This window comes from Dreissena polymorpha, chromosome 1 (assembly GCF_020536995.1).
Source record: "Dreissena polymorpha isolate Duluth1 chromosome 1, UMN_Dpol_1.0, whole genome shotgun sequence".
Classification (NCBI taxonomy): Eukaryota; Metazoa; Mollusca; class Bivalvia; order Myida; family Dreissenidae; genus Dreissena; species Dreissena polymorpha.
In genome coordinates, this window is record NC_068355.1 from 109,567,632 (window position 1) to 109,840,764 (window position 273,133).

General features: G+C 35.7%; 8 protein-coding genes across 28 annotated transcripts in view; 5 read left to right on the forward strand and 3 right to left on the reverse strand.

Moving 5' to 3' along the window:
* The window catches only part of LOC127843614 (histone-lysine N-methyltransferase SETDB1-like), a 92,620-nt gene extending 66,090 nt beyond the window's left edge, over positions 1 to 26,530 (forward strand). For all 8 annotated transcript variants that reach the window (XM_052373303.1, XM_052373317.1, XM_052373311.1 and 5 more), the window contains 15 exons: positions 3,039 to 3,146; positions 5,111 to 5,179; positions 5,726 to 5,831; positions 6,324 to 6,507; positions 9,408 to 9,593; positions 13,273 to 13,394; positions 14,011 to 14,115; positions 15,734 to 15,878; positions 16,744 to 16,859; positions 17,620 to 17,691; positions 19,108 to 19,223; positions 21,260 to 21,343; positions 23,259 to 23,383; positions 23,715 to 23,803; positions 24,810 to 26,530. In XM_052373303.1, coding sequence (XP_052229263.1) covers positions 3,039 to 3,146; positions 5,111 to 5,179; positions 5,726 to 5,831; positions 6,324 to 6,507; positions 9,408 to 9,593; positions 13,273 to 13,394; positions 14,011 to 14,115; positions 15,734 to 15,878; positions 16,744 to 16,859; positions 17,620 to 17,691; positions 19,108 to 19,223; positions 21,260 to 21,343; positions 23,259 to 23,383; positions 23,715 to 23,803; positions 24,810 to 24,927 — 1,745 coding nt within the window. In that variant the 3' untranslated portion in view covers positions 24,928 to 26,530. The remainder of the gene's footprint in view (positions 1 to 3,038; positions 3,147 to 5,110; positions 5,180 to 5,725; positions 5,832 to 6,323; positions 6,508 to 9,407; positions 9,594 to 13,272; positions 13,395 to 14,010; positions 14,116 to 15,733; positions 15,879 to 16,743; positions 16,860 to 17,619; positions 17,692 to 19,107; positions 19,224 to 21,259; positions 21,344 to 23,258; positions 23,384 to 23,714; positions 23,804 to 24,809) is intronic.
* A 103,443-nt stretch (positions 26,531 to 129,973) lies between these two features.
* Positions 129,974 to 149,530, forward strand: LOC127843811 (uncharacterized). The gene is made up of 11 exons (XM_052373636.1): positions 129,974 to 130,063; positions 136,297 to 136,504; positions 140,024 to 140,117; positions 140,699 to 140,778; positions 141,135 to 141,257; positions 141,923 to 142,030; positions 142,196 to 142,296; positions 142,530 to 142,870; positions 143,210 to 143,323; positions 143,741 to 143,830; positions 144,393 to 149,530. The coding sequence occupies exons 2-11, from the start codon at positions 136,309 to 136,311 to the stop codon at positions 144,787 to 144,789; spliced, it is 1,644 nt and encodes a 547-aa protein (XP_052229596.1). The 5' UTR covers positions 129,974 to 130,063; positions 136,297 to 136,308; the 3' UTR covers positions 144,790 to 149,530.
* Positions 149,531 to 150,165: 635 nt separating this feature from the next.
* LOC127844271 (uncharacterized) lies at positions 150,166 to 150,570 on the reverse strand. The gene has a single exon (XM_052374385.1). It carries the CDS (start codon positions 150,568 to 150,570, stop codon positions 150,166 to 150,168), a length of 405 nt encoding a protein of 134 aa, XP_052230345.1.
* A 3,232-nt stretch (positions 150,571 to 153,802) lies between these two features.
* LOC127844083 (uncharacterized) lies at positions 153,803 to 169,245 on the forward strand. 9 transcript variants are annotated; one of them, XM_052374066.1, is made up of 6 exons: positions 153,803 to 153,941; positions 154,949 to 155,063; positions 159,132 to 159,467; positions 160,094 to 160,333; positions 161,432 to 161,605; positions 168,552 to 169,245. In XM_052374066.1, exons 3-6 carry the CDS (start codon positions 159,210 to 159,212, stop codon positions 168,588 to 168,590), a joined length of 711 nt encoding a protein of 236 aa, XP_052230026.1. In that variant the 5' UTR covers positions 153,803 to 153,941; positions 154,949 to 155,063; positions 159,132 to 159,209; the 3' UTR covers positions 168,591 to 169,245. The 9 variants fall into 9 exon arrangements, with proteins under 9 accessions (XP_052230026.1, XP_052230049.1, XP_052230034.1 ...); XM_052374089.1 differs by lacking the exon at positions 153,803 to 153,941 and adding an exon at positions 154,049 to 154,066; XM_052374074.1 differs by lacking the exon at positions 153,803 to 153,941 and adding an exon at positions 154,622 to 154,652.
* Positions 169,246 to 174,384: 5,139 nt separating this feature from the next.
* Positions 174,385 to 193,923, forward strand: LOC127844120 (thymocyte nuclear protein 1-like). The gene is made up of 7 exons (XM_052374134.1): positions 174,385 to 174,487; positions 175,447 to 175,592; positions 176,627 to 176,695; positions 177,984 to 178,079; positions 178,917 to 178,978; positions 192,605 to 192,789; positions 193,406 to 193,923. Exons 1-7 carry the CDS (start codon positions 174,466 to 174,468, stop codon positions 193,465 to 193,467), a joined length of 642 nt encoding a protein of 213 aa, XP_052230094.1. The 5' UTR covers positions 174,385 to 174,465; the 3' UTR covers positions 193,468 to 193,923.
* Positions 193,924 to 197,531: 3,608 nt separating this feature from the next.
* Positions 197,532 to 208,745, forward strand: LOC127843962 (uncharacterized). 6 transcript variants are annotated; one of them, XM_052373921.1, is made up of 2 exons: positions 197,532 to 197,665; positions 205,742 to 208,745. In XM_052373921.1, the coding sequence occupies exon 2, from the start codon at positions 205,774 to 205,776 to the stop codon at positions 206,935 to 206,937; it is 1,164 nt and encodes a 387-aa protein (XP_052229881.1). In that variant the 5' UTR covers positions 197,532 to 197,665; positions 205,742 to 205,773; the 3' UTR covers positions 206,938 to 208,745. The 6 variants fall into 6 exon arrangements, with proteins under 6 accessions (XP_052229881.1, XP_052229841.1, XP_052229856.1 ...); XM_052373881.1 differs by having other exon boundaries at positions 197,579 to 197,681; XM_052373896.1 differs by lacking the exon at positions 197,532 to 197,665 and adding an exon at positions 199,148 to 199,365.
* A 2,792-nt stretch (positions 208,746 to 211,537) lies between these two features.
* On the reverse strand, positions 211,538 to 238,178 carry LOC127844038 (farnesyl pyrophosphate synthase-like). The gene is made up of 9 exons (XM_052373996.1): positions 238,049 to 238,178; positions 226,655 to 226,805; positions 226,033 to 226,167; positions 225,325 to 225,405; positions 220,547 to 220,669; positions 220,064 to 220,228; positions 217,762 to 217,839; positions 212,964 to 213,098; positions 211,538 to 212,708 (listed from the first exon to the last, which is right to left on the reverse strand). The coding sequence occupies exons 1-9, from the start codon at positions 238,057 to 238,059 to the stop codon at positions 212,508 to 212,510; spliced, it is 1,080 nt and encodes a 359-aa protein (XP_052229956.1). The 5' UTR covers positions 238,060 to 238,178; the 3' UTR covers positions 211,538 to 212,507.
* Positions 238,179 to 248,227: 10,049 nt separating this feature from the next.
* On the reverse strand, positions 248,228 to 253,923 carry LOC127843896 (neutral cholesterol ester hydrolase 1-like). Its single transcript, XM_052373797.1, has 6 exons — positions 253,612 to 253,923; positions 253,036 to 253,203; positions 252,609 to 252,737; positions 251,760 to 251,880; positions 249,336 to 249,399; positions 248,228 to 249,101 (listed from the first exon to the last, which is right to left on the reverse strand). Exons 1-6 carry the CDS (start codon positions 253,702 to 253,704, stop codon positions 248,321 to 248,323), a joined length of 1,356 nt encoding a protein of 451 aa, XP_052229757.1. The 5' UTR covers positions 253,705 to 253,923; the 3' UTR covers positions 248,228 to 248,320.
* Positions 253,924 to 273,133: the final 19,210 nt, after the last annotated feature.

A 273,133-nucleotide genomic window follows, 5' to 3' on the forward strand; every position in this document is an offset into this window, starting at 1 on the left:
GCAAAGTACAGTCACCTGGTAGGCAGAGTACAGTCACCTGGTAGCAAGGGTGAACAGTGGCCAGGTAGGCATGGTGCTAAGTCACCTGGTAGGCAGGGTGAACAGTCCCCTGGTAGGCAGGGAACAGTTCCCTGGTAGGCAGGTTAAACAGTCACCTGGTAGGCAGGATGAACAGTCACCTGGTAGGCAGGGAACAGTCCCCTGGTAGGCAGGGTAAACAGTTACCTGGTAGGCAGGATGAACAGTCACCTGGTAGGCAGGGTAAACAGTCACCTGGTAGGCAGGATAAACAGTCACCTGGGAGGCAGGGTAAACAGTGGCCTGGTAGGCATGGTGAACAGCCACCTGGTAGGCAGGTGAACTATCCCCAGGTACGCAGTGTACAGTCACCTGGTAGCCAGGGTGAACAGTAACCTTGAAGGTAGTGTACACAGTCACCTGGTAGGCAGGTTAAACAGTCCTTTGGTAGGCAGTGTGAACAGTCAACTGGTAGGTAGGGAACAGTCGCCTGGTAGGCAGAGTACAGTCACCTGGGAGGCAGGGTGAAAAATCACCTGGTGGGCAGGGAACAGTCACCTGGGAGGCAGGGTGAACAGTCACCTGGTAGGCAGGGTACAGTCACCTTGTAGCCAGGGTGAACAGTCGCTTGGTAGCCAGGGTGAACAGTCACCTGGTAGGAAGGGTGAACAGTTGCCTGGTAGGAAGGGTGAACAGATACTTGTTAGGCAGTGTGAACAGTCACCTGGTAGGCAGGGTAAAGTCACCTGGTACTGGTAGGCAGGGAACAGTAACCTGGTAGGAAGGGTACAGTCACCTGGAAGCCAGGGTGAACAGTTGCTTTGTAAGAGGGTGAACAGTCACCTGGTAGGCAGGGTACAGTCACCTGGTACTGATAGGCAGGGAACAGTCACCTGTTAAGCCGGGTACAGTCACCTGGTAGGCAAAGTACAGTCACCTGGTAGGCAGGGTACAGTCACTTGGAAGCAAGGGTGAACAGTGGCCAGGTAGGCATGGTGTTCAGTCACCTGGTAGGCAGGGAACAGTCTCCTATAAGGCTGGGTGAACTGTTACCTGGAATGCAGGGTGAACCGTCACCTGGTAGGCAGGGAACAGTCCCCTGGTAGGCAGTGTAAACAGTCATCTGGTAGGCAGTATGAACAGTCACCTGGTAGGCAGGGAACAGTCCCCTGGTAGGCATGGTGAACAGTCACCTGGTAGGCAGGGAACAGTCCCCTTGTAGGCAGGGTAAACAGTCACCTGGTAGGCAGGATGAACAGTCACCTGGTAGGCAGGGTAAGCAGTCACCTGGTAAGCAGGGTGAACAGTTCCCTGGTAGGCAGGGTAAACATTCACCTGGTAAGCAGGGTGAACAGTCCCCTGGTAGGCAGGGTAAACAGTCACCTGGTAGGCAGGATGAACAGTCAGCTGGGAGGCAGGATGAACAGTGGCCTGGTAGGCATGGTGAACAGTCATCTGGTAGGCAGGATAAACAGTCACCAGGGAGGCAGGGTGAACAGTCTCCTGGTAGGCAGGGTGAACAGTCACCTGGTAGGCAGGGTAAACAGTCACCTGGTAGGCAGAGTGAACAGTCACCTGGGAGGCAGGCTACAGTCACTTTGTAGGCAGGGTGAACAGTCACCTGGAAGCCAAGGTGAACAGTTTCCTGGTAGGCAGGATGAACAGTCACCTGGTAAGCAGGTTGAACAGTCACCTGGTGGGCAGGGTACAGTCACCTGGTAGGCAGGGTACAGTCATTTCATAGACAGGGTGAACAGTCCCCTGGTAGGCATGGTGAACAGTCACCTGGTAAGCAGGGTGAACAGTCACCTGGTAGGAAGGTTGAACAATCACCTGGTAGGTAGGTTTAACAGTCACCTGGTAAGCTGGGTCAACAGTCGCCTGGTAGGCTGGGAACAGTCACTTGGTAGGTAGGTTGAACAGTCACCTGGTAGGCAGGGTAAACAGTCACCTGGTGGACAGGGTGAACAGTCCCCTGATAGGCAGGGTGTACAGTCACCTGGGAGGAAGGGCGAACAGTCACCTGGTAAGCAGGGTGAAAAGTCACCTGGTAGCCAGGTTGAACAGTTACCTGGTAGCCAAGGTGAACAGTCACCTGGTAGGCATTGTAAACAGTCACCTTGTAGGCAAGCAACAGTCACCTGGTAGGCAGGGTACAGTCACCTGGTAGGCAGGGTGAACAGTCACCTGGTATAGGGTGAACAATCAGCTGGTAAGTAGGGTGAACAGTCTCCTTGTAGGCAGGGTATAGTCACCTGGTAGGCAGGGTACCTGGTAGACAAAGTGAACAGTCACCTGGTAGGCAAGGTAAAGTCACCTGGTAGGCAGGGTACAGTCACCTGGTAGGCAGGGTACAGTCACGTGGTAGCCATGATGAACAGTCACCTTGTAGCAAGGGTGAACAGTCACCTGGTAGGCAGGGTACAGTCACCTGGAAGGCAGGGAACAGTCACCTGGTAGGCAGGAGACAGTCACCTGGAAAGCAGGGTAAACAGTCACGAGGGAGGCAGTTTGAACAGTCACCTGTTAGGCAGGGTATAGTCACCTGGTAGCCAGGGTGAACAGTGGCCTGGTTAGCAGGTTGAACAGTCACCTGGTAGCCTGGGTGAACAGTAGCCTGGTAAGCAGGTTGAACAGTCACCTGGTAGCCAGGGTGAACAGTGGCCTGGTAGCCACGGTGAACAGTAACCTGGGAGGCAGGGTCAACAGTTGCCTGGTTGGCAGGGAGAACAATAACGATAATATGCAAAAATGTTATCTGCACTTGACACAATCTGTGGTTGGTTTGGTAATAAAAGTAAGGGAACACTAAAATCTAGATTGAGCTAGGTTGATTAAACAAGGTATTTGGATATAGGGCGATATGGTCAAAATGCTTCTTTTTATATCATCTGTCCAGAATTGGAGTTGCAATTCTTAAATTAGTAATTTAAAATTAAAATATGTGTCCTGTCTTAACTAAAAGTCCAGAGTTTCATCTGTTACAAAGCTCTTGTTGGACATGCAGCATTGTGTTTCAGATAAGTTTGCCACTTCAACAATCAGTGGTTCTGCTGGAGGGAAGGGGAAGGACATGGCTACTGTTCTACAGGACAGGTTGGGTTCAACAGAAGACTCAAGTGCTGTTGGTTTGTTGAAAACTCCATATTTCATTATGTTAACTATACATTTATATAAAAATAGCTTCTATCCAGAGCTCAGTTGGAAATGGGTATAAGATGGTTATGGTCAAGGTCATTGTTAGTAAATATTGCCAAATAGATCCTGCTTATTACCTCTCAAACAAATTGAGTTATTGTTATAAAACTTCATTAACTATACCTTTATTCCATGAGTAGAAATTATTAATTAGAGAATAACGTTGAAATGGACTAATGAAGAATGAAATAATAAGCTTTCATCTGAATTCTCCGAACGTTTTCACCAGCAGTCATTTGTTAACTCCCAGTTTGTCTGTTAGTCAAAAATAATAATCTGGTTCCTGGGACAACTCAAAACATTCTTAAGCTTTGTTTTTGTGAATTAAAGGTCTTATGGGGACTATGAATGTTATTTCAGTTTGTTTGTCAGACAAAAGTTGTGGTTGCTATGGTAACATAAATAAGTGAAACTAAAATCTCTATACTGTGATAATTAAACAGTATTTTGCTTCTTCTAATATTGGTGGATGAAACTCAATTTGTGGATAAGGGGCCCCCAAAAGGGAGCATGCAAGATATTTCTTTTTTTGACTGACCAAAATACTGGTTACTATGTTTACAGAAATAATTGAAAACTGAAATGTGGATCCTGTAATAACCAAAACTTCAGTGTCAAATTAAAATTGGTGTGTGCATTTGGGGCCACATGGGAAAATGCACATTATTTTAGTTTCAGTTATTAGATTATTGTTTGGCAGGTGTATTGGAATGTATTGAAAGGGCTGGCATGTGCGGCCAAACAGGTTGTGTACAGTAAATGTGTTTCGAGTAAATCAGGTCAATATCAAGATCCCCCTCCCCCTTCACAGTTTGAGTTACATAGAAGCATGTACATTTTATATCAACCGACTGTGGAAAAAAAGCAATGTCCTGCCTCCACTTAAATTTCATTAACAGTATAGTTTGTATAAAGTTGCCCTCTTAACTCCAAACCCAACCTCTCAAATATTTGGTATCTAACATAGTTTTATGGTTCTCTACTTACTTTGTTCAATATATGTCCTTGGGGTCAAAACAGACACACCCCAGGGTCCAATTTTTCATTGTAATAACTTTCCACATATAAGTAAATGTAGTGTAGGTGGGTATGTGTTGCAACTTTGACAAACTCCTGTTTTTCAGACCTTAATTGTTGGTTGTATGGTTACATAATTAAATGAAACTATTGAGTCTGGATCTAACAACAGAAACCAGGTAGGGGTCTTCTGTCTTGCCTGTGACAAAGCTCTTGTGGTACTTTGATACAACATTATTATTATTATTATTATTATTATATAATTCGAATACCAAGGATTACAACTTTATTTTGTGTGAAATGATTAGTGAAATTGAAAGTCAAATATCCTATGTTTGACAGCTATTGGGTATAATGATCACACTGTATGAAATTTTGATTTGGAAGGAGACATTCTATTATTTTTTAAGATTGCCTTTTTTTATCTTAGGCATGATGCTACGGGCATGAGTTAGATTAAAAAAAGACCTATTTAGGTGTAAAGTTTTTTTAAACAAATATAGTACTAAACATGTTGAACATTCTCCAGTTGGTCCTCTTCAGTACTGGATGGCATTAATTAATTAATTTACGCTATTAAGTTTTTGTTTAATTTAAGCCAAGTAAATTGATAATTTGCACAAGAAAGTGCATTTTAATCCTTTTCCCCTGAGAATCAAAGTGAAAATGGCTTTCAGGTGTTATGCTGTTTGCTGCTCATCAGTATCAAAGGGTTGGAAATGAAGCCATTAAAACTTGAATTTAGTAAGAAAGATATTTAATTAAATGTAACTTTCTAAGAGACTACACGTGTGTCAGAATACGCATCTAAGTGGTAAAGAGGTAAAGAGTTAAACAATCTACTTTTCTTAATCCTGAGGATGGGGCAATATTTCAGATTTGGAGTCACTTGGGACCAGACTTGACCATATCATTCCATCAGCTGACAAAACAAGAAAGAAAATGGGTAAATAGTATTTTTATTTTCAGGGCGTAGCGGTTTCATATTTAATCTTCCGAAATATATTTTGTTTTAACTACTGTTTCAACTTGTTGCTTGCTAGTCGTTAATTAAAAAAGCTAAAGTGCATTTGCGTGGAAACTATAACTTTTTTGATATTTAAGTTTTAAATATACTATGAATTTGGAAATATCTGCAATGCATCTCTGCAGTTAACCTATTTTGCTACTATTTTGCTGCATCCCTCTCAGCATCCCCCACTAATTAATTGGATTGCTAATTTGCTTCTACTGTGAATCGGTGTATAGCAATCCAAAGGAGACAGATACAACATATGAACACAAAACACAAGTGCATCATGAAATATAGGTTTCCTGCAAGAAACACACACAGTACACCATTACACACCTAGGGCATGATGTGCAAACATGTCATATATATTGCAGCAAAACACATCTTTGACAAGTGGTCAAATTTCCACTAAGAAAAACTATGTAGGGATAAAATTCCTTTATGGCTAAAGGCTTATCTGGAGCTCTGGATAAATTTTAGTGAAACACCGCTGTGACAGGAAATGTTTGGGGGACATGGCTGACATCCCAGAGAAGTTCAAGGGAAACAACCCACTTCTTATACCACTCTTCTTTGGATGGGAAAGGTAAACCATGGGTAATCATATACGGAATACACTACAAAGTCGTTTACGTGCACTTTTTCATATCACCCTGTGTAAATAGTATGTTAAGCCCTTTTATCTCTTTACATGAGAACAAAATATATGAAGATTTTGGCGTTAATTAATAGAATGCCAAAAAAGGCCAACAAGCATTCTTAATTCTGGTTGCCCAGTTAATCATCAGTGTAGTCTATTCCATCTTAAGCCTCAGGGTACTAAACTATATAATCAGAATATCAAAATATAATATATTCCAAATGACCTATTCACAGTTTAACAACAGTAATTGCTCAGTTGTGACACATCTCAATTGAGATAATGGACTTTAATATGTAGCAAATAACGGTGACGCTTTTTTTATAGCCCAATTTATTATCTTTAAATCCTTGGATTTAAGTTCTGGAAAAATAAGGTGTTGCCAAATATGTGAATGACTCTGGTCAATACATGTTGTGTTACGACCACTCCCTCCAGGCATGTGGCCAAAACTAAGCCGTACGGTAGACGTGTGGTGTTCTATCGCGCCCCTTGCGGCCGACGCCTCCGTAACCTCTTGGAACTGGACGGCTACTTGGAAGCAACGGACAGCCAACTGGCCATTGACCACTTCTGCTGTGACCCTGAGCTCCATGTCCATTATGAATTCATCCCTGTTAAGGTACATATAAATAAATAATTATTTTAAATAAAAATCCAGAACAATTTTCTGAAGAGAAACCCCTGGTTCAATCAAACGTATTTGTAATGCATATGTTAGTGAGGTAATCATATTCATGCTATATATATTACCATCATAAAAATGGTACTGAATAGCTTAAAGTTGAAAAAAAATAGCTTTGAACTATAGAGTTTTATTGCCATTGGCCTTCTGTTGTTGATGCCAGTAATTTCATAGGTTACAAATGTGCAGTTTGATTTCTGTTATGATAAACTGCTTGTTTCGACATGTCAACATTATTCTAGGAATTTTAGAATTAAGGGATTAAATAAAGTTTATTTTTTATTTTCCACCTTTGAAGCGACTATTTTGTCACATTTAAAATAACAATATTTATTTTCACAAAAATTGCTAAGATACAAATGAGAACCAAACCAATGTACAGAGATTACACAAAATATAAATATTTGTAGGTTAAATGCAAACAAATCTTGGTTTATTTATTTATTTATTTTAAAGCGGGACTGCACAATTTTTATATGTGTTAAATTGTTACATATTGATCAAAATATGTTACAATAACACAAAGAAGGCAAGAAAAATTATGCATTGAAGACGAATTTCATAAAATGCAGCAAATACAAATTAGCGCCCCGAGCAGATTGTGACGAAGATATTTTCCTACCATAACCGAAGCTTTCGTCTTTTTATTTGGATCGGAGTTAGTGTTCGTGTGTCGTATGAATAGATATTGTTGCAGGAAATTAAAATGATCCGTAAAACTAAATTTATATTCACATTGTACATCATGCTGGCGAATTCAACTGTACAGACATTTTCAATTTCAGAATTAAATATCTGGCTTATTTCGCATTTTGTGACACATGTTCTTCTTAACTTTTATTTTATTTATATTGATATGTTGTATAATAAGTTTTTTACACATTTTATGTAAATTCATAAATATTTGACAAAATCGTGCAGTCGCTCTTGAACCTTTCCTTACTTTCAGGACACTTCTTGAACATGTCGCATGAATCTTAATTAAAATTCAGTTGTTGCTTTGTCATAGAATGTGAATAGTACACAATGCCCACTCATTGCATGGTGGAATAACACTGTCCCGATTAGATGTCTATTAAATCTTTAATTAGTAACATGTGCCAAAATTAATTTGATACTTAAGAAAAATGGCACGCGATTATGTCCATCAAACTCTTGAGCACTTTTATCGCAAATATTCACAAGAATATGTTTTTAAAATGTAAGTTGGGATTATTGCCTTATCCATAGAGATGTGAAAAGTGGTTAAAATGCAATAATAGATCCAGTCAAGTTTATACTGATATATTGGCCCAATAATTGGGTAGTCAATCGAGTCGGGATTGTACTAAGCTATGCAGAAAAGGATATAAACAAAGTAAACATTCATTGTTATCAATATAGCTGTTTATCTTTAAGAGTTGTACGCACCAAATAACTTTATTTGACATGATGAATGAAAACAAAAAATCAACATTGGAAGGAGGCACTTCTCCCTAATCTGCTCCTAAAGTTGCGTGGAAACAAATATGTGTAAGGCACTGATATTGTTCTTGCATGTATATGTACTTTAGCTTAGCAAATCTACTTTTTACACAAAAATCATTTTCATTTAAACAACCACAAGCACAACCCTTCTTAAATACAAGTCAAGTTTATTACATTTACATAATTCTCAATCCAAACAATCACACGTTTAGTACAACTCATAAAATGCACTATAAAATCCAATTATATCTGATGGTTCATAATAAATATCATAGCTATTGGAATAGTGTTGTTGACAAGATTGTAAAGTAAATTTGCTTTAGTAGAAACGTCAGTTTTTGGTTTTCTACCAAGTGTTTCAAAACTGGCCAAGCCCCAGGTGTCTTGTTACCCTAGACTTAAACACGTTTCTTCTCAAACAGTTCAAGTCATGTGCATGTTAAATCAGATAGTATATTTTTGTAAGTTTGTTAAAATTATCCCTCTTGAGTCAACATTGTCTGCACTTGTGTGGTGAGGATTTTGACAAGATATATTGAAATAATGCCCTTGTTATTAATAGCAGGCCCAAACTAGGGGTCTAGAGTGTTATACTACTGAGCTACAGTTTCTTAGGTGAGGGTTCAAGGATCCTTTTGTTGCCTGTCTTTCTGTTGCTTATAGTTAGAGTAGCAAGTTCAAGGTAAATCATCAGCAATTGTATTTCTGTGGGTATAATAACATGGCCCATTTTGATTACCGGTCCTGTCTTAATTACACCTTGCACACTTGAAAGTGCCCTTAATTACACCTTGCACACTTGAAAGTGCGCTTACTGATCTGTACTGACTAATACATGTATAGATATCACTCATTTAGGCCAGCATTTGTCATCCTATCTTCAATAAACTTCATATTGAATGTTTCAAGCCTATTTATGAACAATTTTGTTTCAATCGCCTAGTAATTCACATCGAGTCTTTTCCTGGGCTTTCGTCTATTTGTTTACAGTTGTTCATTATAGTCTAGTCAAAAGCGGTCTGACAAAACTTATAGGGAATGGGAGGAAAAAAAGTTTTTCATGAAAATAAAATATTTATTGAAAACACCACAAACATAACAATTGCAAATAACATAATGCCGTAAACCCAATAAACTAAACCTAAAATGAATGTACATTCACATGTTTAAATATGGCAAAACGAAATCCAACCCTGTAAAGATAGCAAGCCTGTTTGACCAACAGCTGTTCTTCAAATGCCTGGGAAATACTCACATTGTTTTGTTTTTTTGCTTTCAGACACTTTGTGACAACAAGGACATTTGTATTGAACACGACTTCCTCAACTGTTTTAAAATAAAAGGATATTAATGTACAACATATGTTTCAGACTTTCTGTGACATCAAGGATATCTCCTACGGCAAGGAGAATGTGGTGATCTCATGTGTGAACGGAGTTGACCGCCACTACCCTGACTACGTGGACTACTCCAACCAGAGGATCCCTGCCACAGGGGTGAAGCTCAACCTGGACCCAAATTTCCTCGTTTGCTGCAACTGTGAAGACAATTGCAGGGTAACGCGCTAGTTTGTTTTGTTTGAACATATTTATGTGTGAAAAATTATATAAGTTAGAGATAATAATGATTTCTATATTTATTGAATTTATTTGTCTGATGTTCACAATAATTAATAATGTGCATATGAAAATTTTGTAAACCTGATCTGGTATTGGTTTTTTTGTGAGATACAAAAATCTGTTCAAACACTTCTTTAATATTGGAGAAATATAAAAAAGTCCTAATTAGTGGTAGAATGTCAAAAACAGAATATGAAAAAGTTCCTTATCAGTGGTAGAATATCAAATGAAAAAGGTCCTAATTAGTGTTAGAATATCAGAGAATATGAAAAAGGTCCTAATAAGTTGTAGAATATCAAGCACAGAGAATATAAAAAAGGTCCTAATAAGTGGTAGAACATCAAACACAGAGAATATGAAAAAGGTCCTAATTAGTGTTAGAATATCAGAGAATATGAAAAAGGTCCTAATAAGTTGTAGAATATCAAGCACAGAGAATATAAAAATGGTCCTAATTAGTGGTAGAATGTCAAACACAGAGAATATGAAACCGGTCCTAATTAGTGTTAGAATATCAGAGAATATGAAAAAGGTCCTAATAAGTGTTAGAATATCAGAGAATATGAAAAAGGTCCTACTAAGTTGTAGAATGTCAAACACAGAGAATATAAAAAGGGGTCCTAATTAGTGGTAGAATATCAAAAACCGGTCTTAAATCTTTCTTGAATATCATAAATCGTTTTAATAGTGGTAGAATATTAAAACTTGGTCTTAAGTAGTGTTAGAAAATCAAAAACAGGATAACATGTTTATATCGATATAGCAACAAAAAAGGGGAACCGTAATTTTACAATGCGGTGTTCTCATACACTTTGACTTTATCACTAAACCATTAAGATAGAAAGCACAAGCCTAAATCTGATTTTCTAATGAGGGGGCTTTTTTATTTTGTAAGTGCATTAGTATATCTGTTTGCACCTTTGTAGTAACTCTATATCCAGTCAAAACCTGATGGCTCGAACTCACTTTGCATGAATTTCCGATTGGCTTGAACCAGTGTCCGACAAATTTCTTATTTTTCAGGTAGCCCACTGGGCTACCAATAAAAATATTTGGTAGCCCATAAAATTTTCCTACAAAATGATAAGAGGCAGGTTTTCATCTTTATTTTATTTCTTCATTTACATATACATAATATGTATGCATACATACATATACATAAAACAGCAAGTAGTCTGATGTACACAGTCAATATCGTAAATTAATGTTGAAGTACAGGCACCTTGTACTTAAATGTAAATGTACCAAAGAAAATCATATACTACATGTAGATATTACATGTATGTGTACTTAAATTCGGACAGCACGTTAAGTCGCAAACGTAAATAAAGCGTTTAGATGATCAATACGATTGACTCGTATGGTGTTAATCAATGCAATTGCCCTTTTTAACAACAAATACCGAGTTTCAAGAAATCAAGAGTATTAAATCATTTATTTACTTGTGTCCGACTTTAAGTACTGTCCGAATTTACGTATTGCATCCGTACGACACTTGTGTGCAGTAAGTATACAATACAATAATTGTTTCAATAATAAAGGAACTGATACAGCTTTACGGTAACGATACAGCGTGTTTACATGCTATTTTATTAACAGAAAATGTCAATGCCAAATAATTCGCTAGATACCCCGGTACTTTAGTTGAAATTCACAACGAAACTTTTAATGGAAATTAAATGATCTCAATGCTGTACACGCTACGAAATTTTTATTTACAAATAAATACACCCACGCCAATTTTCGCGCGCTTTTTATCAGGACAAAGAAATTCATTTCTTAAATGTAGAATTTTGTAACCTAAAATAGCTGTACACAACGCGTGCAAACCGTGGCAGGTTATTTACGCATTTTGCAATACAACGGTCCTGATTGGGAGCTTATTTCATCATATCTTTAAATAGAACCATATGCCGAAATTCATTTCACATTTTAGAAAATTTCAAACGTTTGTGTTTATGACTCTTATCGTCTTTCTTACCCACCCATAATTTGGTTTTAAAAATATAAATTGGGCATATATGGGATTATTGATTAACAGTCGATTAATCCAATTATTAATTGACATGCAAACTAATTAGCAGGTGTTAACCGCGTTCTCAAAGTTGTCATTAATATTCATTTTCGGTTTCGTTACCGTTTTGAAGAATCCGCTATTGTTTTGATTTATTTAATGTTTGGCGTCCTTGGATATTTAACGACATCAAAAACGTTGTCGCTATTACTCATTGTTGCGGTTAACAAAGAATTCCAAACTGCGAAATGATGTTGCATCATGTGCGCCAACTATCAAACCGGCTCTCATTATATTATTAGCAGACGACAAATGTTGATTCTGATTGGATGATTAAAATACACTGTTACTGTTTAAGACATTACCGCAAGTGATCGGTGACTGATTAGATAATTGATTGCACTTTGTTATCGGATTATAAGCAATACACAGTGTACAAACACATGGTCAGCGTGTTTATTCTACGTATGTTTGTCAATAAACCGGGCTACCGCTCTTATAGATTTATAGTAGCCCGGCGGGCGTCAGCTGGAAAATTTCAGTAGCCCGATGAAAAATTTCGGTAGCCCCCGGGCTCCGGGCAATGGATTTGTCGGACACTGCTTGAACGCTTCTCGAAGCACCCATTTTTTTGCTATATATTTATATAAATTCCTGTCAGATGGCACTAATTCACGAGGGTTGATTTATGGGATGGCTCGAACTGTTTTCGCAGTCCCGGTCACAATTTTCACACGTTCTTTTGTTTGTTTGACTCGATCTCACATAGGGTCGCATATGTTAATTAAGAGCACCATAATTGATGACATACCGGTTGCAAACAAGTCATCGTTAATTGATTTGAGTAAAAGCGACATGTTGAAGACACTGCACCATACCTTTGAAGTCAGCCATGGGAATGGTAAATCTAACCTGGAAATATCTCGAAAAGGGCCAAGACTCACAACATCTAAAATGTTTACTTGATGGGATAGAAAACTTTGTATCTTGACGAAAACTCATGAACACAACACAGACTAACATCATGTCACTCTTTAACAACAAACAAAAAAATACACAAGTAAATGCAGAAATACATGTAGTGCTGTTTAATATGTCAGCAATGTGTATATGCTTGTGCAATATGCTTTTGCATGTTTTGTTTCATATTGCTGTTTCTTACATACCCGTAAATGTGCTACGTACACAAATGCTGATATAATTACCGTAATTATACATTATTTGTTTGATTGTATGTGTAAACAGTACGGTTTTAAAATATTGATCAATAAAAATATTAAGTAAATATTTGGCTTATATTAGTTCAAAAGCGAAAAGTAGTACGAAATTTAGGCAGTATGAATACTTTTCAACTGGAGATGCAGATCTATTGCAGATTCGTATAAACAAGTATATAAGAAATCGGCTGGCTTGAATTTCCAATGGCTCGAACTTTTGTTGTCGGTCCTTCGAATTTGAGCTATCGAGTTTCAAGTGTATAAAGCTGACATTTGGTTTATGTTCATAATTAGTTTGCTACTTTGTGACAGTTCTGTATTTTTTTAAATTAAATGTGATAGGTTTTATTGATATACTAACACTGCTCTCACTGTCATACACCAGGATCGTTCTAAGTGCGCCTGTCAGCAGCTGACTGTAGAATCGTCTGCTGTGACAAATGGTGGGAAACCAATCCCAGATTCAGGGTACCGGCACAGGCGGCTGGAGGAACCACTGTCATCTGGGTAAAGAACTATTGATTGTTGTACAAATCGATCATTGCCAGAGATAGTTTAAGTAGAGGGTGTACTGGATTCACCTAGGAGGTCTGTCTGTCTTAAGAAATAACTTGTAGGACTAAGTACCACAACACTATTTTATGCTAGTTTTGCATGTATGATTTTCTTATGTTCATGGATTGGATAAAAAGGAAAAAACAATTTAATTGCCGATCTTTGAAGCAGAGATTTTACTGTGGTATTTTCATCTGTGCCTTCTTTCAAGTACCGGTACTGGCAAGACTTAATATTTTTTATGTCAGTTGATAGTATGTAAAACAAGTTAATAGTATGAAAACAGTGTTGTTCATTTATTTTGAGCATCTGTGTAAAGAGTCGTCCCACATTAGCCTGTGCAGTCTGCACAGGCTAATAAGGGACAACACTCTCTGCCTTAATGTGTTTTTACACAGCTGAAAAGTCATCCTCTTTTTGGTCTCTTTTTTGTGATAATCAGGAACAGACTTATTTGGGACAACACTTAACGCACATGCTTTGAGCCCTGTTTCTAAGAGCAACAGTCATGACTATTATTTGTATGCAAAGAATCAATCAGAGGTAAAATAAGTAATTATATTTTCAGGGTATATGAGTGCAATTCACGATGCAAGTGTGATAAACGCTGTGGGAACAGAGTTGCACAGAATGGGCTTCAAAACAGACTTCAAGTGTTCAAAACTGAGAAAAGGTTAGCACAGTCCCTAAAATAGTAGTTTTTTCAATACATGCAATAAAATAAAACAAGAAATATCTTTAAAAAAGATATACGGCGTTGATTGTGGTCGATGTTTATGAACGATCAAAAGTTATCTCTATGAGATAAAAAGTAGCGGATGCCTTTTTTCTGCGCAGTTGTTAGCTACATCATAAGCAAATCAATTACGGGGTGTTGCGCCAGATTTCGTGGCTTATTTTGCTTTATGTGATATTATTACTCAGATATCTATATTTACAGAATAGAAAAACACAAGAAACATGAAAATAAACGAGTGCATATAGGTCAGCCGGCAATACTCGAATCTTATTTAATTGCATAATTATAGTATAGCGAATTATTGTGGTCATGCTTAATAAACTGGTCTAAATGGATAAATATTTCTAATTAATTTTATCAAAATTGGTCCTTATCATGCAAATTTTGAAACCATATTAAAAATCGATGATTGACATACCACAATAATATCGCCGAATATCTTTATTTAGTATCTTTCTGATCAAAACAGACTTCAAGTGCACAAAGTTTACGAGACGGCGTTTATATAAAGATTTCTGCAACTGACCGCAAACTGACCTTGATACCTTGCGGATTGGAATGCAATGCATTACAGTCACTACGTTATTGTCAGTAAGACACAATGATCGCAACCCCTTTTGCGAACTCCGGTGATGAACTGTATATAAACTCTGACTTTCACAAAATGACCGCGTATTGACCCGAAACCTCGCGGGTTGAAATGCAATGCAAGTAAGTACTAAATATGACAACATAGCCTTTAGTTAAACGCTTTTGCGCTGGTAATTCTCTGAAAATAAAAGGTGAACGCACAAACTGTATTTATGTCGAAAATTGATTGTAAAACTGTTCTATCTATTGGGCCTTTTCATTAGAGATAAAATTGTTTCATGCAGTAAAACAGTGTTACAAAGACGCGGATATGTTTCCAATGTTCTGGTGTTATACTCAAATCAGCCAATGGAATAAATGAAGTGTATTCATTCGTACCTAGCCGCGGGAAATTTTATTTGAGTATTATTGGACACTTACAAAGGTCAAGTCAGGGTGAAAAGCTGGCTTATTCAGCTTACGCCGAAAAAGTGATGCAGATTTTGGTAATTGACATGAAACAATTTGACCTATTTCTTATGAATATTTTTGAGCAGTTGACTACTTGACTTACTTACAAGAATGAAATGAGTCAAACAAGCTTTGTCAAATATACAATACTTTGCAATGAAGACATAAAAAATTACAATAAATTATAAGAATAATTTTATTGAGTTTACCATTTACAGCTCTTTCATGGAAATGTGCTTGAAATATGACATTAGTAATGCCATTTCTGGTTTTATTATAAAATTTACCTTAAATTTGTAATAAAAACATTTAAATAAATTTGTATTCCATCATTTTGGAAAAATCCCTTAAAGATAATATAATGAATGTTACAATATTTTACACATTTAAGAATTTCAATGAATTAAAATAATTTGGATTGAGTGTGCACCTTTGTATCTTCTTTGCACTCTTCAATATAAACACCATTTTTCTTCTGAGCTCTCAATATCAAATGTTCATTCCTGTACAGAGGATGGGGATTACGTTGCCTGGATGACATTCCCCACGGAGGGTTCATATGCATATATGCTGGGCAGTTGCTGACGGACCAGGGGGCAAATGAAGACGGGCAGCAATATGGAGACGAATACCTCGCAGAGTTAGACTACATTGAGGTATTGGCATCTATGATGAAGCTATGTACACATTTTAATTTCTGATCAGTGTGTTCAAATACTTATAAGCTTTTTGGATAATTTCTTTACATGACCCTGTGGTGAGGTTCATGGTCAAAGTTATCTTAGAGACCTAAGTGTTCATGCTGAAATCTTAAGTACAGTATCTATGATGTTGGCTTCTTATCAACTTTCTAATCAAGGCTACATTTGTCTATCACTGTTCCCATGTTATCCTCTTTGCACATGTCATTATGCCTGTTGACTACATTATTTCTGTCCGTATGTGCAGCAGCAGTTGTCTGATCCTCACCATACTTCATGGAAATCAAAGTCATCATAGTACCTCAGGCAAATTATCAGCCAAAATCACACCTGTTATTGCTTAACAATTATCTTCTGAATGTCTTTACATAAATGGGAACTGTCTAAAGATACCAACTATATGTGTACATGTTAAAGCCCCAGTCCACAAGTCCTGAACAAAATTGCAGAAATCATTTTTAATGAACATAAGACAACAAAAAATACAAATTAAAATCACCCCAATTCAGATTTTTACACTCCATGTGATATCTTATGACTACACTAGAGTTTATCAAATGTAAGTACAATACGTTTGATCTTAGAATTAAGTATACAGTCCATTTGCGTTGAGTGCTAATAAACATACAAATAATGAGATGTATTTTTTGCAAACAAAAATATCTTTAAAAAAAAAAAAAAAGGTTATTTTCCTTCATAAGAGCATTAGAACCATTTGAGTATAAAGGAGTGAAACTCCAGCTGCTCCATTTATATATTTTTGAAGTGTAAGTACTTTAAATAATAACTTCCATACACTCAAGAGTTCCTCTTTACTCAGGTGGCTGAGCGACAGAAGGAGGGCTATGAAAGCGACGTGGAGAACATTGAAGATATTGCGGACCATGAAGCAGACTTTGACTCGGAAGGCTCGGCCCATAAGTCCGACTCAGACGAGTATGATTAATGAAACACTCATTATTAACAGTTTATATAGAGGATATTATGTGAGTTTTGGATAAAGATCAAGTTTATCATGGGAGGCTTAGAACCATGGTAGGGCGAGGCTATTATTTCCTCCCTTTCCCTATTAATTAATATCAAATATCGCATTTTTTGACAATTTTGTTTTTCTGAAGTTCAAAAAAAAAGATTCTCCAATTTTTGAAAACCCCCAAATCTGATCTAAAAATAGGGATAGTATAGAGCTCAAGTTAATACGATCGTTGTTATACTATTGATTTTCATCTTCTAATAGGATAAAAAATAGGAATAAGTTGAGAATATTATCTAAATCTAACAATCTAAAACCATTTCTGTTGGATAATACAACATTTGGCAGAAGTATGGGGCAATGAAAGAAAATAGAGGGGTGCATTTACAACTTTTAAAAGACAATGAAAATCAAGAATATTATATATGGTAAAACACTTTATATCCAATACCGGGCACTATTAACAAATGAGTGGCAATTGACAGATCGGGCAGTTTCTACTTAAAGATAAACTTTTAATTGTGTGAAATGTTAAGTCCCTAAATATGTTATTTACACAAACAATTATTGAATAATATTGCCTTTAAAAAAAAAGATCTACATATGTCAAAGCAGCGATAAACAACAAGCCCTTGTTCCCATTGTATGTACATGTATTTCATACTCAAATTATGAAAGCAAAATATTCACATGACAATTTACATTATATTATTATGTTTTTAGATCATTCAAAGCTGTGTCATTTCAAAATAAGAAATCAAATGAAGCACTTCCAGAAAAGCGTCACCTGACAAGGTATGAAATTTTTCATTTCTGGAATCATATGCATGGTTAGCATAAATGTAATTTCTTTAAGTTTTTGCACACTCAAAACATTTTGACAACCCTGTTATAAGCCAAAGAAATTATTTTAGTAGGGATGCAATAGGTTAACTGGATTATTAGTTAGCGTAACAAAACGACCAATTAACTGGTTACATTTCCGGGAAACGGTTAACCTGAAAAAAGTTTTGATTATGCTTTTTTCATGGAAAAATTCGTACGATTTTATGTTTTGCGTGCGACATACTGCGAACTTGCGCTGGCGACTAGTTAGAACAATAATCCCCATGTTGACACAATTGTAAATAACGTCTTAACAAACAAAGTAACACAGCAATAAATCAGAACCTTAGTGGTTAAACATGGGCTATGTTTTGACAATATGTTTATAGTCTAGCGAGCTGTCTTGGAACGGCCCTTGTCAGTCAAAATATACTTCATAGCTTAACAGGGTTTCATGATTTCTAGCTGATTTGATTTTTCATCAAAATAACCTTAGTGTATTTGTAATAAAAAAAAGAACATATTGACTTGGGGCTTACTGTGACACTCGTTAACCAGGTTTTCCGAAGGAAAAAACTGGTTATTAGATTGGCGAATGTCGGCTGGCAGGCGGGCGGAACAAGCTTATCAGGGCCATAACTTTGTCGTTCATTGTGAGATTTTAAAATCATTTGGCAAATTTGTTCACCATTATTAGACGAAGTGTCGAGCGAAATAATTACGTCGATATCTCCAAGGTCAAGGTCACACTTTGAGTTCAAAGGTCAAAAATGGCCATAAATGAGCTTGTCCGGGCCATTACTATGTCATTCATTGTGAGATTTTAAAATCATTTGGCACATTTGTTCTACATCATTGGACGATGTGTCGCGCGAAAGAATAACGTCGATATCTCCAAGATCAAGGTCGCCACGACTAAAAATAGATTGAATTTGAAACAAGGGGGGTAACTATTGACAATCAGTAAAAATGCACATTTTGAGTTGTCTCCCTTTATCAGACTTTTTTTTATATTGAAATCAAGGTGGCCACAAGTAAAAATAGATTAAATTTGACACAAGGGGGGTAACAATGCTTTTTTTTTTTATTGTCTCCCTTTATCAGACTTTTTTTGTCAAATTGAAAACCTGGTTTTGTGACAATTTTGTTCCTTGTTTTAATTATTAAGCAATGCTAGGTATTGACCAATAAAGCTGAAGATAATTTTATTTTTCTGCAACCTAATCTGTATCCTTACCTGTTAAATAGCTATATGCAGATGAATTTTGCAAAGCACAGCAAACTTGGCTCAAAAATGTATGAGTTAGGGGAAACCCTGGACCATACTGAGCTACCAGTATTTGTATTTACTATCAGGCTTTGTTGTTCATGTCTTATGTTTCACAGGTTGGCAGAGAAGTCTGTTAAGAAGAAGCAGACAGCTCAGAAGAGTAGTTCCTCCTCTCCAGCCTCTGCAATACGCTCCCCGGACCTTCCTGATCTCCATGACACAGGTCCCACTGGTGGGTGCTTAGTGATAAGGCTTTTATTGTAAAGTTTTGATTGGTTAAATTTATTTATCAGTGAAAAAGGTCAAGGAGGTGTAGTGGGTATGGTTTATTCCTGTATGTCTCATATTTGAGCATTCTGAACATGTGCTTCAAATACACCAAGTACTGGTTCTTTCTAGGTAACAGACCTGAGCATGTTTCAATAATCATAGATTATAAGGATTACGCAAGACTTTCAGTTTAGTATGTTAATGAAACTTTCTAAACTGTCTGTTATGCCTGACTGAAAATATATGAAATAACATACACTTTAAATAAAATTATGCAATATCATCATAAAAGTGTCCGAATATATGTTATAGAGAACCATTGACAAGTTCAAGGAGAATTAGAAAAGCGCACCAATTAATTTTTTTGTTTAGGTAGAGTCTTAATATTTTAATTGACTATATATATATATAAAATATAAATGCTGTCTCACACCTAACCATTTCTGGAAATACTCAGTCCAATCAATATTCTTTTTGAAGAAACCATATGAGACAGTGTTCCCATATGACTATCAAGGTCAAACATGTAGTTAAATGTTAAAATGTTGCGCCACACTTTTTAATCAATGTAAAACAGTGTTTTACGCAAGAAAAGCACTGTATCCTTCATGTTCAAAGTCAACTTTAAAGAAAAAAGGTCAAAGTACAGCACTTTTGTTTCATAGGAATCGTCCCCTCTCTTCTTCCACTTAGTATGTTAAGATTTTCTAAAAGCTTTCCAAAAATGTTGTTCAGGTTAAAACAGCTTAACTCGATCAGATTAAAGCCACACACCTTATTTTGCATAGTAAATTTAAGTATAAATATGAAACATATTTTATCTATGCCAATTAGAATATATCTGGTGGTTACAAGGTAGAAATCCGTCTTTTTTTTCGCTTTAAAACTTAAAAATAATCGCGTTTGTCGAAATGGATGTATACGTCTAGAAATCCTTTTTTCGGTTTTAAAAGCGGTACCGTTTGAAAAATAATAAATTACTTGCTAACTAGGCTATAGATTTTATTTTATCGACGCCAATAAGAATATATCTGGTAGTTACAAGGTAGAAATTCGTCTTTTTTGCGCTTTAAAACTTAAAAATTATCCGGTAAGTCAAAATGGACGTATACGTATAGAAATCCTACTTTCGGTTTTTAAATTTAAAAAATAATAAATTACTTGCTAACTAGGCTATATATTTAATTTTATATATGCCAATTACAATATATCTGGTGGTTACAAGATAGAAAACCGTCTTTTTGCGCATTAAAACTTAAAAAATATCGCCTTTGTCAAAATGGACTTATACATATAGAAATACTACTTTCGGTTTTAAAATTTAAAAAAAAACTAATTACTTACAACTAGGCTAAAGATTTAGTGACAATTTTGCACACTCTCAAATTGCATCTATATGTATTGATTAACTTGTATTTTATTTCAAGGTGTGTGGCTTCAAGCTATAGTAATTAAACTTTATTTGATGACACCTTATATGAAGATCTTGCATTAATGCAGCTTTACAGGTGCAGGTCACACTTACTGAACATTGAAAATGTGTTTCCAATTTCGTTTGGTTGACCTAGTGTAATGAAACTTATTCTTGGTTAAAGCAATATATGGAGGTTTTTATCATTGATGATAAGCATTTTGGTTGCATTACTGATGGTTGTAGGCAGAGACATACCTAGAAATCTAAGAAGTTGACAAGTAAAACCTGAACCTAAAAATTACAAGCCTGGAAGTCACATATTGGTATGTGACTAAATCTTGATAAAACATGATCAGAATAATGATCTGGTCAATATCATGGAATGTTTGAATATTTGTCAAGGTTGATGAAACACTGGGTTATCAGGTCAAGTTTAAGACAATTGGTGTTCCTTGAGCTCAGGTCAGTATGCTTTCCTTGTATTACATGGGCTGACTCAGTGTTTATATTCAAATAAGATTTTGTATCCATCATCATAATTTTATATTGAAATATGTTAACATTCCTTGTTTTGGAATCTTCAGACCTTGAGAAGAAAAAGCGTGTTGGTCGCTCAACAGCTGCACGTTATGGGTCTCTGAATCCTTCGAAAAAGGACCACAAGGAAGGTAAAAACCATACGTACAATAAAAAGAAAACTTGGTGGTGTTTTCGTCCCCTACGCTCTGTCTGTCTGTCAGTCTGTCAGTCACACTTTTCTGGATCCTACGATAACTTTAAAAGTTCTTCATATTTTTTCTTGAACTTGAAACATGGATAGATGGCAATATGCACGTCATTTCATTTTGTTCTTACGTCAAGAATTCTGGTTGCTATGGCAACAAATTAAAAAAATATACTGACAATGGTGGAGTTTCACCGGTAGGGGACCATATTGCTTGGCAATTTCTTGTTTTTAATATGTTTATGTAATCATCCAGCCAATACTTGTTTTAAATTTAATTAAAGTCACTATAACGCTCAAAATCAACGAAAATTTCGTTAAGTATTTCGTCAAATAAAGTTAACACCTTAACAATCAGTGTTCCTTATAGCAATAGCCAAAATTTCAACGCTAGATGTGGTATTATTACTTAGATTTTTGTAGATACAAAATGCTCGTTTTTATTTATCTGTGGCCACAATTAATTCCGGGTGTGTAGAAATACCGAAATCCCCGTAATTACCGAAATCCCCAGAAATCCCCCGAAATCACCAATAATATTTATTATTTATCAAAATACTGCGGATATTAAGATAGAATATTGCAAAATACAATCTATTCACTGATGAAAAATAGTTTTTATCCATGTTTGGTAGTGAACAACTAAAATATATACATAATTATTGGGATTCCGAGTATGAATCCATAGTGCATGTTTTCACAAGCACGATCAGGTACAGAAATCCCCGCTGTAAAGCTCTTCAAGTGTCAAAAAATCATCTGGGTGGCTTTTTGATATAAGAAAGAAGAGGTACAGACAAAAACTTAACAACAATATTTACAGCAGGGATTTCTGTACCTGATCGTGCTTGTGAAAGCATGCGCTATGGATACATACTCGGAATCCCAATAATTATGTATATATTTTAGTTTTTCACTACCAAACATGGATAAAACAATTTTTCATCAGTGAATAGATTGTATTTTGCAATATTCTATCTTAATATCTGCAGTATTTTGATAAATAATAAATATTATTGGTGATTTCGGGGGATTTCGGTAATTATGGGGATTTCGGTATTTCTACACACCCGGAATTAATTGTGACCACAAATAAATAAAAACGAGCATTTTGTATCTACAAAAATCTAAGTAATCATACCACATCTAGCGTTGAAATTTTGGCTATTGCTATAAGGAACACTGATTGTTAAGGTGTTAACTTTATTTTACGAAATACTTAACGAAATTTTCGTTGATTTTGAGCGTTATAGTGACTTTAATGCGTCCCATGTCCTTTTTGATTTTATTAATTTGGGTAGAATTCAGGAATTATATAGCAATTAAGTTGCCCTGGTAATTGAGTACATGTTATCACTTATAGAAATTCCAATCATCTCAGATTTTGCATGTCGGTGTTATTATGGAGACATTTTCAATAGATGTGATGAAATACAAGGAGATTCAATAGATGTGATGAAATACAAGGAGAAACTGTATTCATGGCTAACTCAGCAAAGAATGAAATCATGAACACAAAATTCAGTTTAGTTTTTAATAGGTTAAAATCTTTAACAAATGAAATGCAACGTCAATGCTAAAAATGAGTAAACGATATAGTGACCGCATTTTGAAAAGGAGGTTTTGGTCCTCACCCAGAGAGCATTCTTATGATTATTTCAAAGACAGGCAAGCATGGGTCATTTGCAGAAAATTCGCTCATGTAATCTGAATAAGGGCAAGGCTTTCAATGAAATCAAAGTAAAATAAATAGGTATATAATGACAAATGGTTATATTTGAAAGTCAAGAAATATTTGCAAACAAACCATGTGATTGAGATAAATGTAAACATCTTTGCTAAATGCCCCCTTATTTCAGTTTCAGATGAGAAGGATGAGGATGACAGCTTCCACGGCCCATCTGTAAGAGACTTCTTCAAGGATGGCCAGTCCTGTTATATCATGGACGCCAAGTCCATGGGCAACATTGGCAGATATCTCAATGTAAGATTCATGATGATGTTTTGTTTTGTATTTTAAATATGACTTATAACGGTCTTGATGTCCGCACTTATTTTTCTAGATAATGAATATAGTGATTATTATGTTGCAGTATGTGTAAGATTGTTATGATACTAACCATAGAAATTGCTATAAATCTGCAAGTCTGATGGGTTTTTTTGCTTATGGACACATCGACCATAAACTAAAACACCTGTCATTTATGTTGATATTCATCAACTACTATTTATTTATAATATGTAAATTTTTCTAGAAAACTGTATTAATATACACATTGCAGATATGAATACCATCTATAATATATTTATTACAGCATAGTTGCTTGCCAAATGCCTTTGTCCAGAATGTGTTCGTAGATACCCATGACCTTCGATTCCCTTGGATCGCATTCTTTGCCGGGCAGTATGTATTTTATTTTATTCAATTAAACTGTACATATATGATCTGGGTTTTCATGAACAGTCACTGACCAAGACCTATATTAAACTGTGACTAGCTTTTTAGCAGAAATATTCCCTCTCTGGTTCTTACAAGGTCCAGTTATGTTACTGTGTAAGATGACAAAGGTTAAGGTTTACGTGCAACAAGTACATATCTCTGTAACTACTACAGATATTCAATTGAAAAGGGTATTCTATTGATACTTAACAAAGGTCTTTGTGATCATCATGTGAGGTCACTGACCAAGGCCAATTACTCTGATCTGCAATACAGCATAATAATGCCCCTTTTGTACAAAGAAAATGCAGGTAAATGTTTGAATGCCACATCTGCATATTTTATTGAAATTAAACAAATAAAACTTCAAAGGGCCTTTGTAATCAGTAACTTACGAAGACTTGAATCTATTAGCAGGATTAAGAATTATTTTGTTCTTAGGCAATCAGGTGAAGGTTTGCATGGAATATGAAATACTGAAATGTGTTTTCTGGAAACAATTACATATCTCTTTAACCACCACAGATGTTCAATTAAAACTTAATATAATTATCTTAAGGTCATCCTTACAAGGAACATAACTATGGCTTGCAATTTATCAGCATAATGTCCCCTTTTGTACTTGAACATTTGAGTGCAACAACTCAAAATCTCTATATCTGATGCAGGTATTCAATGAAATATCAAAGTAGTTGTTAGTTTTGATTAAATTTGAAAAATAATGATCCTTTTATACTTAGACAATTTATGTAAAGGTATGTGTTTGCTTATCAATAACAATTTATGTAAAGGTATGTGTTTGCTTATCAATAACAATTTATGTAAAGGTATGTGTTTGCTTATCAATAAATTTGTCGGCAGACAACATTTTGAGAAGTAGTCTGATTGGACTTTAAGCAAACTGTATTATCTTTGTATTCAACTGTCTGTGAAATAAACTCATAGAGGTAGCTTCTTTATTGCCCTTCAGATACATAAGTGCTGGCTCGGAACTAACGTGGGACTACAACTATGAAGTGGGCAGCGTTCCTGGGAAAGTGCTCTACTGTTATTGTGGCTCAGCAGACTGCAGGGGGCGATTGCTCTAGAAGAGACAGCCTTGGGACAGCTCCAGTCGGAATGTGGGAAAAGAGAAGTCCTATGTCAAGCTCAGATTTATTTGTTTTACAATAAAAGATTTAGAGGCAGCTCTGACATGATTGTTGTAGAAGAAAATGTTAGGATCAGATCTTGGTTGATTTGGTTTGGGAAGGTACGCTCTTGCAAAAATGTCTCATTTGATTGCACAAGATAATATGTCATGGGACAGATGTGTTTATTTGTCCTAGGAGAGAAAATCTTTCTGAAAGCTTTTATACCAATGATAGTCTTGGGACAAGCTCTGATTGTATTGTTGAGGAGAGGCAGTCTCATAGTTAGCTCTAATTTACAATTACGAACCTGTGTTGTGGGGCTGAAATATGTCGATGTAAAATGCCTCCCTTTGAAGAAGTGGATGTGTATAAGTTTGGCTCGATTGGTCATTGTCGGCTCGGATACTTCTAACATGTACCCCGGGTACTCTTAAGTATACTTACATGTACCCCGGGTACGGTAAATATACTTAATCGTACCCGGTCGATATTAGACTGTACCCGAGTTGTATTCCCGCCTAAAATCCGATGTCGTAAAACGCGCTACCGATTATCTTAAACAAACTTCTGTTTAAAAAAAACTGCGTCAACATGCTTTGTGAGTATGAGTTTCGATAATATAGAGGCCATTTTACAGAAAATTGACATACATGTGTATATAATTAATTAAAAAAAATAGCCGACAACGACCGATTTAGCGTTAAATTTCCCGGGTACGTTTTAGTATATTTACCGTACCCGGGGTTCATGTAAGTATACTTAAGAGTACCCGGGGTACATGTAAGTAGTACCCGAGCCGACAATGACCAATCGAGCATAAGTTTGCACCTGTCTCAAAAATGCAAAAGAAAATATGTATAGGAATGATCTCCAGGTACTGATTTTCTTATCATGGGATCATAAGTTGTTGATGACTGTAATGAAAATAGGGGGGGGGATGCATGCTGTACAACGAGATTGTTACTTTAAGAAAACCCATTAAGTCATTCAATAAATATAAGTAATGATCCATGTATATCGCTTTTGTTTCTTATCATTGAACTAAAACTGGTTGATTTAATTGTGTAATCCTGTACACATGTCCATGAACCCAGTAATATAATTGACTTAAGAATAAAAAATAATCTTAAACTGCAATATTCTTTACAATTTTGAACTCGTAAAATAAAACTATTGGTTTCGATTGAACAATATGTTAATGGCTAGAGATTAATTTGTTACCTGTATATCTACATTAATCGCTGTTTTCATGAACATAAGAACATGATTCATTCTTCCGAGTAAGATTGGTAGGTGACTACAGGCCCTGCTGATCATTTGGAACGTGAAATATTCCTTTGTGATTGTTGGCATTGGTATCATGGCAGATAGTCAGTCATGTGTTCAGATTTGTAGATTACATAAATTGTGTTTTTTTTAAATATCAGAACGTTGAAAATAATGTTCACTCGTTTTTAATGTTGTTTACTTACGAAATACAGCTCACGATGCCACGTTTAAGATTTGCTTTATTTGTAACACACATTTCTTGAAATATTGAAATATAAGAAACAATTTATTATGTGTTTTTTGTTTTATGATGTTAGTGAAATCGTGTAAGATTTATCCATATAAGGGTCTTATATGTATCATATCCGTATAGCACCATGCAGTCACTAAAGTTAATATTTGTGAACTGTGAGGTGACACATGATTTTCATGAGCAGTTTATTCCTTGTATGAATTTTACAGTAAAAGTGTTATTTCTTCTATTATAAAAATATCCATTAATATCATTTACACGATAGTCTCTTAATTCGCTGGATCTTTGAAGTAATGAAGAACTACATACATAATTCTTACTCGCGATGAACTATTCAGCACATATAGACAAGATGATCTAGTTCAGTTTTATTTCTGTGCCAACTGAACGCGTTGTCCAAAACACAGCTGTAACAATTATTTCGAAAACGAAAAACCGCAGGCACTATACCACTACATATCGAATGTGGAATGCTCGAACTTAGCCATCAAAGATAAATAAATCAATTGAAATTCCGCGCATGAACGGCCTCTTTCAAAATCAAGCTTCCGGATAATGAGAGTATAACGTTAGATCCAGCTTACTTTAAAAGATAACATAAAAAGCGCTTCGGGCTCACTTATGCGCATAACCTACTAAAGCTAGGCAGTTACTACCAAACTAATGATATTAAAACACAAGCACCCTCTTACTTTAGCATAAGCACACTCTCCAGACCTGACATCGACTTGCAAACTTGGTTAAGAAATCCGACAACGACCCAAATAGCGGCTCTGTTAGCCCAAACTCATCCATCACGGCAAAGTAAAATATACAAACCACCTTTCTAAATTAACATGTGAATTACCCGGTAGCCATAATTAACAGTGCGATAACCTGGCTGAATTCGGAAACGCATGAACGATCTAAATACGTATTTAGCTTCGACTCGCTTTGCCTTAGCGCTGTGCGAGCGTTTATCAAAGCAGAAACATCCAAACCGTGACCTGACTTAATATTCAGTTTCAAAGGAAATTAATAAATTAACAACTTAAACTATATCACTTAAATTTCTTTGGAGTTCGAGTCACGTATGTACATGTATTTTAGGCAACGAACATGCTTACCAACTCGCTCGGGTAGGATCTCATGAGGGTCTACCTTCCAACCTACTCCCTAGCGCTTGCGAACTATTCGCAATCATTCATCAGAAAGGTTATAACGAACTGGACCACCGCTTGCAAATATACTATGCGGACCTTTATTTCCCGCTATTTAAGAACCCTAGTCATAAGATCAACATTGACAGTCCCATTAAACGGGAAGATAGGGCATACACGCTCCTGGGACTGATGGTGTCGCTGCTTCAAGGGGACTATAACAAACCAGTCTCCTGTCCGCTATTTAACATTCGTAATACTTATAAATAAATATCTTTTATGTTTGGCACACACTGTGCAGCGCCTAGAACTGAGCGGCGGTATAATATCGGTTTACAAAAAACACTTAATATAGATAGCAACCATTTGTTTATGCCGGCCTGCGTGAAACGGGATACCTAGATAAAATATAACCCTAAACACTCTTAAGAATGCAATAAGTACATATCTCAAACTATCTTGAAGGAAAGAATAACTGACTCCAACTGACCTAACAGCCGCCTCAAATGAATATAGTACTGACAACGCGACTAAGCCAGCTAACATATTTAAGTAAATCGCACATAATACCGACTAAATCATGTTCACCATGCACAAAAAAAACAAACTCGGAGCAGGTTCTCGGTGACCGGTTGTCTTAGGTGTATGTCGTACAACGACTCGCCGACTTCCTGCCTCAATTATAAAACGACCTCAAAAGTATAGCAATATCAAACAAATAGACAATAGAATATGTATTCCGAAAAGGAGTTAAAATTAGTCAAACATTAAAATGGAAATATAAAGGTCAATATAAAGAAGTGAAACTCCAGCTGCTGGAGTAGTATTGAATTATTATTATATTAGTAGGTCCTTTATTTAAGGCAAGTGACCGATTGCCCAAACAGTACAAAACAGCACAATACAGCACAATACAAAACAACATAAACACAAATAAGAATAAAGCTGGGGTCACCGCCTTGGAACGGTCAATGCAAAGCATTGGGGGTTTAAACCGGTTTTGGACAGCTCAACCTCACACTTGGACCAGCAATATTCATAATACATTTGTACATTTAAGTGTAACTAAAATTTAACCTCATAGGAATGTTACACAAATTAAACAATAATAAAAGGGAATTTAAACGCATTCAATTAATTACCATTTAATTCAATGGTATTGAATATACCAGAGCAACAGTTACAACTTTTTGAGGAACGATGGAAAGAAACTATGAACAAGTGTCAACTACATTCCTTCTTTATAGAAAAAGATATAAAAATAGAGCATCATAAAGTTTATATTTCAGATCATCATCGCACAAATACAGGAAGAAGCAGCAATAATGGGTGTAAAAGTTCCATATTACATTGCTTGGTTGTTTGTGTACTGCTAAAAAATAAATCAAACAAGAAACGCCTGTCACAGAGAAAATAAAAATAAAATTATAAACCCAATGACCTATGCATGTAGATTACAACTGGGAAAGTTGGTCGTATGACGTCACAAAAAAATCAATGTACCCAAGACCAGAGAAAGAGTTATGACGTAATTGACAAGCGAAGACACAATGACGTGAACAAATTCCAGGGGCAGTGCTGTAAAGTAAAAATATAAATATAAATGGGGCGGTACTGCAAAATTGAACTACTAATAAAAAGTTTTGGTGATTAAATATGAAGAATCAAATGAATAAAAATGGTAATTCCATTAAAGCGACATTATTGGAATCAAACAGTATATAGGTGTTTTGACAACTGACGACAGAAATGATTTGATGTAAGATGCGAGTCTAAATGTAGTCTTCATGCAGAATTGTGCAAACGACACAAAGACACAATTATGCTCAAATGTGAAAAATGACCATAATATCATTAATGATTCCAAATTTTAAGAGAAGAAAGATATAGTGAATCAAAAAAAAATCAAGCACGTGTTTTTAAGTACATCAGCATCATATCCTTTTGATAAAAACGAGTTAATTAAATTGTAAAGTTTAATATGAACATTTTCTTTAACATATTTTAATTTGCCGGCACTCTTCAGAAAATCTCCATAAAATGATGGATGGGAAATTCCATTATTTAAATGCCATTTTAAAGAAACATTTTATTTTGAAATTAAATCACCATACTTTGAGTGAAATCTAGCGAATTTACTTCTTAGGTTATGATACAAAAAGCCTTGTTTTAGCAATTTCTTTGTAAATATAAGATTAGGATCATTAAAATCTTTAATACATGAACATGCTCTGGCATAACGTACCAACTGCGAAATGTAAATACCATAGGAAGGACCTTTAGGGATGTTGCCATCTAGGAACGGAAAATTCACAATTTCAAAGTTAAAGTCGCCCAGTTTGTCGTATAAACTAGTTTTAATCATATTATTAATAGTTAGATGTAAGTCTAAATAACAGCGTCTGTATTGGATTGAGACGATCTATTTAAGACTAGTTCGTTAGGGTAGATTTTGTGAATATATTGTTTAAATAATGGATTATCTAAATTAAGTATGTCATCAATGTACCTACTAGTAAGGTTAAAACATTGAATCAAATCTACTTGTAATGTTTTAGATAATTCTAACATAAATTCGCTTTCATAACATTATAAAAAAAAGATCAGCAATAAGTGGCGCACAATTAGTACCCATAGGAACGCCAATAATTTGTTTAAATATTTTACCATTAAATACAACAAACAAGTTATCCAGAAGAAAAGTAAGTGCTGCACAAAAGTCAAGACCAGTCTCAGTGATGTAATTATCTAATATCTGATTAGTAAAAAAAGCTGTTATAGTGTTTAAAGCTAGATATGAACACTTCTCTCTAGGAAATGTTTTTTTCAATCAAAGAAACAAGTTTGGATTTTATTAAAGCGTGAGGAAACGCTGTATATAGTGTAGAAAAATCATAAGTGCTTACTTGTGACACCTTATTTTTTTTTCTTTTCAATTTATCAATAACTTCTAAGGAGTTTTTTATTGACCAAAATAGGTTAATATTACTATTTTCATAAACTTTATTACAATATTTAGCTGTATGATATCTAATAGCACTCAATGCAGATGTAAGATACACTGATAATTGCTTGGTGGTACAAGCCACTGAATGAGCGATAAAACGACTTTTATATGGCGTTTTATGTAATTTAGGTATCCAGTAAAGTGATGGCAATTTCTTGTCAGTAATATTGACTATTACATTTAATTTTTTGCATTCGGCAATATGGTCGGCAATAATTTCATTAGGTTGCTAATCACAATATGATGTAGTTTGTGAAAGTTCTTGTGAAATAGTTTGAACATAAAACACTCGTCATATTATTATAACATTATTAGCAGCCTTATCAGCAGGAACTATTGCGAATTTAGATTTTAAGTCTTCAAGCAATTTACAGAGATTTTGTTTATTAAATTTAGGTGAATGTGGTAAGGCCAAAGGATTTGTATCATAAAAATATATTTTATTAATGGCCATACTAAATATTTTTGTTTTCCAGTCATTAAGTGCAGTAATTTCAGCATTTTCCTTCCTGCACCATTTAGTGCAATAATCCTGTAATGATGTTACGATTTTCTTCATGCAGTCATCAAAATCAACAGGAATAGGCAATCTATACTTAGGGCCTCTGCGTAGTAAATTTCTAAGGTTTTTATTTTGAATGAAATTAAGGTCCCCAGTAAAAACATGTCCAACTGGACCATATATATATATTTGGAACTAGAACAGTCACATGATGTAGGACAATTTCTTATTACATTAATATCTGTGGAAATAGAATTATAATTAAAAACGATACTTCTTACAGGTTTACTATATTTGTAGCAAATAAGTGTTGATTCAGTATTGCGGAAATAAGGGGGAATCAACCGACGTACATTTTTATCATTGAATATTTCTGGAAGGTCAATTAAATCAAGACCTTTGTTACAAAACTCAATTTTGATACGATTTCTAGTTTTGTTAAGTGCATTTTCAATAAATGGTTTAAGATAGTAGTCTGTGAAAGATTCAATAATACAAGCACATTCACATAGAGGGTCAGATTGAAGTAAAACAAGTTTACATTCCTTATCAATATGCGCCAACGAAGAAACAGAAAGAGAGCAAAGTGCATTTAATAATTTATGTTTACCCCCATTTTGTAATAATGTATAGCAGTCATTTAAAGAAAGCAGACGTTTAAATTTACGCCTTAAGTTACCATTTTTCCTAATGCCGTGTGAACGTTTTTTTCTTAGACGTTTACTAAACAGAGAAAATGAATTAATCGATTTATTTTTAGAAATAGTTCCAACATTTAGAATATTATCATTTAATCCAAGTGGGTAAGCTGATTGCAAACGTTTAATCCATTCAAATTCCGACATGCACCTTGCTTTTAATTGGCACTGATATGAAGTACCATTATTAAAAATAAGTTGCTCCACAGGTTGAATTGAAATATTTGTAACGCTATGACCCGTTTTATTAAAGTGCTGGTAAATGAAGTTGTAAAATTTATTGTTATTTTTAATAATAAAAAAATTGTTCCCTAAAACGTGTTTTAAGTGATCTACCAGTCTGCCAAAGGTATTGCGCACCACAACAGGGTACATTTCAAGTTATGACATAAACAACATGCATAGAATTTCATGAGACATCGGATTTAATGTTAACTGAAAATGTGCGGTTATTAACAGATGAAAGAATAAAAGAGGACATATTTAAAAACTTGCAACATAAACACTTCCTGGAGTTGCACTTATTTATTGTAGGATACCGATAACACGGACATGGGTGTCCGCAGGAATTTTCCTGGGGGGGGGGTCAAGGGGGGTTTTCTTCCCCTTTGCAGCCGGAGACGTAGACAATTTTGAGAATAAGGCCAGATAATGGTGCATCATGAAGTATATCTGGAAGGTTACGAGTTAGGATTTGGAAGTGAAAAATTGACTGTATTGGAGTAGGTTATACCTATTTTTCTCTCCTTTAATCATAGTGACTTTTCTCATATAGAATCTAAATACAATTTCTGACGCACATAGGGACTGTGAAAGCAAACATTAAGTAGATAGAGATTCAGATAGAGCCCTAAGAGAAGACGGCTAGTTCCGAATACACCATTTTAAAGCGAAACAAGGTGGACAGCAAAGTAAAAAAGCATACGAATCTTTGCTAACCATTTCATCGAAATACGCCATCAGTTAAAATATATAGCGCAAAACGAACATAATACAAAAGGACGACAGACTGCACATCAGCTATGGATGACAAGTGGAACGGCGACATTTGTGATAAAGCTCCACCTTATAGCCAAATATTTGTCCATTTTAGAGCCCATCATGCAAGCACTTTAGGCTGTTCAATTAGACACAATCGGTGTCAAAACACACATTGATAATCTGACATCGATGTTCACCGATCATCTAGAAAATGCGGATTCGATTTTCGCGGAGGATATATTTGGTCCGGCATTAAAAACAGCCGAAGATATTGGTGTTACAATGACAATACCACGGCAATGTGGCCGTCAAGTACACCGAGCAAATGTTGGTGGAACCAGTGAAGAATACTATCGACACACGATTTATATCCCTACATGGACTCACTGATCCAGTCTCTAAGAAGCCGATTTTCATAATCTAATATGCCTACGTTCATATTATATCAACTCCATCCGAACCACATTAAAATTTCAATCGATCAGACTATAAAGATATGTCCCGTAATCGTACATAGTTCATGGACGACACATAGTTACTAACAATGTTCAATACTCTTAAATTACCAGTGTGTAGCCTATCATTCGATATCTCGTCATGCACATAATGCCAAGATGACGAGTTTTGCATTAACTACCATTTTCTCGTGCCGCGCATGGGACAAGTCGGTCCCTCTCTATTTATGTTAATTTCTCTGCATAATATAGGATAAAATATTTAACAACACCACATATCAGTTTCTAGTCCAATTTAATGTCTAACATATTTAATATTTTCAGTTATACAAATACGTTGTGATTGCTACATGATTGTGTTTTTCTCGATCCGTACGTCTCCAAGTCTAAGCGCTAACTGTCTTGTTTCCCTCTAACATCTAGCCCGTGAAACTCAGTTATGAATCCCATTGGTCAGTGTTCTATACGTGCTTGTTCCTGATTGGCTGAATTTCAACTTACTGGAGAGTTCACTATTCAAGTATGCACACGTTAATGAGCGTTGTGGTACGAATAATAAATAATGCAAATACAGCCTTAGGCTTGTGTCAACAGCATTGTAACCCCTTTGTTGTTAAACACGCACCAGATCCAAATATTTAATCTTTTGACCGTCATGCATACTCGCTACTGATATACTTGTCAATATTTCGTACATAAAGAAAACCCAAATATTTCACCCAATTTCTCATCATTATTTGACAGATACAGTCCTAACCATCGACGAATTTTATCAAATTGATAATTTTGAACAAGACGCATTGTCATGGTACAACAGGAACAAGAAGGAATCCATCATAAAGAATGAGTAATATTTTGTTGACTTGGTCAAAAAACGGATTTGTTTCCGGCCGTGCGTTAGGTGATGATCATATTATTAACCATGCCCCCACTTCTTGTACGCTGGAACGATCATTTAATAGCACGCTAGCTGAGACGAGCCAAGACATTGCTAAGATCCACCATGTCCGACGACAGGCTCTCAGGATTATGCATGATGATGAGGTTCACAGGGATCGGATCAACACGGACAGGAATATTTTCATCGAGAAATTCGGCAGAGACCCACATCACCTTCACTTCCTTTTTAGGGACTGAATACATGTTAATTGTTAATAAATTGACTTCTCCGCACGAACGAATCATGTTTAAAACGATGTTTTGAGAATTAATAAATTGTGCAATAACCGCATCCATGACTTGTTTACATGTAAATGGGAGTTGATGTTCGTGTGAATCTAACCAGGGGTCATTCTGACCCAAATTGTTCAATTCAGGAATCATAATTGTACACGTATAGATTTTTCCATATTCAACTATCTATTTCTCTCATCGATTTTCCTGGGGGGTCAGCTGACCCCATTTGCCCCTATGTGCGGACGCCCATGTACACGGAGCTTGATTACGCTGCGAACTAGAACCCTGCCGCATTGTATCTCCATTGAAAGATGTTCGAAGTAAACTTAATTTGACTGTAGGTTTAGAAAAAAACAACTGTCTATAATTTAACGGCAAATGAATACTACGTGCAATCGGAATTCCCAATGGGGAGAGAACAACTTTAGGGTTTTTTGTTATCAATCTGTCCATAGGGTTTTTATTTGGCGAAACCACCAATTCTTATAGTTACATTAATACACATTACCAAGTCAATATACATAAAAGAGTAAAAGGCAGCTTGTCAGATAATGGTCTGTAAAAATTCAGTATAACCTGCAGAACTCTCAATTGATGAACATACACGTTTACTTTATAAGTACAGAGAATGTATAAGAATCTAAGTATAAGAAAGGTCTTAAACAAGGTTTCTAAAAAATAATTAAAAAAACAATACCGCTACCAGCCTCTGAAGGCTGAAAATATAACAACATCGAAGATATGTACGGGGATACACGCTACTGCATCCACTCAGCACACATCAAACTGTTGTGCAATTCAATATAAAGAAGTGAAACTCCAGCTGCTGGAGTAGTATTGAATTATTATTATAAACAAACAGTAGGTCCTTTATTTAAGGCAAGTTACCGATTAGAAATTAGTTAACAATTTTATTTACATTGGAATTGTCATGTCAAGCGGTGGATCATTTGTGCCCGCAACAACTACGCTGTATGGCAAAGCATTTAAAGTGATGCATTCTTTAATCACTCTACGTTTTTATTTGATTCTGTAGTAGAAACAAAGAAGAACCCTTTTCTTTTCAAAGTATAAGTTTTATAATTATGATAAATTGCCAGGACATAATTATGGGCCTTTGTTTTTGACATCTGATATCTTGTGAACCTAATAATGGTGCCCTAATACGAATGATACATAACATGAAGTAAAACAAAACAAAATTACTGCGTAAGTGTGTGTGAGATAGAGAAAATTATCAAAAAACAATGAAAATTTCATTTGCATATTAAATACAACACACTTTGACAACAAAAATTATTGTTTGTATAATCAATATGAACACAATCTAAGTTGCTGCTAATATGGGATCCCCACCAGGATTTGAACCTGGATTTCCTCTCCATATAGAAAAGTGTGTTTGCTTACACTATAAGGATGTTCCAATTAACAGCAATAATATTGGTTACAATTATTTCTGTCAACTATATTAATTGTTTAATTAAGTCTTGACACAAAATGTGTAAATAAACGTTTCAAGCTTTTTAAAAACAATTTATTCTCCATCAATTTTTTAAGGCAACTGTCACATTGATAATGACATGTATCATAACTTATGATAAGGGCTCGCCTTTAAAGCTGCTCTTGATCAGGAACTCATGTTTTTCCACCAGCACTGAACCTGAAATCAGAAAAAGATTATTTAAAACCACTTTTTTGTTATAGAAACAATTAAATGCCTTTTTTATTTCAATACATGATTGATCCCCATAAATATCTGGACATATAACCCAACAACTTGTTGAAAATGTGTTTGCTTATTTACATCTGTGAGTACATGTGTTTGTATACGGACCATGGACCATACGGCCCAGACCATACGGCCCAGATTTGCGGACCATACGGCCCAGATTTGCGGATCATACGGCCCGGGTTTGCGGACTATACGGCCCAGACTTGCGAACCATACGGACCATATGTCTTTACGCCATGCAGATTATTTGAATACACGAAATACTACACTGCTTAGTATTTTGTGATACTATACATCTGTGAAAACTAAAAAACGGGTAATGAAACGTTTGTGTTCATGGTTATTTCAATCAAATTATTCATATTCTCAGATTTGTAACTCATTTAATTGTTTCATCACTCAGTCATTTAAACAGTAAGCATTAATGGACAAAAATCTATTTTTTATAAAATTGGACAATAATACTTATTAAATTAATAGATGCAGATTGGTGACAACGTTAATTAAAATTTCTTACATCACTTAAATATTTTACAAAAAATACACATGTGTTTCTATCTTAAAAAATAAATGCAAACAACACAGGTTTTATCAATGTATCTTTATAAAACACATTTAAAACCTATTTAATACATATTATTAAAGTTTAGCAGTCAAACCCCGGGAGTAAAACGTATATTTTAAAATGTTAATACGGCTATAACATTTGCAATATTGACTCGTATATTTGCATCTCGAATAGGCTCTATTTATGACACTTACTGATTGGTGTCATCTATTTCAGTTTTTGAGAATATACCATAATTGATTAACACGTCTGTAATTACCAATTAAAGGTAAAGTGCGACAATCGTTATTATTGAAGACAACATCGGCATATGTTTGACTCTCGAGTACGCCCATTTATGACACATATTGTTTGATATTAATAATTTCACTAATTGATAATTGATGTGTAATTAAAGCGGGACTGCACGATTTTTATATGTGTTAAATTGTAATATATTGATAAAAATGTTTTACAATAACACAAAATAGGCAAGAAAAAGTATACATTGAAGACGAATTTCATAAAATGCAGCAGACTAGTTAGCGCCCGAGCCGATTGTGACGAAGATATTTCGTACATATTTTTCTACAATAACCGCACTATTCGTCTTTTTATTACAGGATCGGGGTTAGTGTTCGTGTGTCGTATGAATAGATATCGTTGCAGAAAATTAAAATGATCCGTAAAACTAAATTTAGATTCACATCGTACATGCATGATATGCATGCTGGCGAATTCGACTGTACAGACATTTTCAATTTCAGAATGAAATATCTGGCTCATTTCGCATTTTCGACACATGTTTTGTGTACTTAGTTTTATTTTAATTCATATTGAAATATATGTATAATAAGTTTTTTTACACATTTTATATAAGTTCATAAATATTTGAGAAAACCATGCATTCCCACTTAAAACGATGAAATAATAGAACTATTGCCGTTTATGGTCACGTCATTTTTATATTTTATATTTTCTCACAATCCTAAATGAACATGAATTACTTATTAAGACATGATCCGTATGGTCCGCCAATGTTCAAATTTAAACAAGTATTTTGTCATCAATGTCATTACAGATATTTAATATTTCAATTAATTTATTGAAAAAAATATTGAAATAAGTGGAATACGAAATGAATATTAATATAATAAACAAGTATTTTGTCATCAATGTCATGACAGATACTTTTTTAATTAATTTGTTGATAAAATATTGAAAAATGTGGAACACGAAATGACTTTTTATTCAGACATGTTCCGTATGGTCCGCAAATCTGGGCCGTATAGTCCGCTAATCTGGGCCGTATAGTCCGCTAATCTTGGCCGTATAGTCTGGTCCGTATGGTCCGCAAATGTTCAAATTTAAACAAGTATATTGTCATTAATGTTATTACAACAACTTATATTTAATATTTTATTATATTTATTGATACAAAATTGAAGGAAGTGGAAATCGCAAATCGGGGCCGTATGGTCCGCAAATGTTCAAATTTAAGCAAGTGTGTTGTCATTAATGTTTTATCAGAAACTTTTAATATTTTATTAAATGTATTGATACAATATTGAAGGAGTGTTTTATTAAATGTATTAATGCATTATAAGGAAGTGGAACACGTAATGAATATTAATTCACACATGTTTTGAATGGTCCGCAAATCTGGGCCGTATAGTCCGCAAATCTGGGCCGTATGGTCCGCTAATCTGGGCCGTATGGTCTGGGCCGTATGGTCCATGGTCCGTATAGTCCCTAATTCCATGTGTTGGTACATGTGACAGTGAGGCGGTAAGAAACTGCAACAACTAAATCGAAACAAATATTCAAACAAGGGCTGTTTGTAAAACATGCATGCCCCCCATATGGGCTCTCCGTTGTAGTGACAGCCATTGTGTGAATATGTTTTTGTCACTGTATGTCAATGACCTGTGAAATGTATCCAATTAATAGTGCAAAAACCAATCAGGACCTATACTAATCAATTATATCCATTATATGATTGAGTCTTTGATTTTTGGGATTCCTTTCACACATTTTGACTTATTTGACAATATGTGAAACGTGCACACAATTTGTAATGTTTTATTTATTAATGGTAATGAAACATGTTATTTATAGCAGTTAACTCCCCTAGTCAATGACCACCATAGATAGCAATGCAATCTGATTAAAAATAGCCAAGGCTAGTGTTGTGTATTGGGCAAATGTATACAAGTGCAACTTGACCACATGACCAGTATCATGTGTTTACCACTACACAGAAGTCAGTTATGTAATAGACCATTAATTCCGCTCCCAACTTTGGCCACTTGCCAAGATACTGACCAGTATCAGATGGGGTTGTGAAACTGTGTAAACAGTGAACACTAGTCCATGTAATACTGGCCTACCACTTGTACTAGTTGATTTGGAGTTAATACAGTAATGCATGTACAAATGAGACACTAAGCTCAAAAGTTAATTTTATGTGCCTTTGAAAACTAACCAGAGGAGTGGGTTGAAATTTACAATCTTTACTTGGCATTTGAGGAAATCTGAACTCTCAGGGTTTGGATAGAACATCCCCAAATTAACTTTTCTTTACACCGTTTTAATTTTTGTTCAATACACAAATATTAACCTAACTTTACAAATCCTGTACAGTAAAGGAAACTAAATCTAAGTTGATATTTTAATATGCTTGATCCTATTTATGTATTAACATTGTTTTATACATACAAACTGTGTTGCTGTTTTTCAATTAACAAGCAGATTAAAAATTAATTATATTTTTATGTATAATTTGAATTGACAAAATTAAATGCAAGTTGCGTAGCAAGAATTGCATGTTTGATTTATTGTCAGTGAATCGTGACATTTTCTCAATGTTTCAGACCACCAGTTTGTCAAAGCTATCAACCGCTTGGATGGTCAAGCTAAATAGAATTGACCCAGCAAATCACAACTGTCCTGTTGCCATATAATATTACATATCATATTACATTGGTTTTTTAAATGTTGAATTCTCACGTCATTTCCATAAACATAGTATTTACTGGCACAGAAACAAAGGCTTATACATCATTATGAATGAACATGTGTCAAAAATTCAATTTGTAAGTCTCTTTACTGGACAGTGTGAAAACTGAATAAACTAGTGACCTGAAAATCAATAGGGGTCATCTGCGAGTCACGATCAATGTACCTATGAAGTGTCATGATCCTAGGCAAAAGCGTTCTTGAGTTATCATCCGAAAATCATTTTACTATTTCGGGTCACCGTGACCTTGACCTTTGACCTTGTGACCTCAAAATCAATAGGGGTCATCTGCGAGTCATGATCAATCTACCTATGAAGTTTCATGATCCTAGGCATATGCGTTCTTGAGTTATCATCCGAAAACTATTTTACTATTTCGGGTCACCGTGACCTTGACCTTTGACCTAGTGACCTCAAAATCAATAGGGGTCATCTGCGAGTCTTGATCAATCTACCCATGAAGTTTCATGATCCTAGGCGTATGCATTCTTGAGTTATCATCCGGAAACCATTTTACTATTTCGGGTCACCGTGACCTTGACCTTTGACCTAGTGACCTCAAAATCAATAGGGGTCATCTGCGAGTCATGATCAATCTACCCATGAAGTTTCATGATCCTAGGCGTATGCATTCTTGAGTTATCATCCGGAAACCATTTTACTATTTCGGGTCACCGTGACCTTGACCTTTGACCTAGTGACCTCAAAATCAATAGGGGTCATCTGCAAGTCATGATCAATCTACCCATGAAGTTTCATGATCCTAGGCATATGCATTCTTGAGTTATCATCCGGAAACCATTTTACCATTTCGGGTCACCGTGACCTTGACCTTTGACCTAGTGACCTCAAAATCAATAGGAGTCATCTGCAAGTCATGATCAATCTACCCATGAAGTTTCATGATCCTAGGCGTATGCGTTCTTGAGTTATCATCCGGAAAACACCTGGTGGACGGACCGACCGACCGACATGAGCAAAGCAATATACCCCCTCTTCTTCGAAGGGGGGCATAATAACTTCAATGGTATGTTTCTTATGCTAGCAATTAAGTAGCAAATAATGAGAATAACTAAATATGACATTTTGGGCTGCACTAACTATTAAGATCTATATAATGTTCAATGAACTTTATATACAAACAGGGCCGAGTTGCAACAACTTACAAGATAAAACGTTTGATTACTTGTACGGTAAGAAATAACACTTTTTAATTGATGTAACATGCATCAAAATAATCCAAAATAGTTTAAACAAAAAACACAGAAATATTAATTGACTACTGGTCAGCGAGTATTTGTCGGACGAAATTCACGGTTTTTCGTGGATTACTTCCTTAATAATGCAAATTACGGCATGAAAAGTTTACCGATATATCTTGGGTTCGTCATGTACAAGTGCATGTAAACATAGTCGGATTTTGATGTGCGCATGCGTATGTACGAGGCCCGCATATGGGGTCATCAAAGGGAGGTAATTTTACACTATACAGGAGTATTTTCCGGACATTTATATGATTTGAGTAAATCGCAACAAATACTTGCCTTTCAACGAATTTCTGGTGTCAACATTGAGAAAACAATCGCGCGTAAGGATGTGACGTAGAAAATTGTGCTAATGGGTTAAAATACACGAAATAAATAGAACGTCCGATAAATACTGCTGTCCGACAAATACTCGCTGACCAGTAGATAGTAGATTGACATGAACAGACAGTAAAATAGAGTTTTGGAATGGTCATGTTCATCAGATCATGTACAAAATTGGGACAATCATAGCTCTACACAGTTTCCAACTAGTATTTTAAATGTAAAAGAAACAGATAAAGAAAAAAAGATGTACACAGAACATATGCTTGGAAAGTTCTGGGATTATTTCATCAAAATTTCTTCAAGAAAGTATAATGTACTGAAAAGTTTAGCTTAATAAAAAAAAACACTTAACAATATATTTATAATATTACAGATATTCACATATAAACATTGTTACTAAACTCAACAGAAAACACTTTAAAAGTTTCAATGACTTAACATATCGTTGTTGAAAAAAAGGGGCGCTTGCTGCACTGGTAACAACACAATTATATAACGCGATAATTTGCTCATAAAATGTCCATAATCAAGAATTAGGTAAACATTGTGGGCAGTCAATCGTTTGGAATATGGGTGTTTGAACTAAATTGCATCTGATAAACAAAATGGCAGCAAAAGCTATTGATGTTATGTACATTGAACACCCGCAGAACTAGATATAATAAGCGTTTGGTGAAATCTACAATTAATTATGCGATTGTAGGACATAAGCCCCCCAGGACAAAACCCCCCTAATGAAAAAATGAACATTTGGACAATTGCCCCCCCCCCAGTAGTAATAACAGGTAGGATATAAGCCCCCCAGTGCTTATTTTGCATCTGGATATTTGCCCCCCAGTGCTTAGTTTAGGAGTGGACATTTGCCCCCCAGTGCTAATATCATATGTTGTTTCCATTAGACTAGTATATCTCTGTATTTGGATTCAGTAACTGTTTTTATTTGGTCTACAGTAGTTTTGATATATTTCCAGGCAAGGTATAACAAAGGCAATCCAAGAGTTACAGTGGGTTTATTGGACCTTGCAGCATGTGTTTGACTTTGTGTACCTTTGCTACACTTTGTGTGTGTGTTTTTGTAGTGTTTAGTGTGAGCGTTACGGCATGTAAACAATAGCTTCTTTTCATTTTAGAGACATGTGATTAATGCTATAATGCTTCTTAAACTAAGGAAAAACGTTTCGGTGTAATGTTTAGAGAATGTTTTTAATCATGTTTTTATTTTATTGTAATTAACATGTACATGGTCTTTAAAATATATTCATATTTCTGTTCAAATGATATGCATCCATTGTTTACAGTGATTTTTGTATTATTAGCTAATGTACAATTCGGATGTAATCATTTGGGACCTACTGGCGGGAATTTTTATATGAATTTGACTGGTCATGATTAAAGGTAAACTAAAGTCAAAAGTGACGTTAAACAGCTATGTTGAAAAAAAGAAAGGAAGTCTTCCTTAACTGGGCTCAATCCACTGACCCTTGGAGTAAAAGTCAAGCGCTTAAACCAATGGGCCATTAGTGCTTCCATAGTCAGTGGTTTATTTTATACTTTTGTATAAGCATTCCTTGAAATATCACACAATCAAACAATAAAAAAAGAACTCTCCCAAATTATTTGTGTCATTAAATGCAATATTGATAAATGTAAACATTCGATCTAAAAAGCTCCAATAGAACACAAGAATAAAATAAAATAAAATAAAAAAGTAACCCTCAACTTGGCTAGAACCATTGACCCCTGGAGTAAAAGTCTACCGCTTAGACCACTCGGCCTTCCATGCGTATACAATGAGTAATGTATTTTATACTTTATGTAAGCAATCCTTGTAGTGTCACAAATTATAACGAAAACAGTCAATTTAAAGGTGCCAGTTAAAAATCAAGAATAGAATTAAAATAAGGAAAAAAAGTAGCCCTCATCAGGGCTAGAACCACTGACCCCTAGAGTCCTGGATTTATAGTCTACCATTTAGACTACTCAAACATCCGTGCTTATTGAATGAAGGATGTATTTTATACTATATATAAGCATTCTTTATAGCTTCACAAAATATAAGGACAACAACAGATTTCTCCAAAGTATTCAATCGTTTAGCGTTGCAACGCTGTATAATTTTCAGGCTTTTAAATCGTCAAAAGATGCATATAATAGCTATTTTAGAGCATGGTTAATGTTCAGTATAATATTACTGTTTCCTTGCAAATATCATAACTAAAACCAAAATATGCGAATCTGAAACATTGTTTTAAAATTTTCTCAATTTACCAAAACGTGAAAAATTAAAATTAACTTAATGCCATAGTCCAAATAATTAGACGTAATCTACCGATGTATACATGTATCGACCTCATATTTGTAGGATAGCTGAAATTATTCGCGTTCAGAATAAATCTGAGCCAAGAGTCTGCCAAAACAGAAATCATCAAAAGACTATTGCGGCAATTTACTACACGAGTCAACTTTTTGGCAGGAACTGTCTCACTTTATTCTACTTATGTGTACTACTCATCCTATTAGGAAATAATACAGAATCAAATCCAGGTCCAGTTAGTTCAGACTTATGTGGCACTTGCAATTTAGCAGTTAAATGGCATCCAGATAGAGGAGTCTTTTGTGAAGACTGTAATACATGGTTTCATGCAGAATGTCAGGGCATGAGTTCACTTACATATCAGTATCATTGTGATCACTCAAATGAACCGTGGCAATGTACAAACTGTGGTGTATTTCATTTTAACTCTACTTTCTTTGATCACACAAAGTCTATGCAATCAGATCATTCATTATCACATGTCAGTACAGACAACTCATCCGTCTTTACATGTATGCAATCCCCAGGCTCTGGGCAGCAAGCACCCTTACACTGTAGCACACCAGTTTGTAAACAAACATGCATAACTACAAACTCTCAATCTATGAGACACAACAAATTACCAACTCACAAATCACAGTATGTACAACACTTAAAAATTGTGACTGTAAACTGTCAGTCTGTTAAGAAGAAAAATTTGGCTTTCCAATCCATGCTAGCTTCTGTAAAACCTGATGTTGTTTTGGGTAATGAATAATGGCTCAAGCCTAAAATAAAAAATTCAGAAGTGTTTCCATCTGATTACGATGTTTACAGAAATGATCGAAAAGGCAGGACAGGAGGCGGGGTTTTTGTACTGATTTCAAATAAGTTTAGAAGTCATGCTCCTGTGGAATTAAAATCTTCATCTGAAATTATTTGGGTAAATATAAAGCAAAATGGTAAAAAAGACCTGCTGGTCTGCAGTGCATACCGACCTGACAGGGATTTTTCATGCATAGACGAGCTGGATCGTACCATAAGTCTGACTGATAAATTAAATAGTACAACCCTAATTGGGGGCGACTTTAACCTTGGGGAAATCAATTGGAAAAATAAAACTGTAGACTCTAATGCTTCACACCCAAAAAATGTAACAAAATTTTAGACTTTGCAGATACTCATTCATTAGACCAACTAGTTGATGAACCAACAAGACTATCTGATACCACTAAGAAATGTCTTGACCTGTTTTTCTTGTCTAATTCTTCTTTAGCCGAAACAGTTAAGGTCATTCCATGTTTTAGTGATCACTGCATCCCTTTTGTTGATATTTTATCTTCTGCTAGAATAAATCGGAAAGAGAAACGGAAAATACTTCTATTTGACAAGGCTAACTGGTCGGAAATCAAAACTAGTTTAATAAATTTTATAGATGTAAACAATATTAATGATATGAATGTCCAGCAGCTTTGGGACAAATTCAAAGTCTGTCTTAACCTACTTGTTGAAAAATACATACCAACTAAAACTTTTTCTGGCAAGCAGCATCTACCATGGCTGAATTCTGACATTAAAAAGCTAATGAAAAAACATGACCGGACTTATAGCAAAATAAAAAAGACTAAAAATTACACTTTACTTCCAAAAATTAAGAAGATCAGATCATCCATACAAAAAAAATTCGTAACTCTTACTGGGACTACATGAACAGCATACTATGTGATGAAACAGAACATAAACATGGGACAACTAAACGTTTTTGGGGGTTCATAAAAAGCTTTAAAAAATGACTCCTGTGGTGTAGCACCTTTGAGGGATGATGGGGTCTTGAAATCTAACCCCAAGGAAAAAGCTGAAGTCTTAAATAAACAATTTTCTTCTGTTTTTACTAATGACACAAACAGCTCATATCCAGATCTTGGAAATAGCCCGTATAAAAACATGCCATCAATTAATATTACGGTAAATGGTGTTAAGAAACTCCTACTCAAACTGAATCCTTACAAGGCCGCAGGGCCAGACCAAATCAAACCCAGAATCTTACGGGAATGTGCAAATGAAATTGCACCTATTTTTACAATTCTTTTTAACAAATCACTTATTTCTGGTTCTGTCCCTTCTGACTGGTCCACGGCTTTTGTAGCTCCTATTTTTAAAAAAGGTTAAAAGTACCAAGCTAGTAATTATAGACCAGTCTTATTAACATGTATTGCTTGTAAATTGCTGGAGCATATTGTTGTTAGTAACATCTTAGACCATCTTGACAACTTTAATATCCTGGTGGACAACCAACATGGCTTTCGAGCCCGGCGGTCTTGCGAAACCCAACTTGTGGGCTTTATCCATGACTTAGCTTCTACCATGCAGAGAGACCAGATAGATGTTGCCATCATGGATTTTAGCAAAGCCTTCGATGTTGTACACCACGGTAGATTGTTGCTGAAACTAGCCCATTTTGGCATCACGGGCACTAAACACTCTTGGATTAAAGCTTTTCTTGGTAACCGTAGTCAACAGGTTGTTGTAGATGGGGCAACTTCCACCATGGCCCCTGTAATTTCTGGCGTACCCCAGGGATCAGTTCTTGGGCCTCTTCTGTTTCTGCTCTACATTAATGATCTACCTTCGTCTGTGAAGTCAAACGTCCGTCTATTTGCGGATGACTGTGTCATGTACAGATCCATAAAAACTTTGGCTGACACTAGATAGTCTCATTGTGGGAGCTGAAATGGAAGATGTCTTTTAACATAGAAAAATGTCATATCATGCATGTTACGAGAAACCGTAAACCATTAAAAACAGCCTACACTCTTCACAATCAACCTCTGTCTGTTGTAAACCAAGCCACCTATCTTGGCGTTGAAGTAAGCTCAACTTTAAACTGGTCACCTCACGTAAATAAAATTAGTAGTAAAGCAAGCCAAAGCTTAGGTTTCTAAAACGAAACATTAATTCTTCTAAAATGGAAACTAAGGCAGCGGCATATAACAGCATTGTTAGACCATCCTTGGAATATTGCTCTAGTGTGTGGGACCCTTACCATCAGAAAGATATTGATAAAATTGAAAATGTTCAGCGTCAAGCTGCCAGATTTGTAACAAATAATTACAGTAAGACACCGGGCACGGTCACAAATATAATTAAGGATTTGAATTGGAATACCTTGCAATCAAGAAGACAACACGCTAGACTCATTTTGTTCTATAAAATAGTATATAATCATGTTGATGTCAATCCCCTTCACTATCTCACTCCATACATTAGACACTCACGCCATCACCATCACATGGCATACCAAATACCACCAAGTACAGCTGATTACCACAAATTTTCTTTCTTTCCAAGAACAGTTGTACAATGGAACACACTTCCATCTTATGTAGTCAGCGCTGATACGATCCCTGGATTTAAATCAGTGCTGTCTACATCAGTGTTCCTTCCTTAGATCACACGATTCTGCTTTTATCCTGTTTTTAACTCGACTAATATTCTCACCAGATGCACAGTTGTATATGTATATATTTAAGTCTTAAGGGCTTAAGGTGTTAGGTTTTGCACCTTTTTTTATCACTGTTGATAGGATTTTCCTGAGTGGATTGAGTAACTCGGGAAACCTATCAATCTATTTCTTTTTAACCCACCACGCATGGCCATAATGTATCAGTATTGAACATAGCCATTATTATAAAAGAAGAAGAAGAAGAGTCATATTAGTAATAATTAATACTATAGGAGTACTCAATGTCAATACTGGAAACTTTCCATTTAAACAAGTGTAATTATGTTGTGGGAATTCACAGATTTACACTTTATATTATTTAAAGAATGTAATCTTGAAACAGACGAGCTACAAACAACACATTTTAATATTTCTTCTTTACGTCAGGTTTGAAACCGTCGGGCCGCCATCTTGTTTTCAAAAGTAGTTCCAAATCCAATATGACGGCCGCCTTCGTACATCAGAGAGACGGTGTTGTGTAGCCCACTGTCCGATGCGTTCAGATTGTGCTCAAGTGGATATCACAGTGTGTACGCGTCATCAGCTATAGGAGGTTTTTGTGTGACGTCACAAGAGGGGTTTTCCGTTACTAAAAATAGATCGGCCGTCAACTTCTTGATCGCGGCCAATTACATTGTATCAGAGTAAAGGTCGTTGGAAGACTTAATACTTACAATTTCACAAATAAAACTATAAATACCCGTATTCTTTTTTAAAATAAGAATTTAATTAATGATATTTCAAAAATAATAAAACATATAATGATTTGAATATTATTATAAGTGGTGTGGATGCTATAGTGTTATTTTTCACACGGGATTGAAATTTAGTGCAAGGGGTGCATTGAATCAGTTATAAAACAAAGCGCTAAATATCTCAATACATTTCAATCTTGAAATGTTTTTTTAATTTTCTTTTACATTGAATGAATTTTCGTTTCGTTAACATTGAATGAAAATATTAATGAAAATATTAATAAATTTAAGCATTCAAATTGAAAAAACACCTGCATATTTTGCAAATTGAACTGTCTTTGCATTTACACGTATATTGAAAACTCGTCTGTCGTGATAATGAGCGATACAAATCTAGCATTTTATGATACCATTAATCTACACATTTAATTTATTTAACGCAAGTGTTTTATATCCCTATAATGACCAAACGCGATTGCTTGTTTTCATGATGATGTTTCGAACACTGCAGTAACGCACGATCTTTACACATTATAGCAGAATTTACAATTGCAGGTATCCGTTAAATACGTTAATTGTGTAGCAGTTAATGTGTACAATATCTGAAATGTATAGTCATTAAACACGTTATTATTATGTTTAAACTGGCTAATATATATACTTAATATTTCCTAGCTGTTAATCCATTTCGAACAAATGTCTATTTTAAAATATGTTCAAATAGCAAAGCAACTGTTAAGTTTTTGACTTAATATGTCGAGAGATGACATGGAGGTATCATAAATTGTGTTTAATGACCAGACACATGTGGTTTATGCAGAGACCCCATACAGAGTCATACAAGTATAGGTCCCTGGGTTTATGACACACTGTTTTCTTAGTAATAGTCTGGACAGTATCCGATCATATCGAGATAATTGGTTTGTGATAAAGGAAGGGGCAATTAAACACTGGGTTAAAATGCTGAAACAAAGAGTGTCAAAATTGGTGTGAACAATTAAATTAAAAACATTAACATTTATCAAGAGGATTTAGTTAATCTGTTACAAGGTAAGTTTTTACAGACAAATAGGTTCAAATCAGTTTCTATATGTTGATTACATAAAATCAATCAATTTGTTGTTTGTTTTCGTCCTTATTTGTGTTCGTTCATTGGATTCAATTTAATCTGAAAGAATTTCAATTTCTGAGTATTTTTTGTTCTTCAAAAGGGTCGCGAATATGTTTGTAACCTTATCACGATGCGATTCATCAATGCAAACAATAGCAGAATGGCCGCAGTTTTGACGGCCAAAATTTGAGCATGCGCAAACGTGACGTCATTATCGGAATTCCCAAAACCTCCTATTGAGAATTTTCAGTTGTTGGAAGGCGTGTTCTCCAGAATAAATGTAGATTCCGACTAAACTACCAATTGGATGATGTTTATTAAATAGACTATGTTCATGTGCATCCGTACAATCGGCGCATTTTCTATGATTCTTCCTTAGAATATAAAAACTTACTGCATGACCTAACATTCATCTATTGCAGATTTTTTTCCCCAAACTATGTTATTTTGTTACCGTTTAATAGATTGATATGACGATAGTCAACCGTTATATACAAATGCACCACATATTTGCGACACGTACATATAAAACATACGGAATCCGGATAGTACCATCTATAATCTCGCACTTCTTTCATCAAGGGCGACACTAGACACACGAAGCGATACACGATATATGTATTTATTATCGTTGTGTGAATGAATAAACTGGTTATACAGGTTTTTAAAGGTGATATAGGTCCAATGGTGCGGAAATCAAGATTTCCTCGTGCACAGATTTGTAGGTTTAGTCATTCGACAGGCAAGCAGGGTAGAGCGAAGACTTGATTTTTCCTCGTGCACAGATTTGTAGGTTTAGTCATTCGACAGGCAAGCAGGGTAGAGCGAAGACTTGATTTAAATCGTTTTATTTAGTTATGCTCTGTTTGTGTGTTGATGTTAATATTATGTTTTATGTGTTTCAGTGAGTTTTATGAGAGCAGACGGATGACTGACTTGAGATAGAAAGGGGCACTGGTTCCAGACATTTAACCATTAGATTTACATGGTTTTCTAAAAAGAATACTTAACGTTTACGATATAGTAACAGCTGATTATTTGTAGATTTCTCTAAAATTAGAGGTTTCAGGATGTGATGAAGGCACCTAGACACCGGTCTTGAGCCATGGGTCCTCATACGTCTTCCTGCTATTCAAAGAATCAAAGCGCTGAAGGCACTGAAGATGTCCGCTATTGCATAATTTAACACGCAATTCATTTTTCAAAATCAATCGCAAGTTTGAAATGAACACACGCCATTCAACTTTATAAAGTGTGTGTCATAGCGCACGGGTCGAGTTTTGTGTGCACTTTTTATCATCCTTATTATTTCATAGAAATAACTAAGACAAAATAAAAACAGCATGCTTTTTGGAAGTTCTGAAAGCATAGAAAGTATGATGAAAATGGTAATGAGAACTTAATATAAAGAAAATTTGCAGTCACCATCATATTAAAGGAATATTTTTTTCTAATATCAAATGACTATCTCACCAAGAATATAAATTCATAATGAAAGTTCCGTGTACAAAACTTTTTATTTTTGACACCATATACAAATTCAAAATATACAATAATCTTCGTATCTTGTATATGGAGGAATAAAAGTATATAAACATTGCTGTTTATGCTTTACTTGTTACCCGAGCAGTTCACACGGTGTCAACAACGCTAACATAAACATAGGTATAGAGCACTAATGCGCTTTTAGGCGAAGCTGTTTCAGTTTTCATCTTAGTGACTTTTACATAACGCCAGCAGACACGCATGAATATTTTCGAATATTTAATAAGCTGATTCGAGATACAACCTCTAAATTTTTGCTACATCACTGCGTATGTGCTCAATTCAAAGGATGTAGCACTGTTCAGTGTAAGGAATTCCGGACTACTCTCTGTATGCTCAAACGACACAAATTGTGGCCCTGTTACAATTACGCGTTACAATCCATCTCGCAGAATTTCACTTTCGCCTCCAAGATGAGAAAACAATCATTAGCGAAATAGTATAGTGTCACGATAAGAGAAAATCGTTTAATTATCATACCACAATGTTTGCCGTACTTGGTAAGCACGTCTGGAAATCATTCCTTAATGTGTGGATAGGCTGCCATTATTAACAAGTTTGCTATTTTGAATTCAATTTTGTATCAAAAAGCATTGTTCTTAAATGTGGCATTTTCAATTCGCAATGAGATTTGTAATGACCCTCGTCATGCGAAAATGGGTCTTATTCCATATGCGCCCATCATATAAATAGCCCACTCAGCTATCTCTCCTTCTGGTAAGGAGAAACATAACATATTGAGTGATTTTAAAGCGAACAGCATCGCCTATGACCTTACTGCGCAAGAGCACATGTTGGGTTTAACAAACGCTTGCCGAAACGCATAAGACCCATTTTCGCATGACGGCGCTATTGACGTGTGATTTAAATGTGTCGAAAGAAAACTGCGTTTAAATCAAATATAAACATACGATATATTTCGATAGTGAAGAAAGATACTCATAACAAGGCATATGAGGACACATATGAAGTGCTCTCCCGTAGTATATTTTTATTTACTCACACTAATGTGTGGTTTGACAATGCTAACACACATTTCATGCGGTGAATATGCAGCTTACAAGTGAAAAACACAACAAAATAGTTTAACTTTTGTTTAATTGTATTTAATTATGTAGAAACGTATATTGCTAACTTTATTTCAAAGTCAGCGTATACGCCGACTACATTTTTTATAAGACATTTATCGTTATAAATAAATATAATATAATATATTTAGTTGTTTTCGGTTTTAGCGATTATAAAGCATTTTCGAGGTTGCCTATAGTATGCCTGTAGTAATTGATGAACTCATATCCAACTGTCTATGTATTGAGAACTGTGAATATAAACAAGCTAAACCTTCTACTAACTTTCTACTATTGCGTTGCTAGCACCCGTAAATACAAAAGATCGCCGCTTTCTGTTGAGAACCAAAGAACGTTTTCCAGAAATACCCGCTGTAGTAGCATGAACGAGGTTATGAAACAGGTCATTCGTATTATTATTATAAATTGTTTGTTATATTCGGGTTTAGCGATTATGAAACATTTTTTTGTTTTTGTCTATCGTATCGCTGAAGTTATTGTTGAACTTATGTTCAACGTTTTATAAATTGAGAATATAAATAAGCGTCAACTTTTTCCCAAATCTCTCAATTTACGACCTGTACTACGTCATTGAGTTGTATGTGAGAGCGTAACCTATTGCGTTGTTATCGCCCGTAAACTTTCCTTTGTTTATCGACAGGCGCATCTATTAGCCTCATATCATGAATGCCAAAACACCCGCGAAAAAGAACCACGTGACCAAATAGGACGCTAAACGCAAATACCATGCGACTACGACTTTTATTATGTAAGAACGCTCCGCAATTCCTCTGAAGCCGGGGCCTTGTGATTGCTTTTACGTAAAGAATTGACCTCTAACTGAAGTAAGCACAGGAAACGCAGCACCTAATTGACCCATTCCTTCTATATGCGAAGGCAGATTGAATTTTACTAATGTATGGTTTGCCTATTATAACACACATTATAATGCGGTAAACATGCGACTAAAAAGTAAAAAACACTATAATTAAACTTTTGTTTTGAATTAGGTTATTTAGAAACCAAAATTCCAAACCTTTTTTCAAAACAGCAAGACTACATTTTTAGAAAATATTCTTGTTATATTTAAATGTTTTGTAACAGTTTCAGCGATAATGAAACATTTTTTATGTTGTCTATCGTAACCTGTAATAATTGTTGAACTCGTGGTCAACGTATTATTAATTCAGACCTGTGAATATAAACAAGCGTAACCTTATACTAGTGCGTTATTCTCACCCGGACTCCCCTTTGTTTATCGCCAGCCTCAGATTTATGAATGATATGAGCGAAAATACTACGTCACGCAGACGCAGCAGAAAGTGGACTATTTTAATCATTCATAAACAATCTCCTCCGCGACATGTATAATACGATCATTGTTTTTTATTCTTTTCTATAAAACACCATTCGAAACTATTGCATTTAACACGATATTAATATAATGTTTCCATTTGTGAATAAACAAAATTGGAGAACTCAAACCTTTTGCATAAATTATACAACTCTTTCTTCGCGCGTAGTAAGCGGGAATTGGGCTAATCATACCTAGGCCGTACCGACCTGAATTTTACACTAAGCCCTTTAGACGGTCGCTAAAGCGACCATCTAAAAATGAAAAATGAGCAGTAGGGTTGCGTATCCCGCTCGCGGTTACACCTGAATCGTTCGTTACCACCGATTATTGTTTGGGGTGTACGTGAAGTCATGTGCACTTCTCTTAATTGTAGTAATGAATAAATCCTGTAATTATCGCAGCTGCTTTTATAAAAACTAATGCTTCACTTTATGTACTTTTCGCAAATAGGCGTTGTGGATGGGCATAGGGGGCGTCCTCGGTGCGCTTTGGGCATCGGCGGCGGACGGGCGGTTGTTAGGGCAGTGGCGTCCTTGGTTGGGCTTGTGATTTTGAATTGTAGTTAAATTGTGCAAGTGTATGATTTTGAGTTTAGGCTTGACGTCTGATGGGTATTAATAATATTCAATTTACATGTCACGCATGAGCATGTTTAATGATACGTATAACGACGTGTTCTACAGAATGGATTTAGTATCGTTTCAGTTCTTAATTATATGAGAAGGATGTGGCAACGTTTACTGACGTCTCGAGACTCTGCAACTGAGCGGTGCCATTGGGGTCGATATCTGTTGCTCATTGAACACATACGATCGTCAGAAGATTTGTTTCTTGCATTTATGTGTAGAAAGCCCTGTCAGATACAAACACCCACTCCGTGCGTGTGTTTTAAGAAATAAAATTACCCTGCTTGTCTTGACACCTAAACAAATGTGTTTGTTTTTATTCTTAATGGTTAGATAATAAATAATTTATGTTTGTCATAAAATGTAATGGAATATAAATAATAAATTCGCTTATTTGCAGATGACACTGTCGTTTATCTAACAATCAACAATAGGCATGACTGCAATACTCTACAAGAAGACCTAGATAAACTAATGAAATGGGAACATCTTTGGGACATGGAGTTCAACCCAAGTAAATGCCAAGTTTTAAACATAACCAGAAATAAATCAAAATTCTATTTTAATTACAGACTCCATGGACAAATACTATAAACTGTTGACAATGAAAAATACTTAGGTGTGAACATCTCAAAAGACCTTTCCTGGAACACCCATATAAATAGAATTACAAATAACGCTAATAAATCTCTTTTTCTACGCAGGAACATACAGACAAGAAATTCCAACATTCGCCATCTGGCATACAAGACAATAGTTAGACCACAGTTTGAATATGCCACTTCCGTATGGAGTCCTCACACATTACAAAATATACAAAAAATTGAAAATGTACAGCGTCGAGCAGTCCGCTGGGTCAAAGATCATTATTCTTCATATGACAGTGTAACCTCCATGCAACATGAACTTGGTTGGCAGACCCTACAAGACAGACGAAATGACACTAAATTAATAATCTTTTTCAAAATTGTTCAAGGTTTAGTGGCCGAGCCCCTACCATGATATATCGAGCGACCCACCAGATTCACTCGTCACATGCACCCCCTCTCTTTCACACCGATCCATACCACTGCAAATTATTATAAGTTTTCATTTTTCCCAAGTGCTACTGTGATGAGGAACAACCTCCATTCCACTACAGTGTTACATCCTGATCTTGAAGGGTTTAAGCGGTCCCTTCTTTCCCCTTCTGCCCCTTGAACTCCGAGAGACATGTTTATAACAGTTTTTTTTAACTTTAAATCACTTTACCATGCATGATAAATCTAACATACTTTTATCTTTCTCCCTTTTTCACTTTTAACACTTATCTTGCACTGACTGCGCACCTGTCAATAATAGTCTTAAGGGGAGTTAGACAGTATAGATAGATAGATATTTTTCGCGACAGTCGCCGCGACGCACGATATTTTGCGCGACAGTCGCGGCGACGCACGATATTTTGCGCGACAGTCGCGGCGACGCATTGTATATTTAACACGATATATCGCCCTTGTGAAGGTAGCCCGAAAGGCGATATATCGTGTTAAACATATCGTGCGTCGCCGCGACAACCCTCAAAATATCTTGCGTCGCCGCGACTGTAGCGAAACAAATATCGTGTATCGCTAACCAGAGACGTAGATCTGTGAAATCATTATTTATCGTCAGGCATTAATTTTCGTGTATTCCGTCTGTCGACCGATTGACGAATTCAAGATCCTTACGAACAATTATGTCCCATATTTGAACAAATTATAAAGAATGAATTACCTTAGGCATGAGGCCCTAAAATCCAATGTAATCCACGCATACATATTCCGTCTGTTTCGTAATCAAGATTAATCCGATTTTGACACAAAATGGTGTAGATTACACAGGGTACTTATCTGACACGTGACATTGCTCTAAAACGCGAGTGCAGTACAGCTGTATCGACTGCGTTGACTTCGTTTAGGTAGAATAGATATGATTAGCGCTAATTGTTAACAACTATATTACCCATTGTGTGTATTGTGTTTTTCAGTGTTGTTGCAAATTATAAAGCCTCCACGCATCGGATCCGGATCAAAGACAATAAACGAAATTAAAAGATGATGATGTGTGATCAAGACCTTACTTATATACATTCTCCGCATTGATTACAAATTTATACAGAACAATTTGATTTGTTTGAGTCAATAAATTCCATAACTCAGAGCAATATTTGCTTACTCGGATAGTTCGACTTTATCACATAGTCTTCATCAGCGATGTGTTGGTCAGTTGAGCGAGTCACGTGACGTAGGATGGTCACGTGACACGAGGAGAGAATTGTACACAGGCGGAAGTTCCAGCCCCTCGTCCCGGTTAAGCGACGGTCTTCGTTGTTTGATGTTAATGGCCTCTTTGACCCGCCGTTTTATGTGCGAGTCCTCAGATGCTAGTATTTTGGTGTTGTTTGGATCAATCTTATGTCCTGTGTCGGAGCAATGTTCATTTATGGCCGAGTTGGATCTGGCTACATGTTCTTTCAGTCTTATGTCCAATGATCTTCCTGTTTCACCTATGAAATCATTTTTGCATTGTTCACACTGTATGTAATAAGCCACCCCACACTTTTTTATTTGTCTGTCTTATCTTTTACATGAGTTAATTGTTGTCTGATAGAGTTATTTGGTCGATGGTACAGTAAGTAAGTAAGTAAATATTTTATTAAAGTGACATGTGCAAACATATATAGAAATAACAACAGACAATTACAAAAAGGCATGCACCCGGCCCAAACGGGCCTATAAGTCACATAATACATGATAAAAACTTAAGCATGAAAACAGTAAGCGATTCAATGGTCAGTAACATAGTCAGTATATCAAGAATTATCGATATGGTCATATCACAAATTCAGACGTCAATTAAAAAAATATATTCTTCATTCTAATTAGGCAAAATATATGTGCTAAATTGTCATTAAGTTAAGTAAATTAGTATTTTCCTGCTAAATCACATTCCATAATATTTCATGTAGCGCCAATAATAGCGGCATGTAAGTTCTGACTTCAATGAAGTTACATTTGTACATAATTTGATTTTAATCAAAACTCATACTTTTAAGTGTATGTAGTGATCAAAATATTCATCCTTGTACGAAAATTCAAACTACAAGGATGAAACATGAAAACAATCTAATATTTATTGTAATATTTAAATAAAAGTGTATTCTTAATCGAGCCGAAAGATCAAGATTTACACTTCAAGAAAATAAACAATATCAAGGGATTTAAGTATGCGACTGATGAATTCAGAACATAAAACAGTAACAAAACGCCACATGTATACTATACTAATGTGTTATACATATACTTAACATGAATGAAGTGTAACAGCAACATGCATGTAACGTTCAACGTATCTTATCAATGCTTTAATTAAAATGGTATGGCATCGACATTGATTATGATATGATTTTATAAATACAGTCATCATTCAAAACAAAAATGGCTTATATTAATGGATAAACATTATAATTGCTTCATATATGGAATAAATTGCTCCTACGTTTCAAATATGAGGCTACTAAATACTTTGCTAATCTTATGGGGTGATATTTTACAAGGTTAACAAATTTATCACAGTCTCTCATGTTCATAAATTCATCACTTGTGAGAATTTCACTAAGATAACATAGTCTTTTATCCTGGTATAAGGGACACTTCAATACAAAGTGCATTTCATCTTCAACTGAAGCAGTGTTACATAGTTTACAGAGTCTCTGTTCTGGCGCCTAACCAACATACCGCCCGGTTTCTATGCGGAGTGGCAGAATACCACATCTGAGCTGTGCGAGAAGAGACCGCTCATTTCGCTTCAAATTAAGATTAAGATACGATTCCTTTTCAAAGTCAGTCTTAAATTGGATGTACGTTCGTAATTTGGAAACCTGAGTTACTTGTAAGCGCCAATCAGTTTTATGAAGTTCAGTGATGGATTGTTTGGCTTCTTCTAGATTTATTGGTTGGCGGCTAGTGAACTGATCATTTAATCCAAGTTTTGTCATAATATCTTTAACTTCACTACACCAGTTATTTTGACAACGGATGTAGTCCATATTGAATACTTGTTTGGTGATTCTATTGTCATCGAGTAGCACGAGTCTATTCCACATTCTTAACATGTTTAACCATCTTCTATAGTTGGTCGGGATCCAGCCAATATCACCGGTAATTGCGAGTATGGGCGCAAATCTGTGTACGCCTAGATAGTATCTGATCGCACGATGCTGTACGTTGTCCATTGCTTGGTATTTCCTATAACCCCAAACGCCCGAACAGTAATCCATAATTGGCACAACGCAGGATTCAAACAATTTTTGGAATGTATTTAACCCGAATTCTTTAAGGTCTCGTAATTTTACTGTTATCTTGCCAAGGGCTCTTCCGGCGCTTTTTCCTAGAATTTCCGTATTTATTGAGTCACCTCTGCAATGGAATGTCACGCCTAGATATTTGTAGCTATCCACCAGTTGTAAAATGTTTTCACCTATTTTAAATGAAACGTCGGTACATGCTGCACGGCCTCTGCGGAAGTGAATGCATTTCGATTTTTCTGTATTTATGAGCACGCGCCAACGTCTACACCAGTCACGTAACGTGTTTAGGATGCATTGTAGGTCATCTTCTGTCTTTGCTATACAAACAATATCATCGGCATATAATAATAATGACACCTTTTTCCCGTCTAGTTCAAGGCCAATGTCAAGGTCATTCACCTCTTAAATGAGGTCATTGGCGAATATTGAAAAAAGCGTCGGCGACGCCGTATCACCCTGCTTCACTCCGGTCTTACTTACTTACTTATTCACTTCTCATACTTCAATCTGGCAATAAATAAATATTAAATATTACATAAATAAATGTTTTATATAACCGTATATTTGGTGATAGGAAAATCGCTAAATGGAATAACGATTTTGAATACTAGCTAGCTAGTATCATGAATATAACACTGAGTTCCAAAGTTTGAGTTATTAGTTGTTTGATTATACGGTTCAACGTGCATTACGTGCTTTTTGTTTAAATCATATTAGGCATGCACAAAGTAACAGTGTGAACTTTATCTGAATATAGTTATATAATAGTCATTTATATTATATCTGGAAACCTGTTAAGCAATGTGAAACAAACGTTTTGCGCCCTTCAAAAACGTTTTTGTTAGCCAATATAAATATTATAAAATTGTTGTTTGCACTGCATGCAGTTCTATTTATGCCGATAATTTATTTGTTAACGCATTAAAAAAGGTATTAAAACGGTGAAAAAATACCTGCAACAAAAATACCGTCTAATTAATGTAGCAATAGACTGGGCATTAATGTTGCTCGTCAATAATCTGGATAACCTATAAATGACGATTACACATGTACTGAAAAGAAATCTTCTGGTTTCATATTGATGTCTTACTTGAAGTTAAACGTTATCTACGAAATCTGCAATCATATTGGAAGTGATACAGATTATAATGATATTATCTTAAAATAGATAGAAATTTTACTCCATTGTTCAAATTTCTGAATAGTTACAAACATATATCCTTGTCAATTTATATCAAAATTAATATGAAAATTTATTAATTTGTACTCGGTTTACTATTGCTAGAATGATCTTTAATAAGTGTGTCGAGGGCAGCAATATTGATAATAAATGGTTAAAATTACTGTAACACAGTTTAAAAAAACGCGACAGTTTCTGCGATATTTGAACAGTACAAATACCGGCCATGCGTCGCCGCGACAGTCGCGCAAAATATCGAGTATCGCTTTGTGTGTCTAGTGTCGCGGTCTGAAATTAGACCGCGAGACACGAGATTCGGATACTAAGGACGATATTTGAATAATAAAATATCGTGCGTCGCCGCGAAAGTGCGCAAAATATCGTGTAACGCTTCGTGTGTCTAGTGTCGCCCTTTGAACGTGAGACACGACACACGAAGCGATACACGATATTTTTCTCGACAGTCGCGGCGACGCACAATATTTTGCGCGACATGCGCGGCGACGCACGATATTGTGTGCGACAGTCGCGGCGACGCACGATAGTTTGCTCGACAGTCGCGGTGACGCACGATATATTTTACACGATATATCGCCTTTTGGGCTACCTACACAAGCGCGATATATCGTGTTAAATTTATCGTGCGTCGCCGCGACTGTCGCGCAAAATATCGTGCGTCGCCGTGACTGTCGCGCAAAATATCGTGTTTCGCTTCTTGTGTCTAGTGTCGCCCTTGATGAAAGAAGGGCGAGATTATAGATGGCACTATCCGGATTTCGTTAAAACATGACTTATTTCCTTGACGACAGCAAGAGACGAACTGTCGCAAGGGTTGCACTGACTAATCCGGTTTTTTATGCTTACAAAGTCAAGACATCTGGCGCATGGTAAATTAAAGAAACTGCGTTGGATCCACCTTCACTGTGGCGAAAAACAAGACAATAATATTGCACCAATATACGGTTTATTTGACATCTTTTAATTAGAACAGGATGTCGATACAGCTTTACAAAATAGGAAACACTTCGTGAAAAAGCAAAGAAGTTCAAATATAATAATAAAAACACCTCTATTGCAAATTTAACTACATGTCATCCCATGATAAACACATAAAATGTCTAAAATAATACTTTATTTACTTTTTTAATCAATAATTGACTCATACAATTGGAGTGAAATGTAATGATTTGAACTGAAATATACATTGTCACACTGAACGGCAATAAAGTACTGAAATTGAAAACCAGATCCTCTTTAGCAAACATAAGAACCGGTTGATATAGGTCGGCTACCATGGATACCATGAGAACGTGCTCACTCTTGCTGCAGTATTTTGCATATGCCATGCAAGCGTCTACACAGCAGGGCCTTTTGCGACAGCAGGCTGTCATCAAGATTACGTGCTCGCTCGATCAACCTGTCAAGCTTCTCCAGACACTGACGCTCATATGCCTCACTCTGTCTGTGAAGACAGAAAACCCCATTAAAAATAGACAAAGTTATCCATATGTCCATTATTTTCCTCTAGCAAGGCGCAATTTATGACTTAAAAAGTTGTAATATAATTTACCTCAAATTATAAGTGGTGGGAAAACTCCACAAAGTTGTTCATAATTCTAGTACATGCCCGTTTTAAGTTTACATTAAGGGCATGTATAACAATGTGTAAATACATTATATACCCAAACATGACCTCAATCCATTTTACTTACGTAAATAATTTTTGACCTGACGTTATTGTCTTTTCAAACTGACGGTTCAAGTCTGGAATAAAAACAACAACGAACTTACAAAGCTGTAAAGATTAACGAAAGATGAACAAGAGAATCCATTATTTAAACTGAAATGTTGAATCTGCAATATAGGACTTTAAGAAAAACATTTATTTCATTTGAGATTTTATAAAATTGGTGATGGTAATAAGTTCTTCTGACTTCCTTCAATTATACAATTAATCTGTAATTAAGAGACAAACTGTACAAGCATTCACACATTGACTTGACCGGTTCTGAACAATTGTCAAATAAAATTAACTGTCGTCTATGCGGGGGTTGGGTGGTGGTTAGCTGCAATGAGGCTGACGAAGTACCTGAGAATAATGCTGACATATTGCTACTTTGTACGGCGTGTGCTATTGTCTCCTGACATGCCGCCCCGTCCCCAGATGGCAGCTCGCACTTGAGGTCGGAACCACTGTCATCCCCATGGATACCTTATACTGGTCTGGAGATTCCTCCACCTCAGAGTCTACAGCCAAAACAACCAGCGTTCATAACATTGTACAATATACATATGATAATCGTTCTGGATTACCTGGGCTCAATTCATCTGCGTAAAGTGTTGTCCCAGATAAGCCTATATGCACAGGCTAATCAGTGACAAGAATTTACACTTTTTTTGAATATTTTCTTTTAAGGAAGTCCTTTCTCAGCAAACGCCCACTTTAGACGGAAAATGTCCCATGTCCCATAGTAGCCTGTGAAGACTGCACAGGCTGATGTAGGACGACACTTTACTCGCATGCATTAAGCCCAGATTTCCCAGAACGAGACTCATATAATACAGAAAGTGGACATCTTTTTCAACCCATAATTACACATACATATACATGTATGTTCATCTTTTGTTAACATTTTTATACCTTTATAAAAAAAAATCAGAAAGTTAAGCACCAAAATATATTGTTATTACGTTATTTTAGAAATTGTATGCATTTGCTTCTTACTATGTCGATTATTTCAGTAAAATTTTGATAGTTGACTATTTTTCTACTCAAACTCAGACATTTTCTATCCATGTCGAGAAATATATCTCTTCATAAATTATGATTCATTTTATTTTGCATCAACTAGCAACTATCAAACATGATATTTCGTAAAAATACTGAAAAAATAATTAGTAAAGGACATTCCGGCATCACATGTAATGTAAGGTAGCATTTTACCTTTAATAAAATGACGGGATGAGTGGGTAATGCCAGGGGTAGCAGGGCAGTGGAAACCCTCTCTCTGAAACATGTACATAAGATGGTGACACTCCTCAAACTCACACGATCATGCAACTAGAATTTGTGTATTTGGATTTTTTATATAAAAACATCATCTAATGGACCTTGTACTTTTAAAGACAGTTTAGAGACCACATAAGCATAATTATGCCGATTGCGTACTGAATATGAGTTAATTGAGATCGATTGGTTATTGTCGGCTCGGGTACTACTGAAATGTACCCCGGGTACTCTTAAGTATACTTAAATGTACCCCGGTTACAGAAATATACTGAAACGTATCCGGGAATTCTAACGCTAAATTGGTCGTTGTCGGTTTTTTTTTTCAAATTAATTATGTTCATATTTATCAATATTCTGTTAAATGGCCTCTATATTATCGAAACTCCTGCTCAAAAAGCATTTTTAGAAAGTGTTTTATTTCAAAGAGATTTTTTTTCGTTTTCCGCAGCACGTTTTACGACATCGTATTTTAGGCGGCAATCAATCTTGGTTACAGTCGAAATTGGCCGGGTACATGTTAGTACATTTTCCGTACCCGGGGTACATTTAAGTATACTTAAGAGTACCCGTGGTACATGTAAGTAGTACCCGAGCCGGCAATGACCAATCGAGCGTTAATTCAGGTGTGAATGCCTCATCTTCAATAATTTCGAAGGATGGAGTTTAAGTTACTAGACCTATGCTTGTCTTGTATTCAAAATTAATTGAAGTGCTGACTTAATTATGTTCAGAACTTTTATTCCAGACAATTTAAAATGTTAATTGTAATGATATATTTGAACAACAGCAGTAATACTGAATTTATTAAAGGGGCCTTTTCACAGATTTGGGCATATTTTGAAGTTTGTCATTAAATGCTTTATATTTATAAATGTAAACATTGGATCTAACAAGCTGCAGTAAAAAATCAATAATAAAATTTAAAAAAAGAAAAAAAAGTAAACCTCAGCAGGTCTCGAACCAGTGACCCCTGAAGTCATGGAGTAAAAACGAATTAGACCGCTCGGCCATCCTGCCAAGTATGTATGACGGACGTATTTTATACTTTATATAAGCAATCTTCGTAGTAACACAAAATTAAACGACAGCAGCAGAACTCTCAAAATTATTCAATCGTTTCGCGTTGCAACGCTTTATAATTTTCAGGTTTTTAAATCGTCAAAAGATGCATATAATGGATATATTAAAGCATGGTAAATGTTCAGTTTTACTGTTTCCTCACAAATATCATAACTAAAACGAAAATTTGCGAATCTGAAACAACTTTTTTAATTTTGTCAATTTGCCAAAACGTGAAAAGGCCCCTTTAATACTAGATTTAACACACAGCAATGTACAATAAATGTGAACATTGTTTAACCTAATGGTGTGATTAAAAGATAAATTAAGATTTAAGATGTATCAAGTTATTGATATTAAATAGTTATAATGGCTGCTCTCGGTAATATACCATTCAATATAAGCACCGAAAAGATCTTTAATACGCGAAAAGAACTCAATAAAAGTCGATACGAACCGATGTAAAAATAATATTCGTAACTTGATTTTGTAATTCTTAATGGTACAAGATTTTAAAATAAATACGTAACGGACTTGAAAATAATTCGTAATTACGAAACTACGACCCTTATCTGGAGCTCTGGGCATTGTGTTTAATTGTATTGTTCTGTATGCCAAGACAGTAGATATGTAAAGCAATTAAGGAATAATAATGTACTAGAAATAACAGAACAACAGTTTAACGGCTAGTATTGCAATTTCCAAGAGCTCCTAAATCATATACGCCTGCTGTATCAACCATCAAGAATTGGAATGCAGATGAACTGGGTTTACCATGGCCACTAATTGATTTAGTGGACATAGCTTATTGCAACATATTGGTCACTGATCAGAGCCTCGATGTATGGCAAAATTATCAATGCCATCTTTTCAAAACAGATGAGATGTCGCAATATCTAATAGTTCATTTTTGAAAAACAACTATAACTTTCTTATTTCTAAATGAAATATATAATTAACAAGAGATTGCCAAGCAATATGGTCCCCTACCGGTGAAACTCCACCTTTGTCAGTAAAAATTATTTTTATTTTTATATTTGTTGCCATAGCAACCAGAATTTTTGACGTAGGCACAAAATGAAATGACGTGCATAATCTCCATATTGCCATCTATCCATGTTTGAAGTTTCATGACAAAATATTAAGAACTTTTAAAGTTATCGCAGGATCCAAAAAAGTGTGACGGACTGACTGACAGACAGACTGACAGACGGAGTGCAAACCATAAGTCCCCTCCGGTTTCACCGGTAGGGGACAATAAGTGTGACCACTCATTTTCTTAGTTACATCATTTTTCATGCATTGAACATGGTTTCAAACCAAAATTTGATAAAAAGTTATTTTTAAAAATTGTAGCAAGTATCGCAACATTTCTGAAAAGTGAAGACATACTTTACCAGACAGAATAAGAACATACATGTATCATTGTGATTGTATCCAACTTCATCAAATTCAAAAACATAAGTCTTTACTCTATAGATGTCACTCCTTTAAGATGGTAACAGGAGTGAAAGTAACAGGAGTGAAAGTAATACAATATATAGCGTCTTAAAATAGATTCTTTGCATCAGCTTCATTTGACATTCATAAAATATAAATTAACAGAAATAAATTCATCATTTGCAGCTGTATTTTTTAAAAAGAGCTTTTACTTCTGTTCATAATTGCTGGTAACAGGAGTGATTATTTGAATACAAGTTACAGTGGTACTTACCGTTTATGCAGCTTCTTTTGCAGAAGTTAGTGAACAACCTTCATTTGACCGCCATGTCTTGTCTTGTCTTGTCTTTTCCTCCCTTTGGCATGGAAGCACTCCCCTGTAGAGGATGGGTTTTTCCATTCATTCACACATAATTTTTCAGCTTTTTCAAGCGTAACTTTTTCAACGTTAACTGGTGCGCATAACCAGAGTAGTATTTACAAAAAAAACAAAAAAACAAACAAAGAAAGACGCGGGCGGCCATCCATTTAGTTAACTAGGTCTAGTACATAGTATCGAAAAAACGAAAAACGCGAGAGGACCATTATAATTATGTTATATTATTCAAGGGGATATTATGTACCGTTTGGATACCCATTATTTGCTACTTATTATTTGAGCTCTGTGCGTGATGAGTCTTTCGCAGTAGGCTTGGGACCATCTTTCTATGTCTGTCTCTTGATCTCGTGACAATATGACGTGGTCCTTTAGCGATGAGTGGGTACAGTCAAGAATAATCTGAATTAACATACCAGAATCTTGTGTGATAGTTGTGAATATGTTGTAATTTGATAGAATTGCTTTCAATCGTGTTAAATTTTCTTCTCTGATTTGGCTAAGGGCCGAGCAGCTCCCCAGTAGGTGTTCCCTTGTTTCATCATCTGATCCACACAGTTTGCAGGTTGCTGACACTTCGCTTTTGTTGAACTTCATAGCATTAGTTTGAAGGATGAAGGTACCAGTGATTAGCCGAGCTTTAATTTCAGCACGTTGTACTTCATGTTGCTTTGGGCGAGTGGACTTCCACAGGTTGTGTGGATTGTCAACCACTGGGTGTTGAACCTGTAAATACTTCATAGTGGATTGGGTGGCCAGTTCTTGTCGCCAAGTGTTTTCCCAGTAGTCATTCGAAGCTTTTTTGAACATTTTCTTCCATTTATCTTTTGTTGGGACTTCCTCTAAAAGCTCTTTGGGAGTTGGTAAATTGTATTTTTCAAAAAATTTTCTGGCGTTTGATGCGAGTGTTTTACTATCTTGTTCTGCCATGAGCAGCTGTCGTCTGAGGATTTTATATTCAACAGATTCAGGTAGACGTGCAATATTCATAAATAGAGCCAAATAATTCCTGTCTAGTAGGAGTTCAATTGGTTTTCCACCGATTAGTGTGTATAAGGCTGATGTTGATGTTCGTTCTGGTAGACCTTGTATTTGTTTTAAGACTTTCCTCTGATAACGCTCTAACTTTAGGAGGTTTGTGTGAGTAAGGTTTTGGACTTCAATCCCATATAGGAATCTTGGAGTTACGTTGGTATTCCAAATCTTGTGTGCAACAATAGGTGAGAACCCCCTTCTTGCATGCAGACCCGGACCTAATAGAGAATAGATAGTTCTCTGTGCAGTTCTTAACCTTTCTTCTATGTTGACAGTATTTTTTCCATTTCTATCAATACCAAGATGTTTAACATTTGACACATTAGAGATTTCCTGTCCACTCAAAGTTGCTTTTACAGTTTTTTTTATATTTGACAGTAAGAATTTCTGATTTGTCCGGGTTGATTTTGACTAGGTCACGAGATGTTTTGAATTCAACGAGGTCCAACATAGCTTGCAGTTCATGTGGTGAGTTTGCGAGCAGAGCAGTATCATCTGCACAAGTTGGAGTCGAGACGTTAATATTTCCAATGGAGGCTCCAAGAGTACTTTGACTAACAGACTTCAAAAGATCGTTGTGATAGATTTTATATAGAGTCGTTGACAGTTGTGCTCCTTGCTTTGGGCCTTGTTTAAGTTCAAATTCATTGGATAATTGACCTTCCCATTTGACTTTAACTGTAGATTGTCGGTATAAGTTTCGAAGAAGTAACCAGAATGGACCCTGCACACCAATGTGGTAGAGTTTGTTAAAAAGTATTTCATGATTTACGCGATCAAACGCTTTCTGAGCGTCCAGCGTGTCTAGGAGTAGAGGCTTGTTTAGTTCCCTATGATGCTCCATAGCCTCAGAGATAATGAAGGCTGCATTCATAGACGATGTCTTTTCTGTAAACCCTCTCTGTAACGGGTGTTGAATAGTGTTAAATATCTTGTCAAGTCTGTTTTTGAGGATTATTTCTAAAATTTTAGCAAATGTATCTGATATGACGATTCCTCGGTAGTTATCTGTAAGAAATTTATCCTTTCCTTTTTTATGTATTGGGTTTAGAATACCACATTTCATGGGGTTTGGTACATCAAGATTTTTGAAAATGTCATTCACAATGTCAACAAGTATGGGCGTTAATTCATCTTTTGCGTATTTAAAGTGTTCACTGGAAATTCCATTCTCATCTGCTGCCTTTCCATTATTCAATGATTCGATTGCTTTCTGTACCTCAGAGTTGTCGGTGTGTTCTAAAGTTTCTTGACCATTCTTGATTCTATTCTCAATAATATTGTTCTGTTCAAGTGCTAGTGTTACTTTGTCATTTTCCTGAAATTCTCTATCTTCTGGGGTTGCGAGTATCTGAAAGTGATCTTTCCAAGCTTCAAATAAGTTTTCTGTTCCATTTACTTCTTTTCCATTTACTTTTAAGGTTTGAATGTTCTCATTTACAGTTTGCCTTTGTTTATTAATTAGAGTATAGAATAGTTTGTCATTTGAGTCAGCCGATTCCATTATATCATTAACATGCTTATGTTTTTGTCTAGCATATGCCTGTCTTTGATGTTGGCGCAATAGCTTCTTTTACTGTTTTAGTTCTAGTTTGGTAGCACTACATGTTCTATTAGAATTTTTCCATTTATTAAAAGTAATCTTTGCTTCTTTGGAGGATCTCCCTATTTGCGGATTCCATATTCCCCGTCCAGTCCTTTTCAGTCTTTTAAGTTTCATATAATTTGGTATCGAGTGTTTGGCAGCTGTGTGTAGGGCGTCTATGACATATTTCACTTTGTCTCTGACCGTAGACTTTTTTCCTAAGTTGTAGAAATCATTTGTTTTACGCTTTATCTCCTTCCTGTACGTGTTAACATCACATTTCTCCCATTTTGTTTTTGCAGTATAGTGGCTCTTTTTAGTTTTCCTATTCTTTCTTGTAATATTAGTTTTCAGAGTCATAGCAATTAGCGTATGATCAGAGCAGTTCAAACAATTCATTTCGTGTACATGGATGTTTTCAATATTTAAGCCGTTTGTGTCTTGGACAAAGAAATAATCAATTTTTGAGGTGAATTTCCCATTATGATGAAAGAACGTATTAGCTTCGCACTGTTTTTCGGTCATTGTTAGTTGTGTTTCTTTGATAAAGTTATGTAGCAAATGGTCTCTCCCTGTTGCTCGTTGCATTGAAGCATTCATATCTCCACAGAGGATCACTTCATGAGAGTCTTTATAAATTTCAAGACATTCTTCAAGTTCGATCAGCATCTCTTTGTATTCTTCGTCCGAGTTTTTTGAGGTTGAGGGCATGTAAACGTTGATCAAGCATATTGGTTTATTTTCCGTCGCAATTTCAGCTATGATTGTCCTGTCATTACATTGGCTGCTTATCTTTATACTAGAGTTAAGACTTTTCCTCCAAAATATACAGACTCCACCATAACAACGAATCAATTTGTAATCTAATCTAGGATTGTGGTCGTCAACACATTTTGCTAATACTTCATGTTAGCATACACATACACATGTTTTCAAAACAGGATGTTGACACAATCCCAGAATGCATTGCAATAATCAGACAAGTCCATTTAAGTATGACCGGAAATTAAATATGTTTTCTTAATTTACTTTCAAAGCCTGTGATAACGATTTCTTGATTCTACACATAATCAAAATTTTCTACAAAACATATATTATTATCCAAGATGTCACAATGACACCCGGGAATGACGGAGTATAATTCCAAGTACACATATGTAGCGTAAAGTCGGTTATTTTGACAGTCGTCTCATTCCGACACAATTTTCATAAATCATTTGGGTCATTTTCAAAAATGTATGTTTTCTTGTCCTGCATTTTTAAGAATAAATATGTGTGATAAAATCATGGAAATCAAAAGTGTTGTTTTACACAGAGATAAACCATGGATTTTCAGTACTTTTAAAAAGAAACTTTATTTCAACGTGGTTCTATAACATATAAAATTGATTTTTAATTTTGCGGGGTAGCCAAAGTTCATTGTCCGCGGAAAGATTTATATATTTCTTTCTAATGTGACCCTTTATTGCAATGTATATCCTTATTTGGAGGTTATTCCCATACTATAATTATCTGCAAACGTTTCTATTTGTGTACATGTGTAACAAGACTTATACATATAAGTCATAAATATTTTAGGTTTTATGTGTGTCCCTACTTCCTGAGTCACTCCTGTTACCATATATCATTTACTAGAATTACCCCAATATAAATGGACTTGTCTGATTATTGCAATGCATTCTGGGATTGTGTCAACATCCTGTTTTGAAAACATGTGTATGTGTATGCTAACATGAAGTATTAGCAAAATGTGTTGACGACCACAATCCTAGATTAGATTACAAATTGATTCGTTGTTATGGTGGAGTCTGTATATTTTGGAGGAAAAGTCTTAACTCTAGTATAAAGATAAGCAGCCAATGTAATGACAGGACAATCATAGCTGAAATTGCGACGGAAAATAAACCAATATGCTTGATCAACGTTTACATGCCCTCAACCTCAAAAAACTCGGACGAAGAATACAAAGAGATGCTGATCGAACTTGAAGAATGTCTTGAAATTTATAAAGACTCTCATGAAGTGATCCTCTGTGGAGATATGAATGCTTCAATGCAACGAGCAACAGGGAGAGACCATTTGCTACATAACTTTATCAAAGAAACACAACTAACAATGACCGAAAAACAGTGCGAAGCTAATACGTTCTTTCATCATAATGGGAAATTCACCTCAAAAATTGATTATTTCTTTGTCCAAGACACAAACGGCTTAAATATTGAAAACATCCATGTACACGAAATGAATTGTTTGAACTGCTCTGATCATACGCTAATTGCTATGACTCTGAAAACTAATATTACAAGAAAGAATAGGAAAACTAAAAAGAGCCACTATACTGCAAAAACAAAATGGGAGAAATGTGATGTTAACACGTACAGGAAGGAGATAAAGCGTAAAACAAATGATTTCTACAACTTAGGAAAAAAGTCTACGGTCAGAGACAAAGTGAAATATGTCATAGACGCCCTACACACAGCTGCCAAACACTCGATACCAAATTATATGAAACTTAAAAGACTGAAAAGGACTGGACGGGGAATATGGAATCCGCAAATAGGGAGATCCTCCAAAGAAGCAAAGATTACTTTTAATAAATGGAAAAATTCTAATAGAACATGTAGTGCTACCAAACTAGAACTAAAACAGTAAAAGAAGCTATTGCGCCAACATCAAAGACAGGCATATGCTAGACAAAAACATAAGCATGTTAATGATATAATGGAATCGGCTGACTCAAATGACAAACTATTCTATACTCTAATTAATAAACAAAGGCAAACTGTAAATGAGAACATTCAAACCTTAAAAGTAAATGGAAAAGAAGTAAATGGAACAGAAAACTTATTTGAAGCTTGGAAAGATCACTTTCAGATACTCGCAACCCCAGAAGATAGAGAATTTCAGGAAAATGACAAAGTAACACTAGCACTTGAACAGAACAATATTATTGAGAATAGAATCAAGAATGGTCAAGAAACTTTAGAACACACCGACAACTCTGAGGTACAGAAAGCAATCGAATCATTGAATAATGGAAAGGCAGCAGATGAGAATGGAATTTCCAGTGAACACTTTAAATACGCAAAAGATGAATTAACGCCCATACTTGTTGACATTGTGAATGACATTTTCAAAAATCTTGATGTACCAAACCCCATGAAATGTGGTATTCTAAACCCAATACATAAAAAAGGAAAGGATAAATTTCTTACAGATAACTACCGAGGAATCGTCATATCAGATACATTTGCTAAAATTTTAGAAATAATCCTCAAAAACAGACTTGACAAGATATTTAACACTATTCAACACCCGTTACAGAGAGGGTTTACAGAAAAGACATCGTCTATGAATGCAGCCTTCATTATCTCTGAGGCTATGGAGCATCATAGGGAACTAAACAAGCCTCTACTCCTAGACACGCTGGACGCTCAGAAAGCGTTTGATCGCGTAAATCATGAAATACTTTTTAACAAACTCTACCACATTGGTGTGCAGGGTCCATTCTGGTTACTTCTTCGAAACTTATACCGACAATCTACAGTTAAAGTCAAATGGGAAGGTCAATTATCCAATGAATTTGAACTTAAACAAGGCCCAAAGCAAGGAGCACAACTGTCAACGACTCTATATAAAATCTATCACAACGATCTTTTGAAGTCTGTTAGTCAAAGTACTCTTGGAGCCTCCATCGGAAATATTAACGTCTCGACTCCAACTTGTGCAGATGATACTGCTCTGCTCGCAAACTCACCACATGAACTGCAAGCTATGTTGGACCTCGTTGAATTCAAAACATCTCGTGACCTAGTCAAAATCAACCCGGACAAATCAGAAATTCTTACTGTCAAATATAAAAAAAACTGTAAAAGCAACTTTGAGTGGACAGGAAATCTCTAATGTGTCAAATGTTAAACATCTTGGTATTGATAGAAATGGAAAAAATACTGTCAACATAGAAGAAAGGTTAAGAACTGCACAGAGAACTATCTATTCTCTATTAGGTCCGGGTCTGCATGCAAGAAGGGGGTTCTCACCTATTGTTGCACACAAGATTTGGAATACCAACGTAACTCCAAGATTCCTATATGGGATTGAAGTCCAAAACCTTACTCACACAAACCTCCTAAAGTTAGAGCGTTATCAGAGGAAAGTCTTAAAACAAATACAAGGTCTACCAGAACGAACATCAACATCAGCCTTATACACACTAATCGGTGGAAAACCAATTGAACTCCTACTAGACAGGAATTATTTGGCTCTATTTATGAATATTGCACGTCTACCTGAATCTGTTGAATATAAAATCCTCAGACGACAGCTGCTCATGGCAGAACAAGATAGTAAAACACTCGCATCAAACGCCAGAAAATTTTTTGAAAAATACAATTTACCAACTCCCAAAGAGCTTTTAGAGGAAGTCCCAACAAAAGATAAATGGAAGAAAATGTTCAAAAAAGCTTCGAATGACTACTGGGAAAACACTTGGCGACAAGAACTGGCCACCCAATCCACTATGAAGTATTTACAGGTTCAACACCCAGTGGTTGACAATCCACACAACCTGTGGAAGTCCACTCGCCCAAAGCAACATGAAGTACAACGTGCTGAAATTAAAGCTCGGCTAATCACTGGTACCTTCATCCTTCAAACTAATGCTATGAAGTTCAACAAAAGCGAAGTGTCAGCAACCTGCAAACTGTGTGGATCAGATGATGAAACAAGGGAACACCTACTGGGGAGCTGCTCGGCCCTTAGCCAAATCAGAGAAGAAAATTTAACACGATTGAAAGCAATTCTATCAAATTACAACATATTCACAACTATCACACAAGATTCTGGTATGTTAATTCAGATTATTCTTGACTGTACCCACTCATCGCTAAAGGACCACGTCATATTGTCACGAGATCAAGAGACAGACATAGAAAGATGGTCCCAAGCCTACTGCGAAAGACTCATCACGCACAGAGCTCAAATAATAAGTAGCAAATAATGGGTATCCAAACGGTACATAATATCCCCTTGAATAATATAACATAATTATAATGGTCCTCTCGCGTTTTTCGTTTTTTCGATACTATGTACTAGACCTAGTTAACTAAATGGATGGCCGCCCGCGTCTTTCTTTGTTTGTTTTTTTGTTTTTTTGTAAATACTACTCTGGTTATGCGCACCAGTTAACGTTGAAAAAGTTACGCTTGAAAAAGCTGAAAAATTATGTGTGAATGAATGGAAAAACCCATCCTCTACAGGGGAGTGCTTCCATGCCAAAGGGAGGAAAAGACAAGACAAGACAAGACATGGCGGTCAAATGAAGGTTGTTCACTAACTTCTGCAAAAGAAGCTGCATAAACGGTAAGTACCACTGTAACTTGTATTCAAATAATCACTCCTGTTACCAGCAATTATGAACAGAAGTAAAAGCTCTTTTTAAAAAATACAGCTGCAAATGATGAATTTATTTCTGTTAATTTATATTTTATGAATGTCAAATGAAGCTGATGCAAAGAATCTATTTTAAGACGCTATATATTGTATGACTTTCACTCCTGTTACTTTCACTCCTGTTACCATCTTAAAGGAGTGACATCTATAGAGTAAAGACTTATGTTTTTGAATTTGATGAAGTTGGATACAATCACAATGATACATGTATGTTCTTATTCTGTCTGGTAAAGTATGTCTTCACTTTTCAGAAATGTTGCGATACTTGCTACAATTTTTAAAAATAACTTTTTATCAAATTTTGGTTTGAAACCATGTTCAATGCATGAAAAATGATGTTACTAAGAAAATGAGTGGTCACACTTATTGTCCCCTACCGGTGAAACCGGAGGGGACTTATGGTTTGCACTCCGTCTGTCAGTCTGTCTGTCAGTCAGTCCGTCACACTTTTTTGGATCCTGCGATAACTTTAAAAGTTCTTAATATTTTGTCATGAAACTTCAAACATGGATAGATGGCAATATGGAGATTATGCACGTCATTTCATTTTGTGCCTACGTCAAAAATTCTGGTTGCTATGGCAACAAATATAAAAATAAAAATAATTTTTACTGACAAAGGTGGAGTTTCACCGGTAGGGGACCATATTGCTTGGCAATCTCTTGTTAATTATATATTTCATTTAGAAATAAGAAAGTTATAGTTGTTTTTCAAAAATGAACTATTAGATATTGCGACATCTCATCTGTTTTGAAAAGATGGCATTGATAATTTTGCCATACATCGAGGCTCTGATCAGTGACCAATATGTTGCAATAAGCTATGTCCACTAAATCAATTATACATGATGACACACCAAAATACATATGATAATATGGCTGTAAATACATAAAGTTATTGATTGAAATGGACATACATGAAATATTATCCAGTATAGATCTAGACAAGTATGTTTGTCAAAAGTCAGTTATTGCGAGTGATTCGTTGGTTTCGAGGAAAATAATTTCAACCTGTTACATAACCTTAGCCTGTTATATGACATTTACACCTCTATTGATAGTTGCTTTACCTTTACACCTAGACTATTGATTGTTACATGACCATTACATCTCTGTTGATCCTTACATGATCTTTACACCTCAATTGATCTTTACATTATCTTTACACCTCCATTAATCCTTACATGACCTTTATACTTCTAATCATCCTTGCTTGACCTTTAAACCTCGATTGATCCTTACGTGACCTTAACACATCATTCTCTATTGATCCTTACATGATCATTACATCTCAATTGATCTTTACATGATCTTTACACCTCTATTGATCCTTGCCTGACCATTTAACCACTATTGATCCTTACATGACCTTAACAAGTCTATTGATAGGTGTATGACCTTTACATATCTATTGATCGTTACATGACCTTTACACCTCCACTTGACCTCTATACTTATATTAATCCTTGCTTGACCTTTAAACCTCTATCTGTCATTGCACGATATTTACTCATCTATTGATTGTTGTTTGACCTTTACATATCAATTGATCGTTACATGACTTTAACAAGTCTATTGATCGTTGCTTGACCTTAACATATCTATCAATTTTTCATTTTAGAAATTATGGCCCTATCAGCAGCAGAAAAGCAAAGGTGATATCGACAAAGGCGGGACGAGGATAAGGAAAGAGGCTAGGCTTATTTACAGAAAGAAAAGCAAAAATATATTGCAGATAAAGCTGTTGACAAGAAGAAATTGATAGGTGACTTAAGCGAGCGTGGAAAGCGGTTACAAAGAAAGCAATGGAGGAAACGTCAAAACCTTTCAAAAAAGCAATCAACAGAAATAAATGCTGAATGTTTACAAACACCCGCCAGTTCTACAGAAAACCACAATGTTGCGTCAACGTCCACAGACTCTACGTGCAGAAAATCATTGTCAAAGCTGAAATACAAGCAGACGGTAGAATTGAGATATATGCAAAGGCAGCTGGATACAGCTCAAAAGAAAGCAGAAATGTACAGGAAGAGATGGGAGAGAGAAAGATCAAAGAAAGTCAGTAGAAGCCAGCAGATTACACCAAGATCTAGAACAAAAAAACTTCTGCAGAATTTTTCGCGTTCATCAAAGGAGGTTAAAAAAACTTTGATGTTTCACAACTGTCTTATTGACCAAATAAAGCGCAAATACAGACAGAAAACTGCACATAAGAAAACAGTTAGTGAAATTTGTTGCGGAAGCATACTTAGAAAGTACAAGCTAAAAACGATTGCCATGAAGTAGTTTGGTCCGCAACAAAAACAGGATAGAAAAAGGAAAGGGTCTTTGATACATAGGTTGAGAAAAAGTATTCAAGCTTTCTATGAAAGAGATGATGTGTCTAGAATAGTCAGCGGTTACAAAAACACAGTTACACAGCAGAAATACAAACATCAGAAAAGGTTACTATTAGATTCATTAGAAAATTTACACGTTAGATACATGTCTGAAACAAACATCAAAATAAGCTATACCAGCTTTACAAGAGCGCGTCCTTTTTGGGTGAAACAACCAAAGGATAGTGACCGAGATACCTGCTTGTGTAAGAAGTGCGAGAATGTCAAAATGATGGCAGAGGTCTTAGAGAAAAGGGGCGTAATAGGCACCCGTAACCTTGAAAGTTTGGTAAAACATACCGCTTGTAATACTGAAAACAAGAGCTGCATGTATAGCTCGTGCGACAAATGTTCCAAAAAAGAAATACCCATGAAAATAGAAGACCCAGATTCAGAAGTGAAGTGGCCTGAGTGGATAGCATCTAAAGAGGAGAGACAAATCAAGGGTGAAAGTAAACAAATACAACTAACAATTAAAGCTATACAAACAGGCACTGTAGCAGCCCTTTGCCGAAAACTAAACGAGAACATGTTCAGCTGTTAGAAAAGGCACCATTTCAATATTTTCAACCAGATAGGTCACTACAAATATTTGAAAAGTAACATGAAGGACGATGAATGCCTAATTCACGTTGACTTTGAAGAAAATTATGTTGCAAAGCAGCATAGAGAAATACAAAGTATGCACTTCGGTGCCTCTAAACCTCAAATAAGCCTTCACACTGGATTTCATCTTGTAGGTGGAATGACAGAAGTTGAATCATTTTGTGGTGTGTCGGACTGTTTGAGACATGATCCATCTGCAATCTGGGCGTATCTCTCTCCAGTTCTGAGGGAGATTAAAGTAAAACACACTCAAGTAACAACAGTTCATTTTTATAGTGACGGACCATCTAGTCAATATCGCCAAAAGGGAAACTTCTTTCTGTTCCAGTCCGAGATTTATGAACATGGGTTTGAGGCAGCAACGTGGAACTTCCATGAAGCCGGGCACGGAAAGGGAATTCCTGATGGTATAGGTGGAGCTCTGAAAAGGGCAGCTGACAGGGTAGTTAGTCATGGCCATGACATAATGAATGCGCAGGATTTCTTAAATCAACTGTCAAGTACAAGCAAAGTAAATATGTACAATGTTGAAGAGGCTGATATTACAAAGAGAAACATTGCAGTACCATTGAAAACAGTTCCAGGGACAATGCGAATACATCACGTAGTAACTAGAACTCCAGGATCTCTATATGTCAGAGATGTGAGCTGCTCCTGCTTTGATAAGACATGTGAAGGACATTCGCTGAAAAAGGTCAACTGTCTACCATCCAATTATCACAGAATAGAGACATTAGATTTGAAAGGCAAAAATGTCGCGAAATCAAGTAGTCAGAAACCAGAACACACTGAAAAGGTCTATGTTCGTTCAGTTGATGTGACAAACAATGAACCATCGTATACGCAAATATGTATAGGTTTAGATTCACAAGATGAAACACTTAGAGAAATCCTCCCATATCAAACAAACTATGGAAACCTAAGTCACACTATAAAACAGGATGTTGAAGATAATGATGTGATACAGAATAACAATCAGAAAAGAAGTGAAGAAGATAGTTTCAAGAAACAAGTTAGTTTTGAAATAACGAGTGTTGAACACACAGAAAGCGAGATAATTGTGCATGTGCTGAAGAAACAAAACGTTGATGACAATAACAATCCAATGAAAAAGTGACATCTTTATAGTAAATTGACATGAAATAACTACCGGTACACATGAACAATGTGATAATTCAATAGTGCTTTTTCTTGCGAGTCTTGAATTTGATCTATCTTTAGCTTCACATGTTATCAATACAAATGAACATGAATAAGTGAAATGTGGTACGTGTATTCAATGTTATAATTTAGCAAAATGATTCGACTATGGATACTATCTATATACATGTATGTACATTCTGTATTCCATGCAATATATATTATAAAATTATGGACTCTTGAACTATTGAAAATAATGTGATATTCACCAGAATGAGGAAATATTGATCGAGTGGATAGCCTAAGTCGGTACAGTATTGATTTATTCTTGTAAATACCACATCAAAATATGCAATGGTTTAAGAGTCCATTAATGTTTTATTATATGAAAATTGCATACATATACATTCGCAATATTATATTTTAGCAGTTTTTTACAAAAATGTAGAAACAACTTTATATCAAATTTTGAATGTAAACATGGTTTATTAGATAGGTAATATAGTATAATTTAGAAAATGGATATTCACACTTATATTCAGAAATCAGACAGTTATCGCCAGTTGTTTTTTTTCGTAGTCTCAAACTTGAGAAAAACTTTGAATTATATCTGTTTTATCTGCCTTTTATTAAAAAGCTGAATTTAAGAACAAGAATTCGACTGGCACATTGTTAAATTTCACATAAATCGAATTTTATTACACTGAATATTAAATTCTGTATTTAAATTTCTATAGATCTGCATGAAACATTTTTTAGTAAAACAATTTTTAGTAATTCATTCTTACTGGGACAAACCAATGACTTCCCACAAGCAATGTAAATAGAAACGAAATAATGTATAATATAAAAACAATGGACACCACATATGAACAAAATCAATTATAAAATATAACAATCTATCTAAATTAGGCTAAGTCACAAAATGGTCAAACTCCCCTCGACGTGTTAGTGAAGTATATATTTTATTTTATATTAAAAATTGAACTCTACCACGAACAATTCGGTAACTTGCGCACAACATGCATGTGTCTGGCACAGTTCAACCGACGAACAAGGACGTAAGATTTTTGTTATAAAATGCGTCACAAATGTCATGTCCTGGCTAGAATGGAAGGTATATTCCTAACATGAACGTTCTAGTTAAATAATATTGATTTAAGTAATTAGAAATACTGATACATAAACAAAATAATTGCAACAGAAATTATATCTCCAAATGCAATCATATGTTCCTTTACTTTAAACCCATGTAAATAATTGAACATCTTATTTGCTTATGTATTCATAACCAACAAATGAAGTATCTGATAAATAAGTAATAATGTAACAAATAAGGCGTTTAATAATTACTTCACTCCTTAGATTTAATGTTGACTCAATCTTGCAAACTCTACACAAATTAATATCAGGTCAACATTTTCATTAATGAACTATTGTACATCACATTTGATATAAAACAAACAGGTTTCTCCCTTTTCAAAGTCCATACATGACCAATAAATACCACGCAAACACGAAATAGATTTCGACACATAACGTAAATTTTAATACACATGGCGACATCATAAAAATGTTTGATTTAACACTGTGAAAACACTTATGGAAGTGTCATTTTGTTTTTAAACGTACAAAAAACCCTTATTTCACATTCCATCATCAGTACTACGGTAAAAATCCCGGGAATGGATATTTTTGCTCTCTGTCTACATGTATACCCAAATCGGTAAGAATGCGTTGCGGACAGGGATCAAATTGGTTCCTGGAATAACCTGTGCTTAAAACACCTGACTTCACGGAATTAATGTACATGACGTATTCATATCGATCAATAATATCACCAATAATGGCCCTATGATCACCTTTGCCTTGTCAACTACCGGTATGAAAACGTTATCCCCAGTTTTGTCTGCCTTTGGTTTTACACGGGATCGTTCGACCATGCTTTCTGCTTGAGATAATTGTGACTTACTGGAAAGTCTAGGCCTTTTGTGACGTCCCTAGAGGTAACATTTCATAAATATCCTGAATCGTTTAGGAATTTCGTGAAAATCCTAGATTCACAGGTTTTCTTTAACATAAATATTATTAGACTTTTCCACAGATAATTAAGGTATTAGCACCCTAATGGGTCATTTTTATTTGTTGTTTCTTTTTCGCATATATCTAAGTGTTGTTGTATTCTGCATTGATAATTAAAGTTTAAATACAATTCACAGTACACTGTTTTTTGTGTGGACATTTAAAGTTGTCTACCCCAACATTTTATTTTCATTTTTTTTTTCTTAACCATGTTTTTACAAGTTTCACTCTCATTCATCCAAATATTGAACAAACTATACCTTTTTATTTAATTCATATATTATACAAATATGATAGTGTATAACATGTGAGAAAAGGAATAAAGAAAACATAAACAAACAAGTGATGTTATCATTCTTCGGAAAATGAGAAAAAAAATACAATTTCTAGTCACAATTAATTTTTTTTTAAACATGGCAAAAGGAACTTACAATATTTGAACATATAAATCATCTACAATGTATCATTGAATGAAATGGAAAAAAATGGAGATCACCAGTGAAAATGAACAGTTCCTGCTTTACAAGCAAGGGTACTCCCTTTGCCAGAAACGCCATACTGAATTTGAGATTATTATATAGGAGCATCAAGATAAGTTCAAATGTTCAAAATAGATTTACAAAATGAAGAAAAGCTTATAATAAACTCATAAACATGTTTACACCTCATATAATTTGTGACATGGAAGCTACTCAATGCAGTAAGATTTGCTAACCTAGTTTTAAAAAGCACATGAAATGCGTTCTTCTATATATAAGATTTGAAAATGTTACAGGGAAATAAAACAATTACTAATTAAGTAACGAGGCACATTAAATCAATCAGTCATACAAGTTTAAAGGAAAATATATTTATCCATGAATAGTGATAACATTTAACTTATTATGACGTACAAAACAAATACCATAAGTGAAATCAAAATATTTTCCAACAATACCCAGTGTATTTAAACAAATTAAAGAGATTGCACTTCTCAAAACGAATACGGGCATCGGTCGTATGACGCCGAGGGTAACAGCTTTTTGTGACATCCCGACAGTTGTTTTGCGCCGCCAACAGGCTGCTGTCGGCAATCCAGTAGGGATTCCAGTTGTGTGGATGAGGAAGCTTTGTATCCAAGCGTTTGCATACTGTGTGTTCTTTCGTCACCGAAAGTTTTCCTGTATATTGAAATATTTCCAGAGTGCTGTAACACTACTGCGTCGATAATTCTAAAAATAAAAATGAAATACATCAAGTAAAAACTATAGTCATCACAGGAGTAACGAATAACTCCGGACGCCGAATGAAATAATCAGGATATAGAAAGGTTAAATGTTAGGTTCTCATGAACCAAGCGGTCCAAAATACCTCCCTGCTTTTATCTTAACTATAATGTTGTCTTTTGATCACTTAAATCATACAAGTGTAAGCCCAATGAAGACGCATGCCACTTTAACCGAAGATGTGAGCAAAGTGTAATTGTAAAATTAATGTTTGAGCCACGTTAGAACACTAAATCTTGTGATTGATGACACATGATCAATGTATGTCAAAACAAACTAAAACAAACAATTTATTATTATTTATAAACTTGTTTTTTTTTAAATGAAAATGCATGCTGATGGTGAAAGTTTGTTCATAATTTCCCGTATGTTTGAATAGAAATCTACTTCTAGCTCTTTATATACACATACGTGAACGAAGCTGTTTGAAGTGTATATCCGGTCGGTGATCGATCCGATGTCTTTTGCATAAAGACGGGCAGGCAGGTTTCCTTTCCTTAAATTGAATGATCCGTTTGCCCTCATCGATTTCACAGACTTTGTACATACCATAGTCAATACCACAAACTTAGCAACCAGTTAGTGTGTCATCTTGGAAACAGTCGCAACTTTTACGGACATTAACTCATATTGTTTAATATATGAATACTAGACTAGCGGGTAAAACATTTCTAGATATCCGTTTTCGGGAATACAAAAACCTTCCTGTACGCACGTTGCATTTATTTCAATTATTATTTCATTTTATTAATATTTCATTTCAATCGTCCGTTTTCCAAACTGTATTTCCTTATCAAATTCTTATACACGAATACCCACTTGATGATAATGATCGTTTTGCCAACTCTACGTTTTTTACATTCGTTTACTTCTTAAATATATTTCACAAACTTCACTATGATAGCATAAGTAATGTTTTCCGTCGTTCTGCGATACAAGTTCCTAATTAAATTCGTTCTATTCTATAAACGAATTGTAAGCTTCGAAATATATCGGTTCATTAACTATGATGATTTCTTTCGGAGAATCAAATGCAATGTTTGTCTTTCCTTTTATCCGATTGAAAATATTATTAATTTCAATATATTTCACACGCATAATAACGATTGATTAGTAACTGCTATGGTCATCTATGGACATTTGTTCCTAATAAATTCCATGCTATCCGTTATATGATTTATTATTTTTTAATTATGTCAGTTCATTAACTATGTTTATCTATTTTGAGGAATCAATTTAGTATTAACAGTAGCAATACATACGCTATTTGCATAAAAATATACATTATTTGTACCAGTGTTATGAAAAACAACAACAACAATACCCTAAACGGATGTTAACTAGAAAGAAAACGATGGCTTTAATCGCTCCCCAGCTCACAATTTTAGAAACAAAGTAGAAATGGCGCGGCAAAGGCCGACGCGTATCCCCACGCCACAAGCTACCATGTTTTTAAGTTTCAAGGTTCTAGTGATAATAGTGAATGAGGAGATAGTGGCCAAGACGGACGGACGAAAAGGCAATTTTGGGTGGGTGTGGCCTATGTGGGCGGGGCCCTGGGGCGGGTAATGTAGCTTGGATTTTAATTATACTGAAATAGCTCGGAATCTTGACCACCAAACTGGCTTAGATTTTAATTAGGCTAAAATAGCTCAGGATCTTGACCACCATACTGGCTTGGAATTTAATGATGATGAAATAGCTTGGGATCTTGATCACCAAACTAGCATGTATTTTGAAAATGCCGAAATAGCCCGGGGTCTTGACCGCCAAAATGGCTTGGGTTTTAATAATACTGAAATACTTGGGATCTTGACCACCAAACTCGCTTGGATTTAAATTATGCTAAAATAGCTTGGGGTCTAGGCCGCCAATCTGGCTTGTATTTTAATTATGCTGAAATAGCTCGGTTCTTGACCACCAAACTGGCTTGGATTTTAATTATGCTGAAATAGCTTGGGGATCTTGGCCGCCAATCTGGCTTGGATTTTAGTTATGTTAATTATGCTGAAATAGCTCGGGGTCTTGACCCCCAATCTGGCATGGATTTTAATTATGCCGGAATAGCTCGGGGTTTTGACATCCAAAATGGCTTGAGTTTTAATAATGCTAAATTAGCTTAGGATCCTGACCACCAAACTGGCTTGGATTTTAATTATGCTGTAATAGCTTGGGGTATTGACTGACAATCTGGCTTGAATTTTAATTATGCTGAAATAGCTCGGGGTCTTGACCACCAAACTGGCTTGGATTTAAATTATGCTGAAATAGCTTGGGGTCTTGGCCGCCAATCTGGCTTGGATTTTAATTATGCTGTAATAGCTTGAGGTATTGACCGCCAATCTGGCTTGGATTTTAATTATGCCGAAATAGCTCGGGGTTTTCACATCCAAAATGGCTTTCAATAATGCTGAAATAGATTGGGAGCTTGACCACCAAACTGGCTTTGATTTTAATTATGCTGAAATAGCTTGGGGTCTTGACTGCCAATCTGGCTTGGATTTAAATTATGAAAAAGCTCGGTGCTTGACCGCCAATCTGGCTTTGATTTTAATTACGCTGAAATAGCTCGGGATCTTGACCATGAGATGTTCAGTATTAATTTGAAGTCAATTGGTGAATAAATGAAGAAGTTATGTTAAAACAAAATGTTGGGAGGGCGTGGTCTATGTGGGCGGGGCGCCCCAGGGTTGGTAATGGGGCAATGCATATTTGAGATTGACCGTATTGTCATAAGAGATGTTCAGTATCATTTTGAAGTAAATCGGCGTAGAAATGAAGAAGTTTATGTAAAATAACATACACAAATGAGTGAAAATCTCTGACCCGTCCCCACCCCAACCCCCATAACTTTTGACCCAGGGGGGCGCCCCAGGGTTGGTTATGGGGCCATGCATAGTTGAGATTGACCGTATTGTCATAAGAAATGTTCAGTATCAATTTGAAGTAAATCGGTGTAGAAATGAAGAAGTTAATGTTAAATAACATACAAAAATAAGTGAAAATCTCTGACCCGGCCCCACCCCAACCCCCATAACTTTTGACCCTGGGGTCAGATAAAAATTCCAAAAAGTGCAGGGTCGCACTTATAGCTACCATGTGTGTAAGTTTCAAGGTTCTTGTGCTCACGGTGATAGGGCGAATACCACAACTTTTCCGCTCACCGTCGAAATTTTATACATCTGACAAGAGCACCGTTTCCTTCTGTCAAAAACATGGCCTCAAACTTTTTGGTGAGTCCAGAAATGAAAGAAAAAAACGAGAAAAGAAGGTAAGTTGGTAATAAAAAGATATTCCATCGAACGAAGTATATACTTTACATCTAATTGCCGTTTACCGCATCAAAATTGAGTCGCTATTAACTTCAAAATTGTGAAAACAATTTGAGCATGTCGTGAAAGAAGTGACTTTCATGGCGCGAAAAATCGTATTTTTTGCAGATTTTAAACATTTTACATGAAAGATTTTTTGTTAAACGGTATTTTATGGTAGAAGAATCAATTTACAACACATTATGGCATGCTTTATTAAATATAACAGTGATTTTTACATTAACACGTGTTAGAAAGTATGCACCGCTCAACACTGACAATATAGAAATATGAACACCGCTCAACAATGTCCGTAAAAGCACCGCATCTTTATGATTTTTTGGCACCGCTTTATCTGATATTTTTTCTTTCAGAAGGAAGAGACGTTCAAATTTATATTTGAATACACAAAAAAAAACAAGAAAAGGAGACTTTTTCCTCCCGGTGATGAAGCACATCTCCAGGTGACCGTCAACCAGCTCCACGTATGTCATAGAGACACCAAATAATCAGTGCCGCCCAGCCTTCCATGACAATATTGTAAATGCTCCACAGAAACGAAAAACCAAAGACCTAGAATATTTATTCTAGGTCTGTGGAAAAACCAAAAAAGCAAGGTCATCAAGAATGAAATTATTTCAAAATAGCAGTTTAGAAAACATGACTGAAAAAGTGGCACAGCTATTACCAGGTTTTCTTCAAACATTACTCTCGGCAAATTTATGCTATGACTTTTGTAACTTTATTCATTTGGTATGTAACAACAAGTTTCCGCTGACAAATATTGCTCAGCTATTGTTTCTGGATGCTGTCAGGTGGTACAGTCTACCGATAACCTCAAATTCATATTTCAGTAAATTTAACCAATGCAACATCACTTTGTACACTCTATACATAACACAATTTATTATTTCCTTCGGTTAGTTTTACACCAACATTTGCTTATACCTTTCCATAATCGTAGCTGGACATCTTTTTTATGGATTATGAATTTGAAATCAATAAATAATAATTATCAATAATGATTGTATTTTACCACAATAATATAGATACATTGAAACATGAGACTTAAACATGTGCCCTCCACGTACTGGAAAGCAAGACAATCGATCCCGGTGAACCTTTTTTGGTGCAAGCATGCCATCATTTTCAAGATCAATTCTGGGACATGTAACTTTGATAAATGGAAGATTATCGTAAATAAATTCAGCTCACGATGGTTCGTTCTAGCTTATCATTTAAAACCATGTGCAGAAGTTAGCGGTGCCACGAATTTCAGTCACACGGAATATAAATACGGTGTTAATAATCAGTGTTGCGCGGTGCATCGATATTTATGCAAGCGATGCATGTTTTCACAAAAAAATAGGCCTTTAACAGATATTGAAACAAACAGGTTCGTATGGCATGTTCTTTTTTTTATATATACAATGATTTGAGTCTGTCACATCAGGTCTGACACATCGACAATCATCTGATTATTACATTTTTCTCACAAGTACGAATGGTGTCGAGCGCGACACGACTTTTTGTAAACACTATTTCAAAGTCATGCTAAATATTTCATGACTGACCAGTACACTTTTAAATAGACGACATATTGGTTCAGAAATTCGACGGAGTGCTTCGAAAGTGACAATCATTTTGCAGTGTCTTATAATAAAACATTTTGTCACCCACTTACCTGATATTGCTTCGTCCGTCATGTTTCTTTTCGTCAGAAGGATACGGTGCTCTTGTAAGAAGTATAACATTTTGATGGTGAGCGGAATAGTTGTGGTAATCGCCTTATCACCGTGGTGCTTATAGTGTAGGCGGAGATAGTGGCCAGGACGGACGGACAGACAGACGGACAGACGACGGAGATAACCAAAATAACACGCGGAAATCTTAAATAGGCGTTTGAAAGAAACTTATTGCTAGGGAAGCCTTTGTATAATATCTTGTTTATCATACCAAATCGAGAAAACATGGTTAAACACTTACCTGGGGAACGTTAGTTCTGGTAACCTCGAGGTAACTTGGACAATGTTGCCGACCTAGACTCTAACCACCGACCGTTTAGATAATTAAACAGACACATTAATGATTTGGTTGACACTTTATTACGGATACGATTGACGCCGAAAAAATAACTTTAAATTACCATCTGTGTACTGGATTTGACTCCATACAACTCCATATCAGATTTTTTAATTGCAAATTATTGTTATCTACTACTAAAAGCGTCTTAATGTATCTCACTTAAGGACTTTGTGCTATCAGAAGACATATAATAAAGTATTAAATGCGTTTTCTGGTTTAAATAATTCGCATTATATCCTTTAATCGATTTTTATTCCCGACAAACAACGTTAACTAAAAAGCATGTATTACAGTGTATCAATAAATTGTTGTTGTTTTGTAGTATAAATTAAGGTTCTTTCGAAACCTAAACATAGGTAAAGAACATATACATGTATATTTGTGTTGAATTATCTTTTTTACAATATACAGCTCTGGTAATCAACCTGGCAATGCAATTAAAGCTATGGTGTCAAGTAGATAGCAAACAGCTATACTCATGATGCGATGCTTTATAAAATCTACTTAATTCGTCTACTTACAGCTAGCGACGAAGTGTTTTCTTTCATATATTTCAATCCGCCTGATTCGGTAAAACTATATATTTTGTCCGAATTAAGAACTTTAACGAATACACAAACCTTTTAAATAGCGCTTCCAAAAAATATTCGAGTCAAATAAAAAAAAAAAACTTATCTCAATGAATCTCAATATTGTGTTTAACTTAAAAATAGTACCAACACTAATAATCGATTTATTAAAGTAGGACAACGCCCGGAACAAAATACCAATCAAAATATTGTTATTTTGATCTTAGTAGACATGATAAGAGCTCAAATACATGTTATATCCTTTTCTAAATTTTGACATATGTTTACTAAGTGATGACTCTACCACGGCCGTTAATCATGCGCGCCAACTCTTTTTTGAGATGCATTAATAAATGAGTCACTGGTACTTCCGAAGTGACGCTCAGGCCCGGATGTTTTCAAATTTAACGGATAATTTTACAGGGTGATAAAGTTTTAAATGTTTTTTTTCAACATATTTCGCATTATTTAAAAAAAATCGGCCAATTAGTGCGATTCAGCGATTATAAATTCATCCAAAGTTGTTCAGATACATACAATCACAAACCATTTGGAAACGCGAGGAGCTTTATAAGCAGTGGCATGGTAGAATTCGTGAAAGCAAATCGATGTCTTTTGCCTGTGTGAGGTGTAAATTCCCAGCCAATTAAATCGCTCATTGCATAAAACGATTGCTTTGAACCTGTTCAAGTTAATGCGTGCACAAAACATCGGCTTCTAGCCGATCTAATAGATAAATTTGCATTTTTCAAAAAGATGGAGCCGATGCAAAGGAGTCGGCGCTCAGATTAGGAGGTAGCGCCAATGCACATTTATAGCTATTTTAAAGTGAAATATTTTATGTTATGGTTTCTATTATGTTTACAGGACTTTATTTTTGTTAGTTGACTACTTCAGAAAATTTGCGTCGCGTGCGTTTTTAATTAGAAAAAGTAGTTTTCTAATAATGTATTGATGGATTTTAACGTTCGTCTTTATAAGATAAGAACATTTAACTTGTATTATACAAAAAAGTTAAAGGGAAAAGACCGAGCTATCTTACTTTTTTGGAGTTGATAGTGGGAAAAACAATATATTTGAGCCTAATTAAGATTCGTTGACCTTGGCCTTTTAGTTTAGTAAACATTTGGATTAAAGGACACACATCATCGTTTCAAGAAGAAGTATGTTTTTATATTTATTTCGTGAATTATCATACTGTATACACATATTGCTGTCGATGAATTACTTTGATAATGTTGAGCATTAAGTTATTGGTTGTATTGAGTATTACAAATGATTGGTATGTATCGTACACTATGTTTCATTCATGTTGGTGACTTCTTAATTGAGTTGATCACTCATATATTTAAAATAATAAATCATATTTATTATAAAATGTGTTCATGTTCTGTAAAGATTTGATCCTTCGTATGTACGTTGAAAAATAAATTAAATACATGTATACCAAATAACATTATCTATCAAATGTACGTCATGTGATGATGTCATTGTGATACGACTGTTAATTGATACATTCTGCATTGGCGCCACCTTCTATCATTAGCGCCATCTCCTACGCAATGGCTCCATCTCTTTTGGAAAAATTCAAAATTATCTACTACGTCGGCAAGAAGCCAATATTTTTGTGCATGCAACATCTAATGTATGTTGTACGCAATCGTTTGATGCCGTTAGCAAATTAATTGTGTGGAAATGTTCTCGTCACACAGGAAAAACTCATCGAAATGCTTTGCTGAAAACGTTTCTTACATTGTTTGTCATATATCGTTAAACGGTACATTGTAAAAAATTGCAGCATTAATCTATCTGTTCAGGTCTTATTCGAACTAATAAAACAACTTAAAGCTACAGAAAATGACAATGCTAGTAATTTAATGAAATTTAGTTAAAATCGTTAACTATGAGATTTTATTAAATACGGTATATGTATTGGCAAACGCTATTGACAATATACTTTCAGTTATGAAAGTTGCCAGAATGACACTTTACTCTTCTATAAATGTCCATGCTTGAGTGACAGAACAATCTGTGCATTGGAACAATTAATATGTAGATTTTAACAATAAAGTACAAAGACAAATATTTTGACAGATGAGTGAATTAAGGGATCATTATTAGCAATAACTGAAGCTTTGAATAATTTATGTTTGGCAGAAATGGTTGATCAATATATAGAACATTTGTATTGTTATGTGTTCCTTCCTCGCGGCTCTAATAATGATCATATTGACAAGGAAGTTGCACTCTCTCGCCCCATGGGGCACAATACCTCGAACAAACGAAAAATCCATGGCGGCTTTGCTAATAGTTTTGAACAACCCATTGAATTAAACTAAACGTTCGATTTGTGGCAAACAGCTCATGTTACACACCGCGAAGACATTTCGATTCAATATATCTTATTCAAGCGAACTTGGCAATTAATAATACAATCAACTTGCGCTTATATGGATTATCTTATTTCGCACGCGAGGTTCTATAAGGTTGTAGTTTATAATGATAAGTACTTTTAACATCGGTGTAGTGGGCATATAAGAATAATCGTACTTAACTCCACCTCAATAAAATAATATTGATAACACTACATGCGTGTCTGTGTGTCGACAATAACATCACAATGAATATACATGTTAATCAGACGACTTTCAGAACGTTTACAAGTTCTAATTTCATCACTATAAAGTTTATAAACTATTAAATAACAGTACATTGTTTGTTATTAATGCTGCATTAACTTAATGTACTTGCAATTAACGAGATACTATTTAAGGATAATAGAAGCACTATCAATTCAGTTCAGTTTTACCGAGTGCTTTATTTTACGCGTAAATAAACCAATTTAATGGTTTTCTTATGGTCTAGTGTTAGGGCGCTAGACAAGCATTTGATTGATTAATTCCCGTTCAGACCACCTGAATGTTTCTGAGCACAAAATGTATCCCACGCTTGCTCAACCCAGGTGTAAAAATGGGCACATTCGAGGGATACAAACCTGTATCCTGCGGCTGCTTACTGCGCAAATGGTTAAAGGACGACTTAAAACCCAGTGATTGGGGTGGAGGTGCGCAAGTCGGCTAAATATTACAGATAAAATGAAATTATACACCTCTGAGGTTTGAAGCTTCACTTTTCTTTAAAATCCTTATGCAATAAAAACATTTAACTGGTTTGCACGTTTAAGGTATTGATAAAATCCGTCATTGATTATCATTATTTTCTGCTATCGATAATATACCATAGTCAAAGCAATCGAATTTGTAAATGTCATTTCAAAAATTCTTTTCTTTTGTAAGAACTATTAAATTTGAACCAAGGCTATGTAATTTGAAGATTCATTCAACTCGTGTAAAAGGCTTCTATTCACGATATATATTTGAGTATTACGGTCTCGTTTCAGAAATATAATAACGAGCCGACTTTTTCTCTCACTTAAGGAGGCATATCGCCGGTATTTTCTAGTGAAATAAACACGCATTAGAGAAATGAATTGTAAATGTACTTTTTAACAATCATATATTGCAATAACTATTAAATATGCCTTTTTGTCGTTTTTTTGCCGTTCAATATTATTTTAATCTCCTCGTGAATAGGTGTGTGTGGGTCGAGGGCATCCCATTCCACACTGTACAGAGTTAACGAGCAATAATACAACGCAAAATTGTACATTTAAACAGTATTAACTTTTACATATCAATACTAACTATATTTGGCAATGAGAAATTTGATATAAAAAAGTACATGGCTTTTCTTAACACAAGTACTGAAAAAGGGGTATTAAAAGTTCCCATTAATTACTTTGACGCATATCATTAATATAGTTAATTTCATTCAGTACATTGAAATGTAAGGGCAGGTATGATTTAGCTGCTTTAAGAGTGGGTCTAGTTTTGCTAAATTATAAATATACTTTTTGATCAAAATAAATATTAGGTTTAAGGGTCAAATTGCATTGGCATGTCCTAGTATAAAGGAGGGCATAATCAAACATTTCGAAAAAATATTATATCTAGAAAACAATTCCACTATTAATTTATTGACGTGCCTACATTCGCAAAATAAATGTTCGATAGTTTCACATTCAGTTTGACAAAAATTCCAGTTTGCTGAAGTAACATATCCAATTCTAAACAAAAAAAGAGTTTGTACCTATGATTCTATGTATAATTCTATATTGAAACCCCTGTAAACTCGTATCCTGTGTAACAAGAAAAGGCATATCAAAAACATGTTGCCATTCTTTTATTTTAGTAAAGTTAAAAATATTAGACCATTTATCTATGCATATTGGTGAAGAATCGTCTTTGGTAAGTATTTCGTAAATAGGTTTTCAACCGTTTGTGTTGACTTAGATAGACCTTAGGCTATTGGGAATAAAAGGCTTTGTAAAGCAAGTTTCATTGGAGATTTTGAGCTTCATGTACCTTTTATCTGCATTAATATTTCCTAAGAATATTAAGCAGTTCGGATTGAAATTAAATACTTTGCAAAAATCGTCATAATTGTACAAAATTAAATCTTCAGCGTTATGCATCATGTCACCGACATAATGAAAGCCTGTGTAAAACCATGATTTAAAAAATACACTTTTGTTAGCAATTGTTATGTCTGGTTTATAGAATAATGGATTTTAAAGCAAAAACTGATTTTTAAATGGATCTTTTCTACAGAGTTCAACAAATGATTTTAATGTATCTCTCCAAAATTCATTTTTTTATATTGTTTATTAAGTTTTCAGGATAGTGACTTCAACAATTGTATAATTTTTGAACATCAATCATTGTATTCACAATATGTATCCATGTTCCATGCCCAATGGCAATTCTTCGTATCCATGAGCATTTTAGAGCATTTTTGTCTTTACCCGCTTCCAGTTGGATATAAACTCGCGCTGTCAATATTCGTGAACTTCTAAAGTGGTTTACCAATCTGCAATTCCGTTAATACATTAAGCTTATGCGTACAGCGTCATTTTATGAATGTTTCTTTCTTAACGATTTTACTAAAACTTCAGCGACAGATTTTCCAGCAATCCGTGAAAACTATATCGTGGGCAACTTTATGTAGCAAAAACTAAATATTATATCTTGCTTTTAAAGGGTAACATATATTTAAAACAAGAAGTTAATATATAAAAATCTTATTTTAGAAAAAAAATCAATGCATTATAATCCGTATATGACCCTTTAAGGCGTGTCAATAGAACTCTTTAATAAATCAATATTGTATATATCAGTTTGGCTTTATTATCAGGTTTCATAAGTCGAGAAAAATTTATCGTGTGAGGACAGGTCTGTTTGTGTTATTCCACAGGTAAACTATTTGTTTATTTGAAATCATATTGCATGCTTAGATGTTCGTATTTCATGTATATTTAGTGCGATGTTGTATGGACATAGAATTATTAATGTCAATAACTTTTGATGTAAATTACTTAAATTTTCAATCTTGTTTTCCAATGCTGTCGTGAAATTTCATTCGTCTGTTACATGCATAACAATCTCAGATGATCTTTGAATATACATGTATACACATTTTGAAACCCTAAAACCTTATCAGGACAGCAATTCTTACCATAGTATTTTATTTGAGGAGATTGACAAGTTACACATTCAAAGATGGACGATACATACAACACCACATAGAACATAAATATATTTAAAACTGTGGTCACTGCCGTCTAACAGTCAACACAATACATTGTTGGTTTAAATGACCTCTCGAATAACGCGTCGAGCAAGACACATGACCAAGAATTAATCACTAACAGACACGTGTAAATTACAACTATCATAATAGCATTGCTTTTCTAAGTAAATACTAAATACGACATTTATGTTCGATTGAATTGAACTTAAATTACTTACTAGTTTTAAATAAAGCAGAGCAACAGAATAAAAACTTTATGAGACACAATTAAACGAAGAAAATAATATATCAAATACAATCTTAAACTAAACGTTGTGTAAAACATAAAGACATATTTTTTAAAGCTATGTATATTTCGACAATAATACACGGCAGACCTTTGCCGGAGGTCTATAATCGGCCCGCTGCCGACATTATGGCCCAAGGGCATTTTGCCCGAGGGCAATTATGCGGCTTAGCCGATTATTGACGACCGACCCTATTTTGCTCCTTCATTTTAATTCCTTTCCGAACCAGCTTTCCGTTCTTTAATTTTCGTTCAATGGATTAGGCCAGAATTTTTTTAATTAAATTATTTTCGGATTTAGTTTCGTACCCATTTCGAACCCATTGAAAATAACGAAAAAACACGTATTATATGCACAAATTCTTCACTACAAATGCATTTAACAACACATACACATTATTCGCATTTCGGGCACCTGTTGAATTAAAATCGTTCTTTTCTTATCGCTTTCATAATAATTTTTAGTCATTTTAATATTATCAATTTTATAAAATCGTAAAGACATAATAAAATATTTATTTGCAAATCGATTCTATTCAGGATTTCATTTGACGGTTGCATAAATATTGAGTTAATAGCAGCATTATGTACACACCGGTCTTATTGACAATCGTAGTGACGTCACCATCTATGTATAGAATGGAGTTAGCAGACTTTGTTGGTGAAAGCGTTGTATATACATAGGGTTCTTGAACAAACAATCATGGCGTAGCTTTTAATAAATTCCAGCACAATTGAACTTTTTTTAAACCCGACACCCGTTTCGTGTTTAAAAGCCACCTTTTGGCATCCGAAAAAAAATCGAGATTCATTTTTCTATTGGTTTCGTCAAAAATTAGAGTCGGCGGGTCCGAAAATCATTTTTATTAAAACATTCTGGCCTTACGGAATTTATGACGTATGTCGTGTGTCGTAATTTCTGTGACAAAACACAACAGTTTAAGACTCTACATTTTAGTGAAGGCACTGACAAGTTGGTTTATTTAACAATAAAATATTTGTTAAAGCACCGAACGAGTCTTAAACGTATTTCGTGTTCGTCATGCATTGAAATAAATCACTACGACCTGCCATTTGTCGGTATGGTTAGAATTCTATAAAAACGTTTCCAACAAAAATACCGTTTCCACGACGAGGTATTTTTTAACCGGAACGCTGGTTGGCGGCCATATCGGCGATTTTCCCAGTTAAATATATAGCGGATGACCCAACAGCATGAATTATGAAGTAAGTGGTCGCCCGAATGACACTAGAAAATAAAACCGTAATTTCTAAGACTGTTTTAATATTTTACTTATTGTTGAGCTCATAATTCAAATAATATAATGTTATCTATATCAAATCATTTAATATGACAGTATTTAAATGTTACCTATGTCTCATGCGTTGGCTACAGGACAAATAATAGCTCTATTTTCGTACAGAATTCGTATAATTAATGACCCAAAAATGTTTTAACTTTATGATAACAGTGTAATTATTTAAGTTAATATCATGACAGGTAAACAATAATGCATATTATATTCTCTTCATTTTCAGATGCGCGATGAGCAAAGAACCCTGCCTACTGGAAGCCCCAACCTTACCTTAACAATTTCCAATACAAATGTACTTTACACGTAAAAAAGCATCGAAAAGGAAATTTGTGGAAATGTTGGTAGGAACAGCGACTGTCACCTAGTCAGTCAGTGCAAGAAAGCGGAAGAATTTTTTCCAGAGCGAACAATCGTTCGTGCCATCTGACAAAAGCATGTGTCCATGCGTAAAGAAAATCAATAATATCTACAAAAATCTGGAAATTGTGGATTTTTAGACCGAAAACTGAAATGCCATGAAGTTAATAGTAAAGTTTAGCCTTAATCTGGTGTCAGTGTCAAAACCAAGCACTCACATTTTCCAAGGTCATTTTCTGTGGTAATGAGTCGAAACAGTGCCATTTACAATGTGAAGCCTGATAAGCCTGTTAGAGATCTTACTGTTCTGTACTTGTCTTCTAGTGAATAACGATGTCTTAAATTTTTCTTTCAACTAATGATTTTTACGCTTCAGTTTTTCAATCTCCTCTTTGGCTAAAGCAAGCTGCTTTTGAAGCGTTGCTACCTGAGTTTCTGGCAATGTCTGTTCTGAAGGGAGCGGGGTTTAATCTTCAAATGCTCATCTTTCATCAAGTTTTCATCGAACATTAACAAAGAAAAGGCTGCCTCAGAATTCTCTTCTTACGGAAATATCGGCTGGTCAGATTGTAAGGTGTATCGACTTGCCTACTGGTTCCCAGGTTTACGGAAGGCACCCAGTCTGGAACATCCCTGGCAAACAGATCTTCCTTTTTATCTGAAAATAAATACATAAAATGACAGTGTTTATGGTCATACATAAATAACATGAATATAAGGTTTGAAATCATGTCTTCAATAGACTTGCAAGTATTTCGTCAGTCATCATCATCATCATCATCATCATCATCATCATCATCATCGTCGTCGTCGTCGTCGTCGTCGTCGTCGTCGTCGTCGTCGTCGCCGTCGTCATCATCATCATCATCATCATCATCATCATCGATCTCTTGACCGGTTTGTCCGGTGGGGGTGGGGAAATGAGGGACAACGATACAGAAATCCTCCTCCAGTCAGGTCTGTTTTGTGCGGCTGAGAGAACTTCATCCATGGGAAGGGCTGTCCACTCTTAAATTGTCCATCCAGCTTTTCTTCCGACACCACGATATTCTAAATAATATTATAATGAAAAAATAATTGTATAATATCTTCTCGTGTGCCCTAAGAAGGTCGATTTGTTCTCTCAATGGAAATAATTATTAATATTAATAATAAATCAGTAAGTATCTTGTATTTATGATCATTTGAAAATGCTGTAGCACGAGAACACAAAGTGTTTCTCGGGCTTTGTTTTACTTCGGTTAAAAACCATTGTCCGCGCACAGTATGTAATTGGACGTGTTGTTAAATAATTACAGTGTATGGACGTAGCAGCTCTAAATTTATAATTGCGTTTATTGTTACAACACTGGAATATTCACTAGGTGTTCACTTGGAAATTATTGCGACAGTATCTATACACGCTAATGATAATATATTCGTTATAGTATATGTAATCAAGAAAATTTAAACTAGGTATTAATACATTAATATGAAAAGTGGAGTTGTCTGTGTATGACCTTCTTGTGTTGTGTATAATGAAATAAAACTATGAACGAACATGTCACGTTCGCTTTCAAATTAGTGATCAATACACGTACGCTGTATGTAAATATTGTTAGAGAACAAACATAACGTTTTAGCATTGAATAATGGCACCTATTATTAACTTAAAAATAGAATAAAAACTTCGTTTGGAGGGTGGGGGGGATATAAATAAATGTTAGAGAACAAACATAACGTTTTAGCATTGAATAATGGCACCTATTATTAACTTAAAAATAGAATAAAAACTTCGTTTGGAGGGGGGGGGGGTATAAATAATAAATTCTTATGTCGGTTAAAATAAGAATAGGGTTTTCTTAGGTGATGTATAGAGATATAAAATTGATATAAATTTGGATAGGATTGCTCCGTTTTAGTAGATGGTGCTCAATAATAACGCATCTACAATAAATGCATTTTTAAACTCTTTGTAATTCATCTAAGTCCGTCAGCCCTTCCACTAACGTATGTAATGCCTCCTTATTTTTGAGTCTTTGTAATGAATTTTGGGTAAACATTGAATCTGCGTACTGTAACCTGAATTGTTGTGGTTGACGCGAACAACGTTTTGCGCCAATCCGCAACTCGCTAACGTACTAAACACTGCCCTGATAATCTCTGCAAATTGTGTACCAAAGTGAACGTGATAAAAATTAATTATCCATACAATAAACATGTATATTTTTAAAGAGTCTTTCAAGGTAAACCGTAAATGAATAGCTGTAAATGACTTGCTTTATATCCTTTCCACAAAAGTTTTATATAATCAGACTTATTACCGTGCTACGTTGCTTTGGTCTACTAAACATGTATAAATTAGAGCATATACATTTCGATTTTGATCTAAATAGAAACGGCGTTTTGCTTTAATTACAAATTTAGATATTTGTGTCAAAGTTAAAGGGGCCTTTTCATATATTTTGGCGTGTATTGAAGCTTGTCATTAAATACTTTATATTGATAAATATAAAAATTTGACATAAAAATCTCCAGTAAAATAAAACAAGAATACAATTAAAAAAGGAAAAAAAATCCCTCGAACCACTGACCCCTAGAGTCATGGTGTGAAAATTATCATGCTTAGACCACTCGACTATCCTTGCTCATGCTATGAGCGGATGTATTTTTTTACATAAATAACAAATCCTCGTAGTTTACCAAAATATAACGACAACAACAGAATTTTCCAAATTATTCAATCGTTTCGCGTTGCAACTCTTTATAATTTTCAGGTTTTCAAATCATTAAAAGATGCATATAATGAATATTTTAGAGCATGGTAAATGTTCAGTATTACTATTTCCTCACAAATATCATAACTAAAATGAACATTTGCGAATCTGAAACAATTTTTTTTTAATTTTGTCAATTTACCAAAACGTGAAAAGGCCCCTTAAAGGATTTAATTTGCTTGACTAGACTTCGCTGTTCTGCACACTCACCATTCATTGACGAAGTATGTACAACGTGTAATATGAAGTGTAATTGAGAATGAATACCATTTGTTTGAGTTAATATGTCCATCAAATAGAGATTTAAGAATACTGGTGTTACCTAAATAATATCTTCGCTAGTTTCCTATTATACAATTTAAGCAAGTGATTTCTACTTCGAATAGGAAGACATTAATTTACATTGCTAAATTTACTAGAATGGCCTCCGATTTAAGATCGAGTTACAATTAGTATTTATTAAGTATATATGTATTTTGTTTGTCGTTGTGTTGTTTTTGTGGTATTTCAAAAACTTATATCACCATCATTGATCTAGTTTGTGCGTCTACGAGTTTGTTTCCTTTGCTTATGTTATTGAGGTAAACATTCACACAGCCATTAATTATTATCTCAAAACAATGTTGAACTGTAAATAAAACCCCTCAGTTTGAGCCATGACACTTGAAGAGGTTACACTTCTTGAAGCGAGTATGGACATTGGTCGTGTGACACCGAGGGTAACAGCTTTGGTTAACATCACGACAGTAGTTTTGCGCCGCCGACAGGCTGATGTCGGCAATTCAGTAGTGATTCATGAAGAGTGAATGGGAAAACTGGGTATCCAAGCGCTGGCATACTTTGTTTCCTTCAGTGAACGAAAGGTTTCCTGTGTATTTCCAGATTTCTGGAGTGTTGTATCGCTATTTCGTCGGTAATTCTAAAAATTAAGTAAAATATATCAATTAAAAACTACATGTATAGTCATCGCATCATTGGCGAATAACTCCGGACGCCGCATATCTTATTGATCATCATATAGAAATATTAAATGTTAGAACGTCATGAACTAAGAGGTCAAAATAACCTCGCTAATTTTGTCTTGACTATTACTTTGTCTTTTTATTTTTCATTTAAATCAAACACACATTAGTGCACACTCAAAGCTGTTATGCGTGTTTAGGTCTTCAATGACCGTCTTTCTTGTAAAGACGGGTAGGCGGGTCATCTTTCGTAATAATCGTTTTGCCCCCCCCCCCCCCCCCATCGAATGCACTTATTATGCACACAACATAACCAAAACGACAAACTGAACTACCAGTTCGTGTGTCATCTTGAAAACAGCCCGCACGTTTTACAGACATTATGAATTTGTTCATACAAGACTAGTGTGTAAATATAAAATATATTTACTTACCAATTTAAATGAGTAAGTAATACTTTCTCAAATGAATATGACTTGTGCGATGCACGCTTTTCTTCTTGTTCCTAATACTTTATTTGATATTTCAATTCATTAACATTTCATTCAGAACGTCCGTTTTGTTTTTCAAAGTGTTTTTTCGTTTTTCCGTAACAAAACCCCAGTAACGAATACTTGCCTCACAATTTAGAACGTTTACTTTAAAATTTACTTTTTGTAACATTAGTTTACTTCTTCGAAGTTTGTTTTGAGTCGTTCCTACGAATGCAAGAATCAGGCTGAAGTTCAAGAACACCTCTTACCCTTATCTTCTTTGTTATACAGGTATTGATGAAATAACATAGGCGTGCGAAGTGTTTATCAACCTATGGTGCAACATGGAAAACACAGACTGTGCAACATAAACCACATACAAATAAAAATTAGCTAAGAAAGTCACTCCATGAACTGCGTTTTAAATTGCTTATGGTTCTCGCTGATAAAGCATCTGATTGCACTAGCATGGTGTGATGTTTATTTAATATTCAAACAATAGGCAACGCATTATCTTGAACGGCATCTCAAACTGTGTTGAATTCATATTTAAATAAAATATTATATTACCACTGTCTGTTACCATCTCTGCACTGGACTAAACTCCATACAACACCATACTTGAGCCTTTTTATTGCAAATTATGTTGTGTGTACTTCTTAACAAGTTTCAGCTTATTTCACTTACGACCGGGTGCTTTTCGGAGAAACGAATAGTACATTAGGAATTCTTCGGAATTTATTTCGAAAAAGAACACTACAACAAATACACAGTATCCATCAGAATTACATGTAATTTATATATATGCACTACGCTTCTGAACAATCTAAGTAAAGATAAACTTTGTCAACGTTATATACATGCACTACCTTCTGAACAATCTAAGTTAAGATAAACTTAAAGCGCTTATTGAACACAATATTTTCATGTTAAACATGTTTTTACCTTGCCATTTATGCTAAAACAACATTCTATACTAATAAAATATTAAAAGGTTTTACTATTATTTGCACATATCTATTTTATGTTCTTCTCTCTATATCCGTGATGCCAATATATGCATTAAATTTAATGGCAAGATTGTCAAAAAACTAGGGGTTTAGAAGGGAAGTAATTGTGCTCCATTAAAGGCCAATTTATTTTTATACTACTTTGTAATGTTGTAATTAATTTAAAAAAAACACAACAGCATGGGTATTTATTACTAATTACTGATCTGCAGTATCGTAGGCATGTATTTCTTTAAAAAAAATACCTATTGGAAAAAAAAATAATTTTGTTACAATGATGTGTGCATTTTGGAACCAATAATATATACGCTGTAAACATGTACGCCTCGGTTAATAGGTTAATATTCATGTTTGGTAAGATTGAGCTTATTTTGGTTAAGTAAAAATCTTGCTAAGTTAGTTGTATAAAAACGTTTGACTGCAACGTTATCGAACCGCGCATAATGAAATGTAACTGCAAGTGTTCTTAGTGTTGCGACTTCTCAACCGGATAAACGATATTGACATTGTACGTTCTCCAAAGTATAATTGCAATTATTGATGGGTGTTAAACTCATTGTTTTTATGCTTGTTAAACTGTTTCCAAAGCTTTAACGCCCCATTAACACTCAAAATCAACAAATATTTCGTAAAATATTAAAAAATAAAATAACAGTTTAACGAGATACAAGCATTACATACGTGTTTAATTTTAAAATCAGTTACCTTAAAAGGTTTTAAATGGTGTTTAAACATTATCTTGTTCTTGTACGACTCTCTTGCGTGCCCTTGAAATGCTAGTTTAAATATAAAAATGCTCATTTAAAAATCAATTCAAAATTACCGTTGAATTGTAATGTTAGTCATTATCATGGTCTCCTTGTGAATAAGGAATGTGCCATATCAAAGAATTTGTAAATTTGATACAAAAACGAATTCATGTGTCCTCTGAACAAATTTAAGCGCTAACTATTTTATTATAAAATCACGACCGTTGATCTCCGACGCCACGTCTTGTTGAAGATGCATGTTTATAATCTTACCAAGTAAACTTCCGAGGCGAAAGTATGACCTTAACGTTTGTTTTTTAAACTGTGAACAATTCTAGAATTTAATCTAGAAACATATTTGTCAGTATCGTTCGTTTGTTTTAACAAATCGGAGAAATCACTGTAATTTGAAAACATATTAGTTCATCAATAAGTAATAATATGAAAAGCTTCTTACAAACGTGAGGACCTATAATAACTGTGACATGATTGAATATGGAACTGGTAATTATTTTTTCCTTTGTGAAGAGATTGTTTACACAAAATTATTTTAGTATCGTCATCAAACATTTGCGTTCAAAGTACTCACATTTTAAAGTCTGAATCACATGCGAGCATTTTGCATCGAGAAGTCAGTTTACTGTCATCAACATAATTGTATTTAAAATTTCGTGGATAATGGTATAAACATCAACTTGACTCAACAATAGTTTAAAAATTGATTTATCATAAATAATTATAACAAACATTAGTTTTTATCTTCAAAAAGGACTTATTGGGCAGAAACTTATCGCGCGAAAGTTACTGCGCACAATGTTGAATAAATGATATGTTTCCAAATTCAATCGCTTGACAAAATATTTCATACACGGCCCACACCGATAACTTGACCACCTGAAAACGATTATAAGTAAAACTTTTCATGAAACGCATATGACACTTGAATTTACGCAACTATGATCTTTAACAATGGTGTTTCATCACACAATAGATTAAACGTAAACAATTTGAAAGCTTTTTCGTTTACCGACGACACATTATAAAAAATAATTTAATCTTCCAAACAAAGGCATGACATTTTCCTCAAAGTATGAAGGTACTGTTAATTGAAGCTTTCACAGATTGAAAGTTTGTACCTTCATGTTTTGAATCGTTTAGCTAGCCTATATATAAAAACTATCGGATAATTTAAAAAAAAGATTATTGATGAGCTCGACTGTTATGAATAGCGTTATGTATGTGTGTCTTTCTGTTTTTAATTAAGCATACATATGCACTAATAATAATTTTATTAATATAATCCCGCTAATGTAAAGAACATGTTTAATAAAAAAAATAGCAGTTTTCTCTTTCATTTTAATCACTGATATCCAATGTGTGAAGTTTTTCTCTTTTGAATAGAATCTTGCAATTACTACAGTTATCTAACGGTCATGTTTGTCCACAATTTACTAACATTATTAAATTAGGTAAATACAAAACATTGAAAAATTTGAAGCAGAAACAGTTTTACGTGTCAAGGCAAACGTGATCGCAAACACGCAAAAGATACGTTTTCTTAAAGACATTAGCAATCAAATGTTAAGCTTTGTATTTTCATCACATGCCATACCCTGTTTCCCATGTAATATAACCATTACACATATTTTTATCTTACACATGTGTAATATACTTTTTGAGCGTTTTAATTGGCGTATTTTTGTTCGATTTACCAATCGCATTTTGTTATTTTGCTGACATGGCGTTGCAACGTCAAATGACGTCACAAAATGTAAACAACATTCGGGATTTATCATATTGTTTGCGTAAATATTTATTTGATTTGCTCATTTAAAAGCATGTGATAAAAAAGATCTGACACTCGTTGTCATTTCATACCATATTTTATTAAACTCGTCCAGGAAATTCGTTAGTAGGCTCGCCAAAGGCTCGCTTATTAAAAAAATTCCTGAACTCGTTTAATAAAATATGGTAGGATATGACAACTCGTGCCAGATTCTATATTTATATAATAAAATAACATAATAAGTTAAAATAAATGCATAATTTCAGAAATACAACGACAACCGCTCCTGTTGATCCATGCGTCCATTTTAAATAATTAAGTTGTTTCAATAAAGCAAAACGGGATTTCTAAGATATGTGTCGAGTACAATAATAATATAAATTAAAATGGTAATGAGTCGGGGGGTATTTTTTCTATATGTATCTACACAACCATGTCTTCTATTATTGTTTAGCCGTGTTACCCCGCACTTTTGTGTCAAACCAATTTTGATGTTTAACACTTAAGTGCGTTATGTAGAAGGGTTTCAAAAACAGAGTGCGTTAAACCTTTTGTGTTTAAACATTTTTGAGTCAAGCTGACTATGGTATTGAACACATGTAATTGGTAAATCATTTTTATCCGCCATTCCCTTCGTCTCCTTTCCATTTGTTTCCTAAGCAGCCGAAACATAATAATCAACTTCTTAAAATGATTTTCACCAGAAACACCATACCCAACGCCATCATTTTGTCTTTATAATCATGATCACGATTTCAATTATCATTTTATCAAAATCAGCTGTGTGCGCAATGTATATTTATAATCGATTGTGCATAGTAACCAAGGTGAACTATTATCAATAGCATATTTGAAGACATCGTAAAGTAATCTAGTGTCTTCACCAATAAATCAGCCTTTAATGAAACCACGTTGATCATTAAATAATAAAAGGCAAGTACTGTTTTTAATGTGTTTGTTTTCAATTGAACCGAATGCTAATTTGTTAGCACAATTTAAATAACGCTAATATGCATAGATATTTCAGATAACAGATCGCGTTTTTGCGTTTTGGAATATAAATTATAATTGTTTGTTGACTGAAAAAGCAATATAATATCAAGACCTCTCTGTGGCCAGCGTCTTCGAAGTCATGTTTTGTTTTGTTTGTTTCATTATAACTGTCAACGTTTCAACAGTAAAGTCGAAATACGGCGAGCGAGCATTTCACAAGTAACCATGCCGGTACAGATCATTTAACGTGATACGCCTGAATCGAATGAACTCGAATCAATGCTGAAAATAGCTATTTATTTTAAATCTAGCTTATGATATTCATGTGTAATGGTTGGGCTTATGTTGTCTCGCAATACTTTATTTTTATACAGCGTGTAGCTCTACTGAGTTAATATTTGTTTTTACAATTGCGTTCAGTTAGAGAGTATACGTCGATAAAATATGTTCAATCTATAGTAACGGCCTAGGTAACTCATGTTCATATTTGTCTCCTAACGTATGCAAAACAAATTCATATGTATAGACTATTAGACGTTGTTTCAACTTTAACCCAATTAAGATATATTGGGTAATGGTATCGTCTTTCAATTTTCTAGCTGCATTATTAAATAAATGAACATATATGTCAACAGTGTTCTAAGATTCGCGGCTCACATACAAGAAACAAACAACAACTCTCTGCCTATGAGCACGATTGTAGGAAAACAACCTTTGTTTCAAATTAAATACTGCATTATGTTGACATGTTTTATCATTATTTCAGGATCAGGATCATTATTTCAGGATCACTTTTTTACCTTCGGATATCAGACGAAGACTTGAAATACAGTCTGGAAATTGATTTCTGAGGAGTTCGATATTACAATGGCGAGCTTCAGAGAGGTATTTGCAGACGCGGAAAAGATCAACTGGTTGAAAGCATGGCTTGGACTCGATATTACCAGGGCTGGCTTACTGACATTTGTAGACAACGAAATGAAGCAATTTAAAGAAAATCTATTTAAAAAAGTAATGTCAAGTAGAAACCTTCCGTTGACTACATCTTGTTCTTCTTGTTCCATTGCAAATCTGCTGAAGTGCACTAAACGTTTGTGTAAAAGAACAGGCAATATATGTAGAACGATGCACGCCGATCCCTCAAAACTGTACAGACCTTGTCCAAACAATATATGTGACGGCATTCGGGATGAAATAATAGATGCACATCGTTTCTCAAGTCCATCTTGGAAGAATACCTCAGCGGAACAATGGACATGTAACCATTGGGAAATGTCGACGTGCTTTATGCCTCCCGATGGATATGCAGGCGTGGGTTCTATTCACACTACAGATTTAAACGGAATAATAAATGTTCTTCTGAACTGTAAATACTTCGCCACCAAATTTTCGTTCACTATAGGAACCGGTCAAATCTGTTTTTTAACACAGGTAAACATTCCAAAAAAATTGATACAGGCTTAGACAAAACTATTTTTTATACAAGAATATGTTTATGCTAGGTAAATTCAGTCAACATTTTAACACATTTTAATTGCTTTACATCAGCGTTTAACAATTGTTTATACACGTAATTCATTCATAGTAAAATCGGTGAATGATGTGAGTTCGTCCTGTACTGTTTTGAATTATAATGAATCAAAATAATAAGTGTTACTAGAGTTGTATTGTATATAAAACAAAAATATAAACAACAACAACAAATATACGAAATACTTTATAGCATATATCAGTGTTTAAATCCAAAATTTCGAGAAAAATAGTACTCGTTTTATTTGGAATATTTTATAACTTAGTAAACCCTTCTTTTACCAGGCTCGTGACGCAGGCAGACATGTCCGGCATTCTCATAACTGCAAAGTGACAAGTTCTAAACTCCGTGAATTCTTCATAATTTTCGTTGGTATTTTAAGTGATTCGCAGCTTCTTGCTCAAGATCCCTGTGCGCAAAAAGCAGTCCATAAATTACAACAGGTAAATTATTTAACAAAGATAACGTCGTTTTTCAATAACTTATTCTTCGTTAATTGATATGTATTGTTATATACGTTTAAATAAATCAGTGCTTGTATACTATTTATTGACTTACAAATTCGTTTTTAGCTGGAGACTGACAGTCTGAATATTGCTTCAGAGGAAACGGCTGAGTTGCTTAAGCACGCACAAGGAGTATTAAGCGAAGGTAAACATGTGACACAGGAATTAAAGCTCGCGCTGAAGACCTTTATAGAGCAAGTAGACGGACAAAAAAAAATAGTAATTCAAAAAAGAAAGACTACACTCAAGATGTTCTTGGTATGGTAAACGTTACATTCTGTTTGATGTTTTCTTTTCAACAGTAAGATATTCAATTTAAACGATATACGTTCATATCACTGTTTTCAAAACAGATCAAACGTTGACGAATAAAAACTAGAATACAAGGTCAGAAGAAGTAGTACCATTAAATAAAGGAAATACAATTTGAAATCACATACAAATTATGTTCTTCGGTTCAGCAAAAAATGTCTTAAAGGTACCGTCAACCACGTGGACGAAGAAAAGAAAAGTTGTAAAATATCGTATTTTTTACAATTATTAGTTTATATTGATTTAAATTTCACGACTGGTATATTACATTACTTGAAAAAAGTTGTTAAGTTTTCATATTTTCAGTATATTAGGTAATAAATTTTACTGGGTACCGGTACTAGGTAACTACCAGTTAACGCCAGTAGATTGATCATCATCATCACGTGATAAACCGAGGAATGCAAATTGTGCATGCGCAGTGAATTGTATATATTTTATATATAAAATGATCAATTCTACTTGCGTTATTTATAGTGTGTATATCGTTATGTCACCTATTTTCGCGATGCACTTTCGATTTCACGTCGAGAAATTTTATTACCGAATATACTGAAAATAGGACCTTTTTTAAGTAATGTTACATATCGGTCGTGATATTTTAATCAACATAAATTAATAATTGTAAAAAATACGGTATTTTACAACTTTTCTTTTCTTCGTCGTCGTGGTTGACGGTACCTTTAATGTAAACAAGACATTTACTCTGTTGGAAAAGTATTATTACCGGGGTAGTCTGTGCAGATAAGTTAAACGACAAAGACACAATTTTGGTCCTACAAGAAAAAGTAGCCAAAGCGTCGGTATCGGTGTTAATTTTCTCGTTAAACTGACGTATTCAGTAGTTGAATGATACCATATATAGATTTAAAATTTATTATTTGGAACATTATTTAGCACTATCCATATGTTTGTTTAATATAGCGAGAATATAATATCGGCTTTCAAATTGTACTTATATTAAGTAAAAAATGTTTATTCTGCAATTTAGAAATGTGTTTAGGGCACGTGAACATTTCATGTTTATAAACCCAAATATTAAATAGACCCATTATAATTTACACTTAGTAAGCTTAACTGATCATCTTTTTTCCGTCGTGCGTTGTCCGTATTGTCATCACTGGCCACACACGTTGTCACCTGATTTATATTGAACTTAACAAATCGTATATAAAGCCACAGAGTCGGGAGTTTAATATTTGTGTAACTTCGTGGAGGCGTCCTCTACTTAATTTGGTCAAATAATTGCTCTGGGGTCAAGTCTTGCCGTGCTTTAAACATCACCTTATGTTTATATTAAGCATACACATTACACAATTCCCGGATTTGTTTGCAAATCTCTCTCTCTCCCCCCCCTCTCTCTCTCTCTCTCTCCCTCTCTCCCTCTCTCCCCCTCTCTCTCTCTCTCTCTCCCTATCTCTCTCTCTCTCCCTCCCTCCCTCCCTCGCTCTCTGTTTATACGATTCGTTTTATAGGGTAAGAGGCGTGGTTGAATTTTTTTTGGTTTCGAAATGCGCTTATGTTAATGAATGGTTGCTTTTTAAAATAAACACTTTATATAAAAAACATTTTTTATAATGTGTTGCATTTGTTATACGATACTCCTTAATATTTTTAGATATTGTTTGCATGTTTGGTTTTTAACATCTTAATATGAATCGATATATAAATTAAACTTGCGATTTAATGCTTATTTTGCAATCGTCCTTATTAAAATGCTTAATTCAAAACATTTAACGCGCGAACTTTGACATACATTTATTCTCCAACGGTAGTCTGTTTTTTATGCGGCACTTATTGCGGGCATTTGCATACTATCAAACGTGTAGCGTTTTATCTTGTTACAGCTTTTGTTATTTCTGTATTGTCCAAAATAGATACAAACGAGGTTGTTTTTTTTAGGTGAATGGTCGAATATATATATATTACTCTTGAATATATATAGCAACATTTAACCCACTTTCACGTCACTTAAACTTAAGAAATGTATACCATACTGTGTTACAACATAATTAGCTTTTGATGTCCCTAAACTAATATGGCCTTATATCTTAAATTATCTGGATTTTTCAAAGTCACTTCGGTTAGGTCTTCTTTCTTGTACATTATGTTTCGGAAACTTTGTACACGGAATCATACAGTGATTTAGTTTCAAATGAAGCTGTTATGTTCGAATTCAGATTACATTTATTTGTAAAGACATGTAAAGAGGCGAATCTTTTGTCTCATGTACGGCTGGTAAGAAAAAAAAGATGCATTGTAAAAACTTACGATTTCGATATACTCGTTGGACACATGATGTTTCCTAAATCTGTCCATATTTTGCAGCTGTTTCTATATTGGTTAAGGCAAGCAATATATAAACAGCTGCAAAATAGCGATAAAAGACTATGGGTGTGAATTGGGGTTGTGGTGGAGAGAGGTAATCAATAGTAAGTCCACACATGGGTAGGAAATAATGATTACTTATATGAAATCCCCAAATAACTTCACACGAGTATATGTTGAAATGTATGAGTTCATTTATTCTCGTTGATGGCAATTCTGTTTCCTGTACGGATGTTTGAAGGTTGCATTATTGATATCAAAAAGGTATCTTTGTGTTCAAAAATTATTATGATAATGACGCAAAGGATACCAGTAGCCAAATGTTATGGAATTTAACAAATCGTTTCGTTTTTAATCACAACCAATATTTGTGTTTAGAGATATGTTCTATTTAGTCAAAGCCAGACATTAATGCATTAAAGTATGCCCTTATATAGTGTATGCTTGTATTTCGGCTTGCATTTTGGCGGACACAAATAAATAACATCTGCATAAACTTAATGAATTCGCAACTTTTGTATGATACTGTGGTCGTAAAATGGACGAAACAATATGGACATGTTGTCAGTAATGTAACATAGAGCGTAAAACCCAAGATAGCCAATCGCTTTGTTGATATTATACTTCGAATAAACCTTTTTCTTCGACTTAGCTCGTCGATTCTTGTAACATACGATGAAATATTTCAATAATAAATTACGAAGGTATTGCATCTGATTAAAATTGAATTTAATATTAAGGATACTTACATTTAACAATTGCACATATATTTCAGAATTACGACGACGTTTAATAAAGCATTACAAAAAAAACATGCAGTACGTACCTGTGGCTTCGCTGATGCAAAACCACGACATATCTTTGATGAAAATTTACGCTACACCAGCAATTCACAGAGTGGAAACAAAAAAGGACGGCACAAGAAATAAATCTGAACCAGTACTTACATACAAAATGATGTTTGGTATGGGAAACGAATCTAAACAAAGGATATTTCTTCAGGGTGAGCCAGGAAAAGGAAAATCTACATTTGCATCAAAATTGGTTCTAGACTGGTGCCATGGATGTATTTCTTCAAGCAGGACTTCTGAACAAGAGACAGACTTTTCCGATACAGACACATTACAGGTTTTTAAGTTTGTTTTCCACATTGCGTTACGTGATTCCAGGAATCAGCGAAAAGTAACAGATATGATCAGAAAACAAATTATCGAAAAAATATATTCTGATAAAGATATTGACTCCGCAAACATTCTTCTACAAACCATTTTAGAAAATGAAACGTGTCTCGTTGTTCAAGATGGTCTAGACGAATGGTCAGATTCCAAAAGAGAGTGTTGGTTGCCTATATTAGCCCTATCTTTTCAGTCTATAGTTCTTATTACAACAAGACCGTGGAAAATGTGTGACGATCGTTTGAAGAATTCTCAGATCGATTGTCTTCTAGAAATAGAAGGAGTTAAAGATTCATTTGTGCTCAGTAGAAATGTACTAGATTGTCTCACCCCGACTGACGACCTGGACAGGAAAGTCGAGCAATTTAAAAATTATATACATGTAAACGGACTTGATGAGTTGTTAGAAACACCGATGCTAATCACGCTTATTGTGTGCCTCTGGCTGGACAAGACATATGTGACAGGGTCGTCATGCCAAATATATACTATCTTAATAGATGGAATGCTTAAAAAGGCCAGCAATCGAACTGAATATTTTCAGGAATTACCATTCCAGTGTTTCAACGACACGAAACATATCAAACCTAATTTGAAGCGTGTTCAATCTTTTTCAAAAGCAGCATTCTGTCTGCTGTTTAATGATAAAAGAGAAAATTCATTGGTATTTAGCGAAGTTGATATATTGAAATATATGTCGAAAGAAGAAAAGGTGTTTGCAATAAAGTCAGGAATTTTATCAGAAAGAACATGTTCAACATTGTCCTTCAGGCCTTCAACATGCTCATTCATCAACAAAAGTGTACAGGATTTTTTGGCTGCAATACATATTGCAAGCAATTTACAACTTGTTTATGATGTGATTGCTCCGTATTTGTATTTCCATCAAAATAGTTGTTTTGAAATATCTCACGTTTTCAAATTTCTCTGCGGACTCAATATCGATGCTGCAAATATTCTCTCGTGCGTAATTGACGAGTGTCAACAACGATTATATAATTTGCAAGAGTCAATTTGTATGGAAAATGTGTGTAAAATGCAGGACATTATCTACTCTGGCTTTGTGGAGGCAAACGTCAATAATATTAGTGTTGATGACATACAACTGCAAGTAAGTCATTTTAGTTTTAACAATCAGGTAGAATCAGACATTTTAAAAATCGTCCTTTCAAAAAACAGGTATAATGTCCTCAGCATTAATTGCTCAATCAAGTTTGAAGACACATTAGACTTGTCATCATATCCCAATCTAGAAGACCTACATGTTCGTTCGCAAATGCATATTAAATACATACGTCTTGGCAAGATGAGCCAATTAAAAAAACTCGTTGTCAGATGTATTTGTGACGGTCTTGATCTGTGCGCTAGTCACAGGCTAAAACATATTGATATCGGTGAACAGGTCACATTTTTACCAAATGCATTACGCAGGGTTCGTAACCTAGCAAGTATGGAATTACGCTGCAAATGTGTTGAGCTGGATTTGTTCGACAATCCTAATTTAACGTACGTTTATCTGGGAGAACAAGTAACTTTGTTGCCAAATGCATTGCGCTCTCTTCATGCGCTGGAAAGTTTACACTTACGATGTAAATGTGATAAACTAGACCTATCTGCATGCAAACGTTTAAAAAGCATTTCTTTAGGAAAGCAGACCAATTTGTTAACGCGTACATTAAATAAGCTTCCAGAACTTGAGAGTATGACATTACACTGTAAATGTGATTGGCTTGATCTTTCTGCATGTCACAGTCTTAAGTTCTTACATGTCAGTGAACAGGCCACTGTGTTAGCCAGTAAACTAAAACTTCCTTTGCTGCAGAAATTAACCCTTGAATGCATTTGTGATGGACTCAGCATATCTGCATGTAACAGTGTAACACAGATATATATTGGTGAAGGGATCACTTTGTTACCAAGTACGTTTAATGACCTTCCTATGCTGGAGTTAATTGAATTAGACTGTAAATGTGAAGGACTTAGCTTGTCTGCATGCCAGAGTCTTAGGCGTATTTATCTCGGAGAACAGATCACTTTGTTATCAAGTAGGTTCAGTGATTTGCCTAAGCTTGAGCATATGACATTGACGTGCGGATGTGATGGACTTGACATTTCTTGTTTTCACAATCTAAAGGACTGCGTTCTGGGTAAAAAAATTACATTGATACCAAACACATTGCGTGAACTGTATAACCTGGAACACCTCGAATTACGCTGCACGTATGATGGACTTGACATGTCTTCTTGTCACAAGCTTAGGCACATCTATCTAGTTAAACAGGTGACATTGATACCAAACACATTGCGTGATCTTTATAACCTCGAACACATTGAATTACGCTGCACGTATGATGGACTTGATATGTCTACGTGTCACAAGCTTAGGCACATTTATCTAGTTAAACAGGTGACATTGCTACCAAACTCAATGCCTGATCTTCATAACCTGGAGTTGATTGCGATAGGCTGCACATATGACGGACTTGACTTGTCGTCTTGTCACAATCTAAAGCGCATTGACCTCATTGAACAGGTGACATTGATACCAAACTCACTACGTGATCTGCATAACCTTGAACGGATTTCATTACGTTGCAAATATGACGAACTTGACTTGTCTTCGAGTCTCAATCTGATGCATATTTATCTAGAAAAACAGGTTACGTTGATTCAAAACTCATTGCGTGATCTGCATAACCTACAATTTATTTCGATAGGCTGCAAATATGACGGACTTGACTTGTCTTCATGTCACAAACTTAAGCACATTGATCTACCTAAACAGGTGACATTGATACCAAATTCACTGTTTGATCTTCATAACATGGAATTCATTGCACTAGGGTGCAATTATGATGGACTCGACTTGTCTTTGTGTCACAATCTGAGGCACATTCATCTACTTGAAAAGGTGACATTGATACCGAAGTCACTACTTGATCTTCATAACCTGGAACACGTTTCATTATTCTGCAAATATGACAAACTTGACTTGTCATCCTGTCGCAGTCTAAGGCACATTGAGCTAGTTGACCAGGTTACGGTGATACCAAAGTCACTGCGTTATCTGCTTAACCTGGAATTCATTGCCTTAGGCTGCAAATATTACGGACTTGACTTGTCTTCTTGTCACAAGCTGAGGCACCTTGAACTAGTTGAACAGGTGACATTGATACCAAACTCACTAGCTGATCTGCAAAACGTGGAGTACATTGCGTTAGGCTGCAATTATGACGGCCTTGACTTGTCTTCGTGTCACAAGCTAAAGCATATTCAGTTGCTTGAACAGGTGACATTAATACCAAACTCACGTTCTACTCTGCATAACCTGGAGTTCATTTCATTTCGTTGTAAATACGACGGATTTGACTTGACCGCGTGTCCCAACCTAAGGCACTTTGATTTAGGTGAACAGGTGACCTTGGATACCAAACTCTAATATTATTAATGCACGGTTAATGCTCGGTTAAGGTAACTTCTTTAACTAATGCACAATGCCAGGGTTCGACATTAACTTTTTTATAGCAAGACCATCGGACCAGCTCCTCTGAAAATCTACTAGCCCGAATCTGATGTATACTAGACCATAAATGACATTGCAAATAAACACAATTGTGTCATGTAACTGTTTAATCAGGATTTATCAGTAAAAAATCAGTGAACACCAGAAAGTTATTTTGATGCATAGAGTAAACAGTTTTTGCTTTTCTTTGTCAAGTTCAAACCATGGAAACTCAATTTTCCATTTAGGATAAAATTGACGTTTCCTTTTTTTATATTCAAGTTTCCTGTCAGTTTTACCGACGGATTCTTCTTTTTTTACTGATTTTTCGGACGAAAATCCGAACTTGAACAAAGCCATTCTTTAAATTACATTCTTTCGTCTGCTACACCAAAATGTTTGCATTGACGTAACCGATTTTCGATAGAAGTCGTAAAAACATGCTGTAAAGGTTTACGACACTGCAGAAAATCATTAATATTCATGACAACTTGACCAATGGAAAAAGCAATTTCTGCTGGAAGCCCTCCTTTGCGTCTAAAAATAGCGATGAATCATGTGAATGCTCCGCGTTTATTTATATAAACGCTAGTTTTGTTCTGATGTAAATAACGGATACGAGAGTAATTTTACACATTAAGAAAAAGGGTTTTCACAGCAGTTAGTTATAGTTCTATTAATCATTATAGATTTTTTCATGTACGACCAGTCGGACAAGCTAGCCCGCAGTTTAACTAGCCCGACCACCGATCTTACTAGACAATGTCTGTCGGACGTGCCTTAGTGTCGAACCCTGAATGCGATTTCAACAATCTGAAATATATTTATTTTAATTACAAATGTGATGTTTTTAATATATAATCAGTCATCATATTAAAGCATGTACTTCTTTATGTAGATATTATTTATTCTATCATTCATCACAATAAATCATGTACTTTTTTATGTAGATATCATTTATTCTAATAGTGATTATTCTTTTTTTAAAATAACTGATGAACGAAGGAAATATTGTATTATCTTGATGGAATGTCGGAATTGATTGTATTATTGCATAAATATCAACATTGGTAAATTTGTTTACAGACTTTGTAAATATATATTGTATTTATAAACTATAATGAAAAGTTTCTGCCATTGGTTTGCTCGTCCTAAAATGTTTGTGTTCGCTTCATTATTGACAGCATTATTCTTTTTTTGCACAAAATCTGAAGCATATGACATACTTGCACTTATATGTTTAATTCTTAATAAAGATGCAAATATAAAAAATGTCAACATTTAAATGTTTAGTACAATTGTATACTTGAAGTAAATGGATATTGTGTAACCTGAAAGAAACATGTGTTTTATCAAATGTGTACCATTATTCATAAACACTGTTTGTATTAGCTATTACACAACCCATTTCTCCATGCAATCATCATGCCTGTGATTTTTATTTTCATTTTCGGAAAAGAAGGGAACAAATTGTAAGCGATGATTCAAAAACGAAAATAAAATTAATTTTCGTTACTGAAAATTATTTTTGATATGAAGTTGTTGTTTTTTTCGAAAGAAGATGAATTGTTCTTTGTCGCCAGGAAAACAAGAATGCTTCTCCTGCAATATGCCATTTTACTTTTGATGGATGTGTGGCTAGCTATAGAATAAAATATGTATAAATATTTATGTGTATTTTATGGTGGGTTTCAATGTTACACCACATGTATAAAAAACGAAAAACGTTTCAATCATTTTCGTGGTCATAAAGGACATGTGATTTGTACAGCTAGAATAATTATTAACACATATAAAAAATTCGATAATCATAATATCGTTTATGTAAATGTGATAAATGTCAGTCGTTTTAACTTTAATTGTCTCCGTTTTTATGGCTAGCTATCTTAATAATTGTATTGCATATGATTTTAACAATATAAGGATTATATATACATATTTTATGTAAATTTGTTTGTTTTTGCATGATGTACATTTAAGTTTGCTTGATTAACATAAACATTATTTTCTTGGAGTATATACAAAAATAATTATGTTATGTGTTATTGCACTGTATAGCTGCATTTGATTAAAATCCGCATAGGTTACACTCAGGAAAATGTATTAGTTTGTTTATCTTTAACATTTTTAAAGAGAGATCTTACAACATCCTTAATATAAAAGTAATTAACGAATAAACCCATAACAATTGACATTTTCTTTTAATGAAAACCGCGTATACGATTTCTTACTTTTATCTATTGCGGAGCCGGTTCCAATTGTTTGCGTATTGGTTCTACATATATTTCTTAAATTTAGGTTGCATATAAACATTCATCAGCATCGTTATACAACATGTGCAAATAATTAACTAATCATATTCCTAATTTTAATTGCTTTAAACATAATATGTTAAATAATATATGTAAACAAACACTAAATATAATATAAGCGCCAAAATATGCTCTATTTGCTAACGATAGAATTGTCAAATATCTTAACAATCGCATGTTCAAATCGTGACAACATTCGTGTAACTTGCGTGTAATTATTAACGTAAGATATGCTTACAATAATGTTCTCCCATCAATCATCTACCTCTATCCTAGAGTCTGTCTTACGTCCAGTATAATTGCGTAACGTCCTTTTATATAAAATCTATCAACAATAATAAGGTAAGTTTTTAATAGTTCCTTCTCAGCACTTCCATATATATATTGTTTATATGTATCAATGTACGAATATCAGTACATGTTGTTGTATGACATTTTAAGCGCTTTTCGAGGGTTTTAATGATATCAACTTTTCATAATGATTATGCATATGCTCGTGATTATAAATTAATTATGTTCAACACTGTTTTTACGAAAATGTTAAAATAAAAAATCGATATGTGTGCTGTTGTGCGTAAACTTATTTCTTATTATTCTCTATTGTTGTCAATTAATCAAACGTGTAATTATTCTATAAGTAACATAAAATTATAATTTGCTTTTATTCATGGCGCTCACTGAAGTATATTGTAAACATCTGAAAACATCTAAAATACAATATGTGAAAAGCGATAATAAAATCCAAACGTTCGCTGTAGTGACATGCACATCTGAGTTGTTAGACAAGTGACCTGCTATAAAGTTCAAGAACATTTAGACAACTTATATTTATTTTGCAACTCTTGGAGGCTAAATGTTAACACGTCAAAAACGAAGAATATGGTATTTCGGACGAGGAAAGGATTAAAAGAAAAAGAAAAAAAGATATACGAACGTAATGCTCTTGAAGAGGTTAATATCTTTGACTATTTATGAACGGTTTTGAATTATACATGACATTTTTTTAATAAACCATGAACATTTGGTTGGTAAGGCAATTTACAACGGATACATTCTTGTGTAAATGCAACGATTTCGACATTAAACCAAAAATATTAGGTCAATTGTTTGACTCTTGTGTATGTGTTCTGTTAAACCCTGCCAGAGAGGTGGGCAGAATCCTGGAAAGATTGTAATCTGATATGGCCACATGATGGGCCAGAGAGCTGCTGCAGTGATTTATTATATCTCTGGTCATCTAATGTTTATATAATTACTGAATGATAATGGGCCTTGATTTGCAAAGTATTTAGAACAACATTGTTTAAACATGGAACATTCTATAGTTATGATCTCTTTGAGGGAAAATAGATTTAAAATATTTTTTATGTTTGAGGATTTTAAGACAAACCATGAACTATCTTTAATGGTCATTGGGCAATATGTTTTATTGATTTGTCTTATAGCTGAAATTTCACCCATGAGGCCCCAACAAATTGATTACATGTTCGATGGATTTCCCGCACCTAAAAATCTGCAAAACGAAATAAAAATATTTTTATTTTCATTTTGCGCCCGCAGCAACAATTTATGCTCCGCACATATTTGTTCAATGATTTAGTTTAATTTAGCCTACGTATTTTACGATATAGACTGTTATAACGCTTTCCGATATTGATTGGTTTATGGTAAAAGAATGGCGGCGTCCGTCTGCCTCGTTGTGTCCGCGAAAGATGTTAATGGCAACGTAACTTTTTCGCCAGTTGCAATCAATCATCGCATTACTGATGATTTCCGTGCTTTGTTCCTCGCAGCAGCATCTGCATCGGGATGCGAAATATCACCAGAATGCGGTAAAAATTTGTGGTAAACTAGGTGGTAGTGATAAAATAACAAGAGGGGCTGAAAGGCCCAAAGTCGCTGACCTGAGATAACAAGATACAGGGACCTATACAAACAAAGGGACGCGCAACCTCGCGATATCCCGTTACAGCACGCGAAATAAACCAGTGCATGAGATTTGATAATATCGATCGATTGGTCCATGTGTAGCGATAATGCGGCTACACGATATCGATTGCGAGGGATTTCGCTTATTAGGCGGGTTACGTTTTTTTTCGGATTCAAATTATATTATGTTAAATAAACAAGTACCTATTAGTTCAATTGTTGCGTTGTTGATCTCAAGATCAATCATTAATTAGTCTAATTATTACGCAGTATGTCGAACGGGGACCCAATTATCGGACCCTTTAATGAATATTATTTTCGCCAAGGTTAAATTGCCGTTGTTTATCGCACGTATGTGCATGTACAAAAAGACCGTTCTTTTAATAGAATTTAAATATGTTACCATGTTTTGTTTAAAAAAGCAACATAATCAAGACATGTTAAGTGCAAACAACTCAAATGTATAATTGTTCTTTTAACCTCCGACGCAGCAAAGTTTCGCATGTCATTTTAATATTTACCAACAGAGTCGCTGAGAACCTGTGCAGCCAGACTGACCTTCATGTAGTTGAAGGAAAGCTGATCGATTCATTCGATTGCGAGCGATTTCGCTCATTTATGGTGATAGTTGTTTCGCAATATTCGACTTTTGTTGTTTAATAAACAAATACATATTCGTTCAATTTTGCCTGGTTTGTCTTGTAAATAAATAATTAGTAACATTAACACGCAGTATGCTACACGGAACCCAATTACCAGATGCGTTGACGAGTAACAATACCATTTGTTTCTCAGGGTTTTGTCATTGTATATCGCACATATGTGCATGTAGCAAAGACCGGTCTTTTTATTAATTAAAAATGTTACTCTGCTGTGTGAAAAATATCAACATTATCAACGCCTGTCAATTGCTTACAATTTAAAATGTATAATTGTTCTTTATCATCCGAGACAATGAAGGTTCGCATGTCATTATTATATTCTGTTGGACTTTTGAACATGATATACATAGTAGTACTGAAAGTCTTCTCGTGATTTCGTGTTCAAGTATTGAACAAAAATCAGCAGAATTTGAAGGCAAGGCAATTCATACAAGTCGTTTATGTTTTATTTCTCAGTATAAATCAGTTAATCACTGAAACATACACATTAGTACATGCATGATAGGTAATCTTGGTATTATTTAATTTTAAGAGTATGTGTAACAATACATTCATGTTACTAAGTGTAATGAGCATTCAGTAAAAGAAAATATTTTAAAAACTCAATAGCATGTGAAAAAAACACATGTTTGAAAAGATTTTGCACAAGTAACTATTTGCAATGTGAAATAGAACTTAATAATAAGACTAACAATTTTCAATTTATTATTTCAACAACAAAGACTTAGGTTCCTCCTAACATGGTGATGCAGAAGATTTATTCAAAGCCTACAGCAATACACAAAAAGCATTAAAATTAAATACCAAATTATCTTGTTTAAACAAGTTTGAAAAATTTATATTTATAATGAGTTCTGGGAACACAATTTTGATTAACATGATCAAAGATCTAACAGTCACGTTTGAGTTAAGCAGAGATATTATTCACTGCTGGAATGTGTTCATTTATGAAAAATGCAACAGTTAAATTTAATCAATTTAATATTTAAAACTAATTCAGATTGAATTTTCTTTTGTCTTCGGCAAGTCTGAAGGTTTGTGAAGTTTGGTGTCACCACTGCTTTTTTCTAGTAGACATGAATATAGTAACATCATCTTAGTGCTGTGATGGTCAAGGTACGTCTCAGGAAAAGAAAGGAATTAAATTTCCGTGTTGAATCAGTATCAGTATCCTTGGCATAGCTGTGACCACCCATTTATGTCAGCACTATTTAAAGTCCACAATGTTTTTAACCATTAACAGTTCTTAATGTGGTAATGACCTGTGTTTCGCTGGCGTCATGACATTTTCCTTTACGGGGTCAAACTTTCCGTCTAAAGAGCAAGATACCATCTTTTGCTTCTTTTCAGCGCACTGAAAATATAAAACAATATGAATTAAAAGCATAAGTATGGCAATATAAGTATATTAATTAAGGCAAAATGACAGCTCTTTAAACAAAAAACCACACAACGGATTGAAATGTAACGTTTGTAAAGATACCAACATAATTAATATAGGGCTAGTATTGACTGAGCCTTTCCACAAATGCTGCGACATATGTTGATCAAATTGATAGTGGTTATAAAATAAAACAAGAGCACCGCCTTGCGGGTGCAGACCGCTCATCTATATTTTTTTAAAGGTGAAGGGACTCTCATTTTCAATCACAAAGGAGGGAGGGGTGGAGTGAAGAGGGGTGCATTGTGTGGGGGTGTGGACATTTATTACATTATCTTCCAAAAATGCGAAAAAAAGGGGGAAAAAATCGGGGTGGGGGGTGGGGGGGTGGGGATTCTTCGGTGCGATGGTTGGACGGTATTTCAAACATAAAATAATCAAAATAAATAGTTTTGTTTTTTAACCGTTTCAAAAAAACAAATTGGGGGGGATAAGGTGGGGGGGTATAGTGTGAGGGTGTGGTGGTTATTTGTGAGATGATCTTAAAAAAAAAAAAAAAAATTAGGGGGGGGATTCGGGTGGGGGGTGGGGGAGGGGGGTGGGGGTGATTCTTGGGTGCGATGGTTGGACGGTATTTCAAACATAAAATAATCAAAATAAATAGTTTTGTTTTTTAACCGTTTAAAAAAAAAATTGGGGAGGGGGTGGGGTGGGGGGGGGTATAGTGTGAGGGTGCGGTTGGTCATTTGTGAGATGATCTTAAAAAAAAAATAAAAAAATAGGGGGGGGATTCGGGGGGGGGGATGGGGGGGGAAAGGGGGGGGCACAGGCAATGGTTTGGGTGGAGTCTATTGTGGTATGTCAGGTAAGAGTAGTTTTGTCAACGTATCAATCAAATCTAATCATAAATGGAGAAGTTATGGCAATTTTAGCAAAATTTAATAATTTGACCTTGAGAGTCAAGGTCATTCAAAGGTCAAGGTAAAATTCAAATTGCCAGGTACAGTAACCTCATGATAGCATGAAAGTATTTGAAGTTTGAAAGCAATAGCCTTGATACTTAAGAAGTAAAGTGGATCGAAACACAAAATTTAACCATATATTCAAAGTTACTAAGTCAAAAAAGGGCCATAATTCCGTAAAAATGACATCCAGAGTTATGCAACTTGTCCTTTTACTGTACCCTTATGATAGTTTGCGAGTGTTCCAAGTATGAAAGCAATATCTATGATACTTTAGGGGTAAAGTGGACCAAAACACAAAACTTAACCAAACTTTCAATTTTCTAAATATAAAGGGCCCATAATTCCGTCCAAATGCCAGTCAGAGTTACATAACTTTGCCTGCACAGTCCCCTTACGATAGTTAATAAGTGTTGCAAGTATGAAAGCAATAGCTTTGATACTGTAGGAATAAAGTGGACCTAAACACAAAACATAACCAAATTTTCAATTTTCTAAGTATAAAAAGGGCACATAATTCTGTCAAAATGCCAGTCAGAGTTACATTACTTTGCCTGCACAGTCCCCTTATGATAGTTAGTAAGTGCTTCAAGTATGAAAGCAATAGCTTTGATACTTAAGGAATAAAATGGACCTAAACACAAAACTTAACCAAAATTTTCAATTTTCTAAGTATAAAAAGGGCACATAATTCAGTCAAAATGCACGCCAGAGTTATCTAACTTTGCCTGCCCAGTCCCCTTATGATAGTTAGTAAGTGTACCAAGTTTGAATGCAATAGCATTGATACTTTCTGAAAAAAGTGGACCTAAACGCAAAACTTAACCAAAAATTTTCAATTTTCTAAGTATAAAAAGGGCACATAATTCAGTCAAAATGCACGCCAGAGGTATCTAACTTTGCCTGCCCAGTCCCCTCATGATAGTAAGTAAGTGTACCAAGTTTGAATGCAATAGCATTGATACTTTCTGAGAAAAGTGAACCTAAACGCAAAACTTAACCGGACGCCGACGCCGACGCAGACGCCGACGCTGACGCCAAGGTGATGACAATAGCTCATAATTTTTTTTCAAAAAATAGATGAGCTAAAAATGACTAAAATTGTATTGTTTTTATACGCTTATACAAAATTATGAGTTTGCAAACAATGCAAATGAAATTTGCACCACACAATGGATTGAAATGTAATGTTTGTAAAGACACCCATAAGATTAATATAGGGCTAGTATTGACTGAGCCTTTCGAAAAAAAGCTATGACATATTTGATCAAATTGATAGTGATTACAAAATAAAAAATGACTAAAATTGTATCATCTTTGAGCTAATACAAAATATTGCCTTTGCAAATAATGCAAATAAAATTTGCACAAGACAATGCATTGATATGTAATGTCTGTAAAGATACCAACATGATAAATATAGGGCTAGTATTGACTGAGCCTTTCGAAAAGACTTAAAGAGCCACGACATATGTTGATCAAACCGATAGTGGTAACAAATAAAAAAAATCACTAAAATTGTATTGTCTTTGTGCTCATTAAAAATCATGAATTTGCAAATAATACAAATAAAATGTGCACCACACAATGCATTGAAATGTAACCTTTGTAAAGATACCTACAAGATTGGTATAGTATTGACTGAGCCTTTCGAAAAAAGCTGCGACATATGTTGATAACACTGATAGTTATTACAAAATAAAAAAATATCTAAAATTCTATAAAGTTTCAGCTATTATAAAATAATGAATTTGCAAATAATGTAAATTAAGTTTTCACCACACAATGCATTAAAATGTAACGTTTGTAAAAACAACATGAATAGTATAGAGCTTTATTTGACCAAGCCTTTTGAAAAAAGCCACGACATGTTTATCGGATTATGGAAGTGTAAACAATGATACGCATGATTTGGTGAAACTACCCACCGTTGGTTTAATTAGTAAATACAAAGCATAGTCGAAAACAAATAAAACAATAAGATGTCTCAAATTCAACAAACCTTTGCAATTAATACTTCTTTGTTGGCAACACTTGGTTAATTTGTAATCTTAGTCTGACTTGATTGCTTTGTCACGGTCTCGGTCAAACAAAATGGCGGCTGTGAAAATTTGCCTCGTCGCGCGAAGTCTCGTTGGGTCGCAAGTCTCGTTTCCCTTTTGCGTAACAACGCGTTAGCTTGTTCATCGGTTCATTTAAGTGTCGAATCCCTTTGTTTGTATAGGTCCCTGCAAGATATTATTGGGATAAATCTTACCAAGTTTCACGAAGATCGGAAAATAAATGTGGTCTCTAGAGTGTTAACAAGGTTTTACTAAAGCCATATAAGGAAAATGCCCCGCCCCCTGGCAGCCATGTTTTTCAACCAACCGGCATCATTTTTGAACTCGTCCAAGATATTATCGGGATGAATCTTCTGACCAAGTTTCATGAAGATCGGACAGTAAATGTGTCCTCTAGAGTGTTAACAAGATTCTACTAAAGCCATATAAGGAAAAATGCCCCGCCCCTTGGAAGCCATTTTTTTCAAGCAAACATAATTATTTTCAAACTCATCCAAGATATCATTGATACAAATCTTCAGACCAAATTTCATGAAGATTGGACAATAAATGTGGCCTCTAGAGTGTTAACAAGGTTTAACTATAGCCATATATTGCCATATAAGGAAAAATGCCCCACCCCTGATGGCCATGTTTTTAAAGCAACCGAAACCATTTTCGAACTCATCCAAGATATCATTGGGACAAATCTTCTGACCAAGTTTCATGATGATCGGACAATAAATGTGACCTCTAGAGTGTTAACAAGGTTTTACTTTAGCCATATAAGGAAAATAGCCCCGCCCCCGTGGTGGCCATGTTTTTCAACCAACCGGCATCATTTTTGAACTCTTCCAAGATATTATAGGGATGAATCTTCTGACCGAGTTTCATGAAGATCGGACTATAAATGTGGCCTCTAGAGTGTTAACAAGATTTTACTATAGCCTTATATAGCCACATAAGGAAAAATGCCCAGCCCCTTGGCGGACATGTTTTTCAAGCAAACGTACCATTTTCGAACTCATCCAAGATATCATTAAGACAAATCTTCTGACCAAAGTTCATCAACAACAATAAATGTGGCCTCTAGAGTGTTAACAAGGTTTTACTATAGCCAAATAGGGAAATATGCGCCGCCCCCTGGCGGCCATGTTTTTCAACCAACCAGCATCATTTTGGAACTCGTCCAAGATATTATTGGGATGAATCTTCTTACCCAGTTTCATGAAGATTGGACAATAAATGTGGCCTCTAGAGTGTTAACAAGTCATATATAGCCATATAAGTAAAAATGCCCCGCCCCTTGGCAGCCATGTTTTTCAAGCAAAGGTTACCATTTCTGAACTCATCCAAGATATCAGTGGGACAAATCTTCAGAGCAAGTTTCATGAAGATCGGAAAATAAATGTGGCCTCTAGAGTGTTAACAAGGTTTTACTATAGCCATATAAGGAAGAATGCCCTGCCCCCTGGCGGCCATATTTTTCAACCAAACGACATCATTTTCGAACTCGTCCAAGATATTATTGGGATGAGTCTTCTGACCAAGTTTTATGAGGATCGGACAATAAATGTGGCCTCTAGAGTGTTAACAAGATTTTGCTATAGCCATATATAGCCATATAAGGAAAAATGCCCCGCCCCTTGGCAGCCATGTTTTTCAAGCAAACGTCACCATTTTTGAACTCATCCAAGATATCATTTAAACCAATCTTCTGACCAAATTTCATGAAGAGTGGACAATAAATGTGGCCTCTAGAGAGTGAACAATGCAAATGTTGACGTCGCACGACGGACAACGGACAAAAGGCGATCACAAAAGCTCACCATGAGCACGTTGTGCTCAGGTGAGCTAAAATTGTCGAACATCAACATATGCAACTTAGTGTTAGTTTCATCTTCCTGAAAGTAAGTTTTTAATGGCACTTGATTACAGCTTCTCAAAAAAATACATGAACGTACCTCTAAATGTAATGTTAAATTTATTTAACGCATATATGTATCATCAATTTAAACTATAACGGTGAGGATTGGGAATTTATTAAAGCGGAAAACATTGAGCATCGTAACATCCATCGTAAATTTTGTTAAATAATATTAAAATATAAAAATGTCAAGAAACTTATTACGTAGAATTCCGTACATTATCGCTTTATCCCGGAGTTGATCGATTCACCTTGTATTAAGACAGATATGTCAGGATCGTTAAAACTTTTTGAAATAATATAATGTAAAGCATGGTAATTGAATTCTAAAACACATTGTTCTATCACAGAGATAAGAAATTGAACGCAAAATAACACAAACAATTGGTCATCGAAAGTACGGGACAGTCTTGACCAAACCAGTTTTAACAATTTATGGCTATTCAAAAACAACGTTCTTACATTATGTGGTCACTAAGCATTTACCTCTTCCATATGACATTCTCAGTAAAAAAATGTTGTATTTCATTACTTTTCAAATCAATCTTTCTTCGAAATGACGCATGTTTTGAATTAAATTAATTTGTATTGGTTCATTTTTATACGACCATCGCTCGCCTTTACGTAGTGCACCACTTTTCAGAAAACCATAATTCTAGTTTTCGAACAACTGACTTCTAAACCCCACCTATTGCAATAAATTGCCAAATTAATTAAGGGTGTTTGTAATTCTCTGTGAATTTTGCCTAAAATCACCATATCATCTGCAAGTAGTAAAACTAGCAAATCAATAATCATACAGCTCAATACCAGTACTTGCATTATTTTGTAAAAACATATCTGAGTCCTCTAAAAACAGAGACACAAGCAACGGGGAGACAACCTTCCCCTGTCTTAAGCCGACAGAATATTCGAAGAATTCAGAAAGACAATGCTTAACACGTGATTTAACATGCAAATACATATTTTTGGTCATAAGCAAAACTTTAACAACGCCTATCAGAATTGTATATTAATTTATACCAAAGATCATTTCGATATATATACTATCAAAGCATTTTCAAGATCAATATTTACTACATATAATCGTTTATTGTTATTCAGATAATGTTGGACAACAGACAGTAAGAAAAATATGGCATCCGTAGTGGACAACCCTTTACGAAACCAAACTGCGAATCGGAAATAAGGTTTATTTTTTTCACAAAACAACGTTATTCTAACATTCAATATGGTAGTAAATAACTTTAAAAAAACAACTAAATAATGTGAAACCTCAACAGTTGCAACAGAACTACGATCACCTTTTTTGAACAACGGTGTAATAATTCCATCCGACCAACTTTCCGGAAAAACACCCGAAACTAATATCGCATTAAAAAATTCACAAATATGAGGCGAGATAATATCTCTCCATTCAATACAATACTCATTTAATGAACAGTCTAAACAAATATTTGAGAAGTTAACATTAATCTACTTTGCTTTATATATTAATATGGTACTATCATATTCAAAAATAGGACATTCTAACAATATAAAGAAGTGAAACTCCAGCTGCTGGAGCAGTATTGAATTTTCATTAAAAACAATTAGTTGGTCCTTTATTTAAGGCAAGTGACCGATTGCCCAAACAGTACAAAACAGAACAATACAGCACAATACAAACCAACATAAACACAAAATATAAATAAAGCTGGGGTCACCGCCTTGAAACGGTCAATGCAAAGCATTGGGAGTTTAAACCTGGTTATAGAGCGCTCAACCTCACACTTGGCCCAGCAATATTCATTATACATTTAAGTGTAAATAAAATGTAACGTCATAGCATTGTAACTCAAATTAAACAATAATAAAAGGGAATTAAAACGTATTCAATTTAATTACTATTTAATTACCCAGTTGCATTGAAGATACAAGAGTAACAGAGTTACAACTTTTTGACGAACGATCAATTAAAACTATTAACAATTGTCAACTACATTCCTTCTTTATAGAAAAAGATTTGAGAATATAGCGTCATGGAGTTAATATCTCAGATAATCATCGCGCAAATACAGGAAGAAGCAGCAATAATGGGTGTAAAAATTCCATATTACATAGCTTGGTTGTTTATGTGACTGCTAAAAAAATAATAAAAATAATTAAATCAAACAAGAAACGCCGATCAGAGAGAAAATATAAATAAAATGGAACGTTATAAACCCAATGACCTATGCATGTAGATTACAACTGGGAAAGTCGGTCGTATGACGTCACAAAAATCCATAATGACATAATGACGTGAACAAATTCCAGGGGCAGTACTAAATAAAAATATTAATGGGGCTGTGCTACTAATAAAACAAGTTTAGGTGATTTAATATTAAGAAGCAAATGAATAAAAATGGTAATTCCATTAAAGCGACATTATTGGAATCAAACAGTATATAGGTGTTTTGACAACTGAAATACATGTGATTCCGATTCTACATTAGATAAACATAATGTACACAATCTATCATTTTCTGGTAAATTGTCATAACATCGAGTTTCTATTGTAAGTGGGGTTACCCCACATCCGAATATGGCTAATGCGGATCTATGTGGAAATGACATATTAAATTTACAGTATTTTTCTACAATATATTTATTTTGAAAGTTCTATGGGTACTAATCTTATTTCTACCTTGTCCATGTAGACTATTTACTCTATTAAGGCTAGTATTCCATATACTGAGATGTTAATCCATAAAAGCTGAGGATATATCTTCTAACATTCTATTTCAAGAGAATGGTAAATGAGTACATTGGTTTAAATGATATTTATTCATATATTCACAGACAACATATGGGATATTTTGCATCTGTGGTTGCCTTCATCAAGAGCCCAGTCAAATATGTTCTTATTTGTTCTTCTATTGCTATATGTAAAACAACGACACCAGTGATTATACCTATTTACTTTTCCATTGTTCGGTTAAATAGGTTTACATCCCATATCACATTGAAAAGCTACATTTGGTGTATATTTGTCGGTTTCGAGGAAAAATCTCATTGCGCGGTTATGGATTGCATTAACACATGAGTATAATTTAGTTCCTCAAATGCATGGAGGCTCCATATGATATAATTGGTACAACATAGGAGTAATACAATATTGTACAAGATAAGTATTGATGCAAAGCATCAAAGGGCGTCGGGAATTTCAGTGTAAAAGGCACTCAATGAAGTTACATTTAACGATTTTCTTTCTACTGTAAATATTAATATATTGGCCGATTATTTAAAAAAAAATAGAAAAAGATACTGGTTTAACCATTATCTATGATTTTGTGTTATAACCCCCAAATTACCATTATCTATGATGTTGTGTTATAACCCCCAAATAACCATTATATATGATTTTGTGTTGTAACACCCAAATATTTCATAGTTCATTTTATTTTTACATTGGTTTCCTTTTTTTACTGGCATCCGTGTGCAGTTTTCATAAATGCAACAGAACTGTGTAGATTTTAAAAAATCTGCTTCATCTTGCAAGCGTAATTTCATATTTTTCTCAACTTCAAGGGGAGATGATTCTGAACTTATTCTTACGTTGCTCATTTACGATAGGTATTGAGTACTCATTGATATGAAAACACTGTAAAAGTTTTAATGTTTAAGACCCCTTCACCCTCTCACACATATATTTCATGTGCACAATAAAAACAAAAAATGGTTACAATAAAACAGCATATTTATTTAAACTAAAATGTCTACATCAAAACAAAAAGTTAACATAGAACACAAATAAAATATTTTGATTCTACTGGGGCTCGAACCTTGGGCCTCTCACATGTGAATCGAGCGTGTAACCACTACACTATGGAACCGCTTGAAAAAATCACCTTCTAACAAAGATATTAATAAGTGACTGTAGTGTAACGGTTATCAATGAAGCAATAAACCGTGTAATCGCTGTCGTCTTGTAAAATTGAAGAAAATACGCGTTAACCAAAACTCGAACAGCAAAAGTCTGCGCTATTGTTAGAAAAACCACAAAATAAATATATTTTGATTATGTTTTGTTTTTATACAAAACCAGAAAGTTTCACCTGTTTTGGTATTAGCCCAGTCCCTGTGATCTTTTATTATTGCCCAGTCCCTGTGATCAGTTATTAATTAAAAGAATTAGCTTTGCATTGTTGGCAATAAATGTTGTAGTAAATGTAATAGGCACAAATGCAATACTTATTTACACTTATTTACACAAAAAAACACCACTATGCAAGATATTCTGACAACAAAATATATACATTGATCGTAAAATAACTTCTCCTCCCATAAGCGAAAAAAACGTATCACATACGAGTCGCCATTCTATACATAGATGGTGACGTCACTACGTTATTGTCAGTAAGACCGGTGTGTACACAATGTACGAGTCGCCGCACTTCAGTGCGACGCCAATAAAGGTTACAATACACTAAATGATCGCTTCATGTAGGGCTGTACTCTCTAAAAAAATATCATAGTTGACAGGAAGGCATGTTTTACACTTTTTACCATTATTCAGGTGTTATCTTGCGGAGATAATGGTAGGGCATGAATAGGTGTTCACTACTGAATCCCTGAAATATGATACACTTGAAGACTATAGTAAACCATTGCACTAGAAAAGGTTACATTCCACTAAGAAACGGCCGAAAAAAAAAGTTGCAAAAACAGTCGATTTTGATTTGTGTCAAGTTCTTTCTTGCATTGTACATGACATATCTTTTTTATTGCATAAATCGATTCCGCTTAGAATAGCCTTTAAGAAAAGGTATGGTTATGGGGGTCTCTATGTGCAAAATGTTGCATTTATTTTCGCTCAAAGTTGTCGCTTTTACATTGAATTATATAGGGAAACCATTTGGTGTATTATGACCTAAACGCAAAACCAGGCCTAGTCACAAAGAAGCTGTATTTACAGAAAATCATCATTTTTTTAGTGAGATATGATGCGTTTTGGCAAATTTCACGGAATAATGCGTTTGTTTCACGAATTTAAGGAGCATCGTGAGTTTTATAAGAAAAAAATACGTTTTCAGAGGAAAATAAGAAAAAAAATGTACAAAAACTCGTCTTGAGCATCTCAAATCGCAACAATTTGTGCTGAAAGAGCTCATGAACACGTTTTAATAGTTGTTTACTTCTTTTTCTACATAGCTTGTAACAATATTCCAGTATTTTGACCGATTGTAATTATTTAGGGTAATCGTTTTACGCCTGAACGCCCGTTATAAATCAAAGCTCCGAACGCGAAAGCCTCATGGCTTATCAGGCGTTATAATAAAATGCATTTTCAAGCATTTCTACGTGAAAGATCGGTCTGAAAATTGGCACGCACATAGAAAATAGGTTTATAAGTATCGAGAAGTGCTTATTTTTCGCGATGTTAACAGTAAACGTTGTCTTATAGGTTACAATACACTAAATGATCGCTTCATGTAGGGCTGTACTCTCTAAAAAAATATCATAGTTGACAGGAAGGCATGTTTTACACTTTTTACCATTATTCAGGTGTTATCTTGCGGAGATAATGGTAGGGCATGAATAGGTGTTCACTACTGAATCCCTGAAATATGATACACTTGAAGACAATAGTAAACCATTGCACTAGAAAAGGTTACATTCCACTAAGAAACGGCCGGAAAACAAAGTTGCAAAAACAGTCGATTTTGATTTGTGTCAAGTTCTTTCTTGCATTGTACATGACATATCTTTTTTATTGCATAAATCGATTTCGCTTAGAATGGCCTTTAAGAAAAGGTATGGTTATGGGGGTCTCTATGTGCAAAATGTTGCATTTATTTTCGCTCAAAGTTGTCGCTTTTACATTGAATTATATAGGGAAACCATTTGGTGTATTATGACCATTAATATCATACGGCAAACCATCACTGTTTTTGAACTTTGTAATAAGAAGTCCCAAGGCTCAACCAGCACTTTGCGAGACATATTTTGCTGTTGCATTATAATCTAGGTATTCTGTTAACATAATATCACAGTGGATATACTTGTCCGAGTACTGCAAAGAGTATTAAAGCTACCACAAGTAAATAAAAATTATGATCGTTGGATATTCTTAGACATGAAGTGTAAAACATTATTTTTATCTGAATTAACACTCAAATCATTGACGCTACATCAGTTTGTACAGTTCATTCAACCTGAGTTGCTAATCATTTTCATTTTCAGCAATACTCACAATATCATCTGCATAAAGAATGATGCATACTTTTCCATTACCAATAGTTATACCCTAAATAAGCTCTTAACTCGTACAACCATATCATAAATATACAAAATAAAATCGTGGACAAAAAACAGCCCTGGCGTACGCCAGAATTTACATTGAAACACTCACTGAGCTAACCATTTACTCTAACACAAGATGTAACATTGTAGTACAATAAACCTGACACGCTGGCTTATTTATTCCAAAGAAGAGTTCTATTAGCTGAATCGAATGCCTTAATTCAGTGTATAAAAGCGCAAAATGTAGACAACTTATTCTTTATACGAGTATCAATAATACTTGTCAAGCTACAATTTACATACGAGCTTAATTAGCTTCGTGTAGCCTCTCCAATTGTACCGTACCGTACAATGTAAGGTGTGATCTTGATCAAGTTGTTGACAAGGAAGCCAAACTTGTTTTAGCAGATCTAAAAGTTGTTTTTCGCAAACTCACACATGTGTGAACGATACTGTGAGTGAAATTCTAAATAAGTCTTAGCATTCTACAATTCTTTCTAAACAATAGCTGATATAGTTTAGTTAGCTAAGATCGTTTTACTGATTTTCAGATAATTTAGTAATCGCAACATCGGACATATATTGAGGTGGCATAAATTTCGGATAAATATTTTCAAGCTATCTTTCGATTAGGGTATGTTGTATTGGAATATGGTATTTTATTTTCAAATTTAAGGAGATTTATCTATTCAATGTTTCATGTTTGCCAATGCTGTTTTGAGCAGATAACTGCTTTGCACGTTTGTATGGTTTAACTTCATATTTCTGGTTTCCTGTGCTTGTATTATTATTTAAGTTGTTTCCTTAACCGCTCGACTCAAGGTAATTGGAGGATAAATAAATGATGATAAATAAATAACACAATGCAAGTTTTATGTTGAAAATGTGTTTGTTGAATAACTAATTTGTATCAGCGTTTTTCCCCTTAAATTAACATGATCTAACTTACTTTAATTTAGTGAATAGTCATTCTTATAAATTATTCTTTTAGCCAGGTTTTTTTTATCTGATTTTGGGGAAGGGCCTGGCCTTTTTAAGGGAAAAAACACGCGAAACACCATTTTGGGGGGAAAAATAGGAAAGTCTTAAATAATCAATTTAACATATTTTACTTTTTTAAAACAAATTCAAGGCAACATACATTTTAATCATGCAATTCTTCTATGTTCTACGCTGGATCAGGTTATCTTGTATGATTAAAGGTTTACAAAAAAAATGTTTGTTTTTTTAAATAGATATCATTGTTTTTGGGAAAAATCTCTGTAAGACAGGAAAATGTTGTCTAGGGGAAAGGGATTTTTTTTCACCATTTTGGGAATGAGACCAGGTCCTTTGGATTTTGAAATATCACATCCTTTTGACAGAAATTGGAAAAGTAATGGTGTTGATTTCATGCTTATTAATACTTTAAAATTGATAATAAAAGTCATTTCAATAATATATTTTTTAAGGTTCAACTTATAAAAAATAATTTGGAAACTTTCAGTCAATACTTTTTGTAGTGTTGTGTGTAAATGAATAGTTGAATGTAACCTGTGGTGTTTTGTACGACTAGGAGTTTTGGTAATGAACGCTTTCTGAGTAGCATGGTCTTGTTGTTTTTAAACCCGTAATTGGCCATTTATAACGTGCTTGTACGAGCTACAACACTAAACTGGCGACGAGGATGGCCAACCTTCCTCCATTTCCTTCGTTCAACATCCATGACAGCGGCGACACGTCAAATTCTTCGTCAAATTCAGCCGGCGTACGGTGGCGTAAGTGGACGGAAAAATTAGACAATTTAATCTGTGCACTGGACATTGATATTGACAAGCGCAAAAAGGCTCTCCTTCTGCATTACTGTGGCGAAGAGTGTTTCGACATATATGACTCGTTCACTGATGAACAAAAAGGGGTAGGTTCTACTAAAACTGTACAGAATGAAAACGGTGATAACATAGAAACCCCTGACGAATATGGAAAATTGTGTTCCTCATTCAAAAACTATTTCACTCCGAAACAGAATCTTACCTACGAAATCTATAAGTTTAGGCAGTCGAAACAAGAATCTGGTGAGTCGATCGACACCTTTTACACAAGGCTAAGAACCCTTGCAGCGACATGTGAATTTCACAACAAGGACACTGAGATCCTTAACCAAGTTATACAAGGATGCACGTCTACACGCATCAGACGTCGAGCTCTGCGAGATAACTTTACTCTTGACAGACTTATTGAAGAGGCTCGCGCATTGGAGGTTTCCGAGGTTAGAGCGTCTGACATGGAGGGACGGCAAGCAGCTAACGCTAACGCTATCCACACTATCCCTGGTGGTTCGCGTGGTCGTGGTGTATCTTCGCGTGGTCGTGGTGTGTCTTCGCGTGGTCGTGGTGTGTCTTCGCGTGGTCGTGGTGTGTCTTCGAGTGGTCGTAGTGTATCTTCACGAGGTCGTGGTTCCTACAACAACCCATCCCAGGCATCAAGAACTGGCACTGACTGTCGTAACTGTGGTGGCAAACATGTAGACCGGAAGTGTCCGGCATTTGGGAAGAAGTGTCATCATTGTGGCAAATTAAATCATTTTCAAACAGTTTGCAGATCAAGATTACAACATGTGAACTATACAGAAGCCAGTACTTCAGAAGCTACACAAAATAGTTCTAGTGATGAATCTGTATTTAACCTTTGTTGTACAAATTCTAGCATACCCTCTGTTTGTGTTAATATTTTTAACAGTGATGTTAAATTTTTGATTGATACTGGTTCTAGTGTAAATATAATGAATGAAAATATTTACAATAACATGAGCAGCAAACCTTCTCTTCAACAGCCTGTACCATTGATTTTTGCATACGGTGCATCTCAACCTTTAGATGTTAAGGGTTATTTTAGAACAACCATCAATTATAAGGGTAAAACAGTTACTGCTGACATGTATGTTGTAGGTAACACTGACTCTGGGCAGTCCAGCTGTCTCCTTGGGGCCAAAACTGCTCAAGCTCTGGATATTGTTCAGTTTGCATTTTCTTCGTTTGCAGCTTCAAGTTCTATTCCAGATCAGTACCCTTCTCTGTTTGATGGCAAGATGGGCAAGATAGAGGGCATCTCTGTGAAACTGCACATTGATCATGATGTTCCCCCAGTGACACAGCGTCATAGGCAAATTCCATTCCATGTACGCAAAGATGTTGAGGCTGAACTCAAGCGTCTTGAAGACCTTGATGTTATTGAGCCTATTTCAGGTCCCACACCCTGGGTAAGCCCCGTTGTAGTTGTCCCCAAAAAGTCAAAAGGTGTTCGTGTTTGCATTGACATGCGTGAGGCTAACAAGGCTATCTCTAGGGAGAAACACCCTATGCCAACTGTGGAAGAACTTATGTCAGATTTGAATAGTTCTACAGTATTCAGCAAACTTGATCTGTCCAACGCATATCACCAACTTGAACTTGATGAGTCCAGCAGGTACATCACTACTTTTGTCACTCATGTTGGTTTACGGCGCTACAAACGTCTATTGTTTGGTGTGAATGCTGCATCTGAAATTTTCCAGAAGACGGTTGCAGACCTCCTTGCTGACATCCCTGGTGCAAAGAACTTGGCAGACGACATCATTATTCATGGTAAATCTCAGTCAGATCATGATCGAGCACTTAGCCTTACATTGGAGCGACTGAACAGATGTGGTGCCAAACTCAACAGAGATAAATGTATCTTTTCTGTAAACAAAATCTCTTTCTTTGGCCATGTTTTCAGCGATACAGGTGTTTCGGCTGATCCAGAAAAAATTAAGGCTATTGTAGGTCACTCAGCTCCTCAAAACCCAGCTGAAGTAAGATCTTTCCTTGGCATGACGCAGTATGTTTCTCGATACATACCTCACTATGCAACCATGACTGAGCCACTCAGACGTCTCACTAGGCAAGATGTTCCTTGGGATTGGTCAAGTGATGCCCAAAATGCTTTTGATAGTTTGCGATCTGCTCTGTCTAGTACTAAGGTGATGGCTTACTTTGACCAGAACAAGTCAACTGAGGTTCTTGTTGATGCATCCCCTGTTGGAGTCGGAGCGATTCTCACTCAGGAAGGTAGAGTTATATGTTACGGAAGCCGTGCACTCACAGACGTGGAACAGCGATATTCACAAACAGATCGTGAGATGTTAGCTGTTGTTTATGGTGTTGAGCACTTCCATCTGTATCTCTTTGCTTCTGAATTCAAGGTGATCACAGATCACAAACCCCTTCTAGGTCTTGTGAACAGTCGTAAACCTGCTTCTGCGCGCATTGAGAGATGGCGTCTTCGGTTGATGCCGTATCAGTTCACACTCGAGTATCGTCCAGGTAAAGATGACCTGAATCCTGCTGACTATATGAGCAGGCACCCACTCACAAAGCCAAAACGTGATAATGCAGCTGAGGCTCATGTTGCTTTCATTGTCCAGAAGGCAGTACCGAAAGCTATGTCCTTACAGGAGATTCAAACCGCAACCAGAGAGGATGCTACACTGCAGAAAGTTATGACAGCCATTCAGTCCGGCAACTGGTCTCACTCCGATTGTACGTCCTTTGTCAGGTTTCGAGATGAGTTTTCGATAGTAGATGGTGTTATTTTGCGTGACCACCGCATTGTTGTTCCCACTTCCTTGCAGCAGCATGTTGTCGAAATTGCTCACCATACCCACCAAGGCATGGTTAAGACAAAGCAACTAGTTAGGGAGAAGGTGTGGTTCCCCGGCATTGATAAGATGGTTGAGGATGCGGTTAGATCTTGTATCCCATGTCAGGCTTCATATCCCGGTCCAAACAAACGAGAACCTATCTGTCCTACAAAGCTTCCTTCTAAGCCATGGGAAGAAGTTGCTGTTGACTTTGCAGGTCCTTTCCCATCTGGCCAATACTTGCTTGTTGTAATGGATGAACACAGCCGGTTCCCAGAAGTTGAGATTGTTTATTCGACAGCTGCCAGAGTTGTTGTACCTAGATTGAAGTCTATCTTTGCTCGACAAGGATTTCCCTCTGTCCTGAAGTCAGACAATGGTCCTCCATTTCAGGGACAGGAATTTGCAGAGTTTGCTTCTACCTGTGGGTTCAAACACCGAAGAATTACTCCTCTTTGGCCTGAGGCCAACGGAACTGTAGAAAGGTTTATGGCCACACTTAACAAGTTTGTTAGGGCTGCAGTTGCTGCGAACCGTGATTGGAGAGATGAATTTCATGATTTTCTCATGCACTATAGAGCAACTCCCCATGCATCCACTCAGATATCCCCCTTTGAAGCCCTTGTTGGGAGAAAGATGAGTATGGGACTACCTGAAATCTCAAAGCCTGTCTATCCTGTTTCTGTCTCTACTCGTTTGGCGATAAATGATGCAAACAGTAAGCAAAAGATGAAACAGTATGCAGACAGCAGACGTCACACAAGTCCGTGTACATTGATAGCAGGTGACCAGGTGCTGGTCAAACAGCGTAAGGTTGACAAACTTACACCTCCATATAACCCTGACCCTTACACAGTCAAAGAGAGACGTGGAAGCATGGTTATCGCTGATAGGAATGGTCATACCATTACTCGCAATTCCTCACATTTCAGACCTGTTAATGCTAGTATTCCTGATCCTGATCCTGATCCTGAGGGTGAACCTGAAAGCATTGTTGAATGTCCAGTCCCTCAGTTACCTGACCTTGGTTCGAGTCAATCTGATTTGTCTCCTACAATGACTCCTGTTCCCTTGCGCAGAAATCCACCTAGAGCAGCGGGAATGCCTAAGAGACTCTGTGATTTTGAACTGACATAGGTTAGCAGTGTCTGTTTTATTTAAGATCATGGTATTTGAAAAATCATTGGAAGTTTTGATATAAGTTTAATTTTTGTTTAAATTGTTAACATTGTTAAATGATTGTTTTATCAATGTAAAATAATAATCATTTTACGACATGATCATTTATAGGCAATGACAAGCTATTAAACTTAAGACATTAGGATTAAGTTAATAACATTATATTGTTGTATAATAATTAAACAAAGTATCAAAAGGATTTCCCATTAAGCATATGGCTGCTAATGTTTATTGTCTAGTCAAGTAATCTTTGATTATATGCCTGAACCATGAGTGTATGTTGAATGTGAATTGTTTATTATTACCATTATGACTTACCTCCCACATAAATACTTATGCTTTGAACAATTGTGTGAAACTTTAGATTTCCTTGATATGTTTAAGTAAAGAAACTTTTATCAGAGTTATTATGAGAGTGGAGATTTGATTAATCTATAAGGACTGTGAAGTTTTGTGTTTTATTTACATGGACATTGAAACAAATTACTTTGATTACTTATTCTTTTAAAATGTTGCTCAGTAATTTGTTTAATTTAACTTTATGCAGTTTTTCTTTAAAGGTGGGGAGGAATGTAGTGTTGTGTGTAAATGAATAGTTGAATGTAACCTGTGGTGTTTTGTACGACTAGGAGTTTTGGTAATGAACGCTTTCTGAGTAGCATGGTCTTGTTGTTTTTAAACCCGTAATTGGCCATTTATAACGTGCTTGTACGAGCTACAACACTAAACTTTTTATGTCCCATTTGGGAAAAATATATACTTTTCTCCATTGGTATTGGGTACTGCACAGGACCCAAATTTGAACCCAAAAAACTGAATATTAAATCTGCCAGCATTTAAAGAATAAATATTTTTTTATTTTCCTGAAGTATTTGGTACAAATGGATGATTCAACTAAGGATGGGAGTGATTCGGACTGGGACAGTACCTTGGACTTCACGTCTCCCCGGCAAGTTGGTATTGGACAGTTGCGACCACAGTTTGAGGGTGAGATTGAGGAGGAATCTGCCTTGTCTGGAGAAAGCGACATTGAAGAAGAGCAAGATATGCCTAATGACAAGAATGTTATAAGAAATGGTAGGACAACACATTTTGTTTTAAATATGAGACTATTATTGAGAATGGATATATTTTTATTGTAAGGCATTTTTGGTCTTAAAATAACAGGCCTTTTCATGGCGAATCAATAAGTCTATAAAACAGACCCATTCCAAAATCAAAATTGTAAAAAAAATCTCAATTTAACATGATTTTCCTAATGTAAAAAAACACCTGATTATCATATCTCAATTTTATTTAAATTACTGGTACATCTTATTAACTATATAACTCAAATATTGTTTGTTTGCAAAACAACAATTTGCATTTACGTTTTAATAGATTTTTTGTTTAATACACTTAAGAGCAGATTCAAATAGGATATTCAACTTGGAAATTATGGTATTTCTTTCTTCATTAAAAAAAAGTACTGCACCCATAATAGTGCTGCAACAATATTCCAAAAACCGTATTGCAATATATTGTAAGTTCAAAAACCCGTATTGCAATATATCACAATATATTGCTAACTAGTACCAAAATTATAACTTGCCAATTACCCAATAATCCTGTATATTCCATTTTTAAAGCAAATTTTGGTAAATATTTACTATACCGGTAAATGTGCTCAAGAATAACAAGAAACACAAACATTCGCAACTTTTCTTAAATATTAAATACATTTTGGCATTTGTTACAATTTAAAGATGTGATGAACTAACGTCCAACCGGGGCGTTTTTTTCCACTGAAAGCGCGTAATTCACCTGACAAGATGTTCCCGTTTTTATACAACACAAAATACACCCATACTTTCCATGCGCCGTTCTACATGTCTGTATAATTTTCGCGCGCTTTTTATTGAGACAAAGAATAAAGCACTTTTTATTTGACGCTATACTTTTTTTTGTCGCATTAGCATTAAAATTTTGAAGCGTATTTCCAAAATTTGGATTACAAATTTAATAATGCTCAATTCAGAATTGAACGAACCATTTACAGCTGTGCGCAATTAATTCAACGATAATCTGTTCAAAAGCATCGAACGAATGCTCCGATGTAACAACGCTACTCCGTATAATACACTTTTCAGAATGCTATTTTTACGAAAAAAATCATTTACACTGCTTTGTTTTGTTTACCTCGTTATCATTTTTAGATGGCTTTTCTGGACGAAATGTGAATGAATTTTTGTAAAATTTTCGTACCGGTATGATGAAAATAGTATCACAATACAATATGCGGATTGCGTATTGCGATTTATACACCGATATATCGGTATATAATATTGTTGCAGCACTACCCATGACATACCTCCAAGATGCTGACTTTGTGCCCACACCTGTAAATTGATTTGTGCATGACAAATGTAACAAAAGCTAGTACCAGATTTGTTTTTGTCAATTCATTTTAAAAACAGTAGAATATTTTCATATTATGGCTCAGTTGGTGGAGCGCTGGACTTAAATTCAAGGGTCACATGTTTGATTGCCAGGCGTATTTATGTTGAGCAGTTATCTTTTACCTGCATAAGTATGTTTTATAAGTTCTGGTTAACCAGCTATTTTAGGAAAAGTGTGAGTTGGTTTACTGACCAAAATTATATGCCTGAAATAGTGTTAAAAATAATATAAAGAACATATAAAACAAGCAGACAAATGGATACTTTCATATGTTTGTACCATTTAAAATACTTGTTTATCTGTATAAGAAAGTTTTACTAATTGAGGTTGAAGATTTTGTCTTTGGAATATGTTTGATATGTTTTATATAATGATATTGTTTAAACTTGTTTAAATGTAGTAAGTAATTCAAATTTATAGTTTTAAAGTTCCTTTAACAGTCTGCGATACAAAAGTCAAAACAAATCATATAGTAAATAACTATTGTCGAAATTAGGATCTTAGTGAGAAAAAGATTGCCAATCAAGTTTTAAAAAATATTCAGAAAGATGACAAATATTTATACCCCCACAAACGAAGTTTAGGGGGGTTTATAGGAGTGAAGTTGTCAGTCAATCTATCAGTCTGTCTGTCGGTCCGTATTAAGTGTCAGCTCTCTAATTCAAGTAGTTTTCATCCAATCTTCACCAAACTTGGTCAGAAGTTGTATCTAAATGATGTCTAGGCCAAGTTCGAACATGGGCCTTGCTGGATCAAAAACTAGGTCACGGGGTCACTTAGTGCGTTTTAAACATTCAGCATGTTGTCCGCTCTCTAATTCAAGTAGTTTTTATCTGATCTTCACCAAACTTGGTCAGATGTTGTATCTAGATGATGTCTAGGCCAAGTTCGAACATGGGCCTTGCCGGGTCAAAAACTAGGTCACGGGGTCACTTGGTGCGTTTTAAACATTCAGCATGTTGTCCGCTCTCTAATTCAAGTAGTTTTCATCCCATCTTCACCAAACTTGGTCAGAAGTTGTATCTAGATGATCTTAAGGCCAAGTTCGAACATGGGCCTTGCCGGGTCAAAAACAAGGTCACAGGGTCACTTAGTGAGGTTTTTTAAGATACAGCATGGTGTCCTCTCTCTTATTCAAGTAGTTTTCATCCGATCTTCACCAAACTTGGTAAGAAGTTTTATCTAGATGATCTGAAGGCCAAGTTCGAACATGGGCCATGCCAGATTAAAAACTAGGTCACAGGGTCACTTAGTACGTTTTACACATTGAGCATGGTGTCCGCTCTCTATTTCAAGTAGTTTAAATCTGATCTTCACCACACTTGGTCAGAAGTTGTAACTAGATGATGTGTAGGTCAAGTTCAAACATGGGCCATGCCGGGTCAAAAACTAGGTCACGGGGTCACTTAGTGTGTTTTAAACCTTGCCATGTTGTCCGCTCTCTAATTCAAGTAGTTTTTATCCAATCTTCACCAAAATTGGTCAGAAGTTGTATCTTAATAATGTCTAGGGCAAGTTTGAATATGGGTCATGCCGGGTCAAAACAAGGTCATGGGGTCACTTAGTGCGTTTTAAACATCACAATGTTGTCCGCTCTCTAATTCAAGTAGTTTTCATCCAATTTTCACCAAACTTGGTCAGAAGTTGTATCAAGATGATGTCTAGGTCAAGTTTGAATATGGGTCATGCGGGGTCAAAAACTAGGTCACGGGGTCACTTAGTGCGTTTTAAACCTCACCATGTTGTCCGCTCTCTAATTCAAGTAGTTTTCATCCAATCCTCACCAAACTTGGTCACAAGTTTTATCTAAATGATCTCTAGAACAAGTTTGAACATGGGCCATTCCGGGCCGAAAACTTGGTCACGGGGTCACTTAGTACGTTTTTTAACATTCAGCATGGTGTCCGCTCTCTAATTCAAGTAGTTTACATCCGATCTTCACCAAACTTAGTCAGAAGTTTTATGGAGATGATCTTAAGGCCAAGTTAGAACATGGGCCTTTCTGGGTCAAAAACTAGGTCACTGCGTCACTTAGTGCGTTTAAAAAATTGAGCATGGTGTCCGCTGTTTTTTGTTAAGAAAACATGCAAAATATTATGTGTCAATGCGGCATGTGGGGGTATTCGTCACCTCTGTGACAAAGCTCTCGTTTTTCAGTTCTAAACCCTGTTGAAGACAGACCAAGAGCTGTAACCCCAACACAGAAAGAAAATAATATCATCCTGGCTCAAAAACAGCAGAATTTGAAAAAGTAAGAGAGACATTTTCTTGTTCAAGTATATTTTCTATTGACTGTCATTATGAACTTTGACTCATAAGTTACTAGAAATGAGATGGTTGACTCATAAGTTACAAATACCAAATTAAAAATAAGAAGAAAAAGTATCATAATCTTAAAGAGACTCCTAAATTTGAGCCTATGAAAATGTTGATGGCTTTTCATATTAGGAAAGCAAAAGAAAAAGATTATCTGAGTTACTTCTACCACTGACAACCTACTTGTTCTTTTATGACATTGCATTTAAAGAAAGCACTGTTTTGCACTGAAGTTGAAATAAAATGTAGAATTGATATTACTTAACATGTCACCTTCATCGGTCAGATTTAGCCGCATGAAAAGTCATGTATATTGTAAGCTGACATGAACAATATTTGTGTATGGGGTATAGATTTAAAAGCAGACACATAATCAGTGTATACTATTGCCTGCGTGTTAGATAAATACACATACAGGTATTTTATAATTCATCCATTCAGATAAATTAAATTCCATCAGTCTTATATACATGAAATAAGCGTTTAATACTATATTTATATTTATCATCATGAAAGGAAAGAACAGCCTGCTAATATTGCAAGTCAGCAACCAAAAACTGAAGAGGATTCACCTCCGCATAATTTCAGAGATCCTGGTATGTTAAGTTGTCATTGGCTGCTTTGAATGTTCTTTTTCATTTATTGTTTTCATGTTATTGAAGAAAGACATTCAGCAAAATATTTTTTTTTGTTGTAGATGTTTCTGAAATAGTTAACTATTACTGACTTTTAATTTTCCACAATTGAAGATTGTGAAAATTATAAATACAAATTGTTTAAGTTCTTTTAGTACTTAAAATATAAATATCTTATTAATACCAGTATGTTATATTTTTTCAATGAAGTAGTATTCTAAGTGTTGACAGTTTTTATTGTGTCACTGAAGTGCTGTAAATATGAATATGCATGTGTATTTATACTGAATGCTGGAACAGTGTTTTACTACTTAAAGGGCAGACCTCTCCTCTTGCGGCTCAACTTAGCCCCCCAGGTAAAGACAGAAAGGGAGCATCCTATGACCCCACCCCAAGCCCCGCCCCCAGGGGAATACCAGTGAATCAGGGAAGCATTAAAAGTATGTTTCTATGCTAGTGTTGTCATTTTTTACTTCGTTTTTTGTTTATGTCTTGCTTAGGGACAACTGTCTTTTATTATCCCCCGCCATAGACGGAGGGATATTGTTTTGGCGTTGTCCGTCCTTCTGTCTGTCCGTCCGGCACTTTTGTGTCCGGAGCCATATCTTGGAAGTGCTTTGGCGGATTTCATTGAAACTTTGTATGAGTATATATATATGGATTAGAGGATAATGCACGCCAAATAGCATTGTACACCATCTGCTTATAACAGAGTTATGGCCCTTTGTATTTTGAAAAAAATGTTTTTTTTGTGTCAGGAGCTATATCTTGGAAGTGCTTTGACGGATTTCATTGCAACTTGGTATGAGTATATAAATGGATAAGAGGATGATGTTGGCGTTGTCCATCTGTCCAAAAATATTTGTATCCAGAGGTATTTTGGTGGGGGATATCAATTTGACGAATTTGCTTGTTTTTTCAGTGTTTAGGTCATATCTGTTTAAATAAATTTGAGATATCTTCCAAAGCAAAACACTGATGAGAAGATAATCATTCACAGAGTGATATCATATGAATTCTTACTTTTAAACAACCCAGTAAGGTTTTCTGATAAAAAGGGGTAATCAGTTTGAAGATTAAGACAGTTTTATTTTATCTTTTTTAGGTATAGGCTCATGGGATGACTCTGATCCGGATGAGAGAACACTAAAGGAGATACGCTCAAACTACCAGCAAGAGAAGCAAAGAGAGGAAAGATTAAAGGCAAAAGAAGGTAACAAAACAGTTACATAGTTACATAATCTGTCTTTACATTTCCTGCTATACCTAGAGAACCCTTTGACCTACCATGATGATTTGATGATTACTTGGGAGGACAGACGTGCTTCCATAATTGGTGTCATTTTGAATCATTTTACAAAATGTATTTCATTTTAAGATAATTCTATTTATGATGAGCCTGACACGGCTCGATCAGAAGGAACCTGGAAAAGTTGGAAATTTGGCAAGAAAAGCAAAGGAAAAAATGGCAAGCAAAAAGTATGTATTCACAAGTTTATTCAAATTATAGTGAATGCAATTAAGAAAAACATTTAAAAACAATTAATTGCTTGACCCTGACTTTGATGGTCACTATTGTATTCAGTATCTAAAAATATTTGTTAATTGTAAAACATTGTTAGCACTTATTAAGAATTATATTGTTTTTATAGATTTGATTTTGAAATAGTTTAACAGTGTCCTATGTAATGCTGATATTAATCGCTTTGAAGGGATCAGCGCAGAATACACCAAGAGGTCAACCACCACCAGAGAGTGCAAGGTCACAAAGATTGCAAGTTCAAGGTCAGCCAGAAAGAATAATTCAAACAGAAAAGCCACAGCAAGCAGAAAGGTCACCACAGGTAGCAACAAGGTTACAGCCAGCAGAAAGTTCACAAATATACGCAAAAGCACAGCCCGTAGAAAGGTCAAGACAAGTAGTTCAAGGTGATGGTTCAAGACTCCAGGTTCAGTCAAGCCCTAATGTTCAGTATGAGCCAACATTGAACCCAGTGCTCTCGTCACGGCAAGAGGTTATGTCACCCTCTATGATAGAAGTGTATGATCATAAGTAAGTTTTGTAAAAGCAAGCAGCATGTTTACCGAGTCTTTGTTTTATGCAGTAAGAACAGAAGAATAAAATAAACACATTTAAACAAAACAATAGTTAGAGAACATTTCTCTAAACAGTATTGATGAACTTTGCATTTTAATTTATGAACATGAAATCTATATTTCTCCCAAAAGTTTACTCATTAAACACATCAGTTTTTGATGAATTTAGATGTGAGCTATCCATTTTTGTATGCACTCGAGTTGCAAATTATGTGCTTAAATTTTGTCATTTGAACATTCATACTGCATCAACTAGTGCCACTTAACTAAGCAGTTTGCATATAAAATTCTTCAGGTATATCAATCAGCCTAGTGTGCCAGAGTTTAGCAGCCTAGATATGCCTTCAGACACAGTGCCTCAGTTTGTGGACCCTGAAAGGTTGTTTGTGCAAGACAAAGAGACGGGCAGGTACAGATCATTGGCATATTTCATGAAGCAACAGAGAAGTTTGAATATCAAGATATTTTCTGTGTTTGGCAGTGCTTAATATTAACAGTATATTCTACTATGTATTTACAATTATTGTGAAACTAAAAATTAATGTTTCAAGTATATTTTTAAAAATAAACTGAAGCCATTAGTAGACTTTGCGTCATTTACTTAGTTAACTCTTAACAATTTAATGTTAAATAACCATACTGAATGGTTGATAAAAAGGATGGTTGATATTTATAATACAAGATGATGATGATGATGATGATGATGATGATGATGATGATGATGATGATGATGATGATGATGGATGATGGATGATGGATGATGATGGATGATGATGATAATGATGATGATGATGATGATGATGATGATGATAGCAATGTCTTTCAGACAAATCTACTATTTTGGACACGGCAACATGAGATATTATGAAGTGAACACAGAAGAAGATGAGGCTAAACTGCCACAAATTGCTGACAGGTAAAGTAACATAAATAAGCTATTTAGAACATTGCGAGTACAGTATATCTTAAAATAATTGATCTGACAGTGATATTTTTTGCATGGTAAATATGAAAAGCAAACAGTTAATGGTTGATATAACCTAAGAAACAACACACACATTTTTATTAGTTTGAAAATGGTATATTTGATTGGTTGAATGTTCCAACAGAAATGAACACATTATGATATAAATGAAAAGTGACTACTAAAACCTTATTTCTTGCAATCATTCAAGAAGTGCATTTATGTGAATGAGTTTTTGAATTATGTATATGGTGTAATTGTTATTTCAAATAAGTGTTTTCAACTTTACTATGTTGTTTTTTTGTAATATGTGTTGCACCTTATGTCTTATATCCATTACATAGGAATGTGTCAGTCGGTTTAAGTATGTTGCAGTCAGTTGTGTCCTGTATCAGTTCCCAGTGTGCCAACACTCCCTTCGCCCATAGGACCTAGCCCCTTGAAAATGTTGCATGTTTATCTTGAGAATGATTTTAATGTGTGTAATGTATATACACCTATTTATATATTTCAGAGTGGATAAGGTCATGCAGAGACTTTGGCAGGAAGTGTTCAGTCTTCTTAGAATTCTGCTCAGCTTCTTCATATGGTTTGCAGTGGAACTCTTCCGTTTTCTGGCCAAACATATCTTCCAACCCTTAATAGTTGGAATATTTGTAACTCTCGGTGATTATGTGGTAAAACCGTTTTTGTCGGCAGTTTTCAACGGGTTTATGCAGCCAACAAGTATCTTCTGCTGGAATGTTTTTACGGGAATGAGGCACATGTTCAATCCCATTGGTGAGATTTTGAGGCGAATTTTTGAGCAAATGGCGATGCTATTCCGCTCTATCCGTTTGTTTGAATTGACTTGGGTCACAGAAAGACCAACTTTGCGGCAAGCAACAGATAGGTTTGTGGAAAATGTTTAGGTAACTTGTTTTTAGTTTGCTATCAAAAGAATTATTAGCAGCTTTCAGTTGCTTTAGTTGTATTTGTTATTAGCCAGTCTGGTGTATTTAATAACTGTATGAGCACATCTATTATTTGGTTATGTTTATTATACTAGATTTATTTGTTAATTGATTTGCTATTAAAAACTGACATTCTAAAAGTTTATTATTTTGTCTAGTTTTCAAATATTATGTCATATGATTGCATTGGTATAAATCTGTTTAGATTTTCCTGCAAATTGAAAGTATACAAATCTTGAAAGCTTATGTAATATAACACTATCAGTGATAATTTGTGTCATATTCATTGTAAAAGACCTTTACTTACAATTGCATATACATAAGCATATTCTTCAGATGTAATCATTTAATTGAATCAGCCCTTGATGATTCTTATTACATCTGTTGGTAGTAATACTCTTTCTTTCCAAGCATTTTGATGTTTTAATAGTTCATGCTACATGTAGTGTAGAGAATGATAGTAATGTCTTAATTTCTTGCTGCTTTCTAATCTGGATTTTTATATTCATTTGTGTACAAATATTGCAATGATATATTTCATTTAATTGTTCATTATACATATTAGTTTTCAGTTAGTTTGTTTATTTACTACTTCAAACATTGTCTCATTTATTATTCATCTATCATAATTATGTTAAATAATCAGTAGCTTAGAAAAACATAAATCAAAAGCCAGGTACATCTATACAATATATAATAAACATATATATACAATATTTAACACACATTTTATTTCAGTTACATTATGGTCACCTAAAAATCTTTATTCACATGATATTTTAAAGTTATGTTAAGCTTTGGCAATATATACTGTTACGTTTTGTATTTGTGTTTAAAAATTTATTAAAATGTGATACAATTTTGTTTAAAAAAATATACATTTGTTTTTAAATTTGTGTATATTTAACTTTAACAAGTTTGTATGTTTTACCCAATGTGGCTTATCGCTCAATATATTCCTGAGGTGAATTGTAATATATATTTTGGGCAAATAGCATTAAAGAAAGCATCACATATGTCAATGTTTTAATTTGTTATCTTAAACTAGCACACGAATATGAAAGATGATACATATTTAAGTAATAGTTGCATAAATTAAATGCTGTGTGCATGATTTAAAATCCTAATGATCAAGTAATTCAAATGACAACACTGACATGTTAAATTGTAAATGTTACAAAACCAATAAGTGTGTGTAAAAAAATCAGATACAAGTTGGGATTTCCGAAAAGATAACAAAAGATATCTGAGCGGTTCTCTGTGAATATTGGGTTTAACTCATGAGAGTAAATTGTTGTCCCAGAAAAGCCTGTACATTCCTCAAGGGCTTATTAGGGATACGAGTTTTTCAGCTTCTATAGTATTTTTCATTTAAAAAAAGTGTCTTCTAAAGGAAAATTACTTCAGAAAGTATCATCCCTTATTAGCCTGCATAGGCCTATCTTTGAAAATACTTTATGCATCTGCATTTTTGCTGATTTTCTTAGAGACTGGTACATATGAAATTGTATTAAATTCTTATTTTGTTGATATTTTGTCATTCGTCTACTTCTGTTTTGGATTTATGAAATCAGAAAGATTTGTATTAACACTCTTTTAATTGATAAAGAGAAAGAATTCTTACAGATTTTCAAAATAAATGTTCTTTATTAAGCTTTGTTATATCATAAGTTTATTTTTGAGGTTACATTAACGAATTGATGGGAACTGGTAAAATTACAGTTGGTAATGGGAATTTGTAACCCTTAAATTGCTAGAAAGGGTTAATGCATGATTGTTCCATGCTTTCAGAGTTATATAGAAGGTTACATGTTGCTAGCTCTTTGTTGAATCTATTAATATTTTTTTCAAATGTTGTGTCATCCTCTTTATTTCTTGTATGAATGTCAACAAATATTTTCTTTAAACTGTCAGCATTTTCACTACAACACGTGCAGTTGCATGTTGTTCTGTATACATGTAATAATGTACCTTTTAATTGTTATAAACGGTATGTTATATTGTGATATGCATCGTTATGTTTTACTGTTTTGTCACAAACCCATTGTATTAAGGTATTCTTTCTTACCTGGCAATCAAATATTTTGATGCATTTTTTTATAAACAATCCTCAAGGATACTATATATAATTTTTGTTGCGATTTTAATTGGTTTGATTTCCCCTTTAAAAAACATGCATGACCTTTGTTTGTTTTCTGTTTTCATGTTCCTGTTTGTGCAATCATTAAAGCAATCAATTTGCATATTTTTATTTTGTTTCTCATTTTTTATAGGATTGTAAAGACTTTTTATTTGTGAAAGATTGTAAGACATTTAATTGATAGTATAATTATTGTCTGCAATAGGGTCATACAAAGCTGTAATTGTTGCTGTTTTGTCTTTTATACATGTATAATTAAGTACATATTTCTCATTTAAATTTGTTGTGTTCCATTTCTACTTTGATCTTAATTTACAGGGTCTGTTCTCTAAGCTGTTATGGTCTGCTTTGTCTATATGTGCAATTTAATTAGTCCTGTGATGTGTTTTTTCCTGTCTTCGAGTATATGTTTTTAAATTATTACACTTTGCTCATTTTTCATCGAAAGTTTATTATCATTATTTCGCCATGTAAGTTGAGGCATTGTACATGGCTTCGGTGAGTTTTGGCAGAATTATGACCCATTTTATGTTAATTTTTAATGAGATGTGCTGTCCCAAAACTTATTAGTTTGAACTCTTATTTAAAAAAGCTTGGCTTATATGGATTTAGCTGTCACAACTGAATGATCTTAATTTGCTGATAATCTCGAAGAAAGAAATTTTTACTTTGAGCAGTTTGGCTAAATTATTGCCCTTTATATGTCCACTTAAGATTTTATATTTCATAATGTTTATGTCCAAACATGTGTTGTCAAGGCAACAGTGTCTGAGACACATGTCTGCCTTTTAAAGTGGTAATTGCTTTATTAGTTAGTTATTTTGCTGCAAAAAGATTTTAACATAGTTATAATATTTCTGGTTGTAAATATTGTGTAACCGTTTAGAGAATATGATTTTCACATGATTTATTTTGCTTTAATTCTAATGTTTTATTCAACTATTTGTATACATTATACAACTTTACATACACATTTGCTATATGATTCATTGATTTAATTGTTATTTAAATAGTAAAAAGTCTCTACAAGTAACATGTATAACCTACTGATTTCTTAAACAGAATTAGAGGAGTGGGTTTGCAACAGCACAATATTCTTTGATGTATTATCTTAGAACAGCATGAATATGGTTTTCAGTAAATCTGTTTTGTGTCAAAATTACTTGGTTCACGTTCATGGATGTTTGGAAAGCTATGAAGGCAATGCTTGTTATAAACTAAGTGTCAAACTGCATTCCATACTGTACACTGTAATGATGTCAAGCTGCATTCCATACTGTACACTGTAATGCCATACTGTAATGGTGTCATGCTGCATTCCTTACTGTACACTGTAATGCCATACTGTACACTGTAATGATGTCAGACTGCATTCCACACTGTACACTGTAATGCCATACTCAACACTGTAATGATGTCATGCTGCATTCCATACTGTACACTGTAATGTACACTGTAATGATGTCATGCTGCATTCCATAGTGTACACTGTAATGCCATACTGTACACTGTATTGATGTCAAGCTGCATTCCATACTGTACACTGTAATGCCAAACTGTACATTGTAATGATGTCAAGCTGCATTCCATACTGGACACTGTAATGCCAAACTGTACACTGTAGTGATATCAAGCTGCATTCCATACTGGACACTGTAATGCACATGATTTATTATAAAAACAATCATTCTATCAATTAACTCTTGATTTAGTGACCATCAGTGATCAAATTAATGCTCCTGTCTTTGTGTTGTGAAGGTATGTAAGTACCATTTACTTGACCTAAATTTCTCAATACAACCATTAGTTTTTCACCTGAAATCAGCATATGGGTTTGTCCGTTGGTCCGTCTGTAGACACAAACTTGTAGGAAAGGCATTCTCCTACACTTTACCAGACCCAAGGGACCAATTTTTAGTTGGTCACGTAAGCGGCGAACTAAATTTACAGAGCATATTTTTCAAATCAGTATGTGCTTAGAAGCCTTAAGTACGGTAAGAACTGCAACTCACTATGCTAGGAAGGATTACCTCGCCTGTCTGCACTGCAGTCGACAAATGCTTCTACTCTACTTCTGCAGCGAGTGTATAAACCAGCTTGTAAGACGACATTGACCAGTCTAATGTTTATCATTGAAATCTGTACATATTGGCTGCTTTCAGGGAAAACGGGGCTTAATGCATGTCAAATAAGATTAGCCTGTGCACACTGATTAGCCTGTGCAATGAGCACAAGCTAATCAAGGACGACAACAGCGAACAACTTCAGTGCCTTCAGCGCTTTGATTTATGTTAAGAACCTACTACATGTTATTACGTGTACCTACTGTAACAAGTTCAATATATGTTTTATTGCATGCTATATTATATATTTAAGTTTGTTTATTTATTTATTTGTGTACATTGAATAACAAATATGTGCTTAAGAGTAGACATGGTTGTGAATTGAACATAATTTGTACAATGTCATTTATTATTGGAAATGAACAAAAAACTGTTAGAAATGTAACCAAAGTCATTAGTTATATTAAAGATTTTAATAAAATGTATATATATTTTGCTTTTCAGTAGTTTTGTCTTATGGTCCAGTAATTTTGTATCATTTGTTCATCATTTTTAACAGTTGTTTTCTCATTATGAGGATACTGTATTAATATGATTTTATATTCTGTGGTATATTGTTGAATGTTTTCCTATTATTGGTATGTGAAGGCTGACAGTGTTCACAGAACTGAAGTTTACTGATGTTGTTTTTTAAACATTTCACTTTGGAATTATGGACTTGGCCTTGATATAGCTTGGTCTTTTGAGGTTGGTCTTGTTTATATGGTGTTGTGAAATGGGTTTTATAATTGTGATGCTATGATGTTTTCGAAGTATTGTGATGTTCTGATGGATTCCTAGTGTATTTTGTAATCTAGTGGTGTATTAGTATTGTGGCCATCTATTGCAGTCTTAGTATAGTGGCAATGTAGTGTAGTCTTTGTATATTGGCCATCTAGTTGCATCTTAGTATAGTGGCCATCTAGTGTTGTCTGAGCATAGCGACCAACTAGTGATGTCTTAGTATAGTGGCCATCTAGTGGTGTCTTAGTATACTGGTCATCTAGTGCAGTCTTAGTAAAAAAGCCATCTAATGGTGTCTTAGCAAAGTTGCCATCTAGTTGCATTTTTGTATAGTGTATTTAATGTAGTCTAAGTAAAGTGGCCATCTAGCTCAGTCTTAGTTAAGTGGCCATCTAGTGGTGTCTTAGTATAGTGGCCATCTAGTGCAGTCTTAGTAAATTGGCCATCTAGTGGTGTCTTAGTATAGTGGCCATCTAGTTGCATCTTAGTATAGTGGCCATCTAATGGTGTCTTAGTATAGTGGCCATCTAGTTGCATCTTAGTATAGTGGATATCTAATGGTGTCTTAGTATAGTGGCCGTCTAGTTGCATCTTAGTATAGTGGGCATCTACTGGTGTCTTAGTATAGTGGCCATCTAGTTGCATCTTAGTATAATGGCCATCTAGTGGTGTCTTAGTATAGTGGCCATCTAGTGCAGTCTTAGTAAATTGGCCATCTAGTGGTGTCTTAGTATAGTGGCCATCTAGTTGCATCTTAGTATAGTGGCCATCTAATGGTGTCTTAGTAAAGTGGCCATCTAGTGGTGTCTTAGTATAGTGGCCATCTAGTGCAGTCTTAGCATAATGGCGATCTTAGTGGTGTCTTAGTAAAGTGGCCATCTAGAGGTGTCTTAGTAAAGTGGCCATCAATTGCAGTCTAAGTATAGTGGCCATCTAGTGGTGTCTTAGTATAGTGGCCATCTAGTGCAGTCTTAGTATAGTGGCCATCTAGTGCAGTCAGAATATAGTGGTCATCTAGTGCAGTCTTAGTATAGTGGTCATCTAGTGGTTTCTTAGTATAGTGGCCATCTAGTGCAGTCTTAGTATAGTGGTCATCTAGTGCAGTCTTAGTATAGTGGTCATCTAGTGCAGTCTTAGTATAGTGGCCATCTAGTGGTGTCTTAGTATAGTGGCACCTAGTGGTGTCTTAGTATAGTGGCATCTAGTGGTGTCTTAGTATAGTGGCCATATAGTGCAGTCTTAGTATATTGGTCATCTAGTGGGTACTTTGTATAGTGGCCATCTAGTGGGGTCTTAGTATAGTGGCCATCTTGTTGGGTCTTAGTATTGTGACCATCTAGTTGGGTCTTAGTATAGTGGCCATCTAGTGGGGTCTTAGTATAGTGGCCATCTATTGGTGTCTTAGTATAGTGGCCATCTAGTGGGGTCTTAGTATAGTGGCCATCTAGTGGGGTCTTAGTATAGTGGCCATCTAGTGGGGTCTTAGTATAGTGGCCATCTAGTGGGGTCTTAGTATTGTGACCATCTAGTTGGGTCTTAGTATAGTGGCCATCTAGTGGGGTCTAAGTATAGTGGCCATCTAGTGGTGTCTTATTATTGTGGCCATCTAGTGGGGTCTAAATATAGTGGCTGTCTAGTTGGGTATTAGTATTGTGACCATCTAGTGGGGTCTTAGTATAGTGGCCATCTAGTGGGGTCTTAGTATAGTGGCCATCTAGTTGGTGTCTTAGTATAGTGGCCATCTTGTTGCATCTTAGTATAGTGGCCATCTAGTGGTGTCTTAGTATAGTGGCCATCTAGTGCAGTCTTAGTATAGTGGCCATCTAGTGGGGTCTTAGTATAATGGCCATCTAGCTCAGTCTTAGTATAGTGGCCATCTAGTGGGGTCTTAGTAAAGTGGCCATCGAGTGGGGTCTTAGTATAGTGGCCATCTAGGGTGTCTTAGTATAGTTGCCATCTAGTTGGGTCTCAGTGTAGTGGCCATCTAGATGTGTCTTAGTATAATGGCCATCTAGTGATGTCTTAGTTAAGTGGCCATCGAGTGGGGTCTTAGTATAGTGGCCATCTAGTGCAGTCTTAGTAAAGTTGCCATCTAGTTGCATCTTAGTATAGTTGCCATCTAATGATGTCTTAGTATAGTGACCATCTCGTTGTGTCTTAGTATAGTGGCCATCTAGTGGTGTCTTAGTATAGTGGCCATCTATTGGTGTCTTAGTATAGTGGCCATCTAGTTGCATCTTAGTTTAGTGTCCATCTAGTGGTGTCTTATTATAGTAGCAATCTAGTTCAGTCTAAGTAAAGTGGGTATCTAGTGGTGTCTTATTGTAGCGGCCATCTAGTGGTGTCTTAGTATATTGACCATCTAGTGGTGTCTTAGTGTAGTGGCCATCTGAGGTGTCTTATTATATTGGCCATCTAGTGGTTTCTTAGTATAGTGGCCATCTAGTGCAATCTTGGTATAGCGGCAATCTAGTGGTGTCTTAGTAAAGTGGCCATCTAGTTAGCTCGGCTGTTTTCGGAGAAAACCCGAGGTATTGTCATAGCCTCCTCGCTGTCCAGCGTCGTGCTGAAACCTTAACATTGGTTTTAAAATTAAAGTGCTTTCACCTACATCTTTGAAACTTCATATGTACATGCACCTTGATGAGTTCTACACGCCACACCCATTTTTGGGTCACTAGATCAAAGGTCAAGGTCACTGTGACCTCTAATATAAAACTTTAACTTTGCCTCTAACATCATAGTGCTTCCACCTACAACTTTGAAACTTCATATGTACATGCACCTTGATGACTTCTACACGCCACACCCATTTTTGGGTCACTAGGTCAAAGGTCAATGTGACCTCTAATATAAAACTTTAACTTTGCCTCTAACATCATAGTGCTTCCACCTACAACTTTGAAACTTCATGTGTACATGCACCTTGATGACTTCTACATGCCACACCCATTTTTGGGTCACTAGGTCAAAGTTCAAGGTCACTGTGACCTCTAATATAAAACTTTAACTTTGCCTCTAACATCACAATGTTTCCACATACAACTTTGAAACTTCATATGTACATGCACCTTGACGAGTTCTACACGCAACACCCATTTTTGGGTCACTAGGTCAAAGTTCAAGGTCACTGTGACCTCTAATATAAAACTTTAACTTTGCCCTTACATCATAGTGCTTCCACCTACAACTTTTAAACTTCATATGCACATGCACCTTGATGACTTCTACACGCCACACCCTTTTTTGGGTCACTATGTCCAAGGTCACGGTCACTGTGACCTCTAATATAAAACTTTAACTTTGCCTCTAACATCACAATGTTTCCACATAAAACTTTGAAACTTCATATGTACATGCACCTTGACGAGTTCTACACGCCACACCCATTTTTGGGTCGCTATGTCAAAGGTCAAGGTCACTGTGACCTCTAATATAAAACTTTAACTTTGCCTCTAACCTCATAGTGCGTCCACCTACAACTTTGAAACTTCATATGTACATGCATCTTGATGACTTCTACACGCCACACCCAGTTTGGGTCACTAGATCAAAGGTCAAGGTCACTGTGACCTAAAAATAAAAAAAAATCTGACAAGCTTTCGCAGCCGAGCGTGGCACCCGTTATGCGATGCTCTTGTTTTTTCTTAGTATAGTGGCCATCCAAAATGTTTATATTCTTTTCAGGTATCTGAGTAATTAAGCGCGCACATGCATTCTTTAATTGTTATTCCATAAGTGTTATTTGCTTCTACATCAGTTTGATCACTTTTATTGGAGGCTAGAAGAATCGAGGTGCTTTGCACTCGTCACACATTTGTATTAACAAAACTACTTTTATGTTATCAATGTCAATTATTTATGTTTTCTGTTTATATTCGAGCGCATTAACACATTATCGCGCAATCTTTACAATGTACATGTATAGTTAACATTCTTATGTTTGAATATCTTGGTGCCGAGCGACCAACGTTTATTTGCATTTTGACACAATAGAAATATCACGTTTCGATAATCCTGCTTATGATAATTTAAACAACTAGAGAAGACGACTACGACTTCTAAAATTGCCGTTCTTGCTACTACTTTATTAGCTCCTACGTCTAATGTCACTACTTCTACAGGTACCACTACTTATGATGCACGTGATAATTACCACGGCGAGGATTATATTTTGGACGCCGTCGATTGACTTATTGAGGAAGATGATATTGATGACATCGTTAATTTTGATATGAAATAAGACGGTGTAGGTGATATTTATGATGATGGTGATGATTACATTGTTGACGAAGGCGCTTGTGATATCTATGACGACGGATGTTATTATAGATAATTGTGTTAATGATATTAAGCACAACAGCTATGTTGATATTGTGGTCGACGCCGGCGATTATGTTTTCAAAGATCATAGGATGTACTAGTAAATCCTTTATTGTAATTGCAAGAATCCTGAAACAAATTAATCGCCTTTATACCCATCTGCTTCTATAAAAACTGTTATTTGCAAGACCTTCTAACTAATAATGTAGGCCCCTGCTCTAGAGACGCTGGGAGGTCATACCAATAAACAGCCGGCCTCCTTGACATTCCGGTTGCTATTATTAAGAGCGTTATCATATTAAGTTTGATCTGTATTTAAATTGCTGGGCAATTGTTTACAAACTTTCGCTTTTCATATGAAAACCTGGCACACAATCAATAGCGAAAATAAACCTGACACTGTGACTTTAAATTGTCTTCGGTAAGTGTGCCGCCGCAGTATTTCAACGACCTACCGATTTACGATAATTCACAATCCAATCAGTACAATTTTAATGTGTCAATATCGCGCTGTAAGTATCGCTGAGGTATATTCATTTGCTGCTTACAAACTCGAATTGCAAGTGTTTTTGAAAGATCGATAGTAGTTATTGATATGTTTTCATGTTTGGATATTCTGATTTCGCATTGATATAAGTGTTGTTGTTTTTTTATACATAGCGATTGCACGCGATATTTTCTGGATGAGTATTGATAACCATTGCATTTCTTATTAATAATAAGTGTACCATTAAAGATCAAAATAAAGCTAGAGGGAGAAATCACCACTGAAAGACCAGCTAGCTATACGCTACATTTTTCGTTACAGTCCGTGATCGTGTTCAACGGTATTAAATGAAAAGAAATTTTATATCATTAGCCGTATAAGACTTTGGACAACTTCCAGATACGGATATTAGCAACGTCGACTTTCCTATAGCAAGGTAAATGTTTCGTTTCTTGTTTATTTTTTTCTACTTTTTGTTTAATCAACGTTATTATGCCAAGCAACGTTTTTACGATTTTCGGTTATGTTTATTAAATGTTCAACGTTATATGGTAATTTTGTACTATTTAAAAGGTTTTAATTTTCTTTATCTTTTTTATAATTGTACTTAAAACGGATTAAACCGTTTGTTTTGCGGATAAAGAGATTAGTTTTTTTACTAAATGGGGTGGAATGGAAACTGTTTTAATTGTTACAAAAACATGGCATAAACAAGTATATATTCTATACACACAGCTGTAAACCACTATACAACATATTTTGAATTTTTTCAAGATTTTTTAAATGCTTTAAACGTTTTTAACCCATCGCCACACTGTTCACATTTGGATTATTTTTATCAGTATTACAAGTGTAACTTAAGTCAAGCACAAGAATAAACCTTACATAAATCGGATCGTAAAAATGGTCAGTAAATTAATACAATTTTCTGTACCAATGAACCATAGCCTACAAAATAATTTATACTTTTTAGATGACAAAATATTTCTATAGTCACCGCAAAATTGTTTTCTTCATTTTGTATGTACAACAAACATTGGAAATTCAACAAATATGCGAATTAGCAACTCTTTAGTTTTACATTCATTACGTGTTCATGTGTTTCCAAACATGTCACGTGTTAAAATATTTAGCTGCTGTTATTAAAAGTCTGCGTTGCAAAAGTGAATCAAAGAAAACCAGTAAATGAAATACTAATACAACTATATAAACATACGATTGTGTGTGCCATATTGCAGGAGCATTCGCATATTTAATGGAAATTTAATTTAATATAGCTTCACCAGCTGGTTATGTTAGATTTACAATACCTTCTTAATTAAGATATTTTATTAAATGCGTTAACGACGTTTTGTGTCTTAAAATCGAAAAGACACATTTCTGCTCAAAGAACTAAATGGAACGCCAGGCATTTAGACAATTTCGGTGTTTGGTATTAATCGAGTAAATCTATTTATTATATTTCAATCGCATATAATTTAATTTTATATCCTGCACAAATTCAAAAGATTGTCAACAATCCTGTTTCGGTAAGCCTATACCGGTATTTGAAGAATTGGAAGGTTTTTTTCATCCTGGAAGTACACCAGCACAGTGCAAAGGTACTAACGTGCAAAAATAGGTTGTTCAAGCCACTTGAATTATGCGTGTCACAAACTGACAATTTTTTATTTAATATCGATGCATACTTAAGCTTGTATTGTTAATTCAAACAACCAATTCTGTTTGGATATCCTACCGTCGCCCATGGGGGACGGTTCCATATTAAGCTAATAAGGCCTTTATCATCAATTCATCAAAATCACCTTTGGCGATTGCTTTGATGTCAAAATACGTCATATCGCGTAGATTGACTTTTGCATGCATATGCAAACATCGCGTTCTTTGAAGCGGTCTTCGAAATGAAGTGGAGAGATTTTCTTTTTGAGTCTTTTGAGACACTAAGGTTTCAGGGAAATTTAACTGCGTCACAGGAATTACAGTGGTTATGCCGACTGACTAAACGGGTCCTTCGACAATAATTTGAGCAAATATTCGGTACTTTATATCACTACTAATCAAAATCTATTTAAAATTTGCCCATAGAAACATTAACACTCTGAACAAGGAGAGAAATTCAAATGTAGGCTATATATCTCAAAGAAGAACAAACGAAGACTTTATCGCCGTGATCGCCCATGCCTCTGTCGCAATATTTAGTAGTAAATTACACAAAAAAATGTATTGGCAATTCGTTTTTTATCGATTTTTTAGTTAAAGTGCAATAACTTTTTTCTCAACTTTGATTTAATTATGCTTAGTTGTTTTCAAATGCCGCTGTTTACGTGTTAATCCTTTAAAAGTCACTTCTTTCGATAGCTTCGATCAATAGACCGGGTTTAAATTTGTCATTGATGCAATTAGTTGTAGAACATAAGCTATATTGGTATTGATCGGGGCATGTTCAATAAAATATGTTTCTTGTAAATGTACATTTTAAAGGAATATGTCGAAGTAAAAAAACTAAATATAGCAACAATATTTATAAATTACAATTTATTCCCATCTTTTGATTGGCTAAAATATGAAAACGCGATTAAAAAATCGCGAGTAGAATAACTACTTACCCATCAACCATCAACACATAATACAGAGAAGTCAACTGCCTGGCACCATCGACTTTTAGGGCCTCATGAGACCGTGACTGAATATGTTTTTACTTACATAAAATAATATACTGACTTTGCAAAGCCAATATTATATATCAATGTTATGTTCCGATAAAAGTCTTGACATTGGCTTAATACGTGACCATCCTTTATTATTTTGCAAAACCCCATTGTTTTGCTGGTAATTTCGATTTTAGATTATCATAACAGGGCGCAGACGGGAGGGAAATTCAATATATAGTGCTCTTTCACTTTGGATCCTTCCCCTGAGCCCTTTTCTGAGAAAAGTTGGCTTAATGCATGTTCATAAAGTGTCATCCCAGATTAGCCTGTGCAGTCCGCACAGGCTTATCAGGGACGACGCTTTCTGTCTACACTTGATTTTCGGTAAGGAGCGACTTTCTTGAAACTAAAAAAAAACATAAAAGCGGAAAGCGTCGTCCCTGATTAGCCTGTGCGGACAGCACAGGCTAATCTGGGATGACACTTTACGCACATGCATTAAGCCCAGTTTTCTCAGAGCGCGACTCCCCCTGATGAATGTCCTTGAACGAGTGAAATCGATATGGCACTGGCGTTCTAGTAGGCACTAGGGGCCTGGGATGTGGGATCAAGAAGTGTTACTGCCTATTGGCCTCCACGGTGCTAAATGCAGCACTGAGTCAACCTTTAAGGAGTACAATTATAGGTTGACTCATATAGACTCGTCACCATTACCAGATAATATACTGTGTATTATGAGTGATCAAAATCCGTTGTATTCATTGTTTAAATTTATCTTCTTCGCGATTTGAATGCGGCTGAGAAAACGTGAACATATGTTGAAAGAGCATCATAAATGAAAAATTGTGCAATTGTTATTACAATAATAAATTACAAATAATCAGGGCGTTTACGAGCTAAACGTTATTCGATATCGTCAAACCCGTCCAGGTGTACCTTAAACTTCACACCGGTATTAGGTACGGTATATGAGAACTTAAGTGAAATTTTGGCAAGTCATGTTATCTTATTTACCTAAAGAAATATTCTGTTTACCCCGTGTACCTGCTTTGTTTACGCATGGTAGGACTGATTGGGTTATTATTGGTTCTCAGATTAAACCAGGATTATCCAACGAAAAATGTAAACGCTGGTACACCTTGCTCAATGCGGACGTTTAGATTACTCCGATCAAAAACCGTAGATAGGTAGCTATTTTTATTTGTAAATAATTGGTATGAAATGAAAATGAGCAATAATCCACGATCAATTTTTTTACTACGGTGATTCATTATCATCTCGGATTGAAACTTGGTTCATGACGAAATATTTAAATAACGTTGACATGTTGTACATTAAATTGATAAGGTCTGCGTTTATCAATAAGTAAACATAAATACGAAAACATATTCAAAATAATTTGAATAAAAGCCACAAATGTAACGTTCAGTTTTAATCGCGTGTATTTCTACCTAGTTATAAATAGTTTAATAAAAGAAAATTGTATCTTTCTTTGATGTGCAATTCCAAAATGTGGACAATATTTGACATTATAAAAGTAATAAGATAGAATCTGCTTAATATGTTAGGGCGGCAATTATTCCATGGCAATATAAACATTAACTAGCGCACACGTGGCACCAAAACAGTTCGCCATGAAGTCATTGAGGTATCGTTTAGCTGCTTACTCGTGTGGCTTTGTTGCCAACATGATGCTATTAATCTTCAGCAATTGTTTATTATAAACTTCGATTTCACCATATTCATGTTTATTCCGAAGTCATTCGAGAGTGTCTAAATGACCCGCACTCTACCGATAGAGCTAAATTAATTATGTTTAAAAATATTATATAGCATTTTATCTACCATTTCAGACGCGACCATGTCGCAGCGAAATCCCTTCGCGCAGTCGCTAGTATACCGGAACGTGCCCGACACGTTCAAGACGACGTATGGTCAGTCATACACGAAGGTGCCGACGGTGGAGGTATCACCGGCGTTTGAAGAGTTCCGGAATCGAGACTTTGAGAAGTATTCTTACTTCCCGCGCGACCTGTCCCCATATCCGGACACCCGGGACCCGAACCCCTTCCGGAATCCGCGCCCGTACCAACCGGAACCGGAACCCTCCTACAACAAGAATATCGAACGGATCGGCGACATACCGGAGCCGTTTTGAAGAAGCTACACTCCGACGGGATGAGTATAATGTAAGACGTACTTATAAACAGTTATATAATCAGAGCGTATATTAGGTGAGCATGAGGTCGTAAACGTAACTTTACCATTATAAATGCAGATTAATCAACATTTTGACCAAATATGCCATCATTGTAAAGTCGGTTCTTTAAATACTGATGACATTAAGGTCAAGGCGATTTCCTTAAAACATCCAGGGGCCTAGCTCACATTAAAGCGGGCACTCCCCCCCCCCCCCCCCCCTGGGCTTCGGCAAATTTATAATCATGATAAATACGCGATTAAAAAATGATTACACTGGTAATATGCGTGCTAAACATCTATTTAGCAAGTATTTAATACCTCTGGTAATGAATACTTTTATCTAAATAATTAAAGATTGTATTCATTATATTATATATTTCATACGTGTTTGTTACCCCCTACCACATATGACAAATTTCAATAATAAAATTGCACTTTGTTAAATGACTGACGTAATTAAGAAGTTATTAATACTTAATGGTCAATTAAATGCTATGCTAATGAACAAATTACGGAGACAATTTAGTTATTAAGCAAGATTAATTATATTTACAGACACGCATTATCTTTTTTTTAAGTTTAAAAATTTGATCACACCACGTGCCTGTTCCAGGAGACCCTACCGTCTCGTCCGCGCGAGCCCCCATACGAGCGGGAGTTCGAAATGAATGGAGACTATCGGCGGGAGCGCGGCCGGGCCACCGACCGGGGGCGGCAGAACGGGACACGCTACCCGGCGGACAATGCGGAGAAAATGCTGGCGCAATTCGACGACCTGGTGGCAGACGGACAGGAACTGAACCCCGAGGAGCTTACCAAGGCCGTTTGCAACAAATGTTACAACTCAAACATGGTAAGTCGCTTAATTAGGTCGATTCTAAGTATAAACAATCAAGTGCGGGTTTTAAGTGAACTCGATAAAAACACATTTCCTGTACGTTGATGCCTAAGTTTAATTAGGGTCAGTCTTAATCTCAACTGTTTATTTGGATGAAAATGTTGGTCTATTGGGCGGTTAATATAACAGTGATGAGAGATTGTTCTCGTTTTCCATCAGCTTCGTGTGAATATCTTTTACACAAGATTTAAATTATAAGAATATTGCGTAAGTTGAGTATTGTATATATAGATTACCGAAACAATACCCGGATGTTTAACCCATTTATGCCTTGTGGACTCTCCCATCCTTCTAAATTGGATCAATTTATTTCCAAAATTATGGATTTCTAGTATATTTATTTCTATATTTAGAATATTTCTTACAGAGATTCCTTTAAGCAAACAGCGAAGATCCTGATCCTCATCTGGGTCTTCGCTGTTTGCCAATGCATTTTTTCTAGACGCTAGGCATAAATGGGTTAAAGGAGCAAAGGTACGTTTCAAAATCATTTTGTAGATTTTAATCGTTGCATGAAAAATGGGGAAATGTTCCGTTTTGGGCAAGTTTATGGTCTACGAATGCGTTGTTGTAAACACGTGAATATTAAACATAATTAGGTATTCGATTTGAAATTCGAAGAGGTAGTTATTTGTTTTTCTAACTAAAACAAACGGCAGTTTGTTAAATAAAAATGTAAAATTCTTGTGCAGATAAGACAATATGATATTGCAGATTATTGTGTATTGTTGTGTCGTTTATTTTTCAATACTTACTATATTTGATTGACATATATTGGCTATTTAAACCTCAAATGATACACTTTTTAAGTAAAATGTATACTTCATTGATATGAATATGACAAATAATGATCGAATGATAGATCTAAATGAAGTACACAACTTTCAAATGTACAACGCGGATAAATATCTATAAGGGTATGATTGTGAAAACTTAGTCAGTCTCAGATATGTCAAATGTAGATTAAAGAGAATTAGAAACTATTGAATAAAACACATTCATTTAAAATAATACTTATATACTTTACTCATGGTTCCGTTCCGCTATTTCCAGTGCATGAATCGCCTCGGCTGCGGGCACCAGTACTGCGATGATTGCATGGCGCGCATGCCCGGCTCGGACGGCCCCTTCCGTGACACGGTGAGATGGTACTTCAGTTGCCCTCTCGACAACAAGCGGACGTCAGAGGCCAAGGTCGTCCGAACCGATCCGTTTGGGCGAAGACTGGTAAGTTATGAGGATTTGGCTTGAGGATTTATCACGTTTTACGATTGTTCACTGGAAAACTAGGGGTTCATTTGAAGTTATCAGTTTTGGTCCCGTGGACTAAGCACGTACTGCGATCTTCCTCGAATATGTGAAATTTGGTCCATGAAACTATGCTTTGAATGTGTACTAACATGTAGTGTCTATTGACCAATCTTTCAATGTTGAACAATGAAATCAAGATATAAGTTTTCGGTATATGGCTTCCTCACGATTTTAGATCGGCCTACGGCGTTCTTAGACTTTGAACCAATTGAACAAGGTAAAACACTAGCACATAGTTAAAATTGGTTAACAATGTCTTAACTTCAATACCTTAAATTAGGTTTTTGCGCAGGTTTTAGTTCCTGTTGGATAATCTTTGTGTTACGTTTAATATGAGTTATGAAGAGAACAAACATTAATTGACGTGTTATTATGAGTGTGTAGAAACAAACCATTCAATGCGGGGCCGTGTAAGGCAGATACATGGACCATCATCATTTCTCATAAATGCCAACCAAGACGAGGATATACCTATGATCGAGATACCACATACTTGTCATGTTCAAATTTCAATGATCTTGCTCGAATTTCTAAATCGCAAATTATATTAGCAAAGACGACACCTGTCGCAGTCTGTGTAAAAATAAGTTAAGTTTAGGCTCAAAAGCTCCATTTACGTTTTTGTTTAATCCAATCTTAAAATTAAACATATACTAACTTAATGTAACGAAATTTGGTTATCATCAAATCCCCGGGTTAAAATGGATTTAATTCACGGCGCGCGACGAGTACACGTAATTTTGGATGTATGAGATTGAGAATGGATTTATTGTGTTTTCACCAAACTCATTTGAGACTTGCGTCGTTATTTACTTTCAAATATTAATATATATTTATATGTGCATTAGAGAGATCAACTTTTTTTCCCCCCAATACTCATATGTTTTCATCCAATACTCATATGTTTTCATCGTCTTTACAAACAATAATGTGGTTGGATATTATAAAGTACGAAACCAACGTCTCTGCAATTCTTTTTACCGACATGCGTGTTCTTTAGATGTTTTTTTTTCATGTGACAATTTACAACAGTTTGGGTGCTATGTGTTTTACAAGTACACAATAGAAAGGTACCATAAATATTATGGTAATTTAATTGTAAATAGTGTTTTGTTTTAATATTTGTACATACACATCTACTCGTATAAACGTTCATCAGAATGAACCTTAGAGAACCTCCTTTTTAGTGTTTATTATACTAATTATGAAGCTTCATATTATCTCTTTAGTCCCTTTAAAGGTGAGTTTTCTTCAGTTCCCTTCGCTTTTGCCTGCTTTTCACTCACCTGTCACTTACTTTCTGGACCACCTTTACTCCATGAAATAATCATCACGTGTAAAGAAAATAAATTGAAACTTACTGAACTAGTTGCAATCACTCACAGCTATAGATAACCTTACTGTACAGAAATAACAAGACTATTGCCAAGCAATAAAAGACCCCTACCGGTAGCTATTTTAGAAAAATATGAAGAATTTTTAAAGTTATCCACCATTTTCAGCTATATTTCGAGTCTATTTGTTGCCATAGCAACCAGAATTATTGACGTAAGATTCAAAATGAAATGACGTGCATAATCTCCATATTGTCATCTGGCCATGTTTCAAGTTTCATGAAAAAAAGAAGAACTTTTAATGTTATCGCAGGATCCACCATTTTCAGCAATATGTATAGTATATTTGTTGCCATAGCAACTAGAATTCTTGACGTCGGAACAAAATGAAACGACATGCATAATCTCCGTATTGCCATCTGTCCATGTTTCACCGGTAGGGGACTAATAAATGTATGCCTGAAAAAAACTTATTTTCAGTTTAACTATATGCTTATAAACCATTTATTACCCTTGCTTAAATTTAAATGTTATCAAAGTTACATTCATTAAAATCCAGATTCCTCACACTAGTCTCCCTTATTCAAATACATTGAGGACGTGAGGGAGGTAACTCTTACTAAGTTATAATTGATTAATTGTTACACGTTCATCAGGGGAGTCCACTGTTGCGGTATTGACGATTAGCATTATATTGCAAGGGAGATAATTGCACATTGGATAAAGCAGTCTCTCACGACAAAATATATACACGGGTATTTTTTCTGAACGTGTTTCTTATTTTTTTGACTCCACGACGGAAAGATAATGTATTCTATTGCAAGGGAGATGATTGCACATTGGATAAAGCAGTCTCTCAAGACAAAATATATACATGTACACGGGTATTTTCTCTGAACGTGTTTCTTTGTTTTTTTTACTCCACGACGGAAAGATAATGTATTCTATTGCAAGGGAGATGATTGCACATTTGATAAAGCAGTCTCTCACGACAACATATATACATGGGTATTTTGTCTAAACGTGTTTCTTATGTTTGAGTACACGACGGAAAGATAATAAAATTGTCGTTTAATGTAATAACCTGAACTTATCTGTCTTAAAGACGTAATACTAGCATCATCATCGATTTTTTTCATTCATCATTATCAGCAGCATCATCGTCGTCATCTTCATCATCAATATACCAACATTCAGATGTATTACTGTAGTGAATAAATCGATCATCTTTTAACGCGAGTAGTTAGATATCTAACTAAATAACCGATATTCTTATAGGAGATAAGGCCCAGCAGTCGTTAAAAGCATCATTCATGGCCCCAAGTAAGTAAAGCACGTGTGGTACGTGTGCTTCTCCCGGAAGTTCCATGTGACATGTGTACTTGTGTATTACAACAGACTAGAGTGTACGTGGTTCCATGTGTGTATCAAGCAAAAAACACATTTATGTATTTTTTTTCAAAGCATTCGATCTCATGATTACGTCGGAGAAACGAGTTGTAACGCCGATTGCATATTGGGATTGGCTGTCAAAAGAGCAGCGTAAATTCGATACATGAATGATTGAAAAAACAACAGTTGGCTTTAATACAATAAAATCCGTTACTGTAAACACCTATCGACTGCCATACTCGTCCGGATGCCATGCCACACAGCTAAACGTTCATGAATATTTAATCCCTTTTCAGCCCGGCTTTTACATACGTTGTGGCATCGAGTCGATACGCGTGTATTGATTTCCATTTTAAGGTCGACATATTTCTTGGCCACTGTTATTATTATCATCATTATTAATATGATATATAAGTAAAACACGCATGTCAGGTGCCGTATTAATCGTGACTCTACTAACGGCATACAAAGTATACTTAAAAATCGGCGATATATACACATATGGTGTTTTTTGTTTCAATACCCGTGTCCACTCTCATATCGCATGCATGCTAGATATTATACTTGTATTGTGGAGAAATATTAGGTGAAAAAAGTTGTTTGGTATAACATACAATGTTAATAGATCGAATGATGATGTTTTAAAATGAGCCTTGATACTAGTAATCTAGCTCTTTCACTGCTGGAACCGAATTTTGAAGGCCTTTAAAAACAGTTTGGATACAGAAAGTGGCGTCTCATCAGGATCCAAACTGTTTGCTATTCTATAGTTTGCTATGCTATAGTATTTTTTGAAAAAAAAATCGAAGAAAATGCCAAATTTATAAATTCAGCAGACGACATTTTAGCAGACGACAAATTTCCCAGCATGCAAAGGGCTAAATATTGAATGTATCGTGTTGTAGTGCCGCCTCTGAGTGTTAGTATTGTAAATGTCAAATACTATACGTTACAATCGTTTTACTACGTAACAAAGCGTGGATTTTTGTAAATATATGTTTTTGTATTTTGGTGGTGGTCTACTGAGTTTATGTATCTTTTTACTTATAGTGTTTTACCTGTATGGACTTAATAAGGGCGGGTTCTTCAACATTAAATTTTATGTACTCGTTTTGGTTTTCTTCGTATACAATCGTTTCTGCGTGCAACGTGATTCAGTGTGTAATTACAAGTACAAGTATACAGTTCTTGTGTGTTCACCAAATAATACATCAATAGTCATCTATGTTATTGTGTCAGTTATTTCTTACAAGTTTGAAATCCTTTCAATGCATGCATCAACATAGTTTTCATTAAATGCAAGATTGTAACAGCCCTTGTTGATCTTTCGTTTCGCCATTAACATTCGACAAGCTGTATCATATATACGTTGTACAACTGCTCTTTTTCCAGGCCATTTCGTATGTGTAAATCAGCGGTATATATTTCTTCAGAATGATACATTTCTTTATATTGCATGCAGCTTAGTTGTTAATAAAGTTATTGCTTTGTTCACTGCATATTATAATATGTATCATTTTTGCACGGTAGGTCATACTTTAGCCTCATATTTAAAACCATGTGTACAATGTCATTTAATGTATTGTCATTTATTTCTGGAAAGGCTTTACGGAGTGATATTTAATGCTTGTTTAGTGTTGACCTGGTCAAAGTCTCCATCCAAGATGATTATGTAAGGGAGACCACTTTGAGAAAAAAAAGAAAAATGCCGCAGATCGCTTTTGAATAAATTTAACTCCTCTGTGTAATATTTCTTTCAAATTAAGCCAGGATTGTCTTAAATTAATATAAAGAAGATCAACATGCACCGTTTTAGCTCATATATTTTTTTGAAAAAATAAATAAATGAGCTATTGCCATTACCTTGGCGTCGGCGTCTGCGTCGGCGTCTGCGTCGGCGTCCGGTTAAGTTTTGTGTTTAGGTCCACTTTTCTCATAAAGTAGCAAAGCTATTGCATTCAAACTTGGTACACTTACTAACTATCATGAGGGGACTGGGCAGGCAAAGTTAGATAACTCTGGCGTGCATTTGGACAGATTTATGTGCCCTTTTTATTCTTAAAAAATTAAAAATTTGGTTAAGTTTTGTGTTTTGGGCCGCTTTTTACTCCTAATGCATCATAGCTATTGCTTTCAGGGACTGTACGGAACAAGTTGCATAAATCTGGTTGTCATTTTGACGGAATTATGGCCCTTTTTTGACTTAGTAACTTTGAATATATGGTTAAATTTTGTGTTTACATCCACTTTACTTCTAAAGTATCAAGGCTATTGCTTTCAAACTTCAAAAACGTTCATACTATCATGAGGGTACTGTACCTGGCAAGTTGAATTTTACCTTGACCTTTGAATGACCTTGACTCTCAAGGTCAAATAATTAAATTTGCAAAATTGCCATGACTTCTTTTTATGATCAGATTTGATTGATACTTTGACAAAACAACTCTTACATGACATACTACAATAGACTCCACCCAAACCATCCCCCATGCCCATGCCCCCCCCCCCCCCCCCCCCCAAAAAAAAAAAAATTTTTGTTTGTCATTTTTTTTAAATATCATCTTATAAATGACCACATCCTCACACTATAACCCCCCCCCCCCCCCCCCCCCCAACCCCCCCCCCCCCCACATCCAATATTTTTTTTGGAAACATGGTTAAAAAACAAAAATATTTATTTTTATTGTTTTATTTTTGAAAGACCGTCCAACTATCCCACCCATGAATCTACCCCACCCCCCACCCCCCCAAAAAAAAATAAATAAAAATAAAATAATAATACATTACTTATATTTTGTTTTTGCATTTTTATTTCTTATTTTTGGAAGATAATGTAATAAATGACCACACCCCACACTATACACCCCTCTCCACCCCACCCATCCATCTTTTTGATTGAAGTATTGAGATAGTTCCCTTCACCTTTAAAAAGAAAAATAGATGAGCAGTCTGCACCCGCAAGGCGTTGCTCTTGTTTCATAAATACACTCCTTAAAGTGCAGCCTTATGTTGTTTGTAAGGTACTGACATCGACTTAAGAAGATTATGTATCAGTTTAATATGTTAACAAATGCCTCAATATTAACCCTAATTGCAAGACTAGATGTTGTAATTTGCGAAGCTTTGTCTGCATGCGTGTATTGTAGTCTGAATAGTACTTACAGTAGACACAGGAATTATTTAGTTAATTAGATAGTTATTTGACTTACACGTAATTTAAACAGAGCTTTTCGTTCAAACGTTCGTTTCGTTTCATTTTTATTTGTCTGTGATGTCATTGTATAATCGTACAAAGAAATATAACTAACGGTATCACAGATTCCCCAAAACGTGTAAAATAATAACATATCGTATTTATATCACAGATTCCCCAAAACGTGTAAAATAATAACATATCGTATTTATATCACAGATTCCCCAAAACGTGTAAAATAATAACATATCGTATTTATATCACAGATTCCCCAAAACGTGTAAAATAATAACATATCGTATTTATATCACAGATTCCCCAAAACGTGTAAAATAATAACATATCGTATTTATATCACAGATTCCCCAAAACGTGTAAAATAATAACATATCGTATTTATATCACAGATTCCCCAAAACGTGTAAAATAATAACAAATCGTTTTAAATCAGGATTTCAAGAACAGAAAAAAACTCATAAATTATTGTACTCGTTTTTAAATGATTCTCCTGTTTACGAACTTTCTCCACTCAAACATGTTTTGAATAATTAAATTCTGATTGTTTATATATCGAATGAAAGATGACTAATTTGAACATTGTATATGCCAATTTATAATTTTGTGTCGTAAAACCATGTTACGAAGTTAATAAAAGTGATCAAACATTTACAATTTAGGTGTTGATGCCTTCGGATGGTAAACCCAAATTGACGAGTTGGCAAAGGGACCGCCTTTCTTCTGTTTGTCTATGCATTTGAAGTATTTGAGTGAATAAAGCAATGTTATGCTATTTTTATGACAGATATATACACCATTGATTACAACTCAATTCTTGATTCAGTAGCAACTGGTTAACTGCTGTTGATGCATTATTATATACATGTAAAATGTAAACACATACACAATGTCGTCTGCTTTCATGGCGTCTGCTTATTGTTTTCAGATGAAGTTTCATGACGTCGGTTATTTCAAGACCACCTAACGTAGACTGCGGCAGCTCCATCCAGATTAAGATTGCTAACTATTTTGCTTTCAGAGATTATATTTGTAAATTTGTGTACACATGTTTTTTATATTTGGTGGTTTAGGTTATAAAGTATAATTTGAGACCCATTACAATGTCTATAAATACGTGTTAGTGTTTCACATTTTGAGCTTTATTACTGCCATGGAATTTATAATTGTTTAATTGGTCATTTTACGCCGTTTCATTACTTTTTTTATTTTATTGAACTGAAATATTGAAACGAGCTCGTTGTTCGTAATATTTATGGATAGTTAAATCAACAATGAACAAAAAAACTACACAAAAATAAACAAAATATATTGTCATATACTTTAATTATAAAAAATAATTATAAAAAGCGCTACATATTTTGTGAAAAGGTTTTTATATGATCATGGACATTATTAAAACGACTATATGACTATTTGTGCAACATATTTTGTTTTTACAATTTATTATGTTTATGTGACTCTGAATATTGGGAAAATCTTCATGTCGAGTTCAAACCGTTAAACGCTTGGGTTTAATTGTGAACATGATTATTTATTCAATATTAATGGTTTGGAGTGCGTGATTTGTACATGTATCATTATAAATTATTTGAATATTGTGTAATAAATAAATTTGACTATTTTTGTATTATTGCTTGGAAAACATTTTGCATGAATTTGGCGCATTTTTTCAGTCTGTGCACACATCGATGACATGCGAACAAAAGCTATTTAATTCTTATAATTACAATGAAATCTGAATAAAGTTGTAAATGCGTTAACTATAAAGGAAACCTAGGTCTTTTATTCGGTGGCGTACGAATCTCGTTTCACGTTGGGTATTACTCCTATAAATGTGAGATCGATATACAAACATCGGTAGATTACGTCTTATGATTTGGACCATTTCGGTATCAACTATGTCGAACAGCAAAACGTTAACGTTCGTGCAAATCAATGCCGTCTTTTCACTATTGACCGATGAAAAGCAACGTTGTTAAGTTTCGCTAAATGGAGTTAGGTTATTTTTCCACTTAGGTAGCACGGTCACGAATATGTATTAGTACATTTGTATATGGTTTTTTTTCAATCGGAACATTGAACAAAGAACATGTGAGCGGATTATAAAATCAGGATGCAGCATTTATGTACACATGTAAACAGTGTTTTCGAGTAAAGAGTGTTTTGTTTCAATTTTCGAGATCTGAAATAAAAATCACTACTACTAAATTCTTATAAGATGTTCAGTAAAATTAGGATCTGCATTAAACGAATGTTAAACTTATATCTTAAATATACGCCAGAGGAACGCCGCTATTTTACATACAGAAACCGGATTCACTTACTTAAACTCTCGCTGACGCGCAAATATTTGTCAGTGTAATATAATTACCCGGTAATTACAAAGCAATTGAGACCACAGTTGAGTGGTTTTAGTAAAAGCTATCTGATACAAGATTGCATCGCATACATGTGTTTTGTATGAACGAAGCGCTATGTTTTAAGTTGATGCGTCCTATAGTGGTCATTCACTGGCGCGGCGAGGCGCCAGGTGCGCTAATACCTACTAAAACGTCGTTGACATGCGACGTTGAACCGAGGTGCAGTGCACACCTCGACAAAAGCGTAACGCCACATACTTGTCTACGTATATATGTATAATTTGAAAAAAGCTCTAAACAATTATCTGACAGCAGAATTTTAAAATAAAATAAAAATCATTGCCGATAGGAGTTAATGGTAATCATAACGGAATTAAATTCAGACACTTGCGTTTTACTTTACATTTCGCTTGTTTGTGTTAGCTTAGTTTCATAACAAAATGTAGCTATATGTTTATTATTTTTATGTTTGACCAATAGTTTTTGTCGTTGAAAACGTCCGTGTATACGACTTTTTACGTATTTACAATATGGTGTCTACCATCGATACGCCTGAGTCGGATATTTTCGACGGTGTGCACACAACTCAAGAAATATTACTTCTTAATATAAACAGGATATTCTTAAATCTACATTATTCTTCAAGAACATGTATGCCGAGTTTAGCATGTAATTGTTAGACATCTACATAATCACTTTTCATTTAGAATATATGATTTATGATATAACCATCACAGGTAGCTTATATACAACTATATCGTTCTTTTTTGGTTTATAAGTAGTTTCTTCACATGGCTTCTTAAGTCTCGAATATAGGTAAGAGTGAAACCCTTGCGACGACAACGCCTTCCCTTCGATATCCCCTACTACATGTAATTAACATCGATTATAATGAATTACATTATATAAATCTAATTATATCTAAGACTAAACGTTGGTTTAGGTATCAATATGTTTTGTCATAACTGTTAACATGACACAAGTTAGTTTTATTTCAAATTAATTAGAAATCCAGCGTCAATGAACGTTAAGTCACTGTTATCATAATAAATTAAATTAAATCATTAAAAGAAGATAGAAAAACACTTAATGTTAAACAATCAGTAATAAATCGTAATCACTTACTAACACTAAATATTACAGTAAAAAATAATTGAATCATGAAGTTTCATAAGTGATGAAAAATGCAAGCGCTAAAACAAATACTAGTATCAGAAAATCGATCGTCGGGTCAACCTTGATTTAGAAGCCACGGCACAGCGATGCCGCTGATCTAAAACCGCATGGGAAAATTTTTCCACAAAGGTCTAAAGTGGTGTTTGACCAAGGTGCTTAGCAGACATTGTCTTGAGAGTATTCATTAAGCCCGGCACACATTGGGGCTGGCCATCTAGGCAGACATTGTCTTGAGAGTATTCATTAAGCCCGGCACACATTGGGGCTGGCCATCTAGGCAGACATTGTCTTGAGAGTATTCATTAAGCCCGGCACACATTGGGGCTGGCCATCTAGGCAGACATTGTCTTGAGAGTATTCATTAAACCCGGCACACATTGGGGCTGGCCATCTAGTGAGAGTATTCATTAAACCCGGCACACATTGGGGCTGGCCATCTAGGCAGACATTGTCTTGAGAGTATTCATTAAGCCCGGCACACATTGTTGCTGGCCATCTAGGCAGACATTGTCTTGAGAGTATTCATTAAACCCGGCACACATTGGGGCTGGCCATCTAGTGAGAGTATTCATTAAACCCGGCACACATTGGGGCTGGCCATCTAGTGAGAGTATTCATTAAACCCGGCACACATTGGGGCTGGCCATCTAGTGAGAGTATTCATTAAACCCGGCACACATTGGGGCTGGCCATCTAGGCAGACATTGTCTTGAGAGTATTCATTAAGCCCGGCACACATTGGGGCTGGCCATCTAGGCAGACATTGTCTTTAGAGTATTCATTAAACCCGGCACACATTGGGGCTGGCCATCTAGTGAGAGTATTCATTAAACCCGGCACATATTGGGGCTGGCCATCTAGTGAGAGTATTCATTAAACCCGGCACACATTGGGGCTGGCCATCTACAGACATTGTCTTGAGAGTATTCATTAAACCCGGCACACATTGGGGCTGGTCATCAAGTGAGAGTATTCATTAAACCCGGCTCACATTGGGGCTGGCCATCTACAGACATTGTCTTGAGAGTATTCATTAAACCCGGCACACATTGGGGCTGGCCATCTAGTTAGCAGACATTGTGTTGAGAGTATTCATTAAACCCGGCACACATTGGGGCTGGCCATCTAGTTAGCAGACATTGTCTTGAGAGTATTCATTAAACCCGGCACACACTAGGGCTGGCCATCTAGTAAGCAGACATTGTCTTGAGAGTATTCATTAAACCCGGCACACATTGGGGCTGGCCATCTAGTTAGCAGACATTGTCTTGAGAGTATTCATTAAACCCGGCACACATTGGGGCTGGTCATCTAGCAGACATTGTCTTGAGAGTATTCATTAAACCCGGCACACATTGGGGCTGACCATCTAGACATTGTCTTGAGAGTATTCATTAAACCCGGCACACATTGGGGCTGGCCATCTAGTGAGAGTATTCATTAAGCCCGGCACACATTGGGGCTGGCCATCTAGTGAGAGTATTCATTAAACCCGGCACACATTGGGGCTGGCCATCTAGTGAGAGTATTCATTAAGCCCGGCACACATTGGGGCTGGCCATCTAGTGAGAGTATTCATTAAGCCCGGCACACATTGGGGCTGGCAATCTAGTGAGAGTATTCATTAAACCCGGCACACATTGGGGCTGGCAATCTAGTGAGAGTATTCATTAAGCCCGGCACACATTGGGGCTGGCCATCTAGGCAGACATTGTCTTGAGAGAATTCATTAAACCCGGCACACATAGGGGCTGGCCATCTAGGCAGACATTGTCTTGAGAGAATTCATTAAACCCGGCACACATTGGGGCTGGCAATCTAGTGAGAGTATTCATTAAACCCGGCACACATTGGGGCTGGCCATCTAGTGAGAGTATTCATTAAACCCGGCACACATTGGGGCTGGCAATCTAGTGAGAGTATTCATTAAACCCGGCACACATTGGGGCTGGCCATCTAGTGAGAGTATTCATTAAACCCGGCACACATTGGGGTTGGCAATCTAGTGAGAGTATTCATTAAACCCGGCACACATTGGGGCTGGCCATCTAGTGAGAGTATTCATTAAACTCGACACACATTGGGGCTGGCCATCTACGTACAAGCGTGTTTGTTAAATCTGTAATTTTATTGTACTTCGCTCGGTTTAAGACGCCTCAAACAAAGACGGTCATTGTCGCTTTCTCTGTATGTATGGCGGGTATAAGCCCCAATAAATTTAAGTTTAAATCCACGGAAAATATTCGACAAGCCCAATGATGACTCTATCAGTACTAGTGGACGAGGCAGAACAACATCTATGCACACAGTAAGCTTTAAAAAAAAAATAAGTTTCCTTTTTTAATATGGTCCAATTGAAACTAATTGGTAGTAATGGTTAATTAATTTTGTCGCATTTTAGTTAAAACATATTTATTTTATCTCGATTGCATCGAAAGTATATGGCTTATAGAAACGCTATTGAGTCAATTTCTGGGGTAATATCCACTACGCAATGGTGCATTTTAATATCTATCTCTGCATCCATTTATCTCACGTTTGACTTAGTATGTTCGAGTCAACTGTTTCAACTTCAGCACGGGGGATGGCGTGAAACTTGAGTACAGTATCACAGAGGATATGGAGCAGAGCTGCTGTAGTGCTGCGTAACATAATGAAATGGTCAATTTTCTGCTCGGGTACCACTTCCCATATATTTGCCATAAACAGAAAAATGATTCTAATGGTTCTATTGCTTCAGCTTAATGAATCGTATTTTATATTTCGAGTAACAATGCATTAGTAAGAGCTTATGTCAAAATCCGTGCATTCAAAAGGCTTGTAGAGGAACCATGGCAAGCAAAACTATATTTCGATTTTAGGCTTTAGCGTAGTATATATTTTTGCTAAGATGTTCAGATATACGAGTTAGTAAAAAGCCACACCGAAAATGACAGTAGTCATAACTTGAACGAACTGCGATATCAAGCTTATTTAGTTGCCTTCAATGTATCTTACAATTCGTCTGCCAAAAAAATTAAGTAGATATAATATTGGACAAATCAGAGTTGATTTAATTTGGTAAACACCACATGACACTGTACATGAACAAGATAGAAAACTAATGAAAATTGTATGAAGACGGACTGAAAATGACGAAAAGTGAAAATCAAAAGTATAACATTTTATATTATAATATTGTTTAACAGGTACGAAGTTTTGCCGCATGTGCTATTATTATAAGAAATATATTTTACAAAGTCAAAAGCGCGGTAATAAACGTCAATTAAGCAAAATTAAGGTTTGATCATATTAATAGCTGCGATGCCAACAAAACGCAAAAGAGGTAAAAACAGTGAATTATGTAAAAGAAATTGATAAGTATTTGACTTTTTATACATTCCATTGCTATAATGTTTGCCATCGTGCTAAATGTGAACAAAAATCGGGGAAAGTACAGAATACGTATCAGATTCAGAACTTAGAAGACGGTAGTTGCAATAATATCAAGAGACGTAGATAACATCCCTGACGCGATGTGTGCGCAATCCTATGCTATTATATACCATGACTTAATGCAACATTTCCTGAAAATCTAGAGGAAGTGAAAGTATTTTTGTAAGTGTTCTGTTACCAATACCACCATAGGCGCTCGATGTCAATGACAATCTTTTTTTTATTTATTTATTTGTTTTTTTAGTTACCCGTTGTTTATTATAATGCATACACATACTAAATTAATAAAAATCTTCCGACAAAACTTCTTCTTAAAAAAAAGATAGTTCGACTATGTACATTGATATATTTACCTTGCATGGCTCTCTGCTGTAGAAAAACTTCTCTTGAGGCCATATTTTATTTGTTTGCCTTAGATACAGGAAACTTGGTTTTGATTCTTTTTCCAAATGAAACCTCTGCCGAGTTAGAAGCTTGATCATATGAAATATAATAAAACTAGGTCACTGGATAAATGTTGCAACCACTCTAAGATACCTCATTTTCAGCCTAATTAGCATGAAACTTGCTCAGAATATTTGTTCCAAAAATAGGTGTATCTTGGCCTAGTTCAAAAATGGTGAAAATCTGGAAATTTCTCAAAGTTGATCAAACCAATTTAAGTTCCTTTGGGTCTCAAGTGGGCAACATAAGGCCTTCGGACATCTTGGTTATGTGAGTTACCAATTTTTTTGCAATTAAAAAACAGGCTATATCTCCGGCTTCCTAATGTTCCCCTCTAAAAACAGTTTCATTTGTAAAAATTGATATTTTGTAAAATACATCGTTACCTATCATGCTTTTTGTAAGAATCATCGAAAACATCAAACACATTTGAGCAAGAAAGTAATGGTGTAGTAAAAGAGAAGACTAGACCATCATCTGAAGAGGAGTACAGACACTGGCTCATGAAATCAGAACCGGAGAGCAGATATGAAAATGGAGTAGATGTTCGGGTATCGTGTTGTTTTCATTATTATCACTTTTCATTAACATGGATGGATATAAAATGAGGATCAACTAGTAAATCATAATGGCCTTTAAAACATGAAGTGGGCCCTCAGATTTTAAGAGAAATGTCGTACATTGTATATCTGTACTAACAGTAGTGCAAGCATGAGATGGTCACTCATGGCCAACTTGTATTTTCTATTACCGAGATACATTTAGTGGAAGTAAGAATATTGTAGCAAACTGGATAGAAGAATTTTTGATATTTTATTGTAAGTATGCAGGTTCAGCAGCAATCAGCTTTCTCAATATCAGTAATTGTAAATAACATGTGTAAGCAAAGTCACACTAAAGGGAAAAATGCTGTATCTTGCAGCCAAAAATTAGTTACAAGGAGCGTAAAGAAATCTAAATAATTGAACAGTTAAACTAATTACAAATTAATCATTCTAGTTCTAACTTCTATACAAAATTGTTTGCTTATTACCATTAAGAATTATTGTGCCTCAATTTGTTTAGGCCCCTTGTCTGTAAATTATAATACTTTGCAAACATATCAAACAGCATTTGAAATTGAACACCTCCTTATTTTGGTTTTAAATTTTTCTACATCATTTAAGTTATTGCCCCTTTTTTGGAAAAAAAAGAGATTTTTTTTACTTATCTTGTGCATGACTTAAACACATGGTTGCTACAGCTGAAACTTTTCAAACATATCTACATATCTATTATTATGGGAACTTGGGCAGCGTTATATTAAAGTTTGAAAAGTTTTTTGTGCAAGCAGAGTTATGAACCATTTTAAAATGGGAACAATACATTTTTGTAGTTGTGTAATAGGTAACGCATAAAGTGTTGCTGGAAGTGGGTTGAAAACAGTTTGAGCAGCTTTATAACTTTTGCCACTCCGTATTTTGGTCAGTTTTAGACATAAATGGAGACAAAAGTGGAATTTCAGGGGCATTAATGTACCGGTAATACAGACACATTTTTATAATGCGATGAATCCTTTCAAAGACCATATATTGCTTTTCTCTAGTTTGGGATAGAAGATCTAAAATCATGCCCAGACCAGACTGCATGCTGGGATGGAGTCAGGAATTACCAGGTACAGTACAAGTACACGCTTGAAAATATCTAGACTGAATTTAAATCTGCACACAAAAAAGTCACCAAGTCAAATCTTCGAAAAACACTGTTGCCACTTTACAGGCCACATTATTGACTCATTCTTGATGAAACGTGGTTGGAGTGCTTATCTAGACTGAGTTTGAGTCAGGGTCACGCGTGTTTAAAAAACTAGGTCATCAGGACAAATGTTTAAAAAGTCTTGTTAGCCATATTTATGACTCAAGTGTGTAAAAATGTTTATCTTAACATTTTCTGGTCTAAGTTTGAATTCGAGTCATGACAGTGCAAAACTAAGTCACCTGGTCAAATCTTAGACAAACCTTGTTACCACTTTAGAAGCCACATTTATGACTTAATCGAGAAAAAAAATCATGAAAAAGTAATAATATCTATCTTGTTAATATCTAGGCCATGTTTAATTTTAATCACTACATAAAAAAACAAGTTCAACAGGTCAAGTCTTAGAAAAAACTATTTACCACTCATGAAAAAGCTTTTAAGACTCCATCTTGATTTAACTTGGTCAGAATATTCATGTTGACATTTTCTGATCCAAGATCTTAATCTGTCATGCCTTCATGAGTGTTGACAAGATTTTCTATAATTTACCAAGTGACCTAGATTAAGACCGCACATGACCTAGTTTTGAAATCAGCCTAGATATCATTTATACAAATGTTTTAACAGAGGCTTAATTGTCGTTAACACATATGTACCTGTACAAGTTTGATCAAGATAGTGCTAATACTGTTATATCTAGAGTGTTCTGATAATTATTCTTTATTTTGACCTAGTGACCTAGTTAATAACCACATGTTACCCAGTTTTTAAATTACCCTATGTATAATTAATACAAATGTTCTGAGCAAGTTTAATTGAGATTGTGCAAAAATGTGACTGCTAGAGTGCTCACTTTGTTTTTGACTCAACGTCACCCATTTTATAACCGAGCTTAGAGAATGGGGTGATAGTGTGACTTCTTGAGTCTTCTTAACCCTTATTTTCAATTTTACCAAGTGACGTAGTTCTTTGTCCTAAAATGACCATCTCATTTTGAAAATGTGCTAGTGCATGTAGATTGGACAATATGTGTGGCCTTTACAAAGGGCATGAGGTAAGTTTTGATGAACACAACCAACAAATTATGACCCAAAAACCTCCCTGTGTGTGGTCTGGTTTGCTTAAAACAGAAAGAACACGGATTTTAAATGCTCATCAAGTATTTAGATCTCAGATACAAACTCTTCTAATTCACTGTCCTGTAGGCTCGGAACTTCATGCGAGACAAGATGAGGAAAGGAGATGAAGTGTTTTTCTATCACAGTAACACCAAGAAGCCAGGGATTTGTGGCATCTGTGAGGTAGCAAGACGTTTGGTTAGAACATTATTCGTTAAAACATGTTTACACATTCTAGGTAACACATGTTTTAGATTACTTTGGAAAAAGAGTTATATTTAGCAAAAAACATTTAATTATCAAATATTTTCCACAAATGTGTAACTGTTAAATCCTGTAATTCTGAAAAGAGTACATTTTTTAGCCTGGCCTCAAAATTAAATTAATATAGAAAGTTGTCATTGGCTAACTGAATGTGCACTTATTTCGAAATTGTTAAGCTGCCTAAGGAAATATTTGTGTTAACAATAATTTCATTATAGACTGGTTATTTAAAATACATGACCGGTGACCGGTAGTAGTGGTTGGACTGTAATTAATAGTCTGTCCCTATGTCCTGTCAATGATAATTGTTTTGACTTTTTATGCCCCCGGATCCAATGATAGGGGTTATATTGTTTTTGGTCTGTCTGTCTGTCTATTTGTCTGTCCGTCCGTACGTCTGTCATTGTATGTGTGTCATAACTTTTGCAATATTGAAGATACAACTTGATATTTGGCATGCATGTGTATCTCATGGAGCTGCACATTTTGAGTGGTGAAAATTCAAGGTCATCCTTCAAGGTCAAAGGTCAAATACATGGCTTCATTGTTTCTTGTTCATTTCCTGTCAATCCTTTGATTTTCCACTTAATTATGCTAAACAGATTGCTGTCTCAAAATACTTTTAAGCTCCTGTAGAATCAGTACCAAGTATTGCCATGGAAGGATAACACTTTTTATCTGTTACCATGACTATTTTTACTTTGTCCTAGTGCAAATAATCATCATATATAATTGTGTGTTTATCTAATTTAACAGGTGGTGCGTGAAAGTTATGTTGACCACACTCAGTTTGACTCCAAGGATCCTCATTATGACAGGTGAGTAGTTGTAGATGGTGAAGCTCAGCCTGTAGATGTAAACAATAGGGGGCATTGTGTTACTGACGAACACATCTCTTGTTATCATCTTAAATTCAAAATGACTAAACATGTACAGCTTACTAGCATGAATTTTCAAAGATAAAGAAAGGTATTCAACTTGTGCTGTTGGTTGGTGAGCTAGTGTTTTAGGAATGGCTTGAGGCATATCACTCAAACTTATAACTTCTATTCCCCATATTGAAATGGCCTCAAAGGCTAAGTTTGGTAACTCTAGTTTGAAATTTGACATTATTTTGAGGTTATACAAATGCTAGATTGAGACTTATAGAGATATAGAGATATATACATCAAACTACTTATAAAGATACTTTGTACCAAGGCATTTACTCTGTGATCAGTATGGGATTGTGGTGTTCAAGATCAAGGTCATTGTTACTAATTATAACGCAATAGATTCAACTCAATTTCTCGATAACAAATTGAGTTTGGTAATGAAAAATTGTTTCCAGACCTAGACTTTGATTGACTTTGGGGAAGGTGGGGTCAAGGTAAAGGACATGTTGAGTAAATATAGAAACAAAATTTATTCTAAAAAAAGCTATTATTATGGATTTTAATGGGTAAATACCATGTATCCATTCCTCGCTAGGGTTGCATGTGGCATGCATGAGGTCAATGTCACTGTTACTAAAAAAAAGAGAAAGAGAAGTGGACTGTGTCTTGTACCTCAAAACTATTGTATTGGTACAACATACATGTATATAAATGAATTATGTCTAGATCTTGAATGAGATATCCATTGGGGTGTGTTGGAGAAAAGTCAAGGTCACTGATATTTGATATTAAAGAATTGTTTTTGCACAATTATATATAAATGCAATTTTGAAACATAGAGTCCTTATGTCCAAGGATTGGTCATTGAATGGGTGAGATCAAGGTCAAGGGCTGTACATGCATATATACAAAATAACGACAGATTGTTTCGGCTTAAGATCTCAAGAACTAATGGAGCTGTTGTGATGGAAGCCTGTTTACATGTCCAAAATTTCATTTTTATTTGCATATGAGGCAACTATGGTCAAGGTCACTGTTAGAAAATGAAGAACAAGGGCTGTTTGTAAAACATGCATGCCCCCCATATGGGCTCTCAGTTGTAGTGACAGCCATTTTGTAAATATGTTTTTTGTCACTGTGACCTTGACCTTTGACCTAGTGACGTGAAAATCAATAGGGGTCATCTGCGAGTCATGATCAATGTACCTATGAAGTTTCATGATCCTAGCCATAAGCTTTCTTGAGTTATCATCCGGAAACTATTTTACTATTTCGGGTCACTGTGACCTTGACCTTTGACCAAGTGACCTGAAAATCAATAGGGGTCATCTGCCAGTCATGATCAATGTACCTATCTAGTTTCATGATCCTAGGCATAAGCGTTCTTGAGTTATCATCAGGAATCCATTTTACTATTTCGGGTCACCGTGACCTTTGACCGAGTGACCTCAAAATCAATAGGGGTCATCTGCGAGTCATGATCAATCTACCTATCAAGTTTCATGATCCTAGGCATAAGCATTCTTGAGTTATCATCCAGAAACCATTTTACTATTTCGGGTCACCGTGACCTTGACCTTTGACCTGAAAATCAATAGGGGTCATCTGCCAGTCATGATCAATGTACCTATCAAGTTTCATGATCCTAGGCATAAGCATTCTTGAGTTATCATCCGGAAACCATTTTACTATTTTGGGTCACCGTGACCTTGACCTTTGACCTAGTGACCTGAAAATCAATAGGACCCATCTGCCAGTCATGATCAAACTACCTATCAAGTTTCATGATCCTAGGCATAAGCGTTCTTGAGTTATCATCCGGAAACCATTTTACTATTTCGGGTCACCGTGACCTTGACCTTTAACATTGTTATTTGAAAATCAATAGGGGTCATCTGCGAGTCATGATCAGTCTACCTATCAAGTTTCATGATCCTAGGCATAAGCGTTCTTGAGTTATCATCCGGAAACCATTTTACTATTTCGGGTCACCGTGACCTTGACCTTTGACCTAGTGACCTGAAAATCAATAGGGGTCATCTGCGAGTCATGGTCAATCTACCTATTAAGTTCCATGATCCTAAGCATAAGCGTTCTTGAGTTATCATCCGGAAACCATTTTACTATTTCGGGTCACCGTGACCTTGACCTTAGACCTAGTGACCTGAAAATCAATAGGGGTCATCTGCAAGTCATGATCAATCTACCTATCAAGTTTTATGATCCCAGGCATAAGCGTTCTTGAGTTATCATCCGGAAACCATTTTACTATTTGGGGTCACCGTGACCTTTGACCCAGTGACCTCAAATTCAATAGGGGTCATCTGCGAATCATGATCAATGTACCTATCAAGTTTCATGATCTAGGCATAAGCGTTCTTGAGTTATCATGCGGAAACCATTTTACTATTTCGGGTCACCGTGACCTTGACCTTTGACCTAGTAACCTGAAAATCTATAGGGGTCATCTGCGAGTCATGATCAATCTACCTATTAAGTTTCATGATCCTAGGCATAAGCGTTCTTGAATTATCATCCAGAAACCATTTTACTATTTCGGGTCACAGTGACCTTGAACTTTGACCTAGTGACCTCAAAATCAATAGGGGTCATCTGTGAGTCATGATCAATGTACCTATAAAGTTTCATGATCCTAGGCCTAAGCGTTCTTGAGTTATCATCCGGAAACCACCTGGTGGACGGACCGACCGACCGACAGACCGACCGACCGACATGTGCAAAGCAATATACCCCCTCTTCTTTAAAGGGGGGCATAAAAATAGATCCTGCTCAAAATCACGTATTTCGTTTCTCCTGTGCTATACTTAATTATGTTATATCTCAAATTACCTCCCTTCTATACAAACAGTGTTGTTTAGGAAAAAGCAATAATTCATATAGGAACATTGAAAGTTGAGCATGCTGTCCTACTACAGCTCTTATTTGTAGTGCTGTTACAATATACCGATATATATCGCAATACGCAATCGGCATATTGTATTGCGATATGATTTTCATCATACCAGTACGAAAATTCTACAAAAATTCATCCACATTTTGTCCAGAAAATCCATCCGAAATAATGATATCAAGGTAAACAAATCGGTTTTTAGTAAATATAAATTGTTACGTAAAAATAGCATTCTAAAAAGTCTATTATACGGAGTAGCTTTGTAACATGGGAGTCTGCAGGATCTGCTTTTGCATGTCATACTGTTAAATTTAAGATGCTTGTGGAAATACGAAATAAAACAACACAATTAATTACATAGTAAAAATGGAGATTGATGTTATTATATACAGAAGTAATAATGATAAAAAAAAATGTACGTAACAGGATTCTGATAAGTTACACGACCGGCTTTTAAAAATCCACAATTCTCTTTCGGAATATTATTCTTCTTGTCAGCTTTTCTAATAGTTCTCAAAATGGAAGATGACAATACTAATCTTTCATAACAAAATAATTTGTAAAGCCAAAAAAAAGTTGTGTTTATAAAGCATTTTGTAAGAAGAGGGGGTATATTGTTTTGCTCATGTCGGTCCTTCCGTATGTCCGTCCACCAGATGGTTTCCGGATGATAACTCAAGAATGCTTAGGCCTAGGATCATGAAACTTCATAGGTACATTCATCATGACTCGCAGATGACCCCTATTGATTTTGAGGTCACTAGGTCAAAGGTCACAGTTACCCGAAATAGTAAAATGGTTTCCGGATGACAACTCAAGAACGCTTATGCCTAGGATCATGAAACTTCATAGATACTTTGATCATGACTCGCAAATGATCCCTATTGATTTTCAGGTCACTAGGTCAAAGGTCAAGGTCACCGTGACCCGAAATAGCAAAATGGTTTCCGGATGATAACTCAAGAACGCTTATGCCTAGTATCATGAAACTTCATAGGTAGATTGATCATGACTCGCAGATGACCCCTATTGATTTTCAGGTCACTAGGTCAAAGGTCAAGGTCACTGTGACCAGAAATAGTAAAATGGTTTATGGATGATTACTCAAAAACGCTTATGCCTAGGATCATGAAACTTCATAGGTACATTGATCATGACTCGCAAATGACCAGTAATGATTTTCACGTCACTAGGTCAAAGGTCAAGGTCACGGTGACTCAACTTAAAAAAATGGTTTCCGGATGATAACTCGAGAAAGCTTATGCCTAGGATCATGAAACTTCATAGGTACATTGATCATGACTGGCAGATGCCCCTATTGACTTTCAGGTCACTAGGTCAAAGGTCAAGGTGACTTGACATAGTAAAATGGTTTCCGGATGATAACAAAAGAAAGCTTACACCTAGGATTATGAAACTTCATAGGTACATTGATCATGACTAGCAGATGACCCCTATTGATTTTCAGGTCACTAGGTCAAAGGTCAAGGTCACAGTGCCAAAAAAACGTATTTACACAATGGCTGCCACTACAACTGACAGCCCATATGAGGGACATGCATGTTTTACAAACAGCCATTGTTTCTATTTTGGGGGTGGGGGTATAATAAATACAATCTTACTTCAATTTAGCAGCTAATTGTTTGTAGTAGGTAGCTACCGTATCATAAGATCTTTAGAGTTTCTTAAAGGGGCCTGTTCACAGATTTTGGCATGTATTTAAGTTTGTCATTCAATGCTTTATATCGATACATGTAAACATTGGATCTAAAAAGCTCCAGTAAAAACAAAAATAGTATTAAAGAAAGACAAAAAGGTAACCATCAACTGGGCTTGAACCACTGACCACTGGAGTAAAAGTCTATCACTTAGATCACTCCACCATCTGTGCTCATACAATTAGTGATGTATTTTATACTTTATATAAGCATTCCTCGTAGTATTACAAAATATAACAACAACAACAGAACTCGGCAAATTATTAAATTGTTTTGGGTTGCAACGCCTTATAATTGACAGGTTTTTAAATCGTCAAAAGATGCATATAATGGATAATTTAAAGCAAGGTAAATGTTCAGCATTACTGCTTTCTCACAAGTATAACTACAACAAAAATTTGCGAATCTTCAAACATTTTTTAAATGTTGTCAATTTTCTTAAACCTGAAAATGCCCCTTTAAGAGTCGCGATCATGACCCTCAACATTTTTCTTGTTTTGAAAAACGTCCACAAAATTAGAAAGTATGTGTAGCATTGTGAATTGCCCCTAAGGTAATGGTAGAATAAGGAGAAAAATCGTTGCTCAAGTCTAAAAATTACGGCTATTTAAACAAAAAGCACTAATTTATTATTAGGGAGCATAAAGTCGCCGCTTCGTCTGTCCGTGAGTGTGTCAATCTGTCCGTGCATGATTTTTGACCGGGCTATTTCTCAGCCGGTTCTGGTCGGATGATTTTTAGCTCATCTATTTTTTGAAAAAAAATTATGAGCTATTATCATCACCTTGGCGTCGGCGTCCGGTTAAGTTTTGTGTTAAGGTCCACTTTTCTCAGAAAGTATCAACGCTATTGCATTCAAACTTGGTACACTTACTTACTATCATGAGGGGACTAGGAAGGCAAAGTAAGATAACTCTGGCGTGCATTTTGACAGAATTATGTGCCCTTTTTATACTTAGAAAATTGAAAATTTGATTAAGTTTTGTGTTTAGGTCAATTTTGTTCCTTAAGTATCAAAGCTATTGCTTTCATACTTGCAACACTTACTAACTATCATAAGGGGACTGTGCAGGCAAAGTTATGTAACTCTGACTGGCATTTTGACAGAATTATGTGCCCTTTTTATACTAAAGTTTTGTGTTTAGGCCTACTTTATTCCTAAAGTATCAAAGCTATTGCTTTCATACTTGCAACACTAACTAACTATCTTAAGGGGACTGTGCAGGCAAAGTTGCACAACTCTGGTTGTCATTTTGACGGAATTATAGCCCTTTTTTTACTTAGTAACTTTGAATATATGGTTAAATTTTGTGTTTAGATCCACTTTACTTCTAAAGTATCAAGGCTATTGCTTTCAAACTTGAAATACTTTCATGCTATAATGAGGGTTCTGTATCTTGCAAGTTGAATTTTACCTTGACCTTTGAATGACCTTGACTATCAAGTGACGTCAAATTAATAAATTTTGCTAAAATTGCCAAAATTTCTTTATTTATGATTAGGTTTGATAGATACTTTGACATAACAACTCTAACTGGTATTTTTTTTTTTTTTAAAGATCATCTAATAAATGACTACACCCTCACACTATACCAACCACCCAATATTTTTATTTTTTTAACATGGTTAAAAAACAATAATATTTTTTTTATTATTTTATTAGCTCATCTATTTTTTGAAAAAAAATTATGAGCTATTGTCATCACCTTGGCGTCGGCGTCGGCGTTGGCGTTGGCGTTGGCGTTGGCGTCGGCGTCCGGTTAAGTTTTGCGTTTAGGTCCACTTTTCTCAGAAAGTATCAATGCTATTGCATTCAAACTTGGTACACTTACTTACTATCATGAGGGGACTGGGCAGGCAAAGTTAGATAACTCTGGCGTGCATTTTGACAGAATTATGTGCCCTTTTTATACTTAAAAAATTGAAAATTTTGGTTAAGTTTTGCGTTTAGTTCCACTTTTCTCAGTAAGTATCAATGCTATTGCATTCAAACTTGGTACACTTACTTACTATCATGAGGGGACTGGGCAGGCAAAGTTAGATAACTCTGGCATGCATTTTGACAGAATTATGTGCCCTTTTTATACTTAGAAAATTGACAATTTTGGTTAAGTTTTGTGTTTAGGTCCATTTTATTCCTTAAGCATCAAAGCTATTGCTTTCATACTTGCAACACTTACTAACTATCATAAGGGGACTGTGCAGGCAAAGTAATGTAACTCTGACTGGCATTTTGACAGAATTATGTGCCCTTTTTATACTTAGAAAATTGAAAATTTGATTAAGTTTTGTGTTTAGGTCCACTTTATTCCTACAGTATCAAAGCTATTGCTTTCATACTTGCAAGATTTATGAACTATCATAAGGGGACCGTGCAGGCAAAGTTATGTAACTCTGACTGGCATTTGGACGGAATTATGGGCCCTTTATACTTAGAAAATTGAAAATTTGGTTAAGATTTATGTTTTGGTCCACTTTACCCCTAAAGTATCATAGATATTGCTTTCATACTTGGAACACTCACAAACTATCATAAGGGTACAGTAAAAGGACAAGTTGCATAACTCTGGTTGTCATTGTTACGGAATTATGGCCCTTTTTTGACTTAGTAACTTTTAATATATGGTTAAATTTTGTGTTTCGATCCACTCGAAGTATCAAGGCTATTGCTTTCAAACTTCAAATACTTACATGCTATCATGAGGGTTACTGTACCTGGCAACTTGAATTTTACTTTGACCTTTGAATGACCTTGACTCTCAAGGTCAAATTATTAAATTTTGCTAAAATTGCCATAACTTCTTTATTTATGATTAGATTTGATTGATACTTTGATGAAACTACTCTTACCTGACATACCACAATAGACTTCACCCAAACCATCCCCCGTGCCCTCCCCCCCCTCCCCTGTGCCCTCCCCCCTCCCCCCCCTAATTTTTTTTTTTTTTTTTTTTTTTTTTAAGATCATCTCACAAATGACCACCCACACCCTCACACTATACCCCCACCCCACTCCCCCACCCCACCCCCCCCCCCCCAATTTTTTTTTTGATTTTTTTTTTTTTTTTTTTAAGATCATCTCACAAATGACCACCACACCCTCACACTATACCCCCACCCCACTCCCCCACCCCACCCCCCCCCCCAATTTTTTTTTTTGATTTTTTTTTTTTTTTTTTTTTTTTTAAGATCATCTCACAAATTATCACCACACCCTCACACTATACCCCCCCCCCATTTTTTTTTTAAAACGGTTATGTTTGAAATACCGTCCAACCATCGCACCCAAACCCCCCCCCCCCCCCCCCCCCCCCGATTTTTATTTTTTTTTTCGCTTTTTTGAAAAGATAATGTAATAAATGTCCACAACCCCACACTATACACCCCTCTTCACTCCACTCCTCCCTCCTTTGTGATTGAAAATGAGAGTCCCTTCACCTTTAAAAAGAAAATAGATGAGCGGTCTGCACCCGCAAGGCGGTGCTCTTGTTTTTGAAATACCGTCCAACCATCCCACCAAAGAATACTCCCCCCCCTAAAAAAAAAATATTGCATTTTTTTTCTTATTTTTGGAAGATAATGTAATAAATGACCACACACCCACACTATACACCCCTCTCCACCCCACCCCTCCCTCCTTTGTGATTGAAGTATTGAGATAGGTCCCTTCACCTTTAAAAGAAAAATAGATGAGCGGTCTGCACCCGCAAGGCGGTGCTCTTGTTCACAGAGTTATGGCCCTTTGAAATTTTCCATTAACTGTACATATAGTGCAATTCTTGTCCGGGCTATTTCTCAGCAACTATTGACCGGATTTCAATGAAACTTTATGGGAAAATTCACTACCAAGAGGACGTGTGCTTATTATCAGCGGGTTCTAGTCAGATGATTTTTAGCTCATCTATTTTTTGAAAAAAAATTATGAGCTATTAACACCTTGGCGTCGGCGTCCGGTTAAGTTTTGCGTTTAGGTCCACTTTTCTCAGAAAGTATCAATGCTATTGCATTCAAACTTGATACACTTACTTACTATCATGAGGGGACTGGGCAGGCAAAGTTAGATAACTCTGGCGTGCATTTTGATAGAATTATGTTCCCTTTTTATACTTAAAAAATTGAAAATTTTGGTTAAGTTTTGTGTTTAGGTCCACTTTTCTCAGAAAGTATTAATGCTATTGCATTCAAACTTGGTACACTTACTTACTATCAAGAGGGAACTGGGCAGGCAAAGTTAGATAACTCTGGCGTGCATTTTGACAGAGTTATGTGCCCTTTTTATACTTAGAAAATTGAAAATTTTGGTTAAGTTTTGTGTTTAGGTCCATTTTATTCCTTAAGTATCAAAGCTATTGCTTTCATACTTGCAACACTTACTATCATAAGGGGACTGTGCAGGCAAAGTTATGTAACTCTGACTGGCATTTGGACGGAATTATGGGCCTTTTATACTTAGAAAATTGAAAATTTGGTTAAGTTTTGTGTTTTGGTCCACTTTACCCCTAAAATATCATAGATATTGCTTTCATACTTGGAACACTCGCAAACTATCATAAGGGGACAGTAAAAGGACAAGTTGCATAACTCTGGTTGTCATTTGTACGGAATTATGGCCCTTTTTTGACTTAGTAACTTTTAATATATGGTTAAATTTTGTGTTTCGATCCACTTTACTTCTAAAGTATTAAGGCTATTGCTTTCAAACTTCAAATACTTTCATGTTTTCATGAGGTTTCTGTACCTGTCAAGTTGAATTTTACCTTGACCTTTGAATGACCTTGACTCTCAAGGTAAAATAATTAAATTTTGCTAAAATTGCCATAACTTCTTTATTTATGATTAGATTTGATTGATACTTTGACAAAACTACTCTTACCTGACATACCACAATAGACTCCACCCAAACCATCCCCCTTGCCCTCCCCCCCCCCCCCCCCCCCCCCCCCCGAATCCCCCCTAATTTTTTTTTTTTTTTTTTTTTTTTTTTAAGATCATCTCACAAATGACCACCACACCCTCACACTATACCCCCACCCCATCCCCCAAATTTTTATGCCCCCCTTCGAAGAAGAGGGGGTATATTGCTTTGGTCATGTCGGTCGGTCGGTCTGTCGGTCTGTCCACCAGGTGGTTGTCAGATGATAACTCAAGAACGCTTAGGCCTAGGATCATGAAACTTCATAGGAACATTGACCATGACTTGCAGATGACCCCTATTGATTTTGAGGTCACTTGGTCAAAGGTCAAGGTCACAGTTACTGGAAATAGGCATTTTAAGGATTTAGCATGGTTCAAACAAGGGAAAAAACTACCGTTTATGCATGTTCTTTTTGTTACAGCATTTGCCTCCCTTGTAATTTATTTAAATTTTACCAAATGTAAGGCTAACTGCATTTTTGTAATGCATTGTATCAATTGTGTAATCACCCCCCCCTATATATATATATTTTTTTTTTTTTTTTAAGATCATCTCACAAATGACCACCACACCCTCACACTATTATACCCCCCCACCCCACCCCACCCCCAATTTTTTTTATTTTTTGAAACGGTTAAAAAACACAAATATTTATTTTTATAATTTTATTTTTGAAATACCGTCCAACCATCGCACCCAAGAATCCCCTCCCCCCCCACCCCCCTCCCCCTTAAATTTTTATTTTTTATGTTTTTTAAGATCATCTCACAAATGACCACCACACCCTCACACTATTATACCTCCCCCCACCCCACCCCCAATTTTTTATTTTTTTTTGAAACGGTTAAAAAACACAAATATTTATTTTTATTATTTTATTTTTGAAATACCGTCCAACCATCGAACCCAAGAATCCCCCCCCCCCCAACCCCTAATTTTTTTTTTTTTTTTCTTTTAAATCATCTCACAAATGACCACCACACCCTCACACTATTATACCCCCCCCCACCCCACCCCCCAATTTTTTTTTGAAACGGTTAAAAACACAAATATTTATTTTTATTATTTTGTTTTTGAAATACCGTCCAACCATCGCACCCAAGAATCCCCGAATCCCCTCCCCCCACCCCCACCCCGAATTTTTTTTTGGAAGATAATGTAATAAATGTCCACACCCCCACACTATACACCCCTCTTCACTTCACCCCTCCCTCCTTTGTGATTTAAATTGAGAGTCCCTTCACCTTTAAAAAGAAAATAGATGAGCGGTCTGCACTCGCAAGGCGGTGCTCTTGTTTATATAGTCGCCGCTTCATCTGTCCCTGCGTGTGTGTGTCCGTGCACAATTTTTATCCGGGCTATTTCTCAGCAATTAATTACTGGAATTCAATTAAACTTTATGAAAAGCTTCACTTCCAAAAGGAGATGTGCATATTATCAGTCGGTTCTGGTTGGATGATTTTTTCACAGAGTTATGGCCCTTGAAATTTTCCATTAACTGTACATATAGTGCAATTCTTGTCCGGGCTATTTCTCAGCAACTAATGACCGGAATTCAATGAAACTTTATGGGAAGCTTCACTACCATTTAAGAGGACATGTGCATATCATCAGCGGGTTCTAGTCAGATGATTTGTCACAGAGTTATGACCCTTTGAAATTTTCCATAAAGTGCAATTCTTGTCCGGGCTATTTTTTAGCAACTAATGGCCAGAATTCAATGAAACTTTATGGGAAGCTTCACCACCAAAAGGAGATGTGCATATTATCAGCCAGTTATGGTCAGATGATTTTTCACAGACTTATAGCCCTTTGACATTTTGCATTAACTGTACATGCAGTACAATTCTTGTCCAGGCGATTTCTCAGCAACTAATGACTGGAATTTAATGAAACTTTATGGGAAGCTTCACTACCAAGAGGAGGAGATGTGCATATTATCAGCCGGTTCTCGTCGGATGATTTTTCAAAGAGTTATTGCCCTTTGAAATTTTCCATTGTACATATAGTGCAATTCTTGTCTGAGCTATTTCTCAGCAACTTATAACGGGAATTCATTGAAACTTTATGGGAAGCTTCACTACCAACAGGAGATATGCATATTATCAGCCGGTTATGGTCAGATCATTTTTCACAGAGTTATGGCCCTTTGAAATTTTCTATAAACTGTACATATAGTGCAATTCTTGTCCGGGCTATTTCTCCCCAACTACTGACTGGAATTCAATGAAGCTTTATGGGAAGCTTAACTACCTTGAGGAGATGTGCATGTTATTTGTGGGTTCTGGTTAGATGATTTATTTAGAGAGTTATGGCCCTTTGAATTTTTTTAAGTTGCTAAACCATCCATGGTATCATTTTGTCCAAAGTTGTGCCCCTCAAGACGTTTCCTTTTATCTGAATATATAGTTCAATATTGTGACAAAAAAAACAACTTTGGGGAGCATCACCAGTCTCCGACGGTTTCTTGTTTCACAGAGTTATGACCCTTTGAAATTTTCCATTAACTGTACATATAGTGCAATTCTTGTCTGGGCTATTTCTCAGCAACAAACGACCCGAATTCAATGAAACTTTATGGGAAGCTTCACTACCAAAAGGAGTTGTGCATATTATCAGCCAGTTATGGTCTGATGATTTTACTCAGACTTATGGCCCTTTGACATTTTCCATTAACTGTACATATAGTGCAATTCTTGACAAGGCGATTTCTCAGCAACTAATGACTGGAATTCAATGAAACTTTATGGGACGCTTCACTACCAAGAGGAGATGTGCTTATTATCAGCTGGTTCACGTCGGATGATTTTTCACAGAGTTATGGTCTTTTGAAATTTTCCATTAACTGTACATATAGTGCAATTCTTGTCCGAGCTATTTCTCAGCAACTTATTACGGGAATTCAATGAAACTGTATGGGAAGCTTCACTACCATTAGGAGATGTGCATATTATCAGCCGGTTATGGTCAGATCATTTTTCACAGAGTTATGGCCCTTTGAAATTTTCTATAAACTGTACATATAGTGCAATTCTTGTCCGGGCTATTTCTCCCCAACTACTGACTGGAATTCAATGAAGCTTTATGGGAAACTTAACTACCTTGAGGAGATGTGCATGTTATTTGTGGGTTCTGGTTAGATGATTTATTTAGAGAGTTATGGCCCTTTGAATTTTTTTAAGTTGCTAAACCATCCATGGTATTATTTTGTCCAAAGTTGTGCCCCTCAAGACGTTTCCTTTTATCTGAATATATAGTGCAATATTGTGACAAAAAAAACAACTTTGGGGAGCATCACCAGTCTCCGACGGTTTCTTGTTTCACAGAGTTATGACCCTTTGAAATTTTCCATTAACTGTACATATAGTGCAATTCTTGTCTAAGCTATTTCTCAGCAACAAACGACCCGAATTCAATGAAACTGTATGGGAAGCTTCACTACCATTAGGAGATGTGCATATAATCAGCCGGTAATGGTCGGATGATTTTTCACAGAGTTATGGCCCTTTGAAATTTTCCATTAACTGTACATATAGTGCAATTAGTGACAGGGCTATTTCCCCCCAACTACTGACTAGAATTCAATGAAACTTTATGGGAAGCTAAACAACCATGAGGAGATGGGCATGTTATTTGTGGGTTCTGGTTAGATGATTTATTTAGAGAGTTATGGCCCTTAGCAATTTTTTAAGTTGTTTAACCATCCATCGTATTATTTTGTCCAAAGTTATGCCCCTCCAGACGTTTCCTTTTATCTGAATATATAGTGCAATATTGTGACAAAAAAAACTTTGGGGAGCATCACCCGTCTCCGACAGTTTCTTGTTTTGAAAGATTCCGAAGTTGATTTTATTAGTTGTCAATAAAATGATCTGATCAATAATGAGCATCATAGCAGTTTGTGTATATATGTCCCTGATCATAGCCATGTGCTAATCGTATGTGCTTATAATCCCCAGGGACCTTTACAAACAAAGGTTTTTATATGTCCCTACTATCCCTCAGCACTGCATTTTCTTCTCCAGAACTGCCAAGCGCGACAACCCCAGATGGTACATGGTAGACGTGAAATTTAAACGCATGACACGCAGATTTGTCTCCCTTGCCGAGCTGAAGGTGCTACATGCGGAACATAAACAAAGTGGTGGACCGCTGAAAAATCTCTCGCTGTTCACTCGAGCGCGTCTTTCAGTCCAGCCCATATCACAAGGTAGTACATACAACATGCTTAATTGTTTATAAATACAATAAGTGTGCATTTCGTTGTTTACAAAAGAATGGATATAGGCGTTGTTCTGTTGTTAAATATAAGCTACAGACATAATGCCAGACAAAGTGTTGGAAACCAAAACGTGTATAGAACCCTGCGGGGTAACACGTGATCGCAAAATGAAACGAACACCTTATGGACAGACGGTCTTTTCAGCAAGGAAATAGTAAACCATTACATCTTGGTTTAGTTAAAACCCATTTATTTAAGCTCAGTTGCATAGAAAGCCTGAGGCTTATTTGAAACGCTTTTGAGTCCGTTTCCTGGGACTAGAACCAGTACTTGGTGTCTATGTGGGAAATCTAAAAAAACGCTCCCACAATAGGGATCGAACCTTTGACCTCCCAATCCCTAGGTGGACACAATATCCACTTTACCACTGCCACATCTTGGTTTAACAAAATTGAGCCATACAATTGGGTTGCCGCCTGTAATTTGCAACATTAATTTGTTAGGTATAAAAGCTATGCATTAATTAATTTACCTCTATCATTGTCATGTTTATTTACAGTGTCATTTTGTTATTAATGTTCTGGTATATATTTGTTTTCCGCAGAGGAATGGGACTACATTTTGACACTGGAAAGCCAAGAGGAGAAGGAATGTGTGCAGAAATGAGTTCTTTAGATGAGGGGTTCTTGTTCATTCCATAGAAAAAATCATCAAGTGCGTGCAGTGTACACCAAGTTCATAGCCATGTTCACCTTTTGATACAAATAAAGCTGTGTTGAAACTGTTTGGAAATAAACAAAACAAAATCGCGCTTACAGTTGTATAGAATGACACAAAGGTCAATAATATGAAGAATTAAACTGCAAATACGCACGTTTTATATTTGCAAGTGTGTGTTCATGTCAGGATTGTATCGGTATTGAACAGTATTATCAGAAAACATGTGGTACATTAAATATGATGGGTACATAGTAGTTGCATGAGTATGTGGATTTCATTTCGAACTGCATTTGTGTAGATTTTACATTCGGTGTTGTTATACAATTCTGTAACACTACTTTTAACAGTGGGATTTGTTATAAATTTTACAAATTGTAAACCCATTAAACTACATCTGTTTGACTTTTCATAATTTTTTTATACTGCTTATACTTTAGATGAAGCACACAAAGGAAAAGCATTCAAACTGTGTATATTTACATTGTTGTATTTTAAGTCCCTGATTGGACATTATTCTAGTTCTAATTAGTGGGAGATGCATGAAACATTAATGAAACAATGTTGAATTCATGGACACATGTATTAACATATTTCAAGTTATTTCAGACGACACACATAAGAGCAGTCCGTCGGTTTCCTGATTTTGAACGCATACACTGTGGCTGCTCATTTAAACAGCAATAGCATTGTGCCATAGAAATTTAAATTCGTTATACTTGAAAATAAATATCTGCTAATATACTTAAATACGATGCATACGATTCTGCTATTCAGTTGAAACCTATATTCCACCGAAAGCGTTATCACAACCCGCGTTTCATTCAATGTGTTAAATGATTTGTAATGTAGTTCAATATTATATACAGATATCCACCATAGAAGCGGTGTTAATAAATGGTCCCATTATTTTGAAAACATGTTATACATTGTCTGAAATCTGTATCGGGACCAATGAAGTTGTTTTTTCGGCGTAAGCTGAATAAGCCAGCTTTTCACCCTGACTTGACCTTTGTAAGTGTCCAATAATACTCAAATAAAATTTCCCGCGGCTAGCTACGAATGAATGCACTTCATTTATTCCATTGGCTGATTTGAGTATAACACCAGAACATTGGAAACATATCCGCGTCTTTGTAACACTGTTTTACTGCATGAAACAATTTTATCTCTAATGAAAAGGCCCAATAGATAGAACAGTTTTACAATCAATTTTCGACATAAATACAGTTTGTGCGTTCACCTTTTATTTTCAGAGAATTACCAGCGCAAAAGCGTTTAACTAAAGGCTATGTTGTCATATTTAGTACTTACTTGCATTGCATTTCAACCCGCGAGATTTCGGGTCAATACGCGGTCATTTTGTGAAAGTCAGAGTTTATATACAGTTCATCACCGGAGTTCGCAAAAGGGGTTGCGATCATTGTGTCTTACTGACAATAACGTAGTGACTGTAATGCATTGCATTCCAATCCGCAAGGTATCAAGGTCAGTTTGCGGTCAGTTGCAGAAATCTTTATATAAACGCCGTCTCGTAAACTTTGTGCACTTGAAGTCTGTTTTGATCAGAAAGATACTAAATAAAGATATTCGGCGATATTATTGTGGTATGTCAATCATCGATTTTTAATATGGTTTCAAAATTTGCATGATAAGGACCAATTTTGATAAAATTAATTAGAAATATTTATCCATTTAGACCAGTTTATTAAGCATGACCACAATAATTCGCTATACTATAATTATGCAATTAAATAAGATTCGAGTATTGCCGGCTGACCTATATGCACTCGTTTATTTTCATGTTTCTTGTGTTTTTCTATTCTGTAAATATAGATATCTGAGTAATAATATCACATAAAGCAAAATAAGCCACGAAATCTGGCGCAACACCCCGTAATTGATTTGCTTATGATGTAGCTAACAACTGCGCAGAAAAAAGGCATCCGCTACTTTTTATCTCATAGAGATAACTTTTGATCGTTCATAAACATCGACCACAATCAACGCCGTATACCTTTTTTAAAGATATTTCTTGTTTAGTTTAAACCTATTTATTTAAGCTCGATTACACAGAAAGCCAGTTTATTTAAAACGCTCTTGAGTCTGTTTCCTGGGACTAGAACCAGTACTTGGTGTGTATGAGGTAAATTAAGAACCAGTACTTGGTGTGTATGAGGTAAATGAAGAACCAGTACTTGGTGTGTATGAGGTAAATGAAGAACCAGTACTTGGTGTGTATGAGGTAAATGAAGAACCAGTACTTGGTGTGTATGAGGTAAATCAAGAACCAGTACTTGGTGTGTATGAGGTAAATCAAGAACCAGTACTTTGTTTGTATGAGGTAAATCAAGAACCAGTACATGGTGTGTATGAGGTAAATCAAGAACCAGTACTTGGTGTGTATGAGGTAAATCAAGAACCAGTACTTGGTGTGTATGAGGTAAATCAAGAACCAGTACTTGGTGTGTATGAGGTAAATCAAGAACCAGTACTTGGTGTGTATGAGGTAAATCAAGAACCAGTACTTGGTGTGTATGAGGTAAATCAAGAACCAGTACCTGGTGTGTATGAGGTAAATCACGAACCAGTATTTGGTGTCTATGAGGTAAATCAAGAACCAGTACTTGGTTTCTATGGGGTAAATCAAGAACCAGTACTTGGTGTGTATGAGTTAAATCAAGAACCAGTACTTGGTGTCTATGGGGTAAATCAAGAACCAGTACTTGGTGTGTATGAGGTAAATCAAGAACCAGTACTTGGTGTCTATGGGGTAAATCAAGAACCTGTACTTGGTGTCTATGAGGTAAATCAAGAACCAGTACTTGGTGTCTATGGGGTAAATAAAAAGTGCGGACCTCCCGATCGCTAGGCGGACACCATATCCACTGCACCACTGCGACCTCCGCCTTTTTAAGGCCAGTTCGTTTACTGTATACTTGAATACAATAAAATTAACGTGGACTATACTTATTAACTATTTGCACTTTATTTTATTTAACATAGTTGTTCATAAAAATCACAGGAGTCTGAAGTGTTACCATTAATGCTCGATCAAAAGTTAAAGATCGTTAGCTTTAAACATCGGTAAAGGGTTTGAAAAACTCGGCCAAGCTAGTTGTGTGTTAAACTTTAATGAAAACAGTATTTGAAGTGTACGTCGAATAAAAACAGGGAAATGTTTATTTATGTTTTTGCCATGAATTTATGTGATTAAGTAGGTCAATTTTATACCATTTAGCGCGTCATTGGCGGCTTGGCAGTTTTCGCGCTATAGAAACATGGGTAAACTAATAAACAGAGCGGCCGACAACCTGCAATGACCGAGCTTAAAATAGTCACGCTTTTATCAATGGATACACTATTTACATACGATAAGGCCATACAAAGTTTAATCTTTTTTGAGAGTCCACTTGAATTTTTTAAACTTAAAAACCCAGACAGGAAAATAAAGATACAACACAATAAGTCCGTTAAAACATTTTGCTTTCACAAATGTTATTACTGGTCCAATGTAAGCATAAAAACAACTATCAATATTTATCATCAATAAATAATTTATAAATTACAATAAATATTAATTTTAACACGACTAGTATAACTTTTTTGTCCGAGGGCAGATATCCCCGCGGTCGATTACTAGTATAAGACATCATCAGGTTCATTATAGATAAGTGTGTTTAATAACTGTAATATTACATGTTATTTTCTAATTGCAATGCCTAGATACATATTTTGAAAGTTAATTTTGAAACAGGATCTAAATATTACTATTTAATAACAAAATAATCAATTCACTATGTTAAGATCTATTGAGTGTGTGTACGTACCAAAAAACACAATTCTCGTACAAATTTAATTTCTAAAACCGGATACATTCATGTGCGAGACCAGTAATGACCATTTCTAAAGGATATTGAACAAGACTCGAAACACTTTCCGCATAGGGACGATCAACAGAAAATCAAATGTTATGGCCTTATTAAATTGTGATTGTATAAGTTGCCATTTGATGATTACCAACGGACTACGTACTGCAAAATCCGAACATTCAAAAGTCGTCTTGTTGCATGTGAAATACATGTTTCGGATAACATCTTTACATGTACTTTGCATTGGCATTCGTGGATTTAATTTGAGATTACATGTATGTATACCACACCGTACGTATCATATTTAAAAAGTATATAGAGCATGAAGAATTACATTCATACATAAATCGTAATTCGTCGCTGTTCTTCGAAAACCGCGTAAGTAAATTTTTACAACTTTTCAATAGGCAAAAAAAAAACATTTTTAAAATATAATAATTTAGATAGTCTAAAAAAGGAACCAAATATTAAAGAGAAAACTGCGTAAGTCCATTTTTAGAATTAAAATGACAACTACAGGCTTTTATATATTCATAAATAAAAAGTATGCCCATTTAAATTAAGACTATCTAAATTAATATATTTTAAAACTTTAAAAAATATTTAAAAAATGTTTTTGAAAAGTTGGAAAAATTGACTTTTGCAGAAACAATTAGTGCACCAATGAGTGTTCAGGACTTTCTCACGTGCTCATAACTATGCCTTCCAATTGGATATGAAATCCAGTATTTTCGCAGAAAATGACCCGTGAACCCGCCATTCTAATAAAAACAAAAAACATTTTGCGCCAAATTTTTACTTACGCGGTTTTCGAAGAACAGCGACGAATTAGTGGTTCTTAATTTATGTTTGTATAACCTAAGTCATTCGCATGTTGCAATGTCCAACACTTCGGTATCGTGGTATTAGCGGAACACGTCGTACAAACGTATAGGTAGTATCTTGTTATGATTGACGTAAGTAAATACCATTAGTAAATGTGAAGACCTAGCTACACACAGAAATTGGAACTTATGCCACTTACAAGCCCTTTAGGCTGTTAATAATATGTATGCCATACTATTTGTTTCGCAAATGGTAACCTACTATTCATATATATATATATATATATATATATATATATATATATATATATATATATATATATATATATATATATATATATATATATATATATATATATATATATTGCAATAAATAAGTACTAACTCAAAACTTAACGTACGCTTAATTAGGTAACGTGATGTTTTTCATGAAACGTACGTGGTTATCGTAAGATAGGTCTATGCAGGGTTTATAACATTAGTGGTTTTCTGTACCTCTATATAAAAAATATATAAAAATTCCAAATCCTGGAATATATTGGTAAATTAAGACCTACAGCGCTTCTGTGAAATATCCGCTGTTTCTGTAATGGGTCAATAGTTCATGACTAGTGTATGCAGTTTACCAGATATCACCAGTTTCAAGAGCTGCATAGCATATGATATGTGATTTTTCATGACTTAGTATTCATGACAACCAGTGGCGTTTTCAAAAACGCAGATAAATTACGGCTACGGACGTTTTACATGGAAGATACACAATTTAGTCATTTACGTTTTAGGACTTCAAAGTTTTTAAATGTTCGTGCACTTGCTTATATTTTCCTGTAGTAAAAGTCGCGAGATACTATCAATACAGTATAAGATCATTTCTATTATATTAGTGTACTTAATGCATTTAACAAACGGGTTGTCCATTAGTCGCGACTAGTCATACATTCTAAACGTGTCAAGCTTAATCGATATTCATTCATTTCAATTCTATAAACGCGGTCGCGACACACTACTTGTTTTCAATACTAGACGATCAATTGTGCGAATCAAGTTGTACCACTCGGTTGTATCAGATTGCAACCTACACTGTATACATATATGCTGGAATGGAGTTACAAATAGGTGGCACGTTTTATAGCAGCATTTTGAAAGAACAAGTACTAATTGTGGATTTTTAATATTATAAAAACTGTTTATTGATTTATAGTGTCTAGGGCATTTCTTCAAAGTGTACGAAAAAACACGTGATTGTTGTGACCGTATGAACAAATCTGTGCTTAATTAAAGTATGGTCTTAAACTTCTTGTCTCAAGTATGATGCTGGTAAGTATGGACTTAAGTTACTTGTCTCAAGTATGATCTGGTAAGTATGGACTTAAACTTCTTGTCTCAAGTATGATCTGGTATGTATGGACTTAAACTTCTTGTCTCAAGTATGATCTGGTAAGTATGGACTTAAACTTCTTGTCTCAAGTATGATCTGGTAAGTATGGACTTAAACTTCTTGTCTCAAGTTTGATCTGGTAAGTATGGACTTAAATTACTTGCCTCAAGTATGATATGGACTTAAACTTCTTGTCTCAAGTATGCTGTGGTAAGAATGGACTTAAACTTCTTGTCTCAAGTATGATCTGGTAAGTATAGACTTAAACTTCTTGTCTCAAGTATGATCTGGTAAGTATGGACTTAAACTTCTTGTCTCAACTATGATCTGGTAAGTATGGACTTAAATTACTTGTCTCAAGTATGATCTGGTAAGTATGGACTTGAACTATTTATCTCAAGTATGCTCTGTTAAGTATGTACTTAAACTATTTGTCTCAAGTATGATCTTGTATGGACTCAACTACTTGTCTCAAGTATGACCCAGTAGGTATGGACTTAACTATTTGTCTCAAGTATGATCTGGTAAGTAAAAACTTGAACAACTTGTCTCAAGTATGATCTGGTAAGTATGGACTTAAACTTCTTGTCTCAAGTATGATCTGGTAAGTATGGACTTAAATTACTTGTCTCAAGTATGATCTGGTAAGTATGGGCTTGAACTACTTGTCTCAAGTGTGATCTGTTAAGAATGGACTTGAACTTCTTGTCTCAAGTATGATCTTGTATGGACTTAACTACTTGTCTCAAGTATGACCCGGTAGGTATGGACTTAACTACTTGTCTCAAGTACGATCTGGTAAGTAAAGACTTGAACAACTTGTCTCAAGTATGATCTGGTAAGAATGAACTTAAACTTCTTGTCTCAAGTATGATCTGGTAAGTATGGACTTGAACTTCTTGGCTCAAGTATGATGTGGTAAGAATGGACTTAAACCTCTTGTTTCAAGTACGATCTGGTAAGTATGGACTTGAACTTCTTGTCTCAAGTATGATCTGGTAAGAATGGACTTGAACTACCTATCTCAAGTATGCTCTGTTAAGTATGGACTTAAACTACTTGTCTCAAGTATCTGTAAGTATGGACTCGAACGGCTTGTCTTAAGTATGATCTGGTAAGAATGGATTTAAACTTCTTGTCTCAAGTATGATCTGGTACGTATGGACTTGAACTTCTTGTCTCAAGTATGATCTGGTAAGTAAGGGCTTGATTAACTTGTCTCAAGTATGCTCTGTAAAGTATGGATTTAAACTACTTGTCTCAAGTATGAGCTGGTAAGAATGGACTTACTAATCTTGTTTCAAGTAAGATCTGGTAAGTATGGACTTGAACTTCTTGTCTCAAGTATGATCTGGTAAGAATGGACGTGAACAACTTATCTCAAGAATGATCTGGTAAGCATGGACTTCAACTTCTTGCCTCAAGTATGATCTGGTAAGTATGGGCTTGAACAACTTGTCCCAAGTATGATCTGGTAAGAATGGACTTGAACAACTTGTCTCAAGTATGATCTGGTATGGGCTTAAACAACTTGTCTCAAGTATGATCTTGTAAGTATGGACTTGAACTACTTGTTAGAAGTATGCTCGGTTAAGTATGAACTTAAACTACTTGTCTCAAGTATGATCTGGTAAGAATGGACTTGAACAACTTGTCTCAAGTATGATCTGGTAAGTAAGGACTTGAACAACTTGTCTTAAGAATTTTCTGTTAAGTATGAACTTAAACTACTTGTCATAAGTAACAGCTGGTAAAAATGGATTTGAACTTCTTGTCTCAAGTATGATCTGGTAAGAATGGACTTAGACTTCTTGTCTCAAGTAAGATCTGGTAAGAATGGACTTAAACTTCTTGTCTCAAGTACGATCTGGTAAGTATGGACTTAAACTTCTTGTCTCAAGTATGATCTGGTAAGTATGGGCTTGAACTACTTGTCTCAAGTATAATCTGGTAAAAATGGACTTGAACTTCTTGTCTCAAGTAAGATCTGGTAAGTATGGACTTAAACTTCTTGTCTAAAGTATGATCTGGTATGTATGGGCTTGAACTACTTGTCTCAAGTGTGATCTGTTAAGAATGGACTTGAACTTCTTGTCTCAAGTATGATCTGGTAAGTATGGACTTGATCTACTAGTCTCAAGTATGATCTGGTAAGTATGGACTTGGACTACTTGTCTCAAGTAAGATCTGGTAAGTATGGTCTTAAACTAAGTGTCCTAATTGTCTCAAGTATGATCTGGTAAGTATGGAATTGGATTACTTGTCTCAACTATGATCCGGTAAGTATGGACTTAACATACTTTTCTCAAGTAGGCTCTGGTAAGAATGGGCTTGGACTTCTTGTCTCAAGTTTGCTCTGGTAAGTATGGACTTGAACTACTTGTCTCAACTATGATCCGGTAAGTATGGACTTGGACTACTTGTCTCAAGTATGATCTGTTAAGTATGGACTTGGACTACTTGTCGCAACTATGATCTGGGAAGTATGGACGTGAATAACTTAAACTCGTTTAAAAGGTAAACTAGCAGCATCACTTGCTGTTGTTATGTAGAATCAGCTACAGTAGTTTAAGTAGTTATACAGTTAAAAGAAGTTGCAGTAGTGGTGATAGATGTGGTTTTTGACGATGCTGCGAAGCAGCTCGTCTAAGTTATCATACCATGAAAATTCTTCACAATGGCGACCTATGTAAAAGATCGAGCCAGTCCGATTGAGATAGCTCGATTTTTCTAATCGGCATACCTCGCTGATTATCTTTGATAAAGGTATAGGAAGCTCAGCTATAAATAGGACAGCATATTCTGGGAAAAGATTTAATAATAGTTTGAAAACGTTAATTTTAAATCCGTTATATTCAATCCATTGTATGTTTATAGATCAATGAAATAACTATGCATTTTCTGTATTGTATTTGACATTTGTCGTGATTCAGTAAATAAATTGCGAAATAAAACGTGTATAATTAACTTTCAACGCGATCATGAGTGTAAAGAAAACGTATGTTTTCGAACCTGCCATTTGTAAACGTTGTAGCGACTATGGTATATAAACAGCATTATAGCCTTATGACATTTGTGAAACTCGCTCTTATGCGTGCTTTCTCATTTTGCATATTTAATAAACTTTTCAAGCAGAAATGACACATTAGGTCATATCGCGGAGATTTTGTTAACCTTACTATGTGTTCACGGGCGAACTCATGTATTCAAGTGCTCTTACGACTGTATGTGCTTTTACCTGCTTTCGGGAATCATCATGAAATTATTGCCGTACTTAACGAACAAACATGCCTAAGCTTATTAAATTAGGGAAAAACAATAATCAAAAGAGAAAAAAGAGAAATATTATATGTCCATGTGCATGCACATGGGCATGTGAAATCACGTTCGTACACATAGCATCATTAATTTAGGAAAGGAAACAACGAAATATAAAGTTTGGTATGATATACATGTGACATTAAAGAGCATGGTGTAATTAAAGAGCTTTTCAAGTTTTGAATTTATATGCTGAAACGTGATGTTATAACCCACAACCGTTTTACTGTAACAGAACGTTTTTGACGATGCTGCGAAGCAGCTCGTCTAAGTTATCATACCATGAAAAAATTCTTCACAATGGCGACCTATGTAAAAGACCGAGCCAGTCCGATTGAGATAGCTCGATTTTTCTAATCGGCATACCTCGCTGATTATCTTTGATAAAGGTATAGGAAGCTCAGCTATAAATAGGACAGCATATTCTGGTTTTAAGATAAGTGGTACAGAAAATACACGTCGAATATATTTTTTAAAGATATTTCTTGTTATATTTGATCGATAATGTAACCCGCCTCCCAGCTTCGCTGAATGGATCAAGTTCCCCACGGGTACTACTTACCCGTACCCCCAATTTTTTTTCGTACCCTACATTTCTCGTACCCAATTTTTTTCGTACCCAAATTTTTGCTCGTACCCAATTTTTTTTCCTACCCAATTTGTTTTTCGTAACCAAATCTTTTTTGGTACCGATTTTTTTTGCATAATTTATGTACCCAAAATGTTCGTACCCATTTGTGTTCCTACCCAAAAATTTCGTACCCACATACACAATTAAGGTGATGTAGATAAACTTAAATAGATGCTTTTTTATCAATCCTCTTTAAAAGCATCGTCACTTATTATGCTGATCAAAGTCGAGCTAGTAAAGTAGTGGTAGAAATATTGATAAAATAAAATATGAAAACACGTATCAACCTATTTACCGGTAAGAGTAGGTTATGATCAATATTAACATTTTCAGATCAACTGCAACCTCGACTTACTTGTGTCATTTAATACTTATGTTCCAAAAATGCCATAACTATTTTCTGGAATCAATCCGCGCTAAATTGTGAGCATTTTGATTTATAAAATAAATGATCTAAAAGATAACTCATGCACACGTTTCTCAATAGTTGGTTATTATTATGCCATCATTTACAAGTTGTCATTAGTATAATAATATAAATGCATGTTACTTCCGAATAAGTAGGCCTTGATAGTAATACTCGTCATAAAGATGACATTATCATTTTTTAGTTTTAAAAGGACCCTTTCACATATTTTGGCATGTTATGAAGTGTCATTAAAAGCTTTCAATTGATAAAAATGTGAGAATTTGAATAAAATAGCCTCAGTATAAAACAAGAAAATAAGTAAAGAAAGAAAAAAAGTAATATCCAACTGCACTCGAAACACTGATCCTTGAAGTAAAAGTCTAGCGCTTTCACCACTCGGCCATCCGCTATTTTTATGCAATATATAAGTCTTCCTCGTAATGTCACAAAATAGAACGATAAAAAACTCACCAATTTTTGCTATCATTTCGCGTTTGTAACGCTTTATAATTTTCAGTTTTTTAATCGTCAAAATATGCATATAATGGGAATTTTACAGCATTGTAAATGTTCAGTATTCCTGTACCCTCGCAAGTATCATAACAACAACCAAAATGTGCACGTCTGAAACATTTTTTATTTCAATTTTGTCAATTTAACAAAACGTGAAAATGTTTCTTTAATGAGTGTGACATAATACGTGAATTAATTTGTTAATATGATTACAAAGTTATCATATTATTTACAAAATCAATCTTTAATAGTGCGATACTTTTTGTCAACAATTCAAATAAAATTATTAAATAAGTCGCATCCATTCACTGAAATATTAAACAGATCTTTACTAAAAATAAAGGACAGCAAGGAAATATATGACTTATTTTAAACGTTGATATGTGATAGTCGTATGCAATAGATATGGTGTTACCATGGCCGGAATTATTCGGTTCAATTGCGATAACTATCACGGTCAATTAATTTTCAAGAGCTCCCTGAAACACGCATTTTTTTTTAAGTATAACTACATGTACAATGTGCAAAAAAGATTGCTACAACCTTCGACATGCCGTTCTATAAGTGAATGTGTTGATATGTGCGGTATATAACATATTTTCAATAATACACTAGTGATAACGTACAGTGCTTCGCTAAATTGCTATTAATATCGCATACGCTATCGGGATTGTCTGCATTACTCGAATGCCTATAAAAGATCATCCCTGAGTAATTTGAGGTGTACGCACTGTTGTAAATGTCGACCGAACGCCTCCACTGTTTGAGTGATCAGATAAGCCGTCCGTGGGCAGTAACATCTAAACCCTCACACAAACACATCATTTAACAACGGTTACAGCGTTATGCACTGAATACAGGCCAAATAATTCTAGTGCGCTCGGGTTAAACTTGAAAATACCTACAGTGTTTAAATGCCACTTATCTATTTAAATTACTCTATCGGTTTAATATCGGAAAGAAATCTCTCGGGCGTATACATTATATATAGCTATGGTAAACTTGTGTTGAATGCATTGAATGGATGTCGAATCGGAGGAGTTAAAATATAAACTTAAAATATTTCACGAGGAAAAAGAAACCTTTAAACTTTAAAACAACATAGGTGACATTTTCGGTACCTTTAAATGGTTACTCTGGACTGAACCTCGTAGTACACGCAAGCGGCATACAACACAATCTTGCCATGCACTAAACATTTAATCGTTATTTTATATATTATTGTACGATTCGGTTGATTGAAAAAAAGTATATGTAACTATGTTTGTGTGCTTTCAGGTAGAACAAGTCTTCGCGTTGGTATAAATATTATGTATTTACCGGGCGATGTAGATGTGACGACGATGAAAAAGCATCTGTGTAAAGTATTCCACGGAAAAGAAATAAACAGCATTGCAGCTACTGCGAGGAAAAAACTAGTTTTACACTTTGACTTGAACAAAACTATTGTGCCAGTGGATTCCGCGACTGGGGAAACGGTAGAAGCAGCTTTAAACGTGTACTTGTCAGGATTAGCTCAAGGAAAAGACCGCCAGGGGGAGTGGCACTCAAAGCACGAACTTTCAACTGCGCCGGTCGAGCAAGATGACGTTAGTTATTACAAATTCGAGGAAAAGCGTCTGTTGCCACAAATAACGCGCGATCGCAGTGCCTTCAGATATCACTTGATGTCTTTCACCGATAAGCCACAGGGCTCGAAATTTAAACCGCATTTGAAAGAGCTTTTGAACTCGTTAACTTGGACGTTGCCGTATGAAGAAAAAGCCCATAAAGACCTTACAGTGCCTGGTTCCACTAGCTACCGATACCATTTTATTTTGCCAGCCTTCTATAAACTACTCGAGAGTTTAGTAACGGAGAACAGGAATTTTTGCGTTGTGTTTCGGACGTACGGTTCGGATGCCAAGAGTGTTCTTTCAAGCATACGACAAGCCGTTTCCGGTGATTTTCCGTTTGGTCGCAAATTATTACCGTTGTTGGATGATATTGACGAAACCGTTTATTTTGTTAGCAGACAAAATGACATTGAAGATGTGTTCACAATCGACAGATGTTCGTCCGACTGTTCGGACATCAACGATATGACCTCGAAAACGGACGAAGAAATCTATAGCTGGATTTCCAATATGGTCGGCATACATGCCATAAGGGACAACTGTAATGATTGGCTAAGACATGACTTCGATTCCAGGCGAGGAAAGCCTTTTTGGATTGACAAAACTGACGAATTTCACCATCATGTATTCTTCGACGATAACATCCGCCCAGGAAGTGTCGACAGCATCGCAAATATTCGTGTGCGTGACAATTTTGTATCTGCGTTCCGTAACATTGACCGAAAGGAGGAACACGCATACCTGAACAAGAACCTCGTTCCAGTTGTATTTACTGACGCAATTATGGATGACGAATACTTTGTAAAACAGTTACGACTTTGTGAAGATAACTTCTCAAAAGATGTATATACATATTAATTTACTTTTAAATTATGATATAAATTTTTATGTAACTGCCTTGAATACCTAGTCAAAAAGAGTTTTATTCTGCTATATTGTTGAATTGTTGAATCACGGTATACTCATTTTTGTAATGATATGGAGTCTATTGCTATATGCTTATGTGCTTCCAACTTTGAAGACCGCATTGACCGATATTATTTTACATTATTTCTTTTATTTCCATGGATCGACAGTTTGTAACATATGGTTTATACCTATACTTACTCACAGTTTGCTTTGCAATAATAATTGTGTATGAAAATAATAATCTTTACTAATTGGATATAACAATAGCATAGTATTAATATTTATGCAAGTATTATTTTGTAATAATATTGATATTATTTTAGAATATTAAAGGGCATTGTGCGTGTTGCACCTAAACATGCATACACCTCTTATTTTTACTTATTTTGAACAGGTTTTATTACATACAAAAAAGTTACATTAAATCAAACATAATTTCAGACCTTTAATATTCTAGCGTGGTGTCTGATAACGTTCTGTAGATAATGGTATTGTTTTGAAGTGATCTCTTCTCCAAATTTTACTCGTACTAAAAAGCCGACAATATGCTTTGAATGCCTGTACAATCTGACAATTTCGAAAAGTCCATCAATTGAGATTGCTTAAGATTTAGCAAGTGCGAGTATATCGGGTTTAATAATATACATTCTTATCTGCGACATTCAACACCAGATCGTTTCATATTTAGTATGGGGAGAACAAGGTTATTCTCAACAGAGACAACACCTCGATATATTCCTACATAGTAATCAAATGTATTGTACTGTTAGACGTTCTTTAATTCAAAGACTTTATTACACATTATTCTCTGATTAGTGTATTTTTGTGTTAATGGGAGACGTTTATTGCGCTCTAACTTTCTCTCGGACGGTGCTTTATGTTGATTGAATAACCCACCACTGTAAATCAGTAATAAGAAGATCGATTTGTTTTTTGTATGAAGACAATACTTATCATCTCCACAAACGTTTAACTGGGCTGTCATATTGTTTGTGTTGTTGTTTGACCTGAAAAGAGCACCTGATTTTTCAAAAACATGATAATAACACGTGACCTTGAATCGCGACCTTGATCTTACCATGACAAGTATGGACCATGTGTGAGCCACACCATGTAGTCATTGAGAATAATAAAAGAAAGTCATAGTAAAATCATTTTGATCATTACATATGGTGCGAACAAGAAGTAAACATAATTGACCATGAATTGCGACGTTTATCGGACAGCATGTATCATCTTAAGTTGTATGAAACTCCGTTGAGTAATTGAGTGCATATACGGACACACCGTATACGACATATTGACGCACCTACATATAGAACAGGCGCAATTCTTGTACAGCCCAACATTTTCAAAAATAGTGTATGTATTTAACGCATCCTACTAAGTTACAAGTGTGATTTGCCATCCCAAGAGCTGATTCCAACCAAATGTACATGTATGCGTGCCAAAGATGCATGACGCTGGTTTCTAAAACACCCCATACGAATCGAGTAATACTGTTCAACAGGCCTTCGGTTAACGGAGTTCAGCTGTTCGGACAGTACAGTGGTATTACCATCATACCATTTGGTATAGGGGTTGACTCTCATATAGATAACCTGGCTAAAAAGTCTATCAGTAAACATTACCTATTTATAGAAAACGATGGACCATGGAATTGGCTACGGTCTCACGAACGAATCATTGAACGAACGCACAATCGAACGAACAAACGGACACACGAATAAATAAATAAAACCCTGTTCTATTCACAATGCTTGTTTGTTATTATTTCTGGTATTGCCTATTGTACATACCGTAGCCAATTCCGCTTTCCTTCTGTATATTGAAATAGACTTATAGATCTTATTGCGAGGTTTTCTATAATATAGTCTAACCCCATACCAAAATGGTATGATGGTAATACCATTGGTCTGTCCGAACATCAACTCCGTTCACCTAAGTGCTGTTGAACAGCATAACTCAAGTCGTATCGGGTGTCTAAAATGCGAAAACAAAGCGGATGACCTTTATATGCTACAAACAAATTGGAGAAAACGCCGCGCTCTTTTGATTCATCTTTCGAAACTTGTTTTTTTTCGGAACCGTTTGTTCAGCTTTGCTAAACTGATGGAAATGATGCAATAAAAAGATGCATTTGCAATAAAAAAGGTAATTAATGTCCAGAACGGTAATCTCATGAGTTTCAGTATTATAGTATTATAAACATCATAATTCGATCATACAAAGTGATATAGTAATCTCTATATATTTTAAACAAAAGAGACTTAGAGCCAAGATAGTACCTCTGGCTAAGCCAAGATAGTACCTCTGGCTACATTATTGTTTAGTGATAGCTTATTCACATGTTTGACGCTGAATACATACAATAATTAATAATCATGCACAAAGTAAGAAGTCAATAAATATAAGCAGATTGTAACCATTTTAAATGAATTGTGTTCTAAGGTTTAACTATCTTCAGTAAAAAAAAGTATTAAGTTGAGGAAAAACTCTGATGATTTGTCAAATTGTTTTAAAATCTGACAAAAACATTGTGATAGTCATATCCTGAACAAGAGTGCCAAACTGTCACAAGATACGCCCGTTCGAAAGTTTCGGACACCATGCTCAATGCTTGAAATGCACTAAGTGACCTCGAGACCACGGAATGTATATTGAAATCTAGAGTCCTTGTCGAGACCTAGTTATTGACCCGGAATGACCCATATTTGAACTTGACCTACATATCATTTAGATGTAACATCTGACTAAATTTGGTGAAGATCAGATGAAAACTACTTCAATTACAGAGGAGACACCATGCTAAATGCTTGAAATGCACTATGTGACCTCGTGACCTCGTTCTTGACCCGGCATGACCCATATTCGAACTTGACCTACATATCATATAGACACAACTTCTGACCAAATTAGGTGAAGATCAGATAAAAACTACTTCAATTAGAGAGCGGACACCATGCTTAATGCTTGAAATGCACTAAGTAACCTCGTGACCTAGTTTTTGACCCGGCATGACCCATATTTGAACTTGACCTACATATCATCTAGACACAACTTCTGACCAAATTTGGTGAAGATCGTATGAAAACTACTTCAATTAGAAAGCGGACACCATGCTTAATCCTTGAAATGCACTTAGTGACCCCGTGACCTAGTTTTTGACCCGGCATGACCCATATTCGAACTTGACCTAGATATTGTCTAGACACAACTTCTGACCAAGTTTGGTGAAGATCGGATGAATACAATTTGAATTAGAGTCCGGACAAAGTGGCGCCGTTGAAAATGCACTAATTGACCCTTTGACCTAGTTTTTGACCCGGCATGACCCATATTCGAACTTGGCCTATATATCAACTAGATGCAACTGCTGACCAAGTTTGGTGAAGATCGGATGAATACAATTTGAAATAGAGTCCGGACAAAGTGGCCCCTTTGAAAATGCACTTATTGACCCTATGACCTAGTTTTTGACCCGGCATGACCCATATTCGAACTTGGCCTAGATATCAACTAGATGCAACTGCTGACCAAGTTTGGTGAAGATCGGATGAATACAATTTGAATTAGAGTCCGGACAAAGTGATGCCTTCCGCCCGCCGCCCGCCGCCCGCCGCCCGCCGCCAAGGGGTTTCACATAATACGTCCCGTATTTTATACGGGCGTATAAAAATGATCCGTTTTCGGTGGCTTTGTTTTAATTTATCAAAATGATCTTTTTTTATATAGGAGGTTCAACCAATTAACATTCGTCAAATTATTCCAAAGTAAAACAAGTGATTTCTCTTTCCTGTCAAGACGTTCCTGACAATTACATTTAAAAAAAATTGTATAGTGATGTAAAAAGACCTGACAAAACACATTATTCGTTTATAAAATTGTATATTTGTAAAGGGCCATCCAAAATCAAGGCCACAGGTAGACATTATTGGTGGGTTTGGAAAGTGTTTACAGAAATTGTGTGGCGTACAGGTATATCCAAATCTATAAACGACGCTGGCAATGCCATGTGGTTGGTGGGTCCTTTCTTCCAAAGATTCCGACACGGGACAATATATACACCATACAATGGCAGTTTAGATACGGTTCATGATAATCCTTCAAAAGGCTAAGGAGCTGACGAAAGTGCATGCTTTTGTCTTTTAGGTGCAACCTTGAGCCAGCGTTATTAAATCACGCCTCCTGTATATTGTTTCAATCAATATAACATTTGAGCCAAGTTTTATGTAAATCCTTCATATGATATGGGAACATACCAGAAAACGGTGGTTCCAACATATGACCAACAAGTATGACATTTCCTTTCAGCCGGCGTGAAGTACTCATGCCTTCTTGAAAGTCTTAATGAACTTAACATTTCAGTTTAATGAAAATCATTAAAAGATTATTGGGGACGTGAAACGCACAGGAACATAGTAGTAGTAAGTACGGTAAGAGAAGTGGGTGACGGCAAATACTCAAACCACCCTCCACTGACTCAAAGTGCTACCACAGGGACTCAAAACTGCGGGGAAACAAAAACAAAGAATATTAAACGTAGATGGAAGTGTAGAGATTTTTTAATCTGTGACATAAAATACAGCTGCAGAGTTTAAAAATCTTTATAAAACAAATATGGACAACACATCTAAAGATGTGCATGAAATAATAAGGAATATGAGATGTTCGTGATGATGAAACAGGAACAATAGTAAATGTATGACAAGTTTTTTCTATGGTCCATTCCTCTGTGCGCAAATGCTAAACTGATGCCTCTGCAAAATATGAGGAAACTCTGAATTTTAGTGAAGCATTTATATGGCCGCTTGGTAAGCCTTAGTTACCAGAATAAACAATAGAATAACAAGGTTTAAAAGGCGCATGCTTGGATAAATTGTTCATTTAATTAATAAATGCAAGTTAGGTATCCAAGAGAATACAACGGTCAATCGCTTGTTCACATAAATTGTACATATGTTCAAGAGCAACTTGATAGTTCAATAGCATTTGTTATCCTTTACAAGCATACTTCTCTATGCAAATGGAAGTAACCTATTCAAACAAAACTTGCCAAAAATTTGAGATGCCCTTGAATACAAAAATAAATTAAGCTCCAGCAAGGGTTTTAACACCAACATACTACTTTTAATACTGACACATGCATTCCATGGTTACAATTGGCTTTGTCAAACATTTCATGTTTATATGGAACTATGTAAAACATCCAATAAATTAACCTTATTGTGTACGTATTGTACCTTTTATATAAAACCTAAAAAAAACAAAACAAATCTGGCCTGTATTCACCAACCCCAAAAAAGACCTATGTGTAAGAAAAATTTACAAAAATGTATTTATAAAACAGTAATGTTCTATATAATTGTGCATTGTCGATCTTATTTTGTATTATTCACCTCACATTACTTATTTACTTCAAACCTGTTATTCAGACACGAATAATTTACTACACACTTATTTGCATGAAAAGACTTCAAGTTTTACCAAGTATCAAATAAATAACTCGTATTTAACCCCTATTTGTTCCTCTTGTATATCTTTTGCACAAGCGCCTGAAACATTTCTTGGGGCAATCCACCACTCGATGTCTCAATTAAAGTCTGTATCTCTGAAAAACTTGTTTCCTCAAAGTCGTCAAAAGCTTGAGCAAGGTCTAAATCATCGAACAGTTCTTTCACTCTTTTTACTTTAGTTTTGTCACTTTGGCCATAGTTTTCCTGGAGAGTTTAAAACAAAATGTATTATCTAAGACTGTATATCATTTATTAGAAAGTGTCATATTAAATGTTAAGAAGCATGTTTGCCTTACTTCAACCCGAACACATTAATTCTAGACAGATTCTGAACAGTTAAATTTCTTTTTTGTTCAATATTTCAGTAATATCAAGTCTGTCATTTAACCTTATACAATAATAGAATACATACATTCTCTACCAAGAATTTTACCACTCTTAGCAATCAAATGATTGTACCTTCAAAACAGCCAGCTGCTCTGATGAGGCCCGTTGTATAGCAGTAATCACAAGCCAGCTACACTTGTTGTCCTGGATGTCTGTACCAATCTTTCCTGTGACCTCGGGATCGCCATAGCAATCGAGGTAGTCGTCCTGAAAATTAATGTAAGAATTTGTGGTAACAATCCTTAAGATACTTATCATCAATTAAGAATGTAGTCATCATTAATCATGTATTTATATTGAAATATTGAACAGAAAACACAATATCTGGATCAACAATCTTGCACAAAAAGAAAGACTGTGAGATCTATAAATGTTGCCTGGTTTATGGTAAGCCATGTGTGATAAATACCCAAACACTATTCCAAGCAACTGGAATCCCACCCTTATAGATAACCACAACCTCAGAGAATTTATGAAAAGTTGTATGTGTACAATGATTTGTGCTATGATTTCAGTGGAAATCACTATTATTTTATGGATTCTAATATTTAAATTAGGTTTAATATAGTTACTGGTAGAGATAAACTCCTCATTACTAATGCTTTGACCCAAAATACCATATCTGTATCAATTAACATCCCACTTTAAAAGTGAATATTTTATCACATTAAGATTTAACTCCATTGTCATTAAAAATACACTGAAATTGCATTTTATTTTTTAACCCAATATATCAATTATATAAAGGGCAATTATTCAATAAATACTGGACAAATCAAGAGAAAAAATGCTCATACCTTGATTTACTACCGGTATTTACAAATATTCAACTTCTCGTCACTCAGACCTTACATAAAAACAGACATTTATTACTAAACAAAATAATTTATTGCTTCCAACACCCTTTTTAAACATGAGGCCAAGATGGCCCTAGTTCGCTTACCTGAGAGGAGTCGGTTCATTCAATCTTTACCAAATGTCAAACTTGACCTAGATATTGTCCAGACAAACATCCTGGTCAAGTTTCATTATTATTTCATCTGCGAGTCATGATCAATATACCTATGAAGTTTCATGATCCTAGGCGTAAGCATTCTTTAGTTATCATCCAGAAACCATTTTTCTAAGTTGAGTCACCGTGACCTTGACAGCCATTGTGTGGATACCTTATTTGGCACTGTGACCTTGACCTAGTGACCTGATAATAAATAGGGGTCATCTGCGAGTCATGATCAATATACCTATGAAGTTTCATGAACCTAGGCATAAGCGTTCTTGAGTTACCATCCAGAAACCATTTTACTATTTCAGGTCACCGTGACCTTGACCTTTGACCTAGTGACCTGAAAATCAATAGGGGTCATCTGCGAGTCATGATCAATGTACCTATGAAGTTTCATGATCCTAGGCATAAGCGCTCTTGAGTTATCATCTGGAAACCATTTTACTATTTCGGGTCACCGTGACCTTGACCTTTGACCTAGTGAACTGAAAATCAATAGGGGTCATCTTCAAGTCATGATCAATGTACCTATGAAGTTTCATGATCCTAGGCCAAAGAATTATTGAGTTATCATCCGGAAACCATGTTTTTTCACCGATCTCAACCATTTTCGAAGTCGTCCGAGACATCAATTGAACCAATGTTTTGACCAACTTTCATGATGATTGGGCAAAAATTGTGACTTCTAGAGTGTTTACAAGGTTTCTCTATAGCCAAATAAGGAAAACTGCCCCGCCCACTGGCGGCCATGTTTTTCAACAGATCGGAACCACTTTTGAACTCAACCAAGATATCATTAAGACAAACATTTTGACAAAGTTACATGAAGATTTGGCATGAAATGTGACTTCTACAGTGTTTACAAGGTCTTTCTTTTTTTTTACCTTGTGACCTAGTTTTTGACCCGGCACAACCCAGTTTCAAACTCGGCAGAGATTTCATTGGGACAAAGCTTCTGACCAAGTTTCATGAAGATGGGACAAGAAATGTGGCCTCTAGAGTGTTTACGAGCAAATGTTAACGGATGGACGGACGGACAAAGACCGGTCAGAAAAGCTCACCTGAGCAATCAGGTGAGGTAAAAAAAAACTTCAAAACTTCTGGAAGGGATCCTGCATTAGAAGTAGTGAAGTAGATAAAAAACAAGAGCATCAAATTATACTGTTGGGTATTAAAACCCCATAGTAACGCCGGCATATAAAATATTACAAATTACTTCAAGTAATCATGCTGTAATTACTACTATTACTACTTACCAGTTGGCTGGTAAAGTTTAAATAAACAAGCAAATTCGTAGAATTGATATCCCCTGCAACATATGCTTTGTTTGAGGATGGGTGCAAATCGGACGGATGAACATACTGACAGATGGACGGACGGAGGAGGCGGGGGATATATACTCATACCAAGTTTCAATGAAATCCGCCAAAGCACTTCCAAGACATGGCTCCGGACACAAAAGTGCCTATAGTAAAAAGCATTTTTTCAAGATACAAAGGGCCATAACTCTGTTTTTAACAGATGGTATACAATGCAATTTGGCGTGCATCATCCTCTTATGCATATATATACTCATACCAAGTTACAATGAAATCCGCCAAAGCACTTCCAAGAGATGGCTCCGGACACAGAAGTGCCTATAGTAAAAAGCATTTTTTCAAGATACAAAGGGTCATAACTCTGTTTTTAACAGATGGTGTACAATGCCATTTGGCGTGCATCATCCTCTTATGCATATATATACTCATACCAAGTTTCAATGAAATCCGCCAAAGCACTTCCAATATATGGCTCCGGACACAAAAGTGCCTATAGTAAAAAGCATTTTTTCAAGATACAAAGGGCCATAACTCTGTTTTTAAAAGATGGTTTACAATGCCATTTGGCCTGCATCATCCTCTTATGCATATATATACTCATAGCAAGTTTCAATGAAATCCGCCAAAGCACTTCCAAGATATGGCTCCGGACACAAAAGTGCCTATAGTAAAAAGCATTTTTTTCAAGATACAAAGGGTCATAACTCTGTTTTTAACCGATGGTGTACAATGCCATTTGGCGTGAATCATCCTCTTATGCATATATATACTCATACCAAGTTTCAATGAAATCCACCAAAGCATTTCCAAGATATGGCTCCGGATACAAAAGTGCCTATAGTAAAAAGCATTTTTTCAAGATACAAAGGGCCATAACTCTGTTTTATCATCCTCTTATGCATATATATACTCATACGAAGTTTCAATGAAATCCGCCAAAGCAGTTCAAAGATATGGCTCCGGACACAAAAGTGCCGGACGGACGGTCTGACAGCCGGACGGACGGACAGACAATGCCAAAACAATATCCCTCCGCCTCTGGCGGGGGATAATTACTAAACATGTTGAATTAGGAATGATTGCAAGAAGTAGAAGTCATAAGAAGGGGTTAAGAAGTAGAAATCATAAGAAGGGGTTAAGAAGTAGAAGTCATAAGAAGGGGTTAAGAAGTAGAAGTCATAAGAAGGGGTTAAGAAGTAGAAGTCATTAGAAGGGGTTAAGAAGTAGAAGTCATAAGAAGGGGTTAAGAAGTAGAAGTCATAAGAAGGGGTTCGGAAGAAGAAGTAATAAGAAGGGGTTAAGAAGTTGAAGTCATAGGAAGGGGTTTAGAAAAAGATATAAGAAGGGGTTAAGAAGAAATCATAAGAAGGGGTTAAGACGTTGAAGTCAATGGAAGGGGTTTAAGAGAAAAAGTAATAAGGAGGGGTTTAGAAGTAGACGTTTAAAGAAGGTGTTCAGTAGAAAAAGTCATAAGAAGTGTTTAAGAAGAAGTCATAAGAAGAGTTAAGAAAAAGATGTCATTAGAAGAAATTTAGGAGAGAAGTAAATAGAATGGGTTAAGAAGTAAAAGCCATAAGTATAGGTTGGGAGAAGAAGTCATAAGAAGGAGTTAGGGAGAACAAGAGCTGTAACCATAGGATGACTAATGCACCCTATAAACGCTTGGTAGAAGTTATGAGCTTTTTTCAAAAGCTAACCGCAGCTTCGAAACCAAAACCCGGACTCTAAGTTCAAGGTCAAGGTCACAGGGGTAAAAATTTGTGTGCGAATGGAAACGCCTTGTCCATATTCACATGCATGCCAAATATGAAATTGCTATCTGAAGCGACATATAAGTTATGAGCATTTTTCGAAAAAAGTTTCATTGAATTCCTGTCATTAGTTGCTGAGAAATAGCCCAAACAAGAATTGCACTACTAGTATATGTACAATGGAAAATTTCAAAGGGCCATCATCCCACCAGAACCGGCTGATAATATGCACATCTCCTCTTGGTAGTGAAGCTTCCCATAAAGTTTAAATGAATTCCAGTCATTAGTTGCTGAGAAATAGCCCAGACAAAAATTGTGCACAGAGGGACACACAGACGGACAGACGAAGCGGCGACTATATGCTTCCCCCAATTTTTTTGGGGGGGAGCATAAAAAAGAAGTCATAAGAAGGGGTTAAGAAGAAGTCATAAGAAGGGGTTAAGAAGAAGTCATAAGATGGGGTTTAGAAGAAGTCATAAGAAGGGGTTAAGAAGAAATCATAAGGAGGGGTTAAGAAAAAGTCATAAGAAGGGATTAAGTAGTCATAAGGAGGGGTTATGAAGAAGTCATAAGAGGTGGTTAAGAAGAAGTCAGTAGAGGCTACGGAGAAACAGGTGTTGCAAGAAAATGTTTAAGCTAATGGACATCAATGTATAATAAAAGTTCCCAATGAGCACTGTGTGCTCAGATGAGCTGAATACAGGGTCCGACATAAAGAACGCCTACAGTGGTTCCTCATATATATTGTAAAACTAACCAAACATTCATGATCTATGTTTAAAAGACTCTTTACATACCTGTACTTGGAAATAATGGCCCATTTTGAGAAGTATAGCTTTGGCCTTTTGATGCATCTCCTGGTCGTCTATTCCTGCCTGCAATTGATAACATATCATATATGTCAATTAAGCCTAACCCACTTTTTAAAAGATATTATACAAGATTAGAAAACATTTAAGAGTACTTTGGAAAATAAAATTCTGTAATCTCCATTTCAAAAACTACAAAGTAGACAAAACTCAAAAATAATCTCTATTTCATGGCGGAAATAATGAAAGGGATATTATTTCTTAATGATGGTGAAAATATTAAAAATATTTTGTGACTTATACAGAGGACAAAGTTTATTTGACAATTTTGCATAATTAAAGGGCCCTAATTGGACATATTTTTACTGATATTGAACATGGCCGAGGTAATAGGCATAAAAAATGTCACAAAATTTTATGATCTGATTAAAACTGAGCTGATGAAATCTTCCTTAACACCGCCAGCCGGTTTAAGGAGTTCCCATGATACACCCCATTTTTTTAACAGGTAACCCCCGGTATCTGGTAGGTTCCTGTTGAGTCATGGTAATAAAGATTGCGTGAAATCACGTGATAGAACGTTTAAGCACAATGCAGTTGTTACAGATAAAACAAGAGCTGTCAGAGGACAGCGCGCTCGACTATTCAAGTGCTTGACAGTATAACGTAAGCCATCATGGGAAAATTGTTAATATTCAATAATTTATTAGACGATCTTTCAAAAAAAAAAAAAAATAAATAAAAAAATTGGGGGGGTGAGAGGGGGTATAATGTGGGGTGTCTTCATTTATTAGACGATCTTTCAAAAATAAAAAAAGGAAAACAAATTATTTTTTTTTGGGGGGGGGGGGTAATTTATTAGATGTTACAAAAAAATATTTTTCGGGGGGGGGGGGGGAGGTTGGGGGGGGTAGGGGGGGGGTGAGAGGGGGGTATAATGTAGGGTGGGGTAATTTATTAAATGATGTTTAAAAAAAAAATGGGGGGGGGGGTTGGAGGGGAGAAGGGATTCTGGGTAGGGGCGTGGGGTATTGTTTGTGTGGAATCCATTGTGGTATTCAGGTAAGTGTTGTTTTGTGAAAGTAATAATAAAATGTGATAATAAATAAAGAAGTTATGGCAATTAAAGCAAACTGTTCCATTATCTAAGTGTAAAAGTGGCCATAATTATGTTAAAATGCTTGATAAGTGGTCTGCTCTTGTTCATAGGTTGGGGTCATGTTGGTAAACAAGTATGCAAAATATAAAAGCAATATGTCAAAGGATATAGGAAATATTTAGGGTAGTATGCAAAGTTTAACATAGATTTATCAATATTATGCATATTCTAAGTATAAAAGGGGCAATAATTCTGTCAAAATGCTTGATACAGTTGTATGCTCTTGTTTATAGGTTGGGGTCATGATGGTAAACAAGTATGCAAAATATGAAAGCAATATGTCAAGAGACATTAAAAAAATTTGGGGTAGTACGCAAACTTTAACATTTGCTGCATATTCTTAGTGGAAAAGGGGCTATAATTATGACAAAATGTTTGATAGAGTTGTCTGCTCTTGTTTGTAGGTTGGGGTCATGTTGGTAAACAAGTATGCAAAATATAAAAGCAATATGTCAAAGGATATAGGAAATATTTGGGTCAGTACGAAAACTTTAACATTTGCACGCTAATGCAGACGCAGACACTAACGCTAACGCCGACGCCGGGGTGAGTAGGATAGCTCCACTATATATATTTTATATATAATAGTCGAGCTAAAAATTGAACAGTCACCATCGTTTTGCTGATAAAAAAAGCGATGAAAACAGGTCAATTGATCAGCACTCAATACATTCTTATCAAATATTTCCTCTTTAATGTATTGTTCATGGTGTGTTCCTAAGTTAAACAAAATCATTTATTTATGAGTATTTCCCATACAACATCTGTTGACATTTTTTCACAAGAAATTAACCTCCCCTGCAATGTCAGTTTTAAGGCTATTTATAGTATGCAAATCTTGAAATTGGAATAGCAAATCAGAATCCATCGCTCATCAAGAACCTCTTTTCAAGATAGCTGTTGGACACTATCAACACAATTGATTATATTTATTATTATTACAGATGATAACCATTTGAAAATAAGCAACAAATATAAAGAAAAATGATTAATAATTATGTTTATAATGATTCAGTCATATATTTATAAAATATTAGTGATACATGTATTGCAACTTTATGAAAATTACCCACGACTCAACAAGCATATAGCATACTAATTATTGGTCTGTAATTATTGGTCTGAACTAACCATAAACATGGCCACAGTGACAGGCAGGCAAAATGAGTAGAAAGCTGTTTTCCACTTCACAATGGCATCATATTTCTCCATGGTATACTGCTGGAAGTCCACTGTGCCAGACGGTGGAGATACAGTCATGTCAAGGCACTGGCCAGTGATGGTGCAGTGAGTAATCTGCAAGAACAATTGCATGAGAACACATGTCTACTTGTACAACGGTGTTCAAAAGAGCCTCACATTCATTGTTTAGGTTAACAAACCCCCAAACCTAACACCAACAATAAATATTTATATTTATGTGAAAATAGTGTCAGCATCAAAGTATAAGTACTTTATGTTCTGGTTAGAGATTGTCTAATTGTCATAAAAAAACTATTTCAATATGACTAAACCAAAATACTAAGGAGTCAATACACATAATGAAAAGTAACCCACATTTAATGTATTAATCAACTCTTCTAGAGTTACATTAAAGAAGTCAAAGGTATATACCTCATGAAAAAGCTCCAGAATGTTAACATAGTAAGGCTGGTCTCGGATGTAGCATTTAAGAAGCTGATAAATACATGACTCTAGATAGACAGCATCATTCACTGCTACCAGTCCAACGTTTTCCTGCAACATACAGGGACATAACATTGAAAAGATTAGAAATTTTCAAAAAAAATGATATTCTTCAGTTGCATCAAAGATCTGGACACAAGTTTAGTTTTAAACCTATTTATTTCAGCTCGACTGCATCACAACCCTTGACCTCCTGATTGCTTTGCAGACACCACTTAACCCACAAGACAAGTGAAAGCTACAACAAAAATGTGAAGCTAAAAACATGGACTTTTGTGGTCAATATGTTATAAATACCACCCATACATACCAAATAATAAAATAAAATAATTGTTATTAAGTGTTTATCGAACCAGATGTGTAAATTGTATGCATCTCAAATAGTGAATGACCACAAAGCACATTCTTTCATTCATTATACTAAGCACTGTTTTACAAAAACTAAAGGAGCCCTGCAGTAACGGTCAAGGAAAGTCTGATTTGAGAATGAGGATCTTGTGAGAATCAACATCCAGTCCAGAAATCTTTAAAAAGAAGTTTTTTCTAAGATTTGACCTACGGACCTTATTTTTGGACGCATATGGCCCAGACTTAGTCTGGCTAGATGTCACAATGCTGACAAAGTTTCATAAACATTGGTTTATAAATATGGCTTTGAGAAAGGAAACAAGTTTTCCTAAGAATTTACATGGTAACCGTAATATTTGTATGCATTTGTTCCAGCTTTTAACTCCACAGATATATCATGGACGAACCATCTTTCGAACCTCTTAATTTTTGACACGTCAATTTGACTCAAATTTAATATTGAAAATAGTGAAACATATTTATAAGTACTCTATTTGATAAATAACTTGTTTCTTCATGTCTGGCAACTTTAATTGCTATGTAAATCCTCTTTTGATCACAGATTTTTGCAAGTTTCCAGCATATGCATATCATGTAAAACTATCAATGCCGCCCAAACAACGAGTACCTGCTTTCGAACCCTTAAGTGTACAACATTTAAAATAAATAAGTCACATGTTTTGACCATGGTCACTTGACTTATTGCAGCAGCGGAAATGTGTTAATTGTCAAGCATTGTTGAGAACAAAATTCTGAAAATGTTTCTGAAAGATATTGTTGCGTTCCGTGGTACTAAATTTATAACGCAATTCCGGTACAAAATGTTCAATGGATTCATTCACCATAAATGGTTATAACTGTGTACTGATATACAAAATGCTAACATCAGATACATTCATTAATAAGTGGCATTCATCAGACTTGACGTTCTTGACAATGTAGCATAGTCACATAATAGTAATGGTTGTCAAAGATTCAATGACGCTCCTCTAAATATAATACGGTGTTAAAGTTAGTTTTAATAGTTCAATTACTCAATATTTAAAAGAACTTAGTATGAGCTATTACTTATGTCTTAAAATTCAAAGGTTCAATACCAAAGTTACTTTTGTTAATGTTTAGCTTAAACGTGATAGAGGTTACCCCTTTAAAGATTAAAACTAGAATGAAACCTGTGACCAAAATTTGGTCACTTTATATAGCCGCGGCGTTCCACTTGTGACCAGAAATTGGTCACTGTGACCAGATATTGACCAAATATTGGTCACTGTGTGACCAAAAACAGGTCACAATAACTGCCTCGACCAATTATTTATGGAACGCTCGCACGCTTAACACTTATAAATAATAAAACAGACTTTAAATGACAAAACAATTTAAAACAGACTATATGAACTAATTAATAACCTTTCGTCTGCTAAAAATAGTGCAGCTTTCTTACCTAAAGCTTAAATATAGAGCAAGTAAAGCTTTTGTTTACACCGCAGTGTGTTGCTATGGGCTATGCGAAAATTACCCACAAGTCAACATTCCAAGATGACGGACAGTGAATAAATGACATAAATGTGAATAACAATCAGACTAACGAAGATAATTGTGCAACACCTATGGATTTATAAAATATATGTGTTCATTAACCCAATACAGTGCTTTTAGTTATGAACAATATAAATAACTTGAGTAAAAGTGCGTCTCGGAACAGACACTCTCCAAGTCAACCTCAACAAGAAAGAACAATTCACACATTTCTGGCTAAAATGGCAAGAAACAAACATGATTTGATTTATATGTAATGAGATCTGTGAAAAGTCAGATCCATACGCATATGCTTACTTGTTATGTTTGTTAAAACGCCCTGACTATTGGAATGATGATGCCAGAATAAGTAGATCTATTTACAGAAAAGGTAAAACATTATTTAAAACATACATGCCAGACGTCTCGATCTCGGCGGGACAGTCCAGCTTTTGGGCTCTTTGTCCCGGCGTCCCGATATGAGACGATTTGTCCCAACATTCGTTAAAAACAATGTCAGGTCTATAATTTCTCAATAAAAATCGCTTTTCTAGCTCTTTCTGGCTAAAACTTACCATCGCTAATCTCTTTATTGCCCCCAATTAACAACCCACATCTACTACTCGAGTGCACTGACTACTGACTAATTTTAAGAAAGGTGGAAGGATTGATTGTTTTAGGTGTCTGAACACACATTGGTCGTAAATATTGGGCAGAAATTTACAGTTTTTGTAAGTAATATACTGACTCCTGACTAATTTTAGGTGGAATGATTGATTGTTTTAGGTGTCCCGCTTTTTGGTCAAATTTCCCGACAATTTGTTATGGAAAGTCCCGATTTGGACCTGAAAAATTCTGGCATGTATGATTTTAATCCCCAGTTCATATCAATATGATAAAAATGCAGTGGTAACAAACTTATACTTGATGTCACAATGCACATCAGAAATACCCCGTCAGACTGATATTGTGGTCAAGGGCATAATTCTGCTAAATTACAGGTCAGCATTATGGAACTTGGTTAGTGACCTCAAACGATGACCTATAACATGTTTTTGAGGTTTGAATTGTATTACAAACAGTGATATGAACAATGAACATGTTGAATGTTACACATGACAGCATCATTGCACAGACTCAATCATTTCAGTTAGTAGAATAGCTCGCAGTCATTTGAGTGAGTAGTATAACTTGCAATCATTTGAATGAGTAGTATAGCTTGCAATCATTTGAGTGAGTAGTATAGCTTGCAATCATTTGAGTGAGTAGTATAGCTGGCAATCATTTGAGTGAGTAGTATAGATCGCAATCATTTGAGTCAGTAGCATAGCTGGCAATCATTTGAGTGAGTAGTATAGCTTGCAATCATTTGAGTGGGTAGTATAGCTTGCAATCATTTAAGTGAGTAGTATAGCTTGCAATCATTTGAGTGAGTACTATAGCTGGCAATCATTTGAGTGAGTAGTATAGCTTGCAATCATTTGAGTGAGTAGTATACTAGTAGCTTGCAATCATTTAAGTGAGTAGTATAGCTCGTAATCATTTGAGTGAGTAGTATAGCTTGCAATCATTTGAGATAGTAGTATAGCTTGCAATCATTTGAGTGAGAGGTACAGCTCCCAATCATTTGAGTGAGTAGTATTGCATGCAATCATTTGAGTGAGTAGTATAGCTTGCAATCATTTGAGTGAGTAGTATAGCTCGCAATCATTTGAGTGAGTAGTATAGCACGCAATCATTTGAGTGAGTAGTAAAGCTCGCAATTATTTGAGTGAGAAGTATAGCTTGCAATCATTTGAGTGAGTAGTATAGCTTGCAATCATTTGAGTGAGTAGTATAGCTTGCAATCATTTGAGTAAGTAGTATAGCTTCAATCATTTGAGTGAGTAGTATAGCTTGCAATCATTTGAGTGAGTAGTATAGCTTGCAATCATTAGAGTGAGTAGTATAGCTTGCAATCATTTGAGTGAGTAGTATAGATCGCAATCATTTGAGTGAGTAGTATAGCTTGCAATCATTTGAGTGAGTAGTATAGCTTGCCAATCATTTGAGTGAGTAGTATAGCACACAATCATTTGAGTGAGTAGTATAGCTTGCAATCATTTGAGTGAGTAGTATAGCTTGCAATCATTTGAATGAGTAGTATAGCTGGCAATCATTTGAATGAGTAGCATAGCTTGCAATCATTTGAGTGAGTAGTATAGCTTGCAATCATTTGAGTGAGTAGTATAGCTCGCAATCACTTGAGTGAGTAGTATAGCTCGCAATCATTTGAGTGAATGGTATAGCTCGCAATCATTTGAGTGAGTAGTATAGCTTGCAATCATTTGAGTGAGTAGTATAGCTTGCAATTATTTGAGTGAGTAGTATAGCTTGCAATCATTTGAGTGAGTAGTATAGCTGGCAATCATTTGAGAGAGTAGAATAGCCTGCAATCATTTGAGTGAGTAGTATAGCTCGCAATCATTTGAGTTAGTAGTATAGCTTGCAATCATTTGAGTTAGTAGTATAGCTTGCAATCATTTGAGCGAGTAGTAAAGCTCGGCCTATTTGGAAAATAGTCACGATAAAAATACAATCAAATGTTTATTTTTAAAAGGTCTGGATGATTATAAAATGTATACTTTACTGTTTATTTGGTACCAAATATACTGTACTTTCTTGATTTCAACAGTAAACAATATGATTAATGATCACAAAATTCATATAAGTTTGATTTAAATGAGGATGTCTATATTTCAGTCAGTAAAACGTCCTTTAAAATGATTTCTGCAACATAATTTTATTTGTTATCATGTTAATATACTGGGACTTAATGATTACTGGAATCAACTCCTTTTTACCTTTCTAAACCAGCAAGGTTTACCCCTCCTTGTCAGTGACTGGTCCATGATGTCGTCAGCAACAAGAAAAAAGGCTTGTAACTGAAACAGAGTTATATGCACATGGTTACACAACAGCAAACATTACCATGAAGGACCTATGCTATGTAAATAATCTCATGTTATATAATATACACGCATACTTCGGAAACTTGTACCAAAGTGAAAACAAGTTTTATGAGCACAATTAATTTACCTTTGGTTAATATGATTTCACAACAAACAAGAGATGTGTTTGTCAGAAACACAATGCTCCCTATTGTGCCGCTTTGAAGCCATATATTTCACCTTTGACCTTGAAGGATCACCTTGACCATTCACCACTCAAAATGTGCAGCTCCATGAGATACACATGCATGACAAATATCAAGTTGCTATGTTCAATATTGCAAAAGTTATGACCAAAGTTAAAGTTTTGACGCCGCTTTGAATCCATATATTTGACCTTTGACCTTGAAGAATGACCTTGACCGTTCACCACTCAAAATGTGCAACTCCATGAGATACACATGCCTGCCAAATATCAAGTCGCTATCTTCAATATTGCAAAAGTTATAAGTTAAAGTTTAACCAAGGTTAAAGTTTTGGGACAGAATGACAGACAGGCCAAAAACAATATACCCCTGATTATTCGATCCGGGGGCATAAAAAGCCTGTTAGAATATTCACCATTTCAATACACCAGCCAAGTACTCTTGCTAACTGTATGTTTTCTTCAGTTGGTTTTGGCACCAAAAACTTGTATGCCATTACCACAAACATCCCTCTGTTCTTCTTTCCATGTGGAACATTGTATTGCAGAACCTAGACAAAGTATTCAGCAATAAGTTAGCATTTTAATTCCACATGTTCTAAACTTGGAAAATTTTAACTTTATAGCCAGTTATATAATACAATTTATCCTAATCCTATAAATTAAGAGTTAGCAACATTTTACACAAAGATAGAAAAACAATCTACAATTATTTTTTTAAACAAAATCAGAAATGATTATTTATAGCTATAGGAGTTTTCTCAATGACTATTTTAAAGGTTGAAAAAAAGGAATCACCTATAGTCATTTGTAACCAAGGATTAACACATCTTAAGTCTGTCTAGTTTTACCGAGATGCATGATTGTTAGTAAAATAGGAAGATGGACAGTTGGTTTGGTGCCAACATTTCAAACATGCAACAGCTAGGAAATTGAAATGTGTGACAGTAATGGTTAAATTATTATTCTTGAGTGACCAGAAATGGTTTCGGGACTTATGCAGATACATTGAAAGGAGTGCATGCCTCAATAGAATACCTCTTTAAACCATTCACAAGCAGCTGATATTTCTGGATCTTTAAGCCCAGATTGCAGTAAATTATTCACTAGTTCAGGAAAGAGGCTGTCAAACTCGTCTAGATCTGTTGTCAACTTTGACCTTTTATTTGGTGAGAAGCCATTTTCTTGTCTGAAAATACATTACAAAATATTAGTAAAAGTAAGTTTCTTGATAGTTGTTATACAACTTAGAATGAACAAGAGATTGCCAAGCAATATGGTCTCCTACCAGTGAAACTCCACCATTGTCTGTATTTTTTTTATTTCATATATTTGTTGCCATAGCAACCATGATTCTTGACGTTGGAACAAAATGAAATGACGTGCATAATCTCCATATTGCCATCTATCCATGTTTCAGGTTTCATAAAAAATATGAAGGGCTTTTAAAGTTATCGCAGATCTATAAAAGTGTGACGGACTGACAGAGTGCAAACCATAAGTCCCATCCGGTTTCACCGGTAGGGGACAATAATTAGATGTTTAGAATGGGATGATCCAATAACCCATAAACTCCAAACCGCCAAAATAGGATAATAATAATGAATTTTGTAATTCAATATATTTTTCAACAAAACCAAGCTGAAGTTATGTGACCGGAACAAAAACTATCAAATTATTACAAATCAAACCTTTTAAATTACAGCAGAAAAAGAATATAATTATCTATAATTATCAATGTTGATGTTACTGTTTTTATATAACAGAGCATATTAAGTGACCTTTTCACATTTTGTTAACTTGACAAAATAAAAAAAAAAATCATATTCACAAATGATCGTTATAGGTATGATATTTGCCAGGAAACAGTAATATTGAACAGTTAACATGCTCTAAAATATCCATTATATGCATCTTTTAACGATTTCAAAACCAGAAAATTAGTAAGCGTTACAAGTGCGAAACAATTGAATAATTTGGTGAGTTCTGTTGTTATCGTTATATTTTGTGACACTAATAGGACTGCTTATATTAAGTATCAAATAAACCTCACACTGTATATGCAAGGTTGGTCAAGGTTAAAGCGATAGACTTACTCAAAGGGTCAGTGGTTCGTGCACAGTTGAGGATTACTGTTTTTTCTTTAATTTTAATATTGTTTTTTTTACTGTTGTTATTTAGTTCCAATATTTACATTGATCAATATAAAGCATTTAATGATAAACTTCAATACATGCCAAAAAATGTGAACAGATCAGACACAGCACAATTTTTGAGAGGCATGTTTATTTTGTGAATACAATTAGGGCCAGTTAATTAGTGCTGGACATTCAATAGTTTCACCTAGGCTGCATATTAAACCAACATCTATCTCATATAAAATATGTGATTCCACAAGTGTGACAACACTTTTTGTGTCATTGAGCATCACTTATACACATATATTTTTAGTAATTCATTAGGCATGCCTATGTAATAAAGCACTACAGAGGTGTATAGATGTGTTTTTGCTTACTACAACATTGTACATCTTGGATTATCAAAACATAGACAGGCATAGCATGATGGTGTGGTTTTTTTAAAATCAAAGTTGAATAGCATATGGATATACATGTACAGGGGCGTAGCTGCTATTAGGCACAGCAGGCCCGGACCTACAATTTTTTATGAAACATGAAAACACATTAAATTGTTGACCCTGAGGGGGGTGAGGTGTTAAAAATCTGCATTCCATATTGACATAATCCTCAGACAATGGATTCTGGTCTTGTTCAAAGTACATATCTTCCAATTATCAACTCTACTTCTTTCTATGTGTATAGATTCTAGCTCGCTACTTTTCACGTGACTTGCTGCAACAACTTTACATAGATCTACATGAAGATTTACTTGTCTCCCGTCAACACTATAGTAAGTTGTAATCGATTATCGTTGGATTTTTAAGAAACATTCCGAATTATGTTTATGACTGCGGAAAATTAAAATGGAGCACTTGCCCCCGTATCCCACTCCATTGACTAAATCCGGGTCGGTGTGGTCTCTTGATGCCGAACAAAAACATGCTGTTATAGACATGCAGACAGTATTATTCGAAAGAATTCCCATGGTTTGACAAGTGAACAAGTGGAGTGTTACACTTTTAAATGTTTCTTTGTTCCATATTGTTTTAAAATTAAGTTCTCTGGTATAAGATAATACAGTAAAATTTAGTTCTCTGACATTTAGATAAAACAGTAAAATATCAAAGAAAAACAGGCCGAAGTATTATCATATTATTTGTCTAAATATGCTTTAAATCTCACCACAGACGTTATTGGATTCAAATATTTTCAGGGGGAGGAACCCCGTACCCCCCATTTTTATGTATAATATCCGGGCCTACAGCTAAAAAATGCTAGCTACGCCCCTGATGTATCACATGGTTGTGCTATTATAGTATGTGCTGATATAGTTATTTAAATTTAAAAAGCAAAATAGTTGTTACTCTATATGGTCATGCACTTAATATATAATATACCTTGGTGCAATGTTATTTAAGGGTGTGCAAATCAATTTACCCATTCTCCATAGCATTTCCTTGATAGTTTAAATTGTTATTACAAAACTTCATTAATGTTCTCTATTTTGTTCATCATTTTTATAGAGGTACCTTAAATATGAAAAAAATATTTTTTTTAATCTCATATTTCAATAATAATTTATAATCAGCGATGTTCTCATAGCGAACAATAGTTATAAACTGATTATTACAAAAAAAACAAAACACAATTAAGTTATCCCAATATACATTTTTCAAATTAAAGACAAATATATTTCTTATAGGTTGTTTAATTTTGAATATAGTGTATATTTTCACAAGTCACAACCCTTTTTATTGTTTACATTTTTTTCCATTTAATATAACAGGCTTCTCAATAAGGTTTTGGGCGCTTTCTCTCAAAATGTAAAAACGTGTTTTCAAGCTAAATATAATTTTATTCTGATGATAATCACATCAGATTTCACAGGCATCACTTCTTTTTTTTTAGAAGCATTAAAAAAATAAACTATTTTAGAAGAATTAAAAAATATTCTCTTTTAGACGCATTAAAAAATAAAAAGCCCATGCTTTTTTCAAGGTGGCATCAAGGTACAAATGTTTTTTTAAATACACTGAGATCTCTACAGTATGATAAATGTCAGTGATATTGCTAAATATAATAAATTTATTTGCACAAGAGTACTCAGAAAGGACATTTTACAATGTCTGATATGGCATTTCCTTTGCGTACAAAGCAGAATCGCTGCATAGGTGGATTCATTCCAGAGGAATTATGCTTGGTAAGGGTGTCACGTTTAAACGTTTAAATGGACGCATTTCGTGTTTTTTCAAAAACGTTTACCAAAACAGTAAACGTTTAAACGACAGTCAATAGTAATACAAGGGCTGTTTGAAAAACATGCATGCCCCCCATATGGGCTGTCAGTTGTAGTGGCAGTCATGATCAATATACCTATGAAGTTTCATGATCATAGGCCTAAGTATTCTTGAGTTATCATCAGGAAACCATTTTACTGTTTCGAGTCACTGTGACCTTGACATTTGACCTAGTGACCTGAGAATTATTAGTGGTCACCTGCCAGTCATGATCAATGTATCTATGAAGTTTAATGATCCTAGGCGTAAGCTTTCTTGAGTTATCATCCGGAAACCATTTTACTGTGTCGAGTCACCGTGACCTTGACCTTTGACCTAGTGACCTGAACATCAATAGGAGTCATTTGCCAGTCATGATCAATGTACCTATGAAGTTTCATGATCCTAGGCATAAGCGTTCTTGAGTTATCATCCGGAAACCATTTTTCTGTTTCGAGTCACTGTGACCTTGACCGTTTACCTAGTGACCTAAAAATCAATAGGGGTAATCTGCGAGTCATGATCAATGTACCTATGAAGTTTCATGATCCTAGGCGTAAGCGTTCTTGAGTTATCATAGGGAAACCGTTTTACTATTTCGAGTCACTGTGACCTTGACCTTTGACCTAGTGACCTCAAAATCCATAGGGGTCATCTGCCACTCATGAGCAATGTACCTATGAAGTTTCATGATCCTAGGCCTAAGCAGTCTTGAGTTATCATCCGGAAACCATCTGGTGGACGGATGGACCGACCTACCGACATGTGCAAAACAATATACCCCCTCTTCTTCGAAGGGGGGCATAATAATATATATCTGGGTGCAAATAACGTAGCCGAATAGCCGTCCTAAGTATATCGATGACGAACTGCGAAATCCGGTAAATCCGGGCTACCGAATTTGGCAGTAATTTATTTCTGATTGGTTAGCGGATGGCACAGACATTAATGGAAACTAACGGAAAATCTTCGCTATTTTCTGACTTGGCAACAACACAGTGCATATGCTGCCATCTTGAAATATTTTAAATGATTGATTAGCCAAGTAAAACACTGCAGTAGCATGTTGAAAAGCAATATTTTAACCAAATTATCCAACATGTATATTGATAATGTTTTTTGCTAGTTAACTGGTTTTTCTTTTTCTGTGGTCAAACGATATGCGCATTGTATTTCATTTGCAAATAAAAGCTGCGCCATGAGCGCATGATACGCCCGTCGTTCGCCAATGAAGTAGTAAGGTAATAAATAACCCTTTGAATCATTTTTTTACTTCAGTTTATTTGTATTTGAATACATGGTTTATTTTATAAGTACATGAGCATGGAAATCACGAAATTTTGACGAACAAAGTCCCATAACTCTGGAACGACAATTCAGAATTCCGTCAAAAACGAAAGGGGATCAGGGTTTATCAATATTAAGATTGTGTTGAAATTTGAAAAAAATCCATCGAAGGATATTTGAGCTACAGTAGGACATTCAATGAAATCACGAAATTTTGACGAACAAAGTCCCATAACTCTGGAACGACAATTCAGAATTCCGTCAAAAACGAAAGGGGATCAGGGTTTATCAATATTAAGATTGTGTTAAAATTTGAAGAAAATCTGTCAAAGGATATTTGACGTAGCGTACGACATTAACAGACGGACGGACGGACGGACGGACGGACGGAGAGACGGACGCGGGGTATACCATAATACGTCCCGTCATAGACGGGCGTATAAAAAATCCATCGGGGGATATTTGAGCTACGGTAGGATACATGAACAACAATAACATTTAAGGTCACAGTGACCTTGACCTTAGAATGAATGACCTTGAAATGACCAGTGGTCATCTAAGTGTGCTTGCAAACCTTCATGTCAAGTTTGAAGACTCTATGTCCAAGCATACCAAAGTTATAACAATTTTAACATTTTAACATTTAAGGTCACAGTGACCTTGTGTGACCTTGACCTTAGAATGAATGACCTTGAAATGACCAGTGGTCATCTAAGTGTGCTTGCAAACCTTCATGTCAAGTTTGAAGACTCTATGTCCAAGCATACCAAAGTTATAACAATTTTAACATTTTAACATTTAAGGTCACAGTGACCTTGACCTTCAAATGAATGACATTGAAATGACCAGTGGTCATCTTCTAGTACTGGCCAATCTTTATTTCAAGTTTGAAGACTCTAGGTACAGGCATACCAAAGTTATAACATGAAATAAGAACTTTAACATTTTTACATTCAAGGTCACAGTGACCTTGACCTTCAAATGAATGACCTTGAAATGTCCAGGGGTTACTTACTAGTTCTGGCCAACCTTCATGTCAAGTTTCAAGACTCTAGGTCCAAGCATACCAAAGTTATAACAACTTTAACATTTTTATATAGCTACAGTAGGACATTCAATGAAATAACGAAATTTTGACGAACAAAGTCCCATAACTCTGGAACGACAATTCAGAATTCCGTCAAAAACGAAAGGGGATCAGGGTTTATCAATATTAAGATTGTGTTGAAATTTGAAAAAAATCCATCGAAGGATATTTGACGTAGCGTACGACATTAACAGACATACGGACGGACAGACGGACGGACGGACAGACGGACGCGGGGTATACCATAATACGTCCCGTCATAGACGGGCGTATAAAAACGTGCATTTCTTTCGGAGTGTCGTTTTTGGAAACATTTAGTTTTCATCTATTTTAGATTATTTTGGACGTTCTTTACATTGTTTTTATCGAATGAAGAATACACATGTGGTGATACGGATGGCCTATTTTATAATATGTTATGGTTTTAATATGACGTCATTGCGAAAATGGGATATGCAGTTATGCACTGAATATTACTTCCGGAAATAATTACTATTTTCAGTTTGGAAATGCAATGGTATTGATGCTTTTTAAACGGACATAGGGATATCGTTTCAACGGTAACGTTTTGTTTATTTAATTTTGTTTAAACGTTTAGAAAAATCTGTAAACGTGACACCCTTAATGCTTGGAGTAGAAAATCAAGTTTAAAATTCATGAAAACAAGATTGAAGTAAACAAGGGACAAAATTGTCACAAAACCAATTCTTCAATGTGAAACAAGAGATGTGTTCGTCAGAAACACAATGCCCCCTACTGCGCCACTTTGAAATAAAATTTCTATTTATCATTTGGCAGGTATAGAAATCATCTCCCTTTAAAGCTTATTACTTCCATTGGATTTTGTCCAATCCAACCGGGGGGGGGGGGGGGGGGGGGGTGTCTGTAGACAGTCAAAAATGACCGAGTCAGACATCACTAACAACCAAGGCCTGTGGTTTATTAAAGAGATCATAGCAAGAGTTCATCATGTGTATCTATGGACATAAGCCCACAGTTATGTAACAAACCCTACCATTCACTAATTAGTACAGGAAAGAAATGAATATCATTTAAAAACAAGGGACAAAATTGTCACAAAACCAGGTTTTCATTGTGAAAAACAAATCTGATAAAGGGAGAAAACTCAAACTGAACTTTTGAAATGAACAAACAAAATTAACCCCCTTTGTAAGTTTGTTAAAAAAAAATAATCTATTTTTAGTCGTTGCGACCTTGACATTGGAGATATTGACGTGATTCTTTCGTGCGACACACCGTCCCATGATGGTGAACAAATGTGCCAAATGATTTTAAAATCTCACAATGAATGACATAGTTATGGCCAGGACAAGCTCATTTATGGCCATTTTTGACCTTTGAACTCAAAGTGTGACCTTGACCTTGGAGATATCGACGTAATTATTTCGCGCGACACACCGTCCAATGATGGTGAACAAATGTGCCAAATGATTTTAAAATCTGACAATGAACGACATAGTTATGGCCCGGACAAGCTTGTTCCGCCCGCCCGCCAGCCAGCCCGCCCGCATTCGCCAATCTAATAACCAGTTTTTTCCTTCGGAAAACCTGGTTAAAAACCTGGTTAAAAACCTTTGACAAATCAATAATTTGAGTTATAAATAATCCAAATAAAAAATCTGTACAGTAACTGTGAAAAGAACTAAAATTCTTGGTAAGGAAATAAATAATTTGAGAATTATAATTATATAAATTACTTCCCTTGAAAATAATTGTCTCTAACAAATCTCTATTTTTAGTAGCAAATAATTGAAAGCCACTACCGTGACTGTAGATTCACCACTCAAAATGTGCAGCTCCATGAGATACACATGCATGCTAAATATCAAGTTGCTATGTTCAATATTGAATAATTATCTCCCTTTACAGCTTAGTACTTCCCTTGGATTTGTATTTTTGACCTTAGACCTTGAAGGATGACCTTGACCTTTTACCACTATGTGTTTGTCAGAAACACAATGCCGCCTACTGCGCCGCTTTGATTTATTTTACAAAAATATATAAATTGGCAGGTCAGATAATTATGTCCATTTAAAGCTTATTAGTTCCCTTGAATTGTTTTGTTCGACCCCGTGACCTAGTTTTTGACCTGGCATCACCCACATTCGATCTTGACCTAGATATTGTCTAGATACAACTTCTGACCATGTTTCGTAAAGATCGAATGAAAACTATTTGAATTAGAGATCGGACACGAAAAGTGTGACGGACAGACTTACAGACGGACAGGGCGAAAACTATATACCCCCTTCTTCGAAATTGGGCATAAACAAGAGCTGTCAGAGGACAGCGCGCTGGACTATTCGAGTGCTTGACAGTATTATGTAAGCCATCATGGGGAAATTGTTCATATTCAATAATTTATTAGAAGATTTTTCAAAAATAAAAAAAGGAAAAAAAAAAAAACCTTTTTTTTGGGGGGGGGGGGGTAGGGGGGGTATAATGTGGGGTGTGGTAATTTATGAGATGATGTTTAAAAAAAAAATGGGGGGGGGGGTGGGGGGAAGGGGGGGTATAATGTGGGGTGGGGTAATTTATTAGATGATGTTTAAAAAAAATAAAAAATTGGGAGGGGGTTAGGTTTTGGGGGGGGGGGGGGGAAAGGGATTCTGGTAGGGGCGCGGGGAATTGTTTGGGTGCAATCCATTGTGGTATTGAGGTAAGTGTTGTTTTGTCAAAGTAATAATAAAATGTGATCATAAATAAGAAAGTTATGGCAATTTAAGCAAAATGTTCAATTATCTACGTGTAAAAGGGGCCATAATTATGTCAAAATGCTTGATGCAGTGGTCTGCTCTTGTTTATAGGTTGGAGTCATGTTGGTAAACAAGTATGCAACATATAAAAGCAATATGTCAAAGGATATAGGAAATATTTGGGGTAGTACGCAAACTTAAACATAGATTTATCAATAATATGCATATTCTAAGTATAAAAGGGGCAATAATTATGACAAAATGCTTGATAAGAGTTGTCTGCTCTTGTTTATAGGTTGGGGTGATGTTGGTAAACAAGTACGCAAAATATAAAAGCAATATGTTAAGGGACAATGAAAATAAATGGGGTAGTACGAAAACTTTAACATTTGCTGCATATTCTAAGTGGAAAAGGGGCCATAATTATGACAAAATGCTTGATAGAGTTGTCTGCTCTTGTTTATAGGTTGGGGTCATGTTACCTGTAGGATACCTGTAGGATGATTTTGGGCTCTGTGGTAAGGACTCAAGTCCTTTTTAAACCCCTCTTCTTATCGACGTCTTATGGTACTGTATCCGTATGTGTTCTCACGACTAATAAAAATAGCCCTTATTCAGTAAAAAATAGTTCCTTAAGTATGGTAAAGAATGAATGTCCTTTAGACAAACAACAGTTGTGATCACTAAAACTTATACACTATGTCCCCATTCCAATGTAGATCAATCCTGCTCTTGAATTCTAATACATTCTTGGCATCAACTACACATTGAGGCAAGTCATTCCACATGTTAATCACTCTACTGGAAAATTGATTTTGACAAAAAGATGTTCTGGACTTTGGTTTCTCAAGCTTTAGGTTATGTCCTCTAGTTGATGATGTATAATTGAAAAAGTTCTCAAAAACGCAATCATCTATATTTTTGACTATTTTAAACGTTTGAATGGCATCCCCACAAATTCTGCGATGAGCAAGTGATGGTAATTTTAGTTCTTTAAGTCGTTCCTCATAGGATGAATTCCTCAAATTCGGTACAAGTTTTGTGGCTCTTTTTTTAACTTTTTCTATGCTTATAATGTCCTTTTTTAAATATGGGTACCATATAACATTTGCAAACTCAACATGTGGACGCACCAAGGCAGTATATAATGTCAAAATTAAGTATTTGTCCATGAACTCAAAAGATCTCTTTATTAAGGCTAGGATACTGTTTGCTTTATTTATCTTTGTAGATATATGCTTACTAAATTTTAGATCTCTTTCGAAGAGCACTCCCAGATCACATTCCTCAGTTGTAGCCTGCAGAGACTTATTATTCATAGTATATTGTTGATTGGGGTTATTGTTTCCATAATGTATAACTTTGCATTTGTCAACGTTGAAGGCAAGTTCCCATTTTTGTGCCCATTCGCTGAGAGAGTCAAGATCCTCCTGCAGCCTGCCTGAGTCCGTCACAGGTGCATATAACTTGGTGTCGTCAGCAAATTTTTTAGAAATACAGCTCACAGAGTCGGTGATATTGTTAACATAGATTATAAAAAGTACTGGACCAAGCACACTTCCCTGAGGAACTCCACTCTCTACACTTATCCAGCTAGATGTATTTCCCTTTATTGACACACACTGTCTTCTCTGACTCAGAAAGTTCTCAATCCAGGCCAGAACATTTCCCTTAATGCCATACGCAGATACCTTCCTTATGAGTCTTCTATGTGCAACTTTATCAAAAGCTTTCGCAAGGTCTAAGTAAATGCTGTCCCAGCTTTCGCTTCCTTCGATGAACTTTGTCCAGTCCTCCATAACATGTAGCAACTGTAACGCACAGGATCTATGTGGTCTAAAGCCGTATTGATCATTTGATAATAAATTATTCACACTTAAATGATACATGATATGTTTTCTAACTATTTTTTCAAGGATCTTGCAGACTACTGATGTGAGACTAACTGGTCTGTAGTTACATGGCTCAGTTTTGTTACCCTTCTTGAAAATTGGCGATATTCTTGCATCTTTCCACCCTTTTGGAACTTCTCCGGATGACAGAGACTTCTTGAAAATTAATGAAAGCGGTTTGACAAAAACGTCAGGCATACTTTTAAGCAAATATGGATGTATTTCATCCGGACCCATGGACTTAGATGAATCAATATCCTTTAGCTTTGGTAAACAAGTATGCAAAATATGAAAGCAATATGTCAAGGGACAAAGAAAATATTTGGGGTAGTACGAAAACTTTAACATTTGCACGCAGACGCGGACGCCAACACCAGGGTGAGTAGGATAGCTCAACTATATATATTTCATATATAATAGTCGAGCTAAAAAGTCTGATAAAGGGAGACAACTCAAACTGAACTGATTGTTTATAATTAACCCCGGTGTTTAGTAAAAAATATATTTTTAGTCGTGGCGACCTTGACCTTGGAGATATTGATGTAATTCTTTCGTGCGACACACCGTCCAATAATGGTGAACAAATGTGCCATATGATTTTAAAATCTCACAATGAACAACAAAGTTATGGCCTGGACAAGCTTGTTCGCCCGCCTGCCAGCCGACATTCGCCAATCTAATAACCAGTTTTTTCCTCCAGAAAACCTGGTTGAAATTCAATAGAAAACTATACAATATGCAATTACTCAACTGATTATTCAGATGTTACAAAGATCTATGAATAAACCGTTTGTTTCCAAGTTAATTATCGACAGTTTATACAGACTAAATCGGTAATAATATTGAGATTATCACAAATATAACAGTCATTCAAGCTATAAAATGATAATATAACATTCTTTCAATTTTCTATTGACTTTCAATTAAACTTAAGGTCGAACTGAAAGATATGAATAATACAAAGCATGGGCCTTAATTTAAGTTAATATAATGACCAATGAATCATAATTGAATTTATTTAAACAAGTATCAGATAAGAAGGCCTAGTCATACGCGCTGTCCATGCCAGTGAACAAAACGATCTAAACACGTTCTTTGAACGGATGTTCAACGTAACCGAAAGCAAAAGTAGCTAAACAACCGTCCGGAAGTGAAAAAAAGATGCTATTTCACGTCCACTTCCGTACTTTAGTATGTATAAATATATTGCACTAGAATTTAGGTGGTACAAACCAAACTCGTCCTTTTAAAATCCTTTAAAAAATCACATAATCAAATAATTGTTTATAATGATATAGGTCAGGTAAATAAACTGTCTTGTATTCAAAGAAAAAAACATCGACATCAGGAATAGCTCATACCTAGATATTCTTGGTTTAGCCACTGATATATCCTTAGATTACCTTTGCTTACTGTTTACATTTCATGATGACTGTTAAAGTAAATCGCGTAAAAATAAAAAAAAACTTGCATTTGTTTTGCACCACAAGTCGTGTATCGAACAATGCATCGCTGATTATGACCTTTTGGAAAAGCACTCCCACATCCAGTGGCTCTGTCGAAATGCAACAGCATCAACATTACAAGCTTCACTTTTTACAGCTACGACCTAAGCGCGTCAAACATTTTCCATCCATTATATCAACTAGAATAAACCATATACTCATTTACCTCAAACTCTGTATTTAGCTGCTGCATGTCAGTAGCCCAGCTGATAGACATAGTACCTCCAGAGCACCCAGACACTTATCCTCTTCCAGTACATCTATGTCGAATACTTCATCTCTCTACTGTGTCTCCGACAAAAGAAACCTCCGCTTTATGAATATTAATGGCAGAAGCCTTGGTAGTAGGAAGAGCTCTGAGCTACAGGAGGCCTTACAATATATCAAGCCTGACATAGTGTTCGGGAGCGAATCCAGGCCCAAGGGGATCAAACCTGGAAAAAATCCACCTCAGACGCTGTCCAATCCAGCGAAGCCTTCCCAAGCCATTGCAAATCATTCAGAAACGACCGAGGTAACCTATGGGGAGGAGTATTTGTGTAAGTCCATGAGGACCTCATCGCCGAGAAAAGGTAGAGTTAGTGACAAACTGCGAAGTTGAATAAAAATTAAAATGCTGTGGAAGAAAGACCTCCTAGTCTCCTCTTTCTACATGCCACACAGAAACATGACCGACGTCCAGGAACTTCGTTAATCTCTAGAACTTACCACAATCAACCAGGACCGTCAACTGGTCGTCGCGGGAACTTAAATTGTGCCGACATCGACTGGGTAAACCTAGCCGTGAAAACAATGCCCAGGACAAAGAAGTTCCTTGACTTATCTGCCGACTTCAACCTTACACAAGTGCACGACAAACCAACCAGGGAAAACATCCTCCTGGATCTCATTTTTACTTCAAACCGCTCTCTCATAAAATCCACTTCCAATGCTCCTGGGATCTCAGACCATGGCATAGTCGTTGCTGACGCAGATACCAAACCGTTCTACGCGAAGAGGTCGCCCGGACGTTGTTACGTGTTTTCCAAAGCCAACTGGGATCTTCTAAAGGTGAAAGCAGCACTAATATCAGAAAACATTAACACGATGTTCAAAAACAACACATCAGTCCACAAATTTTGAGATACCTTTAAAACAGATCTTACTTCCGCTATCCACGAACACATCCCTTCAAAAATGAAAACAAACAAAAAATCCACTCCATGGATCACCACGAAAGTCAAAGCAGCCCTCAAGAAGAAAGCCCGCCTCTACAAGAAAGCCAAAACCTCAAACAACTGGTCAAACTACAGAAAATTTCAAAATGAATGCAAGAAAAATATTCGGCAGGCAGAATGGGAACACGTTAACAAATCATCGACGAAGGTCTCCAGACAAACAACACCAAACCTTTCTGGACATATGTTAAGTCGAAGAAGCAAGATAACATCGGCATTGCACCTCTACGCTCACCTAGTCACCGACTCTAAAAGCAGAGCTGAGATCTTAGTGAATCAGTTTATATCAGTTTTTACCAAGGATGATAACTTTCTATAGACGCCAGTACTCTCAGGACAACCTCCTGTGAAAACAGCAGTAATATCAGAAAACATTAACACGATGTTCAAAAACAACACATTAGTCTACAAATTTCCGGATACCTTTAAACAGATCTTACTTCTGCTATCCACGAACACATCCCTTCAAAAATGAAAACAAACAATAATTTCATTCCATGGATCACCACGAAAGTCAAAGCAGCCCTCAAGAAGAAAGCTCGCCTCTACCAGAAAGCCAAAACCTCAAACAACTGGTCAAACTACAGAAAATTTCAAAATGAATGCAAGAACAAATTTCGGCAGGCAAGATGGGAACACGTTAAAAAATCATCGACGAAGGTCTCCAGACAAACAACACCAAACCTTTCTGGACATATGTTAAGTCGAAGAAGCAAGATAACGTCGGCATTGCACCTCTACGCTCAAATGGTCACCTAGTCACCGACTCCAAAAGCAGAGCTGAGATCTCAGTGAATCAGTTTAAATCAGTTTTTACCAAGGATGATAACTCTCTACAGACACCAGTACTCTCAGGACATGTATCAGAAAACATCCCTATACTAGTGATTGGTAAAGAAGGGGTACACACATTGCTAAAGAACCTGAATGTCAACAAAGCTCTGGTCCTCTGGTGAAGTACCTAACAGAGTTCTCTAGACCTGTGCCACAGAACTAGCCCCAGCTATCACCGCTATCTTCTATCAATCCATAAACTCCGGAGAACTGCCGAAAGATTGGAGGGATGACAACATATCACCAGTCAACAAGAAGGAAGACCGTCACGCAGCGGAGAATTACCGTCCTGTATCCCTTACTAGTGTCACCTCCAAACTTCTCGAGCACATCATCTGCCACCACATATTAAACCACATTGACAAACACTAATCCTCACCTCGCTAAATCACTGAATCCATTGTGGGTTTTCCTGCGAAACCCAACTTATAGTAACCACTCACGAACTCCATAACCATTACGACAAAAATAAACAAGTCGATACCATCATCCTTGACTACAGCAAGGCCTTCGACACGGCCCCACATAGACGCTTGCTACTGAAACTCGAGAAATACGGAATCCGAGGTAACCTTCTCTCCTGGACATCAAACTTCCTCGCCCGCCGAGAAATGTGTTTGGTTGTTGACGAGGAGAACTCTCAACAAGAACCAGTTGGCTCCGGAGTTCCTCAAGGGACAGTGCTAGGACCGTTGTTATTCCTGTGCCACATAAACGAACTTCGAGAGAGGGCGAAGTCACAGATCCGACTTTTTGCAGATTGTCTTCTCTACAGGCCTATAACATCATTTAAAGACCATGAAATTCTCCTGAAGGACCTATACAATCTTCAAAAATTAACTGGGGATGGAATTCAACGCAAAGCAATGCTACCTTTTTAGTTCTAAACAGAAATCAAGTTTCTTCTACAACATCAAAAACGAAAAGATTTCAAGATAACAATACCTTGGTATTACTTTATCAGAAGACATGGAATAGAAAACCTACATAACCAATATTTCAAAGCGGGCCAACTCCACTCTTGGATTCCTCAGAACAAACCTCACACACTGCCCTTTAAATTGCCGTAAAAACGCCTACCTAGCACTTGCGCGGTCCAAATTTGAATACGCCAGTGTCGTTTGGGATCCATTCCACCAAACAGACATTAACCGTCTAGAGGGTGTCTAGCGTTCAGCCGCAAGGTTCATCACCAAAGACTACCGCTCCAGACATGCTTCAAAAGCTGGACCTCCTACCACCCCAAGACCAACGACGAGCCCACAGACTGACGCTTGTGTACACGGTGGTGAAAGGGAACGCACCAGCCATCCCAATTGAACTCTATCTTAAGTCACTAAGGCCTTAACGTACAATAAGGGTTAAGAAATACGAGGACTATATACATCAGAATATACATCAGAACATCATGTGCATTCAGGTGAACAATATTTCTCAGTGCTTTCAACTAATCCCAGCAACAACTTATACCTTTAAAAATATTTCTTTGTTAGAACTGTCCCTGAGTGGAATAAACTTAGTGACGATATCGTGAATTCTCAAACTATAAAAACTTTAAAAACCAGTGTATTCCAACATCAATAGTGTCAACTCGCGCACTCACTTTCGTCGAGTAAAAGCCAGAATTGGTATCTTCGACGTACCTATCCAGATCTAGATATAATTGCAGTAATTAAATCAGTTTAAAACATTAATTAGATAGATAGATCTTTTTCCATATGGTACCTTTGCTTACTGTAAACATTTTATGATGACTGCTAAAGTAAATTGCATATAAATTAAAATTACTTGCATTTGTTTGCATATAAGTGTTGTAATTAAATCATTTAAAACATATTTATTGGATAGATGTTTGATTAAATTAGAAATTCATTTGTTTCCTACCAATACTGTAAATTAAACCTTATTAAATTATTCTGGCGGGGGTGGCAATATTCGTACGCAAAATTCATATCATCATAATCGGCGATCATTACGGCAGCAATGGATTTCAACAGCTAAGCATGTACCGCACATAAACACATGATTTAGACATATATAACATAACGAATGTTTTCTATGTCATTGAAATCAGCGTTAGTATTATACAAATACATTTATACGGTAACTTGAACAGGAAAGTGTTTGAAAATGAATACAGTCGGCATTCATCTTTTTTACAAAGGTGTCGGACTCTCAGCAGAGTTACCGGTACTGTCTCATAGCAGGGACTTCTACACGTTTGTATACGTACTTGTTCATAGCAATAAGTACACGCGTAATGGTGCCACACTACACAATTGTTTTCACTAAAGTATATATATTTTGTGCAGTTTGTAAATTTTTATTTCACTAAACATATTCTAAAAATGTCTTGTTAAAAATTTAAAAAGAATGTTTTCCAAAATAAGATTGTGAAAATCGGTGCATAAATAATCGAATAAAACAGTTTTACACTAGAAGTGATAATGCTTATATAAAATAAAATTACAAACCAATACCCGCATTTTATTTTATATCTCAACAAAGTGCGAACTAACGTGAAGGAGAAGCGGATATTTTCACCTGGTAAGCCACTTTGTATTTTTATTTATTTATAATAAATACGCCCTTTCGGCTCTACGGTGTTTGTGCTTCGCTCAGTTTTTTTGTTTCAAAATCGTAGACGTCGCGATTAAAGTATTTATTGAATGAATGCCGTTTACAAATATATGCTGTCTACTTACGTGACGTTCGAAAAATTGGATGTTCAAATATCAGTCCAATGACAAACAGCTGTTTCCTATGTGAGAAGGTTTTACACGAAATTACTGTCGTTAATGATATCCGCACTTGCTGATGCGAATAATTTTCAGAATATTTTCTCTTAAGAGATCAAGAGTTATCATTTTTATTATTAGTATGGTTTAATTATTCATTTTTATTATTATATGTTTCCTCACATACTTCACGCTAACATTTGGTGTTCGTGATATAAGGATTTGACGGTATAATTTACACAGTGTAATTCTGAACTGTTTATTTTAACTCGCATGAACATGCTTGTGTTATTATACGCCTAAAACGGAAAACTTTTCTTTCTTACCAGTATACTATGCTTACTATTTCCAGGTATCAAGACGCCAGTTACAGACCTTGTGTGTGCCAACATTAAAAATAAGGCGTTACGAAGTGTGTTCCGCTCTAAAAAGCGAAAGGTACCTGAAAACCCACCAACCAAAACAAATCAAAGCGCTGAAGGCACTGAAGTTGTTCGCTATTGCATAATTTAAGACGCAACTCATTTTTCAAAATTAATCGCAAGTTTGAAATGAAAACACGCCATTAAAATTTATTAAGAGTGTGTCATAACGCACGGGTTGAGATGTGTGTGCATTTTTTATCATCCTTTTTATTTTATAGAGATAACTTAGACAAAATCACAACAACATGACCCGTTTTGGACGTTCTGAAAGCATAGAAAGGATAATGAAAATTGTAATGAGAACTGATTATAAAGACAATTTGCAATCACCATCATATTAAATGACTATTGGTGGAATATCGAATACCTATCTCACTAAGAATATAATTTCATGATGAAAATTTCATGTACAAAACTTTTGATATTTGACACCATATACAAATTAAAAATATATAATAAGATAATTTATGAAAATAAATACAAAATAAATCTGCGAGCAATACTTTTTACTCACGAATTAGGTAGTCATAAAGACAGCCCTGTTGACCCGAACTTTTTTGTTTATGCATTACTTGTTACCCTAGCAGTTCACAATGTGTCAACAACTCTGACCTAAACATAGTATAGAGCACTAATGCGCTTTTTCTGCGTAGCTGTTTTACCCAGCTTTTCACCTTAAATGACTTTTACATAACGCCAGCAGACACGCGTGAATATTTTCGAATATTTCATAGGCTGATTCGAGATAAAACCTCTGAACTTTGGCTACACCACGGTGTCTGTGCTCAGCGCAAAGTATGCAGCACTGTTCAGTGTAAGGAATTCTGAACTACTCTCTGTATGTCCAAACGACACAAATTGTGGCCCAGTTACAATTACGCAAATCCATCTCGCAGAATTTCAGGGTCAGAACTCGTTCACTAAATCATCCGGGGAATATATAATTGACTATCGATTAACACAGTTTTGCTTTCAAGATGAGAAAACAAACATTACCGAAATAGTATAGTGTCACGATAAGACGAAAATCGATTAATTATCCAACCACAATGCTTACCGTACTCGGTCAGCACGTCTGGAAATCGTTCATGAACGCCTTGATAGCCTGCCCTTATTTACAAGTTTGCTATATTGAATTCAATTTTGTATCGAAAAACATTGTTCTAAAATGTGCCATTTACAATTCGCAATGAGATTTTAATGACCATCGTCATGCGAAAATGGGTCTTATTCCATATGCGCCCATCATATACTTATAGCCCACTCAGCCTGCGCGTCTCTCAGTCTGGTCAGGAGATACATAATGAGACCGTAACACATTGAGTGATTTTATAGCGAACAGCATCGCCTCAGACCAGACTGCGCAGATGTACATGTTGGGTTTAAGAAACGCTGGCCGAAACGCATAAGACCCATTTTCGCATGACGCGGCTCTAAAAGTGTGATGTAAATGTGTGTCGAAAGAAATCTGCGTTTAAATCAAATATTAACATACGATATATTTCGATAGTGAAGAAATATACTTATAATAAGGCATGTGAGGACACATGATGTGCACTCCCGTAGTATAATTTTTATCTACTTACACTAATTTGTGGTTTGACAATGATAACACACATTTCATTCGGTGAATATGCGACTTACAAGCGATAAAAACCACACAATAGTTAAACTTCTGTTTTCAGTTTATTTATTTAGAAACGTAAATTGCAAACTTTATTTCAAAGTCAGCATTTACGCCGACTACCTTTTTAAAAGACATTTTCTTGTTATATTTAGTTGTTTTTTAATATTTGGTTTTAGCGATTATAAAGCATTTTTGAGGTTATCTATAGCATACCTGTATTGTTGAACTCATGTTCAACGTTATATAAATTGAGAATATAAACAAGCGTAACCTTATACTATTGAGTTGTGTTCCCGAATCTATTAATAGCCTCAGATTATGAATGACCTGTACTACGTCATTAAGACGCAGCAGATAGTGGACTATTTTAATCATTCATAAATAATTTCGTCCGCGACACGTATAATACAGTGTTTATTTATTCTTTTCTAAATAAGCTCCGTTCAAAAATATTTCCTTTAACACGATATTCACATAATGTTTCCATTTGTGAATGAATATAATTGGAGAACTCAAACCTCTTGCATAAATTATACAACTCTTTCTCGCGCGGATACGGCAGGCGTGGCGGGTAGTAGGCTTTCAATAGATAGCAGCGAACTGACTTGAAATTTTCAGTAACAACATTTGCTGTTCGCTACGCGAACAACTAAAAACATTACGGCGAAGTACCACGCCAATAAAACAGACAAAACAATAACATACACGTGCAATTGCAGTGTAATGAAATCAGAAAAAGATAAAGCTGGTTCGATACTATTATAAGTTTGTTGTGACCAAATGCTACCATTATTGCGATTTGAAATGCCTGGCGCTTGCATAGAAGATGCATATCAGTGGATTATTTATTGTTTTGCAAACTGACGCAAATGTAATACACGATCTTATTTCCGAAAAAGTAATCAATATATACTTGTGTTTTTTTTTCTATTATACTGAAATAAAAAGATATAATTAAAGACTGTTGTATTGAGAAAATAAAGTATTGGTTCACATAGGTTATTTCGTTTATTCCTTAAATTGCCTTCAAATCTTCAGTTATTGTTAATATGTCAAATGCATAACGGATTCATTCCGACCCAAATGAATTTTTTATCATGAATGCAAGTGCTGAATACACTTGAAAGTCATGTCTGTGCTTAAAAGGAAGTTAGTTCCAAAAAGGGGGGGGGGGGGGGGGTAACCATTTTTTGGCAATAATAAGTGATCAGATATGAAACTGCCTCGGGGAAATTAAATAATCGTGATTTTAGTTATATTTTACTTTACGCGTGCGTCAAAAGAGAAACATATATTTCTACATCCAATTTCTCGAACGTCACGTAAGAAGACAATATATTTGTGGACAGTTTCCCTTCAATAACGTTTTTTATCCCGACGTCTATGATCTTGGAAGAAAACGAGAGAAACACAAACTACGTAGAGCCGAAAGGGCGTATTTATTTAAAATAAATAAAAATAGATAGTGGCTCACCGGGTGAAAATATCCGCTACTCCATCACGTTAGTTCGCACTTTGTTGAGATATAAAATAAAATGCGAGTATAGGTTTGTAATTTTCTTTTATATAATCATAATAACTTCTAGTGTAAAACTGTTTTATTCGATTATTTATCCACCGTTCTTCAAAATCTTATTTTGGAAAACATCCTTTTTTTCAACAAGGCATTGCTTAAGAATATGTTTAATGAAATAAAAAATTACAAACTGCACAAAGCAAAAAATATATACTTTTAGTGAAACTCTGTATTTTATAGGTATGTGTTGTTTCTCGGGAGAAACATGTATTCCAAATACACATAAGTCCTGTTGGCCTGCGTATGATAGTACATGTTATTTTGTAAAAGATATTCGTTAAAGGGACTACGGCAAGGAAGTCGTGATTGATCACTCCACGCGTTAACAAGGTAAATTGTCCCAATTAAAGACACTAATGACGATATATGGTACACACAGTTCAAACGAGTTACATTTTATGGCTAAATTGTCAGTCTCAGATCAAATATATAGAATTTTAACGTATCACATTTATTCCGCTATTTTTTAAAAATATTTTGACCGAATATAATCATGTATATAAAATCATAGTTAACGCATTTTCTATATAAAGCATGGTCGAGTTACACATTTGAAAGTTTCTTCTCATACCTTACTTTTACTTACATTGATATTTAAAATTAATATTATTATTAAACTTGGCTTTTTATTATCCTTCTTCCCTAAAATTTAAGTGATAACGATTGTTTTAGCCACACCCAGATAATTGGGTTTAAGTTATATTCTATACAAAAACGTGTGCTAATTACACGTTTTGAGAAATGTAATCACATTTTACATTATGTAGGTTTGGCTTGCCTCTTAATCAATGTCTGTTATCGAATTATACCATTACTTCTTACAAACATTCAGTGTTTTCTTATCAACATTAACAAAAGAATGATAGGAAACATTTGCCAAATCAATATTTTCTCGAATGCATTTCTAGAATTGGCCAGCAATTAAAGGAACGAATGCTCGCCAATTTAATGTTCAATGTCTCCATGGTACTAGTATTTGAATTGTGTTGATTTAGTCAGTCAATTTAGTCAATTTAGGTATTACGTGACCGAATATGCAGAAAAAGCAGATATCTTACATTTGATTTGATATGTATAGATGTGCAATAAACTGTAATTCGAATTAACTTTTAACACGTGTGTTTAAGTCCAATGCTGCTGTTGATTAGGTCCTTATTGTGTCCTGAATTGCTTATTACCATGTATGTGGACACATCGTGTTTCCTATTCTATCAGAAGAAATGTGTTAGTTTTTTACGTGTGTTCAAAACGTTTATCCCACATAACAAGATATATCATACGAATGTTGCGGTGGTAACGAAAACGAAAAGTGTTATGCATTCACAAATCGCTGTTCGTGAACAGGTTTATTTTCTTTATTCTACAAATTCTACAAAATTGGTTAACTTATAACTAAAACTACATTACAAATTTTCCTTCAAGTACTTGACTAGATCGTTCATTGCCCTTTTTCCAACTTGGAACGGCATTGGACCGGCGAAGAAGAAAATCATCCCATGGAAGCCGTCTTCGTAGTGTGCTAAGTGCGCGGGTACCCCGGCGGCTTTGCAGCGCTGGTAGTAGATCAGTCCGTCGTCGCGAAGCACGTCATATCCGGCCGTCAGAACGTACGTCTGAGGAAGATCTTTGAACTCTTCTTCGTCGGCCATTAAGGGTGCAAAGTACGGATCCAGGATTGTTTTTTCAACGATTTTCGACAGTTCCTCATTTCCAAAGTCTGTGGGCTTCTCCATGTGACGCAGTTTCTCCGAGCGGATGTATTCGTTCATGTACCACTTCGGGGAGACATAATCGGCGTACTTTGATTTCTTAAGAGTTGGAGAAGTGTGCTCATTGGCTAAGATCATGTCCATGTGATCGTAGCTGATATTCCCATAGTTCAGCCAATAGGCAAGCATAGAGATGTCGCAAAGCATGCCGGGAATGAAGTCTTTGTTTTCGATATAGGACGGCGTTTTAAGATCGAAAAGCTGCAGACAGGGGTAGATAGGAATTTGGATTTTGATCTTCTTTTTCAGGCGGAGTGATACGGCGGCGGTAAGATGGCCACCTGCGCTGTCCCCTGAGATTGCGATCCTGTTGGGATCTATTTTTAGCTTAGTACCATTCTTTAAGACGTACTCTGTGACCTTAAGACAGTCGTTGAACGGAATGGGGTGAGGATGTTCCGGCGATTGTCGATAACTGAAATAGTATACAATATAATCACTTGCTAATTGTCATATTTGAGTCATCTTATGGTGAATAGAAGTGAATAGCAGAGTATATTTATGTAGTTTAATGGTATGCAAAATAATTGCTGCGAAACAAGTATTGGTGAATCAGCACGGACGATAGGTTGATCTGCGAAATAATGTTTTTTTCTACATGTACATCTATATCAAAACCTCATATAAAGATGATATATATGTGTATTACTCTACTGCAATGACGACCATTCCAACTCTCTTGGCAAGCTCACGGTTCGCTGGATCGTAAACATCTGCAACGAGGAACAAACAATAAAAGAGAGATCATTGTTAACATAAATGATGTGAACTTAGTATTAAATTCGTGCCTTTTATTAAGTGATAATTATAATTATATCATGAAACCACAATATGTGCGAATACTTTTGGCATCCTTTATAAAGTTTCCTTGTTAAACTCATTCAGGAAGTACAACGTAGGATGCACGTCGATTGTAACAACATGCATAACGTAGCATCTAGAATGAATGAATACAACATAATAGGTTGTCATGTATAATGTTTAGAACGGCAAACAGTAAACAACTAATATATTACCGTTCTAAACATTATTTCATTCGTATAACAGCGGTGAGTTTACCAATTCCTGGATAAGCTGGTTATCAACAGCTGTTATCAAATCACGTCCGTCTGTACAAACCACGTGATGAAAATCTTTACAACAATAAAAGCTTAATATTTATGCTTTCAGATCAAATGATCAGGGGGTATATTGTTTTTGGCCTGTCTGTTTGTTTGTCATTGTATGTGTTTGTCTGTCCCAAACCTTTAACCTTGCTCATAAAATGAAAACTCTTGGGTCTATGTTCTTTAAACTTCACATGTGCATGCATCTTATTGAGATCTACAATAAAACATGGTTCGAGGTCACTAGGTCAAAGGTCAATGTCAGTGTGACATTTACATTCAAAATTTAACCTTGTTAATTGTGTTTTCTGTTGTTGTTTTTTTATGGCAACTCGTCTGCAAAAATTTAATTTAAAATTGTTTTGATTTTAATAAAAAATAACAACTAGTGTAAAAACTAACAAGATTGCCTACTTGTCATAAACGCGCCTGTTTTAAGGTCCGGTGACTGTCAGCAAATCGCAAACCCAAGCTAGGTGTAGTTACCAATGAACGTAATTTCCTTACAATATCCGAGTCAGAAGTAACGTTACATGTATGTAGTGGAAACCGTCGTTCTTTTAAAGGGATCTTTTCACGGTTCGGTAAATTGACAATATTGAAAAAAGTTGTTTCAGATTCGCAAATTTTGCGTTTAGTTATGATATTTGTGAGGAAACAGTATTACTGAACATTTGCCATGGTCTAATATAGCCCTTATATGCATCTTTTAACGATTTAAAAACCTAAAAATTATAAAGCGTTGCAACGCGAAACGATTGAATAATTTGGAGAGTTCTGTTGTTGTCGTTTAAATTTGTGAAACTACGAAGATTGCTTATATAAGGTATAAAATACGCATCTTAGGTTTGCTTTGCAGGATAGCTCAGTTGGCTATTGCGTTTTTACTTTAGGATTCCGGGGGTCACGGGTTCGAACCCTGCTGCGGGCTACTTTTTTCCCTTTTTATTTCTTTTATTTTTTATTTTTTACTGCAGCTTTTAAAATTTAATGTTTACATTTATCAATATAAAGCATTTAATGACAAACTTCAAAACATGCCAAAATCTGTGAAAAGGCCCCTTTAACAGCAACAGTGACATTGACCTTATCCTAACTGGTTCTAACTGGTTCTATCAATATTTGTTGATAACAAGTTGATTCGATTAACAGTGAAGACCACATTGTTGGCCAAAATTGGGATTACTTAAAAATCTTCAGGCGAAATGGTTGGTTTACGCATTGTTCGAGATATCATGCCCGCCAACATATACACCTGGTTTCATGATACTCCGATGTTTACTGTTGAAGTGGACGATGTTAATTATACCCGTTTTCTTGATTGATTGGTCATAATTCAAAGGTTTTTTAAGCAATCTGAGCGGGTATACAAAAAGTTCGAGATATGCCCACAAACATGATCACAAGTTTTCGTTAAATCCGATTAAAACTGTTTGAATTGGAGACCACACGGGGTTAATTTGGCCCTTTTTTAATAAAATGCCATAAATCAAAAGTGTTCGAGTGATCTTTCTGGTAATCGAATGTAGTCGAGATATTATGCCCACAAACAATGTCCCCAAGTTTCATGATTCAAACTTCTCGAGTCAATGAGAAAACATCGCCGCTACAGGTGTTCCATAATACGCCACATTTTTGAAATCGGGCGTATAAATCATTGCAAAACTGGATGAATTTTCGAAATATGAGTCGCGTTCTGAGAAAACTGGGCATAATGCATGTGCGTAGTGTCGTCCGAGATTAGCCTGTGCACTCCGCACAGGCTAATCAGGGACGACACTTTCCGCTTTCATGACATTTTTCGTTTAAATGAAGTATCTTCTTAGCAAAAATCCAATTAAGGCGTAAAGTGTCGTCCCTGATTAGCCTGTGCGGACTGCACAGGCTAATCTGGGACGACACTTTACGCACATGCATTATGCCCAGTTTTCGCAGACCGCGACTCATAGATACAGCTAGGTTCTTACCGACGGAGAGCCATGACCAGCCACCACCGTGGTAATAGACGAGAGCGGGTCTCTTGGGGCCCGTCGCGTCTACGGGCTCATACACACGGACACCTACTCCGTCAAAATTGGAGTCGAAGATCTAGGGATAAAAGGTTAACGCATGATTTTAACGCGTGGCTGTAGTAAACAAATTCTCACAAACCTGCCATTTCGATTTGAAGCGCTTAAACGAAGGCATTCGCATACACTGGAATTTGTTAGTAATTAAAATGTACATAATTTTGATTTTAATGAAAGTAATATATTTTCATAACTGTATTACGATTTTATTTGGATTGCGGAACACCATGTGTGTTAGGATCACATTTGATATAAATGTTAATGCCTACGGTATTTGGGTCTTAAAAGAAGTAAAAGTTATGCATTATTATTCTTTGGGATCATCAATTTGACGATATGTTAATTTTACGAAATCAGCGAAAATAAATAGCCCACGAATAGCAATTAATAAACAGTATCATTTACGATGTATGTATACACTTATGTTTTCATAAAAATAAAATCAACCAGATACTATTTTTGTACTCTTTGTTAATTGATTACTGAAATAGTGCATGCAACAATAAAAAAAGTTTATTGAATATTTTCCATTTGTATTATCTGTTCATCAAAATTCATGAAAACTCAGCATTAAGACCACCTCTATATAAAGACCACTTTTCAAAGGCCCCACAGATGGTCTTAAAGCGAGGTTCACTGTATAACATTTACATTCAACATCATATATATGCAGATACAAATAAAAGCGCTCTGTTTAGTGTTTCAGTCAGGATAGATGCAACTGTATTAAAGCGTGTGTGCGCTCACATTTAGTTTCGGGTCAGCTCCTTTACCAAACGGACTTCCGGTAATGAGCGTCTTAAGAACCACGTCTACCAACTTCCGGGTCGCACGACAGCATCCGCCTCTCACACCAAAGTCGTGAAGTTTTAAAATCTGAAATGATAATTGTATAATTGATTAAAAATATTTACAAAAATACCCGCCTCATCTCATGGTGTTCTTATAAATTTTCAATTTAAAGTTTACATGGACCAGCAAGCTTACTTTATCTCTGATATATACGGTGACACAGTTCCGACATACGTATGATTTAATTTATGCCGCTTCCACGATTAGGTCCTGCTTCCAAGATGATAATTTGCTGTATTGAACGACTTAGAAAGTCGTTTTTACGACATCAGTTACGACACCACCACTGAGTAAGGCTAACTCGTCACCGAGCATTACTTACAAACTTTCCGTTGAATCTTAGAGCGGCGTCTAGAATGCGGGCACCCCAGACCTCGGTGACTCCCTCGGGGATAGGCGTGTGCATGAACTCCAGCAGTATGAAGGCCAGAACGAGGGTCAATGACACCGTCAGCAGTGTGGTCAGTATTCCCAACCACGCGAGGCCGCCCTGGTAGGTGGGAGAGGGGGATAATCGCGTGTTTTGTTTTAGACATATTCTTGTTCGTTAAACGTTTCTAGCGCAGATTATACATCTAAAAACGCCTTTTGACCAACTCATTTGTACACATATGTTATTCACCATAAATTGTGTATATATATATTCGATGGTCAGACACAACAAAAGAAAATTTAAGAAAGGGTAACCAGTATTTTTTGTTACAACAAACTATACATTTGAATAACTTCATTACGACGTACATTACTTTTAAGTTACTAGTAAATAAGGCACACAATTAAATCACAATGGCAATATTTACATGTTAAATTGTCAATTATAATAAAATATAGTTCAAAATTCGTTCAATACGCTATATTAACATTTTGAAACAGTGTACAGCGTAATGAAAACACTTACGAGGTAAATCAAGCATGCCACTGCCGCTTTCCAGCTTTGCGTTGACTTGTAGAACATAAAGGCCACCAAGGGCATACAATACAGCAGCGCCATTTTCAGCAGCTATCCTTGTCTCCGCTTTTCTCCACTATTACTGAAGATACCTTTTTATGGACCAGTTAAATAACTGTGGTTCCGAATCGGACTTGCTGGGTTTCCTTACCAAAGACACGTGGCTCGAGGGAACCTTGTACGCGGAGACAGATGGTCAGTAACTGACTTAACACTATGGTATACGTATGACATTCGGGACTCGCGCTCTCGTATTAACGCGAGATAAGATTTCGCTATCAATTCATGCAGCATAGGCTTTTCCCAAAACTAAGTGACCTCCCTGGGATAAAACCTCCATTTATTGCCAATAGGTCATTATCCACAATACAGAATTGACTTCGGGCACAGATCTGTCAATAAACACGAATTATGTTTAACGATGGATCTTTTTGGTTTGGGAAAATATATATCAATACACATAAAATCGTATTATCACGAGTTCTCGTCATTTATCGGCACTCTAGAGAGCTGGGTCACGTGGAAGAAAAACACTTCATCGTTTGATTAATATCCTCGGTGATTATCGGCATTTTTCTTTTTCTTTGATTTAAAGGTAAATGACATAATATAATATAATATTGCGCGAAATAACAGACATACAGACAGTTTATTTTGACTTGTAAAATGTACATCGTCAACAACACATAATGAAAACAGTACAACGTCAATTGTGATAGGAACAAAGTTTTACACATATTTACAAATCATTTACTGAGCTAACAAAGTGGCGTGACTACAAATTAAATATACAAAGAAAGAAAAAAAGTTAATGAAAAAGAGGATGAACATATAAAGCATTATTGCGTTAATAATATATGTTATTACTTTAAGCGATTCTTTTATAAGTTCTATTTGATTATTCGATTTCAATAAACTTAAATATTTATACATAGATGAATACCCCGTACAGTTTTATCAGTTAATAGGTGACTAACAACGTTAATCTCGATCGTTTTTATGGTAATAAAGCTCGGCAGGAATAATGTTTTGTTTTTCATTGTAAATGTTATGAGACGGTGATCCGAGTTGTCTTACAAAACACTTACATAAAAATATAAATAAAATAATTAAACATTTAACCCAATTGCAGATGTGTATTTTTATTTAAAAAAGTATCCAGCGGTCTGAAAAATAAAGTGTTGCTTTTGAATCTCTACTGAACCATATTCTCTTTCTTTAAACATGTACTTAAATACGAAATATCAATGCAGTATAAATACAGTTGTAAGCAAAGCCAAATATGGGCACAAATACAAAGTCTGCCTCTGCCTGAAGTCTTTCAAAGTTTTGAAGATTTCTGATACTGTTCAAGTTTATTTCACAAGATGGCGACGTCCATGCCGATACATATATATGTTCGCCGTTTCATACCCTTTCATCCCCTTTATTACTTTTGTTTATTTTTTAAATGCCATTCGATCACAGTAAGACAATTATTAGCGTTTATTTCGTATCAATTATTTTCATATTTCGACTTTACTCGCTACGAATTTTCTAAGCGGGAGCTGTAAATGTGTAATCCCGCAAAGAGATTTCGTATCGAGTACAGTGATTACCCCCTCTGTTTACCTTTGTATAGAACCTTTTATAATTATAAATGAATATGAAAATATCTTTAAGGAAATAATAAAGTTTGCTGCATATGCAGTGAAGTTGTTTAAAATAAAATGTCTTCTGCGGCATGAAATCGTTACAATGTTAAAGGGGCCTTTTCACAGATTTTGGCATATTTTTAAGTTTGTCATTAAATGCTTTATATTGATAAATGTAAGCATTGGATCTTAAAAGCTCCAGTAAACAATCAAGAATAAAATTAAAAAAAGGAAAAAGAGTAGCCGGTACCAGTGCTCGAACCAATGACCCCCGGAGTCCTGGAATTAGTCTGAAGTAAAAACGCATTAGCCCTATGGGCTATTCCGCCGGTTATACATAAGTTAAGTAAATTATACCCTATATAAGCAATCTTCGTAGTTTCGTAAATTCAAACGACAACAACAGAACTCTCCAAATTATTCAATCGTTTCGCGTTGCAACGCTTTATAATTTTTAGGTTTTCAAATCGTCAAAAGATACATATAATGGCTATATTGGACTAAGGTAAATGTTCAGTAAAACTGTTTCCTCACAAATATCATAACTAAAACGAAATTTGCGAATCTGAAACAACTTTTTTCAATATTGTCAATTTACCAAACCGTGAAAAGATCCCTTTAATATCTCTGGAAGTTTAGTTGGGAAATATCCTTAAATATTCCCCCTTTCATTACAAAATGTAGGAAAAATGGTGTTTTTCTCTATTCTATTGCACACAAATTAAAACTTGAACAAAAATGTATGAACACAAATAATCAAATGTTTCTCTTTCCTTAAAAAATGTGCAACAATTTACAAACATTTAATTCAAAAAGATAACATGTAACATCCTAAAGTTAAAAATTAAATCGTAAACTTACGAACATTCTAACAAAAGTCAGCGTTTGTATGATTCTTAAATTTACGAACTATTAGAAATGTTCATGATTTTTTTTTTAAATTACGAACATTGTCAGACAGAAAAATTAGTTGTGTGCATTATAAGTCAACATTTTCGATACTTCTTAAATTTTCGAACTATTAGAATTTTCATGATTTGAAAATTACGAACATCCTTATGGACACTTGCATTACACTTTATTCTGTATTCATGGCCTTTCGGAGAGAAGTTATACAATTTAAGGCAAATACAGTACTCAAAGGTGTAATTAAAAAAGCCAACGCAGCCTTACTATTACTTATTGTCACTTAATATTGCTTTAGATAAACAGATTTGTGTAACTCTATCATCTATTAATCATTTAATACTTTCATGGATTGAAGCTCAAATTAAATTCAAATGTTGCTTCTTGTTTCACTCACAGGTGGTTAGCGTGTGGCTATGATATTAATTAGTGAAAACATCATTTTTAATGATAAATAATCATATTATAACGAAAAATTAAATTTTATGAAAAAAAATCACTATCAAATATATATATATAACAAGGTATGCAACTCAAAATCACCCCAAAACGGGGTGCATCGTTTTGAACAGCCAAATCTTCATCAATTGTGCAGCGATTTTCACGATCTCGGTCTTTTTCAACGCAGAAATGAATTCCCTTTCTGGAAATGTATATGTCTTGCAATATTTTTACAAATGCTGGGTCAACTTTTAAGAAATAACACGATACACAACTCGCATGACCCAGTTGACAATGATCATGCAGTCTTTAAGACTGAAATCTTCACGGAGTAAAGGGCATCTTTCCTACAAAGTTCATGTACCTCGATACCATAGTTCAATAAAACGTATGAAAAAACATTATAACCGTTCTTGTCGTTACATTATGCATCAAGACTAACTGTCCAGCGCCGTTTGAAACCTTTGTTTACATACGTTTCAACTAACTGACATTTTAAACAAACGAGTGATTTCATTGGTCCAATGCGGAGGTGTGTCTTTACAACTGGAGTTTTCATTCATAAAGACTGCATGATCATTGTCAACTGGGTCATGCGAGTTGTGTATCGTGTTATTTCTTAAAAGTTGACCCAGCATTTGGGAAGATTTTGAGTTGCATACCTTGTTATATATATATTTGATAGTGTTTTTTTTTTCCATAAAATTTAATTTTTCGTTATAATATGATTATTTATAATTCAAAATGATGTTTTCACTAATTAATATCATAGCAACACGCTAACCACCTGTGGTTTCACTTGGTTTCAGTTCGTACGTGCAAAATAATTAAATCGCTTTTTTGATTTATTGGAACTTAGCGTGCTGATATGCTGTCACGCGTGATAATGCAAGATAACAGAGGGCTACGAGATAACACGAGATCTCACACAGTATTTCATTGACAGGGACCTAGATAACGTTATCTAAGTCTCTGATGGATCTTTGACTTCCGAAGACTATTTTTAGCCATTCATTATACTTATGCGATTGTTGATCGCGTACAACACGTTTTATTTAACTTTTATCAGAGACGTAGATAATATTTATAAATCTACGTTTCTTCTTTTATAAACAAAACTACATATCTTATCAATTTGCTCGATGAGCAAAACCGCTTATCCAATACAGAGACGTAGATGTTATAGACATATTTCAGGGGGCAAAGAACACATTAACGTCATCAGACATTTTTTTAAGTTTATTACCGTATATATCACACAAATCCAAAATGGCCACCAAGATGGCCGTCAAAACCTATTTATGATCATAAAATATGACTATGTAACTGTCCACTCAAATTTGATTAATTTGGTGTCTATACCCAGGTTTCAGAGAGAAAAGAACACATAAATATCATATTTATATCATCAGAATAAATGTAAGCTAATTATGTTACACAAACATCCAACACGGCGACCAAAATGACCATTAACACAATACGAAGGACCACAAGTCCGTAACTTGTTACTCAAAAGTTATGGTTGTTATGTAAAACGCCAAAGTTTAGGAGACAAGGGACACTTTAATCGAGTTGAGGTTATCATTTAGCAGTTGAATAATCATAAAATTCAATTTATGACATTTGGAAGAGAGAATGAACTAGCACATGGCTTCAAAATAGGATCAGGTTTACTAACTTCTGTAGACTTCATTTGTACCGTTTCTGAAATCATTGAATATCAATTACAGTCTGAATAAGCATGAGTTCTTCCAAAAGGTTAATATTATACACTTTGTGTTCCTTTGACTATTTATTTACATCAAAGCGGAAGTAGATGGTCTTATTGTCCTTTTCCGAGTAATGCAGGATCTAGATAAGCAAATCTGTATCCTCGCCCAGCAACTGTGTGGTGCTACGACGGGATCGTTATACTGTTTCTTTAACAATTTTAACGTCTGCATCCACTGAAGACAGAACAACATAGCATCCCATTTAAGGCAGAGTTGTGCTGATCAGAGCAATCATGCCGGCCTTGTTTCTGTCACGAGACAAAAAGTCTTCCTTTTTTACATGAGCATTCTGTTTCTTTGCTGAAACTCACAATATAATTTACGTTTGTTTCATCGTCTCCGGTGCGTGTTGTCTTTGTTATAATGACCGTCTTTGTAGCCATCGAACCCTACTGTGGCTTGTCCGTATTGCATTTTCTATGAATCTACATAAGACTCGGCTATTGCGTTATATAAGTCGCCCTTCTCCATGGTCAAGGATTCAGCAAAGTGCCACCATCATGCATCTGTTTCATGAATACAGTTCATCTCAGACTCACATGATGTGTCTATAGCATACTCTCAAATTGCCTGAGGCTTATCTGCTGTACACAGTATGTTCTTGGTTTCAAAAAAGACAGCTTGATGGAAGCTCAGTTCAAAAGACAATACGACCGCAAGGAAAGGATCTCCAGATTTTGACACCACCAGGAAACGCTGGAACAGAAGAGCAGGATAAAAAGCACGGTCAGAAGCGATCTTAACAGCCCAGCTATTCCCAAGAGCTTTGGCTCTGTATTTTCTCGTGAATTTATAAGCAAAGACCGACTTTCCTATGATATCTCTTTTGATCGTTTTCCCAACCGCCTCAACTGCAAGAACATTCACATCTGACCCAGCCACTATCTTATTGACCATGTTTCTCAGAGTAGGGTTAGCTGTGATTGGAGAGCAGGTTGAAATCTGTGTCTGCATTTTCCCCTTTGATGCACGCCTCAGTTGAATCTTTGTGTTGTTGAATTGAAGTATAGGTCTGATCTGTGAAATCCTGCATCTCACTGTTGTGCTCGGATGATGCAGATAGGGTCCAAGGGGTTTGCATTTCAACGGCCATTTCACTGCCGCGAGTTAGACCACATGTGTTCTATAAACACATCATCAATGTGTGCTCAATGACAAGATCACGTCCTAGCCCAGCATAGCACTGATGGCTCCTACGAACAACGTGAAAACCAATACCGAATTTTCGATAAACGTCTTGGCGGTTTCCTCTAGGTCGCTTATTTGCAGCAAAGATGGATAGCAAATCGGACACTGCCTGCTAATGCATCAGCCAACATCCATTACGATATGCTTTAATCAACACCCTTGAATTGTTAATCATAAGCTGATAATTCAGCCATACTATGCTTGTCTTAGAGGTCTGGGCAAGTTCATACGTTTATGAATCATCCCAAATTCTAATCAACACTTTAAACTACTTTGTGGCGCATCAGTGATGATTTCGGCAGCCTTTCAAAACAAGGGTTGGTCAAACGTTACAATGGTGTGAAGGTTGTGGCAAGTTTGCAAACTAAGGCTTATGTTGACAGAATGCACGCTTTGTCCCCATTGTACATATAAACCATAGGCAAGAATTTGAATGACAATTGCAGCCCAGGGTACTGCATTTTCTGGTGCAAGATACGCATCATTCCCTGCAAATTCAGTGTTGCCTGAAGCTGAAAAATATTGATCCTCTTGTCAAATCCAAAAATCATGGCAGGTCCAAACTATGACGTTTGACATAACAAGCATCACGTCAAAAGTAATGGACTTGTGGTCCTTCGTATTGTATCGTTTGACGCCATGTGAGATTTCTGTGTAACATAATACACTTAAACTATGTCTGACAATCGTAATGTGTTCTTTGCCCTCGAAACCTCGGTATAGACACCAAAATCATCAATTGTGAGTGGAAAGTTACAAAGTTATGATCATTAATAGATTTTGGTGGCCATCTTGGAGGCAATTTTGGACGCCATGTTGGATTTGTGTGTAATATAATTAACTTAAACTATGTCTGTTGATATTAATGTGTTCTTTGCCCCTTGAAACCTATGTATAGCCAACAAAATAATCAAATTTGAGTGGATATTTACATAGTTATGATCATTAATAGGGTTTGGCGGCCTTTTTAGACGCCATGTTGGATTTGTGTGTACTATTGTAAACTTAAATAATGTCTGATTATCTTTATGTGTTCTTTGCCCCTTGAAACATAGATATAGACACCAAATTCATCAAATGTGAGTGAAAAGTTACATAGTTATGATCAATAATATGTTTTGGTGGCCATCTTGGCGGCCATTTTGGACGCCATGTTGGATTTGTGTGTACTATTGTCGACTTAAACAATGTCTGATGATCTTTATGTGTTCTTTGCCCCTTGAAACTTAGGTATAGACAAAACATTCATCGAATTTGATTGTATAGTTACATAGTTATGATCATTAATAGGTAATTGGCGGCCATCTTGGCGGCGATCTTGAAAAAAACAACTTTCCAGAGATCCGATTGTGGTAGACTTTTGATATGTTTTAAAGGACCTTCTACTCTACCATGATCAGTTAAAATACCCTTTGTAGCAATTGTTTGGTGGTTGAAGGTATTTTTTTCATATTTTGACCCTACTAGTACTTCTTGCTAAAAACAGAGTATTGGCGGCTATCTTGAAAAAAATGCCGCCAATTTGAATTTTTAAGTGGCTAACGTGCTTTTTGAAGAAAAGAAAGGGGTACCTGAAGGTAATTTATGCCAAATTTCATGCTTGCATCACTAAGTGAAAGATTTTTTCAATAATCAGCGCAACTATATCTGAAAGATAAACAGTAGTATTCTGACGTAAAAATAATATTTTGTAAAGGAATACGATATAATAACATTGAAATTAAAACAAAAATAGTAATAAAATATTTAGAGTCAAAAAACGATGATTTTGATGATCGGTGATTTCCGTAATGCGTTCGGAAATTGACGCCGCTATTTCCCCCGATGACGTTGTGGAACACCACTCCGCATGACCCAGAATGACCTCCATTGTTATATACAGTAACGCAAATTTCGCGAAAACGTCACTGTATTCATCAATTACTCGCATTTTTGAATTTTCAATCTACGTTGAGTTGATTACGATTCGTATTGTTACGTGACATTGCGGATCTACAGATAATACGATGGTGCAGTGTGCAGCATTTGGATGCAATGCTCGTCTTGAAAATGGGAAGAAAGGATTCTTCTGCTTCCCAAAGGGCGATAGTATCGGGCGCAAATGGATTCTAGCCGTGAATTTACGACGGATAATCGACGGGACGGTGGTGGACTTTACGCCTGGCAAATATTCAAAGCTTTGCATAAAACATTTTAAATAACACGCCTTATTTTATAACCAATTGTCCTAAATAAAACTTCCATTAATAATGTGATGCTAACCTTTTTATTTTGTTAAATCTGAATAAGGGATCTTTACTGTTTATTAAGCTGCTATTTCCTTACTGAAAACAAGTTCATATTAAGTTCATATTAAGAACCGCAAAAATATATTTTTTCCAAATCCATTCAGACGATTTCAAATTGCTTGTTAATGTTTATAAATTGCAATGGTAAGCTAGAAATAGTGTGCCATTTAACTGATTTCTTTATGTTGTGGATTTTCTCTTATATATCCTTCTTTGCTATTGTTTCATCCATTCCTATAGATTCATCCACCCCGTTATTTTGGTAATTATGACAAACTTCTGATAAAACTTAAGTTAGTTATGCTTATTTAATAAATGTATAACATAGATGTTGTATTTTGATTAAAACATGTGAATTTTGAATGTTTTCCTATAAAAATGATAACTGAACAGATTGATAGGAAAGATACCAACAAATCAGGGTTGCTAGGGTGCCCACCTAGAATTGGCCGGTAACTAAGGAAATACCTTCGTTGTAAATTATTTTGCCATACTTTTGTGGGAAAGATATAAATTGTTTAATTAAATGTCTCACTTGTGCTGAAAATCTTTTCATTCAGTAGAAAAAGTCAATTTCACTCTTAAGTGGCCGAATACAGGGGCGTAGCTGGCATTTTTTTAGCTGTAGGCCAGGATATTATACATAAAACGGGAGGTCCTCCCCCCTAAACTTTTTAATCCTATAACGCCTGTGGTGAGATTGAAAGCATATCTATACAAATAATAACATAAGAAAATATAAGACTTTGGCCTGTTTTTCTTTAATATGTTACTATTTTATCTCAATGTCAGAGAACTTAATTTTACTGTATTATCTATATACCAGAGGACCGTCAGATCAGTAAACATAGTCCAAAGCCTTAGACCACTGAGCCATCATGGCAGTTGTGTTAATATGTATATCCATTTATAGAACCGTTTAGAAATTTATATCGGTAGAATTCGGCCATCTGGGGTATAAGGTATAAGGCAATTAAAATTAGATCTAGCTACATAAATCTACTTATTTTAGCTAAATCTATAATATCTGTTTATTGTCAAAATAGCCAGATGACAATTCTACGTTGTCAGTACTATAGACTGACTGCTCTGAATGCATCATGATAATGAAGATTATGACGTCATTAAACAACTTACCTGGATGGAAATCTATAAAGATGCGCGTCATCCCAAGCCACGGACAACAACGAACGTTTTTGTTCGGCATCAAGGGACCGAACAGACCCGGATTCAGTCAATGAATCGGAATACGGGGGCAAGTGCTTCATTTTAAATTTCCGCGGTCATAAAGATCATTCGGAATGTTTCTTAAAAATCCAACAATAATCAATTTCAACTTACTGTAGTGTTGAAAGGGAAAAAAGAAGATCTACATGTTGATCTATGTAAACTTGTAACAGCAAGACACGTGAAAAGAAGCGAGCTAGAATCTGTGCACATAGAAAGAAGTAGAATTGATAATTGGAAGATATGTCATTTTAACACGACCAGTTCTAATCCATTGTCTGAGGATTATGTCAATATGAAATGAAGATTTCTAACACCTCGACCCCTCAGGGTCAGGATTTTAATACGTTTTTTCGAAGTTGAAGCATTTTTTTGTTCACGTTTCAAAAAAGAACTGTAATCCTGGGCCCGCTGTGCCTAATAGCAGCTACGCCACTGGAATATACAGGAAAAGTGGCTAATAGATGTATGATTAGCCATTCAAAATGTATGAACCACACAAAAAATCTCTTTCATTTTAACATAGTAATTCAGCTCAAATTTACAACTAGTAAATGCCATTTTCCCAAAATAGTTCCTCAAAAGTCCACGAGCTTGATTCAATAAATATGAATTAGTAGCCGACATGTGTCATTTACCAATTATTCCTCATGTAGTGTAAATGTATATTGATTGTATAATATTCCATTATGTTTTCATAAATGTGAAGTATACAAATCATTATCATGGGTTGATAATGGAATGCTCTCTACCAACATCATCAGCATGGATGCCGCCGTCATGGAGTGTTTCGGCCCTTTATTCCATGAACACTGGTGGCGGTGCATGGGCCCACAGTGGTGATCAATCACTGTGTGTCGGTTGGTGCTTCCAGCTCTTCTCCTCTCGTTTAAGCCACAGCCAACTTAACGCCCTCTCAGCTGCTTGGCTCAGTCTCTGGATAGCCCCTCTTCTGTCTCTGCCCTTAGCTCCAAGTGCTGTCATCAGTCTGCACACTGACTGGGAACAGAAGCCCTTTGCGCCGACTTCTATCGGGAACAGCCAAGTACGCCAGCCTCGTTGCTTACAGAGATCTAGGAGCTCTGAGTACTTCGCTTTCTTCCTTTCGTTAGCCTCTTCACACCTTGTCTCCCATGGTACTGTCAGCTCGATGACGATGAGTTTCTTCCCTGTCTCGGACCACAGTACGACATCTGGTCGTAGGGTCGTCTGGACCAAGACCGGGAATACAAGTCTCTTCGACAAATCCACCTCCATGTTCCAGCCAGTTGTGCCATCTAAAATTGACGACCTGTGTGTCTTTTGCGTTTTACTGGTCTGATACGTCTTCACAAAGGATATGAGCTTACGAGAAGGGCGGTTCCCTCGTTCCTTCTTGCGCTCTTTTTCCAGCCAGTCAGCAAGCTATCTGAGTACTGAGTCATGCCTCCATCGGTACCTCCCCTCTGTCAGTGCTGTAGAGCAGGATGGCAGCACATGTTCTAGTGTGCCGATTCTGTCGCACAGACTGCATTTGGGATCCGTTGTGAGTCCCCATCGGCATAGGTTGGCTGGAGATGGTAGAAGGTCATAGACAGACCTGAGAATGAACGAAAATCTCAGTGGCTCGTATTTCCAGATTTCTCCACAGGTCAACTTCCTGTCTGTGGTATTCCACGTGGTCCATGTTCCCTGCGCTCCCATCTCAACTGCCCTAGCCTGTTTTGCGCTCTCCTCCTCTCTTCCGACCTCTGACTGTATCATTGCTCGTCTCTCCTTCTGGTCAGATCTGCTCCACAATATGGTCTTGGTTGCGCCGATTCCCTGACGTCCAACGGTATTCAATTCGACAATGTCTTTGTGCCTGAGGTTGCCCGGGTCACAGACTCTGTCGCTGACCACTTTTTGCTAGTACGGGTTTCAATCCCCACTGCCCGAATACACTCATTCGGAGAATCCCTCAGAGTCAGCACAAGTCTTGATGTTGAACTCTTCTACCAGTGTAGATAGTGGAAGTTGCAGCTTGTTGGTCTTCCCGTAGAGTCTAATCCTTGTGAAACTTGGCGGTACTCCGAGCCACTTTCTGAGGTGCCTGCTGGTAGTCCTCATGAGGGCTTCCACTATCGTAATGGCAACTTCGTACAGCATCAGTGGCCAGAGTAGTCTTGGGAGCAATGCATGCTGATACAATCAGGCTTTGAACTTCCCTGGTAGTCCACAGCGATCAATCTTCTTGAGGCCATCTTTTACGTGTTGCTTGAGCTTCTTGGCGTTGTCTCGATCTCGTAGACTTGCGTCAAACCATTTCCCAAGGCACTTTATTGGGCTTTTCACTATGGATGGGATCTCCTCATTCTGTACGTGGAGCTTGAATCTTTCTGTTGTCTGTCCCTTCTTAATGACGAGGGCTCTGGATTTGACTGCATTGAACTTCAGTCTATCTCATAAAGCGACGTCTGTCAGGGCCTTTAGCATCCACCTAGCTTTGACATGTGTTGAAGTCGACAATGTGAGGTCGTCCATAAAACCTCTGATAGATGGGATATAGATTCCCGATTCCGTCTTTTGACCTCTCGTCTCGCGTTGAGCGCGTTTAGCAGAAGGTTCATCCCCATAATGAAAAGAACCACGGAAACAGTGCATCCTGTCACGATTCCCTTTTCCAGCTTTTGTCATCTAGTTAGCTGGTCACCTACAGCAAACCGTAGCCGGATGCCATCCATGTAGCTGTTGATGATCTTCTGTACGTGGCCATCTACATTGTAGTGCTGGATGGCTGTGTAGATCAGCTGGTGTGGAATGGATCCATACGCGTTGGCTAAGTCAAGCTAGACAATGGTAAGGTCCTCCCTGCCTTCTTTCGCCTCACGGATGAGCTGTGTGATTGCGCTGGTGTGCTCCACACAGCCGGAGAAACCAGGAACTCCCCTTTTCTGAACTGAAGTGTCGATGTACTTGTTTCCAGTCAAGAAATATGTCAGACGCCTGGCAAGAATAGCGAAGAATATTTTTCCCTCGACGTTGAGCAACGAGATCGTTCGGAAGTGGTTGACTGTCTTGGAGTTCTTCTCCTTTGGTGTAAATACACTCTCTACTTCCTTCCATGCGTCTGGAATCTCCCCCTTCCTCCATACAACCATAAGAAGCCTCCACAATCGCTTTAGAAGTAATGGGCACTTCTTGTACACTTTGTACGGGATGGCGTTGGGTCCTGGCGCTGAAGCGCTTCTCGCTTTCCTGATGGTATCCTTTACTTCCCCCCAGCGTTGGTTCCGAAACATCTAACGGCTTCTCTGGTTCCTTAGCTGTGTCTATTCGTTCACAGTCCCCTAGTGGTTCCTCTTCATTGGGATCAGAGTGTGTAGAATGGATATATCTTTCAACTTTTTCAAGTGGTGCTTCTAACTCCCCTGACTGTTCTTTGTCGAGTAAGGATCTTGCAAATTTGTATGGGTTGGCTGTGAATGCTTCTCTCTTCTTTGCCTTTTCCCTGGCTTTCCTTCTTGTGTTTTCGGCTTTCCGTAGTGACATCAGCTATGACCGTAGTGTTTGCCGGAGTTGCGTTAGTCCAGTCCTTTCCGTAGGTGAACTGGTACGGTATCTTGAGGTTAGCTGTCTAAGTTCGTGTCTCAGATTCTGTATACGGGTCTGCCGTCTGTTAGGTTTTTGAGGTTGTTTTCGTGCTATTCCCTCTTCAAGTCCAAACCTCTCCCTCCCTACAGAGTAGATAAGGGTGGTGAGGGTGGTGAGTTTCCGATCCACTGGTCCTTGCAAGGATGTTTTGAGGATGACGTCGAGATCCTCGTCGAGTTGTTTCCATGATTTCTTGTCGGACGCCTTGGGCCACTTGATCCTTTCTTTCCGGGTTCTAGTGACAGTGTGAATGTAAAAGTATATTGATTGTATAATATTCCATTATGTTTTCATAAATGTGAAGTATACAAATCATTATCATGGGTTGATAATGAAATGCTCCCTACCAACATCATCAGCATGGATGCCGCCGTCATGGAGTGTTTCGGCCATTTATTCCATGAATACTCTGGTGGCGGTGGACCCACATTGGTGATCAATCACTGTGTGTCGGTTGATGCTTCCAGCTCTTCTCCTCTCGTTTAAGCCACAGCCAACTTGACGCCCTCTCAGTTGCTTAGCTCAGTCTCTGGATAGCCCCTCTTCTGCCTCTGCCAGTAGCCCCAAGTGCTGTCATCAGTCTGCACACTGACTGAGAACAGAAGCCTCTTGCGCCGACTTCTATCGGGAGCAGCCAAGTACGCTAGCCTCGTTGCTTACAGAGATCTAGGAGCTCTGAGTACTTCGCTTTCTTCCTTCCGTAAGCCTCTTCACACCTTGTCTCCCATGGTACTGTCAGCTCGATGATGTAGTCTGACCGTCAACATGTATACAAAGAACAACTGCCGGCTGTCTTTTTTCTTCTGTTTACGACATTGTACCGATTTCAACGATCATCATCTATAAGACACACGCTAGTGTCCCGAAAAACACCTGAGGTAACAAAATGTTTAATCTGATGCCAAAGGTCACCCCACCAATTGCTGATGTCTGCATTACTTGTATAACTATGCTTAAATGTCCCGCAAGTGTATCAAATTCCGGTTGTAGCCAAATTTTTGATACAGCTTTAAAGTGACTGCCATCCAAACCCAGGATCAAACCCAGGCCCTAACGCATTGATTTGTTTTAACAGCGCAAACTCGTTATGTATTACCTTGCAAAAAGTACATGGACCCGCGACGGAACTATCTTGGTGCATAAACTTAAACGAGTGATCAATTCAGTTGAAATACCTGAATAGTTAATCATCCTCCGCTCCAATGCCAATATATCGCAAGCATCGGTATATCCAACTGCTGGTCGGAACCTTAAATACATGTACTCTGATTCAGTTTGAATTTATATGTTAACCTAAATTCTTATGTACACACGGTCAGCGGTCCGCATCTGACACGTTGGGATGTAAACAAGGCGTATATCAAAAGACAATTTACACTGTTGTATCTTCTAGATTTCTCTAAACGGTTAAGATGCCAAAACAGTTGATTCATCGTCGTCAATCTGAACAAATGCGGAAATATTATCTTTTTCAGCAGGTTGAGGTTGCATTGTCAACTATAACCTGTTCACTAAGAAAAGTGTATCTTACCTGGTGCCCTATTGCCATCCCTTTGGGTCTGTATTTGTCATGAAGGCAAAGTGAAAATTTGTTTGGCCACATACTACATTTGAATATCCATTTATTTTCTCTGTTGAACAACCCTATTAAATTCCTGTCCGGGTGCACAAGACAACTTGAAATAATTACATCCCTGTTATGCATGATATTATTCGCAACTGATAATGTTCTCGATAATGCTTTAGCAGCACTTCTACCGTTGGATTGTGACCACGAACTGCGGCTGGGGAAATTTGAAAATGGCCTCAGTAATCTTTTATATTGACACGCGCGCCTCGTGCGAGAGGTTTCTATCCCACATGGACATCCGCAGCTATACTAGTATACAGTGGTGTCCCCTTGATCTTAACACCGTTTACATCAATAGGCGTCCCATATTTGAGTAGATTCTACACAATATTCAAGTGTTTGTAAGTTTTCCAACTTGCATTTCAAGGCAACTTGCAATCCTTTTCTTCCTGCTACAATCATTCGGCATTTGATTGATCGCATTTCGTCTTATCATTAACATAAATGCCTAAACACTGAAGCGTCGTTTACCAACAATTCTGGTTAGTACGACGTTTCTCGTGCGTATTAATTGTATCAAAGGTTACATTGAATCGAATCTTTTCGAATAATTTTTTGAATAATCAGCCCTATTATAAGAGTGTTTAACCCACTATAACCAGGGATGTACATTGTCATGTCATCAATTATAATGTCATAGTCTAAAACACTCCGGTCGTTTTCATTACCGGCTTTTGGACATGTCTTTCTCGAGTCCTTCGATCCTGGTGGATTGTATAAATGCTTCGACGAAATATCCATTCTTTAATACCGAATGCTTTAGGATTCCAAGATCAAGATGATGAAAAATTTTGAACGAGTTTGATTGTCTGCTTTGGCATTCAGGATGCTAACATTCGAGCGCAATATCGTCTCCGTTTTGAGCAACACTCATAAAATAGTCTTTCCCAGGATCACAGTAACAGTTGTTTTTTACAGAGATGGTGTTAATTTTCTATGTCTACACACCATTGTTGTTTCTTTGTTTCCAGAATCGTCTCAATATACTGTAAACCATTATGACTGAATTGAAATTCTCCCGTGCGTTCTACGTAGAAAAAAAGTATTTCTGTTGCCTCTGTTATGATAATTTTATAGTCTCTATGAATGTAAAATTAACTTCTTTGCCAAATGTATTGGCTACAAATGTTGAGCGTTCGAATGCATTTTAGCATTTCTCAGTTCATCTGTTGTTTTCGACAATTTTGATCTGCCCAAACAATCGCCGGGGCAATGTGAAAACTTCCATCATCTTTTTGATTGAACAGCTGCTCTATATGCATTGATAGTTTTTTTTTGCAAATGACATTGGTCCGAATTCGATTATTTGCCCACTTTTTACAAACAGACTAGCACACTATAGGAAACCAAATACAGTGTTTTTAGTTATATATATTTTTTTAAACCTTTTGAGTTAGATACAGATTCGTGAATGCATAATTGTTAAAAGAACGCCTTATGCAATATTTCATATATTTCGTCAACAGCTAAATCTTTGAAAGATAGATATTCACCTGTTTCATCATTGCCTTTCAACATTGAAGTTTTTTCTAATTCATCAGGCGCCTCTATGCTTTGCTGCTCTTTCGATGTGTGACAAAAGACTGGTCTAATATAAGGCATAACAATTGTTCATCGCAGTTATATATCATATCGGTCCTGGGTATCGTTCATGCCACAATTAGTTTCCAGTGAAATCATTGCCTGCCATTTAATTTATCTGTTTAAATTATAACCGCTTTAAATTTACAAACTAACATGTTGCCTGTAATAAAGCTCTTGTCAACTTTTCTAATATTGCCCGGATGTCATCATTTTAGTGGTATACGACTGAGTTAATTATTTTTTTCTAGTTAAATTACTGTTCATGGCTCAATATACTGTAATGTTTCAATTAATAAAGATTGAAAAAACGACAAACAAATGCAACGACGCACATATAATAGCGATAATTAACAGACATTCCAAAACCATTGACATTATGATAAACAGCTTTCAAGCACGAATGAAAGAGAGCACTTCAGAACATATGATATGGCATTTAAAGGGGCCTTTTCACGTTTTGGTAAATCGACCAAAAAAGAAAAAATGGTTTCAGATTTGCACATTTTCGTTGTAGTTATGATATTTGTGATACAGTATAACAATAATACTGAACATTTTCCATGCAGAAATCCGAAAATAAGAACTTAAGTTGAATAACTATTATACATTAATGAGGGGGGGATAGATGTTGGGAAAACGGCGGACCAACACAAAAACGGACAAAAACAACGCCGGACAAAGTTAACGACGGACAAATTACAACGCCGGACAAAGACAACTACGGACGATGAGAACCAAGGACAATGACAGCAACGGACCCAGCCAACTACGGACGAGGTCAACGACAAACAAAGATAAAGACGTAAAAGACAACGACGGACAAAAGCAACGAGAAACAAAGACAACAACAGACAAAGTCAATGACGGACAAGGGCAACGAGGGACGCAGACAACGACGGAAAAAGATAACGACGGACAAAGACAACGACAGACAAATATAACTACGAACAATTAAAATGGCGGATAAAGACGATGACGGAGACGAAAGACGAGGAAAACGATGGGCAAAGACAACGAATGACGATGACAACGGCAAAGAAAGACAACGACGGACGAAGACTACACCGTAAAAAGACAACGACGAACAAAGACAAGGACGGACATAGACAAGGATGGACAAAGACAATGGCTGACAAATACAGTGATGAACGAAGACAACGGACTAGGACAACGTGGAGAAAGACAACGACCGACAAAGACAAGGACGAACAAAGGCAACGTTGGGGAATAACGACGGAAGAAGACAATTACGGACAAAGATAACGACGTGCGAAGACACTTACGGACAAAGAAAACGACGTACGAAGACAACGACGTACAAAGACACTGATGGACAAATACGACGGACGAAGTAAACGACGGACGAGACAAAAGACGGACAAGGGCAACGATGGACAAAGATAACGTCAGACAACGACAGGCAAAGACAACGACGGACAAAGACAACGCAGGACAAAGACAACGAAGGACAAAGACAACGACGGACAAGGACAACGACGGATAAAGAAAACGACTCAGAAAGACAACGACGTACAAAGAAAACGACTGACAAAGACAACGACGGACAAAGAAAACGACGAAAAAGGGCAACGACGGACGAGAAAAACGACGGACGAGAACAATGACGGACGAGGACAACGACGGACAAAGATATCGACAGACAAAGACAGCGACAGACAAAGACAATGACGGACAGGGCAGACGAAGGACAAAGACAACGACAGAGGAAGGCAATGAAGGACAAAGACAACGACTGAGAAAGACAACTACATGTACATACAAAGAAAACGACGGACAAAGGCAACGACGGACAAAAAAAACGATAGACGAAGACAACGACGGACAAAGACAACGACAGACAAAGACAACGACACACAAAGACAACGAAGGACAAAGAACAACGAAGAACGAAAAAACGGCGGACAAAGACAACGACGGACAAAGACAATGGCAGACAAAGACAACGACGGACAAAGACAACTACAGACAAAGAAAACGACCGACAAAGGCAAGGACGGACAAAGAAAATGATAGACAAAGACAACGACGGACAAAGACAACGACAGACAAAGACAACGACGGACAAAGACCACGATGGACAAAAAAAACGACCGACAAATACAACGACAGAAAAACAACAATGGTAAAAGACACAGACGGAAAATGACAGCGACGGAAAAAGACAACGGCGGACAGAAAAACAACAATGGTAAAAGACACAGACGGAAAATGACAGCGACGGAAAAAGACAACGGCGGACAAGGACAACGACGGACATAAAGAACAATGGACGAGGACAAAGACGGACGAAGACAACGACGGAACAAGACAACGACGGACATGGACAACGACAGGAAAATGCAACGACGCACATGTAATAGCGATCATTGACAGACATTCCAAAACCATTGACATTATGATAAACAGCTTTCAAGCACGAATGATAGAGAGCACTTAAGAGCATACGATATGGCATTTAAAGGGGCCTTTTCACGTTTTGGTTAATTGACCAAATAAGAAAAAAAATGGTTTCAGATTTGCAAATATTTGTTGTAGTTATAATATTTGTGAGGAAACAGTAATACTGAACATTTACCATGCTAAAAAATATCCATTATATGCATCTTTTGACGATTTAAAAACTTGAAAATTATAAAGCGTTAATTGCAACGCAAAGCGATTGAATAATTTGAAAAGTTCTGTTGTTGTCGTTAAATTTTGTGATACAACGAGGATTGCTTATACATGTATCAAGTATAAAATACATCAGACATTGTATGAGCACGGATGGCCGAGTGGTCTAAGAGCTAGACGTTAACTCCTGGGGTCATGGGTTCGAACCCAGTTGAGGGTTACTTTTTTTCTTTCTTTAATTGTATTCTTGTTTATTTTTTACTGTCCAGAGCCTTTTAGGTCCAATGTTTATATTTATCAATATAAAGCATTTAATGAGAAACTTCAAAACATGCCAATATCTGTGAAAAGGTCCCTTTAAAATATACTATTGCAGTAAGATAGAGAAAATGTAGAAGCTTTGCATATAAAACTGATATAAAATATAACTCTGTTCTTATATAAATACACATGAATGTATGCTTTCAGCCGCTTCCGCTGGTGAACGACGTTGAATTCAATGAAACTGGTATGCATTCGTGTATACAACTCAAACCAGGAATTGCGAGCCAATTT

Excerpts from the sequence above, each read along its gene's own strand:
- LOC127843811 (XM_052373636.1), top strand. The coding sequence starts at position 136,309 with ATGGATGATTCAACTAAGGATGGGAGTGATTCGGACTGGGACAGTACC. Across the intron at positions 136,505-140,023 it reads CAAGAATGTTATAAGAAATG|TTCTAAACCCTGTTGAAGAC; the intron begins GTAGGACAACAC and ends CTCGTTTTTCAG. Across the intron at positions 143,831-144,392 it reads CTGCCACAAATTGCTGACAG|AGTGGATAAGGTCATGCAGA; the intron begins GTAAAGTAACAT and ends TATATATTTCAG.
- LOC127844271 (XM_052374385.1), bottom strand. The coding sequence starts at position 150,570 with ATGCAACTAGATGGCCACTATACTAAGACACCACTAGATGGCCAATTT.
- LOC127844083 (XM_052374066.1), top strand. The coding sequence starts at position 159,210 with ATGGTCAGTCATACACGAAGGTGCCGACGGTGGAGGTATCACCGGCGT. Across the intron at positions 160,334-161,431 it reads AATGTTACAACTCAAACATG|TGCATGAATCGCCTCGGCTG; the intron begins GTAAGTCGCTTA and ends CGCTATTTCCAG. Across the intron at positions 161,606-168,551 it reads ATCCGTTTGGGCGAAGACTG|ATGAAGTTTCATGACGTCGG; the intron begins GTAAGTTATGAG and ends TATTGTTTTCAG.
- LOC127844120 (XM_052374134.1), top strand. The coding sequence starts at position 174,466 with ATGCCAACAAAACGCAAAAGAG. Across the intron at positions 178,979-192,604 it reads AAGGATCCTCATTATGACAG|AACTGCCAAGCGCGACAACC; the intron begins GTGAGTAGTTGT and ends TTTCTTCTCCAG. Across the intron at positions 192,790-193,405 it reads AGTCCAGCCCATATCACAAG|AGGAATGGGACTACATTTTG; the intron begins GTAGTACATACA and ends TGTTTTCCGCAG.
- LOC127843962 (XM_052373881.1), top strand. The coding sequence starts at position 197,600 with ATGTTTCGGATAACATCTTTACATGTACTTTGCATTGGCATTCGTGGA. Across the intron at positions 197,682-205,741 it reads ACATGTATGTATACCACACC|GTAGAACAAGTCTTCGCGTT; the intron begins GTACGTATCATA and ends GTGTGCTTTCAG.
- LOC127844038 (XM_052373996.1), bottom strand. Across the intron at positions 220,670-225,324 it reads AACCTTGCTGGTTTAGAAAG|GAAAACGTTGGACTGGTAGC; the intron begins GTAAAAAGGAGT and ends TGTATGTTGCAG. Across the intron at positions 213,099-217,761 it reads GCCATTATTTCCAAGTACAG|GACGACTACCTCGATTGCTA; the intron begins GTATGTAAAGAG and ends ATTAATTTTCAG.
- LOC127843896 (XM_052373797.1), bottom strand. The coding sequence starts at position 253,704 with ATGGCGCTGCTGTATTGTATGCCCTTGGTGGCCTTTATGTTCTACAAG. Across the intron at positions 251,881-252,608 it reads GAGCTGACCCGAAACTAAAT|ATCTTCGACTCCAATTTTGA; the intron begins GTGAGCGCACAC and ends TTTTATCCCTAG. Across the intron at positions 249,400-251,759 it reads CTGGTCATGGCTCTCCGTCG|ATGTTTACGATCCAGCGAAC; the intron begins GTAAGAACCTAG and ends TCCTCGTTGCAG.